This window comes from Orcinus orca, chromosome 4 (genome assembly GCF_937001465.1).
Source record: "Orcinus orca chromosome 4, mOrcOrc1.1, whole genome shotgun sequence".
Taxonomy (NCBI): domain Eukaryota; kingdom Metazoa; phylum Chordata; class Mammalia; order Artiodactyla; family Delphinidae; genus Orcinus; species Orcinus orca.
Genome location: NC_064562.1, coordinates 153055760 through 153288059, shown reverse-complemented (window position 1 = coordinate 153288059; position 232300 = coordinate 153055760). Strand labels below are relative to the sequence as shown.

At 46.4% G+C, this 232300-nt stretch overlaps 2 protein-coding genes across 22 annotated transcripts; one reads left to right on the top strand and one right to left on the bottom strand.

The window, feature by feature from the left end:
- Positions 1-12115: 12115 nt before the first annotated feature.
- Positions 12116-184973, top strand: FAM193A (family with sequence similarity 193 member A). Of its 10 annotated transcripts, none has more exons than XR_007477063.1 (21): positions 12121-12717; positions 84264-84509; positions 108974-109119; positions 109458-109625; positions 112907-113141; positions 118842-118966; positions 123732-123879; positions 134020-134097; positions 135687-135799; positions 135934-136176; positions 138523-138703; positions 138792-138971; positions 144247-144498; positions 155570-155768; positions 156735-157007; positions 158534-158807; positions 159393-159576; positions 160604-160834; positions 163472-164318; positions 173639-173871; positions 174316-174392. XR_007477063.1 is itself a non-coding variant. In XM_049709217.1 (21 exons), the coding sequence occupies exons 1-21, from the start codon at positions 12490-12492 to the stop codon at positions 184308-184310; spliced, it is 4524 nt and encodes a 1507-aa protein (XP_049565174.1). In that variant the 5' UTR covers positions 12128-12489; the 3' UTR covers positions 184311-184973. The 10 variants fall into 10 exon arrangements, 9 of the variants coding, with proteins under 9 accessions (XP_049565180.1, XP_049565174.1, XP_033275474.2 ...); XM_049709217.1 differs by lacking the exon at positions 173639-173871 and adding an exon at positions 184217-184973 and having other exon boundaries at positions 12128-12717; positions 108977-109119; positions 174316-174397; XM_033419583.2 differs by lacking the exon at positions 173639-173871 and adding an exon at positions 184217-184973 and having other exon boundaries at positions 12128-12717; positions 174316-174397.
- Positions 184974-187016: 2043 nt separating this feature from the next.
- Positions 187017-219992, bottom strand: TNIP2 (TNFAIP3 interacting protein 2). Of its 12 annotated transcripts, XM_049709279.1 has the most exons (7): positions 219402-219483; positions 212521-212639; positions 199543-199827; positions 197750-197839; positions 196698-196964; positions 196473-196592; positions 194410-195170 (listed from the first exon to the last, which is right to left on the bottom strand). In XM_049709279.1, the coding sequence occupies exons 2-7, from the start codon at positions 212593-212595 to the stop codon at positions 194907-194909; spliced, it is 1101 nt and encodes a 366-aa protein (XP_049565236.1). In that variant the 5' UTR covers positions 212596-212639; positions 219402-219483; the 3' UTR covers positions 194410-194906. The 12 variants fall into 12 exon arrangements, with proteins under 12 accessions (XP_049565230.1, XP_049565236.1, XP_012386808.2 ...); XM_049709273.1 differs by lacking the exons at positions 194410-195170; positions 212521-212639 and adding an exon at positions 187017-187494 and having other exon boundaries at positions 219402-219992; XM_012531354.3 differs by lacking the exon at positions 212521-212639 and having other exon boundaries at positions 219402-219992.
- Between the last annotated feature and the right edge of the window lie 12308 nt (positions 219993-232300).

Here is a 232300-nt window from a genome sequence, read left to right as displayed (position 1 = left end):
GCCTGAAGAAGCAAGGTTGGCTGTGGGCTGTCTGCTCAGTCTGGCCCGTGCCAGCTCAGGAGAGGAGCTCCGAGCAGTGTGGACTCGGACTGACCTGGGGTCCTGGCAGTGCAGCGCACCTGCCCCAACCACTGTATACAGTTTGCCCTCTGCGTGGGAGTGGGGGCCCAGGAGTGCATGGCGGGCCCGTTAGAGCCCCAAGCAAGCTGTGCGGGGAAAGCTGAAAAGACAGCATGGGCTTGGCTTACTTCCCAGAGAGTAAGTGATGGCAGAGTTGGCCTTTGCCTGCCTGCTCTTCTCCATTCCTGTCAAGTGGTCCCCAGAGACAGAACAGGCTAATGTGCTGGGTGCTTGGGGGCACAGAGGTGCTAAACTTCAGACGCCTGCCTGCCTTCTGCTGGAGGCCACCAGAGACAAAAAATACAGTTATTCAAATGCTTGTTGCACATTTGCCATGCTCCTGGTACCACACGTGGCTTGGTGGGTATTGAGAAACCCAACTCCCGTGCCCTGCTAGGCCGTACATCATCGAGGGAGACAGTTCCCCAGGCCAATGGAAAAGAAAACTGGCAAAGGTGAGGTACGGGAGTCCAAGAGAACAGGAAGAGATGCTCAGCTGTGCTCCTCAAGGTCTGAAACTTGTCTAGGTAAAGAGAAGAGGAAAGGGTCCTTGAGTGCAGATCCCAGGCCTGGCGCCCTCCCAGTGTACAGGCCTCCCGAGACCTGAGGGTGTGATTGACCAGACACTTCCTTGGTGGCCCCCCTAGACCAGCAGTGTCTGAAGCCAGGAGCCAGGTGAGGCCTCCACCCTCGGCAAGACCAGGGAGGAGAGCAGAGTCCCATGAAAGGGCGGGGAGTGTGTACCACAGGTGTGTACTAGCAGAGGATGTCCCCCAAAGCTGGCTACAGAAGGGGCTTGTTTCTAGGTTTCTTAGTTTTGAAACTTAAGTGGCATCTTACCTACCTGTTTTTGTTGTTGCCATATGGAAATTTAATTGGTTTTGTAAATTATGTAAGCATTCTTGCCAAAGTCTCATTCTAATTAAGAATCTGGATTCTGTTAAAATTTTGTACGTTCACAACCATATCATCTGCAATGGAATGTTCTAATTCCTGGAACTTTCTTTTTCTTTATGAACTTGTTAGATAACAGGTAACAGGGGTTCCTTTTCCAACCACGAGATAGGAGTTTGTATTTTATTTCTGTTTTATTTTGTCACAAGGGATGTATCACCTTATTGGTTCTTTTTCTACTTCTACTGAGACATAGGATTTTCCCCCTTTGGATCAGTTAATGTAGTGTATCACAGTGATTTTTTTTCAGTGCTCACCAGCATATTTCATGGGTAAATCTACTTTGTTCATGATGTTTTATCTTACACATTTCTTACTTTGTTTTGCCAATATTTGGTTTAGGGTTTCTAAATATCCATGTTCATGAGTTATATTGACCTATCATTTTCTTACACTGTCTTTGTCAGGTTTTGGTTTCAAAGTAAGTTCTCTACAGTGAGACTAAGGAGAATTGTCTCTATACCCTGGATTCGAATTATTTGTTCCCTGAATGTTTAGTAGAACTCAGCAATAAAATTTCTGGGCTATTATTTTTATTAAGGAAAGATTTTAAAATACTGATTTGATTTTTTAATGTTTGCAAATTATTCACATTTAAGTCAGTTAAGTTACAGGTTTCTGGGAATTTGTGTATTTCATCTCGTTACAAGTCTTTGGTATAAAGTTCAAAATATTCTCTTGTAAGCTAATTAGTCTCTGCAGCATCTTTTTATCATTAATACTAATTTATGCTTTCTGTTTTAATCAGTTTTAGAGATTTGTCTCATATTCTATTTATGTTAATTCCAGTACCCAAAGTCTTTGTGGGTCTAATTCTGAGGCCTTTTATTCCGGCTGGCTCTCACTAATGATGACTTCCTTCTTTGTGTGTTTTGTAAACCTTTTTCTCCCTTACTTTGAACCCAGGTAACTTGGTAACTATCTGAAAATTCTTTGAGACCTGAATTGAAGGTGGGTTCCTCCAGAAAGTATTTACCCTTGCTTTTTAATTTTTTACCCTTGCTTTTATGAGGTGTTTAAGGCTTAGTTGCGAACTCAAGGCCACTGTATTTATTTATCTTTTATACTGTGAAATATACCACACAAAAAGCATACCTCACTGAATTACTTCAAAAGTACAGTTCAGTGAATGCTATTAGTAGCCAAATGTGAACATTCTGTATATCTTTTGGTGCAGTTTTGCTCACATACCTGTTGGACATATACTTAAGTGTGAAATTACTGGGTTATAGGGAATGAACATTTAGGAGAACCCACAAATACGTGGACATTAAACAACACACTTTTAAATGACCAATGGTTCAAAGAAGAAATCACAAGGGAAATTAGAAAATACTTTGAGAAGAATGAAAATGAGAACACAGCATACCAAAACATGGGATGCAGTGAAACCAGTGCTCAGGGGGATAGTCATAGCTATAAATGTCTACATTAGAAGATCAAATCAATAACTGTATGCCTTAAGGAACTGAAAAAAAAACAAACTAAACCCAAAGTTAGCGCACAGTTACAGTACAAATTCAGCAAAGTTCTGGGGTATAAATTCACAAATCAGTTGTATTTCTATACACTGTCAACGATCTGAAAGGGAAATAAAGAAAATTACATTTTCAATAGCGTCAAAAAAAATAAAAGGAGTAAATTTAACCAAGTAGGTGCATAATTTGTACACTGAGACATATACATCCCTACAAAACATTGCTGAAGGAAGCAAACCTAAATAAATAGGCATCCCATGCTTGTGGGTTGGAAGACAGTATTAAGATCGCAATAGTACCCAAAGCAATATAGTATAGAATCAATGCAGTCCCTACCAAAGCCCAATGGCAATTTTAATAGAAATTTGTATGGAATTTTAAAGGACCCAGGATAGCTAAAACAATCTTGAAAAAGAAGTTGGGAGACTCACTTCCCAATTTGAGAACATTATAAAGGTACAGGAATCAAAACAATGTGGTGCTGACTTAGGGACAGACATACAGACCAATGGAGTAGGATTGAGAGCACAAAAATGAATCCTCACTTCCATGGCCAAATGATTTTCACAAGGGTTTCAAGACCATTCAATGAAGAAAGGTCTCTCCAACAAATAGTGCTTGGAAAACTGGATATTCACGTGCATAAGAATTAAGTTGGTGGAGCTTCCCTGGTGGCGCAGTGGTTGAGAATCTGCCTGACAATGCAGGGGACATGGGTTCGAGCCCTGGTCCTGGAAGATCCCACATGCCGCAGAGCAACTAGGCCCGTGAGCCACAACTACTGAGCCTGCGCAGCTGGAGCCTGTGCTCCGCAACAAGAGAGGCCGCGATAGAGGCCCGCACACCACGATGAAGGGTGGCCCCCACTTGCCGCAACTAGAGAGAGCCCTCGCACAGAAACGAAGACCCAACACAGCCAAAAATAAATATAAAAATAAATTAATTTTAAAAAATTAAGTTGGGTCTTTAAACAGTATATAAAAATTAATGAAGAAATGGATCACAGACCTAGATTTAAAAGCTAAAACTATAAAATTCTTAGAAAAAAACATGAAGGCAAATATTCATGACTTTGGATTTGGCAAAGTTTTCTTATATATGACACCAAAAACAGGCAACAAAAGGAAAAATTAATTTGACTTCATTAAAATTAAAAACTTTTGTGCATCAAAGGATACTATCAGGAGAGTGAAAAGACAACCCACAGAATGGGAGAAAATATTTGCAAGTCATCTATTTAATAAGGGCCTAATAACCAGAATATATAAAGTGCTTCTCCAACTCAACAAGCACAAAAAATCAGCCCAATTTAAAAATTGGCAAAGGACTGAAATAGATATTTCTCCAAAGAAGACATACAAATAACCAATAAGCACATGAAAGGAACTCGGCATCATTAGTCATGAGTGAAATGTATATTAAAACCACAGATACCACTTTACACCCACTGGCTATTATCAGAAACACAGAAAATAAGTGCTGGTGAGGATGCGCAGAAATTAGAACCCTTGTGCATTACTGGTAGAAATATAAAATGATGAAGCTGATCTAGAAAACAGTTTGGTGGCTCCTCAAAAAGTTAAACATAGAATTACCGTGTGTTCCAACAACTTCTCTCCCAGATAGACACCCAAAAGAATTGACTCAGATACTTGGGACTCCGGTACTTGTATACCAATGTTCATAGCAACATTATTCACAACAGCCAAAAGGTAGAAACAACACAAATGTCCATCAACAGATGAATGGATAAAGTGTGCTATATCCATACAATGGAATATTACTCAGCCTGAAGAATGAAATTCTGATACATACTTACAACGTGGATGGACCATGATAACACCATGCTAAGTGGAATAAGCTAGACACACAAGTACAAACACTGTATGATTCTACTTACATGATGGATCTAGAGCAGATTCGTAGAGACAGTAGAGTAGAGGTTACCGGGGCCTGGGGTTGTTATTTAATGGGTACAGAGTTTCTGCTTGGGATGGTGGAACATTCTGGAAGTGGATAATGGTGACGGTTGTACAGCATTGTGAATGTAGGTATGCCACTGAATTGTACACTTGAAAAGGATTGCAATGGTAAATTTTGTATTATTTTACCAAAGTTTTTTAAATGAGAAAAATACTAGCATACTATTATCATTCATATATCTATATATAAAGTCATATATATGCATACACACACACACACACACACACACACACATGCACACACCCCATTTGTATGTCTTTGGTCTTTATTCCTCCATTTCAATCTGGAATAATTTTCCTACTGCCCATAGAATTTCCTTTAGTATTTCTTTTTTTCTGTTTGTTTTTGTTTGTTTGTTAGTTTTGTTTTTTTGGCGGTACGTGGGCCTCTCACTGCTGTGGCCTCTCCCACTGCGGAGCACAGGCTCCGGACGCGCAGCCTCAGTGGCCATGGCCCACGGGCCCAGCTGCTCCGCGGCACATGGGATCCTCCCGGACCAGGGCACGAACCCGTGTCCCCTGCATCGGCAGGTGGACTCTCAACCACTGCGCCACCAGGGAAGTCCTCCTTTAGTATTTCTTTTAGTGAATTCCTGCTGGCAATAAATTCTATTTTTGTTAATCTGAAAATGCCATTATTTTACCTTCATTCTTGCATGATATTTTTGTTTCTGAGTAAAAAATTACAGGTCGCTAATATGGTCGCCACGAGCCACACGTGGCAGCTGAGTACTTGAGACACGATGAATCCAAATGTACCACAGAGACCGCAAGTATAAAACACACAGGGTTCCGAAGACTTAGTATAAAAAAAGAGTATTAAGATATGTTGTTAGTAATTTTATACTGGTTACATGTGTTAGTCATGATATTTTGAATATATTGTGTTAAATACGTTACAATTTTTAAAAATCATAAGTTGACAGTTTTTTTCCCCAATTACTCTTTGTCATCCTATTGTTTCCTAGCTTCATTTCTCTTGCAGTCAGCTGTCACATACCTTTGAAGATACGTGAATATTTTCTTTGGCTGAGTTTTTTCTTTGTTTTCAGCAGTTTAGTAATGATGTGCTCAGGTGTGGTTTTGCTTGTTTTTATTCTGCTTTGTGTTCACAGAGATTTTTGAAACTGGGTGAATATCTCACCAATTTTGGAGAATCTGCTTCTGTCTGTGGCATTCTCTCTTCTTGCCTTTTGGGACACCAGTTACACATATGTTAAACTTTCAACTGTGTCTCATGTATTTTTTATTCTCTTTTCTGTTTTATCAGTTGTTTTGTTTCTCTCTGTGCTGTTTTATATTGAATTCTAACTCATTAATCCTCTCTTGTACTGTGTCTAGTTGGCTATTAATCTATTGAAGTCAATTTCAGTTACTTTTTCAGTTCTAGTTAATTTCCTGATAGATTACAATTATCAATTTTTTCATCTCTTTTTACACCTTTTCCTCTATTTTCTTGAACATATTAATTATATTGTATAGTCTTTGCCTACCAACTCCAATATGTGACTCACCTATGAGTTTTTGTAGCCTTTTGTCTTTTTATTTTCAGTAAAATGGCCATGTGCCTTGATATGCCTAGAAATTTTTAATTGAAAGCTGAACTTGTGCATAAGAAAAAAAAAAATCAGGGATTTCCCTGGTGGTCCAGTGGTTAAGAATCCGCCTGCCAATGCAGGCGGGACATGGGTTCCAGCCCTTGTCCAGGAAGATCCCACATGCCGCAGAGCAACTAAGCCCGTGTGCCACAACTACTGAGCCTGCACTCTAGAGCCCATGAGCCACAACTACTAATCCCACGCACCTAGAGCCCGTGGTCTGCAAAAAGAGAAACCACTGCAATGAGAAGCCGTGCACGGCAAAGAAGAGTAGCCCCTGCTCGCCACAACTAGAGAAAGCCCACATGCAGCAATGAAGACCCAGTGCAGCTAAAAAAAAAAATCATAGAGGCTGCAGGTGCTCTTTTCCTCTGCTAGGCAAATGGAGCAGGTGCTCCCCACCTTCATCTGGCTGTGCACCAAGCTACGTCAGGGCGGTATTGCGGTTTGGTAAGGTTCTGTTCACCACTGGCTCACTTCCACCTTTAGGATACCATTAGGGCTTCCTACTGAGCACTGGAGCACCTGTCCCTGGTTAGTCCTCATCTCGGTTAAAAGGTGGAGGAGAGATACTTAACAGCCTTAGGCCGTATGTGAGAAACAGACCTACTGGTATTTTAGGGTTTTTTACTATGGTGCAGTCTGTTTACCTGAAAAATATAGTTTGTCCAAAATTGTTTTTTGTCTCCATACACGATTGACAGTTTGGCTGGCTATACAATTCTGTTGTATATTTGATTTTCTTTCAGAATTTTGAAGGCCCTGCTCCACTATTTAGCTTCAAATGTTACTGTTAAGACATTTAGTGAGGTTCTTTTTTCCTGCCTTTTTTTTTTTTTTTTAATGTGACTTCTGTTTTTCTTCCTGAGCATTTTAGGCTGGGTTTTTTTTTTTTCATCTCTGGTTTTCTACAGTTAACCATCTTCCTTGGTGGGCTCTTTCAATCTGGACATTCAACTCCTTACTTCTGGTAAACTGTATTACTTCTTTTTAAACATTTTTATTCATTTATTTTTCACTGCGTTGGGTCTTCGCTGCTGCACGCGGGCTTTCTCTAGTTGTGGCGAGCAGGGGCTACTCTTCGTTGCGGTGTGCAGGCTTCTCATTGCGTTGGCTTCTCTTGTTGCGGAGCATGATCTCTAGGCCGTGGGCTTCAGTAGTTGTGGCACGTGGGCTCAGTAGTTGTGGCTCACGGGCTCTAGAGCGCAGGCTCAGTAGTTGTGCCGCACGGGCTTAGTTGCTCTGCGGCATGTGGGATCTTCCCGGACCAGGGCTCGAACCCGTGTCCCCTGCATTGACAGGCGGATTCTTAACCTCTGAGCCACCAAGGAAGTCCCTGTATTATTTCTTTCAAAAGTTATTTACCTCCATTTTTTCCCCTAGAATTCTTATTGGAAAGTTGCTGGACCGCCTGGATTGAGATTTTAAGTCTCATTTCTCTCTGATTTTCTGTGTCTTTTGTTCTGCTTTCTGAATAATTTCCTTTATCTTGCAGCCCTTCTATTGAATTTCTTTTACAATTTTGGCTGTATTTTTAATTTTCAAGCCTCCTTTCTTAAACATCTCTGAGGCTATTAGCAGTTTTTGAAAAAGTTTTTGATTCCTTCCATTAACCGTTTCTTTGCCTGCCCCCCCGCACACACATTTTTTCTATCCACACTTGAGCCATTTCTTAAATGACTGGTGATCTTTCACTGTCCCTTCATGTTTACAAGTGACATGTTTTAAAAGCTGATTAGAAGCTCCAGGTGGGCAGAGCTTTTGACCTGTGGGCTTCAATTCTGGGTGAGCATCAAGGACTGCCTGATTCTTTGGGATCCCCAAACATTAATATGCCCATTGCTGCTCTTGCATTGTATAGTTTCTACAGAGAATTCCCTGTGCTCTGCTTGGGGGTGGAAGCCTGCTGCCGTAGTTCTGCCTGGGGCAAGGAAATGGCTTGAGCAAAGGTGCTCAACTGTTCTTTCTGCAGACTTAATAAAGCCAGAAATTAGAAAAGGCTTTCTAGGTAATGATTCATTATTATGTAATGCTCCCTGGTTATAAATTGTGAGATAATGAACATATCTAATTTTTCTTATAAAATTGTTTTGTGTTACTAGTACATATTCATATCTTGGTTAATATTTACTGCACATGAAAGTAATAAAACTTGACTTTTATAAAAATATCCAACACATGCCGCCTTTTCCTGTAAGTGGTTCTAAGAGCCTTCCAGAGCATGAGGGTGCTTTGAGTGGCCATCTCCATGCCTAAATCCTCTCCAAGGTCACTGCCCACAAGTCCGTGACCACTTGTGCTCCTGCCAGACTGAGCTGCTTTTATTTTTAACAGTATACATAGACCTTTCTGGCCCTATGTCCTGCATTCTCCCTTGTGATGGTTAGTTTAGGTCAACTTGACTGGGCCTTAGGGTGCCCAGACATTTGGTTAAACATAATTCTGGATGTGTCTGTTGAGAGTGTTTCTCGATGAGATTAACATTTGCATTGGTAGACTGAGTAAAGCAGATTGCCCTTCTCAATGTGGGTGGGGGACTTCCCTGGTGGTCCAGAGGTTAAGATGCCATGCTTCCAATGCAGGGGGCATGGGTTCAAACCCTGGTTGGGGAGCTAAGATCCCACATGCCAGGCAGCCAAAAAACCCCACAAAAAACAGCAACAACAGAAAAAAACTGTGGGGACTTCCCTGGTGGCGCAGTGGTTAAGAATCTGCCTGCCAGTGCAGGGGACACGGGTTCAAGCCCTAGTCCAGGAAGATCCCACATGCTGAGGAGCAACAAAGCCCGTGTGCTGCAACTACTGAGCCCACGTGCTGCAACTACTGAAGGCCACGCCTGGAGCCTGTGCTCTGCAACAAGAGAATCCACCACAAGGAAGAGTAGCCTCCACTCGCTGCAACTAGAGAAAGCCCACGCGCAGCAACAAAGACCCAACACAGCCAAAAGTAAATAAATTAAAAAAAACAAAAACAAAAACAAACCTGTGGGTGGGACTCATACCATCAGCTGAAGGCCTGGATAGAACAAAAAGCCAGCTCCTGTTGCCTGAGTGCCTCCGAGCTGGGTCATTTTTTCCCCTACCGTTTGGACTCAGACTGAAACATCAGCTCTTCTTGGGTCTCAAACCTGCTGGGTTTTGGACTAGAACAACTCCATTGGCCCTCCTGGCTCTCAGGCGTTTGAACTTGGACTTGGACTACACGATTGGGTCTCCTGGGCTTCCAGCTTGCTGACTGAAGGTCTTGGGACTTGTCAGCCTCCATCACTGTGTGAGCCAATTCCTTATTTTAAATATATATATATATATATATATTTATACATTTATATATGTGTGTATATATATATGTATGTATATGTGTGTATAAATATATGTATGTGTGTATATATGTATGTGTATGTATGTGTATATATGTATGTATATATGTGTGTGTATATATGTATGTATATGTGTGTATATATATGTATGTATATATGTGTGTGTATATATATGTATGTATATATGTGTGTGTATATATATATATCTCCTATTGGTTCTCAAGGGGGTGAAAACTGATTCTTAAGAGGAGAAACAAATCGTAGATATTACAGTGGTTTGTGGCCCTCCCAAAGCTCAACTCTACCAGACAAAATCTTATTCCTTAGTATTTTCTCCTTAGTATCTTAATTTTTCCTTAGGGGGGAGATAATGAAAAACAAAGGTTGAGAACCGCTGCTTTATGCCTTTGCTTCGTAACTTCTGTCCGCCAGGAGCACCCCCTCCACCTGCTGCGCCAGCCTCCAATCTTGCTACCCTGACATCCATTCTCAACATAACAGCCAGAGTTTTCTCAGAAACATACATCCTGCCATGACAGTCCCTGCTCAAAACGCTGCATGGCTCTCAGCTGTACTTAGAATAAAACCCAACCTTGCTTTTGTTGGTTCCTGGGACATGCTGAGCTTCCCCCTGCTTGAGTCTCGCACTGCTCAAAGTTCTTTGCTCTGACGGTGATTGGCTCTGGTTCAGCTCACCTCCTCAGAGAGGCTGCTCCTGTCCCCAGGCGCCAGAAGGACTCTTCACTGTATCACCCTGTGCTCTGCTGGAACACAAAAGTCACACCTGAGCCACATCTGAATTGGAATCTGGGCCCTGCCTCTGACTATCTGGGTGACTTTGGGCAAATCCCTCACCATCTTTGAACTTTAGTTTCTCATCCATAATATAGGGCTAATGGTGCCTATCTCGAGAACGGTTGTGTGGATTAGATGAGATGATATAGCAGGAGGCAGAGTGGCTGGTGCATAATTGCTTGACAAATGGTCATTATTATGTCATTCATTCATCCAGCAAATACTGGATTGATGTGTGCCCAGCCCTTGCCTGGCAGGAGCTGGGGTTCAGAGGCGCAGGATGCAGACACTCCCATGCTCCCCCCGGCCCAAGACTTGACTTCTCTGGGGATACTGGTGAGCACCAAGAACCCCAATCCAGTGCAATGTGCTCTGACAGGCGAAGTCACAGGGGCTGTGCGAGTGGGGAGTGTCTGACGCAGCCTGTATGGGGAAGGGGGCAGCCCAAAACACTGCCCACCCAGTGGGGTGCTAAGGCAGGCACCCCACCCACCTTCTCAAACTCTACCTTCAGCAGCAGGGTCATTCAAGACACTCCAGGAGGGGTGAGGGGTCTTATTCTGCCTACATAACATGGAATCTCTGAAAGGCTTTAAAGAGAGGATTAATTTGATCACATTGACTCATTCCGGTTGTGGAACGAAGAATGGGTCAGGAGATTAGAAGGCCGCGGCTGCAGCTGGGGCAAGGGTAACGGCCAGGCAGTGGCACCTGGCAGGCCCAGAGCTAACGGTGCGGGGCCCAGGAAACAGTGCAAATGGAGGCCCTCGTACTACACATCCTAGCACCAAGTTTCTCTGCATCTCGGTCCCGTAACCAGCCATGGAACCAAAGAGGGGAACACATACATGTTTTTTGTGTCTCGGTGTTTGCGATGGGTGGGACCCAGGCGAGGGACTCCTGTGGTCCGGGTCTAAGGGCAAAACTGTACCTGGGGCTTGCTGATGATGGGCAAGGGGCCCGGGGAGGAGGAGGGTCCAGACGGAGCGGCCCCACTGGGAGGCCCGGGAGGGTCTGACGGGGTTCGTGGCCTCTGCGGTGGGGTGATTGCGAGGTCGTGAGACATGGCTGGACCACCCTGGGACCGTGCAGGGTCGCAAGGCACCGGGAGGCCGGGCGACGGCTGCACGGGACCTCAGGGAGAGGGCGAGCTCAGAAGGGTGCCTCCGGGCCAGGGGTTCTAAGCTAACGGCAAGGTCTGCCGGTTCGCGGCAGCCCCAGCGCCCAGGGCGGTCCCCGACCCGACGGCGGCCCGGGCCAGCGCTTTCCAGGCGCCCTCCGGAACAGCCTAACCCACGAGGAGGGTCATTCTCGTCCCAATGAGTCACCTGGACACGGGCGAGGGGCCCGGCCCAAGATCACAGAGCCAGCAAGTGGAGGAGGCGGATTCGAACCCAGATCAGGGCCAAGGTCACCGGGCCTTTCCTGGCGGGCCAGAGCCGAAGCTGCCCGCCCGGCGCATCCCAGGGACAGGACCGGCCTGCAGACCCGGTGGCGGGGACGCGGGGCGCTGGGGCGTCTGGGAGGCTGTCAAAGAGGCGGAACTCCTCGCCGCCAGCCTTGTAGTTCATCCACCGCGGGCGACGCGGCCCTGAGCTGGCCAGACCACTCCGCCCAACTACAGGTCCCAGAAGGCCGCGCGGCTCGGGTGGGGCCGAGCGGCGGGAGCGCGGGGTGACGTCACCGCCGCATCCAGCTCCCCTGCCGCAGCCCCTCGCGGCGTCCGGGCGCTCGGTCGCGCGCGTCCTGACGGGAATCGTGGTCCCCGCGCCGGACGCCCCCAGCAGCAGAGCGGGCGCGCGGACTCCAGCTCCCGGCGTGCCTGCGTGCCGGCGCAAGTTAACGGCGGGAGGGGAGGGCGCGGCAGAGGGGGAGCGGCGCTCGGGAGGGCGGAGTAAGGCGGGGGGGGAGGGCGCCCACACCCCTCCCCCTCCCCGCCGCTCCTTCCCCCTCCCCCGACGTAAACTGGGATCCCTTTCCCCTTGTGTCCGCCATATTGGACTCTAACTCTGGTCAGCGGCGGCGCCGGGCCCGGTGGACTCGCCGTTGCTCCCGCCCAGCGGCCGCCCCGCAATTCCCACCCGCCCGGCCCTCCCCGCCCGGAGGCGACCCCGCGCAGCGCCCCCCGCCCGCGGCCGGCCGGAGCGCCCCGCCGCTGCCTCAGCCTCCCCGCCTTCCCCGCCCTCCGCCGCCGCCCGCGGCCCCGCGCCCGCTCCGCGCCCTCCCCGCCCGCCAGCCCGCCCGCCATGAGCCCGGCCGACGCCAAGCGCGGGGCCAAGCGCCGGAAGAACAAGCGGGGTGGCGGCGGCGGCTCGGGCGGTGGCAACGGCGGCGCGGGCGGCGGCAAGGCCGGCCCGGCGGCGGCGCTGCGCGGCTCCCAGGCCACGGGCCTGGCAGCCCCGGGCGGCGCGGCGGCGGCCAACGGGCCCCTCGGCGCGGGCGCGGGCGGCGCCGCCCCCGGAGGCTACTTCGAGGTAAGCGGCGGTGGGGCGGGGGCGGGGGCCACGGGCGGGTGGCGCCCTGACAGCCTCCTGCGGGGCCGGCGGGGACCGCGGGCCGGGGTGGGAGGCGCCGCCGACCCGCGCCCCGAGCCTCGGGCCAGGCTGCAGCGCGCCAGGTGCCGCATCTCCCGGGAGCGCGGCGCCGCCTGCCCACCTGCACGGCGCTGTCACGGATCCGGGCTGGTGCTGTGTCGCCCCGCGCCGAGGTCGTCCTTGAGGTTACTCGGGTGCAATTCCAGAATAATTGTGAGTCAGGTGACGAGCGGGGCTTCCCTCGCTGTGCCCACCTCCTCCACGCCTGGCGAATGAATATCGGGAAGTGCCTCCTAGAAGTTTTCTTGTTCTTCTCCAAAACGGTCATTTGAAAGATACCTGACAGTCTTCGGAGGTGGCGGCCCTGGCTTTTCACCTCTGCTTTTAAAAAGTTTCTAGAGGTAATTGGTGGTCCGGTTACCCAGGTATATATTTAGGGTTTGAACTTAAGGAATTTGAGTAGTAATTTTTTCTGTTTGCTTTTGAAGGCAGGTAGCACACACTGCCTCTGCCAGTTGTGGATTGTTGCCACTTTTATTCCGCTCTTGGTCACAACAGTTTACAAGACACGGTACTGGTACGTGGGTATGCAGTTGGCAGTCATTTCCACTCATTCAGTTGTCTCCTGAAAGATAATGGGTTTTTTCAAAAGTTATGTTGTTAGGACTGTTAAATTAAGTTGTTTTAAAGACATTTGCAACAGTAACAACAAAAGCCTCATCAGGAGTATTTATTTGTGTACCAAATTCCGAGACAGAAATTGTTTTATGCGGGATTCTAAATGTTGTGTTGGAAACGATATGTAGTGAGAGCAGATAAGAAATCATTGCATATGGCATGGCTCTCTGATGCTTATACTATTATACGAATACACAGTGTTCTCTGCAGTTGGAGCTTCCTTTAGATTATGTTGTCAGATTTGTTTTGGGTGCTGGGTTCTGGCCCTGGAGGTTGCCATTTTCCAGTACACTGGAGAGTGAAACAGGTGTAGTTCTTGGGATCCAGGGTGAGGCTTATGCATTTGCATCGATGGAGTGTAAATTAAGGGCAGTGTTTGTTGCTGCTGGGGAGGGGAGGCTGGGAGGTCTGCCCAAACAAATGCTTTACAAAAGTGTTTATAATATTGGCTGTAGTTGGGTGTAAAATACACCCATTTTTATTGATTTAGTAAAAATTCTTATGCTAGCCTTTCATACCATTATTTCAGGTTTAATAATTCTCCATTACTTTGCAATATTTGGCTAAAATAACCGTTCAGTTATTCTTTTTTCTAATTTTTTTTCATAATTCCTTTTATTTATTTATTTTTGGCTGTGTTGGGTCTTCGTTTCCGTGTGCGGGCTTTCTCTAGTTGCTGAGAGCGGGGGCTACTCTTCGTTGCAGCGCGCGGGCTTCTCACTGCGGTGGCTTCTCTCGTTGTGGAGCACGGGCTCTAGGTGCGCGGCTTCAGTAGTTGCGGCACACGGGCTCAGTAGTTGTGGCTCATGGGCTCTAGAGCACAGGCTCAGTAGTTGTGGCTCACGGGCTCCAGAGTGCAGGCTCAGTAGTTGTGGTGCACGGGTTGAGTTGCTCCATGGCATGTGAGATCTTCCCGGACCAGGGCTCGAACCCGTGTCCCCTGCATTGGCAGGCGGATTCTCAACCACTGCGCCACCAGGGAAGCCCTCAGTTATTATTCTAATCACACTTTTGAACTCACACAACCATACAGCTAGTATTATTTTTGTTTGACAAGACTGTTTTCTATTAAACTCATGAATCCAGAGTTTTGACCATGACCCACTATCAGCAATAAAATATACCACACACACACTCACACAGCAGGTTTTACAAAACAATACTCTGATACTTTTTGATCTTTTCTTTTTCGTTCAATTTCATTAATAAAATGCTGGTTGTATTTTATTAATGAATTATTAATATTATTTTACTTATGTACTGTTGAGTTGTGACCTGAACCTTTAAAAACATTCTCTTTTACTATATTTTAAAGTTTTAAAGCTATGTCTTTAGTTTTAAAATTTCTTCACAAGTGTTTTAATAATAGTGCATCAAAGATACTCTTTATGGTAACAGGGTGATGCCAATCACAAACATTCTTCATGTAATTCTGAAACCTCTGAATTGTTTCCCTACAGATGGTGAGCTTTTTGGGACACCTTATCTAGGGCAGAACAGGCACCCAAGACAGCGTTTGTCAACAAGTAATGGTGAATGGGTACTGGCCCTGCATTTCCCAGAGAGGCTTATGATTCTTGGGGTGCATGTTTCCATTTCATATTGGGTCAGCGGGGCAGAAGGTGTCTAAGAGAAGTAAGAGTGTAAGGACTGTCTTGATTCTCAGGAGGGGTCTTAGGCCCACTGCCCAGTGTGCTGGGGACAGCACTGAGCGTTAGACCCAGGACCACCTTCATCAGAGGCGGCTTCTGAGGCAAAGAGGGCATTTTTGCATGTAGGTGGCTTCTACAAAGAAATGAGGGCTGTAGGATAAGTAGGAAAACATAACTTAGCTTATAGAGTCCTTGGCCCACAACAAAACTCTGGTGTACAAAGTTCAGGGGACACAAACTTGTTAGGTTCTGTGCCCTCAGGCAGAGCCTCACAGGCGGTGTTTTCTAGGTGGTGTGGCTTCCGGCTCCTAGGGTTGTTGGAAGAATTAAACACGTGGAGGCTGGAAGGTGCTTACACAGTGCCTAGTGGCACTCAGTGCTGTGCATGTGCTTGATGGCTGTTTTCAGGAGGCTGGCCTGGCTTGCTTTATGGGGCTCTGCTGCAGGGTGTTACTGATGAAGCGTTCCCACTTGTGAAATGATGATGTAAAAATGATGACATGCGTCTTGGACAAGTCCCGCTCTTAACAGCCTAGTGCGCTGGTCTGCTCTAATGTGACAATACAGGGTTAGCCCTGAGTAAAAACTTGGTAGGTGAAGGATATCATGAAAATATCTTACTTTTTTGCATTTCTGTTTTAAAATGTAATTTGCATAGTGTTCATGATGTATTAAGAAAGAGAAAAGCTTACAAAATAGAAAACAGTGTTTGTGGGAATTTACTGGGGGTCCAGTGGTTAGGAATCCACGCTTTCACTGCTGAGGGCCCAGGTTCAATCTCTGGTCCGGGAACTAAATCCTGCAAGCCGCATGGCATGGCCAAAAAAAAGAAAAAGAAAACTGAATCCTGCAGGCGGCATGGCATGGCCATTTTTGTAAAGTGTCTGTGTGTATATATATTTGCATAGGAAGGTCTGATAGGGTATACACATCAAAATATTTTGTGGTGGAAGTTCTGATGGCTTTCTTTTTTCCTTTTGGCACATGCCTCAAGCTTTAAGACTTTTCTACAATGAATATTACTTATGGACAAAAAGGTGAATGATACTTTTACAACCTGATATTACCAATAATTTTGCTTTTTCAAATAAAACTGATTTTGGCTTTTCCCACTCTTTAACAGTTAAACATTTAGGAATTTACACACAATAAAAATATCTATACCATCAGAATTCTGTAGTTGAATCGGTGTGCAAAATTAAGTCATACACATATTATTTACCAAAATTTTTGTATTGTGGAAATTGATCCGTGTTATTAGCTGTTGGGATATCAAATTACATAAAATTTACACTTTTGGAGAGCTCAAATGGGAATTTAGGGCTATTTTTGTAACGCTGTTAGAGGTTTATAAAAGGAAACTGTTTGGGGTAGGGATCAAAGTACATTTCGAACAGTGATATTACAGTTTTAAAGTCAGAGAAACATGTAGTATAGGGAGCATTTGTAATAACGTAAATCCTCTTTCATTGCTGAAAAGGTGGCAAGAAGGAGATAATGTTATTAATGTTTAAAGGCCACCATACAGTGTATCCTGTGGTCAGATGGTATGATTATATATCTTGGGGTATACTGGGATGCACTTAGAGGCCTTCCCTGTGTTGTAGAAATAGCTGCCGTGATGAAATGAAGTTTAGTCATTACTATCTAGTGCACATTTGCCTTAGTGACCTGAGGAAGTAAAGATCTAGAACCTTATGTGATTTAGCTAAGTTTGACAGTGGGTAAAGCTGCAGAGAGCATCTCTGTGATACAATATTCTATGTATGTGTACACACATGGGACCAATATTTCAACATACAGAATATAGATAAAGAATATTCCCAGTATGCTAGAATGTGCCCTTGTTCTCTTCCTCGTCATCCCTACCACTTTCTCACGTGTTTTGCCTGTTTTTGAATTTCACTTAAAGGTACTCTGTGCTGGTGCTGTTTGGCTGAACATTATATTTGAGATGCATCCGTGTTGTTGATGTAGCAAGTCGTCATTCTCTTCCGTGGCATGCAGTTTTCCGTTGCGTGAATATTCCACAATTTATCCATTCTGATGTTGATGGACGTTTGGCTTATTTTATTTTATGGCTGATATGAATCAAGCTGATATGCACATTCCTGTACATGTTTTTGGTGGATAAGAGTGTTCCTTTTTGTTGAGCATATGCCCTAAGTGGATTTGCTAGGTATACATGTGGTTTGACTCTAGTAGATACTGCCAGAGAGGTTTTCTAAGGGGTTTTACTGTACGCTAATCAAAAAAATTAACGTGTAGTAAAATATATTTTGTATGTATATATATTGGGCTTGTGGCATGTGGGATCTCAGTTCCCTGACCAGGGATTGAACCTGGGCCACAGTAGTGAAAGCCTGGAATCCTAACCACTAGGCCACCAGGGAACTCTCCCGAATTTATATTTTTTGATGTGCAGTTGTTTGGACTTTAACACACGTGGATTCATGTACCACTGTCAGGATACAGAGCAATTTCATTACCCAGAAAGGCTCCCTCCTGCTGTTCCTGTGCAGTCACACTCTTCCCCCACCCCTAAACTCTGGACAGCCACTTACTGTGCTTTTGTCTTCTGGGGAGGTCATATAAATGGAATCATACAGTATGTAACTTTTTTTTTAAGTTTTTTTTTTTTTGATGTGGACCATTTTTAAAGTCTTTATTGAATTTGTTACAGTATTGCTTCTGTTTTATGTTTTGGTTTTTTGGCCGCAAGTCATGTGGGATCTTAGGTCCCCGACCAGGGATCAACCCCCACCCGAAGTCTTAACCACTGGACCACCAGGGAAGTCCCTAGTATGTAACTTCCTGAGGCTGGTTCCTTTCACTAAGCTTAGTCACTTTGAGATTCATCCAGGTTGTTGCAGGTATGAGTAGTTTGTTCCTTTTTACTGTCAAGTAGTATTCTGTTGTATGGATGTACCACAGTTATCCATTCTCCTATTGGTGGACATTGGGCTTCTGTTAGTTTTTGATGATAATAAATAGAGCTGCTGTAAAACATATGTGTACAGGTTTTTGTGTGACAGTAAATTTTCATTTCTCTAGGGTAGATACCAAGGAGTGGGAGCAGGGTCATGTGGTAACATTGTAAGAAACTGCCAGACTGTTTTTCAGAGTGGCTGCACCATTTCGACTTCCCACCAGCAATGATGAGAGTTCAGTTGCTCTGCATCCGTAGTAGCACTTGTTATTGTCAGTAGATATTATTTTAACCATTAATAAATAGATGTGTAGTGGTGTTGTGGTTTTAATTTACATTTCCCTAGTGCCAATTATTTTTAAAAAATTAATTTTTGGCTGCGTTGGGTCTTCATTGCTTTGCGCGGGCTTTCTCTAGTTGCGGCAAGCGGGGGCTGCTCTTTGTTGTGGTGAGTGAGCTTCTCATTGCGGTGGCTTCTCGTTGCGGAGCGCAGGCTCTAGGTGCGCAGGCTCAGTAGTTATGGCTCTCGTGCTCTAGAGTGCAGGCTAAGAAGTTGTGGCGCATGGGCTTAGTTGCTCCGCAGCATGTGGGATTTTCCTGGACCAGGGATCGAACCATGTCCCCTGCATTGGCAGGTGGATTCTTAACCACTGCACCACCAGGGAAGTCCCTCCCTAGTGACTACTGTTATTGAACACTTTTCACTTGTTTATTTGCCATTCTTGTATACTCTTGGGTGAAGTGTTTAAGACTTTGCTTATTTTTTATTTATTTATTTTAGGACTTTGCTTATTTTTAATTGAGTTGTTTTATTTTCTTAGTTTTGAGTTTTGAGAGTTCTTTATAATTCTGGTTATGAGTCCTATGTCAGATTTGTGATTTGCAAACATTTCCTTTCAGTCTGTAGCTAGTCTTTTTTTTTTTTTTTTTAATATGTATTATTTATTTGGCTGCACCAGGTCTTAGTTGCGGCATGCATGTGGGATCTAGTTCCCCGACCAGGGATAGAATCCAGGCCCCCTGCATTGGGAGCAGAGAGTCCCAACCACTGGGCCACTAGGGAAGTCCCTGTAGCTAGTTTTTATACTTTATTAACTGTTTTTTGGGTTTGTTTGTTTTTTTTGCAAAGAAAAAAAATTAAATTTTGATGAAGTTCGGCTTCCTAGTTATTTTTTTGGGTCATACTTTTTGGTATCACGTCTAAGAACTCTTTCTTTTATAAAACCTCATAAAGATTTTATTCCTATATTCTAAAAATGCCATAGTTGTACATTTAGATCTATTATTTATTTTGAGTTAATTTTGTATAAGGTATCAGATTTGGGTAGGGGTTCTTTTTTTTCTCCCCCCATATAGTTGTCAGGTTTGTTCCAAACCCATTTGTTGAAAGGATGCCCTTTGTCCATAGAATTGACTTTTCACTTGTGTCAGAAATCAGTTAACCTTATTTGTGTGGGTTATTTCTGGACTGTATTCTGTTCCTTTGATCTGTGGGTTTATCCCATTGCCTATGTCACATTGTCTTAATTACTGTGAGCCTTAAAAAATTAACAAGGTGATTCCTCCAACTTAAAAAAAATTGTTTTTGCTATTTAGTCATTTTGCTTTTCCATGTATTTTAGAATCAGCTTGTCTAGGTCTACAAATAATTCTGCTGGGCTTTGATAGGAGTAGCCTTAGATCTGTAGATCAGTTTGATGGAGAATTGACATGTTAACAGTGTTGAATCTTCCAGTCTGTGAACATTGTGTGTGTTTCTATTTATTTGATTATCTTTGATTCTTTTTTAAATTGAGATAGAATTTATGTATAGCACATCTTTGATTTCTTTCATCAGTGTTTCATAGTTTTCAGCATACATATCCTGTACATGTCTTTTAGATTCATAAATTATTTCATTTTTTTTTCAACTTTTGTAAATGGTGTTTTTAAGAATTTCAGTTTCTTTTTATTCATTGCTGGTATATAAAGATGTGATTAATTTTTGTGTTCAACTTCTGTCTGTTGATCTTGCTAAAATCATGTATTCTGAGAGTTTTTTTGTGGATTTGTTTAGGTTTTCTGTGTAGGTAATTGTGTCTGTGAATAGTGAATTTTTTTGTTTCCTATTCTGTATGCCTTTTATTTCTTTTTCTTTCTTTATTGCACTGGATAGGGCTTTTAGTACAATTTCCTTGTTTCTGACTTTAGGGGGTAAGCATTCAGTCTTTCACAATAAAGTGTGATGTCTATTGTAGTTTTTTTGTAGATGCCCATTATTATGTTGAGGAAGTTTCTATTTCTAGTTTGCTGAGAATTTTCTCAATAGGTGTTAAAATTTGCCAAGTGGTTTTTGAATCTATTGATATAACCGTGTGTTTTTTCTTTTTTAGTCTGTTAATGTGGTAGATCACATTTTTGATTATTGGATATTGAGCCAGCTTTGCATTCCTGGAATAAACCCTGCTTGAGTGTGGTATATTACTCGTTTTAAATTAATTGCTGGATTCACTTTACTAATATTTTGTTGTGCTTTGTTGTATCTATTTTTTATAAGATATACGTAAGTAGTTTCCTTATATTGTCCTTGCCTGGCTTTGGTGTTAGTATAATGCTGGTCTCATAAAGCAAATTAAGAATCGTTCCCTTCTATTTTAGTAGTTTGTGCTTTTCAAAGAATTGGTCCATTTCAACTTAGTTGCTGAGTTTATGTGTGCAGAATTGTCGGTAGTGTTCCTTTTATCCTTTTAATGTCTGTGGAGGTCTGTGTCCTCTCTTTGATTCCTGATATTGGCAATTTGTCTTCTCTCTTTTCTGCCAGTCTTGTAGAAGTTCCTCAAGTTTATAATCTTTTTAAAGAACCAACTTTTAGTTTTGTTGATTTTTTTCTATTATGTTTCTTTTTTGATTTCTTTTTTTTTTTGCGGTACGCGGGCCTCTCACCGTTGTGGCCTCTCCCGCTGCGGAGCACAGGCTCCGGATGCGCAGGCTCAGCAACCATGGCTCACAGGCCTGGCTGCTCCGCGGCATGTGGGATCCTCCCAGACCGGGGCACGAACCCGTGTCCCCTGCATCAGCAGGTGGACTCTCAACCACTGCGCCACCTGGGAAGCCCTGATTTCATTATTAAAAAAAAATTTTTTTTTTAATTTTAATTTTATATTTTATTCTTTGCCTTATTTCTTTCTTTGGGTTTATTTTGATTTTTCTTTTCTAATTCCTTAAAGTAGAAGTTTAGATTATTGATTTGAAGCTATTTTTCTTTCCTAATATACATATTCTCAATATACATATCTTTATATATATATGTGTGTGTGTGTGTATACATATATATATGTATATATACACATGCTATAAATTTTCCTCTTAGCCATAATTTAGCTTCATCCCATAAATTTTGGTATGTTGTACTTTCATTTTCATTCAGTTGAAAACATTTTCTAATTTCCCTTGAATCTTTCTGTTTCACGGGTTATTTAAAAGTATGTTCTTGCATTTCCTGTTATCATGTTTCTGTGTTCTAGTCTAATTCCAGTATGGCCAGAGAACATGCTTTTATGATTTTAATTATTTGAAGAATTTTAAGGTTTTTATGGTCTATCTTGGTATTACTTATGCACTTAAAACATGTATATTCTGCTATTATTATTTTAAATTATTTATTTATTTATTTTTGTCTACATTGGGTCTTCATTGCTGCACGTGGGCTTTCCGTGGTCACGGTGAGTGGGGGCTACTCTTCGTTGTGGCGCGCAGACGTCTCATTGTGGTGGCTTCTCTCGTTGCGGAGCACGGGCTTCAGTAATTGTGACACGCGGGCTCAACAGTTGCAGCTTGCAGGCTTAGTAGTTGTGGCACATGGGCTTAGTTTCTCTACGGCATGTGTGATCTTCCTGGACCAGGGCTCGAACCTGTGTACCCTGAATTGGAAGGTGGATTCTTAACCACTGCACCATCAGGGAAGTCCCTATTCTGCTATTATTGAGTGGAGTGACCTCTCAAATGTCAGCTAGATTTTTTTGTTTAATGCTATATTTTAAAAATTTTAAAAATTTGTATTGGTGTATAGTTGATTTACAATGTTGTGTTAATTTCAGGTGTACAGCAGAGTGATCAGTTATACATTAATTCTATATTCTTGATGATTTTTTGTTTACTAGTTCTGTCCATTGCTGAGAGAGGAGTGTTGAAGTCTGGCTAAAATTGTGGATGTCTTCATTTCTCCTTACAGTTTGTTTAGTTTTTGCTTCATGTACTTTGAAGATCTCATGTTTGGTGCATATACATTTATGTTTGTTGTGTCTTCTTGGTGACTTGACCCTATTTTTCATTTATGTTCCTCTTGTCCCTGGTAGTTTTCTTGGCTCTGAAGACTGCTTTGTCTGATACTAGCATAGCCATTCCAGCTTTCTTTTAATTGGTATTTGCATGGTATATGTTCTTCTTTTCCTTTTTACCTACCTATATACTTTTATTTGAAGTGGGTTTCTTATAGACAGTTGCTTGATTTTCATTAATCATTCATATTCATATTTTCACCTTTACTTGTATTTCATTTACTTGGAATATGTTTATTAACTTGAGGCCTTTTTTCCTGGCTTGATTACTAATTGAATATCTATTTGGTGCTAGTGTGGGGTGCTTCTCTGCATTGTATGACTCTCTATTGGACTTTTTTTGACTCTATAGGCTTTCTGAATACAGATGGAGACACAAGGTGACTTTATTTTAGAGACCATATAACCAGAATGAGCTGAAATTGAATAATTTGTATTTCATGAGCCTACGAGACTTTTTTTTTTAACAGTTCAAATCAATGTTAGTTTCTAGGTTATCTTAGAGTAACTCCAGTAATATTTGTGGCATTGAATTATCTATCACACCTCCTGTGGAAATTAACTTTTTCTCATTCATAGAACACAGAGAACATTTTTCTCTTGATTTGAGTACATTATTAGTTACATCTTGAAACTGAATGAGAAGTTAAGGAATTTAACTTCCGATGACCCAGGATTTTTTTAACAACCTTTTTATTTTGGAGTAATTTTAGACTTACAGAAAAGTTTCCAAGTTAGTATAGAGAGTTCTCATAGCCCCTTCAACCAACTTTCCCTAATGTTGACGTCTCCCTTAACCTTTGTATATTTGTCAAAACTAAGGAATTAAAATTGGTACAATATTGTTAACTACAGGCTTTATTTGGGTTTCACTGATTTTTCCACAAATTACCTATTTCTGTTCCTGGATTGAATTCAGGACACCACATTGCATTTAGTGATTTAGAATTTTAATTATTTTTAGCTGCCTCATCTATGAAATGGGAATATTGATTTTTATTTTCCTCAAGAATGTTCTACAAAAGCTAATTAGTACTTATGTTTAAAATACAGTAGTAATATTATATTAATTTTATTTATTTTTAAATTGTATTTATTTTTGGCTCCATTGGGTCTTGGTTGCCGCACGCGGGCTTTCTCTAGTTGCGGCGAGCGGGGGCTACTCCTCATTGCGGTGCACGGACTTCTCATTGCGGTGGCTTCTCTTTGTTGTGGAGCACGGGCTCTAGGTGCATGGGCTCCGTAGTTGTGGTTTGCGGGCTCTAGAACGCAGGCTCAGTGGTTGTGGTGCATGGGCTTAGTTGCTCCATGGCATGTGGGATCTTCCCAGACCAGGGCTCGAACCCCTGTCCTCTGCATTGGCAGGCGGATTCTTAACCACTGTGCCACCAGGGAAGTCCCTATATATTTATTTTAAAATTCAGTGAGATCGTTAACTATTTAATAGTTTGCGACAAGCTAATTTTTTTCTCTAGAGGTGCTTGGCTGTTATTCCACTGTGGTGAAAGTAGCCCAGCAAGGGAAACACTGTCTACAAGTTCCTGCTGAGAGCTTAGCCCCCTCTTTAGAGATTACTGAAGGGGGTGACCTGTCAGTGCAGGTACACCCCTAGTTGATGCTCAGGACAGCTTAGAGAAGGGAGTTACTAGCCCTTTGCCAAAGCTGTTTGGTTGCGTTGGATAAAGACATTCCATAAGTGAATTCTTGACTTTCTTTATAATATTGTTGTTGGTTTCTGTTTTTAAAAGCATAAAAAGCAGCATTACTCATTAAGTGGTTTAAATTGTAGTTACTGTCAATATTCTCTGTTGTTATTTTTTTTCGTTTGGCTGCGCTGGGTGGCTTGCAGGATCTCAGTTCCCCGACCAGGGGCTGAACCCGGGCCACAGCAGGGAAAGTGCCGAATCCTAACTGCTAGACCACCAGAGAACTCCCCAATATACTCCTTTCCTTTAAAAGAACAATTGTATCTCACTTTTAAAAAGAAAAATAGCAAGGTTGGATCTGTCAACCAGTCATTCCAATTACATGCCTCTCTGCAAACCATGATTTGATACTCCTTTATGCGTTTGCACATTTACTGATGCCCGTACCAGTGTTCCAGTTGGAATGCTGGGATTGGCAAATCATAGACTCATAGAACTTTAGAACTGGGCGGGACAACAGCAGAACACACATTTATTGCTGAGACAGTATTTGCTAGCTGAGGAAAGTGAGGCCCAAAGAGTTGACTTTGAAAACTTCTTTTAATTGTCCTAGCGAGGGTCCTCTCTTGTACCTTTCAGCTCCTGGTGGCGTTCATTACTTACCAGTAGTCACCCAAGATATAAAATCCTCCTGTTATTCTAGTCTTGCTTATTCTCATCCCAGTCTGTACGTCTTGTCTGTCTCTAAGTCAGGCTTTGCTACTACTTTCTTCACCTTTTCTACACATAAACCTGCCGCTGGCCTGAGTAGCTGGAAGCCTTCACTTTTCTTTGATGACACCTTCACTTGTTCTTCCTACGGCACCTTGTCTGCCAGACTGGCTGACGGACAGGTTCTCATCCTTCTTGCTCTTAGCTAGCTTCCTTCTGCCTTGTTGTTCCGCTGCTGCCACCACCTTTGTCTGGCACCACAGTAGCCATGTTGCTCTGCCTGTACGGTGCGGCCTGCATAGCATGAACAGGGCGTGTCTGCTGTGCCTTTCCCGGTGCTGCTTCTGCGCAGTGTTTCTCTGCCTTCACTGCCCAGTTAACTGCCGTCTCTCCAGGAGGAGGTCATGTGCCGTCCGTCCGTGTGGGAAGTGTTGCCTTCAGCACCCTAGGCCAGGCTGTTGCCTCCCTCTGGGTTCCCTTGGTACCTGTCCTTAGCTTGGCCACAGCCCTGGGTTAGGCTGGATTGCACTCCCTGGGTTATTGGAATGCTTTCTGTAAACCGTGCTCTGTGGCTTACTTGGTATATAGTACATACTCAGAAAACGCTGCTCTGGGATCCAGGCCAGCTGATGTGAGCTCCTGCGATTTCTCCCTCTTTCCCTTTTCTCTGAAATGTGTTGTCCTTGTCTTCTAATTTGGAAGAAAGCATTTGTCCTTTTTTTCAAAGTTAATCCTATACTCCAGAGGTTCTTAACTGATAGATTTGAGTGAGTCTATTAACCCATGGGAACTCAGGGCAAAATTTGTGTGTGAATATGTTACTTGAGGGTCTTTTCCAAAGCTCTTTGTCCTTTCTCTCCTGGGTCTTGAATCTTTCCTCCTCTACTGGGTTGTTTTCCATTCAGATTTTGAGTTTACCATCTTCCCTTTCCCCTCAGTCTGTCTCTTGACCTTGCTTAACCATTTTAGGCACATTTCTGTCTGGCATTGTCCCACCCATTGCTGTCAAATCACTTGAAATAATGGATAATGATACTGGTTAACACTGCTTCTACTTCCTTCACCCTCAGCTCCTGTTTTCCTCCCTGATCTAGCTCTTTCATCTACCACTTTAATCAGCCTTCCCAGAGGTCATTAAGTGATCATACTTAAAAAATCCTGTAGTTGTTTTTAAATTCTGATACCCTTTGAGCTTGTTGCATCTGACCTTGATCATACATGCCTTTCTGGAACTCTCTTTTGCCTTTCTTTGTATGGCCGTGTCCTGGTTCTTCTCCCCCCACACTTAACAGCACTCACCTTGTTACAGGTGAGTCTGTGTCCCATTCTTCCTCTCAAGTTCAGACTTATACTTGATATTTTTACCATGTGTTGGTAGAGATTTCTGATCATAGTTAGAAACTCACACGGTTGATTAAGTCTGCCACTATGGTTGTGCTCACTAGAATGATGGCGGAGGCCTGTGTTCCCCTCGTCTGTGCCAAGTGAACTCAGCTTGTCCACGTTTAGACTAAACTCTTCTTTCCACATTACAAAGTAGTGGTTAGGTATTACTGGTTTGTTTGCTAGAAAGTTTATCAAGAGAAGCTTTTTTCTAAAGATCTCAGGCCAGTTGTAGGTGGTTGTACATTGGACACATCTCTCAGGTAAGAAGATTGTGCTAGATAATCTTGACGTTCTTTACAACTTTATGATTCTCTGGTTGTCACTCCTTTGGTCACACACTTTGAGAGACCACGCATTGCCCCCTGCAAGGGTCTCTAATGTGTGGTATACGTCAGAGGCCCACGCGGAGTAAGTAAGGTGCTCCTTGGTGCTGCAGGAAGAGCATATTAGTCCTTATGTTTTCAAGTAAGACATTACACTTCACAGATATTTAGTATGTGGGTCGAGACTGACACCCTCACTTGATCTGTACTTCAGAATCATGAGTCTTGTGTGGTTTCTGAGGTACCTTGAGTCAATAGAGGATGTTTGTTCACTTAACAGAGTGTTGCCGCCCATGGCAGTTAATGAGTGTTCATTAAGTACGTTCATGACTTCTGCTGTCTAGTTTTAATTAAACTGGTCCTCACAAAACAGGCAGTCTTAAAAGAAACCCTGGATTGGAGATACTGCCTATAACGAAAGCATATGAAACAACAAGGAAATTGATGGCAGAGCCACCGCTACTACTTCCTGCACAAACTATTAACCATGTAATGAGGTTGAGAAAATGATCTCAGCAGAACTGATAATTGACCCTCAAAGATTATTAGAAGTGTGGAGTTATATCCACTTTTTTTTTTTTTTTTTTTGCAGTATGCGAGCCTCTCACCACCGTGGCCTCTCCTGCTGCGGAGCACAGGCTCCGGATGCACAGGCCCAGCGGCCATGGCTCACGGGCCCAGCCGCTCCGCGGCATGTGGGATCTTCTCAGACCGGGGCATGAACCTGTGTCCCCTGCATCAGCAGGCGGACTCTCAACCACTGCGCCACCAGGGAAGCCCTATATCCACTTTTATTAATGACTAATCATGTCCAAAGTGGTTATCTTTTTTAAAAATATATTTATTTCATTTATTTTTTGCTGCGTTGGGTCTTCATTGCTGCTGCGCGGTGGCTTCCTCTAGTTGCGGTGAGCGGGGGCTACTCTTTGTCGTGGTGCGCGGGCTTCTCATTGCGGTGGCTTCTCTTGTTGCGGAGCGTGGGCTCTAGGCGCGCGGGCTTCAGTAGTTGCGGCTCGCAGGCTCTAGAGCGCAGGCTCAGTGGTTGTGGCGCACGGGCTTAGTTGCTCCGCGGCATGTGGGATCTTCCCGGACCAGGGCTCGAACCCGTGTCCCCCGCATTGGCAGGCGGGTTCTTAACCACTGCGCCACCAGGGAAGCCCCAAAGTGGTTATCTTGTCTTGAGATTTAGAGAAGGAAAGTATATAGCCTTCACAGTCAGCAGAATATTTACAGACTAAGCATCCGGAAGAGAAACAGCACCTATGCATTTTGCAGCAGTGTTTAAAGTCATATAATGTTCCATCGAGTACTTTATAAAATTTCATTAAGCTTAAGGATAAACTCCTTCTGAGGCAACTTACATTTCTATAAGGTTCAGTTGCAGGAGCAACTGTAGCCAGTTTTGCACAGACAGGCATTTAATACGGAGAATCAGGAACATACAACATTTTGGAAAGGGCTGGTGGGACAGGGTCTCTAGGCTGTGCTGCTGAGAATGATTTGCAGAACAAAAGTACCTTACTCAGCCATGGAGCTGGTCAAGCTAATCCACAGCATCTTCTGTACTTGTCTAATACTAACAGACAAAAGGGCCACAGGCACGCACTGGGAAATCCAACTCTTCTAGCTGGGAGTGAGGAAGTAGGCAGAAGGGCTGAAAAATTCCCGGGAAGCAAAATGGCAACAAAATAAACACATTCCTTTGATAGCAAATACTTTTGGGGTATTCACAGAATATATTGCAGAAGATTTGCAAGAAGTAAATTATTAGAATAAATGATGTGTGGAGGGTTTGCCCTGGGATGATGCAAACACCGTTGTTTCTTAACAGTTTTCAGCTTATGCTTTTTGGTAGATTCAGATTGAGTACTTTTGTGTGGTGTGAGCTGCTGAATAGCCTAGAGCATATATATTCTGAAACAACTTCTTTAATAAACAGGGTTTTGTGCGAAAACTAGCTATAACCAGTGATGGAGCAGCCACTGTAATTTAAAAAAAATTCTTGGATAGGGTAGGACTGCAGCAAGAACAGCACACGTGAAAGTTATTCACCGCATGATGCATAGAGAAGTTCTTAAAGCAACGAATTGAAGCCAGAAGCACAGAAGGGATCAGCCTGAGACCTTTACAAAGTAGTAAATCTTTACAATGTTTATGATGAGATGGGGAGTAACTATGAAAATACTTGGCAAGACACAGCGCTTTGCTGGTTATCTTGTGGCAAAATTGAAAGCATTGCCTATTCTGAGGTGAACTGAGTGTTTTTCTTTTACTTAAGGACAAGTGGTCCAGATTTGCGGACCTCTTCTGTAATGAGCGGCTGTCAGTAGAAAGCTACCTAGCAAATTTAGTATTTTTGAGAAAATAAATACTTAATCTGCTTTCTCAAAGTAAAGGTGACATTTTAACAATGAGTAGAAAATTGCTTTTTGAAAGAAACTCTTGCTTTAGAGAGCATTTTGAAATTGGATATATAGAGTTGTCTTCGTTATTTGTTTTGTTTTGCTAAGAATAACGTAAATAGTCATTTTACTGCACCCTCAAACTTGGAAATGAACTTTTAGCCTGTTTTAAAATTTCCTGTTAACACTTAATTTTAACCTTATTTTTTAAAAATACAAGAATGTTTTGCTTCCTGATTCTGTGTAAGAACAAAGAACTCCGATGATTAAGATGGAAATTGACTAGCTGAATTTCAACAAAAATCCTTGTGCAATTGATTGATAGGATTGAAAATTGACTAACATGATTTAGTAAATACAGCCAGCAGTGTATTTCTTCCCTTTAGATCTGTGTGTCAATAAAGGAGAAGCACCGTTTTCAGTGAAGACTGGCAGTAAAGCTAGCTTTCTAAATAATTGAATTTATAGTGCTCCAGAAATCTGGTTTTAACACAAACATACCAAGATTTTAAAAAATAATAAAGTACATTCAGTCACACTGGTTTTCTTAAAATTTTTTCTCATGAGTTTTTGTGATATAAAATGTTTTCAGTATTAATAAGAAAGACAAATTTGCAAAAATACAATTTTGTTTTTATGTTATTGTATCTTTGTAGGTTTGAGTGTATTTTTTATTACATGTAAATTACATTCATCAGCTGAGTCTGAGTGCCTTCTTTGCTTCTGGTAATAGATGCAGGATGACCTCAAAGCCATACCCTGTGCCCTTCCTGGACGTACAGTCTGTTATGTGGCTGCTCAGGTCTTCCTGACTGGACTCCATCCACAGGAGTGCCACATGCTGGTGACCAGGCAGGACCTTTCGCCAGCTGGGTCCCTTCTTCCTTTCTCCCATCATCCTGTGCTTTCTCACACCTCATTTGGATCTTGGCTCCCCACTTTTGCTCTCCAGGAAAGCTTTTCTTTCACTTCCTCTCTTTTCTCACCCTCACCCTTCCTTCCAGTTCTGCCTCCGAAGACTCCTATGGTCCTTCAGGGCGAACCTGATGCTTCCTTCTCCATTCTGCGTACCCTGATCCTCTCTCAGCTACAGCCGTTAGCTCTATGACATGTAACACATTTGTATGTACCTGCACATTTATTGTCTTTTACTAGATTGGAAGTTTATTAAATGCAGAAAAGTTTTAAGGGCATTGTAACCTTGTTCGTAGACCAATGAGTGTTTTGTTTTGTTTTTTTTAACATCTTTATGGGAGTATAATTGCTTTACAGTGATGGTTAGTTTCTGCTGTATAACAGAGTGAATCAGCTTTATGCATACGTGTATCCCCATATCCCCTCCCTCTTGTGTCTCCCTCCCACCCTCCCTATCCCACCCCTCTAAGTGGTCGCAGAGCACCGAGCTGATGTCCTGTGCTAAGTGGCTGCTTCCCACTAGCTATCTATTTTACATTTGGTAGTGTGTATACGTCCATGCCACTCTCACTTCATCCCAGCTTACCCTTCCCCCCTCCCCGTGTCCTCAAGTCCCTTCTCTACATCTATGTCTGTATTCCTGTCCTGCCCCTAGGTTCTTCAGAACCTTTTTTTTTTTAATTCCATATATATGTGTTAGCATACGGTGTTTGTTTTTCTCTTTCTGACTTACCTCACTCTGTATGACAGACTCTAGGTCCATCCACCTGACTACAAATAACTCAATTTCGTTTCTTTTTATGGCTGAGTGATATTCCATTCTATGTATGTGTCACATCTTCTTTTTTTTTTTGCGGTATGCGGGCCTCTCACTGTTGTGGCCTCTCCCGTTGTGGAGCACAGGCTCCGGACGCGCAGGCCCAGCGGCCATGGCTCACGGCACCAGCCGCTCCGCGGCACGCGGGACCCGCCCAGACCGGGGCACGAACCCACGCCCCCTGCATCGGCAGGTGGACCCCCAACCACTGCGCCACCAGGGAAGCCCTGTCACATCTTCTTTATCCATTCTTCTGTCGATGGACACTTAGGTTGCTTCCATGTCCTGGCTATTGTAAATAGTGCTGCAGTGAACACTGTGGTACATGACTCTTTCTGAAGTATCGCTTTCGCAGGGTATATGCCCAGTAGTGGGATTGCCTAGAGCATATATATTCTGAAGTATCGCTCTCTCAGGGTATATGCCCAGTATATACCCTGAGTATATACTGGGCATATGCGCAGTATATGGGTATCGCTTTTTGAAGTATCACTTTCTCAGGGTATATGCCCAGTAGTGGGATTGCTGGGTCATACTGGTTTTTTAAGGAACCTCCATACTGTTCTCCATAGTGGCTGTATCAATTTACATTCCCACCAACATTGCAAGAGGGTTCCCTTTTCTTCACACCCTCTCCAGCATTTATTGTTAGTAGATTTTTTGATAATGGCTATTCTGACTGATGTGAAGTGATACCTCATTGTAGTTTTGATTTGCATTTCTCTAATAATTAGTAATGTTGAGCATTCTTTCATGTGTTTGTTGGCAATATGTATATCTTCTTTAGAGAAATGTCTATTTAGGTCTTCTGCCCATTTTTGGTTTGGGTGTTTGTATTTTTGATATTGAGCTGCATGAGCTGCTTGTATATTTTGGAGATTAATCCTTTGTCAGTTGCTTCGTTTGCAAATATTTTCTCCCATTCTGAGGGTTGTCTTTTCGTGTTTTTTATGGTTTCCTTTGCTCTGTAAAAGCTTTTAAGTTTCATTAGGTCTCATTTGTTTACTTTTGTTTTTATTTCCATTACACTAGGAGATGGGTCAAAAAGGATCTTGCTGTGATTTATGTCATAGAGTGTTCTGCCTATGTTTTCCTCTAAGAGTTTTATAGTGTCTGGCTTTACATTTAGGTCTTTAATCCATTTGGAGTTTATTTTTGTGTATGGTATTAGGGAGTGTTCTAATTTCATTCTTTTACATGTAGCTGTCCAGTTTTCCCAGCACCACTTATTGAAGGGGCTGTCTTTTCTCCATTGTATTTCCTTGCCTTCTTTATCAAAGATAAGGTGACTTTATGTGCATGGGTTTATCTCTGGGCTTTCTATCCTGTTCCATTAATCTATATTTCTGTTTTTGTGCCAGTACCATACTGTCTTGATTACTGTGGCTTTGTGGTATAGTCTGAAGTCCAGGAGCCTGCTTCCTCCAGCTCCGTTTCTCTTTCTCAAGATTGCTTTGGCTATTCAGGGTCTTTTGTGTTTCCATACAAATTGTGCAATTTTTTTGTTCTACTTCTGTGAAAAATGCCATTGGGAGTTTGATAGGGATTGCACTGAATCTGTAGATTGCTTTGGTTAGTATAGTCATTTTCAGAGTGTTGATTCTTGCAAGCCAAGAACATAGTGTATCTTTCTATCTGTTTGTATCATCTTTAATTTTTTTCATCAGTGTCTTATAGTTTTTTGCATACAGGTCTTTTGTTTCCTTAGGTAGGTTTATTCTTAGGTATTTTATTCTTTTTGTTACAGTGGTCAGTGGGAATGTTTCCTTAATTTCTTTTTCAGATTTTTCACCATTAGTGTATAGGAATGCAAGATATTTCTGTGCATTAATTTTGTATCTACTTTACCAAATTCATTGATTAGTTCTAGTAGTTTTTTGGTAGCATCTTTAGGATTCTCTATGTATAGTATCATGTCATCTGCAAACAGTGACAGTTTTACTTCTTCTTTTCTGATTTGGATTACTTTTCTTTTTCTTCTCTGATTGCTGTGGCTAAAACTTCCAAAACTGTTGAATAATAGTGGTGAGAGTGTGCAACCTTGTCTTGTTCGCGATCTTAGAAGAAATGCTTTCAGCTTTTCACCATTGAGAACAATGTTAACTGTTGGTTTGTCATATATGGCGTTTATTATGTTGAGGTAGGTTCCCTCTATGCCTACGTTCTGGAGAGTTTTTATCATAAATGGGTGTTGAATTTTGTCAAAAGCTTGTTCTGTATCTATTGAGATTATCATATGGTTTTTATTCTTCAGTTTGTTAATGTGGTGGATCACATGGATTGTCTTGTGTATATTGAAGAATCCTTGCATTCCTTGGATGAACCCCACTCGATCGTGGTGTATGATACTTTTAGTGTGCTGTTGGATTCTGTTTGCTACTATTTTGTTGAGGATTTTTGCATCTATGTTCATCAGGGATATTGGCCTGTGGTTTTGCGTGTATGTGTGATCTCTTTGTCTGGTTTTGGTACCGGGGTGATGGTGGCCTTGTTGAACAAGTTGGGCAGTGTTCCTCCCTCTGCTATTTTTTGGAAGAGTTTGAAAAGGGTAGGTGTTATCAGCTCTTCTGTAAATGTTTGATAGAATTCGCCTGTGAATCCGTCTTGTCCTGGGCTTTTCTTTGTTGGAAGATTTTTCTTTTTTTCCCTGCAGTACGCGGGCCTCTCACTGCTGTGGCCTCTCCTGTTGTGGAGCACAGGCTCCGGACGTGCAGGCTCAGCGGCCATGGCTCACGGGCCCAGCCGCTCCGCGGCATGTGGGATCCTCCCAGGCCAGGGCGCAAACCTGTGTCCCCTGCATCGGCAGACAGACTCTAAACCACTGCGCCACCAGGGAAGTCCTCGTTGGAAGATTTTTATTCACAGTTTCAATTTCAGTGCTTGTGATTGGTCTGTTTATATTTTCTGTTTCTTCCTGGTTCAGTTTTGCAAGGTTGTGCTTTTCTAAGAATTTGTCCATTTCTTCCAGGTTGTCCATTTTATCGGCATATAGTTGCATGTAGTAATCTCTCATGATCCTTTGTATTTCTGCAGTGTCAGTTGTTCCTTCTTTTTATTTCTAATTCTGTTGATTTGAGTCTTCTCCCTTTTTTTCTTGATGAGTTTGGCTAATGGTTTACCAATTTTGTTTATGTTCTGAAAGAACCAGCTTTTAGTTTTATTTATCTTTATTCTTGTTTCCTACATTTCTTTTTCATTTATTTCTGATCTTATCTTTATGATTTATTTCCTTATGCTAACTTTGGGGTCTTTTTGTTCTTTTTTTATCTAATTGCCTTAGGTGAAAGGTTAGGTTGTTTATTTGAGATTTTTCTTGTTTCTTAAGGTAGGATTGGATTGCTATAAATTTCCTTCTTAGAATGGCTTTTGCTGCCTCCCGTAGGTTTTGGGTCATCGTGTTTTCATTGTCATTTGTTTCTAGGTATTTTTTTATTTTCTCTTTGATTTCTTCAGTGATCTCTTGGTTATTTAGTAGTGTATTGTTTAGCCTCCATGTGTTTGTATTTATACAGTTTTTTTTCTGTAATTGATGTCTAGTCCCATAGCATTGTAGTCGGAAAAGATACTTGATACGATTTCAGTTTTCTTAAATTTACCAAGGCTTGAGTTGTGACCCAAGATACGGTCTATCCTGGAGAATGTTCCATGAGCACTTGAGAAGAAAGTGTATTCTGTTGTTTTTGGATGGAATGTCCTATGAATATCAATTAAGTCCACCTTGTTTACTGTGTCACTTAAAGCTTGTGTTTCCTCATTTATTTTCATTTTGGATGATTTCACCATTGGTGAAAGTGGGGTGTTAAAGTTCCCTACTATTATTGTGTTACTGTTCATTTCCCCTTTAATGGCTGTTAGTATTTGCCTTATGTGTTGAGATGCTCCTATGTTGGGTGCATAAATATTTACAATTGTTACATCTTTTTCTTGGATTGATCCCTTGATCATTTTATAGTGTCCTTCTTTCTTTCTTGTAATAGTCTTTATTTTAAAGTCTGTTTTGTCTGATATGAGAAATGCTGTGCCAGCTTTCTTTTGGTTTCCATTTGCATGGAATATCTTTTTCCATCCCCTCGCTTTCAGTCTGTATGTGTCCCTAGGTCTGAAGTGGGTCTCTTGTAGACAGCATATATATGGATCTTGTTTTTGTATCCATTCAGCCAGCCTGTGTCTTTTGGTTGGAGCATTTAATCCATTCACAATTAAGGTAATTATCGATATGTATGTTCCTATTACCATTTTCTTAACTGTTTCGGCTTTGTTTTTGTGGGTCTTTTCCTTCTCTTGTGTTTCCTGCCTAGAGAAGTTCCTTTAGCATTTGCTGTAAAGGTGATTTGGTGGTGCTGAATTCTTTTAATTTTTGCTTATCTGTAAAGGTTTTGGTTTCTCCATCGAATCTGAATGAGATCCTTGCTGGGTACAGTAATCTTGGTTGTAGGTTTTCCCCTTTCATCACTTTAAACACGTCCTGCCAGTGCCTTCTGGCTTGCAGTTTCTGCTGAAAAATAAGCTGTTAACGTTATGGCAGTTCCTTTCTATGTTATTTGTTGCTTTTCCTTTGCTGCTTTTAAAATTTTCTCTTTGTATTTAATTTTATTTTGAATTTTTGAGTTTTATTTTATTTAATTTTTTATACAACAGATTCTTATTAGTTATCCATTTTATACATATGGTATATATGTCAATCCCAATTTCCCAATTCATGACCCCACCCCACCCCACCCCACCCCTCCCCTCCACTGCTTTCCCCCCTTGGTGTCCATATGTTTGTTCTCTACATCTGTGTCTCAGTTTCTGCCCTGCAAACCGGTTCATCTGCACCATTTTTTTTGGTTCCACATATATTTGTTAACATACAATATTTGTTTTTCTCTTTTTGACTTACTTCACTCTGACAGTCTCTGGATTCATTCACGTCTCTACAAATGACCCAGTTTCATTCCTATTTATGGTTGAGTAATATTCCATTGTATGTGTGTACCACATCTTTATCCATTTGTCTGTCGATGGGCATTTAAGTTGCTTCCATGACCTGGCTATTGTAAAGAGTGCTGCAGTGAACATTGGGGTGCATATGTCTTTTTGAATTATGGTTTTTTCTGGGTATATGCCCAGTAGTGGGATTGCTGGGTCATATGGTAATTCTATTTTTAGTTTTTTAAGGAACCTCCATACTGTTGTCCATAGTGGCTGTATCAATTTACATTCCCACCAACAGTGCAAGAGGGTTGCCTTTTCTCCACACCCTTTCCAGCATTTGTTGTTTGTGATTTTCTGATGATACCATTCTAACTGGTGTGAGGTGATACCTCATTGTAGTTTTGATTTGCGTTTCTGTAATAATTAGTTATTTTGAGCAGCTTTCCATGTGCTTGTTGGCCATCTATATGTCTTCTTTAGAGAAATGTCTATTTAGGTCTTCTGCCCATTTTTGGATTGGATTGTTTGTGTTTTCAATATTGAACTGCATGAGCTGTTTATATATTTTGGAGATTAATCCTTTGTCCATTGATTCATTTGCAAATATTTTCTCTCATTCTGAGGGTTGTCTTTTCGTCTTGTTTGTAGTTTCCTTTGCTTTGCACAAGATTTTAAGTTTCATAGGTCTGATTTGTTTTATTTTGTTTTTATTTCCATTACTCTAGGAGGTGGATCAAAAAAGATCTTGCTGTGATTTATGTCAAAGAGTGTTCTTCCTATGTTTTCCTCTAAGAGTTTTATAGTGTCTGGCCTTACATTTAGGTCTCTAATCCATTTTGAGTTTATTTTTGTGGATAGTGTTAGGGAGTATTCTAATTTCATTCTTTTACATGTAGGTCTCCAGTTTTCCCAGCACCATTTACTGAAAAGACTGTCTTTTCTCTATTGTATATCCTTGCCACCTTTGTCATAGATTAGTTGACCATAGGTTCGTGCTTTTATCTCTGGGCTTTGTCTCCTGTTCCATTGATCTATATTTCTGTTTTTGTGCCAGTCCATATTATCTTGATTACTGTGGCTTTGTACTATAGTCTGACGTCAGGGAGTCTGATTCCTCCAGCTCCGTTTTTTTCCCTCAAGACTGCTTTGGCTATTTGGGGTCTTTTGTGTCTCCATACGAATTTTAAGATTTTTTGTTCTGGTTCTGTGAAAAATGCCATTGGTAATTTGATAGGGATTGCACTGAATCTGTAGATTGCTTTGTGTAGTATAGTCATTTTCACAATATTGATTCTTCCAATCCAAGAACGTGGTGTATTTCTCTTTGTATCATCTTTAATTTCTCTCATCAGTGTCTTATAGTTTTTTGCATACAGGTCTTTTGTCTCCTTAGGTATGTTTATTCCTAGGTATTTTATTCTTTTTGTTGCAATGGTAAATGGGAGTGTTTCCTTAATTTCTCTTTCAGATTTTTCATCATTAGTATTTAGGAATGCAAGAGGTTTCTCTGCATTAATTTTGTATCCTGCAACTTTACCAAATTCATTGATTAGTTCTAGTAGTTTTCTGGTGGCAACTTTAGGATTCTCTATGTATATAGTATCATGTCATCTGCAAACAGTGACGGTTTTACTTTTTCTTTTCCAATTTGGATTCCTTTTATTTTTTTGTTCTCTGATTGCCGTGGCTAGGACTTCCAAAACTATGTTGAATAATAGTGGTGAGAGTGGACATCCTTGTCTTGTTCCTGATCTTCGAGGAAATGCTTTCAGTTTTTCACCATTGAGAATGATGTTTGCTGTGGGTTTGTAGTATGTGGTTTTTATTATATTGAGGTAGTTTCCCTCTATGCCCACTTTCTGGAGACTTTTTATCATAAATGAGTGTTGAAATTTGTCAAAAGCTTTTCCTGCATCTATTGAGATGATCATATGGTTTTTATTCTTCAGTTTAATAATATGGTGTATCATATTGATTTGTGTATATTGAAGAATCCTCTCATCCCTCGAATAAATCCCACTTGATCATGGTGTATGATCCTTTTAATGTTTTGTTGGATTTTGTTTGCTAGTATTTTGTTGAGGGTTTTTGCATCTATGTTTATCAGTGATGTTGCTCTATAATTTCCTTTTTTTGTAGTATCTTTGTCTGGTTTTGGTATCAGGGTGATCGTGGCCTCATAGAATGAGTTTGGGAGTGTTCCTTCCTCTGCAATTTTTTGGAAGAGTTTGAGAAGGATGGGTGTTAGCTCTTAAATGTTTGATAGAATTCAGCTGTGAAGCCATCTGGTCCTGGGCTTTTCTTTGTTGGAAGATTTTTAATCACAGTTTCAGTTTTATTACTTGTGATTGGTTGGTCTGTTCATATTTTCTGTTTCTTCCTGGTTCAGTCTTGGAAGGTTATATCTTTCTAAGAATTTGTCCATTTCTTCCAGGTTGTCCATTTTATTGGCATAGAGTTGTTTGTAGGAGTCTCTTAGGATGCTTTGTATTTTTGCAGTGTCTGTTGTAACTTCTCCTTTTTCATTTCTACTTTTATTGATTTGAGTCCTCTTCCTCTTTTTCCTGATGCGTCTGGCTAATAGTTTATCAGTTCTGTTTATCTTCTCAAAGAACCAGCTTTTATTTTTGTTGATCGTTGCTATTGTTTTCTTTGTTTCAATTTTATTTTTTTCTGCTCTGATCCTTATGATTTCTTTCATTCTGCTAACTTTGAGTTTTGTTTGTTCTTCTTTCTCTGGTTCCTTTAGGTGTAAGGTTAGATTGTTTATTTGAGATTTTGCTTGTTTCTTGAGGTAGGCTTGTATTGCTATAACCTTACTTCTTAGAACTGCTTTTGCTGCATCCTGTAGGTTTTGGATCATCGTGTTTTCATTGTCATTTGTCTCTAGGTATTTTTTTATTTCCCCTTTGATTTCCTCAGTGATCTTTTGGTTATTTAGTAACATATTGTTTAGCTTCCATGTATGTGTGTTTTTTATGTTTTTTTCCCTGTAATTGATTTCTAATCTCATAGCATTGGGGTCAGAAAAGATGCTTGGTATGGTTTAAATTTTCTTAAATTTACTGAGGCTTGATTTGCGACCCAAGATGTGATCTATCCTGGAGAATGTTCCGTGCGCACTTGAGAAGAAAGTGTAATCTGCTGTTTTGGGATGGAACGTCTGATAAATATCAATTAAATCTGTCTGGTCTGTTGTGTCATTTAAAGCTTGTGTTTCCTTATCAATTTTCTGTTTGGATGATCTGTCCATTGGTGTAAGTGAGGTGTTAAAGTCCCCCAGTATTTTTGTGTTGCTGTTGATTTCCTCTTTTATAGCTGTTAGCAGTTGCCTTATGTATTGAGGTGCTCCTGTGTTGGGTGTATATATATTTATAATTGTTATATCTTCTTCTTGAATTGACCCCGTGATCATTATGTAGTGTCATATCTTGTTTCCTGTAATAATCTTTACTTTAAAGTCTATTTTATCTGATAAGAGTTTTGTTACTCCAGCTTCGTTTTGATTTCCATTTGCATGGAATATCTTTTTCCATTCCCTCGCTTTCAGTCTGTCTGTGTCCCTAGGTCTGAAGTGGGTCTCTTGTAGACAGCATATATTTGGGTCTTGTTTTTGCATCCTTTCAGTGAGCCTGTGTCTTTTGGTTGGAGCATGTGATCCATTCACGTTTAAGGTAATTATCTATATGTATGTTCCTATGACCATTTTCTTAATTGTTTTGCATTTCTTTTTGTAGGTCCTTTCCTTGTTTTGTGTTTCCCAGTTAGAGAAGTTCCTTTAGCATTTGTTGTAGAGCTGGTTTGGTGGTGCTGAATTCTCTTAGCTTTTGCTTGTCTGTAAAGCTTTTGATTTCTCCATCGAATCTGAATGAGATCCTTGCCGGGTAGAGTAATCTTGGTTGTAGGTTCTTCCCTTTCATCACTTTAAATATGTCATGCCCCTCCCTTCTGGCTTGTAGAGTTTCTGCTGAGAAATCGGCTGTTAACCTTATGGGAGTTCTCTTGTATGTTATTTGTCGTTTTTTCCTTCCTGCTTTCAATAATTTTTCTTTGCCTTTAATTTTTGCCAATTTCATTACTGTGTGTCTTGGCGTGTTTCTCCTTGGGTTCATCCTGTATGGGACTCTCTGTGCTTCCTGGATTGGGGTGGGTACTTCCTTTCCCATGTTAGGGAAGTTTGCAGCTATAATCTCTTGAAGTATTTTCTCAGGTCCTTTCTCTCTCTCTTCTCCTTCTGGAACCCCTGTAATGTGAATGTTGTTCTGTTTAATGTTGTCCCAGAGGTCTCTTAGGCCGTCTTCATTTCTTTTCATTCTTTTTTCTTTATTCTGTTCCGCAGCAGTGAATTCCACCACATTCTGTCTTCCAGGTCACTTACCCATTTTCCTGCATCATTTATTCTGCTGTTGATTCCTTCTAGTGTATTTTTCATTTCAGTTATTGTATTGTTCATTTCTGTTTGTTTGTGTTTTTTTTATATTTTGTTTTTTTTTTTGAGGTACGTGGGCCTCTCACTGCTGTGGCCTCTCCCGTTGCGGAGCACAGGCTCCGGACGCGCAGGCTCAGCGGCCATGGCTCACGGGCCCAGCCGCTCTGTGGCATGTGGGATCCTCCTGGACCGGGGCACGAACCCGTGTCCCCTGCATCAGCAGGCGGACCTTCAACCACTGCGCCACCAGGGAAGCCCTGTTTGTTTGTTTTTTAAGTCTTCTATGTCTTCGTTAAGCATTTCCTGCATCTTCTCGATCTTTGCCTCATTCTTTTTCCGAGGCCCTAGATCATCTTCACTGTCATTATTCTGAATTCTTTTTCTGGAAGGTTGCCTGTCTCCACTTCATTTAGTTGTTTTCCTCGGGTTTTATCTTGTTCCTTCATCTGCCTTTTCATCTGGCCTGTCTTTCTGTGAATGTGGTTTTTGTTCCACAGGCTGCAGGATTGTAGTTCTTCTTGAATCTTCTGTCTGCCCTCTGGTGGATGAGGTTATCTAAGAGGCTTGAGCAAGTTTCCTGATGGGAGGGACTGGTGCTGGGTAGAGCTGGCTGTTCCTCTGGTGGGCAGAGCTCCGTAAAACTTTAATCCACTAGTCTCCTGATCCGGTGGGGCTGGGTTCCCTCCCTGTTGGTTGTTTGGCCTGTTGCGACCCAATACTGGAGTCTAGCTGGGCTGTTTGTTGGGGCTAGTGGCGGACTCTGGGAAAGCTCACCTCAAGGAGTGCTTCCCAGAACTTCTGCTGCCAATGTCCTTGTCCTCATGGTGAGACACAGCCATCCCCCGCCTCTGCAGGAAACATTCCAACACTAGCAGGTAGGTCTGGTTCAGCCTCCTGTGGGATCACTGCTCCTTCCCTTGGGTCCCGATCCGCATACTACTTTGTGTGTGCCCTCCAAGAGTGGAGTCTCTGTTTCCCCTAGTCCTGTTGAAGTCCTGCAAGCAAATCCTGCTAGCCTTCAAAGTCTGATTCTCTAGGAATTCCTCCTCCTGTTGCCAGAGACTGAAACCTGACATGGGGCTCAGAACCTTCACTCCAGTGCGTGGACTTCTGTATTATAAGTGTTCTCCAGTTTGTGAGTCACCCACCTAGCAGTTATGGGATTTGATTTTATTGTGATCGTGCCCCTCCTACCGTCTCATTGTGGCTTCTCCTTTGTCTTTGGATGTGGGGGTATCTCTTTTGGTGAGTTCCAGTGTTTTCCCGTCAATGATTGTTCAGCAGTGAGTTGTGATTCCGGTGCTGTCGCAAGAGGGAGTGAGAGCATGTCCTTCTACTCCGCCATCTTCAGGCAAACTCAGGAAGTGTGTATTTTTTAATAAATGTTAATAATCACTCTTTGTGTTTAACTTTTGATAGTTTGATTAATATGTGTCTTGGCGTGTTTCTCTTAGGGTTTATGCTGTATGGTACTTTCTGTGCTTCCTGGACTTGATTGACTATTTCCTTTCCCATGGTAGGGAAGTTTTCGACTATAATCTCTTCATATTTTCTTAGACCCTTTCTTTTTCTCTTCTTCTTTCAGGACCCCTAGGATTTTTTTTTTTTTTTTTTTTTTTTGGCCGTACGCGGGCCTCTCACTGTTGTGGCCTCTCCCGTTGCGGAGTGCAGGCTCAGCGGCCATGGCTCACGGGCCCAGCCGCTCCACAGTATGTGGGATCTTCCTGGACCGGGGCACAAACCCGCGTCCCCTGCATCGGCAGGCGGACTCTCAACCACTGCGCCTCCAGGGAAGCCCTGTCCTCAATTCTTTTCATTCTTTTTTCTTTATTCTGTTCCTTGGGAGTTATTTCCACCATTTTATCTTTCAGCTTACTTACCTGTTTTTCTGCCTCAGTTATTCTGTTATTGATTCCTTCTGGAGTATTTTTAACTTCAGTTATTGTGTTGTTCATCATTGTTTGCTCTTTAGTTCTTCTAGATCCATGTTAACTGTTTCTTGTATTTTCTCCATTCTGTTTCTGAGATTTTGGATCATCTTTCTTATCATTACTCTGAATTCTTTTTCTGTTAGGTTGCCTATTTCGTCTTCATTTATTTGGTCTTGTGGGTTTTTACCTTGCTCCTTCATCTGTAACATTTTTTTTTTGTCGTTTCTTTTTTTTTTTTTTTTTTTGACGGGTGGTGCTGTATTCTTGTCTTAGTGGTTGTTTGTCCTGAGACGTCCAGCACTGGCATTTTCAGGAAGTTGGATAGAGCTGGGTCTTGGTGCTGAGATGAGGACCTGTTCAAACTTCACTCCGATTGATATTCCCTGGGGTCTGAGGTTCTCTATTAGTACAGCGGTTTGTACTTGGAGCTCCCACTCAGAGCTCGGGCTTGACCTCCAGCCTGGGAACCATGATCCCGCAAGCCTGTCGCTGGGGGTTCCTCCCGGCCCCTTAAGTGTCTGTGGTCCCCCACCAGTGCCTGGTAGATGCCCTAGTTGTGAGGAGATGCGAATTACACGTCCTCCTAGTACGCCATCTTGACTCCGCCCCCCCAATAGGTGTTTGTTGAACGGATCAAATGAAATGTAGAATTAGGAATTTTTAGAAAGATATCTGAAAATTTCAGTATCACATTTGAAGTGCAGAAATTTTCCATGATGTGAGTTTAGACAGTATAGCCAATTTAGTCCAGACGTTCAAAAGTGCTAAAGAGAAAGATACAGGAAAGCATTCTAGGCCAGCGTTTCCTGCAGTAAGGAGTGTGTGTTACTACCAGGTATATCGACTACAGGGTAAGGGGCAAAACAGGAGGGGGGAATAAAAAGGGGGGGGTTTGGTTATTTGGAGAGTTAGAACTTAGGTCTTAGGAGATAATGCCTTGAATATGTTTCCTTGTGTGCAAAGTTGATTCCAGATTTAGTTAATTCTGATTCTGGAATATAGGAGAATCTTAAGATCATTTTCTTCCCTTTCCTGTTGCATGGAAACTCATGATTGGTAGGATTAAGTCTTTAGCTTGTTCAGGAAGTTAAACACAGTTTGTTTCAATATCATCCTAGTTATTTATTGAAACACTCATGGGCTTACTCATCCAGACTCTTGTAAAAAGCCAGGTTGATTAGAAATCCATGTGTGGGCTTGAGAAATTGTAATGGAAATTTTGTTGCTAAGAGTGGTGGAACATAATTTTCTAAAAACTGGGTTTTATTTAACAGTAAAACAAAACCAGTCCAGAGGTAGTTTATTCCATCATATTTAAACATAACTGTGCAGGTGTGAGGTTACTGCTCTTTGTCAGTGTTAATAGTGCGAATTTTGGTGTTTACCATCCTGAAATACTCTTGGGAGCTTGAGAGGCACACCTGAGATCTAGCGTCATTGACTCACTGGTTCATTCATCATATATTTATAGCATCTGTTATGTGTCAGGAATTGTTCTTCACACTGAGAATACATTAGTGGAGGAAGCAGTTGAAGATCCCCCTGCCCCCTTGCATGGGAAGAGACAGTAAGTTAGGGTAGGGTGGTGTGGGGTGGTGGGTGACGGGGTGGGGCATGTGCGCATGATGCCTGCAGTGTTAAGTGGTGGGGGGCGGGGTCAGTGAAGGCCCCCCTGAGAAGGTAACAATGAGCAGACACCCAACGACAGTGAGAGAGCAAAGCTGTGCAGACATCTGGGTAAGAGGCCGAGGGAACAGCAAGTGTCAATCAAGGCCCTGTGACTCCCAGTTTTTATTTTAGCTAATTCCATTAAAATTAAAATGAATATGCTTTCATAATCAGTTAGACTCAAATATTATCTGCTCACAAAATCACAAATTTTTGTTTGTTTGTTTGTTTGGCTGCACCACGTGGCATGTGGGATCTTAGTTCCCCAACCAAGGATCAAACCCAAGCCCACTGCAGTGGAAGTGCAGTCTTAACCACCGGACCACCAGGGAAGTCCCACTAATTTTTTTTTTAATTGAAGTGTAGTTGATTTAGAATGTTGTGTTAGTTTCAGATGTACAGCAAAGTGATTCAGTTATACATACATATATATCTTTTTTCAGATGCTTTTGCCTTATAGGTTATTACCAAATATTGAGTATCGTTCCCTGTGCTATACAGTAGGTCCTTGTTGGTTATCTGTTTTATATTAACAGTGTATATATGTTAATCCCAAACTTCTAATGTATCTCTCCCCTTCACCTTTGATAACCATAAGTTTGTTTTCTATGTCTGTAGGTATGTTTTGTATATAAATTCATTTGTATCCTTTTTTTTTTAGATTCTTTATATAAGCGACATTTTGTGATATTTGTGTCTTTCTATGTCTGGCTTACTTCATTTAGTATGATAATCTCTGGGTCCACTCATGTTGCTGCAAATGGCATTATTTCATTCTTTTTTATGGCTGAGTAATATTCCATTGCATAAAGACACCATATCTTCTTCATCCATTCATCTGCCGATGGGCATTTAGGTTGCTTCCATATCTTGGCTATTGTAAATGGTGCTGCAGTGAACATAGAGGTGCATGTATTTTTTCAAATTATGGTTTTCTCTGGATAGATGCCCAGGAGTGAGATTGTAGGATCATATAATAGCCCTGTTTTAGTTTTTTAAGGAATCCCCCTACTGCTCTCCATAGTGGCTGTCCTAATTCATAGTCCCACCAACAGTGTTTCCGTTTTCTCCAAACCCTCTCCAGCATTTATTATTTATAGATTTTTGGTTTTTATAAATGTATTTATTTATTTTTGGCTGCGTTGGGTCTTCGTTGCTGTGCACGGGCTTTCTCTAGTTGCGGTGAGCGGGGTTACTCTTCGTTGTGGTGAATGGGCTTCTCATTGCAGTGGCTTCTCCTTGTGGGGTATGGGCTCTAGGCACGTGGGCTTCAGTAGTTGCGGTGCGCAGGCTCAGTAGTTGTGACTCACGGGCTTTAGAGTGCAGGCTCAGTAGTTGTGGCGTGTGGGCTTAGTTGCTCCACGGCATGTGGGATCTTCCCAGACCAGGGCTCAAACCCGCGTCCCCTGCATTGGCAGGTGGATTCTTAACCACTGTGCTACTAGGGAAGTCCTTGTAGACTTTTTGATGATGGCCATTGTGACTGGTGTGAGGTGATACCTCATTGTAGTTTTGATTTGCATTTCTCTATTAATTAGTGATGTTGAGCATCTTTTCATGTGCCTGTTGGCCATCTGTATGTCTTCTTTGGAGAAATGTCTATTTAGATCTTCTGCCCATTTTTTAATTGGGTTGTTTGCTTTTTTGATATTGAGCTGTAAGAGCTGTTTGTATATTTTGTAGATCAGTCCCTTGTCGGTCACATCATTCGGAAATATTTTCTCCCATTCTGTAGGTTGCGTTTTCATTTTGTTTATGGTTTCCTTTGCTGTGCAAAAGCTTTTAAGTATAATTAAGTCCCATTTGTTTATTTTTGGTTTTTTCCTAGTACTGTAGGAGACAGATCCAAAAATATATTGCTGTGATTTATGTCAAAGAGTGTTCTGCCTGTGTTTTCCTCTAGGAGTTTTGTAGTATCTTACGTTTAGGTCTTTAATCCATTTTGAATTTATTTTTATGTTTTATGTGTGGTGTTAGAGAATGTTCTAATTCCATTCTTTTACCTGTAGGTGCCCAGTGTTCACAGCACCACTTATTGAAGAGACTGTCTTTTCTCCTTTGTACATTCTTGCCTCCTTTGTCATAGATTAGGTGACCTTAGGTGCGTGGGTTTATTTCTAGATTTTCTTACCTATTCCATTGATCTATATTTCTGTTCTTGTGCCAGTAGCATACTGTTTTGATTACTGTAGCTTTGTAGTATAGTTTGAAGTCAGGGAGCCTGATTCCTTCAGCTCCATTTTTCTTTCTCAAGATTGCTTTGGCTATCATTGTCTTTTGTGTTTCCATAAAAATACAAGTTTAAAATGCTTTTGTTCTAGTTCTGTGAAAAATGCCATTGGTAAGTTGATAGGGATCACATTGAATCTGTAGACTGCCTTGGGTCAGTATTGACAGTAATGATTTTTGCAATCCAAGAACATGGTATATCTTTCCATCTGTTTGTGTCATCTTCATTTTCTTTCATCAGCGTCTTATAGTTTTCGGAGTACAGGTCTTTTGCATCCTTAGGTAGATTTATTCCTAGGTATTTTATCCATTTATGATTAAAAAAAAAAAGCTCTCCAGGGCTTCCCTGGTGGTGCAGTGGTTGAGAGTCCGCCTGCCGATGCAGGGGACACGGGTTCGTGTCCCGGTCTGGGAAGATCTCACATGCCGCGGAGCGGCTGGGCCCATGAGCCATGGCCACTGGGCCTGTGCATCTGGAGCCTGTGCCCTGCAGCAGGAGAGGCCACAGCGGTGAGAGGCCCGCGTACCGCAAAAAAAAAAAAAAAAAACTCTCCAGAAAGTGGGCATAGAGAGAATCTACCTCAACATAATAAAGGCCACGTATGACAAACCCACAGCTAATGTCATACTCAAGGGTGAAAAGCTGAAAGTATTTCCTCTAAGGTCTGGAACAAGACCAGGATGTCCACTCTTGTCACTTTTATTCAATGTAGCTTTGGAAATCCTGGCCACGGCAATCAGAGAAGAAAAATAAATTAAAGGAATCCAAATTGGAAAAGAAGTAAAACTGCAGATGACATGATGCTATACGTAGAAAATCCTAAAGACACTACCAGAAAACTACTAGAGTTCATTAATGAATTTGGTAAAGTGGCAGGATACAAAGTTTATACACAGGGACTTCCCTGGTGGCTCAGTGGTTAAGAATTCACCTGCCAGTGCAGGGGACATGGGTGTGATCCCTGGTCTGGGAAGATCCCACATGCTGCAGAGCAACTAAGCCTGTGCACCACAAAACTGAGCCTGTACTCTAGAGCCTGTGAGCCACAACTACTGAGCCCACACACTGCAACTACTGAAGCTCACGCGCTCTAGGGCCCACGTGCCGCAACTACTGAGCCCACCTGCAGCAACTACTGAAGCCCGTGCACCTAGAGCCCATGCTCCGCAACAAGAGAAGCCACTGCATTGAGAAGCCCGTGCACCACAACGAAGAGTAGCCCCTGCTCACCTCAACGAGAGAAAGTCGTTGCCCAGCAACAAAGACCCAATGTAGCCAAAAAACAAAAAAGTTCCTATTAAAAAAAAAAGGTTAATACACAGCAATCGCTTGCATTTCTATACACTAATAACAAAAGATCAGAAAGAGAAATTAAGGAAACAATCACATTTATCATCACATCAAAAAGGTATCCTAAAATACCTAGGAATAAACCTACCTAAGGAGGCAAAAGACCTGTACTTCAAAAACTATAAGGCACTGATAAAAGAAGTTAAAGATGACAGAAATTTCTGGATGGTCTTGGGATTCATACATTCATCCTTGAAATTTTAGGACTGGTGTATTGTCATAATTTGATTTCATCTCATTCAGATGCCCTTGAAAGTGGAGCCGTACTCTTAGAGTCAGATGCTGGATAATTCACATACATCTGGAGGTTTTCACAACTAATATTTAAGCAACAGAAACTTAAAGCATGACTTCTAATGTTCACTCTGGAATATCTTCTGTATTTGTGACCCTCTTCCACGAAATAGCCCAGGAGTTCTTCAGAATTAGTTCCGGGCGTTTAGGCAGCACTGAGTGTTTGGAGTCTCTGGTTGCCATCTGCTTGGCCTGGGACCAGTCTGGGTCTGTGCTCCCTTGGATAAATCACCTTAGCCTTATTTCTGCCTGCAGGGTTGGATTCAGTGTGTTCAGATCTTCCATTTGTAAGAGGTAGTACATTCTGGGAGCCATCGTGGATTTGGTCATCTGGATTTCTTAAGGCATTTTATTAAGTTGAGAGGGTCATTCTGAGCTGAAGAAGCATCTCTGTAAATCTCTTTTAAAGAACTTTGATGATATGCTTAGGAGGTATCAGAATAAACGAAATCTCTATGTTTTTTCTCAGTACATTTTAAACTTTTCCTAAGTATTTCATGTACTGGGGAAGAACAGTAATACTCTTGGTCACCTCCTGTTATTCCTTCTTGCAGGGGTCACCACACAGTCCTTTGGTGTATCACACAGCACTAAAGGGCCTTCCAGCCCTCTCTCGTGACTGGAATAATTGAAACTCTTTTCTCCCCTTCATTGCTGAAATACCATGGTGACACAGGAAATAAACCTTCCCACATCTAGATGTAAGGCTGTGTGCCATTTAGAAGAAGGTGTGCAAATTACCCCATGGGTGCAGCACTTGGAGAGCTCCTGCTTAGAGCAGGGCGTGGCTAGAGGAGCCCAGGCTACTTTTCAGCCCTCACTCTGAGGGCTGGGAGCTTTTGTGCTGCCGGTTTAGGAGGATAATTGTTTCTGTTAGGCTTCAGTCTCAGGTGGGCTGCCTTTGGTCGTGTTTCCCAGATGGAAGTCGAGTGCTCTAAGTGCTACCACGTCAGTGCCTCTTCCTCACCTAGATCCTTCCCTCCTCCCCCCACTCTCTGTTGTATTTAGGGATCTTTAGATTGCATGAAACAGAAAGTTGCTCCGCTCAGCTTAATTTAAGATAAGAATTGCCACGCACGGGCACCCTGCCTGTCCTGTAGGTCCTTCTTGCTGTGGGGCAGCTTCCCTGAGCCCCTCCCTCTTCTGGCCTGGCCCACCTTACCCATAGAGTCTGCTCTTCTGCTCTTGGACCATTCTGCTTGCCATGGCCCCAGCTCTTCCTCCTGGTAGCCTTTGATGACTACTGGCTGATTGTGCTTTGTATTTTGGTTCACGTTTCTCAGAAGTGGACCAGATCATATTTTTATGCTAGGCTTCATTGTGGGTCCCCGACCGTGCTGTGATGGGCTGCCTGTTCCCCCGTGGGTTTATTATCCATTCTGAGGCATGAAGGAGAAGGCAGGGCCTGAAGTACAGGGCAGGGGGACTGTGGGGACACTTTCCCCGATGAAGGCCACCTTGCAGGCAAGCTTGGAGATGCACATCTGATAGGACAGTGCGCTTGTGTTGAGTTATTTGTAAAAAATTCACATGTGCAATATGAGTTTGGAAGTTAGTGGTTTCGAGGCAGAAAACCTAATTTTATTTAAAGGTGTCTTGGCGGAAGAAAGTTTTGAGGTAAACTTTAGTAAAATTTACCTCTAGAAGTAAAATGCTAGAGCAGAACTGTTTATTTACCACTTTCTAAAATCTTGGTCAGGACAGCAAAACAGAGTATGAAGACTGAGTTTCAGCTAAAAGTTAAGCTGAAAGTAACATTTCAAGCTTTCTTTCTAATACCTTTTCCCCCTGAATGAGGTCCTGTACGGCACCTACTGGAAACCAGATTGTCTGAGGATGTAGCCTCCAAGCACTGGCTGGACCGGGGACCTGGGCATTTTTCTAGCCTTGCTAGGAATTCTCGATGTGACCCAGAGTCTCTTGTCCTCCTCTGGTATGTAAAATGAGAGATTTAGGTGGGATGAAAGGTTTCAGGCTGGGCCTCGCGGCTGCCTGTGGGTTAGAACTATCACTAGGCCAGGTAGGAGGGAAGCCTTGTGCCATGCCCAGCTTCACCTCCAGGTGTGCTGGAGCAAGGGGCCTGGAGGGGGAGACCGGGAAGCTCTGGGTGGGGCCTGCAGGGCTGGGCCAGAGGGTTTTGCTCTTTTGGTTAAGAGCACCCGGAGACACTTGGTGGGCTTTGAAAAGCAGAGAAGAGCTCTCTGGCTGCAGTGAGGATAATGGTTTGTTTGCTTGGTGACAGTGGCTACAGGGAGACGGGTGGAAGGCACTTCAGTAACCCACGTGAGAGGTGGCGGTGGCAGTGGAGATGGCGAATGAGGTGCATTGAATGTGGGAGGGCCAAAGCGAATTCTTAGGAGTCTGACTTCAGAAAGGATTTCTCCTGATAGGAGATACTGCAGAAGGGCTATGTCTGGGGGACAGGTCTTCATTCTCTTGTATGTATTTGTGTGTTTATTACCGAATGGTGTAGGGCGCGGGTCCTACTCTTACTTTGGCCCGCAGCTTCTTTTTGGGGTTCCGATGTTGCCATATGTACATCACGCTTGTCCCTCCGTCCCACCAGTGTCTGCTGAGTGCCTGCTTGTCGGGCTCTGTTCTGGACAGAGGGTCTTGTCTGTCTCTCTGACAACATCGGTTTTTATCTTGTTAAGATGGGAGCATGGGAGGGTTTTGAGCAGAAGAATGAAGTGCTGTGACTTAGGTTCTAAAAGAGTGATTGCAGATGCATCATGGATGTAAGGGCAGAGGCTGAAGCAGGAAGACTAGTTAGTGGCCTGGTGTCAGGCATGGGTGGGCATTTGACAGGGCATGTGGTGTGCCTACTTGAATTTTGCTTATGGGATGTGGAAAATGGGGGGATGGATGTGGAGAACGGGCTGTGGGTGTCTCATCAGGGCACAGGTCTTCTTTGTATTGGTCAGGGCTGTCCCTTTGCTCTCTTGCTGTTTTCTTTGCAGTGGACGCTGCCAGGGGCTCTGGCTCACCATTGCCACAGAGGCCGAGGCATGTAGATTTGGGTTTGGACATGTTGAGCTCAAAGTGCCTTGAGACATCCAAGTGGGGGCAGTGCAGATTAGACAGTTGTACCATAGACATTTGAGCCCCCAAACCAACTTCTTTTTCTTTTTTCATAAATTAATTAATTTAGTTTTTGGCTGCACCAGGTCTTAGTTGTGGCACGCAGGATCTTTCGTTGCAGCACGTGGGCTCTTCATTGTGGTGCGTGGCACCACAATGTGACACTTCATTGTAGTTGTGGCACATGGGCTCCAGGGCGTGTGGGCTCTGTAGTTGTGTTACGCGGGCTCTCTAGTTGTGGTGCGTGGGCTCGGTAGTTGCAGTGCATGGGCTTAGTTGCCCGGCGGCATGTGGATTTTAGTTCCTTGATCGGGGATTTAACTGGCATCCCCTGCGTTTAAGCTGGGTGCTTAAACAGTGGACCACCAGGGAAGTCCCCCGCAAACCAACTTTTGGGAATTGTGTGTGTATTGATGGTAGTGGATGTGGCTGGCGGAGGGACAGCATAGAGTGAGCAGAGGCCAAGACCAGGGCCTCAGGGTTCTCTAACGTTCAGAAGCTGAGACCTCTTTCCTAGTATTAATGCTTACATCTAAACTGCCATAATAAATTTGAACACGGGAGTTTTCAATATTACAGGCACAGGGACTTCCCTGGTGGCGCAGTGGTTAAGACTCCGCCTACCAATGCAGGGGACACGGGTTCGAGCCCTGGTCCAGGAAGATCCCACATGCTGCGGAGCAACTAAGCCTGTGCACCACAACTACTGAGCCTGCACTCTAGAGCCCACGAGCCACAACTACTGAACCCACGTGCCACAACTACTGAAGCCCGTGTGCCTAGAGCCCGTGCTCCGCAACAAGAGAAGCCACTGCAATGAGAAGTCCGCACACCACAAAGTAGAGTAGCCCCCGCTCGCCACAACTAGAGAAAGCCTGTGTGCAACAATGAAGACCCAACGGAGCCAAAAATAAATAAATACATAAAATTTATATTAAAAAAATACTACTTGCACGGCATCTTTTACTATATAAATTATTTTGCACTAATTTAGAAACAAACATTAAAATCAGAAGCAATATTAACTCATCATTTAAGTCTGGCTACCGAACAGTTAGTTACTTGGGTAGGAAGTAGGCCTTTTGCCCTATTGGAAGCATTGAGAAGCTGAACTAAACTTTTTTTTCTTTTTTTTTTTTTTGCGGTACGCAGGCCTGTCACTGTTGCGGCCTCCCCCGTTGCGGAGCACAGGCTCCGGACGCGCAGGCTCAGCGGCCATGGCTCAGTGGAAGGCTCAGTGGGCACGGGTTTGATCCCTGGTCAAGTAGTTAAGGTCCCACATGCTGTGTGGCACAGCCGAAAACAAAACAACAGCAGCAGAAACATTAGCTGGCATTTATATAGCACCTACTCTGTGTCAGGCAAAGTTCTAACCATTTAGGTTGTATGGTTTTTTGCCCTCAGTAGTCTGAAGTGGAGGTGCTGTTATCCCCGTTTTATGTTGACGAAATAGGCATGGAAGCCTAAGGGTTAGTTCAAGGCCAGCTGCACAGCTAGGGGTGAGGGGCCAGAGCCAGGCAGTACCTGAGCTTTGGGAGCTGACTCTGTACCTGTACCTGTCCAGTACCTGGGGGAGGTACTGTAACAGGTGTGGGCAACCTAGGCTGGAGATGCGCTGTTCTCTGAGCAGTCTCTGTAGTTTGGAGGGTCATTTCCGTACAGCTTTCTTGATGTGGTTGCTTGAGTGTTATTAGAATTCTTTGTATAGGGATTGATCTCACTGTTACATTACCTAAGGTTTTTAGTTAATGTGAAGACTAAAATACCTCAAGATATTGAGGATATAAGGAGTCCATGTAATATTTCTTAGAGATGTTCATTATTTTGGGTGTAACTAATTGGTACCATTCTGTTCTTAATTTTACAAAGGCATGAATTTGAATGGAGAAGACCTTGAAGTTCCTAGGTTTTCCTGAAAGTCACTTATCTGGGGACTGCTCATCCCCCCACACCTATTTCATTTAAGCTTTTTTGTGATTTTTCTGCCCTGTGAACAGTGACCATCTTATGAGATTAATAAGTAAAGTCAAAAAGAGCAGTGCGTGGTTTAATCTTATATATTTCTTAAAAGGTCTGATGAGGTCATTTAAATGTTTTAGTTATTTGTCATATCATGTGTTCTTTTTTTTTTTTTTTTTTTTTTTTTCCGGTACGCAGGCCTCTCACTGTTGTGGCCTCTCCCGTTGCGGAGGACAGGCTCCGGATGCACAGGCTCAGCAGCCATGGCTCACGGGCCCAGCTGCTCCGCAGCATGTGGGATCTTCCCGGACCGGGGCACAAACCCGAGTCCCCTGCATCAGCAGGCGGACTCTCAACCACTGCGCCACCAGGGAAGCCCTATCATGTGTTCTTGAAGGTCCTGATGTGTCCATTGAGAATGTCAGGAGTCTGTTGTACAAGATAAACTGACTTCAGAACATCCATAAATAGTGGAACAGTGGTAGAAATTTATTTAAAACCATGGCTGTGGTAGTTTGAGGTAGATGAGAGAGTGATAATCTTAGAAGGACTCAGTAAATGTTAATTATCTTGTGCCATTCATAACTTGAAGACGTTTTTAAGAGTATTTAACCTTTAACTCCATTAAGTAAGCATGTTGTTTGTGCTCAGGAATATTCTGTTTCATTTATTTATTTGGCTGCGTTGGGTCTTAGTTGCAGCACGCAGGATCTTTCATTGGGAGTGCGGGCTTCTCTCTAGTTGTGGCACACAGAGTCTAGAGCGTGTGGGCTCAGTAGTTGTGGCACGCTGGCTTAGTTGCTCTGCGGCATGTGGGATCTTAGTTCCCCAACCTGGGATTGAACCTGCGTCCCCTGCATTGGAAGGCAGATTCTTAACCACTGGACACCAGGGAAGTCCCCAGGAATATTCTGTTTCTTAAAGGATAATCACTTGTTAAACTTTCCAGGTCTGGAACTTTTAAAGGAGGTGATTCTCTGCAAATTTTTCAGTTTCTTCATGGTCATTGGTCTAGGTTTAATGTTTCTGGCTGAGTCAATTTTGATCCTTCATTTAATTAAAATTTAAAAATCTTTATTCCTTTCGTTTTCCTTTTAAATATATTGACTTGATATAATGGGACTTATTTCTGGACTTGGTGCTTAGTTAATGTTTGTGCTCTTTGTTTTTTAATATTATTTTATTTTCAATAACCTCCCCCCTTTAGACTTGCCCTTTTTAAAAAAATATTTTTATAATTTTATTTATATTTTTTCATTTTATCGTGAGATTTTTGTTTTTATTTTTTTATTTTTTGGCCACACCGCACTTGCAGGATCTTGGTCCCCGACCAGGGATTGAACCCATGCCCTCGGGAGTGAGAGCACAGAGTCCTAACCACTGGCCAGCAGGGGAATTCCCTCTTTTTTAATTTTTTTTTTTTTTAATTAAAAAAAAATTTGGGGGGGCTGTGCTACACGGCACATGGGATCTTAGCTCCCCAACCAGGGATTGAACCCACACCCCTTACATTGGAAGCGTGGAGTCCTAACCACTGGCCCTCCAAGGAAGTCCTTATTTTAAAATTTTATTGAAATACAGTTGATTTACAATGCTGTGTTAGTTTCAGGTATAAAAATTATTTTTTAAATTGTGGTAAAATATATATGTAACATAAAATTTGCCTTTTTAACCATGTTTAAGTATAGAATTCAGTGAGAACTGCCAGGTTTTAACTACTCTTTACTGTTTAACAATTCTCTTTTATATGTCATTAACTTTTTCATATTTTAAAGTAACTTGTCCTTGTTTTCTTTTGGGCCTTTCTGAATTGGTTCTAATCTTTAGCCAAAGTTTTTTTTTTCTTTCCCTTCCTTCAAAATAATACTGGTGGTTAAAGCCGTGAACTTAACGACTAAAGTGTTGAGATACACTGTTCTCAGTTTTGTTGGTACTCGAAATCTGTTCACTCAGCAAATGTTCATTTAGTACTTACTGTTTGCTAGTTACTACAGCTGTTACTGAGAATTCAATGATCTCTGTTCTCTAGTATTAATTATTGGTGGGACTGTAATTACAGATTTCATTACTTCTTTGTTACAGTATTTATCTGAGAGAGCTTTGAATATTGAAGTGAATTGGATTTTGAAGTATATGGTTTCAACTTTATGAATTTTATATTTCATCGTTTTTTTTGTTTTTAAGTGAATATGGCCTCTACAGCTTGTGCCTTTTGAAATGTAGGTGTTTGTTTGTTTTGTTGGTAGAATATTGTTTGATTGGTTTGTATTTCTGGAGCTTAACAAAAGAAGTATTCAGTGGAGTTTAAATCTTGACATAAATCCAACCGTTAAGCCTTATTTAAATTTGTCATTTATGTTTTTGTTTACTTGGTTTGTTACATATTGATAGGTACCCTGTATGACTGTTGGTAAATTCTGTTAATTTTTATCTGGAGACTTTAATGGTTTTTGCATTATGTATTTCAACATGTTTATATTGATACAGAAAATAAACATGTCTTCATTAAAACTTTACCTCCTATTAACAGAGTAATCTTTGTTACTTGTATTTTTTCTGATTTTAATATTGCTACCCATGCATTTATTTTATTTGCAGTTACCTGCTTTATTTTGCCCATTTAAATTGCCCATAAAATTTTTGTCATTTTATGGTAACACATAGCTGCTATTTGACTTAATGATTACTATGTGCTAGATTCTCTATTAAGTACTTTACTTGTAATATCTCATTTGATTCTATGGCAACCCTCTGAGTGGATTTTTTAAAAATCCTCCAGTTACAGATAAGGAGACTGAGGCTTGGAGGCCTTAATGACTTGTTTAAGGGTAAACAGTGAGTAGCCTTCAATCACTGTTGTACTATATTTTATTTTGCATGTATATTTTCTAAGCAGCTTTAGAGTTCAGTGTTGTTTTAAAAATAAACTTAATATTTTTTAACACCTATGGGGTGTCAGTTTCTCAGAAGAAAAAAAAAGGAGTTCTACAAAGGTTGAGTGACTTCTCAAAGTTAGGTAGCTTGTTAGGAGATAGAGTTGGGATTCAAATCCAGGCATTCTGACTCCAGAGTCCCAGGCTCTTCATACCAAAAGACTGTCTTCCTGCCATTTCTTCTTTAGTTGACACCGATGCTTCATCCGTTTGTGCTGGTCGGCCCTTGACAGTGGATGGTGCTGAGGGAGACACTGAAGGCATTCTGTTAGTCTGCCCCCACTGATTTATTCCATTACATTCTTCATAGGTTTTTAGGTATATTTTATTTAGAAGCACGTGTATGTAGAAAAACAAAAACATAGCTGAATTTTTTGGGGGGAGTTCTGGGGTGATGTTTTATTAATTTTTCTTCATTCTGTTTCATGAGGAATTCAGAGGGTTGGAAAAAATTTATCAGCATTAATGTTACTATTCTTGGAAGACATGTTAACATTTTAGAAGGAAGCTTAGTTTAGAAATACACACACATATATATATATATATTTTTTTTTTTTTTTTTTTTTTTTTGCGGTACGCGGGCCTGTCACTGCTGTGGCCTCTCCCGTTGTGGAGCACAGGCTCCGGACGCACAGGCTCAGTGGCCATGGCTCACGGGCCCAGCCGCTCCGTGGCATGTGGGATCTTCCTGGACCGTGGCACGAACCCGTGTCCCCTGCATCGGCAGGCGGACTCCCAACCGCTGCGCCACCAGGGAAGCCCTAGAAATACGTATACTTTTTAAAGACATATTTTTTGGGATTCACTGCTTGTTTCACGTGCTCTTTATCCTTGACCATCACTGTACTTAGTCACTGTTTTTTTGTTTGTTCATTTTTTTTTAGTCTGGTGGTTCAAAGGCATTAGGAGTCCAGCTGGTCGGGCAGGCTTCTGGTGTCCTGAGACTGTGTCACCCTGGGCGAGCACTCAGCTTCTGGGTACTAAGACTTCTAACCTGTCAGAACCAGAGTTGAGTGGGCCGGAAGGAAAACTTCCTGGATTGGTCATTAGGTGTCAGTGAGATGCTGCTCTCATTAGCACCCCTCTTTCCTGGACAGTAGGAGATGTAGCAGCGTCTGTTGGCCATCTGTGCAGAGTGTATACAGCTGCAGCTTGTGGGGCAGCTCTTTAACCCCAAGGTCCCCTCTTCGGTGCGGTGAGTTCCCAGTAGGCCATTCCACCATACTCTGGAGCCAGTTGCTTCTGAATGGTGAGGTATGTGATGGATGAGTGAATCCAGTGATCATGGGCTCATCACCTCACTTTTACCCTGAAGCAAACTCCTTGGCCATTGTGGTGTCATGACAGTGAATAAGGCGTATGCAGCGAGTCCATAGATGGTGACGTTGGGGAGCAGACACAGTGTGTCAGTCTGGGCCCAACGAGGAGACAAAACCATATACTAGTAATTTAAACAAGGCAAATTTAATATATTAAGGAATTACTAAGCTGTGATAGGAGAATAACTGTAAATTTATTTATTTATTAACTTATGGCTGCGTTGGGTCTTCATTGCTGCATGCAGGCTTTCTCTAGTTGCGGTGAGCGGGGTCTACTCTTTGTTGCGGTGCACAGGCTTCTCTTGTTGAGGAGCACAGGCTCTAGGTGCACAGGCTTCAGTAGTTGTGGTGCATGGGCTCAGTAGTTGTGGCTTGCAGGCTCTAGAGCGCAGGCTCAGGAGTTGGGGTGCACGGGCTTAGTTGCTCTGCGGCATGTGGGATCTTCCCAGACCAGGGCTCGAACCCGTGTCCCCTGCATTGGCAGGCATATTCTTAACCACTGCGCCTCCAGGGAAGTCCCAGAATAACTGTAAACTGGAAAGAGAACTCTATACTCTCGAGCTCAGGGATAGTACCTAAAGAAGGACACATTGGGAAGGGGACTGCTTCCCAGGGTTGGAGGTCATACCTTGTTGGAGCAGGTATGGTTGCATCTGGATGGCCTGGGCCACGGCTAGTTCGCAGTTACTGGGCACACAGAAGCAATCTGGGGCTCAGGTGAGCTGAGACTAGTGGGTGGGCCTACAGAGGCAGCTAGGATACCCTTTCAGTGAGTCCTGGGGTGTGTGTTTTCTGTGTTGGATGGGCCACAGGAAATGCACCTCTAGGGCTCACGTGAGCCAAGGTTGGTGGGCAGGCGCACGGAAAGGGTCAGGGTAGCACTGCTGGAGCTGCTTGCTGGTGCAGTAGCCCCTTCTACAGGAACTCCTACACTTCTGTGTATCACTTGGGCCAGGGCAGCTCCAGGGCCTTGTGTGGGACGAAGGTTGGGTAGCAGGCTCACTAGACAGCCAGCCCTGAAGGACCCCTGGTGTGTGGAGGCCTGGCACTGAGGAGAGGGTGCAGAAAGCAGTAACTGAGGCTGGGGCACAGGTCCCAGCTCTCTGGGGCTCCCAGCTACGTTGCTGCTTCCCAAGTCCAGAGCTGGAGAAAGCACATAATGCCAAATACCCGAGAAGCTATGCCCTGCAGATAGATACCTAACATTGGAAAATCCAGGTCATCCTTGGTGGAAGTTCATGTCGTTGAGCAGATTCATCACTCCAGTCCCTGCTGCCATGTCTCTTTGTTGGTGAGCTCACTGAGAGTTGGTGAAAGAGGCTGAGAGAGACACACGGGGCAGGTCATCTTGTCCACCTGCTTCTGCAGTGGCTGTCATTGTGGGCACTCGTGTAGGACACAGCCGTCCTTGCACTCCCTGCCCATTCTCAGAGCCTTCTCTAGATCTCTTTGTCACTGATTATCCCTCCTTGTTCTTTCCAGATTCCTGACCCTCCAGCCAAACATTAACTGCTGTCAGTGAGTCGGTGTGGATTTGCCTCTCTGGCCATTTCTCCTTCCTGACCAGGGGTACAACCACGCATACTAATTGAATGTCTGCTCACTGGCTGGATCTCACCTCCTCATCGGAGCCTTCAGGACCATCTCTGAGTGCAGCATCTTGCTGCAGCCATCCACTGCTGACTAGTGCCAGGACATCATTTACCACTCTCTGTACACGGACTTAAATTTTTCTTCCTTCGTTACTGATCATAAGGAACTCACCAGGAGGCCATAGGTGTAGTTTGTTTGTTTGTTTTAATTGGTTTATTTATTTATTTATTTTTGGCTGCATTGGGTCTTTATTGCTGCGCACAGGCTTTTCTGCAGTTGCGGCAGGCGGGGGCTACTCTTCGTTGCGGTGCGCGGGCTTCTCATTGCAGTGGCTTCTCTTGTTGCGGAGCTTGGGCTCTAGGCAATGGGCTTCAGTAGTTGTGGCACGCAGGCTCAGTAGTTGTGGCTTGCGTCCTCTAGAGTGCCGGCTCAGTAGTTGTGGCACACGGGCTTAGTTGCTCCGCGGCATGTGGGATCTTCCCAGACCAGGGCTCGAGCCCATGTCTCCTGCACTGGCAGGGCGGATTCTTAACCACTGCGCCACCAGGGAAGCCCTAGGTGTAGTTTTTAAAGAAGTTGCAGTGTAGCAACTTGATTGTGCAATATACATGTGATTTCAGGATCTTCTTGCATAAGTTATCCTGATGGGAAGTTCAGGTAACTCTCATGTCAGGCAGTCAGCCTTTTCCTATCTGCTGCCATCACTTTGAAAACCATTGGGTGTGATGGATGATGATAAGCCCAAGAAGACTGAAGGGTCTTCTTCTGCTTGTTCATTCCGTGGACATTGCCTGCTCTGTGAGCGATGTTATGGAAGGTGTTAGTAGAAGGAATGTGATTGGGACAAACTCTCTGGTCTCAAGGAGTGTGCCGTCAATTCACTGGGGGAGAGAGAGACAGGCACACCTAGTGAGAAAGTTGTGTGAGCAGACAGAGGATATTACTAATTGATAAGACTGGGAGAGAATGGGAGTCAAATGAGTCAGGTTTTAAAGAGAAGATGATGCATGAATTATATTGAAAGATGAGAGCCATTATCCAGGTGGGTCATGAGAGGAGGAAGCCCTCCCTGACCCTCCCAGGAAGTAGACCAGCAGAGGCAGTTAATCACAATGTTGTGAATTCGGGTCCTGGATTCAGACTGCCTGGATTTTTTTTTTTTAAAGCAGATATTCATTTTTAATTTTTATTTATTTATTGATGGATGGATGGATGGATGGCTGTGTTGTGTCTTCGTTTCTGTGCAAGGGCTTTCTCCAGTTGCGGCAAGCGGGGGCCACTCTTTTTTTTTTTTTTTTTGCGGTACACGGTCCCCTCACCGCCGTGGCCTCTCCCGCCGCGGAGCCTGTGCTCCAGCCGCTCCGCGGCACGTGGGATCCTCCTGGACCGGGGCACGAACCCGTGTCCCCTGCATCGGCAGGCAGATTCTCAACCACTGCGCCACCAGGGAAGCCCCTGGACTGCCTGGATTTGAATCCTAGCTCTGTGATGTTAGGTGCGGTTACTTTATGGTCCTGTTACTAAGCTTTAAGGACTTTAGAGTGAGGTAATAGTGCCTCCCTTTGGAGTCCTTGTAACAGTTAGGGGAGGAAGGAGCTGAGTGCGTTTAGCACAGAGCCCGGCACTTAGCTGTGTGGCCTGATGAGTCATCTCCTCTTCTTCTGGCTTTCATTTTCCTGGAACAGTTCATTCCCATGCCATTTTCCCAAGGGCCAGAGGATAGATTGGTCTTTGGAGCCGTCTCCAACACCTTGTACATCTTCAGTAAATACTGCCTGTACTGCACAGAAGTAGGAGTGTAGGAGAAAGGGCTTATTTTCTAACCATGAGGTTTATTTCTGTGAGTATATTTCTGGTGATGTGTTTTGTTTGCATTTACCTTTTCTTGCATTCACCACAGACCATTAGGTGCGAACAGACACTGGGTGATTGCTTGGCAGCCCGTTTTGCACCATTATGATTGCTCTTCAACGGGACGTGGCCCAGACCTTTCAGGCACGGGTTTGAGTGGGTAGTGCTCAGTCCTAGAGCCCCAGCCCCTTACCACGTGCTTCCAGAAGAGCCAGCCTCTCTGAGGGGGTGCTTCCAGGGCTCTCAGCTCATGATCATCTAGTTTCTTTTCACTTAGAGAAACGTAAACGCAGTGAATATTTTTAAAAGTTAATTGTATCTTAACTCCCAAAACAGAGTAATTAAAAATGTATGTATCTTGAGAGAATATGAATACAGTGCCTAGGTGGAATGTTTTTGAACTCTCTGGTTCACAATGATTTTTTTTTTTTTTAATTGGCCACACTGTGCGGCTTGTGGCATCTCAGTTCCCTGACCAGGTATTGAACCCAGGCCCTCAGTAGTGACAGCTGTCTCCATCCTGGAGCTGAAGTGACAGGGAGTTCCCTGGTTCACAGTGATTTTTCAGAATTCAGTCTGATAGTCTTTGGTCAGATGACAGTGACCTCCCCCTCGAGGAACAGACCTCTGTGCTCCTGTGTGACGCTAGCTAACACGTGGTGTTCCTTCACTATGTGCCAGGTAGGGGCTCTGAGCACCTTACCTGTGTTCACTCACTCACTCCTCATGGCAGGCCTGTGAGGCAGGTATTTGAAGATGAGGAAGCTGAGACAAAAGGTTAAGTAACACCCATGTTGACGTGCTAGTAAGTGAAACCGGGCAGTCTAGCCTTAGAGCGGGCATTCTTTTTTTTAATAAGTTTATTTATTTTTATTTTTGGCTGCGTTGGGCCTTCGTTGCTGTGCGCAGGCTTTCTCTGGTTGCGGCGAGCGGGGGCTCCTCTTCATTGTGGTGCGCAGACTTCTCATTGCAGTGGCTTTTCTTGTTGCAGAGCACGGGCTCTAGGTGTGCGGGCTCAGTAGTTTTGGCTCTCGGGCTCTAGAGCACAGGCTCAGTAGTTGTGGCACACGGGCTTAGTTGCTCTGCGGCATGTGGGATCTTCCTGGACCAGGGCTCAAACCTGTATCCCTTGCATTGGCAGGCAACTTAACCACTGCATCACCAGGGAAGTCCCACTTGAAGCTTTTTGTAAGGTTTTTTTTTTTTTTTTTTTTTTTGCCATGCCTTGTGGCTTGTGGGATCTTAGTTCGCCAACCAGGGATTGAACCCGTGCCCTTGGCAGTGGGAGCACGGAGTCCTAACCAGTGGACCACCAGGGAACTCCCTACTTGAAGCTTTTGACTTGGACATGTGTGGTAGTGGTGTGGTGCTGGCTCCTTATTCTGAGTAAGGCTGAGTCCTAGGTGTGTATGGGGCCCCTGAATCTTGGGGTACAGCCCTCTCAGCTCTCCTGCCCTTCCTTGGCGGTAGTTGTGGGCTCACTGTGTAATCTTGCCCGTTCTCCAGGAGTACTTCCCCCAGTCCCCTTTTTCCTTTCCCAGCTTGCAGTGAGTGTTCACCAACGCCTTTCCCTGTATGATCTGCACAGGGAAGGGCTTTTTCCTTTGTGGGTGTAGTGGATATGGAGAAGGATGGGGTGGCATTGCTTGCCCTTCACACATGGCTGCTGCTCCCCTCCCCAGTTCTGCACCGCCCTCGATGCTTCTTAGGGCTCTTGCAGATCTTCCCAGCGACCGTCCGGGGGGTTTCATAGGGAGGTTGCAGAAGGGTACAGACTCCCAACTTCTGTTACCCCAGACATTGTCCTGCCAGCCTGCACCCAGCCTTCACCAATATGTCATCTGTTCTCAATGAACTCTTCTTACCAGTGTGTGGTTGCATCTACCTTGGCTGAGTGTGTGTTCTCTTTTCTTGCAGGCACTTAGGTTTTGGGCAGTTTGCTCTGTGACATTAGTTTCCTGATAGGTTCCAAAAAAAGTCATGGATTTGCAGGTAGGCTGGTTGGTTTTTATTGTACAGGTGGGAGCAGTGCTCCTCCCGGCTGTCTCCATCCTGGAGCTGAAGCCAAAGGAACCATGTCTTGAGAAACAGATATCTTTAAGTTTGATGAAGTCCAGTTTATCAAGTATGCTTAGTGCTTTAGGGGTCCCCCAAAATTTCTCTACCCCAAGGTTGAAATCTTGTCTAATTTAAGTAGAAAAAATGTTTGTCTACTCTGAGATTAGGAAGATTTTATTCTTTGTTTTCTTATTGAAGTTTTATAATTTTAGCTTTCATGTGTAAGTCTGTTATCCATTTCAAGTTAGTTGTTATGTATGGTGTGTGTGGTAAGGTTGGAGGTGTCCCCCCCAGATGGATATCCAGTTGTGTATCAGTTATTGGGAAGCCTCTCCTTTCCCCATGGGATTACCTTGTTCCTTTGTCAAATATTTATTTCTCTTTTTTCAAAACTTTTTTATTGTTAAATATCATAAAAGTGCATACAAAAATTTACAGCTCTGCAGATCATTTTAATTTGATCTGTGGTATAAGCACCATTCAGATAAAGAAATAGAACATTTTGGGGACTCCAAAAGCCCACGAAGGCTACATCCTGATCACAGTTCCCTTTCTTTCCTTTCATGGATAGCTGCTAAACATACATTCCCAAGCACTATAGGAATTTTTTGTCTTTGTTTTTGAACTTTACATAAATGGAAGCTTACTACATGTAGTCTTTGGTGTATAGCTCCTTTTACTCAGTATTTTTAACATTTGTTTTGAACAGATCTACAGTTTGTCCATTTTAATTGCTGAATAGTATTTCACTGTATGAATAGACCACAATTTATCTGGGTTCTTTCCAGTTTGGAGCTCGTATGAATAATCTTGTACATGTATTTTGGCTCATGTAAGACTTCATATCAGGAAGGATATATATTTAGAAGAGAAATTACTGGGTCATAGTGTATGTGTGTTTTCAGTCTTAATATAATGCTTATTTGCGAGCATGGTTATACATATTTCCACTCCACCAGCAGTTTGTAAGTTCCCATTGTTTCATATTTTTGACTAAATATGGTTTTGTCACAGTTTCTCATTTTAGCCACTCTGCTCGGTTTATGGTGGTGATTCACTGTAAATTTTACCTTTCCATATGTTTAAACAAGGTTTTTGGTTTTTTAAATAACTTTATTTATTTATTTTTGGCTGCATTGGGTCTTTGTTGTTGAGCGCGGGCTTTCTCTAGTTGCGGCTCGTGGGGGCTACTCTTTGCTGTGGTGTGCGGGCTTCTCATCGTGGTGGCTTCTCTTGTTGTGGAGCACAGTCTCTAGGCACACAGGCTTCAGTAGTTGTGGCTCTCAGGCTCAGTAGTCGTGGTGCACAGGCTTAGTTGCTCCGCGGCATGTGGGATCTTCCCGGACCAGGGCTTGAACCCACGTCCCCTGCACTGGCAGGCGGATTCTTAACCACCGCGCCACCAGGGAAGCCCTCCCTTTGCATATGTTAATTGACTGTGTGGGTCTCCTTTTTTGTGATGTTTGGGCCTTCTGCCTGTTCTTTTCTATTGGGTTGTATATAGTTTTCTTCTTTTTCACTTTTTTTAAATTTATTTTTTAAATTTATTTATTTTTGGCTGCGTTGGGTCTTCGTTGCTGCGCACAGGCTTTCTATAGTGGTGGCGAGCAGGAGCTACTCTTCGTTGCCGTGCATGGGCTTCTCATTGTGGTGGCTTCTCTTGTTGTGGAGCACGGGCTCTAGGTGCGCGGGCTTCAGTAGTTGTGACACACGGGCTTAGTTGCTCTGTGGCATGTGGGATCTTGCTGGACCAGGGATCGAGCCTGTGTACCCTGTGTTGGCAGGCGGATTCTTAACCGCTGCGCCACCAGGGAAGCCCTTTACTTTCTTAATGTTGTCTTTTGAATAGAAGTTTTAATTTTAAGGAGTTGAATCTGTTGATCTTTTCCTTTATGTCTTAGTGCTTTTGATATCTTGCTTAAAAATGTTTTTCTTCCCCTGAGATCATGAGGATACCAGTATTATCTTTCACATTCAGATCTATAATTCTGAGATTGAGTTTTGTGTATGGTATGAGATGGGGGTTCGATTTAATTTTTTCCCCCATTTAGATATCTAGTTGAACCAGCATCATGATTTAAAAAGACTGTTTCCAGTGCTGTGGAATGCAGTCTCTGTTATAGTTTTAGAGTCCATATGTACCTTGGTTCTGTATTGTTCCTTCCTCTGTCTGTCCTTGGGCCAGCACCACACTCTCTCAGTTACTGCAGCTTCTTGGTAAGTCTCAGTAGTCCTCCTTACACTTCTAGAGTGCTGCCTTACTCTTGGCCCTTTGTATTTCCATATAAACTTCAGATTCTTTCTCAGTTACCACATGAAAATTTGTTTGGATTTTGATTCAGATTGCGTTGCATATATAGATCATTCTGAGGAATGTTGACTTTGTCACCTTGAGTTTTTTTAGTCTGTATTTTTCTCCATTTATTTGGAACATCGTTTCTCAATAAAGGTTTATAATCTTCTCTGTATGTATGGTTTCTCTCTTGCTTTAGATTTATCCTTTGGTACTTGATAACTTTTTAAATGATTTAACTTAGAAATAATTTCAAATTTATAGAAAAGTACAAAAATAGTACAAAACTTTTATATACCCTTGACCCCAGTTCCCCAGTTTTTTGACATTTTATCACATTTGCTTTATTATTCTGTCTCTGTTTCTTTCTCTCCTCTCTCCCACTTCTTTTCTTTCTCTCCTTCCTCCCCCACATATATCTTTTAATTTTTTTCTGAACTACTTGAAGAAAAATGGCAAACATAATGCCTATTACCCCTCAGTATGTATTTCCTAAAAACAAGGACACTCTTTTCTATATATATTGTATACCTGTCAAAATCAGACAATTAGCTTTATTACAGTATTAGCATCTCACCCAAAGTTTCTATTCAGATTTTGCCATTTGTCTGAAATATGTTCTTAAAAGCAAAAACAAACAAAAGACCTTGGCTTCAACCCTTTCCTTTATAGTCCAGAATAAGTTGCAAGATCACTCATTGCATTTAGTTGCCATATTTTTTAGTCTCCTTTGAATCTGGAAGAGTTTTTCCGTCTTTTCTTGTCCTTTATGACCTTGACATTTTTTTATGAGAACAGGCCACGCACTTTGTAAATGACCCTCAATTTGGGTATATTTGATGTTTCCTCATGATTGGACTGAAATTTTGCATTTTGATGGGAATTCCACACAAGTCATGCTGTATTCTTTGCAGCACATCATCTTAGGAGTTTGTGACATTGATTTGTTCCGTTACAGGTGGTGGTAACTCTTATCACGTGGTTAAGGTGGTGTCTGACCAGCTTTTTCACTGTAAAGTTAATTAGTAATATTTTGTACTTACTAATAATAAGTAATTAATATGTCTTTTGTAGAGAAGTACTTTATCATAAATATCCTGTTTCTCATCAAACTTCCTACCTCTAATTTAGCATCCATCGATAATTCTTGGTTGAATCCATTAGTTCAGTGGTAGCCAAATGGTGATCTTCTAATTTCATTATTCCTTCTACGTTTATTGAAATTCTGTAGTGAGCTAGAACTTTCCTTTCTTCCTTGTTATTTGTATATCCCCTGTATAAGTATGGACTTATGGCTTCCTGTTTGGTGGGTTTTTTTTTTTTTTTTTTGGTGTGGTTTCCTGTTTTATGCAGTGTATATCAGATTTAGTCAGTGGGAGCCCCTTCAGGCTGGCTGCCGAATCCTTTTGACATGTCTTCATCGTTCTTTGAATATTTCCTTACTTTATGGTACCAGATGTTGCATTCTCATCTTGAGTTTTCTCAAGTCCTGAAATCAGCCATGCAGTCAAGGAGCCCCGGTTCCTTTAATGGACAGTAGTATTTACAAGTAAAAACTTGGGTGCTAAATGTTCTCACAGGTATAAGAGCTAGGAAGTAGGTGTGCGTGTGTGTGTGTGTGTGGACACCCACACTCCTCATCAGGTTTTTTAATCTATTGAAACCAGGAGTTCACACTGAATCTTTTCAATTCCAGTCCAACATTTGGAGTTTATTATTAGTCTTCCTCCTTTCTGTGTTTGTACCTCTCTTCTCCTACAGGGAAAACCTGGCTACATTGTCTTCAACATGTTTACTTATTTACTCAATCCTGTTGTGTGTACCAGTCTGCAACTGCCAGCCACATTCCCAGCCCTGGCGCACCTCAGACAGGTGCATCCTACCCAGGACTGTCCTTCCCCCTCAGCACCACTCATTCACACCAACTAAGATGGCCAAAGCTTCCAAGGGGGAGAGGGCAGTGCTTGAGTTTTCTCTTTTAGATGTTATAATTAAGTGGTATCTGAAATTTTTTAAAAGTCAGCGTTTGAAAACTATTACTTCTCCTTATTTATCTTTACATCCTTTTGGATTTTCTGTGTGTACAATAGCATCATCTACAAATAATGGCACTTCTTTTCCCCCTTTCTAATCATTAGTCCTTTTATTTTTTTTCTTACCTTACTATACTGGCTGGGATCTCTGTTATAATGCTGAATAGAAATGACGATCGTAGGTACCGTCATCTCATTCCTGATCTCAAGAGGAAAACTTTCATTGTTTCATCTTTAACTGTGTTTAGTGTTAATAGGGTCTTTTTTTTTTAAGACAGCCTTTATCAGTTTAAGAAAGTTACCTTATATTCCTGATTTCCTAGAATGCTCTTTACTAATGAATGGATGTTCGATATTATCAAAAGCCTTTTTTGCATCTGTTTTAATTACATGATAACTTGTCTTTTATTCTGTAATATGACAGAGTAATTAGAAAATCAGCTCAGTGTTAAACTAACTTTGCATTCTTGGGTAAACCCATTTGGTAATAGTAATATCCTTTTCTGCATATTACTAGATTTGGTTTGCTCATAAATTCCTTTAGAATTTTTCATCTATTTTCATGAGTGAGAGTAAGCTGGGATTTTCCTTTCTCTTTGTCAGATTCTGGTATACAGATTATGGTTAGTTTTTAGTGTGTACTCTTTTCTATTATCTGCAATAGTTTGTCTAAAATTAGATTTCTTTCTTACTCAATTTTTTGTGTAAGCCATCTAGGCTTGGAGTTACATATGTTTGAATTTATTTAATAATTATAATATTGCTCTAGTTTCTATTTATTTATTTTGGAAAGTTATATTTTCTAGGAATTCTTTGAGCACTTCATCAAACTCTCACCTAAAGTTTGACCTAAAGATGCTGGTAATATCCTTATTATTATTTTAAGTGTTCGTTTGGTCTGTAATGATGTCTTTTTCATTTTTGACTTTGGTGTTTTGTACTTTCTCCCTAATGATTCTTACCAGTATTTGTCCATTTTATTGGTCTTTTCAGAGAAGCAGCTTTTGGCTTTGTTCATCTTCTCTAATGTACGTGTGTTTGACTTTGGTGCCCGCTTAGGCTCAGCCTCCTTTACCTGGTTGCGGTGCCTGTGTCCCAGCTAAGATGAGCTTTAGGGTTCACAGCTGCATTCTCTCTGGGAAGGTGACCTTCATCCAATAAGCCGCCTCGCCCAGGAAGTGACCCCAGCACACCCTCCATGGTCTGGAGCCAGTTTGCCTGGGTTTGAATCCTTGCTCTGATACTTACTAGCTTGAACAAGTCTCATATACTCCATGCCTTAGTTTCCTTCTCAGTGAAATGAGGATGATAATTACACTAACAGTGTAGGGCTGTTGGGGTGATTGGAAGCTGCTGTGCATATTTAGGAAATTGGCCTGTTGCCTCTGTGTTGCAGATATTTTGTCTAAGTCTGGTATTTACGAAAAAAACTTTGTTTTACAGAAGTTTTACGGTTCTGTGTTAAAAGACTTTGGGGTTTAAACCAACATGGTGTATAGAGTTATTGTCGGCTGTAGTCAACTCCTGATTTTCTAGCTGTTCTTCCTGTTTGTAAATTAATTATTCCTTGTGGCTTCCTTCCCTTCTGTGCCCAGTGTTGGATAGCACTCACAGAAGATGGGAAAAGAGAGGAGTAGTGACACTCCAACCCAGTACTGCCTGATAGAAATGGAACGTAAGCCACGTATGTAATTGGAAATTTGTCAGTAACCATATTACAAAAGTAAAAAGAAACGGGTATAATCAATTTTATTAGTATCTATTACTTGTGGCCCGAGTAGCCACAAGATTATTTCAGCATGGAATCAGTATAAAAATGATTACTAAAGAATTGATTCCTTTCTTCATGCTAAGTCTGTGAAATCTGGCGTGCACTCTATACTTCGGCTCGTCTCAGTTTGAACTTGTCACGTTTCAAGTGCTCCGTAGCCAGCTGTGGCCGGTGGCTACCAAGTTGGATGCGCACCTCTAGTCTTGTGTTAGTTTGGCGATTATCTTAAAGCTATCTAATATTTCTTTTGATTTTGCTCTTAAAATTTTTTTTGAGGTATAATGACACAACATTGTTAGTTTCATGTGTACAATGTAATGACTGGATATTTGTGTATGTTGCAAAGCGATCACCACAGTAAGTCTGGTTGACACTCATCACCTCACACCGTTACCGAATGTTTTTCCTGTGATGAGCGCTTTTCCTGGGTACTCTAGTAACTTTTGAATATGCAGGTAGTATTAACTAGCTGCTGTGCTGTGCATTACATCCCCATGACTTGCTTAGTTTACAACTGGAAGTTTGTATTCCCTTCACTCCTTTTGTCCATCCTCTAACCCCCCCACCTCTGGCAACCACCAATATGTTCTCTGTATGAATGAGCTCGATTTTGTCTGTTTGTTTTAGATTCCACATATGAATGAGATCATACACTATTGGTCCTTCTCTGTCTGATGTAATCTTCATTTAGCATAATGCCCTCAGGGTCCATCCATGTTGTCTCTAATGGCAAAGGTTTCATTCTTTTTTATGGCTGAGTAATATTTCATTGTTTGTGTGGATACAGATATGTATGTATATACACATCTTTTTTATTCATCTATTGGTGGACACTTAGGTTGTTCCATAACTTTCTTGGCTATTGTAAATAATAGCGCAGTGAACATGGGGATGCATATATCTTTTTGAGTTAGCATTTTCGTTTTCTTCTGATGAATACCCAGAAATGGGATTGCTGGATCATATGGTAGCTGTATTTTTAGTTTTCTGAGGACCTTCCGTACTGTTTTCTGTAGTGGCGGCACCAGTTTACATTCCCACCAACGGTGCAGGAGGGAGGGCTCCCCTTCCTCCACAGCCTCGCCAGCACTGGCTATTTCTTGTCTTTTGGTGATGACCATTCTAACGGGTATGAGATGATAACTCTGCTCTTTTCGAAATAAGCTATTACTGGTAACTGAGATGAGATCATTAGGGTTAAAAACAGATTTCAGAAGTTCTTTGGAGTAGATTTTTGTTAAACTTTTTATTGTTTTATATAGAATAGTGAGCATTGTATGTCGTAGGTACAATTTTATGTATAACCTTGTGTATCTCATACTTAATGCCAGAAAAAATGCTTAAGCATATAGTTACAGGAAATACAGTCTGTGTTTTTCAATCAAAATATGAGATTATAGTTAGGAAAATACTGAAAATGAAATACAGTACATTTCTAGAAATTCTGATATACTAGCTTTTCACTCTACCTGCAACAATGTCTGTGCCTCAGGCTTCAAGTAAGGGTGTGGTGACCCTTCTTGCCTGTGGGAAGGTTGGTTTCGCATTCCTCATTTGATGGCCCTTACTGGTTGTCACTGCTTGTCAATCCATGGAGTTTGTTCCCTGAGCCTGGGAGCCACAGGTGCAGGTGGCCTGTGTGCCCTGTCGGCAATGGGAGACGTCGTTCTCTGTGGGCTTGGGGTCCACGCGGGGGGGACTCGCGGGCCGAGGTCAGGGCCTGCCGGGTGCAGATGTGTTGCTGTCCGCGCGACGCTGTCCTCTGGAGACCTGCCCCTGGCCCCCGTCCCCTCCGGCGCCTCCTCACAGGAGCTGGTATCTTGATCCTGACTGAACGGGGGAGGTGGCCGCCTCCTGGCAGGAGGGCATCGAGCTCAGGACTCGTCAGGTCACCAGCTGGCTAGCCCTTTCAGCTTCTAGAACTCCCCTTTTGAGGATAGTTTGCTTTTTGTCTGACGCTCATTGAGATGTAGCTGGGACTTGAAGTGGGCGTTCTGTGGGCCCCCATCCTGCACCTCCCGATCCACGGCACCATTTGTAGACCCCCGAGGACTTGAGGGGAAGGCTTCTCTTCTCTCTTCTCCCTTGAAAGTTACCAGGGAGGGAAGGGAAACGAGGCGCAAACTCTGAAGAGAGAGCGAGGAGCTCGGCTGGGACTGACCCTGCAGTTAAGAACCCCGTCCGGAGAAGCACATCTGCCGTCTCTGCTTAGGGCACAGCCTCTGGGGTTGGAGTGGGTTCTCAGAAAAACCAAGAGGGTGTGACAGCTGGGAGGCCAGTCGAAGAAAGACTATCAGATAGGAGGAGGTGAGCTGTGTGTCGTATGTCCATGGAGAGCAGTGTGGTGCTGGAAGATTGGTGGGGAGCGACAGCCCTACTGGAGGTAGGCGGCTGGAGAGTGGGCGTGGTTACCTTCGATGTGATAATGTGCGTATATTGAGTTAAATAAAATCTTACTAGAATTCACCTGTGTTCTTGGGGGGGGTTTAATAGACTTTTTTTTTTTTTAGAGCAGTTTCAGGTTCACAGAAAAATTGAGCAGGAAGTACAGAAAGTTCCCATATATCCTCACATGTGCACAGCCTCTCAGTGTCAGTGTCCCCACCATGGTTTGTCACAGTCAGTGAACCTACACCGGCACATCATCATCACCCAAAGTCCGGGTTTTCCGTGTGTCCATCTTTGTAGTATCGCACAGAGTTGTTTCACTGCCCTAAAAATCCTCTGTGTTCTGCCTATGCGCCCTCTCTCCCTCGCAATCCCTGCCGACCGCTTGTCTTTTCCCTGTCTCTGTAGTTTTGCCTTTTCCAGCTGTCGCATAGTTGGAATCAACTTTCCAGACTGGCTTCTTTCCCTTCGTGATATGCATTGAAGGTTCCTCCATGGCTTTTCATGGCTTGATCGCTCATTTCTCTTTAGCACTGAGTACTGTTCCGTTACGTGGAGGTACCACAGTTGATGTATCCATTCACCTTCTGAAGGACACCTTGGTGGCTTCCAAGTTCCGGCAACTATGAGTAAAACTGTTATAAACATCTGTGTGTAGGTTTTTGTGTGGATGCAAGTTTTCATTTCATTTGGGTGAATTCTGAGGAGCACATTGCAGGGTTGTATGGTGAGAGTATGTTGAATTTTGTAAGAAACCACCAACCTGTCCTCCAGCGTGGCTGCACCATTCTGGTTCCCACCATCAGTGACGAGGGTCCCTGCTGCTCCACACCCTCGGCAGCCAGCATTCGGTGTTGTCAGTGTCCTGGATTTTGGCCATACTGACCAGTGTGGAGTGTTATCATCTTGTTGTTTTTACCTTTGTTGTTGTTTTTAACTTACTACATGGCTCGTGTTTGTGACTTGCATCATACTTCTTTTAGACAGAGCTGGGGTGGAGAGCTTTGAAGGAGTGTTCCTGAAAAGGAAGGAAAAGATAGGCACTTAGTAGCTGGAGGTGGAAGTGAGGTTAAGAGGAGGGTGTTTTGTTTATCCTAATGGAAACGATGCAGGAAAGAAGGAAAAATCGATGATTTAAAAAAGAGAGGGGACGATTAGTGGAACAGAGTCCTCAGGCAGCTGTCAGGGTCTGGAGCCTGAGCAGAAGGCTTCACCTAAGTGAGGAGGCACGTGTAGCGTAGGCATGCCCGAGGGCACAGGTGCAGGTAGACGGCTGGGAGCCTGTGGAAACATACTGCCAAGTGATTTTTCCAGAAAGGTTGTTGCACCTTCATGCCACCATCAGCTGTATGGAGTACACCCATCTTCCTTCACCCTCTCTAGCACGAAGAGCCCTTGTAATCTTCAGTAAATGTTTTCAGAGTTTCCCCTTGTTCCGAAACTGGAGGAGACCAAATGTTTTGGCGGGCGCCTACTCACCTGGCCAGGATCCCCTGTTGAAGCAGACACACCCAGTCTGTATAGGGGCCCAGAGCCCAGCCCACCTACTCTTGCTGCCCACGTGTGTGCCCTGCCCGTGGTTCATGTGTACGTCTCTGCTCCACCTTCCCGGAGCTGGGTGTCTGCATCTTTGCTCCCCATTCTCTCCAGCTCCTGCCCAAAGGCACCCCTCCCTGTTCCCTTAACACTCTTAACCCTCTGATGGCAGTTCCTGTGCCCCTCGCCCTAACTCATCTCCCAGCCTTGTGAATTTTTGGGACCATAACAGTTTTTTGAATTTATTTATTTAGTTGGCTGCTCTTGGTCTTAGTTGTGGCACTCGGGATCTTCGTTGTAGTATGCGGGATCTTTAGTTGCGGCATGTGGGATCTAGTTCCCTGACTAGGGATTGAACCCGGGCCCCCTGCATTGGGAGTGCAGAGTCTTAACCACTGTGCCACCAGGAAAGTCCCTGGACCATAATTTTAGTAACAACCCCCCTGGAGGCTGACTCAGCATTATCAATTCTGTATTACGGGAGCAGAGGGTCCTGCAAAAAGCAGGCACCATCTGTGGGCATCAGTACTTAAGGTCCCTGGCCAGCCTCTGGTTTGATTGTCCTTGAGCCAGCTGCCTCCCTGTGGCCAAGTGAGTGGTGGTGATGGTGGGGGGGAGGGGTGGATGAAGGGTTCCAGCCCTGGCCTCTCTGCTCATGTCAGCAGGGCCATGTTGATGACTTGGGGTTCACCAACATGTGAGTGGCTACCTTTGGAATTACTCCAGGTCACTCAGTTTTCAAACGTGGATGACCCGTTTAGGGACTGACCAAAAGCCTTCCCCAGTCTCTGTTCTATTTATGTGGTTTTTTTCCCCTCCCTTCTGATGTATTGTTGTAAACACTGTTAACATCCTATACAAAATGACTGGCTGCTGTGATTTTCAGGTACCTTCAGATTTATAAGGGGATGCAGACTGCAGTCTGAGAAGTTAGTAGTACTCTGATAATCAATTTTTCGTTTAACTGTAGTAAATTAGTTGTATTTTAAAGATTGGTAAAGAGAAGTGTAAGAAATACATATTTCCAGAGCTGTAAGTCTTTTAACTGTCTGATTTGCTGCTATTAATAAATTCAAGTTATGTTTCTCTTTTGCCATGTGGAACTTGAATGCAGAGACCTGAAGTATTTTGTAAATATTTGAATGGGTGAATTGCTGCGCTGTCAGATGAAGGAGCAGTGAGTGATACTAAACTTGTCCTGGCATCCTGAGGCTTACTCAGACATTTATTTTCTTCCAGATAAGTAGCATCAAAACATACAGTAGGGACTTCCCTGGTGGTCCAGTGGTTAAAACTCTGTGCTTCCAATGCAGGGGATGCAGGTCAGGGAACTAAGATCCCACGTGCCCCGCAGCCAAAAAATAAAATAAAAATGATCCATTCTTTAAAAAAAAAAAGTAACAGTAATTACATTGTTTACTAGACTTTAAACATAACTACATTTGTAAAGGAAAGCCATGTTAATAACAGTTACATGCATAAAATCATTTTCTATAACCATGGTTGTGGCAGATAGCAAATACCACTTTGCCTCATTAGTTCACAGAACCACCCTATTTACTTCTGTACGCCCACTAGTGGTTAATAGCTGGGCCAATTCAGGAAGTTAACTTGCAGCAGTAAGAAAAAATGGTTGCAGTTTTCTGTAGGCTTTCTGTATTTTTTTTTAACATAAAAACTGAAATGAAAAATCCTAAAGAAAACTCATTTTTACATTAACTATAAGAAGGATGCTATAATAATGTAATAATATGGAATCAATAATTAATGTTTATTGAATTTTATTGAATTTAAATGGAACAACTTTGAAATCTATAAATTGCTAAATATTTACTCTGTAAGATTGCATAAATTACAAAGCATTAAATACTTAAGGTAATTTTGCACCTAACTCATGGTATGATTCTGTTAACAGTTTTTTTGTAACCAGTTAGGAGGGAACTTAAGTCTTAATGTTAGTAATTATTCCCAAGCAGTGCCACTTGCTCAAGGCATTTGCATGTGCTTTGGGAGAGCTGAGTTCAGGAAAGCAGCAGAAAGGATTGACCACACATGGAGTCATCCCTGGACTTCAGCACAGGCAGCTAATAAAAGATTGTGTGTGAAATAAGGAAAGAAAAATTGTAGTTGAAATAGGGAAGACAAAATGTGAATTACTGATTTGGAGTAGTTTCAGTTCCTTCAGTGAGTATCTATTAGATGCCTTCTGTATTCTGGGTGCTTTATGGGACTTAATGAGAAGATGGACATGTGAAAGTATAAGAAAACCTGTGTAAGCATAAAGGTTTACAGGAGTTGGAGTGATTAGCTATGTGGTGGCTTGTATTGGCTGAGGAGAGCATGTTGGAGGAGACTGGGATTCACAGAAAAAGAAGGGATACCACAGTGGGGTTCGAAAGGATGCCTAACAGTTGCCTGGTTAAAGGAAGGGGATTGGTGTTTTGGGGCGGGAAATGGCATGTACTAAGGCCCCATAGCTGAACGGGGCAGGGGTGTATTGGGTGGGCCAAAAAGTGCCTTTGGTTTTTTAGTAAAAACAAGAGACACATTTTTCATTTTCACCAAGAACTTTATTGAACAACGTATTCACCCTTTTGTTCCACTACCTTCTGCCATTTTTCAGGCAACTTCATAATTCCGTCTTCCCAAAACTTTTTATCATTTTGAGCAAAGAACTGTTCCAGGTACCTTTTACGGTCTTCCAGGGAATTGAAATTTTTTCCATTAAGAGAATTTTGTAGAGACCAAAATAAATGGAAATCTGAAGGTGCAATCTCTGGTGAATAAGGCGGATGAATCAGAACTTCCCAGCCGGGCTATAACAGTTTTTGCCTGGTCATCAAAGGAACACGTGGTCGTGCGTTACCCTGATGGAAGATTACGCGTTTCTGTTGACTAATTCTGGATGCTTTTCGTCGAGTGCTGTTTTCAGTTGGGAGCAGAACTCCTTGGAATTAATCGTTTGGTTTTCCAGAAGGAGCTCATAATAGAGGACTCCCTTGCGATCCCACCATATACACAACATCACCATCTTTGGATGAAGACCGGCCTTTGGTGTGGATGGTGGTGATTCATTTCGCTTGCCCCGCGATCTCTTCCATTCCACATTATTGTACAGTATCCACTTTTCATCACTTGTCACAATTTGTTTTAAAAATGGAACATTTTCATTATGTTTAGAGAATCGCATGTGGAAATACTGTCAAGAAGGGTTTTTTTTTGCTTAACTTACATGGAACCCAAACATCAAAGCGATGAACATAACCAACCTGGTGCAGATGATTTTCGGTGCTTTATTTGGGTATTTTGAGTATGTCGGCTGTCACCCACATGGTATAATGTTGATTGTTCTCAGTTAATGTTTCGATTTGATCGCTATCAACTTCAGCTGGTCCACCTGACTGTGGAGCATCGTCCAGCGAGAAATCTCCAGCACGAAACTTCACAAACCACTTTTGACACGTTTGATCAGACACAGCACCTTCTCCATACACCGCACAAATCTTTTTTTGCGTTTCAGTTGCGTTTTTACCTTTCTTGAAATAATAAAGCATAATATGCCAAAAATGTTGCTATTTTCTTTCATCTTCAGTATTAAAATAGCTACACAAAAATTCACCAGTTTTGATAGGTCTTTTATTTTAAATGCATGCTGATATGACAGCTGTCACATAGAGTCTAACAACGTTTCGAATGAAGTTAAAGACAACTAAGTGCTACTAGAGCCACATCTTATGGAAAAAACTGAAGGCACCTTTTGGCCCACCCAGTAGAGTTGGAAGGAATTTCATCTGGGTAATGAGGCAGAGACTCAGTGATCATACTTGATCCTTTTCGGCGGTAGGAGCTGCTGGAGGGTTCAAAGCAGAGGAATGTTCTGGTCACATGTGCAGTGTGTAAGGTCACTCTGCAAGGGGCAAAGGATGTGTGGAAGGCAGACAGTACAGACCTGCAGGCTGGGGACCAGTCAGGAGGAGATAATCGTGTCGTGTTCTAGGCAGGAGATGATAATGCAGTGAAAACAGACACATTTGTGTGTTGTGTACAGTAGAGTCCTGGCTTTAGCCCTCACTGGCTGTGTGATCTGAGATGTGCCATTATCACCTGCGAAGCTGTGGCTTTTTAGTGTCTTTAATGCCCTAAAATGCCATGTTTTCTTTTTGTCTATAAGAAGTTTACCTGTAAGGTCTTTAAAGAGTAAGTCTGAGTTTTTCATGTTGAATTTGGAATTTCTTTTGGAAATTACTTTCAGAGCTAGAGTATAAGCTTAGTAAGAAAGTGAATACTTGTGATTTGGTACACACAAATGCTGGCCACAAATGGTAGCTTTTACCTCAGAGTAGAAAATCCGTTTACTCAGAAAGGGTAAAATATTTTACATCGTAGGTGTAGGGACTCAGTTGTAGTGCATTTTCAAGTTTTTTAAGCAGTATGACCATTTTAGGAATATGTACATGCTCTTAGGGAAAAATTTCTTGGTTACCTTAGTCCCTTACTTTAATATATATACATTTTATATATTTGTATAAATATCTTTTCTCTGTATAGGATTTGGGAGAAAGCGCTTGTTTGGTTATGTTCATTCTGGTACATTTTTTAAAATTGATATTTTGATCAGTGTAATTGGATTGGATTTATCCTCCTACCTTAACTAAATGAAGGACATAAACATCCCAGTTTTCTAACATTGGACAGTAGACAGTGCAGGACCATGATCCCTGAGTGAAGATAAGCTAGGTGAGCCCTAGGATTGGCCAAACTTACTACCTGGAAAGAGTTTGCAGGCCATGGTTCGAGGAGGAAGGAGGAGTAGCCCAAACAGAGTTGAGGAGACCGAGCTGAGAATTTGGGGAGGCCAAAGTGAATCTGCAGGGCAGAATACCAGAGAAGAGAGAGAGCTGCAAAGAGAAAAATAGAGCTCTGGAGACACACGGCGTTCCCCTCAAATCTTCATGTGGGTACTGATGAGCACGTGCACATGTGGAAACTCTGAGCACAGGAAAAGAACCCTGGAAGTGAGTAGTAGAACAATCCTTGGAGCTCATATAGGGCCCCAAGTAGTTAGTGTTCCCAGCAGTCAGCGTGTGCTCCCAATGGTATTGCCTCAGTAGTGGGGAAGATTAAAGGTGCTCTGATCCTGCCTCCCAAAGCTTACAAGTGAGCCTTCAAAGAACCAGACTCTTCCCAAATAACCTAACCATGGCCCGCAACAAAGCTCAGAAATATTTGAAGGAATGAAATAGTACCTAACAGGATACAACTGTAATCTAGCCAAAAATTGCCAGGCAGAGAAAGAAGCAAGCAGGTGCCGCCCACAGTGAGGAGCAGAGTCAGTGAGCAGGAGCAGGCTCAGAAATGACACACATGACAGAACCACCAGGCAAGGACCGTTGTCACTGCTGTTGAATGTTCTCCACATTCAGAGGATAGAGGAAAGCGTGAGCGTGTTAAGAAGAAACAGAATATAAGAAAACCCAGATGAACATCTTGAGTTGCAAGCTACAGTCTGTGATAAAAAATACATTATGTGAAGATTAGCAACAGATTAGACACTGTAGAAGAAAAGATTAGTGAATTTGAAGAGCTAGGAATAGAAACTACCCAAAAAGAACCATGAGAGAGTTGAAGATTGAAATTTTAAAAAAATTAAAAAGAACAGGGCTTCCCTGGTGGCGCAGTGGTTGAGAGTCCGCCTGCCGATGCAGGGGACACGGGTTCGTGCCCCGGTCCGGGAAGATCCCACATGCCGCGGAGCGGCTGGGCCCGTGAGCCATGGCCGCCGAGCCTGCGCGTCCGGAGCCTGTGCTCCGCAACGGGAGAGGCCACAGCAGTGAGAGGCCCGCGTACCGCAATAAAAATAAAAAGACAAAATAAAAAGAACAGAGCATCAATGAGTTGTGAAACAACTTCAAACAGCACACTATATGTATGTTGAAAGAAAGAAAGAAAGAGTGGGGATGAGGAATAAAAATTTATATATTTAAAGGAATAATGGCTGAAAAATTTTCAAGTTTGATGAAAACTCTAAGCCACAAATCCAAGAAGTTCAAAAAGCCTCAAGCACAAGAAACATGAAGAAAACTGCACCCAGTCACATCATAATTTTATAATGCTGAAAATAGTGATTAAAAGAAAACTTCAGCGATAAGACTAATAGCAGACTTCTCACGGCAAGTAGTACAAGCCAGAGGATAGAAGGAGGACAGCTTTAACATAGTAAAAGGAAGAAGAACGTAACCTAGAATTCTAAACCAGTAAAAATGTTTCAAAAATGAAAATGAAAAAAAAAAAAGAAAATGAGATCAAGATTTTTCATACATAAATAGCTGAAAGAATTCATGACCAGGGGTTCTTCATCACAGGAAATGTTAAAGGAAGTCCTCAGGCAGAAGAAAAATGACACCAGATGGAAATCTGAATCTTTACAAACAAATGAAGAGCACTGGAAATTGTAAATATATGGGTAAATGTGTTTTTTTAAATTACTTTAAAATATAATTTCCTGTCTGGAGCAAAAATAACAATGAGTTATGGGGGTTTTAGGTAGAGGTGAAAGGTATGACAACAATAGCATAAAGAAGACCAGGAGATGGGAAACGTAAGGTGATAAAGTTTTATTTGATCGCTGATTGTGACAAGGTAAAATGTATACTGTACACACTAAAGCAGCCAATTCAAAAAGAAAAGAGGAGTAGCTCACAAGCCAACAGAAGAGATAAAATAGCATCACAAAAATTATTCAACTTTTTAAGGCTAAAAAAGAAGAAAAAGGAAACAAAAAAATGAATCAGTAGGAAAATAAAGAATAGATGGTAGATTTAAAAAACCCAATCATATCAGTAATTGTATTTAATATAAATGGTTTGAATATCCCAGTTTTAAAAGATTGTGAGGTTGGAACAAAAAACAAGACATAACTGTATGCTTTCTGCAGGTAACTTGCTTTAAATATAAAGACTCAGGTAAGCTAAAAGTTAAGTCATAGATAGACTTCCCTGGCGGTCCAGTCGTTAAGACTCCAGGCTTCCATTGCAGGGGACACGGGTTTGATCCCTGGTCGGGGAACTAAGATCCCACATGCCCTGTGGTGCAGCCAAAAAAAAAAAAAAAAAAAAGTTATAAGGAAAGATATGCATTGCTTATGTGAAAAGAAAGCTGGAGTGGCTGTACTAGTGTCAGACAAATCAATACAGGAGCAAAGAATAAAGAATGTTACCAGGGTAAAAACAGTCACGTCATACTGGTACAGGGCTCAGTTCATCAAGAGGACATACAGCCCTGAACATTTTTGAACCTAATAATGAAGCTTCACAATATATGGAGGAAAAATTGATAGAACTTCAAGGAAAAATAGACAAATCATAGTTGTGTTTGGAGATTTTAATCTCTCTCTCAATAATTGATAGAAAAGGTAAATAGAAAATCAGTGAAGTTAAAGAAGACTTGAATGACACCATTGGCCAACGTGACTGAACAGACATTTATAGTACACTCTACCCAACAACAGCAGCATACATACACATTCTTTTAAGTAAACATTGAACATTTACTAAAATAGACCATATTCTGGGCCATAAAAGTATTGATAAATTTGGTATAATTAAAATAGTACAGAATATCCTCTCTGACTGCAGTGGAATTATATTTAAAAAAATCAGTAACAGAGGGCTTCCCTGGTGGCACAGTGGTTGAGAGTCTGCCTGCTGATGCAGGGGACGCGGGTTCATGCCCGGGTCCGGGAAGATCCCACATGCCGCGGAGCGGCTGGGCCCGTGAGCCATGGCCGCTGAGCCTGCGCGTCCGGAGCCTGTGCTCCGCAACGGGAGAGGCCACAACAGTGAGAGGCCCGCGTACCACAAAAAAAATAATAAAAAATCAGTAACCGAATGATATTTAGAAAACTACGAATATTTGGAAACTAAACCACACTTTAAACAACTCATGAGTCAAAGAAGAAATCAAGACGGAAGTTAGAAAGTATTTTGAACTGAATGAGAATGAGAACACAACACATCAGAACTTGTAAAATGCTGCCAAAGCAGTGCTTACTAGGGAAATTTACAGCATTAACCACCTTTTTATGCAAGAGAAAGGGCTTGATGACCTATGCTTCCACCTTAAGAAAATAGAAGATGAAGAAGCCGCTTATACCCAAAGTAACTCAAAGAAATGAAATAATAACATAAAAGCAAAAGTCAGTGAAAGAAAGATTTTTAATAAGGAAAAATCCATGAAACCAAAAGCTGATTATTTTAAGAATAATAAAATTGATAGACCTTGAGCCAGGCCAAAAGTTTGAATAGATACTGCATAAGCCTGTGAAAAGATACTTAACGTATTATTAGGGAAACCACATTGAGACAATACTATACACATTACAGTGGCTGCAATTTAAAAACTTACTGATGAGGATATAGGCTAGCCGGGACTCTTTAACACTGCTCTTTGGGAGAGGTTTGGCAATTTCTTCTTCTTTTTTTTTTTTCTTGGCTGTGCCACGTGGCATGTGGGATCTCAATTCTCCGACCAGGGATTGAACCCAGGCCCTTGGCAGTGAAAGCATGGAGTCCTAACCACTGAACCGCCAGGGAAGTCCTGGCATTTTCTTAAAAGTTAGACAACCCAGTCATTCTATTCCTTGGTATTTATGCAAGAGAAACAAAAACATGTGTTCACAGCAAGATGTATACATGAATGTTCATAGCCACTACTATTTGTAATAGCTGAAAACTGGAAATAACCTGAATGCTTCCAAGCAGCAGAATGGAAGAAAAGAATGGATGGGCAAGTTGTGGCTCGCACACACAATGGACCCCTCTCAGGACTAGGGCAGACTCGTGGATGGGGTCACCTCCAGGCGATGGCACAGTGAAAGAAGCCGGACAGGGGAGGGTGCGTTGTGCGGCGCCACTTACACACCGTTCTAGAAGTTGCCCAGCGATCTGCAGAGGCAGAGCGCAGCCCAGTGGTGGCCCCTGAAGGGTGGGGGCAGAGGCAGCGGGGAGAACGAGGGAGCACGGGGCCTCCTGGAACCCCCGGGGTTAGGACGATGTCTGCTACCTTGCTTGTCGCATGGTTTCACGCGCGTGTTCACGTGTCCGAACTATTCACGTCCCATACTTTAGATCTTTTCAGCTTATTGTTCCTCAGCTATACTTCAGTGCAGCTATAAAATGTTTTTACGAGAACCAGTGGGACTTATATTTGTCCCTCACGTTTAGTCACGGGAGGGTGACCATGTGGCAAGCACTAGTATGTGGTTAGCTTGAGGTTTAGTCAGGCTTTGCTGTTGTGTGAGTGTCACTTGCTTTGTCTGAAAGAGGTTCGCAGAGTAGAGCTTCACCTCCCGAGAGGACTCGCTTCCTTCTTGAGCATAGTGGTCAAGCCTCGAGAAGTTTGACCCCCGTTCAGGGCACTGGCTGCATGCCCTCCGCAGATCACCCCATCTGGCTCTGGCTTTACAGACCCCAAATTGCATATCCGGCTGCACCCCTCCGGTCGCTGCTCCAGCAGGTGCCGTGCTCCACGTTGTCTGGGTGGCTGACGCACACTTTGACCGCACAGCGGCCAAAACCAACCCTTGCTCCTTCCACCGCTGCAGCCTGTCCCCCGTTGCTGGTGGGTCCACTGCCCGGGCGGGCGAGCCCCCGAGCCTGACCGCTCTGCTCCTCCAGGGCCGCCTGCACCTGGAACTGCCTCACGTGTGGTCACCTCCTCAGAGTCCATTGTTCACACAACAGGTTTCCCTGTAAGATGAAAATTGGGTCACGCCACCCCCTTCTGAGCAATCTCCAGCCCCTCACGGGGCACGAGCTTCAGCCTCCGGCCTTCATCCTGCCCCGGACAGGCCCGCGTTCGCAGCAGTTCCCTGCGCCAGCGCTCCTCTCCAGGATCTTCACACGGCTCTTTTCCGTTTGTTTTTCCTTAGCACTTGGGTCTCAGCTTAGCTTTGCTCTCGCTGAAGCCGTGCTCTCCTGCTGGTCCCACTCTGCACCCTTGGAGACTTCATTTCTTCCTCTTGGTGGAGGAGCACTTACTGCCATGGGGCGCTGGCTAGTTCTGTCTGTGCTTGTCTGGTGTCCCTCTGGGACCAGCAGGACCCAGTCACCTGACCTGTAAGGACGCCTGACATGCAGTGTGTTCCAGATGCCTACGGCCGAGGTCCTCCTCACCTCGGAGCTGTTCCACACGCGCAGTCCACAATCGGGGGGGCTGTCTGGCCTCTCTCCTCTCCCCTGACGTCTGGCTCCTCGGTCGTCCTATGGGCTCTGCCTTCACAGCGGCTTCACCCCGGTCTCCTGGGCCCCTTCCTTTCTGCCATCGCATCTCTTCTCCACGCACATCCTGTCTCCCCGTTAGGACACGAGTGGGGCCAGGCCGTGCCGGGCTCCCTGCTCCCTTTCCCCTCCATCTCTGCCCCGGGGCCTGTGCGCTTGCTCTCAGGTGTCCGTGCGGCTTCCAGCAGCCCCACACTTCAGATGTCTCCTCAGGGAGGCCCTGATGGCCACGGTGAATGAAGGGCATCGTCCCCGGCCCCAGACACTTTCTCTTGCTCTTCTCTCCTTCTCAGTTACCACTATCTAATGTTCTGTATTTTTTACTTTGTCTTTGTGTTTGACAAGAATTACCTCCCTAACGGCAGAGATTTTTGTTTTATTCACCACTGTGTCTCCAGTGCCTGGGCCTGTGCCTTGGCACACGGTGGGCTTCCGGTAAACACTGGATGGATGGACGATGGACAGACAGACAGATGAGTGGATAATGAACTGGGTGCTCGCAAGACAGTTCTGGCTCTTAGCATTATGATTTCTGCTCGGGGACCTTTCTAACCTTGGGGCCCATCATCTTCTGCTCTGGGTAAGCAAGGCGGCCTAGAGAGGTTTGAAGGCTGTGGCTGTTCTGTCGGTGACAGGCTGCTTGGATTTGTTGGGACAGAGAAAGACAGCTACTTCCATGGGAGATAGTACTCAGTTCTCTCCCCTTGCACCCCAGACATTCAGATGGCTGCTGAGCTGGGTTTGGTTAAATCCAGGGAACCCTGTGGGTGTGACAGGTGTAAGCAGTTTTGATCACTGGTTTATGAAAGCAGGTAAGAATATACGTGCAAGTCTTTGGCGTCTTAATGGTGCTGTCACTCATTCTTTTTTTTTTTAATTTTATTTATTTTTGGCTGTGTTGGGTCTTCATTGCTATGCGTGGGCTCTCTCTAGTTGCAGTAAGCAGGGGCCACTCCTCATTGCAGTGCGCGGGCTTCTCATTGCAGTGGCTTCTCTTGTTGCGGAGCACGGGCTCCAGGCGCGCAGGCCTCAATAGTTGCAGCACATGGGTTCAGTAGTTGCGGCACGTGGGCTGTAGGGCATGCGGGCTTCAGTAGTTGTGGCTTGTGGGCTGTAGAGCTCAGGCTCAGTAGTTGTGGCACGCACGGGCTCAGTTGCTCCGTGGCATGTGGGGTCTTCCTGGAGCAGGGTTCAAACCTGTGTCCCCTGCACTGGCAGGCGGATTTCTAAGCACTGCGCCACCAGGGAAGTCCCGTTATTCATTCTTTGAATCACTCATTTGTTCATTTATCCATTCAGCCCCCTTGTTTAAGCACCTGATACCTGGTCATTCCAGGCTTTGATAATGGAGCCTGGGGCCCATTTGAGAGCACTCTGTCAGCTGTGGCACCAGTCGTGTACATGCTTATACGTAGTCCAGGTAACGAGTACAGCCAATGGCCTGTGCGAGCCTGGGTACAGGAAGACAGGGAGAGAGCCATGGGCTGAGGGAAGAGCTGGGCTGCTGGCTGGGCAGGGCTGGGGGAGCATCTGGGCAACGTTCCAGCCAGAATAGGCTTGGCATGGGTCCTGGTGCACTTTCCCACCTGATGGGTTCACGGTAGGGACACTCCAGATGGGAGAGAGGCCTGGGGGTCCTGACAGCTCCATCCCATGTGTACTCTGGCTTCCCTGCTCACCTGTTGCCCAGGTGTCCCTCTCTCGAATCTATCTTCAGGATTTTCAGGATGATTTCTCTACGGTGCAGACGACCCTTCTCGGGCTCATGTTTTGAAAATACAAATTTCTTTTCTGTTCCAGACTCCTTTTAATTTTGGCATGAATCATAGAACACCACCCTACCCCGCTGGGGATTACTGTCTTCTGTGCAGAAGCGAGCGGAAAGACTCTTCGTTCTTAGAGAGTGGAGTAAAGACTGCAAGCAAGCTGGCCCTGTCCATGGCGCCCAAGGGCAACAGCGTGCTGCACCTGCCTCTGTGGGTGTGCCCGGACTGCCGGCGCACCGTGGAGAACGAGGAGCGGCGCGGCAGCCTCGACCCGCCGGCGGTGAGTGCCCGGCCCGGCGGAGCGGAACGGCGCGCGAGATGGCTCATTTGGGTCTGCTTTCTGGAGAACTCCCTCCCGCGCCATCTCCTCGTCCCTGGCTCCAGCGGCTGGGGTCCCCGCCCCTCTTCCTGATGACACCTGCAGTCAGTAGGAAGGGCCCTGCCCTCCTCGGTCAGACAGCCCCGTCAGCAAGCCTGGGGGGCCCGCAGGGTGGGTTTTGGCTTTTTAAGTCTGCTCTCAGGATGTCTTTGGCAGTGTAGCTTGGTGAAAAGCTAGAGGCGTTCGTGTGCTTATTAGTGCTAGACAATTCCATGCGCTGGTAACTCGCCTGAAATTCTTTCCCAGATGCAATTCTCAAGTCGGACTCCCCCCCACCCCTTTTCCATTGATTTCCTGCCTCGGCTAAATGAGGCCTTCTTGAGAACATCAGGATCTTTAGCCCAGACGGTGTCTGCATGGGCCCTGGTTCTGAAAGGGCTTGCAAACCTGCTCTTTGGGTTCTGGAAGGAGTTGGCTTTTGCAGCCATTTGAGGCCCCGCATTCTAGGGCTCTTCCGTTCCTTTGATTTCTGCTTGATGATTGTTTTCTGAGCTGTTGTCTTTCTGCTAATGCCACTCTGCACGTGGCCGATGACAGCAGCACCCAGCACCACATTCTGTTTCCTGACCTGGGACTGCTTTCCACACTGGTCGCCGACAGTTTGCTGCCCCTTCGCCTGAGCCCCCTTGCTGCCCGCCACTGAGCCAGTGGCTTCTGTTTTAGGGTTTCCTTGAAGGCAGCACCCCAGCTCACGTGCCAGTTTCTATAGTAGTGCTTTAGTAGCTAAAACTCAAAATCTGTTGTTTATCAAAATAGAAATTTACTTCTCACTCAGCCTCTTCCCACACACCCCTTTTCCTGCTCTGTTCTCCTCCTTAGCACTTCTTTCTAATATACTGTGCATTTTACTTATTCATTTTGTTTGTCTTTTTCCTTCATTGGACTATACACTCCAAGAGGGTAGCTCTTTTTGTGTATTTTCTTACCAAGAACAGTGCTAGCCTGGCATATTTTAGGTACCCAAAATATTTGAATTGATGAATAAATAAATGAATGAACAAAGCAATGGATAAATCCGGAATTAGGGATTAAAAAGATGGCATAGTCGGTCTGAAGTTTTTTCACCCTCAGATCTTTGTGCTTTTATCATTTTATTTTACTTTTGTTTTCTTCCTGTGTCCACTTAAAGTATTTGGTCTGTTTTCCATTTTCTAATGGAGGGCTGTGTAGCTGACTGATACCCATTTGTTCCCTGCTCACTTCCAGTCAGCATTCTTGAGTCTCCCCCGGCTAGCGCATTTTCTTTGCTTCTTGAAGTTTGCCGTCTCTTCTTCCTGTTTCCAGTCCTGCTCTTGTGTTTTGGCCTGACTGTGCCTTTGGGAGAAGGGTTGCTGTTGCTCATCCTGGTTTTGGAGGCAGAAGCGAAATTGCCTGTCATTTCCCATAACTAGTCTTGCCACGAGGGGAGTCTCATTTCCTGACTTCCCAGTTTGTCCTGGATAATGGATCAACACACGAGGCTTTCTCTCCTCATCAAAAAAGTGACACCGGGGACCACAGAGGTATAATGTTGACCTATGTTTGTAGACGTAAACCTTCTGTTGCTCTTGTACAGTTGGCCTCTTTGCTCAAGCTGGTTAAAATTGCTGAACTTTTTAAACTAATGAGATGTAATTTACACCTAGTAAAACTCACTCATTTTAAAGTGTATATAGTTCACTGAGTTTTGACAGATTTATACAGTTGTGTAAACACCACTACCACGGCTAAGATACAGAACCCCCAGGTGTTCCCTTGTTCACCTCGGTAGGCAGCCCTTCCCCTCCTCCCAACCCCTCGTAATAACCACGGACGTGATTTTTGTCCCCGTGGATTTGCTTTTTCTGGGGTGTCCCGTAGACTTCTTGGTGTTGTGCTTTGAGAGTTGTGCATCAGTCGTTTGTTCCTTTTTATTGCTGAATAACTTGTAGAGATATACCACAGTTTGTTTACCTGTTCACTGTTGATGGACGTTTCTGTTGTTTCCAGATTTGGACTGTTCTTTGCGTCAAGCTGTTGTGAACGTCCTTGCACATGTCTTTCCGTGGACATGCTTTGTCCGTGTCACGTTTGGTTGAGAACTGCGCGTCTGTGCTTGTGAAGAGGGTCTGCCCATGGAGGCTCATTAAAGTCTTCTTGTCTTTTGTGTCTTTCAGGGCCTCGTAAAGTGAGTTGAGATGTGTTCCTGCTCCTCTTTTCTGGAAGAGTTTGTGTAGTGTTGGTGTTGCTTCTCCCTTCAGTGTTGTTGCTCCTCGCTCTCGCTGGGGGCAGTGCCAGGCAGCACGTGCAGACGCAGGGGGCCCGCTCGGCCAGTCTGACGGGCCCTGGGGCTGCTGTGGCTCGTCCCCCTGGCGGCTGCTGCCCCCTGTGCTTGTGCGGGCCGCGGGGTCTCTCTCCACACTCTGCCCGCGCCGTGTGCCGGCGGCGAGAGCCTCCTGCCTGGTGCTTCCTCGGTTCCCCTGTCCGGCCTGAGCCTTGGGCAGTCCTGTGCCCGGGCTTCGGGGTGCAGCTTTCCTGGTGATGCTGCCCCTGCCGCGTGGCAGCCAGACTCTGCCTGCATCTGTAGGGGCCTCGGGGTGTGGCCTGTGCTCGTGTCCGTGTGGGTCCTGGGCCTGTCTCCTGGAGGGCTCGGTCCCCTCTTCTCGGAGGATCAGCCTGGGCCTCGGGTGCAGACCGCCCACCACCTCAGCAGTGAAGGCTTCTGCTGGCTCCCAGAGAAGGGCCCGGCCTGGCAAGTCCCACCGGCCACACCCAACCTTTAAGGACTTGTCACATGCTGCGCTGTGGCCTCCGACCCACTCATGGCTGCCTGCCTTCCTCGCCTTGTCCCCAGGTGGCCTGTCACACTTGTCCCGTTCAGCCGGTCCTTTGTGCTCTCTGGTGGGCCCAGAGTTACGAGTTTGTGTGTGTCCCGCTGTCTCTGATCTTCAGGGTAAGGGCTCTGAGCACGGACAGTGGACCCGGAGCTGAATTGCTCTCTTGCAGATACACATTCTGTTGCCGGCAGTCGTGGTGGGGCACTGATGTTTCTCCCTGCTCTGTGCCTCCCAGCTCCACGTTGTCCATTTCTCCAGAGACCTCCTCTTCTGTGCCTAGACCTTTGTCCTGCCCACACACCTAAGAGGACTTCGGTTCACACATCCGACTGGATCCTGTCTTTCTAGGTCACTTGCCTGAGTGTCCTCCGTTGCCATAGTTCTTGGACCTCCTCGGTCCCTTTCCCACCGTCAGGTCCCTCTGAGCTCACTGTCATTTCTCTCTTGGAAAGCCGCTAACTCGTCTGCCTGGGGCCTGGTTCAGTGCTGCCCCTGGCTGGCAGACGTGACTGGAGAAAAGCACTGCTGGGGTCCTGCTTTCCGACTGCGAGGTGCCAGGTCGTGGAAGGGCGTCCAGCGTGTCGCCCTGGCTTTGTCACTGCGCCCCCAGATGCAGAGATGGAGCACTCCCTTCCTTCTCCTCTCTTCCCAAACACCCCCCACCCACTTGGCCCTGCTGGGCTGGTCACCCCTGTGGCCGAGGGAAGTTGCCTCCCAGGTGCCCACCCCTGTCCATCCTCTGCAGGGCCTTGTTGCTTTTGCTGTTCATTCCCTCTCTTTGCTCCCGTCTGGCTCGCGCCCAGCAGAGTGCAGATGCTCTAGCGTCGTCTGCCTGTGGCCTCGCGCCTCCTGCTGTCAGCCTCCTCCTGTTCCCTTCACAGACAGGCATGTCTCTGGGTAACTTTTAAACTTTTGGTTCAGTTTCTTTAAGTGATAAGAGATTTTCCATTGCTATTCGAGTTAGTCGTGGTAAATTACATTCTTAGAAATTGTCATTTGGGGTATGAAGTTGTGTGTGGGTGGTCTGTTTTCAGTTCCTACCGTACCTGTAGATACAGCTCTTTTCATTCCTCATATTTGTGCTTTTTCTTTCTCTTTTTTTAACCACTCTTTCTAGAAGTGTGTTGATTTCGTCTTTTCAAAGAACTTTTTTTTAATTTTTAAAATCTCTTTCACTTTGTCTATTTCATTAATTACTACTCTGTGTGTGTGTGTGTGTGTGCGTGTGCGTGCGCGCACACGCACACACGCGCACACGGCAGTATTTGGTTAACGCTGTGGTGCCTCTGATAGAAGTTCCGGGGCACAGAGAGACTGGTGCAGAGTCCATCCCTCTACCGTGTCTCCTCACCATCCTCTCTGTCTTCCCAGAGGCTCGCTTGTGGGCAGATTCTTGTTTATCCCTCCACAGATGTTCTGTTCTGTTCAGTGTGCTGAAAGGTAGTGATGGCAAGCACCACAGGGTCCCGAATTACAGACAGACGCTGTCAGTAAGTTGAGACATGTGGTTCTCCCAGTTTCTTGTTCTTGGGAGCAGGGTACAGATGCCGTGACAAGGTGGGGTGCGTGTCAGTGTGGGGGGCTCTCCATTTTCTAGGCCTCTTCTCAGGGCTGCTGACAAGTGTCTGGGGAGCCTGAGCTTGGTACCAGCTGCCTTGGGAGCTGCATTCTTGTACTTATCTCACCCCAGAGACCTGGCGGGAACCTGGCCTTGCTCAGCCCGCCTGCTGGGGGGCGGATGGGAGACAGCCCAGTGCCACTCACTGATTGCCAGGTGACCTTCACCACACAGCCCTGCTGAGGCCACCACAGGTCTCGTCTCTTCTTTCTCTGTGGCCACTCTTCTGTCTCTCTACCTGCAGTTCTTCTCATCAGTTTTTCTTACTCTGCCCTGATGTGTGCTGGAAACCTCTAATTACTGCTCTAGATTTTGAATTGCTAGTTGTATTGGCTCAATTTTAAGTGTTATCCAATTTTGATTATTTCTGTTTTTAACCATAAATTGTTTTGAAGTATCTGTAAATATGCAAACATATATCTCTCAGATCACCTTTAATCATATTGACTTTTAATTTAATGCTGTTACAGTTGGAGATCATGGCATGTATTACAGTGACCCCTTATCAGTCAGTTACACTAATATGTGGTTAGGTTTTTATAAAAGTTCCATGTGTGCTTGAAAACGTTTTCTCAGCGTTTAGATAGGACTCTGTGTACTCCCATTAGATCAACCCCTTGTTAATTGTGTTCTTAGATCCTTTTGTGTTCTTAACTAATTTTGTTGTGCTTAATCTGCTGATTTCTGAGTAAGGTCAGTTAACACCTCCCACTGTGCGTGTGTATTTGTCCCTTTTTCTTGTAAATGTTTCCATTTTTGCTCTCTAGGTTTTAAGGCTGTGCTGGATGAATACAGGTTGATTGATTAAATCTCAGTACATTGTTCCTTTGGTTGTGGTGGCCCCTCCTCAGGGCTTTTTGTTTACTGTTTGTGCAGGTCGCTGAGCTCTCTCCCTCCCTCCCTTCCTCTCCTTTTCGTAGCCTCTTGTTCTCATTTGCTCTGTGTTGCATCTTGTAAGTGTCCTTGTGCAGTCAGCATAGAAGTATACTCAATTTGGTCTCCTTTGAGAAGCCACTTATTTATTTTTTTATTGAGGTAAAGTTGATACACAGTAAGTTTCAGGTGTACAACATAGTGACTCACAATTCCTAAAGTTTATACTCCATTTATAGTTAGTATAAAATATTGGCTGTATTCCCTGTGCTATACAATATATCCTTATATCCCTGTTGCTTATCTATTTTATAGATAGTAGTTTGTATCTTTTAAATCCCTGCCCCTACCTTGCCCCTCCCCCTTCCCTCTCCACACTGACAGCTACTAGTTTGTTCTCTATATGCGCGTCTGTTTCTCTGTTCTGTTATATTCGGTAGTTTTATTTTTCAGTTCCACGTGTAAGTGATAACATGCAGCATTTGTCATTCTATGACTTATTTCCCTCAGCGTAATGCCCTCCAAGTCCATCCATGTTGTTGCAAATGCAAAATTTCTTTTTTTTAATGGCTGGGTAGTATTCCATTGTATACGTGTATATCTATGTACCGCACGCTCTTTATCTAGTATCTGTCGATGGACACTTAGGCTGCTTCCTTGTCTTGGCTGTTGTAAACAGTGCTGCAGTGAACATTGGGGTGCATGTGTCTTTTCAAATTAGTGTTTTCATTTTCTTCAGCTGTCTACCCAGATTGTATGTAGTTCTATTTTTTGTTTTTTGAGGAACCTCCACGTTGTTTCCCACAGAGACTGCACCAGTTTGCATTCGCACCAGCAGTGCACAAGACTGCCCTTTTCTCCACAACCTCACCAGTGGTTGTTATTTGTGGCCTTTTTGAGAATAGCCATTCTGACAGGTGTGACGTGATACCTCATTGTGGTTTTGATTTGCATTTGAGAAGCTACTTCTTCTTCTGATTCTTTTTTTTTTTAATTTAAATTATTTATTTATTTATTTGGCTGTGCTGGATCTTCGTTGCTATGTGTGGTATCTTTAGTCTTTAGTGTGCGGCACGAAGCTACTTTTTTTTTTTTTTTTTTTTTTTTGCAGTACGCGGGCCTCTCACTGTGGTGGCCTCTCCTGTCGCGGAGCACAGGCTCCGGACGCGCAGGCTCAGCGGCCGTGGCTCACGGGCCCAGCCGCTCCGTGGCATGTGGGATCTTCCCGAACCGGGGCACGAACCCGTGTCCCCTGCATCGGCAGGTGGACTCTCAACCACTGCGCCACCAGGGAAGCCCCGAGAAGCTACTTCTTAATGGTGAAATTAATCTTTGTCACTTCCTGTGATTGCTGATCTGTTTGGGTTTATTTCTGCTACGGTGCAGGTCACAAGTCACGCACTGCCCTTCACCTAGATCCCCTCTGTGTCTCTCCCGCCCCCCCCCCACCTCTCCGCAGAGTTCGCAGTCTTTCCAGCTCCTCTTTCTTAGTTACAGCACCCACACCTCCGTCCCTAAGCAGTGTTGTTCTGTTCTTCTGGTGTTCTGAACTTTATACAGGTATCATGCAGTATGCATTATTTTGTGTCTGATTTATTTTGTTCAGCATTATGTTTGAGATTCATAAATGTTGTAGTTTTTTCATTTTCATTACTATATACTCTTCACCTTTGTGAACTTATACTACATTTTGGTTGTTTTCCAAATTTTCCTATCACGAATGATGCTCTTGGAGCACACGTTCACACATTCTGTTGTATATACATGTAGGAAAGGAATTGCAGAGTCATGGGGTTAAGATTAATAGCATATTTTTTAATGAAAACTATTTTCCAAAACAAAAATAGTAGGTAGAATAGCACTGTTTTGCAAATCTTCTTAATGTTTGGGTAATAGAAGACAGCTGAATTCTCATACCTGCTTCTGTGTTCATTCTGGGTGATAGGTTGTTTTGACTGAAGTTATATGAAGAAAATATTTTAATGGCTTCTTCAGATAACTGGATATTCTTTGATACCACACCAAACCATGACAGGTAATAGTTTCCTAATGGTTAGCTGTAATGTAGAATCTGAAATGATATCAGAGAATTTTTCCTACACTGTTAAACTGAAATCCATTGTCTATCTTGCACTCTCAATGAACCTCTTACCCACACATGATTCTGCACCACACATTGGTCATTTGTAAAATAGCTGTTTACTGAGTAAGGGAGGTCTTTGAGATAGTGACACCTTTCATTATTCAGGTTGTTGTTTTATTAAAGTCACATTTGTCACTGCCACCACCGATCTCATCAGAAAGGTCTCTAAATGTGGATAAGTGTTCAAGTCCACAGTGATGGATACAAGTTTTCCAAACTTCCAATTTTTGCTTGAAAGCTCAGATTTTATGATTGGCCACAAGTAGCATCAGCTGTTTTCCTTGAAGGGACAGGCTTATTTCATTCATTTTTGAGAAGATGTCTGACAGTATCCAAGTCTGAATAAACATAGATTGGTCTGTCAGGCATTCTTTCAAGTAAAATTGATGTTTCATGGACGGAGTGGCTCATTCAGCTCACAGCGCACAGTGCTTTTCTCTGGAATATTGCAGAAATGCTTTATGCAGACTTCCCGTTTCATCACATTGAATATTCAAAAGCCATGTGCTTAAAGGTGGAGATTTAATACAGTTCATGATTTTGCAGCATCTAGGACACTCTTAAGTGGCACTGGCCTTTTTTTAACTAAGCCCGTGGTGGTGAAGAACACAGTGGCTACTAAGTCTACTTTGCTGTGTATATTGTGGTAATTACTGTAGCTCTGTAACAAATGTATTCAGAGAGAAAGCCCTCTTACCCTGTACTCATCAAAAATGGCTTGGTTATTCTTGGTTCCTTACATTTCTGTATAAATGATAATTGTCTTCTCAATTCCTCCCCCCCCCCAAAAAAAAGCCTGTTAAGATTTGACCAGGATTGCACTGACTGTAAGTCAGTAGGAGAAGAATTAACTTCTTATGAATACTGAGTTTTCTAATCCCGTAAGTATGGGGTCTTTCTCCATTTATAAGTGTTTCATATTTTTCTGTACTATGCCATTGCACCTTTTATTTATTTGTTTATTTGGCTATACCAGGTCTTAGTTGCCACCTGCAGGATCTTCTTTGCGGCATGTGGGATCTAGTTCCCTGACCAGGGATCAAACCCAGGCCCCCTGCATTGGGAGCACGGAGTCCTACCTACTGGACCACCAGGGAGGTCCCCCATTGCACCTTTTTAAAAAAATCATTTACCTATACATACTTTTATTTATACTATTTATTTATTTAAAATTTATTTATTAGCTTATATTTATTTTTGGTTGCGTTGGGTCTTCATTGCTGTGTGTGGGCTTTCTCTAGCTGCGGTGAGTGGGGGCAACTCTTCGTTGCGGTGCGCAGGCTTCTCATTGCAGGGGCTTCTCTTGTTGCAGAGCATGGGCTCTAGGCACGCGGGCTTCAGTAGTTGTGGCACACAGGCTCAGTAGTTGTGGCCCACGGGCTCTAGAGCGCAGGCTCAGTAGCTGTGGCTCATGGGCTTTGTTGCTACGCGACATGTGGGATCTTCCTGGACCAGGGCTCGAACCCACGTCTCCTGCATTAGCAGGCGGATTCTTAACCACTGCGCCACCAGGGAAGTCCCTTATTTATACTATTTAAATGATATCTTTTAATTTTTCTTCCTCTAACTTTATTGGTATAGGTGTAATTGACTTCTCTTTTTAAGTTGTTAATGGGACGTTGCTAGACACCCCCCATATGAATATACGTTAAACAGGCCTTTTGACTTTACTTCTGTCAGTGGAATCCCAAATTTTTTTCAAGATCTGCAATTTTAGGTTACAGGCTGTTTGTCTCAGATGTCCTTTGCTGGTCATTCATGCAACAGTCGTTAAAACAGGCGGCTTTTGGGAACTACTGTATAGCACAGGGAACTACATTCAATATCTTGTAATAAGCTATAATGGAAAAGAATCTGAAAAGGAATATATGTGTGTGTGTGTGTGTGTGTGTAACTGAATCACTTTGCTGTACACCTGAAACTAACATAACATTGTAAATCAAAACTGTATACTTCAGTTTAAAAAACAAGCAAACAGATGGCTTTTACTCCTCTTCTCAACCTTGGTCCCTGGCACGATACCCAAGTCAGTGGGTGGAGGGAGCAGTGGAGTCCTGAGGAGGAGTTCTAGAGAACACCTGACAGTGGAGGTAGGGATGACTGAGCAGCAGACGGCGGAGAAGTAGAACGAAAAGCAAGGGAGTGTGACAAGCACAAGGTTGTCGTCGTTGGGTCTGGGGTTAGTTTTTTTTAACCCTACCTGAAGGTAATAAGCTGGCTTGTTCCCGTTGCATGGGTGCTGGCAGAAGACTTGAGAATCCTGAGTCAGAGACGAAGGACTTTGTTACTCTGCACAGCAGAAACATCCCGTTCTCCTCACCCCCTCCCCTCCCCAAGGCCCACATCAGTGCAGGGGGTACAGGGGGTTTGTGTCCCAGTTCAGGAGCACGGGCTGGGGGTGGTGGTGCGGGTGGGGATCTGGCCCTTTTATTGTAAGCAGTAAGCAAGCCTGCCTTTTGTCTCAGGGTCCTCAGCTGCATAAACAGCCCTGAGAAGTGGCCCGTGGGGAGTGGGCAGGGGAGACAGAGCCTTGTAGCTTTGGTACATCAGCAGGACGAGGAGAGCCTGGGAGGTCCCTGGAGGACACTCTGCCAGCAGTCCTGACAGACACTGAGAAAAGTTAGCTGCGAGAGGACACAGAGTGTTGGTGTGGCAGCAGAGAAGTGGTATCTGACCTTAGATAGGTCTGTGTTCAGTTGGAGCACAAGCCCGGCTGAACTGTGTGAACAATAACTCAGTGGAGAGGAAGCTGAGCAAGTCCAGTTAAGGGGCTGATCTTTCAGATGCTTGACTGTGAGGGGAGGAGAGGACAGACACAGCTGGAGGAGGGACTTGGAAATGTTGAAATAATGAAGAAAAGAGCTGGTAGTTGGGAGAGGTTTTTCCTCCCATTTAAATTTTATTTTTTTACTATGTGATATTTGATATATATATGAATTATGTCTACAGTATACATGTTATGAGGGATGATAAAATGAACACCAGTCAGCATTAAAAATCAGGCCATCCCTAACACCTGGGTGCCTGTGTGCTCTTCCCTTCTCCATCTTTGTTTCTCCCCTTCCAAGGTAAATGCTGTCCTTTTGTATTGCTCATTCCCTTACTTTATTAAACCCTTTAAAAAAAAGTTACACTGCCTATATGTGTATCTCTAAATAATAAATTATTTATTTTTGTTTGTTTTTGACCTTTATGAAAGTGTGTGCTTATGCTGTCTTCTCTGTTTATGATTCCTCATGCTGTCTGGGTAGCTGCAGTTTGTGCATTTTCCCTAATATAATTCATTCATTTTTCACATAATACAATTCACATATAATCCAATATGTTGCTATACTGTAATTTATTCATCAATAATTTTGTTGAATAGTGGAGAAAAGACAATCTTTTCAATAAATTGTTCTGAGATAATTGGATATTCGCGTGTGAAAGAATGAAACTTGACCCATATCTTAGACCACTCAAAAACATTAACTCAAAATGGATTACAGACTTAATATAGGAATAAAGCTCCTTGACATGGGTCTTAGTAGTGACTTTTTGGATTTGACACCTAAAGCACAAGCAACAAAATAAAAAATAAACAACTGGGACTACATCAAATTAAAAAGCTTCTGACAGCAAAAGAAACCATCAACAAAGTGAAAAAGAAAATCTACAGGGCTTCCCTGGTGGCGCAGTGGTTGAGAGTCCGCCTGCCGATAAGGGGGACGCAGGTTCGTGCCCCTGTCCGGGAAGATCCCACATGCCGCGGAGCGGCTGGGCCCGTGAGCCATGGCCGCTGAGCCTGCGCGTCCGGAGCCTGTGCTCCGCAACGGGAGAGGCCACAGCAGTGAAAGGCCCGCGTATCGCAAAAAAAAAAAAAAAAAAAAGAAAGAAACAAAGAAGAAAATCTACAGAATGGGAAAAAATATTTGCAAACCATATATCTGATAAGAGGATAACATCCAAAATATTTCAAGAGCTCTATACAACTCAGCAGCAAAAAACCAAATAAGCCAGGGAAAAAATGGGCAAAGGACCCATAGACATTTCTCTAAATAATATATGTAAAAGGCCAACAGGTACATGAAAAGATGCTCAACATCACTTGTCATTAGGAAAATGCAAATCAGAACCAGGCCTGTTAGAAGGGCCGTATCATCAGCAAGACAGGAGATGACAAATGCTGGCATGAATGTGGAGAAAAGCAACCCTTGTGCACTGTTGGTGGGATTGTAAAATGGTGGAGCCACGGTGGAGAACAGTATGGAGGATCCTCAAAGAGTTAAAAATAGAATTATCATACGCATCAGCAGGTCCACTTCTGGGAATATATACAAAGGAAGTGAAATACTAACTTGAAAAGGTACCTGCAGCACCATGTTCATAACAGCATTATGTACAATAGCCGAGTCATGGAAACAATCTAAGTGTTCATTGTTGGATGAATGGATAAAGAAGATGTGGGGGGTGTGTGTGTGTGTGTGTGTGTGTGTGTGTTTGTATACACACATACATATAAAAACAATGGGATGTTATTTGGCCATAAAAAATGAGGAAGCCTTCCCATTAGGACAACATGGATAGACATGGACTTTGAAGGCATTCTGCTTAGTGAAGTAAGTCAGACAGAGGAAGACAAATACTGTATGATCTCACTTACATGTGAAATCTAAAAACACAAAAAACAAACCCAAAGCCAGACTTGGAGAAAAAGAAATCGGACTTGTGGTTACCAAAGGCAGAGGGTGACAGAATGGGGAATTGAAGAAGGTGGTCAACAGGTGCAAACTTCCAGTTACAAGATAAGCATGTCCCCGGGATGTGATGTACAACATGGTGACTGTAGCCGACGGTGCTGTATGACTCATAGGCAGGTTGCTGAGAGAGTGAATGCTAACAGCTCTCATCACAAGGAAAAAGGTTGTCCTCTATCTGTGTGAGAAGATGGGTGTTAGCTGAAACCATTGTGGTAATCATTTCACAATATAGGTAAATCAAACCATCATGCTGTATGCCTTAAAGTTTACAGTGATGTACATCAATTATTTTTCCATAAAACTGGGGGAGAATATTGAAGCCCAGTATCGAAAACAAAATGCCCATTAAAAAATACTACTTAAACAAATTTTGTTGGAAGATACAGAGTTGTTTTCTGGGTTTTGCAGTTATTTTAAAAAAAAATGCCGTCGGGCATCTATATATCCATCTCTTGGTACTCGTTTGTAAGAGTTTTGTTAGGGTGTGTTTTGGTCGGGATTTTCCAGAGAAACAGAACCAACAGGAGATGGATGGGTGGATGGATGGATGGATAGATAGTTAGATAGATAGGGAAAAGAAAAGAAGAGGTTTATCGTAGGGACTGGCTCAAGTGGTTATGGAGGCCAGAAGTCTCACTGTGCACATTCTGCAAAGCCGGAGGACCGGAAGCGCTGGTGTCCGAGGGCAGAAGGTGGACATCTCTCTGCCTTTTTACTCCGTTCAGACCCTCGGAGGAGTGGACGATATCCATCTTCACTGGGGAGGGCTGGCTTCGGTATTCAGCCTGCCCATTCCAGTGCTGGTCTCTCCGGAGACACCTCACAGACACCCCCAGAAGGGATGTTTTACCAGCTCTCCGGGCATCCCTGAGCCCAGGCATCACAGAGTGTTTATCTGTGGAGTGGAGTTGCTGGGTTACAGCTACTTCAGACACATTCGTAAGGCAGCCCCAGCCTCTGGAGTGAGCGCCAGCAGCACTTGAGCCCCGGTCGCCTGTGTTCTCACCTCGGCTTGGCGTCAGGGAGGCAGAGCTTGAGGCTGGGGTGGGGGAGCAGTAAGGTAGACAGATGGTGCCCTCATGAGGTCCCACTAAGACAGGAGAGCCAGTGCCTGTTTCTGGAAGAGACAGATTTGCAGGCGAGCCTGTAGAGGATGCAAGTAAGGTCGGGTGAGGAGTGTAGAAGTTGAGAAAATTGCTGCCAGAATTTTTTTATAAACTTGTTTTTGAGAGCGAGAGTGGATTGAGGGGACTGGGAAGGAGCGAGGGAGTGGGTGAGGTTTCAGTGAGAACAGTGAGCTGGCGGGGCATCCGGGTTGCTGGACAGCCTGAGGTGCTTGTTGAAGGTGGAGACATCACTGCCCATCGGCAAGGACCTTCCCCCTCAGCAGCGTCCGGTGTTGGAGAGAGAGCCAGGCAGGGCGGCTCGGCTGAACAGGCTCAGCAGAGGCCTGGCCCCAGGGTAACTGAGAGCAGAGTCGCTTACCCTTTACCGCCGGCATGCGCCCCAGCCCTTCCGACCTGCTGGCACCCCCTAACCCCACGCCGAATTTCTACTGCAACTCCTTTGCCCTGGTTCCTGTCTCACCCATCTCAGGGTGTCTGCACAGGCCTGGCACAGAGCAGGTACCTGGGAATGATTTTTGAATGAAGGACCGAGCCTTCCTTTGATTTGTATCCACAGGTAATGTTTCAGGACTTAAGAATGTTTACAGTATGCTTCCTGTACAGTAGAGTTCACACCTTGTTGGGGCTGTGGACGTGTGTTCCTGATCTGTGAGTTCTCTGATGGCTTGTATTCTGATAATGGGGCAGGCAGGCTCAGATCGTGTGGAAGGCTTTGCCCCTGACTTCTGTGGGCCTGGGTGCACTGCTTTTCAGGGTTACTGAGGCAGCAGCAGCAGTTGTCTTGATATTCACATTCTCTGCTGAAGCCAAGCAAAGACCCATCAAAGGTGTGACCCGCTCTGTGCAGGAGAAATTCAGACAGGCAAAGAGGTGGGATGGTGGAGACATTGTGCAGAGACCCACTCAGGAGAGCCTGCCTGCACTTAGTTGTCAGAACCAGGCTGTGTTGAATTTAGCAATTTGGTTTCAACGAATCATCCTTTTTTTTTTCTTTCTTTTTTGGCCCTGCTGTGAGGCTTGTGGGATCTTAATTTCCCTGACCAGGGATTGAACCAGCTCTCAGCAGTGAGAGTGCTGAGTGCTAACCATTGGACCACCGCCAGGGAATTCCCCCATCTGTGTCTTTAAAATAATGTTAATTTGAATTTTAATGATTTTCAGGGGGTTTTGTATTTAAGTTGTAGACCAGCTTGGTTTTTTATAGTTATAAAAAGGCCTTAAAAACATAAATTATGTTGCATTTTACATTTGTGTTTGTTTAAGTAACAAAAATAGTTTTAAGTCTGGTGTGGGGGAGTGGGAGATGGTACTCTGGAGAATTATTTTTTCTTTTATTTATTTATTTATTATTTTATTTATTTATTTATTTATTTATGGCTGCGTTGGGTCTTTGTTGCTGTGCGCGGGCTTTCTCTAGTTGCGGCGAGCGGGGGCTACTCTTTGTTGCGGTGCGTGGGCTTCCCATTGGGGTGGCTTCTCTTGTTGTGGAGCACGGGCTCTAGGCACGTGGGCTCAGTAGTTGTGGCTCGTGGACTCTAGAGTGCAGGCTCAGTAGTTGTGGCGCACGGGCTTAGTTGCTCCATGGCATGTGGGATATTCCCGGACCAGGGATCAAACCCCTGTCCCCTGCATTGGGAGGTGGATTATTAACCACTGCTCCACCAGGGAAGTCCCTATTTTTTCTTTAAAGGGGCCTGTGTAGCCCTCAGGCATCCTGCCACAAGGATGACTACTTAGCAAATTAATATTCTACTTTCCTGTTTTCAGGGTTGACTGATGTATAAAGGCTTTTGGTTGTGGACATTAGCATTTGTGTCTGTGTTCACCTATATATTGTTAAAATGTAAGTCTTGCGTTTTACACTAAGTAGCCAGGTTCTCTTAATGGTTACCATGACCACAGTTCTAATCAAAGGCATGTAGTTCCAATTGAAACCAACCATTTAAGAGTTTGTTAACAGTCGTCCTTATCTCGAATGTTTGCTCTGTTGAGTCTTGGTTCATAATGCAAACATATAAAATTCCTTTGTAATGAACCTCATGAAAGTGGTTGTGCTAATAAAATGTGTCACTGCTACCACGAATTGTCAGATCAAGAGGGCAGAACTTGAGTCAGCCTCACAGAAAGATAATCTGAATGGTAGTCTTTGCCTTTTTTAGCTTAATATAATGCTTTTAAGTCTTATCATGTTCTTGCATGTATCAGTAGTTAATGATTTCTGAGCAGTATTCCGCTGTATGGATGAACCACAGTTTATCCACTCACCAATAGAGGGACAGTGGTGTTTCCTCGTTTGGGCTATCATGAATAAAGCTGCTGGTAACATGTGAGTACAAGTCTTTGTTTCGACAGAGTTCATTTCTCTTTGGTAAATACCTAGGAGTGGAATTGCTAGGTTGTGGGTAAGTGTGTGACTAACATTATAAGGACCTCTCATGCTGTTTTCCAAAACGCTTATACTGTTTCCCAGCCGCGTGTGAGAGTTCTCCTTTATATCTCCATCCTCACCAAGGTTGGATATTGATAGCCTTTAATTATGGCCAGTCTGATAATGGCTCGTAGTGTTATCTCATTATGGTTTTAAATTGCATTTTCTTAATGACTTGTTGAGCATCTTTTCATGTGCTTATTTTCTGTCTCTTTAGTGAAGTGACTGTTCAGACCTTTTGCATATTTTTAATTGGGTGGTTTGTCTTACTATTGAGTTGCCAGAAATCTTTATATATTCTGAATACAAGCCTTTTATCAGGTATGTTTCTCAGACATTTTCTCCCAGTGTGGTTTGCCTTTTCATTACATTAACACTGTTGTTGTTGTTGTTTTTAATATTTATTTATTCATTTATTTTGGGTGCGCTGGGTCTTACTTGTGGCACGTGGGATCTTTGTTGCGGCATGCGGGATCCTTTAGTTGCGGCATGCGGGCTTCTTAGTTGCTGCATGCATGCGGGCTCTAGTTCCCTGACCAGGGATCGAACCCAGACCTCTTGCATTGTGAGCATGGAGTCTTACCCACTGGACTACCAGGGAAGTCCCAATAACACTGTGTTTTGAACATCAAAAAATTTTAATTTTGGTCAAGTCCAGTTTATCAATTTTTAAATGATTTGGGCTTTTTGTATTCTGTATAAGAAATCTTTGCTACCCAAAGTTTATAAAGATTTTTTTGCCCTGTGTTTTTTTCTAGATGTCTTACAGTTTGAGCTTCTGCGTTTGATTCTTGATCCATTTTGAGTGAAGTTTTGTATCTTTTGTGAAGTAAGGGTTGAGGTTCATCCTTGTATATGGGCATGCAGTTGTTCAAGAACTATTGTTGAAAATGCTGTTTTTCCTCATTGAAATACCTTGGCATCTTTGTCAAAAATCAGTTGATGCTGTATGTGTGGGTCTACTTCTGGACTTCCACTCTACGTGTATACCCATGCTTTTGCCAGTACCATACTGTCCTGATTCCTGAAGCTTTTTATAGTAAGTTATGAAATTAGGTAGTAAAGGTCCTCAAGCTTTGTTCTTCTTAAAAAGTGTTTGGCTGTTCTAGGTCCTTTGCATTCCCATATAAAGTTTAAAATCATCTTGCCAGTTTCTACAGAAAAACCGACTGAGATTTTAACTGGCACTGTGTTGAGTCTGTAGACCAATTTGGGGAGAAATGACATCAAAGTAATATTGAGTCTCCCAGTCCATGAACATGATATGACTTTTCATTTATTTAGTTTTTAAGTTTATTCTTAGAGTGGTTTTGTAGTCTTCAATATGTAGGCTTTACACACAGTGTATTGAAACATTTCCAAAGCATTTCATCTTTTTCTTGCTATTTTAAATAGTACTTCTAAAAAAATTTCAGTGTCCAATCATTTATTGCTAGTCTATAGAAGTGTAACTGTTTTTTGTATATTGACCTTATATCCTGTGAAGATTCATTTATTTTTAAAATCATTTATTTATTTATTTATTTGTTGACTGCATTGGGTCTTAGTTGCGGCACACGAGACCTTTTGTTGCGGCACGTGGGCTTCTCTCTAGTTGTGGCACGCGGGCTCCAGAGCGCGTGGGCTCTGTAGTCATGGCGCACGGGCTTAGTTGCAGAGTTGTAGTTTGTGGCATGCGGGCTGTCTAGTTGTGGTGCGTGGGCTCAGTAGTTGGTGGCGCCTGGGCTTCATTGCCCCGCGGCATGTGGGATCTTAGTTCTCCAACCAGGGATTGAACTTGTGTCCCCTGCATTGGAAGGCAGATTCTTAACCATTGGACCACCAGGGAAGTCCCAAGATTCATTTATTAATTCTAGTGGTCTTTTGGTAGACTCTGTAGGGTTTTCTACGTAGTTGACCACATCATCTAAAAATAATGTGTTTTTTCATTTCCAATCTGTATGTCTTTTTTCTTCTTCTTCGTTATTCCGTTGGCTGGAGCCATCAGTATGATGTTGAATAGAAGTGGTGTGAGCAGACATCCTTCCCTGTTCCCAGTGTTAAGGGGAAAGCATTTAGTTTTTCACCATTAAGTATAGAAGAAGAATCTTGTAGATCAGGTTGAAAAAGTTTACTTCTGTTTTTAGTTTGCTGAGAGTTATCATGAATGGATATTTAATTTGGACAAATTCTCTTCCTACATCTATTAAGATGATCATAGAGCTTTTCTTTTTTAGTTTGTTAACAAAATTAATCATGGTGATTTTTTTTTTTTTAATCATGGTGATTTTTGAAATGTTGAATGAACCTTGCATTCCTGGGATAATCCACGCTTGGTTATGGTGTATTATCTTTTTTATAGATTGCTGTATTGGATTTGCTGCTGTTTTTCTAAAGATTGTTGCATCTGTGTTCATGAAGGATATTAGTCTCTAAGTTTCTTGTCTGACAATATCTTTGTGTGGTTTTGGTGTCAGGGTAATATTTGCCTTTTAGAATGAGCTGGGAAGTATTCTCTCTTCTTTAATTTTCTGGAAAAGTTTGCGTAGAATTGGTATTATTTCTGCCTTAAATGTTTGGTAGAATTCACCAGTGAAGCTCTCTTGACCTAGAATTGGCATTATTGGGAAGGTTTTGAACTGTGAGTCCAGTTTAGTTAGTAAAGATTGTCTTTCTTCATGAGTGAGCTTTGTTAATTTTTGTCTTTAAAGAAATTTGCATAATCATTTCACAGTATATGCAAGTCAAGTCGTTTTGCTGTACATTTTAAACATATACAGTGATATATGTCAGTTGTATCTCAGTAAAACTGGGGAGAGAAAGAAATTCGCCCTTTTTATGTCAAATATATTGGTGTGAAGTTGTTCAGAATATTCCCTTGTTATTTTTAAATTTATCACAGGATCTGTAGTGATTGTGTGCCCTCCCTTTCATTCCTGATATCAGTTGTTTGGGTTTTGTTTTTGTCTCTTTTTCTCCCTGATAGCCTGGCTAGAGGTTTATCATTTTCATTGATCTTTTCAATAAAAGGGAAAAGAACCACATTTTGTTTTAATTGATTTTCCATTTTCTATTTTATTAATTTCTGCTCTTAGGTTTATTCTTTCTTTCTTTCTACTTTATACTTAATTTATTATTCTTTTTTTGTTTGTTTGTTTGTTTGTTTGTTTTTTGGTTTTTTTTTGCGGTACACGGCCCTCTCACTGCTGTGGCCTCTCCCGTTGCGGAGCACAGGCTCCGGACGCGCAGGCTCAGCGGCCATGGCTCACGGGCGCAGCCGCTCCGCGGCATGTGGGATCCTCCCGGACCGGGGCACAAACCCATGTCCCCTGCATCGGCAGGCGGACTCTCAACCACTGCGCCACCAGGGAAGCCCTCTTGGTTTCTTAAGGTAGAAGTTTACATCATTGATTTGAGACCTTTCTTCTTTTCTGATGTGTGTTTTATTCCCGACAATTCTATCTAAGCATTCCTTTAGCTGCATCCCACAAATTTCGATATGTTGTGTTTTTCATTCTGTTCAAAATATTTTGTACTTACTCTTAGCGTGATTTATCCTCCGACCCATGGGTTATCTAGAAGTGTGTTTTGAACTGCCTTATAATTTGGTGTGTCTTCTAGATGTCTTTTTAAATTAAGGTGTGTGTATATATATGGATTTTTTAATTTGGCTGTGCCACACAGCTTGTGGGATCTTAGTTTCCCGACCAGGGATCAAACCTGGGCCCTGGCAGTGAAAGTGCTGAGTCCTAACCACTGGATCACTAGGGAGTTCCCAGAATTAAGGTATAATTGACATACAACATTCTATTAGTTGCAGGTGTACAACATAATGATTCAGTATTTGTATAGATTGCAAAATGATCACTGCAGTAAGTCTAGTTACAAAAACAGTTTTTTTGTGTGTGATGAGGACTTTTAAGATATACTCTCTTAACACCTTTCAGATATGCAGTAGAGCATTATTAACATAGTTACCATGCTGTACATTAGATCCTCTTGACATAATTTATTTTATAAATGGAAGTTTGTACCTTTTGACCTTTTTATTACTATTATCATTGTAATCAGAGAACGTACTTAATATGATTGAATTTTTTTTAACGTGTTGACATTTGTTTTGTGTTCAGTCTTGGTTGATGTTCCATGTGCACTTGAAAGAATTTGTGTTCTGCTGTTGTTGGGAAGAGTGTACTGTGAGTGTTAGATCAGATTGGTTGACGGTGGTGGTCACGTTGACACCCTTTCTGATGTTTCCGTCTGGTCTAGTAATTGAAAGGAGTGTTGAAATTTCCAGACGTAATTGTGGACTTTTACATTTATCCTTTTAATTCCTGCCTCACGTATTTTGAGCTCCGTTATTAGAGTGCTTACCCGTTTAGCATTGTTATTGCTTCTTGTTGAATCAGTCTTGTTGTCATTATTATTTTATCATCATCATATTCATCATCCCCTTCACTGGTGCCAATATTCCTTGTTCTGAAGCCAACTTTTGCTGATGCTAATACCACCCAGCTTTTTTTGGTTAGTGCTTGCATGGAATTTGTCTCCTAACCTTTATTTTCAACCTATTTGTGTCTTTGTAATCTCCTGTAGAAAACATAGTGGCTCTTGCTTTCTAATCCAGTCTGACCATCTCTGCTAACAATTAGAATATTTATTTCCATTTAATGTAATTATTGATAGTTTGGATTTAAATATACCATCTTGCTTTTTTTTTCCCCCCTATTTTTCCCATCTGTTGTTTGCTGTTCTTCTTTTCCGTCTTTTCTTTTGGATTAATTGAATATTTTTCTTTCTTTCTTTCTTTTTAAGATTTGTTATTTATTTATTTTTAGCTGCATCGGGTCTTAGTTGCAGCATGCAGGATCTTCGTTGAGGCACATGGGCTTCTCTCTAGTTGTAGTGTGCAGGTTTTCTCTTCTCTAGTTGTGGCGTGCAGGCTCTAGGGCGTGTGGGCTCTGTAGTTGCGGCACATGGGTTCTCTAGTGGAGGTGCGTGGCCTCAGTAGTTATGGCACGTGGGCTTAGTTGCCCCGTGGCATGTGAGATCTTAGTTCCCTGACCAGGGGTCGAACCCGCGTCCCCTGCATTTTAAGGTGCATTCTTTACCCCTGGACCACCAGGAAAGTCCCCGAATATTTTTATGACCCTGTTTTACCTCCTCTTGGCTTATTACCTATATCACCTTGTTTCATAATTTTTAATGGTTCTAGAGTTTACAGTATATATCTTCAACTTTTCAGCCTCTACTTTCAAAGAATATTATGTACTTAATATGTAGTGTAAGAACCTTTCAATATTGTACTCAGAGCACCACCGTTTTTTGTGTTAGTGTAGTCATATTTTTTGCATCTCTCTTGTAAACTTTACCATAGATTTTTATTATTTTTGCTTTAAATAGTTAACTTGCTTTTTTCATATCTCTGTATAGACTCTATACATATTTTAATGGCTGCAGAGTATTCCATCATTCTGATATCATAGTTTGCTTAGTCTCTCTCTTATTTTTGAGGTAGAGTTGATTTACAGTGTTGTGTTAGTTTCTCGTGTACAGCAAAGGTGAGTCGGTTATACATACATATTCTTTTTTCATATTCTTTTCCATTATGGTTTATTGCAGGATATTGAATATAGTTCCCTGTGCTATGCAGTAGGACCTTGTTTTTTATCTATTTTATATATAGTAGTTTGTATCCACTAATCCCAAGCTCCTAATTTATCCCTCTCCCCACCCACCCCGCCCCCCCAGGTTACTTATCTTTTTAAGAGAGTTTACAAATGAGAGGGGTCTTTGGCCCACATCTTCATCATGTGTAGCCCCACATCTCCACTTGGAGCCATTTAACTGGAACTGCCTTTAACATTTCTTGTCCTGCAGGGAAGCCTCTGTTTGTCTGACTGAGAGCTTTTATTTTGCCCTCATTTTTAACTGTTACTTTTGTTCAGAATTCTAGGCTGTAGGTCAGGTCTTTGCTGCCCAACCTGTTTCTGATGCGCAGTGGCGTTGTTGTTCTTCTCTTTGCTCCTGTAGACCGAAGGGGTGATTTCCTCTGCCTGCTTCTCAGCTGTGTACTTCTCACTGGTGTTTAACAGTTTTGCTCTGTGTGACTTGGTTGTTAGCTTTGGTTTACTGTGCTTGGGATTGCAGGAGCTTTTAAGATATGTCAGTTTACAGTTTCATCAAATTTGGGAAATCTTCAATGATTTAGCCCCTTTTTTCCTGGGACACAATTACCTGTGTGTTAGACATCTTGATTTTGTCTTACAAATGCTTTGTTTGTTTTTCTCAATCCTGTTTCTCGCTGTGCTTCATTTTGGATATTTATTTGTATTACTTGTCTTCAGGTTTATTGATATTCCGCTGGGTGTAATCTGCTCTTGTCTATCTCATGTATTTTTTTCTTTCAAGATATTTTTTATTTTTCATCTCCAGAAGTTCCATTTGCGTATTTTTGCATCTTTGGTCTCTCAGCTCACCATGTTTGTTTTCCTCTACTTTCATGAGCATATGGAGTTTATTCATAGTCTCCAGTTCCAGGTCCTTGTCTGTTGGTTGCATCGTCTCTGTTATTTGGGGTCTGTTTCTATGGATTGGTTCGCCTCCTGGTTATGTGTTGTATTTTCCTGCCTCTTGGCTTTGTTATTGGATGCTGGACATTGTATATTTCACATTGTTGAAGTGTTGGATTTTGTTGTATTCTTTTAAACTGTGTTGGACTTGGGCATAACACAGTAACTGAAGTTAAATGTAAGATGTGCACCGTGAGGTGACACGTTTAAGGATTTACCATATGGTAGCCACGCGCCCCGTTTTGAAAGGTCTGAAGCTTCCTCCCATGTCAGTAGAAGAATTGAGAACTGGTTCAGCCAGCCCCCCTGAGTAGGTATCTTTTAGCTGAGGCGTGATTGATGGAGAGAATTCTTCTTTTGTCGGAAGCCATTCAAAGGCTTAGTAGATTAGCCCTCTGGGTGAAGGGAGCAAGTGCAGTGAAATAAAAGCAGACGTTGGTCCTGGCCAACCTTGAAGACAGCGGGAAGACATGAGAGTCTGTTCAGATGGTGTGGGCGGGTCTTTGCAGGGATCTGTGTGGTCTCATTCGTGCGTTAAACACCACTCTGGCTGCTGCTTGGAGAACGGACCCTCGGTGTGCAAGGCGGCTGTAGCACTGTGGTATCCAGGCCTGGGGTGGGTGACAGTGGCCTCGGCTGGGCTGGACACGTGGGTGGGGTGGAGTGTGGGTGCGTGGGGGGTGGAGGTAGGGCGCGCGGCCTCGCTGCTCTCGGGGAGCAGCCTGCTTCCTCCACCACCGCCTCAGACCCGTCTCGTCTGACCGCCCGTTCCTGCCCCTCGCTGACTTGTCCGTCAGACCCGTGGCCTCTCCAGGCACAGTTAGAATCCGCATTGTCTCATTGTCAGGAATGCATGTCCCATCTGCAGAAAACACAAGTGTCTCATCTGGTTCAGAGCTTCTCCCCCAGCTTCCATGAGTGACGTCGGCGTCACCCAAGGGCATGTTGCGGGGCTGGAGGGCAGCGGTGCCTGTCCTGCGGCCTTCCCCTTGCCACCCCCGCCCCCCACTCTTCCGTTCTTTGCTGGTCTCCCTGTGGTCCCCTCTGGTGCCCAGGCCCTGCGGTCCTCACAGTCGTCCATGGCAGGTGGCTCTTGCCCATAGGAGGCCCTGTCGAGGTTTTCCTAGGCCTCAGTCGAGCCCTTGCACTGACTGCCTGCTGGGGACTGTGTGACACCCCCGTCCCCGCTCTGCCCCCGGTGTAACTCCGGGGTCCGCTCACCCAGCAGGAACGTTTTCGGGCTGGGGGTGTTCTTTAATGATGGCGCAAGCCCTACCCGCGGCTTGGGAGTGGCTCCCCTGCTCCCAGCCCCTCCACTGGAGGACTTTCTTGCGCTTCATCCAGCAGTGGATGGGGTGGGGCCGCAGGCGGGGGGCGTTGGCACCCAGCTGAGGGCTGAGCCGGGCTTGTCTCAGAGCCTTTGCACTTGACCTGACGGTGACGGGAGGAGGAGCGATGCTGTCCTCCCTTCAGGAGCCTTTCCTGTGACTTGGCCCTTCTCTTCAGGCCACTGGGGCGCTGGCCGGAGCTGGCTGCCCTGCTCACGAGCCCTGGGGGGACGTGCAAGCACCTTCCTGCACTGTGTGTGGGTCCTCAGCCCTAAACCTGGAGCCCACGTCCCCGAGGGACCAGGTGGCGGCTGTGCGGGTCGTGGGACCATGTTCTTAGGCAGGAGGAGGTGAGGGGTCGTGATCTCCATGGCGGCTGCAGGGTGCAGGGTCTGAGCCCACCTCCTCCTGGACGTTGTGGGGCAGAGGCTCAGGTTTCTGCCGAGCGGCGTCCCCCGGGATGGTGGTTGCAGGTACCAGTTAGGGCACTGGGAGTAGAATTGCTCTTTTTTAATGTGTGAAGGAGATTCATGGACCGTCCTCGTGGGGTTATGATGTGACTATCAGAAGGTACAAAAATAATCGGTTCCAGACAAAATTCTTGGGTGTCAGAGAGAAAGTTTCCTATGTAGTGTCGGTTGAAATATTTTCTTTTTGATGTATAGGTTTTCCATTTTTTCTAAAAGGCATTGTCCTGAATACTTAGTAACGAATTTGGGCCGTGAGCATTACTCATAATGAGTCTGTTCTCTTTTCTCTAAAGCAGGGTCAAGACTTCCTTCTTCACTCCCCGCTCGGCAGCTCGCAGCCCGAGGCCGGTGGCGGGAGGCTCACCCTGGGCGCTCAGCCGTTACCCACAGCCGCCCCCTCGGACACCGCGTGCGCCTGCGAGGCCTGCAGCGAGCGCAGGTACGGGTATAGGGGGGCCCTCCGCCTGCGGGGGGTGGGGTCCTCCTTCATTGCTGCCCTTGACGACTGGTGGGAGGAGGCACGTCCTCACAGAGGGCGGGAGCCTCCCCGAAACAGTTAGGGTCTCAGGTCGATGGATGCCTCCGACTTGGAGGCTGGGGAGGCCGTCACTGCCGCTGCCAGAGGCCTGGGAAGAGGAGCCAGACGCGCGGGTCCTGACTGGTCTCAGGTCCCGGCTCGGCCGAGGTGGACCGGGGCCCACGGGAGCCTTGACAGCCAAGGGCCCTGGGGGCTGTGCCGGGGCTGATGGCGCCGGTCCTGTGGGCGTTTGTCCTCAGGGAGATTTCAGCAGAGGCGGAGCGGGAACCTCAGCAGCTGCAGAACTACTGGTCGGAAGTGCGCTACACAGTCCGCTGCATCTACCGGCAGGCGGGCACCCCGCTGGCGGACGACCAGGACCAGTCTCTGGTGCCCGACAAGGAGGGAGTGAAGGAGCTCGTGGACAGGTGCGTGTTGCCCAGGCGCGGCCCTCCCCCACCAGCCGCCCACCCGGGCTTCCCCTCTGCTCGGGGGGACTCCCCTCTCGGGGTTGGGAGAGCTTGTGCCGCGAGCTCGGCCCCGGGCACGTGGCAGGCCTGCAGCAGACGGGCTGGGTGAACTCTCAGATTCTCATTCTGATGGAAGGCTTATTACCTGTGTAATGAAAGCGAACGTACTTGTCTCCTTCCTTAGTGTTGAGGCTGACAGTAAGACTCCTTCTGGGCACTTGCTGTGCCCGCGATGGCGCTGAGCACTTTCTCAGGCACTCCTGCTCTATTGCCCCGCGGAGGAGAGGCAGTTATGCCGCTTAGGAGATGAGGAAACCCAGGCCCCGTGAGGTCCGGTGGCGGATGGAGAGCCATTTGTCACAGGCCCGTTCACACAGGTGCTCCTCACTGGGCGGGGCTCCCGGCAGGGCGCTCGCGCAGGCGGGGACCTTGTGCTCAGTGACAGCACAGAGTTTGAAGTGGGTGTAATTTTTATTCTTCCTTAGAGTTTGTACCATTTGTTTCCTCTGTTTGGAGATGTTCCCAATAAAAGCAGTAAATTTGAGCGAGACGTTCCATGAACTGATTCTCATTTTGGTCCTTTTTTCATGTTTTGAATGCAGCCCCTTTGGGGTTCTGTAACCTCTTGTTCGCTGTACTGTAGAGTTCCTCCTGGAGATGGGGGTGGTGACTGGCTATGGGCTGTATTAACTAGTTAGTGATTCGGCCGGTGTGTCTAGGGTTTGACTACGTGAAATGGCTCTGGGTGGTGTGTGCCTTTTTTAGAAGTTAGGTTTCCTAGTGAATATTAGGAACGCACATATAACCTGCATGTCACACTCAGAGCTTCACAGCTTGTGAATGCTTCGGAAGAGGCCAGAGTAAAATCAGAGACAGTTGGAAGGAAATGCTCAGTAAACGATTGTTCAGATGGGACGTTACGGCAGAGAGGTTTGGGAAACAGCAGTATTCTAGTAACGAAACACACCGTTAAGAATGGAAACATTCCACGCCGCCATTTGAGGTCCGGGTATATATATGTCGCGTGTTTTCCACATGTTTTCCACGTCCTACGCTTTTCCTCGTCTCCATGTCTAAGGACCCTTCTCTTGTCTGAACGCCAGCACACACCGGGAAGGGCCGTCTGTAAAGACCGTGTCTAGGACCTGACAGCTGGCGGCGATTCTCCTTTGCCCCTTTCCGTGGCCCTTGGCATCCTGCCGCTCTGCCTCCCCCTCCCACCGCCCCCCATTTTCGCACATCATCACTGCGTTCAGCCACACTGGCTCTCGTGCCGTCCTCCACAGACCTGCTGGTTTCTTCTCTTCGCTCGGTCTGGAATGTTCTTCCTTGCTCAGGGTTCTTTTTCCTCCCTTCCATCCTTCACTTTAGACTTCAGAGTCACCATCTCAAAGAGACCACCTGACCTAAACTCCGAGGGGCCTCCCGCATCATTCTTTATCAACCCTTCCCTTCTTTTTTATCGTGTTACTGCCGCCACTACCTGGAATTACGCTCTGTATGTGTGTGTGCTCCGAGCATCCAGCGGCCTGAGAGTTTGTTCTCCTGGCGTCTTCCTGCTGTGGCTTTGACACAGCCGCCTGGGCCCAGTGCTTGTTGAACGCACAGCTGGGTGAGCTTCCACAGCATCTTCATCTTCCTGCCCCTTGGCCATAGCGCTTTTTACAAGTCTACTTGCAAAAGTACCATGTGGTCAAGTCATTAAATTTATAAGATACAGAAATGGACAAAGAAATAAAATGCAACGCATGTCTAATTCCAGCAGGCGAAGAGAACCAAGAAGGAGGCATCCAGTCTCCTTGTAAGTTCGATTGTCCCTGTGTCATTTTGAGTCTTCTGTGACTTTCCTTTAAGAGATGAAATACCTTCTGTTTCAGAGAACAGTTGCTGTACTGGTAATTAAAATTATGATTGTCATGCTAAGCTAGAAAGTCAATATATCTGTGTGAAGTAGACTCACCACAGTGGGAGTCCCATCGGTTCTTACTGTTTCTCTGGCCACGTTTTTTGTAAGGCTACACAAGTTCCATTTTCACTCGGCTCTTGTCTTTTACAACCTAGGTAGTGTGGTCACTTAAAAGTGGAATAGGTGACAACTTACAGTCTTCTCTTTTGACCCAGCGTGGTGCCCAGAGGTGAAAGGATCCACTACCCAAATCCAGGAGCTACAGCTTAATGTATTGTACAGCGTGGGTGCGGAAGTCACAGCGGCTCCTCCTGGTGACGGGCTCCAGGCGGGTGCTGTAGTTGTCACAGCGGCTCCTCCTGGTGACGGGCTCCAGGCGGGTGCTGTGGTTGTCCCAGCGGCTCCTCCTGGTGACGGGCTCCAGGCGGGTGCTGTGGTTGTCCCAGCGGCTCCTCCTGGTGACGGGCTCCAGGCGGGTGCTGTAGTTGTCCCAGCGGCTCCTCCTGGTGACGGGCTCCAGGCGGGTGCTGTAGTTGTCCCAGCGGCTCCTCCTGGTGACGGGCTCCAGGCGGGTGCTGTAGTTGTCGCTTCTCGGATGTAGGTTTCCATCTGGAGGCTCCTCAGAAGTGCACAGCTGAAACGAGTGGTCACTTGAAACATAGTCATGCCAGTTACTATAGAACAAGTTTGTAAAAGTTGATGCTCTCCAAGTTAGGGAAGAAATTCGTGAAGATGATCGTTGCTGTGTGGCCTGATGGGGCGTGTATTGACTTGTTGTCTCTGACCTTCAGCTTACACATTTTCTCTTACCGCCTTTAGTATCTTTTGGTGGGATGATTTAAAAGGAGATACACTGTCTGTAAAGTTTCTTCTGATTATGAAAATAGTAGAAGCAGCCCATTTGGATCAGATACTGAATTCCTAGGAAGAAGGAAGAGCAGCCCGCTCCCGTGCTGCAGCCAGGTGTCACCTCTGGGGGCCGTGGCTTTTCCGCTGTCCGCATATAAGCGTTCAGAGATGAGTGCTGGGGTCTCCCGGGCTTGGCAGTTCTGTGGCCCCCGCGCGGCTCCGCTGTGCCCACTCTGCTACCTGCTGGCTGCCTGAGTCCGGGGACTCGCCCAGCCATGTGGCTTCGCGTCTGACCCGGCGTCGCCTTGGGGGTTGACAGTGAGCTCTCAGTGGACGCCGGTCACTGCTGTTTGGCCAGTGACTCTGGGGGCTCCCCCTCTGTCAAGCAGGCTGACTGTGAGAAGATGGCGGTCGTTGTTAGGTGGGCACCCCCAGGCTCCCAGGGTCCCCCTGCGGGCGAGTGGTGACTCTCTCTCCTGTGCAGGCTCTGCGAGCGGGACCCCTACCAGCTGTACCAGCGGCTGGAGCAGCAGGCCAGAGAGTACGTGCTAGAGATGAAGGTCCGGCTCCTGCGGCAGCTGTCGGCCGCGTCCAGGGTGAAGTCGCCGTCCGCCCTTCAGGGCCCCCCGCAAGCGCACCAGTTCATCTCCCTGCTCCTCGAGGAGTACGGTGCCCTGTGCCAGGCGGCGCGCACCATCAGCACCTTCCTCGGCACCCTGGTGAGTCGGCTATGTCCCCTGCCCGGGACGGGGGGCAGGAGCGGGGGGTCTGGAGGCCCGTCACGCCCCCTCCCCTCCTCCGAGATGTGCAGGCGGGGCTGGGGGCCTGATTCCTCTCCTCTTTCTCTCCCCTCTGGACTTGGCTGCTGGATGAAAGCGGAAATACTGCTCGGGGACCTTGGGTCCTGGGGGCCCGGTGTGGGGACCGTGTGAGGTGAGGGCCGGAGTGGGTGACAGTAGGAAGGAGACAGAGGAGTGGCTGTGCTGTGAATTCTGCAGATGGGGGCTGTGTTCTCAGGTGGAGTGCAGAGCATGGGGGACGGCAGGGCACCTGTGTCCGGCCCCCCGGCTCACCATTACTGATCTACTCACCAGCCCAGCGCTGGACTGAGGATAGGGTCGTAGAACCACGTGAGACGCTGACCCCCTGTGGGCGGTCTCTGACTGCCTCAGAAGGGAGATGACCACAGCGGGGTGGAAGGAGGCCTCTGGTAGAAACTCAGTTCCTGGGCCTGGTCCTCGACAGCCTCAGGCGCACCTGCCGGCTGGACAGAGGGACAAGCCGTCTTTGCTTTCTCGACTTACTAATAGTCTGTGGAGTTTCTCATCATCACTCAAATTTTACTGTTAAGTGAGAGTTCATTGGGCTGGTTTTGGGTGCTTTATTAGTGGTAAAACTGCATTTTGAAACAAATGCAGTAACCAGTGGTTCCGAAGGTTTTAAGCATAAGGTCTTTATGTGACTCTAAAGTTGATAGACCTCGATAGAAAAATTAACCATTTTGCAGGTAGTTTCGGGGGGTTCACAGAGCTCCTCAAGCGGCATCACTTCAGTAGAGCATTGCCGTTCCCGCAAGTGAGTCCCGAAAACCTCGAGGGAAGCACCCACCGTGAGAAAATGAGCGGGTGAATGCATGGGCGGGCGGTTACCCTCTTCAGCACCGAGCCTGAGGGGCTGACCCCCGGGCGTCCCAAGCAGCACCCGCCCCTGGCTCACTGAATGTCTCCCCGTCCTCCAGAAGTCCAGCTCCCCTGCCGCTTCCCCTGTGCCATCACTGCCCTGAGCCTGGTGCACAGAGCGGTGCGGAGAGCTGCTGCTGCCCCCCAGCCAGCCAGGGCCAGCTCAGCCTCACCCTCCTCGGCCGGTTAGAGTGCACGCCATCTTACTCAGCTACCGGAAAATAATTTGAACCGTGCTTATTGAGCATAAGCTCTAAGCTCAGAATACAGCTGTTTGGTCAGTGATCTATTTCACTTGGCTTTGCACGTGGAGATACTCACTTTGGTTTCCAGTGAGACACCACACCAGTAACCTGGACCCTTCCTTCCTCCAGGGGAGACAGCTGAACTCTGGATAACACAGGCTAAATCAAGGTAGAACCTTTTAAAACGCATTGCTGAGTTGGCATGAAAGGCAAGAAGCCTTGGAGGGAAAAACAAATCGAAAGCTGGTGGAATCCTGAGAAAGTCATGTGCTCAGAAGCCAGCATTCCCTCCAAAGATTTCTTCTCGTCCTGGGAGAAAGGAGGTACAGCCTAGGTCCAGCACATAATGCTGGGACCACAGATGATCACAGCTTCTGTGAGGGGGCAGGAGAGACCCTGCCCACAGGAGGGACAGCAAGGGCCTGTGCCTAGGGTGACCTTGGCAGGGGTGGGGGGCTGTTGATGTGATGTGAAAACCCCCAAACCTAGAAGTCAGTGAGTCGGGCAACACGCAGATCCCCTCTGCGAGCTCACTTCATCCCATGTAACCACTGTACCGTTGTCACACCTGAGAAAACTGATGGTGATTTCTGTGCGCTCAGAAAAATGTCCCAGTTATCTCAAAAATCTCTTTTTGTGTTTGGGGTGTTCAAACCGGATTGAGAACAGTTCACAGATTTATAACAGCGTCTTTCCGGGTCTACCCCGTGATCTGAGCAGGGTAGGAGTTGACAGAGCCGAGGTGAGCTTAACTTCCAAGTCCGTGTCTCAGAGTCTCAGCATTTTTGGACTTGGACGCCTTTCCGTTTAAAAACGGAGAGCCCCAAATAGCATTTGTTTGTGCAGATATTATCTATCAATATTTACTGTGGTGAAATTAAAAGGGAGAAATTTAAAGATATTCATTAAATCACTTTTAAAATAACAGCTCATTGCGTAACATAGACAGCGTATCTCTAAATAAAAAAACTGTTTTCCAAAACAAAACGTTTAGTAAGAAGAGGGGCACCGTTTACATGTTTGCACATCTCTTTAGTGTGGCTTAACGGAGGACATATGTGTTCTTACATCTGCTTCTGTGCTCCGTGTATCTTCATAGGTTGTTTTGGTTGAAGTTTTTGAAGAAAATTGGGCCTCCCACAGATATGTATTTGGAAGAATAGTCTAATAGACTTTTCAGTTTGTTGTGGAAATTCTTCTTTGAGAGAATACACCGGAGTCCCAGTGCTTCTTAATGGTTAGCTGCAGTGTAGAACCTGAAACCGGGTCATTGAGCTGAGCCGGCTCTGTTCCGTCACAGTCCACTGGTGTGGCTCACGCTTCAGGTCGTTTTCTAGCATCAGAGGTCGGTCATTTTGAAAACACTGGTTCACCGAGTGAGCTACACAGATCTTGCTGAAGATATTCAGTGTCATGTTAGGCAACACGATATTCAATATAAAAAATGGCCTTTGTCACCATCCCTGTGACCCTCCTCAGAAAGATCTTTAAATGTGGAGAAGCTTCAAGGCCACAGTGGCAGATGTAAGTTTTCCAAAGTTCTGATGTTTGCTTGAGAGCTCGGATTTTGGGCTTGGCCACAAGTGGGGTCAGTTGTCCCTGAAGCGGCAAGCCCCCTCGCCGTGCACACTTGCCGGCTCACGCTGTGCTCACTCCCTTAGCCTCTCTGGAGACAGCCCCTCCGGCCCTCCTGCCGCCGCAGGGCCACGGACCGTGTCAGGGCGTAGAGAGGTGTCTTCGAACACATGCCTTTCCTGGGAAATGTGCTCGTGTCCTGGGCATCAAACCAGCCACAGGTTTTCTAATGTTGTACACACTGAAATAAAGCTGGGACCAAAGTTAGGCCTCCATTCACCTAGGAAATGCCTTCCCGGGCTGTAAGAATTGTGAAATCTGAATTTCCATTTACAAGGCCAGAAGAATCTTGGATCTCCAGCTGTTTCTCAAGCTCTGCTGTAGGACTTGACTGTACACACTTCCTCTTTCTTCTTCCAACCCCCAAGCACCTCCCTGCAGGTGAAGTGAGAAGTGAGAGTGGTTTGGGTGGACGTGCCTAGGCTCACGCCATCCGGGAGCTTTTTCTTTGGCCTCCGGCGGCGGCAGCACCAAGTCTCCGCCGACCCCCGGGTCTCGTCTCTCGTAGCAGCTGTGGCAGCACCCCCCCCGCACACCCCGTCCCCCCAGGCCCAGGGCATGTTGCTCAGCCTCTGCACACTGTTTCTGGCCTGTGAATGGGGCACGGCAGCACCAAGTTCAGGGTGGCCCACGGGAAGTACTCGCACTACTAGCATGTGTTGTCGTCCCAAGTTGATCTGAGGTTGTGAAACGAGCTTGGGGTCTGCTGTTTCTCTTGCATGACTCACCTGGAAGTATAATTTCAGATTTCATAAAAAATGTCAAACATCTTCCTCATAAATCGGTCTTTACCTTTATTACCTTTAGTTAATGTGAGCCCAAATCCAGAGCTGTGGTCCCACCCTTGCAAGTATTGTAACTCAGTGCCCAGGGTTGCTCACAGGCTGGCGGGCAGGGACTGTTGACTCTGTCCCAGAGATTGACAGGGGAGACCAGGCAGGCCCTCGGCTCTCCTGGACGCCTTCCCTGGACCCTCTGTCATCTGGCTGAGGGCCTAGTCTGGCTGCTGCCTTAGCTCCTTTGTCATGGAGACAAATCATAAATCAGACCGTCGCCAATCCTCTGTCCCCTGGGGACTCCCGGCAGTCAGGGACCTGCTGCGCTAGTCTCTGTGTCCTCGTGCTGGCACAGCGCCTGTGCAGAGTGGTCTCTGCTGAAGTGTGTGACACATGTCCTTTCCTCACTGCCTCGGTGGCTATGTCATTACTACAAGCACGTTCTTAAAATTATGTGCTTGTAATCAGGCCTCATTCCAGGCCTTGGGCCTAGTTTTTCGGTTCCCAGGCCCTGGTCTTCTGCCCCACCCAGCTTTCCTGTATCGTAATTGCTCCGAGAGATGCTGCGTGTGAAACAAGAATGATAAAACTTAGACCTGGGAGGCACTGGTGTTTCGGTTAAACGTGCAGTGAGGACAGGCACTGGGAACGTTGCCAGAGTCAAGGGCTTGAGGCTCCCTGCAGGTGCCACAGATGCCCTCCTGCAGGTGCCATAGATGCCCTCCTGCAGGTGCCATAGACGCCCTCCTGCAGGTGGCATAGATGCCCTCCTGCAGGTGCCATAGACGCCCTCCTGCAGATGCCATAGACGCCCTCCTGCAGGTGCCATAGACGCCCTCCTGCAGGTGCCATAGACGCCCTCCTGCAGGTGCCATAGACGCCCTCCTGCAGATGCCATAGACGCCCTCCTGCAGGTGCCATAGACGCCCTCCTGCAGGTGCCATAGACGCCCTCCTGCAGGTGCCATAGATGCCCTCCTGCAGGTGCCATAGATGCCCTCCTGCAGTTGCCATAGATGCCCTCCTGCAGATGCCATAGGTGCCCTGCCGAGTCTCTGTGCGGGTCTCGAGTACAGGCAGAGGGCTGCGTGCAACTCGAGAGCAGGTGTGCGTGCATGGTAGGGCAGGAGCACACGTGCTCAGCAGCGTCTTGCAGGTGTGTGCTCACCCTGAGTTGCTCGTTCAGCCCCTCCGTCCACTGGTGATCAGGGCACAGAGCAATGGGATCTCCACGTGTAGATCGTGTCCTGACGTCTCCAGGTGTCATAATTTCAGCTCAGTTGGGCTACACAGTAAATAGGAACAGACCAGTACATGGGGCGGCATGCGTCACCTGTTGAGAGGGGACTGGAGTGTGATGCCCAGTGAAGCCTCTCCAGACTGTCCGTCACTCAGGTGAGGAATGTTTCCCCAGGTGCGAGGTGATGCGCCACGAGTAGTGTACGTGTGACTGACAGATGGACGTGTGGGTTCACACACGCGTGGTTGCGGCCAGAGCTGTTGAATATGAACGCTGCACGTGGGGAGGTCGTGGCGCTGTCTGCCCCGGTCACCCTGTCCTCTCTGGAGGTCACTCGCTGTGATGGCCAGAATGCTTCCAAATGTTCAAAAGTTGTTGTCGAAAGTAACTGATGAGGTTGCCCATGTTTAGCAGGGAAAGAAAGAGCTGACCTTCCCCGCATTGTCACTAGCAGGGAAGTTACTGTGTCTGTCAGAACGGGAGACTTCTCGAGACAGGCGCGGAAGTGCTTGTCCTTCGGCATCAGAGGATTTGTGTGCGTTTAGTTAAGTTGTTTGAGAGGCAGGGCTTGCAGGACATCTGGGAGGCGTGGTTATGAGGAGTGGCTGCCGGCCGTGCACGCTGGCCTCTCTCTTCTGTCCCCTCATTGTGTGCATCTCGCCGCCCCGTTGTTTTGTGTTGAGTCATTTGGAAGGGAGGCTGGATGCACAGGGAGTAGCAGCCCCTCATGAGCAGAATGTTCTGGGCCTGGACAGAGGATGTGGGTTTGGGGGCGGGGGGAGAAACCCTTCTGGGAATTTTTCAGTCTTTGATTGGATGTATCTTCTGTGTATCTATCTCACTAGGAAAATGAACACTTGAAAAAGTTCCAGGTTACGTGGGAGCTGCACAATAAGCACCTCTTTGAAGATCTGGTCTTTTCGGAGCCACTTCTCCAGAGCAGCCTGCCGGCACTGGTGTCGCAGATCAGGTACTCGGTCTTCACCTGCATGTGTCCTGCTGGCGTGACGGCGTGCTCCTGTCCCTGGGGTGCAGCAGGTGCGCACCTGAATGCCACTGCAGGGGCAGTTCTTGCCAGAAAATTACCGGGCTTAGGGGAAAATACAGTTTGGTTGAAAGCTCAAAACCCAAAGAGTAATACGATTGAACTTTAAAATAATAAACCCAGTATCATTGCTACTAAGGTTTAGCATCACAGATTTCTCCTGAATAAGGAAAAGCTGCGGTAAACATAGCAGTTCACTTGACAAGTCCCAGGCTTTGCCAGGTGGCTGTGGTGTGGTCTGTGCTGGGGCACTTGGGGGGCCGGGGGAGGGCTGGTGGTGTTAAGGGGCTCTGGGGCGCTAGGGGAGGTATTAGACACGCTGTCAGGTCTCTCAAGCATTCGCTCCACATCGTGGCTCGTGGCTTGGGTTCTTCTTACTGCTGTAGAGCTTCCGTGGGGCTTCATCAGGTGTGCCAAGCCCGGAGTCCCAAGTATAGCCTCAGGTCGCTTGCCCTGGTGAGGGGGAAGGGGAAAGTGCAGCCGGGGGTGTTTGCTCCGAGGTGGCTTGACAAATTGGGCCCCTCCTTGGATCTGCTGTCCCTGTGCTAGAGAGCCAGGTGTGAGCTACCTCAGCCCTGCAGCGGGTCATTTTGTTCCTCATCTGCTTACCACCTGTGAACAGATTCCCAGGCTGTAGACGCATCATAGAACAGCACAGACTGTAGTCATCTTGGTTTAAAGGTCCACACCAAAATATGGTTGGGCCAGATTCGCAAAGAAGGGGAATTATTTTTACGTCAATATATTATTGTTGTAGTTAACTTACACAATAGTCACCTATTTTTTTTTTCTCTTGAAATCCATGTTTCAATCCAGTCTTTGTTTCCTGTATTCCTAACTCCTATTTGAGGGGTCCTAGCTATTCCCACTTCTCACCCTTACCTCCGGAGCAAGAATAACCTTAAAAGCAGCTGGGGAAGGAGGACTGGGGCCAAGGTGGTCAGGACAAAGAGTTACTGGTGTGGCCCGCACCCTGCTTCCAGCAGCTCCCGCACCACTCCGACAGCGCCGTTACGTTCCATGGTGGGTGCACAGAGACATGCGTGTCCTGTACGAGTGTCCATGTCTCCATGAGACGTGAGCGACCCTCATGGAGATTGTGCCCAGTTACGATGCTCAAATCCAGCAAGAGCACTTCTTATAAAAAGACGTGCATCTTGTGTGTGCGTGGGGGGGGGTGGGGGTGGGGGTCCTTATAGCAGCATTCCAGGGTATTTAGCCTTGTTTTTTCTTTTTCTGGTGAGCCAGGGAGTTTGATGGGCCTCTCATCAAACCATGGGTGGGTGGCAGAAACCTGAAACGTGTTGTAGAACCCCACTTTTTCCTGTGCCCTGGCTCTGGATTTCTCATCTTGTTCGTTGTGAATGGTGGTCAGTCTCCAAAGATCAGCAGTGGTTTAGAGTCTTCAGTGTTAATCCTGGGGCCAAGCTGCAGAGTTGCTCCCAGGAGCGGGTGAGGGACAGGGTGCATAGAGATGGGGATGGAAGCTGGGGAGAAGGCAAGCAGGGCGTTCCCCAGGAGTCTGGGGCGCCAGAAGGAGCCATTCCTTCAAGTTCCCCAGGGGACACCTTTGTTGGACCCAAGAACAATTCAGATTTGAACTTCTAGTTTACAGATACCTAGTTAACAACTCCTAAAAATTTTGTGACAACTTATATACAAACACTACCCCCTAAAGTGATAACTATGTCTGTGGCACACAAAATCCATAGTTGTGAGTATCTTAACACTGACACTTTGTCTCTGGGCCTGCATTTTGTTTAACTTCATTATAAAGTAAAATACAGATACAGAAAACTACACAAAATAAATGTAAGCTGAATGGATTGATAGCAGGTGAACATCCCTTAGCCCCAACCCCGTGTGCTCACCTAGAAGCAAGTCCGTCTGCATGCCCCACCGGGCCCAGGAGCCTCGCCCAGAGCTGTCACTCAGTTGTCTTGCACAGCGATCCTGTGATTCCCTTTCTTTATTCTCTCTCTTTTTGTTTTTTTTGGCCACACTGTCCGGCATGCGGGATCTTAGCTTCCCGACCAGGGATCAAACGTGTGCTCCCTGCAGTGGAAGCGTGGAGTCTTAGACCACTGGACCGCCAGGGAAGTCCCCCGTTCTTTATTCTCTTATTACTCATGTGCATTTCCATAGTCTTGCCTGATTTTTATTTGCTGTCGTTTTTTTTTTCTCTTTTTTTAAATACAAATGATCTACCCAAAGGTTGACTTCATTCAAGGAACTGACTTAATTTAGGAAAGTTATGTCTCTCTGCTTTTTAACAGCTTTATTGAGATAGAATTCACACACCATATAGTTCACTAGTTTAAAGTGTACAATTCAGTAGCATTAATTACATTTATAACGTTGGGCAACTGTCACCACTATTTCCAAAACTTGGATGTCACCCCAGATGGAGACTGTGTCACCGTTAAACACTGACCCCCACTCCTGGCCCCTTTTTCTCCCTGCCTTTTGAGATGCTTTAACATGCAGGCCCCACCCCTATCCACTTTCCCTCACAACTTACCCATTAAGGAACCAGCTCCGTTTGTCGTGTAGCGATGCCAGGGTCTGGGTCCTCCAGCAGGCCACTCACTGTCTGTGCTGCCTGAGAGTTCGTGTGAAACCAGAAGCTCTGTCCGAGTCTGCTTCCATCCCTCTGGCAAGACCAGGAGCCCCGTTGTCTCTCCTTATTTGTTGTGGTGGTTTTAGTAGCTATTGCCCAATTTGGTCTTTATTTTAAGTATATTGATATATTCATTGTTAGGGGAATGTTTAATTAGGCTTGTAAGTAAACGTACCTGAACTGATTTTATCTCATTTTCCTTATCACTTATTGTTTCACATAGACAATATTCATAATAGATATTACCAGCTGTTAACTGTCATGTGTTTGCAGAGTGAATATGTAGGTAGTAACCTGTCTGCTGACCCATTGATGCTGTTGACCCTGAGGACACTTTCTGCAGTCTAGCAGCTCCCTGTTTCCTCTCTGGACTCCAGCCCTGTGCCTACAGCTTGTGCTCTGAGTGCCCCACCACAGAAGTCCCAGGACCCCCGGCTGCTTTGCCCTCCACTGGCTCTAAGTAGAGTCTGCGCGTAGGACAGGAGGGGAGCGGTTCTCACCTCAGGCAGGAGCGGGGGAGAGCATGAGTCCCCTCCGCCTCCACCCCAGTCTTCTGGGTGGCCTAACGGGCAAGGTGGGGTTTGCACGAAGAGTGGAAATCAGCTTGTGACAAGCAGGGTTGCAGAGGCAGGGGTTGAGGAGAAGACCGCTGCCTCGTGGGCTGCCGTGCTCTCAGGCCTGGAGGCACCCACGTGCTGGGTGGAGCCAGGGGGGCCTCGAGAGGCCCTGGATTCTGGGTCTTGAGGACTTCTGTTTCCTGGGGACAGCCTCGGTGTCTGAGCCAGTCCCATCACCGCGTGGGTCGCGTCGTGCCCTTTCCTGGCTCTGGGCTTTCCTGCACAGCTTTTCAGTGACCTTGTTTTCCGCGTGCTCCCTCCTTGAAGTGATGGAGCCGGTGTAGACGGCTTCGGCAAGAATGAGTCCATTCGCACGACGTGCGTCTTTGTGCAGTGGTCACCAGGGTGGAAAGGAAGGTGTCTGCACCCATGGAAAAGTTCTTGTTTTTAAATCGCTGTTGTTTATTTTCATTATAAAATTATTAGATTGTCATTGCAATACAATTCTGAAAGCAAAGGAAACCCTGAAGAGGTAGGTAAGGTAGGTACCATAAACAACTGGGTGCTGCTTCCAGATTTTTTCCAGTGTCCACGCCTCCCACACATGTGCATCTTTACACGTGGTGACATAGTCCTTTCCTCACTTAACATGGGAGCATCTCCATTTCAGAACATGTGTCTGTAAGTGCATGTGTGTCTGAGTCTGAGTGTGAGCGCATAGGTGTAACTTAGTGTGTGGTTAGAAGGCGTGTCTGGTGTGGTATCACTGATCCCAGCGGGTCACTTCCAGTTCTTTCGTGTGAACAGCAGCGATTATTAAGCCCGCGCCTCATCTTTGTGCTCGTCAGCGATTATAAATGTGGCCTTTGATTTTGAAATTCTGTGTTATGAGGTCTTTATCACCATTGCTTTGGTTCAAATGTTGACACGTTTAGGTATTAGGAAAAGGAACGGTGTCTGAAGATAACCTGCCTGTGAGCCTGCACCCCTCCCCCACTCTCCTTCTCTCCCCTGCCACCCTCCTCTTGAGAAGCCCAGGTGTTTACCTCTATTTGTGACTTTTGTTTTCTGTTTAGTTTCTCGTCTGCCATCTTACCATCTTTCTTAGCAAGATACACAGAGTAAATGAAACTATGATTATATTTTTTATTGAACTGAATTTCCTGTTTTACTTGATTTGAAAACCAGGTCCAAATTTTGTATTTCTCATTAAATGTTTTGTTCTCTCTGTGTCAGTGAATCTCAGTAGGGAAAAACAGTTTACGACCCCACATCCAGTGAACTGAATCTCTGGCCCTTAGTCTTTGTAGAACAGCGTGACTCACCACTCATTTTTTTCTTAGGAGCTGTTGCTTCCTGGAGCGTCTTCTCTAGGCCAGACTCTGTCGTGGGTGCCTGGGCTGTGTGCTTAACTCATCCCGCACAGCAGCCTCGTGGGGTGTGTGGTGGTGCCCCACTTGCCACCTCGGGAGGGGAGATGATGGCCAGGGTGCTGAAAGGCCTCTCTCCCCAGGCTGGGGACCACGACGCACGACACCTGCAACGAGGACACGTACAGCACCCTGCTGCAGCGGTACCAGCGCTCCGAGGAGGAGCTGCGCGGGGTGGCCGAGGAGTGGCTGGAGTGCCAGAAGAGGATCGACGCCTACGTGGACGAGCAGGTGGGTGTGCACCGCTGGGACGGCCGCAAGGAGCCCGCCGCGAGGCGCCACGTGCCCAGGGGAGGGGTGCGAGCGGGGGCTCCCAGCTGCTGTTGCTCCGGAGGGGACGCCCAGCCATGCCCGCAGGGTCAGCTGCTGGTCAGGTCCCTGCTGGCCTGGGTACAGCCACGGTCACGGGCACAGGCTGCTGCCCAGACTCGGTGCTGCCGGCGGGGGCCTCTGAGGCCTTTGGAAACGGCTGAACCTTGCCGTGTCAGGACCCGTTTACTGAACACTGGCCACACGTGAGCTTCAGAGCCCATTCTCCCCCCGTCCCTAAGCATGTCGAGCGGGAGCGCAGACACGAACACACACGGCTGTGCTGGGCAGGTGGTCTGCAGGGGTGGAGGAGGGTGGAAGGCAGGCGCTGCTGTGGGGATGGGGCCCACGGGCAGGGCTTCCAGCCGGCATCCCGGCCGGCCAGCCCGCCTTTCTAAAACCCCCAGGAGGGTTGGGCAGGGGAGGCGTTCAGCATGGATCTTTTCCAGGGTACTGCAGGGTGTGAGGAGTAATAAGGGAACAGTGACAGCTCCGTGTTGTACTTTGGAGGCTGTAGGAAAACAGAACCTTGGTTCTGGCGTAAGGCGGGTGCTGGTGCAGAGTCTGCCTGGGATCCTGGGTGCCGCCTGGCCGCTGGCTGTGACGCTTCGTCTCGGCGTTGCCACCTGAGCGTGGTGAGGGATTGGGAAGAAGGAAGGGACTGGCGTGTGCCCACGTCACTGTTTGTTCCAGCCTCACTCCGTGTTTCGTGTGGCAGTTCTCCCTCTGCAGCCTCAGGGACCGTTACTCTAAGTAGTCTCTCATTCAGAAGCTAGGGGAGCGGTTCCGACCATATTCTCCCGCGTGATCCTGGCCTTCCCCTCTGTCAGGTGCGCCTTGGCAACGCGACAACTCGGCGCTGTTGAGCTGAGCTTGTCTTGGGCAGGTGGCTCCGCCGGCCATGCGCTTGGCCTCTTCCACAGTTGCTGCATGTGTAGCACGTGGCCTCGGGAGCCACTCTGTGCCTGGCCCACGCTCCCCGCTGTCCTGGGGCCCCCGGGGCACTCGAATTCTCCAGCTGTGGCTCGTTGCTGACCACTGACGCCTCAGCTTCGGCCGCTGTGGGGGCAGGGCTGGCCCCAGGTTGCGTGACTCGCCTGAGGCTGGCAAATGTAGGCACGGGGTCAGGGAGCCGTGCATCCTCCACCTGTGCATCCTCCACCTGGACCTGCAGCCAGCTCGGCCCCTGAGGCCTGTGCAGCCAGGCGGCCGGCAGCTGAGTCACTCCGAGGCAGGGGAGCAGACAGCTCCCTCCCCTCTGCCGCCTGCGCGTGCACCAGCCCGTTTGCAGGAGTTTGCTGTCCGGGCAGCAGAGGGCACAGGCGCCCGGAGGGGAGACTGCTGCAGGGGACGGGGGCTGTTGCCTGTTCCTCGGGGTGTTCTGGACTCAGGTCCTGCGGAGGACCCTGAGGGGCATTTGGTGCCAGGCCCTGCCCCAGATTGGTTGTGAGCCTCATTCAAGCCTTTCCCCTCCCTGGGCCTTACTTAGTCTCCCACTTGTGAAATGACAGAATCAGATTAGATGACATTTTGGTTCTGTTTGAGCCTTTGTATTATATAATTCTGAATCAGTTTTGTGTGTGTGTGGTTACTAAAAAGCAGGACCGCAGTAAACAGTCCCTTGTGTTCTGAATTGAGCTGCACCGAGCCGGTTACTGGGTTACCTTTAGAGGAAACCCCACATCAGTTAAGTGCGGTGGTTTATCCAGAGTACAGAGGAGAGGGGAGAATTGGGAGCCCTGGTTTCCCGGGACGTTGGGGCATCAGTTCTCTGTGCAGGAGGGACCTTCAGAAAAAAGTCAAAGACTAGACGCCAGCCTCTCCTTGGCTGAACTCTCGTCGTCGGGGTCCAAGCTGACGATAGAAGAAATTTGATGAGCCATTCTTGCTTTAAAAGAACGAGTGATGTGCGAAGGCTTCTCAGGGAGAGAGACGTGTGAGAAACAGGAGCTGGTCTGGGCTGCTTTGTGGGAACCCACGAGGTTACGCCACCTGCTAAGTCTCTGTCCTGCCGTCTCGGCTTACAGGAAGGGTGGATTGCATCAGGTCACGGAACCCCTGTCCCCAACATCAGGCTGAAGAAAATACCCCCTGTCCAGCAGACTGAGGATGAGTCTGTCCTCACCAAGGGTTGCTGCTTACACTGGCCTCAGTTTGTCTTCAGGGTCCCTGGACTAGGAGAGGAGGGAGGACACCCTAGAACCTCACAAGCCATGTGCCGCGTCCCCTGAGAACCTTCTGGGTCCATGTGGGCAATAAACTGCTGCAAGGACAACAGCAGACAGTCCGTCCAGACGGCTCCCCCATCAGTGTTTGCTGTGGGCCTGGACAGTGACATTGGCAGCTCTGCCTTGGGCCCCTCTGCCACCCCGTTAGTATCTACAGTAGTAACAGACGTGTAGAGAGAAGCTGGGTCCTGGCGAATCAACTGGAGGGCGGATCAGATGCTGAAACGTTGATGGGCAGCAGTAAACAGACTGTCACTTGGAAGCCTGTGCTGGGGAGGGTCCTAGACAGAGTTCTGGAGTCCAGATGTGAGGGCTGCGCTGTCTGTCCTCAAGGCATCTACGAACAGGCCAGACCCCAACAGGAAATGGCAGTGCAGCCTCAGGAACTTGGGGCAGCCCCTGTCCTCAGTGCTGTGAGGAGGTCTGGAGAGAGAGGCCTCCAGCCCAGCGATTGAAGTCTGACCCCAGGGAGAAACACAGGAAGACAGAGCTGCCCCCTCCCTGTGAGAGGAGACGTGCAGAAGTGAATTGACAGCAGTCTTTTTTTTTTAATTATTTATTTTAATATTTATTTATTTGGCTGCACTGGGTCTTAGTTGCAGCAGGCGGGCTCCTTAGTTGCGGCTCTCTGGCTCCTTAGTTGTGGTATGTGGGCTCCTTAGTTGTGGCATGTAAACTCTTAGTTGCGGCACGCATGTGGGATCATCTAGTTCCCTGATCAGGGGTCGAACCCGGGCCCCCTGCATTGGGAGCGTGGAGTCTTAACCACTGCACCACCAGGGGAGTCCTGACATCGGAATCCTGGATGTGGCTGGAGTAGGTGACCTGTGAGGTCCCCTGCATCTCTGGCCCTGACAGTGGGGCTTGTTGAACTTTGTGTTTGATGCTGAGCACTACTCGGGGAGTTTGCAGAGTTCCATAGTGGCAGTGGGGAGACGCTCATTCGTGAGTACAAGTGCAAACGAAGGCCTGCGGGCATGTAAGCAGCGCTGGTCCTTGTGTCGAGCAGGGGCTCGCCGTCTGTCGCAGAGGAGCCTTCAGTCTGGAGTTGATCTGAAGGGGCTTCCACTGCAGCTGGCGGTTCCTTCTGCAGAGATTGGTGCCATGCGCTAGAGTGGGGGTCTGATTTATCCCTGAATTTTCCATCATGCTGTGTCAGTGTAAGCTTCTGATGACAATCAATAACTTGTGATCTTATTTAGATGATTTCAGAAAAACGGTGTAACTAAAATGATAATTCAGGTGAAGAGAAAGAAGATAAATGGTGGCTTGCTGTGCAGTGTGCTAAGCACTGTGCTAAGCAGTAACCTCCTTGCTGCGAGGAATATAATAATCAGGAATATAATGCACAGTGTTATCACTGCTATTGTGATAAAATGGGGGGGTGTAAAAATAGCAACATACATGTTGTTTCTAAAAGGAAAATACGGTCTTAAAAAGTAAGACTGAAAGCGAATTTGTTTCTTTAAAAATACTTGTTCTTATAGCTATAAATGTTTACATTAAAAAAGAAAGATCTCGAATCAACAACCTAACTTTGCAACTTGTAGAAAGAAAAAAAAGATAAACTAAATCCAAAGCTAGCAGGAGGAAGGAAATAATAAAGATTAGAGCAGAGGTAAACAAAGACAGAGAATAGAAAAACAGAAGAGAGAATCAGTGAAACCAGAAGTTGGTTCTTCAAGAAGAACAGCAAAATTGGCAGACCTTTAGCTTATGGACTAAGAGAAAAAGAAAAAAGACAAATTACTAAAATCGGAAATGAAGTAGGGACATTACTACCAGTCCTACAGAAATGAAAAGAATTACCAGAGAGTACTATGAACCATTGTACACCAACAAATTGGATAACCTAGATGAAATGGACAAATTCCTAGAAACAAAGAACCAACCAAGACTAAATTATGAAGAAATAGAGGATCTGAATAGTTACTAGTAACTAGTAACTTATAACTAGTAAGGAGATTGAATCAGTAATCAAAAATCTCCCAACAAAGAAAAGTTCAGGACCCAATGGCTTCAAAGGTGAATTCTAGCAAACATTTAAAGAAGAATTAATACCCATCCTTCTCAGACTTTTCCAGAAAACTGAAGGGGAGGGAACACTTCCTAACTCATTCTATGAGGCCAGCCTAAGTCTGACACCAAAGCCAAAGACACTACAAGAAAAGAAAACGACGGACCAGTGAGCGTCCTTTATGAATATTGATGCAGAAGTCCTTAACAAAACACTAGCAAGCAGAAGTCAGCATATTTAACGGGTTATACACCATGATCAAGCAGGACTTATTCCTGGAATGCAAAGGTGTTTCAAGGTATGAAAATTGATTAATATAACATACCACATCAACAAGGAAAAACCACATGATCATCTTAGTTGATGCAGCCAAAAGCATTTGACAAAATTCACCATCGTTCATGATTAAAAACACTCAACAAAATGGGAATAGAAGGAAACTACCTCCATATAATAAAAGCCACAAATATAAAAAACCTATAGCAAACATCATCCTCAATAATGAAAGATTAAAGTCCAAAAGGGAGGGGATATCTGTATATGTATGGCTGATTCATTTTGTTGTGCAGTGGAGGCTAACACAACATTGTAAAGCAACCATACTCCAATAAAAATTAATTTTAGGGCTTCCCTGGTGGCGCAGTGGTTGAGAGTCTGCCTGCCAATGCAGGGGACGCGGGTTCGTGCCCCGGTCCGGGAAGATCCCACATGCCGCGGAGCGGCTGCGCCTGTGAGCCATGGCCGCTGAGCCTGCGCGTCCGGAGCCTGTGCTCCGCGACGGGAGAGGCCACAGCGGTGAGAGGCCCGCGTACCGCAAAAAAAAAAAAAAATTAATTTTAAAAGAAGTGAAAGATTAAAAGAAAGCCTTTAATCCTCTGAGATCCGGAACAAGGCAAGGATGCTTGCTTTCACCACTTCTATTCAACATAGTACTAGAAAATCTAGCCACAGCAGTTAGGCAAGAAAAAGATATAAAAGGCATTTAAATTGGAAAGGAAGAGTAAAACGGTCTCTGCAAATGATGTGATCTTATATGTAGAAAATCCTAACGACTCTGCAAAAAAAAAAACTGTTAGAATTTAAAAACTGTAAGTGAATTCAGCAAAGTAGCAGGATACAGAGTGCACACACAAAAATTAGTTGCATTTGTACAAACAAACAGTGAACAATCTGAAAAGGAAATTATGAAAACAGTTTTATTTACAGTGGCATTGAAAAGAGTAAAATACTTAGGAATTAACTTACTCAAGGAGGTGGAGGACTTGTACAGTGAGAACTACAAAACATTGCTGAAAGAAAATAAAGAGGGCATCAATAAATGGAGGCACATTCCTGTGTTCCTGGATTGGACACCTTAATACTGTGGAAACGTCAGTAGTACCCAAAGTGGTCTACACATTCAGTGCAATCTCTATCAGAATCCCAGTGATGTTTTTTGAAGAATAGAGAAACCCACCCTAAAATTCATACGGCATCTCAAGGAACTCAGAATTGCCAGAACAGTCTTGGGGAAAAAAAGCGCAAAACTGGAGGCTCACACTTTTGATTTGAAAGCTTACTACAAAGCCACAGTGATCAAAGCGGCGTGCTATTGGCATAAAGACAGGCATACAGACCAGTGGATAACAGTAGAAAGCCCAGAAACAAACCCTTGCGTATATGGTCAGGTGATTTTTGACAAGGGTGCCAAGACCCTTCGATGGGGAAAAGACAGTCTTTTCAACAAATGGTGCTGGGAAAATTGGGTATCCACCTGCAAAAGAATGAAGTTGTACCCTTATCTAATACCATATGGAAAAGGGAACTCAAAGTGGATCAGGGACCTGCGTGGAAGACCTAAAAACGTGGAAGAACCTTAAACACATTACTCTAAGTGAAATAAGCCAGACACACAAAAAGACATCCTGTCTGATCCCACTCGCCTGAGGTCCCTAGAGCAGGCAAATCCATAGAGACAGAGAGTAGGAGGGTGGGTGCCGGGGGCCAGGGGAGGCGGGCGGTTATTGTTTAACGGGGACTGCGTTTCACTTTTGCAAGATGAAGAGAGAGGGGATACCACTGAAATGGTTCAGATGGTTTATTTTAGGTTACACGTATTTTACAAGGAAAAAAAAGAAAGCATTCTCTGTCTTTTCACAGTGGAAAGCCATCCTCTTTCATTAAAGCAACCCAAAGGTGCATTCTTATTTTCATTCACCTGTCAAGGAACTACGATGCCATTAATACCAGTTAGGGAAATCGAGCAATTTTAGTTACATCCAGAGGGTACCAGTCATTCTAGAATCCTTGGAATGGATATCAGTCTCTTCTAATCAAGTAGCATTTTAGAAACTACATAGTAATTCAAGACTGCAAAATGTTGCACATCTGTAAAATAATTAGTATTCACAAATAAGTATGGCCATGGGGAGACAGTTGACAGCTTTGAAATCCGTTGTTCTTGTTTGCTTTTAAAGATTTATCCTTTGTTTGTTGTGTGACGCATATATAAGCCTACAGGTACCCAAATGTTCCACAAAATTAATCCCAGAGGCTGCGAAGAGAAGGTCAAAGAGGAGGTTTCTATTGATTATATTTATCAGACAACTCTGTACTGAGCTCTGTAATAAGATAAAGAAATGATTACTTTTTCTAATGTTTAGCTCATTTTAAATCATTTTTAAAATTTGCAACAGTAATAGTTACTCACGAAAGAAAAATGTTTCTCCTGAAAACTGCAGACCCACGTTACCTAAAGGGAGAATTAGCACCAATATTGAATCTTCCCATTCAAAACTATGGTATATATCTCCTTTTTTAGGTTGTCTTTTATAGCCTATATTATGGTCTTATGGTTTGTACATTTCTTACTGAATTTATATGTAGGTGTTTCACAGTTTTAGGGACTATCACGAGTGGCATCTTAGATGGTGGAATACATTTTCTAAGGAGTTATTGCTGGTCCTTATAGGCGAGCTGAGTTCTGCTTTGTGTCCAGTCATCCCACCGTGTCATCATCTCTCAAATAGTTCTGGAATTGATTGCTTTGAGTTTTCTAGGAGACCATGACATCGTTTACAAATAATAATAGTTTTGTCTTATCCTCTTTATTAGCATTTGAACTTTGTGTTTTGTTTTTTCACTTCAGCTAGAATCTTCAAAGCGTCATGAGTAAGAGTGTTACTAGCAGCAGCATCCTTGTTCAGTTCCTGGCTTTTGTGGAACGCTTTGGAGGTTTCACATTAAGTCTGATGCTTGCCATACAAATTTTTGATACTTTTTAGCAAATTAAAGAGCCCTTCCCTGGCGGCGCAGTGGTTAAGTATCTGCCTGCCAATGCAGGGGACACAGGTTCGAGCCCCAGTCTGGGAAGATCCCACATGCCGCGGAGTAACTAAGCCCGTGCGCCACAACTACTGAGCCTGCGTTCTAGAGCCCACGCGCCACAACTGCTGAGCCCGCGTGCCACAACTACTGAAGCCCGTGCGTCTAGAGCCCGTGCTGTGCAACGAGAAGCCGCCGCAATGAGAAGTCTGCGCACTGAAACGAAGAGTAGCCCCTGCTCGCTGTAACTAGGAAAGCCTTTGTGCAGCAGTGAAGTCCCAATGCAGCTAAAAATAAATTAATTAATTAAAAAAAAATTTTTTAAAGCAGGAATAGACATTAAGTTTGTATGTTTTTTCTCTTTTTATGTGTTTTTGTATGAATTAGATTAGGCTTCCTAATTTTGAAACATCCTTGCATTCCTGGAATTAAACCCTACTAGATTATATTATTCTTTAATCCATTATTAGGCATTTTATTTAGGATTTTTATATCTGTATTCTGAGGTATTACTGAGTTTTCATCTTTGAGGTCTTGTTTGTTTTGTATAAAGGATAATTATGCTAATCTCATAGAATGAATTGAGAACTTTCCATGTTTTTCCAGTTTTTAGGAATAGTTCAACTTTCCTAATCTACAAAGGGTTTGCATAGACCCTACCATGAAACTCTGGGGCCTGGTTCATTTTTGCAGGGGAAGGAACAAGGACTCAGTATCTTTTACTGCCTTTTCAGTACACATTGTGTTCATGAACCTACTTCTTAAGTGAGTTTTACAAATTGATATTTGCCTGGGAAATTATCCACATCATTCATATAAAGGGGTGGGCTTAAGCTTGTGCTTACAGGGCAGCTGATGAAAATGGGTGCGTGATGGCTACAGGAGAATTCCCCTGCCTCTAACTTCGCACTGTAATGAGAGCACTTGCTCCCCTAAAAGGAGTGCCCCTGGCGTCCCAGCTGTGCCCACAGCCTGCCCTCTGAGCTGTCCAGCGTCGAGAGAGGCCAGGAGTCTAGACTGTTAGGTGAAATCTCAAAGGCTTTTTCACGTTGGCTCAGCTTGTAAAACACGTTGTGCAGGGCCGGCAAGATAGCCGCGAGCCACCTGTTGGCTGCTGCTCTTATATGTGGAAGGCGTGAATTGCACAGGGGTTTTCTCTTGTGGTTTTAGAAAATCTTTGTATGTGTCCGTGTCCCTTCTCACTCCCGCTATTTTTGTTGTTCCTTTTCTTCCCTTGTTCGGCCTGGGAGGGAGTTCAGAGAACCAACTTTTGGGTTTATTGATCACATTTACTTCTTGGTTTTCCAAATTTCAGCTTTTACCTTTAATTGCTTATCAGTTGATTCCTTGTTTCATTTTGTTTGGGCTTCTTACATTGAACGCATACTTTCCAGGCTTTTTTTGTTGTTCTGTTCTCTCATAAACGCCACTAAACTGTACATTTTCTTCTGCATCTTGGGCTCATCGTATAAAATTTGATTTGTGGGGCTTTCCTCGTCAGTTATTTCTAAACAGACTGTAATTTCAACTTCGGTTTCTTCTCTGATACTTTTAAACTATTAAAAAATTTTAAGTGCATGAATTTGATTTTATTAAGTTACTCTTGTTTTATTTTGGAGGGTTTAACGGGCAGTTTTTTGTTTGTTTGTTTGTTTTAATTTGAAGATGTAATAGGCTATTTATTAGGTGGTCTGTGAGTCGAGCAGCATTCCGTCCAGCAGCTGGGAGCGCTGCTGGTTGTAGTATGTCCTTCCCTGTAGGACTGAATATACGCCCTTTTCCGTTTTTTTTTCTTCTAATAATTTTGAAGATACGTATCCCATATCCTTTCAGTGGTTAATTTACAAGAATACATTTATATAAACACCAAGATTTAATCATTTCGTAGCCTCCTCCTTCAAATAAGGCAGTGCCTTGAGCCCATTCTTAATTCCCTATTCCCCTCAATTTCTTTTTAGTTGTGGGAAAATCTACGTTACTCAAAATTCACTACCTTAACCGTTTCTAAGTCTACAGTTCATTCATACTGAGTGCGCTCACATTGCTGTGACCGTCACCGCTGTTCAGCTCCAGAGCTCTCTCATCTTCACAAGCTGAAGCTCGTGCTTAAACAGCGGCCCCCGCCCCTCCCTGCGCAGCCCCTGGTGCCTGCTGTGGCGCTCAGGGCGACCTCCCCAGGGCTCACGCTTCACGTGCAGGGCCCCTCGCGGTTGTTCAGTGAACTGTGACTGTCCACTCACCGTATTGACAGATCCACCTCTGATACGTTAATTTCTCTTTAAAATCTGAACTCCTCGCTGTGTTTTTCATGCAAGAAAAGTATTTGCGATGATTTTGAGCGAGTCACATGAGGCGCTGAGATCGAGTATAAGGTAGCGTTTCTGTAGTGCTGTGGCTTCTGTCCGCAGACGCGGTCTCTTGTATGTATCGTTTTAAAAGTCTCCCCTTGAAAATGTCCGGGGTAGCTCTTGCTGGTACTAAGACTTTTTGTTTTTTACATCCCCCATGAATTAGATGACAATGAAAACCAAACAGCGCATGCTAACAGAAGACTGGGAGCTTTTTAAACAAAGGCGATTCATGGAAGAGCAGGTGAGGCTGTGGGCCGGAGGGGCGGTTCACAGGAATGGGAATTGCTCCCTGCGGGTGGACGGCTCCAAAAGACCGGCGCTTCAGCACCACACTGCATGTTCTGCTCACTGTGCGTGGCAGTGGTGTAAACTGGTTTTCCTTCCGACTTCCTTCTCTCCTGTATCCCTCAGGGGACACCCGCGTTTACAGAGCCACCCGCTCGGGCCACAGCCACCCCTGAGTCCCCACGGACTCCTCCTAGGCGGGTGGCGTGTCCCCAGTTTACTCGCCAGGGTGCATACAGTGAAGTCGCAGGGCTGAAACTTGGTGCGTGCCACGTGTGCCAGGGGCCATGCCTTCGCCGTGGCTGCTGGCGGCCCCAGCGCACCCCTTCCTCCAGCGGCTCTTCCCCCCACCCCTCTGCCTGCCGCTTTGGCAGAACTCGCGGGGGCTGCGGTGTGGTGGTCTCAGGGCATTGGACTTCACTGGGAAACTTGCTTCCCGTGCATGTGCTGGCTTCTCTCCCAGTTAGTCTCCCTTGCCGGGCGTGCTCCCTTGGCCTTCCCTAGGTGTCGGTGGCCCCAGCCTCGCCCGCACCCGTGGTCTCCTCTGGGCTCCACAGGTAGACAGAGGGCAGCCGTGCTCCGCTCGCTTACCTGTGTGGCTTCTGTCCTGTCCCATGGCTCTTCTGGCCACCACCCATCCCATTGCCCAAGCCAGTCCACAGGCTCCTTCTCTAAAATCCAGAGGCTCGCCCGCTCGAGTGGAGGTTGAGGGGCCGCTTCCTAGGTGGTTCCCGGGTCCCCCCTCCTCCATGCTCCACTGGCGTCCTCTCCAGCTGGCCTTCCTCACTGCTGCGTTCCTTCCCACCCGCCCACTGCCGCCTTCGTGCTGACTGTCCAGCTTCCATCGTGCCTCATAAGCGTCTGTGTAACTCGTGGGCGCTGGGTGCCACAGCTCTGTGTGCACAGGCCCGATGGCGGGGAGGCTGTTCCCGAGACGCACCCCTGCTCAGCCCAGGCTCAGCAGCGGCCAAGGGTCTCGTGAGGGGATGCCCGGCTCAGTGCTCTTCGCTGGCCCGCACGCCCTCCTTGCCTCTGATGGGATCACCAGACTGCACCTGGGCCTTGCTGAGGCTTGGCACCTGCCGAGCAGCTCCCCCACCCCTCCAGCATGCTGAGCAGGTCTCCCAGGGCACCTTCTACGTCACGGTCTTCAAATTTGGTTTCTTGCCTGTCCCCTCTTCCAGAATCTAAGCTCCTTGAGGGCAGTGATTATCTCTATGTTCCCGGTACCTAGCAAGTACCAAGCCCACGGCAGATTCAGGGTAAAGGCTGGGTGTCTGCTGTGAGGGACGCTGCGGCGTGTTTGCTGGTGAGGAAGCCTGTTAGGGGTTACTGGTCCCTGGCCTGTGTCAGGGCCTCTCCCAGCCCCACGGCTGTGTGCCTCACACATCTGCGGCCCCTTTTCCTGGCCCTGCCCCACCTTAGGAAGCTGTGGTCATTGGTTCTGAGTGTGACACACACTACCACAATTGCTGGAAAATATAAGCTGTGTCACGGGGCGGCGCGTCTTGCAAAACTAACCCGTTGTCTCGTGATTTCCTCCAGTTGACGAACAAGAAGGCCGTCGCTGGCGAGAACAGCTTCACGGACACCATGAGGCACGTGCTGTCGTCGCGACTGAGCATGCCCGACTGCCCCAACTGCAACTACAGGAGGAGGTGAGCCTGCGTGTGCGCGCAGCGGGCCTGCGGGACCCTCGCTGACCCCACAGAGGGCCGGCACCAACCTCTAAAGAGCACGGTCTGCCCTTCTCTGTTGGCTGTCTCGGTAACTGTCCTTAATTCCCAATCAGATGTGCTTGCGATGACTGCAGCCTCTCACACATCCTCACTTGTGGTATCATGGACCCCCCCGTCACTGGCGACATCCACATTCACCAGCTACCACTCCAGGTGGACTCTGCTCCCGACTATCTCTCTGAGATGCGCCCACCTAGCGTGTCATCAGCAAGCTCAGGGTCAGGTTCCAGCTCTCCCATTACAGTTCAGCAACATCCCAGACTCATCCTCACAGACAATGGCTCTGCACCAACTTTGTAAGTCGTGACTTTGTCATAAGGTTTCAGAAATTTAACTAATCCAATGATGAGAAATAGAGACAGTAATGTCTGCAGAAGTATGGATAGCATTATAGTGCTTTTCAAGAAAAAGGACCCTTCATTCTTTTAAATAGATTTTAAAACATGGAATCAGTAAGCCCAAACTTTGACACTGTTTCATGACCTGCCTAAAAGAAGGTGAATGAATAACTGCAGTAAGGCAAACAAACACATGCTGGTCTGCAGGGAAGTGTTTCCCAGCGCCGGCCTGGCCCGCGCTCACTGAATCACGGGGGGCCAGCCCGCTGCTCATTCCGCCTCATCATCAGCCCAAGCATCCATGCTTGTTCCATGTCTTGCTAAGAACTCAGATGATCACTTTAGCACGTGACTGAAAGGTTCTGTTCTCCGTGTTCCCACATTACCTAGAAGGATGTTTTGTACAAGCGAGGTGGCTGTGCAGCTGTCGCCAGTTCACAGGGAGGGGAGTGGGCCCATGTTTCTTCGGACTTGTGGCCGTGTCTCGTGTTGAGGCTACCTGCTCTAGCTTCTGGACAGACTGCACGCGGGTATATGTTTGAAGAAATAAAACATGCCTTCTGCATGTCACAGTGTGTGTGGGTGCCGGGAACCCTGTGGAGGTGACCGGCCCCCCGGCCATGGCTCCCAGTGGAGGGATGGTGCCCCGCATTTCTCAGACTTCTCCCTTCCCCCGTCTGGATTTCGCACGGTGACTCTGAGGCTTTCCTTCGGAGTCTTTCAATTCTCAATATGAATTTGGTCTCAAACACAGAATAATAGTAAAGGGATTGGCCTGAGCACCCCGTGACTCCTTTCACTGAACCCAAGGTGCTTCATAGCTGTAGAAGCCCTGTGCTCTCGGAGCCGGTGCAGAGTGTTGAGGGCTTCACAGCTGGCTGCCAGCTAGCTCATCACAGGAGCATCCCGCAGTTCAGCGTGTGCAGTCGAATAAGAACTTACATTGGAAGAGTTTGCCCCGCTCCTGTGTTGTGGCGGCTGGCGCCAGCCGTGGTCTCCCATGCTGCGTTGAGTGGCGGAGCCGGGGCCATGTGCGGATGCTCTGGGCATCTGGCCGCCAGCACCTTGTGATCCGTGTCTTCCCGGTAGACACTCTGTGATCCAAGGAGCTCCATGTGGCCGCTGGTTCGTGTTGTCTCTCGTGGTGCCGCTTCTAAGTTGGTGAAATAGAAGCGTGGCGGTTTAGTCGCTGGGCTGCAGTGCTGTCTGGACTTCACGGGTTCTGGGGTCGCCTCCATTGCATGGAGCACGTGGTTTAGTTCCTTCATCTCTGCACCTTGGCTTCCTCCTCTGGGTCGTGGTGATGCTAACACCTCAGGAGCAGGTGTGGGTGCAGCCCAGGGCAAAGCCTGCTGTTACCTCAGGTGCAGTGGGACCCCAGGAGGCCTGCTGGGCACTGTCCGTGCTTGCTGTGATGAGCTCCGGATGATAGCACATTGTAGTCTATTGACTCTTGTCTTCCTAAAAGTGGAAAAGAACCTGAGTTTGGCAATTCTGGACACTCTTCCCTAAAGCCAAAAGGTCTCCAGTTCTTAGGCTTGTTCCTTCTGGAGGCCATTGAGTGTTGAGGCTCCAGGCAGGCGCGGTGGCATGTTTACGTGGACCCGTGGGGTGTCCGTTTACAGTCGTGCCTTGAACCGTGCACACTGAGCCAGGAGCTCTGCGCCAGCTCTTTCCATGTACCAGAAAGTCATACATTTTAAGTGGTCTTCATAGGCTCTAGCCTTGAAGTCTTCTTACTTTTTTTTGGTAGATATTCCATTTGCCCATCGCTTGGATGTCTTGCTAAAGCTGGTAATTAAGATTATGACTGGACTTGGCCACAGTTGGCCTTGTAGTGAAAAATCTTGTAGTATTTTGTCACATAAGTGCCTTTAATGTTTTGTTCAGCTGGCTGTGTCTGAAATTTTGGCGGTTATAAAAACAAACGGTAAAGACCTACGGTTGTTCTCCGTACCCCTTTAATTAGAATCAAAAATTGTGTCTGCTTGGAAATGGCGGAGAGAACAGTTGTACACCAGGGCACTTCAACTTGAATAGATGTGCAACATCAATTAATCTGATTAAATTTTGTGGTTTCCTTAATGTTTCTCCTTCTGGAGTCTTGTTTTCCGTTCTTCCAAATAGCACAAATGGTAATCTTCCAGGCGTTTCCTCGTGCGTTCAGGTTACGAGGAGATGCTGAGGGGCATGCGTGGCACTCAGTGCAGCACTCCTGTGAACGAGCGCGGTGTCTGCTTGGCGGGTGGTGCGTTCGCTGTGCTCGCGGAGAGCGGCCCCCTGGTGACGTCTCTGCTCTCTCAGTTGTAGTGACGATGAAGATGTTGCGCCGTTGTCAGCTAAGTTTGCTGATATTTATCCGCTGAGTAACTATGATGATGCCGAGGTGGTGGCCAGCATGAATGGAATCCACGGTGAACTGAACGGTGGCGGGGAAAACATGGCCCTGAAGGACGAGGTATGGGCATGCGTCTTCATAGTGACAGTAAGTGACATCAGACGGTGTCTGGTGTGTCAGTTGCCTCCATTCTTCTGTTTCAAAAAGTGTAAATTACAAAGGGTTGTTTTTAAAGTCCCCTCAGGTAAGCAGTACCAGCAGTAGTTCTTCAGAGGCTGATGACGAGGAGGCAGACGGCGAAAGTAGTGGGGAGCCCCCGGGAGCCCCGAAGGAAGACACAGCTCTAGGAGACGGGAGCCCTGGGAAGGAGGAAAGTAAAGTGGACAGTCCACCCCCGTCTTACTCAACTCAGCAGGTATGATTTTATTTTTTCGAACTTTGTTTTGCCAGAGGTCTCTTTTCTGCCTCTGGTTTCTCTAAACATGAGCGTTATTGAACACAGAATTATTTTATTTCGAAAAACTTCTGAAGATTAGGCCTGGAGAGAGTCGAGGCATCCTTGCAAATAAGCAGACGTGACTCGCTCCCTCCCTTCAGTCCTGTTCCTCTTTCCTGAATCTGTGATCAGTGTCGTCTTGACTCTGCGGCACCGCAGAGTGGCTCCAGATATTTAAGTGTTGGGGAGGTTTTCTTGTCTGGGAAGCAAGGGAAGGGCTTTTTTTTAATAAAATGAAAGAGTGGAATGTTAAAATTTCAGAAGAGGTTGGTTTTGTAAGGGAGCTTTTCTTTCCTGATAGTGTCTGTTTTTCTGTTAGCCAGAGGTGCGGGTACCTTACCAGACTGTTATTTTTTCTTAGAGACTCAGAGTTTTATAATAGGCGCTCAAGCAGTTTTTAAATGAAAGGAAGAACAGATGAAGGTCCAGGCTGATTAAAACCATTTCAGTAGGTGGTGTAAATCTGCAGGAAAGGACACCAGAAGGTGTTACTACCCTGAGAAGTCTCGCTCCCACCTCCTTCCTCATCTACCGGCTGCAGCGCCTGCTCACCCCCAGCCCCTAGTCCCAATACGTAACCAGTTTTACCTATTTAAAACTAGGTCCTTCCAGTGTTTATTTATGCAAATACAACTCTTCTTCGCCTTTTCATGAAAAAGGCTTATACTAATGCACACTCTGTTCTCTTCCCTGCCTAGCAGTGTGTCCTGACCAGCTTCACCGGTACAGAGCGCGCTTCCTCTTGCTCCGCTGCTGGTCTCTTTGTATTCCATCGTGTGGACGTGTCATAGTTTCGTTTTGTTTTTCTTTTTAGTCCCTGCTGACGGACACTTGTGTTTGCTTCCGTTTGTTTCCCCATCATAAACTATTCAGTGAGTAACCTTACATATCTGACATTTTATACGTAGGCAGTTCTGTCCCTAGGAGCGGTCACCAGGAGTGGCTTTACCGGGTCAGCGTGATGCCTTCCCCTCCCCCTGGAAGAGTTTTGAGCTCTTGCCAGTCTGGTAGATGAGAAGTGGTAACCCCGTGAGGTTTCAGTTTTCATTCCATTTTTTATGGGCAAAGTTGAGCTCATTCTGTCATATATTGAGGGGCCGTTTGGGTTGCATTTCCTTCTCTGTCTTGTTTTTGAGTTTAATAATTCTTTGTGGGGACTTCCCTGGTGGTCCATTGGCTAAGACTCCACACTCCCGATGCAGGGGGCCCGGGTTCGATCCTGGTCAGGGAACTAGATCCTGCATGCCTCAACGAAGTGTCCACACACTGCAACTAAAGATCCCGCATACTGAAACGAAGATCCTGCGTGCCACAACTAAGACCCAGCACCTCCAAATAAATAAATATTTAAAAAAAAAAGAGTTCTGTATATATTGGTATATATTGGTACAAGTCATTTATCAAGTATGTGATCTACAAATATTTTCTTTTGGTCTGTGGTATGTCTTAGTATTTTTATGGTGTTTTTTGAAAAGCAGAAGTTATTAATTTTGATGCATTCCAGTTTATAAATTTTTTCTTTTATGAATCATGCTTTTGAAGTCATATCCAAGAAAATTTTACCTAATACAAAACTCTCCTTTCCTCTATAATATTTATAATTTTAGCTCTTACTTAGGTCTGTGGTCCATTTGACTCAGTTTTGCTTATGGTCTGAGGTTAGGGTCCAAATTCACCTTTTGCATATTTGGGTATCCAGTTGTCCCAGTACCATTTGTTGAAAGGGCCATCCTTTCCCCTGCTGAATTGCATTGGCTATTTATTGCAAATCAATTGACTATAAATGTATGGGTTAATGTCTGTACTCAGGATCCTGTTCATTTGATCTCTGTGTCCTTAAACCCATACTCTACTTGACTGTTGCTTTACTGTAAGCTTGGAAATCGGGTAGGATCTGCCCTGCAGCTTGGTGGGCCTTTTTCAAAATTGTTTAGCCTTTTCAAAGTCTAAATGCATTCAAAATCTATGTGCATTTCCATATACATTTTATTTTTTGTTTTATTTATTATTATTTATTTATTTTTTTGCCATACTGCATGGCTTTGTGGGATCTTAGTTCCCCGACCAGGGATTGAACCTGGGCCACCACAGTGAAAGCACCGAGTCCTAACCACTGAACCACCAGGGAATTCCCCGTATACATTTTAGGAACAATTTGTTACCTTCTCCAAAAAGACCTGCTTGGATTTTGATAGAGGTTGCATTGAATTCTTGAATATTTGATAGAATTCATCAGCAAACTTCTCTGGGCCTAATCTTTTATTTGTGGGATGATAAGGATCAATTTTGGGAAAATACAGTCTTAACAAAATTGAATCTGTCAGTCAGTGACCATGCTGCTTCCATTTATTTAGGTCATCTTTAATTTCTCTCAGCGGTTTTTAAAAATTTCTAGTCTGTGGTTCTCGAACATGTTTCTTAAGTTTATTCTTAAGTATTAGATGTCTTTTGATTCTATAGTAAAGGTGTTTTCTAATTTCGATTTTCAGTTGACTGTTGGTAATATATAGAAATACAATAGATTCTCATATATTGATCTTGAATTCTGCAGCTTTGCTAATAAACTTGTTTTAGAAGGGTTGAAGTTTTGTGGTGTTGTTTTTGGGGTTGGTTTTTTTTTTTTTGGTAGATTACTTTGGACTTTATACATGCAAGATCATGTTGTCTGTGAATAAACAGTTTTACTTCTTCCTTTCCAATCTGGATTCTTTTAATTCCCTACTCTTGCCTTATTGAGCTAGCTAGAACCTCCAGTACAGTGTTGAGTAGAAGTGGTGCAAGTAGATGTCTTTGTTTATTCCCAGTCTTAGGGGGAAAGCATTCAGTCTTTGACCAGTAAAGTATGATGCTAGCCGTAGGTTTTTCATAGATGTCCTTTGTCAAGTTGAGGAAATTCTGTTCTACTCCTAGTTTTTTGGGAGTTTTATCATGAACATGCTTTGGGTTTTTCATATGCCTTCTCTGCATCTGTTGAGACCCTGTGGTTTTCATCCTTTATTCTGTTACCGTGGTGTATCTCATCAAGTGATTTTCGTATATTAAACCAACCTTGTGTTCCTGGGATAAATTCCACTTGCTCATGGCATAGTCCCTTTTTCATATGTTGCTTGATTGGTTATTTTGTTAGGGTTTTTGCATCTGTGCTAATAAAAGATACTGGTCTATAGTTGTCCATCCTTATGATGTCTTTGTCTGGCTTTGGTATCAGGGTGATACCTGCCTCATAAAATGAGTTGGGAATTGTTTGTTCTGCATATATTTTCTGAAGGAATTTGTCTAAGATTGAGATTTCTTAAATATTTGATAGAATTCACAAGTGAAATCCCATGAGCCTGGTCTCTTTTTGTGGGAAATTTTGTAATTACTAATTCAAATTTTGTTTACTTACTACAGGTCTATTCAGATTTTCTGTTTCTTCTTGGGATGAGTTTAATAATTTGTGTCGTTTTAGGAATTTATCCATTTCATCTAAATTGTCTAATTTGATATCATATGGTTATTTATTATACTCTCTTTTAATTCTGTAGAGTCTGTAGTGATGTTAATTCCTGATTTGGGTAATTTTGTTTACTCCTTTTTAACCCCCTCAGTCAGTCTGGCTGTAGGTTTGTCCATTTTTGTAAATAACCAGTTTTTGGTTTTGTTACTTTTCTCTGTTTGTCTCTTTTCTCTTTCATTGATTTCTGTTCTGATCTCCATTATTTCTTTCTATATTCTTTGGGTTTGGTTTGTTCTGTTTCTAGCTTGTTGAATCTAAAGCTTAGATTACTGATTTTAGAGCTTCCAAATTTATTGAGACTTGTTTTATGGCCTAACATGTGGTCTGTCCTAGAGGTGCACTTGTATTCTGCCCCTATTAGGTGGAGCAGCCTGTAAATGAAAGTTGGGTCAAGTTGATTGATAGCGTTAGTCAAGTCTTCTATATCCTTCCTGATTTTCTATCTAGTTCTGAAAATTTTTGAGAGAGACATATTGAAGTCTTCAAGTATGCCTTTTAGGTTGTCTATTCCTTTTTCAAATCTGCCAGTTTTTGTTTCGTGCATTTTGGGGCAGTGTTGTTGAATGTGTATCCACGTAATTATTGTTCTATCTCCCTAACATATTGGCCCTTTTGTCATTATGAACTGTTTCCCTGCTAATACTTCTTATCTTAGACTATTTTGTCTAATATTAATACTCCACCTGTCTTCGGAGTACTGTTATATTATATATTTTTTCAGCTCTTAATTTCAGCTTCTTTGTGTCTTTGAGTCTAAAATTTGCCTTCCAGTCTTTTAGTTTGGTCTCATATTTTTATCCTGTCCATCAGTCCTTGCCTTTTGTTTGAAATGAGTCATTTACATTTAATGTAATTATTGACAATATTTACATTTGCCATTTTGCTGGTTATTTCTGTAGGTCTCATGTTTTTTGTACCTCTGTCCCTCCTTTACTTCCTTTTTTCATATCAAAGAAAATTTTAGTGTACCATTTTAATTCTGCTATTTATTCTTGAGTTACGTTTTTTTGTTTGTTTGTTTTAAAGTTTAATTTTTTAAGGAGTGTGGGGAGTTGGGAACAGGAAGAGCCCTGGGCAAGAAGGCTAGACCCCTTCTGTTCTCACCTGAAAGTTCTAGCAGATTTGCATGAATAAACGCTTCTCAATTTGTTATTTTCCTTTGGTTGATTTCCAGAGCCTCAAAACGATTGCCTTTGACAATTGTGTTCAGTTTTACACTTGTTTTGAGGGAGAAGAGTCACCGACTGCTTCATTCCACCTTAGCCGGAAGTCCCATCTCTGGTGCATTTTGAAGAATCTCTGTGTAACCGTCCGTTAAGCAGTGTGAGCCCGGCGGAGCATGGCACTCACTGGTGGTCTTGTTGTCCTTGGTCCCAGCTCCCTCTCTCCGCTCTGCCGTCTTGCCAGTCCCCTTGCCCCTGCTCAGACAGGCGCGGGATGCAGATGGCTGTGGCTGCTGCCTCAGCAGACACCCAGCTGGGGGGAGGTGCGCACCCCCTTCTCTTTTCAGGTCTCTTCAGTCCCAGTCCTGGGGGCCCTCGTTTACCTCACAAGGAGGGACCCGTCAACCTGGGGTGTCAGGACGGGCCCTGCTGCCTTTGTATCTGCCGTGTGACTGGCTCTAATTCAGTCCGTACAATTCTTTGTTTCCCTAAATACTCATTTACTAAATACTTCTTTTTTCTTTCCCTTTAGGCAGAGCAAGCTCCAAACACTTGTGAATGTCACGTCTGTAAACAAGAGGCGTCTGGATTGACGCCGTCGGCAGTGACCGCTGGAGCCCTTCCTCCTGGCCACCAGTTCCTGAGCCCCGAGAAGCCCACACACCCCGCTCTGCATCTTTACCCCCACATCCATGGACATGTGCCCTTGCACGCCGTCCCACACCTGCCTCGCCCTCTCATCCACCCCACCTTGTACACAGCGCCCCCCTTCACACACAGTAAGGTAAGTCAGGGCAGAAAGGGCTGGAAAGCTCACCCGTCACTCAGACCTTGAGGGGTACATGTTGAAACAAACGGAAACCCATAAGTTGGCAGCTTGTGTAGGACAGCATCCGCGCTTGATTGGAGGGTCTGTAAATGTTTCCTTTTACCATAATACCTTAAACTCAGAATTTTCAACCTTTACACTTGTAAAAACAATCATGAAAGTCATGGTTTATTCCTCCAGAATTAACTAGTACGTGAAGAGTTTTTCAGATGGTGCCGGGGTGACGGGTTGTGCTCGGGGACCTTCCACACAGGGCTTCTCCCCACCCAGAGAGCAGGTCAGTTCTCTCCCCGCAGCTTTTGGAGGCCTGGCTCTTTTTCTCAGTGTGGTGGGTAAAATAATTTGAATGTGACATGAGTCCTCTAACACTGGCTGGGCTCTACAGGGTCTAAAATGAGTGTCCTCTAAGCACGAGACTGAGGACTTTTATGTAGAAAGGAACAAGCTTGAAGGCGGGACCCTGGGTGCCATGCGGTGCGAGCCCGTGTGCCGGGCAGGTGATGAGTGGGAGGGGCTGGGGGCAGACCGGGAGGCCTGGCCAGGAGAGTAGTGAGGGGCTGGGAAAGTGTGATTTGCGTGCATTTCTTCTCCGAGAACCTCAGGTTTATGTTCAGTATCTTAGACTTTGCAGTGAGATTTTCAGGTTAGTTTCGTTCTTTGTGCCTCTCTAGCTATTTTGAACTTAACCTTTATTGACTCTTATCACGAATTTTTATTTTTTGGTCACTTACTCTGCCTCGTGTTATTAGTTCTAGTCAGTCAAAAGTAGAATTTTCCCCAAGCTTTACTGATAACGTTACTTAAAGCAGTGATTCTCCACTGGGAGAGAAAGGGAGGACGTGGCCTGAAAGGGGCTTTCTCAAGAAGGCCACACGTTGCCATAGCTGGGGAGGGGCACAGGCGAGAGATTATAACCACTGGTTTATAACAGAGTGTAATCAGCTTGTCATGTTCTCTTATGATAGGTGCTTGGTGACCACTCACATTTATGCTTAAATTTTATTAGATTGAATTGCTCAGTTTGAACACTTAATGATACCTTTGTTAATCGGGTGATTTTAAGTAGCATTATTCAGGTATGTATTCAAGGCCAGGCTATTTTCATGGTCTCCCTGATCCACAGCCCTTGCCCTCTGGGTGAACGTATGAGTTCGGGAAGCTGTTGGCTCCCCGTTCTTACCTGAATAGAGCTCCAGTTTCTAGTCCCTAGGGAACCACCCAGAGAAAAGAGTATAGAATGGTCTCTCATACTTTCTTGCTGGTGGAAGCTGTTCAAGAATTAGTTCTTAAAAATCTTCAAGTAAAGTAGTGAAATTGATTATCCCCAAAGGCTATTGGGACCTCTAGTTAAAACTGATTTCCGCCCCGCCCCGAATTTTGGCCTTTTCTCAGGACGTTGTAAGTAGTCTATAGAAGGTAAAGGGGAAGGAGAACATTTCGGGGGAGCATCATCTGTATCGAGATCTATTTATTTGATACGTTAAACTGTAATCCAGTAGATAGATGTGAAAGATTCGTGGCTGGAAAGGCAAATATGGAGGACAAGCTGTTAAGCTGTATTTCAGCCAGTTTAGTATTAATGTCAAGATTATTCAAATACATTTAAAATACACTAGTTGGATGCCATTTTTATTTGGAAAACTGAGATGCATTTGACAGAATACTTCATTTGTACCTGGTATAAAAATGTTTGCTTTGGGCTTCCCTGGTGGCGCAGTGGTTGAGAGTCCACCTGCCGATGCAGGGGACGCGGGTTCGTGCCCCGGTCCGGGAAGATCCCACATGCCGCGGAGCGGCTGGGCCCGTGAGGCATGGCCGCTGAGCCTGCGCGTCCGGAGCCTGTGCTCCGCAACGGGAGAGGCCACAACAGTGAGAGGCCCACGTACCGCAAAAAAGAAAAAAAAAAAAAATGTTTGCTTTTCTAAACAATCTTACGTTGTCACTTAACCAGGTTTTGCAAAGTTGGTTTGTGTTATTGGAGTTAGTTTGACTAACTTGAGTACTGTGGCTGCGTCTATACCTAAATGCATCGTGTGTTCCCAGCCCCGTAGGAGATGGTAGAGAAGAAATGCGCTGTATTAGAAGGACACAGACTCATCCTCAGCTCCGTCAGAGCAGGTTTCTCAGAGAGGCCAGCACGGTTCAGCGCGATGGTCCACGCACAGTTGGGAGGAGGGAGGTGTTGCTGAGTGTGGCGGGCACCGTCCCCATTGAGGCTCTTCTGACCTGCTGGTGTTTCTGTGTTGTCAGGGCCTTTAGAAATTTCTGGTCTGGTGAAATGACAGCTGTCGCCTTGAAGACTTTATGTCACTGTAGTTGTAATTCTTTTAATTCATACTTTTGCCATCGTGGGCAAATATATTTAAGACCTAAAATGCTTGGAATGAGCAGTGTTAAAATTTTATTTTCCTGAAATTAGAAAAACTTGAAGACTATTTCTGTTTTCAGATGTCTTCATACCAATGATACATTTCATTTGTGTGTTCACGTGTGTTATTTGAAAGTTAAAAGTAGTTGCAGGAGGTAAATATAGTGATGAAATACTAGAGAAAAAATTAAAATTGTAAGTGATAGGGAATTTAATTTCCAAATATTTGGGAATTCTCTAGCTATCTTTCTGTTACTGATTTCTACTTTAATTACATTCTGGTCTGAGAGCAGACACTGTACTTCTGTTCTTCCAAATTTGTTAGTGCGCTTTGTGGCCCAGAATGTGGTCTCCTTGGTGAATGCTCCATGTTCCTTCAGAGGAACGTGTAATCTGCTGGTTTTGGATGAAGTAGCAGTTGATTGATGGTGCTGTTGAGCTCGGGTGTGTCCTTACTGATCCCTCCCTGCTGGATCTCCCCATTTCTGATGGGGGAAGGTTGAGGTCTGCAGCTGTAATAGTGGATCCACCTGTTTCTCCTGGCAGCTCTGTCGGGCTTTGCCTCGTGTAGTTTGATGCTCTTCTGTTAGGTGCTCACATGTTTAGGATTGTTACGCGTTCATGCAGAGCTGACCCCTTATTATTAAGTAATGGCCCTCTTTATCCCAGATAACTTTCCTCGCTCTGCAGTCGGCTCCGTCTGCAGTTAGTGTAGCTCCACCAGCTTTCTTTTTTTTTTTTTTTAACATCTTTATTGGGGTATAATTGCTTTACAATGGTGTGTTAGTTTCTGCTTTATAACAAAGTGAATCAGTTATACATATGTTCCCATATCTCTTCCCTCTTGCGTCTCCCTCCCTCCCACCCTCCCTATCCCACCCCTCCAGGCGGTCACAAAGCACCAAGCTGATCTCCCTGTGCTATGCGACTGCTTCCCACTAGCTATCTACCTTACGTTTGTTAGTGTGTATATGTCCATGACTCTCTCTCGCCCTGTCACAGCTCACCCTTCCCCCTCCCCATATCCTCAAGTCCGTTCTCCAGTAGGTCTGTGTCTTTATTCCTGTCTTACGTTCTTCATGACATTTTTTTCTTAAATTCCATATATATGTGTTAGCATACGGTATTTGTCTTTTTCTTTCTGACTTACTTCACTCTGTATGACAGACTCTAGGTCTATCCACCTCATTACAAATAGCTCAACTTCGTTTCTTTTTATGGCTGAGTAATATTCCATTGTATATATGTGCCACATCTTCTTTATCCATTCATCCAATGATGGGCACTTAGGTTGTTTCCATCACCGGGCTATTGTAAATAGAGCTGCAATGAACATTTTGGTACATGACTCTTTCTGAATTTTGGTTTTCTCAGGGTATATGCCCAGTAGTGGGATTGCTGGGTCATATGGTAGTTCTATTTGTAGTTTTTTAAGGAACCTCCATACTGTTCTCCATAGTGGCTGAACCAATTCACATTCCCACCAGCGGTGCAAGAGGATTCCCTTCTCTCCACACCCTCTCCAGCATTTATTGTTTCTAGAGTGTTTGATGATGGCCATTCCACCATCTTTCGATTAGTGTTCCATGGTGTATCTCTCCCCACCCACCACTTACAGTAGGTTTCTTGTAGACAGGTATCCTTGGATCTTGGGGTTTTTGGGAGGGGAGAAGGTTCTTGTTGTTTAATATACTCTGATAATCTCTGTATTTTCATTGGTGTATTTAGACCATTCACTTTTAAAGTGATTCTTTTACATGTTTGGATTAATAACAACCATGTTTGTAACTGTTTTCTATTTGTTATCAGAGGCTTCTTTTTCTGCCTTCTCCACTTTTTTTTTTTTTTTTTTTTTTCCTGGCGGTACGCGGGCCTCTCACTGTTGTGGCCTCTCCCGTTGCGGAGCACAGGCTCCGGACGCGCAGGCTCAGCGGCCATGCCTCACGGGCCCAGCCGCTCCGCGGCATGTGGGATCTTCCTGGACCGGGGCACGAACCCGTGTCCCCTGCATCGGCAGGCGGACTCTCAACCACTGCGCCACCAGGGAAGCCCTGCCTTCTCCACTTGTAATTGAGCATTTTCTGATTCCATTTTATCTCTTCTCTTAGATATTAATTATGCCTTTCTTTCAACTTTAGCAGTTGTATTAGAACATACGTTTTAACTCATCTAAGTCCCTGTTCAGAGACCACCATTGTGCTTTCTGTGTAGCATAGGTACTTGTTAACAGATGATTCCCAATTCCTCCCTCCCATCCCTTGTGACATTGCTGTCATTATTTTCATTTATCCATATATTAACCACCTAGTACACTGTTATTATTACTTCAAACAAAGTTATTTTTTCAATTAATAATAAGAAAAATAAGAGATTTTATTTTACTTGTATTTATTCCTTCTCCATTGCTCTCCCTTTCCTTATGTAGATCCAAATTTCTGAGCTATATTATTTTCCTTCTGCCTGAAGAGAATCTTTTAACATTTCTCGCAGAGCAGGTCTGCTGGAGATGAGTTCCCTCAGTTTTTGTTTGTCTGAGGAAGTCATTATTTCTCCTTCACTTTTGAAGGATAATTTCGCTGGATACAGTATTTTAGGTTGGTGGGTTTTTTTCTTCTTTGAACACTTAAGACACAGTTAACTCCACGCTTCTTGCTTGCATGGTTTTAAATGAGATGTCCTCTGTGATTGTGTTCCTCGTTCTGTAGGTACAGGGGTTTCTCCCCCCGCCCAACCCCACCCCCTTAGGCTGCTTTCAAGCTTTTCTCGTTGTCTTTGGTTTTCTGCAGCTTGAATGTGATATGCCCTGGTGTGGGTTTTGCAGGCATCTGTTCTGTTTGGTGTCCTCCGCGCTTCCTGGGTCTGTGGTTTGGTGCCTGTTGTGAGTTTGGGACGTGCTTGGCTGTTCGTCCTTCGGATGTCCCTCCTGCCTGTTCCGCCTCCTTCCAGACTCCAGGCACCACACTGAAATGGCTGCTGAAATGGCCCCACAGCTCTTGGACATTTTGTTCTACTTTTTTGGTCATTGTTGGTGGTGGTTTTTTTGGGGGTTCTGTTTGTTTGTTTAAATTCTTGTTTCTCTTTGCATTTCAGTTTGAAAAGTTTCTCCTGACCTATCTTGAAGCTCATTGATTCTTTTCTTGGCTGTGTCCAGTCTACCAATTCTTAGTTTCTCTTACAGTGTTTTTTATTTCTGGCATTTCTTTTTGATTCTTTCTTAGAATCTCTCTGCCCACATTACCCATTTGTTCGTGCATGTTGTGTACCTTTCCCGTCAGAGCCCTCAGCGTGTGAGTAATTTTAAATCCCCCGTCTGATGATTCTCAGCCATTTTATCTTGTTTGTATTCCCTCTTAACCGCTCTGCTGTCTCTCCCTGCACCTCTGGTTAGACCTTCTCATCCTGCACGTCACACCTGATGGTCTCTCTGTACCTGAAATGCGTCTCTCAGTCTGTTCTGGGAACTTCTTTTGGATCAGTCTTCCAGTTAAGTGGTTCTCTATAATTGGGTCTAACGTGCCCCTTAAGTTTGAGTTTTTAATCCCACCTGTAATTCTTATTTCTAAGCTTTAATTTATTTATTTTTCAAATGTGTTAGAAACTTTTTATATTCTCTTGTTCCTTGATCACTTTTTCTTTCATCTTTCCTCTCTTTAAGCATTTTACACACAGTTATTCTGTGTTTGAATGAAACCTTGAGGACCTAAATCTGTTTTTATCATGAGATCATGTTTTGTTGAGCAGGTGCTGAATAGGGGACGCTTCCTCAAGAGAGGGTTCGCATTTGCTGGTGCAAAGGTGCCAGCAGGGAGCTGACCCTCTGGGACCCTCCAGCTCCCCTTGTCTCCAGCTCTCCTTCCTCCCGTGGGACCACAGACCCATCCCCTCCTCACGGTGACGATGGCGCACACGTCCCCAGGGCAGCCATCCCTTCCCGCACCTCCACTGGGTCCTGTTTTTCTTGCCATGTTCTTGTCAGTTCTTTGTGGACCGTTTCCCTTGCTTTCTCCGTAGCTCAGCCCTTTGTTACAAAAGTGCTTGGTGCCAGTTATCTGGGACGTCAAGCGAAGCGTCCCCCCTCACTGGACCGCGCCCGCCTGGGAGGGAGAACTTGCGGCCTTGGAGACGAGCGCATGGGCCACACCTCCTGCTCCCCAGCAGAGCAGGCTCCCCTGCTGCGCGTGGCCCGGGAGCGGTGCTCGAGGCTTCCAGCTTTAAGTCCTGTGTCTTTTCCATCTGGAGAATGTGTTGTGAAGCAGTTGCCCCATTAGGGAGGGCCTGGAGCTGAAGGTGGACACATGTCTTGAAGTCTCCACGGGAGCATAAGGGTTATTTGGAAATGGTCAGTGAGTTCAGTGCATTGAGTGGAGCCTGGTGACGTGACTCCCACGTGGCTGTGGGCCTGTGAACCTGTCACCTCCTCACCGGGTTACTTGTGTACAACCACTGCAGAAGTATCTCATAAAGTTAAACGTGGTACAAGTGTAAGATCAATTGGAATTCGACGGAGAAAAATGCTGTGTGGAAAATAGGGACATAAATAGATTGCCATCTGGGGGTCATGTTGTGACCTGTGATCTGCGTTTTATTTCAGAGGCAGAGTTCAGTTCTTCTGACGCTAAGAAACAGCGAAACAGAGGTGGGGCTCTTGCCTCTTCTCCTTTGGCAGGAGTACTGAAGAGCCTCTGAGAAGAAGTGCAGAGTAGAGGGGTCGTCACTCTCTTGTTCGCTGGGATATAAGTGGACCCTTTTGTTTGCACGCTGGGCGTCAGCGGCCTCTCCCGCCCGTGCTCAGTGGCTCAGCCTTGTGCTCTCTCGGCTCCGTGCTCATGGCATCTGGGATGACATCTGGGTGTGAGACGGGCTGGGTCTTAGGTTCCTGCATAAACGCAGAGGCATGCGTGGTGAGGGCATCAGTTAGTGTGTGTGTCGGAGCTTCCACTGAAAGCAAAATTTTGCTTTCCCGTGAGTCAGTTTTGTCTCAAAGAGGAGAACAATTGAGAACTTCTGTTAATTGAAGCCATGTGGATTTGTGTAAAGATTGAAAGCAGTGTTCCAACTTAATAGCGTTAGCCACATGTTGAGAGGCTGATTTGGTGCTTAAGTCATTAGTGTTTTTTATGGAGGCGTGGCCCCAGAATGGTCTGGGTGACAGGTGCCTGTTCTTTCCCTGAAGGAAACCCGTAGCTATGGAAGTTAGTAGGCGTCTTGTGCAGAAGCATTCGTACAAATACAGCTTGCTTGTTACAGACCCCTGCTCCCTTTGCTCTCTACAGCTGGGCCTCCTGTTTTGAGTAGACAGGCTTCTGAAGAAGTGTGTGAGTCAGATGTATAGAATCGCTGACTTATGTCTCCAGTATAACAGTTCCATGGCTACATCCCCTTATTCCGCCAAGTTAAATTCTGCCCATTTATTGAACATCCGGTATGTGCCAGGCCCTGTGCTACATGCTAGAAAAATAAAACTGGTTAGTCCTTGTGCTTGTTTTCAGAGACCTCGTGGTCTAAAGAGAAGACAAAAACACAGTCAGTCAAATTTGAAAACTCAAAATACTATGACGTACCTTAATAGGAATTGTAGATGCGGAGTAGGAAAGTAACACTGAAGGAGAACTCCCCGAGCCTGTGGGGTGGGTTTGCAGAGAGGTCATGCTCGGGTATCCAGAGTGCTGAAGGGTGAGCAAAGGCTCTCTGGAAAGACGCAGGCGACGGCTCCCAGCGGTCAGCCAGGCTTTCTCCGGGAGGAAGAAGCCAGCAACGCTTGGCCGTGCCCAGAGGGTCTCCGAAGTTCTTGAGTAGCTTCCGAGCCCTCAATGTGCTTCTGCTGTTCCGAGCTGCTTCTCAGAGCTGACGTGGTGAGCAAGCGGCTGCTTCCCACCTGTCAGGTATGTCTGCCCTTAGCAGAAGGTCTTCAAGACTAAGAAACCTTCTTCCATTTGATCGTTAGTTTTCATCCGTCCCTTCTCAGCAAAGCAGCTCTTAGTTTGTCACTTCTTTGTGGAAACTGACATCTGTTGAAATACAGGTTTCTTGTCCTCGCCCTTTGCCCCTGGGGCTGCTCCGCCAGAACAGCTGGTCCAGGCTTCTGCTTTGGTCCTGGGCGTCCAGTCTAGCCCTGTTTCTTCCCACTTTCAAATCCTGAATCCGCTCCAGCCTCACCCTCCACCTTCGTCTCTCTGAGCCCGTTCAGCAGGTGCGCTAAGCTGCTCAGCGGCCCGAGCTGAGGGAGGGAAGCGGGGGCGGGGGTGGGGTGGGGGCCTGGCTCGTGTCTAGGGAGACCCACCTTAGCACTTGGGAAATGCCTCCTTTGGGCCCGGCCATATGCTAAACCCTTGACATGCACTGTCTGGTTTAATTCTTACCGCGTCCCCTGGAGGTAGGTATTTCCAAATTACAGATGAGAAAACTAAAGCACAAAAAGATTGAGTAATTTGCCTGAGGTCACACAGCTAGTAAAGGGCGGGCTGGCCCTGAACCCCTCAGACTGGGCAGCCCGGAAGTCCAGCTCCGTCACTGGCCACGCCTCCCAGGGGTGGAGCCAGAGGCAGCAGCTCTGACCTGAGCACAGTCTCAGCTCAGACGTGGCCGGCCTGGAGCTCCCAAACCCTCCCCTTCCTCCCCACCTGCCCCGCCAGCGCTCCAGCCCTCCCCGGCCCCTTACTAACTGCTCTCTGCGTCATCCTTGCCCCTCTGGCTCCTTCACCAGGTTGCCACAGATCCATGTTTCTAATCAGCTGACCAGACCGTCTCACCCTGCTGCGTAGAAACCTCTGTGGCTTCCCAGCCCCTTCAGGACGGAAGTCACACGGGGTTGTCTCTGCTGTGGCCCCTGCAGCCCGTCAGGTTGTGGCACACTTGTCCCTGGACATTGGCCATCCCCGTGCTCTGACCCTTCCCTTCGACCCTCTGCCCAGCCAGGCCCTCAGGGTTCTGCCAGACCATCACCGCCCTGGGAATCATCCCCAAACCCTCCCACTTGAGCTCACAGCACTCACTGCTCATTCCTGTGTCCTCAGGGACGCTCCCAGCACAGACCTGTAGCTCGTCTGGGTGGGCCTGGGCACACACCTGCAGAGGGAAGGCCGTGTGCTGCATCAGCGAGATGCTGGGGGCGGCAGGGCCAGGATCCAGGCGGCCCCATCCCCTTGCAGTTTATGTAACTCGAGGCAAGGCAGACGTTAAACCAATAGGTTAAAGATAAGTCTTGAATTATGACTGTGGTAAGTGCTGAGAGGGAAAACTGATGGACTTTAGTGTGTTTGATGGGAAGGCCCCCCGTGGTCTGGGTGCTGGGTGGTGAGAGCAAAGGCAGTGATGACTTCTCCAAGGACGTGACATCTAGGCTGTGGCCAGTAGGATAAATGCAAGTCAGCAAGGTCTGAGCTGAGATTAGGACCTCCTAGAAAGTGGACACAGTGTGGGCCAAGTTGTGGGTCAAGAAGTAGCTTGGAGTTTGAGGACCAAGGAAAGACCCGTGTGTCCAGGGGCTTCGTGATCAGGAAGGACGGGGGCGGCTGGCCACGTTCAGGACTTTGGGTTTTATGTCAGAGCAGTGGGAGACCAGTGGCACAGCCGGAGTGTGGGAGTGACGCCCTCCTACTCACATTCCATGAGCCCACTCTGGCTGCGGTGGGGAAGACTGTTGCGGGTATGGGGGGCGGGGGCAGGGGGACCAAGGGGAGGGACGGCCCAGGACGTGTGCAGGGAGCAGCTGACGGCCAGTCACCCCATAAATGTGTGGACCCAGCGCCCTCCCTTGGCACCTTCAGACAAGGGTCTTCCCCTCCCCGCCCCGGGGAGGGTGGTTTAGAGCTCAATGTAGAATCCATCTTTTCTTCACACTTACACTGCACTTTGTCCAAGTGTGAGGGAACAGCGTAAGAGCTGACCATTTTTATGAGTGATTCCAAAGTTGACTTTGCGGCCAGCAGGGGCTACTCTTCCTTGCGGTGCACGGTGATTTTTAAAATGTCAGATGAGAATAAGCCACAGGAACAGATCTCATGCAAATGGGCCTCATTTAAAATGAGACTAGGGGGCTTCCCTGGTGGTGCAGTGGTTGGGAATCCGCCTACCAATGCAGGGGACACGGGTTCCATCCCTGGCCCGGGAAGATCCCACATGCTGCGGAGCAACTAAGCCCGTGCGCCACAACTACTGAGCCCACTCTAGAGCCCACGAGCCACAACTACTGAGCACACACGCCTAGAGCCCGTGCTCTGCAACAAGAGAAGCCACTGCGATGAGAAGCCCGTGCACTGCAACGAAGAGTAGCCCCTGCTCGCCGCAACTAGAGAAAGCCGGCGCGCAGCAAGGAAGACCCAAGACAGCCAAAAATAAAAACAAATAAATAAATTTATTTAAAAAAATAAAATAACATGTGACTAGGGAGGAATGTGAGAAGTCACTGAGTTGTCTAAAGTTTGTCTGATACGTTCCTTGAGCATCAGTTGCTTTTAAAATCTACATCTGGTTCAGATTTGCCCCGTCACGTACAGCCTCATAAATACTCAAGCCTCTGCAAGACGTGCTCCCCGGGACACCTGCTCACGGCAGGCGCGTCCCACAGGGTTTCAGTAATGACTTGTCTGTTTGTAGTTTAACTACTTAGGTAAATAGAATATTAATTTTGATATATGATTAGAACATTTTTTTTTGTAGGCTTTACCGCCAGCACCTGTTCAGAATCACACAAATAAACATCAGGTATTCAATGCATCTCTTCAAGACCATATTTATCCGAGCTGTTTTGGGAATACTCCAGAGTGGAATAGTTCTAAATTTATAAGTCTTTGGGGATCAGAAGTGATGAATGATAAGAACTGGAATCCTGGCACTTTCTTGCCAGATACAATTTCTGGTAAGGAACTCATTAAAACTTTCTTAAAGTTTAAAATGATCTGTGCTGAGTGGATTGCCCTCTCTGTTGCTGCAGTTCCCCAGTAGGGGCCCGGGCTGCTGCTTCCCCTCACCTCCACCTCTAGCAGGAGGCCCCTTGGCCCCTTCAGGCTGCTCCAGCCACCCATGTCTGCCGCCAGGAGCGGAGCAAGGCTCTGGGCTTGGCGGCCCGTTGCCGGCACAGGAGCCGGACGGGCCTCGGACACTGGGTCTTTCCCGCCCCAGGGCTGCTGAGCGTCTTGGCTCCAGGGTGCAGTGTTGGGCCTTTGGTTCTTGAGCATTGGTGACCAGCAGACCTCGACCCGGTGCAGCAGGGTGGTGTGGCTTGAATGCTATGACTTACGTTCCTTTTCTCTCTTTCTGCACTGACCCTACATGGGACCTGTCCCCTCTAACAAGCACCTTCCTCCTTGCGGCCTCAACTGCTGAGGTGCAGCTGTTTCTTCAGTGGCAGGGCAGGGCATGCCTGAAGAGGGGTTGGTACCTCTGCCTTATCTCTGTCTTCACGTGGTCAGAGCCCCTGGTGGTCCCACACCCCCGCCCCTGCATGTGCTCAGAACAGCAAGCTAGACTTGACATCTGGTCTGTGCTTAGAAAGGGTTTCTAACTGTGTGACCTTGGGCAAGTTGCTTAGCCTCTCTGAGCCTCAGTTTCTTCATCTTCAGGATAGGAATGATAGTACTAAGCTCAGAAAGTATTTTAAGACATTAAATAACTTTTGGAAAGCACCTAGCACAGGAATTGGCACATAGTAGGTGCTCAATAAATTTTTCTTCTGAGATGAAAACTAGTTGACTAGTGTCATCCCATTGGAATCCTAACTTAAGTAGCAGCCCCAGTGTTAATAGTTTATTCAGCAGATGTCCTTTAGGTTTTAGCTAAATGCTCTTTCTTTTAGAAGCCTTAATTTTCCCATTCTTCTCTGAAGGGAATGACATATTAGGGCCAACACTCTCAGAAACAAGACCTGAAGCTCTTCCACCTCCATCTAGCAATGAAACGCCTGCAGTTCCGGATAGCAAAGAGAAAAAAAACGCTGCAAAAAAGAAATGTTTGTACAATTTCCAAGATGCTTTTATGGAAGCAAACAAAGTTGTGATGGCCACGTCGTCAGCCACCTCCTCCGTGTCCTGCACGGCCACCACGGTGCAGTCGAGCAACAGCCAGTTCAGAGTGTCGTCCAAGAGACCGCCCTCCCTCGGTAAGGCCCACCAGCCCGCAGGAGCCCTCGGGGTGGGCGCTGCGTATTCGCTCCTTCTTCCTCAGCAGCTCTGTAATTCCCTTTCACTCGGCCTGGCCAGGGATGTCAGTGTAATTAACACCTAAGAACGCTCGTGCACAAAGAGCGTGTCCTCCAGGGCTCTGATGAGAACTTCACTGTCACACTGACACCCTCCAGGGCTTTGCCACACTGTGTCCTGCCTTTCCTCTCTGCGCTTCTTGTTCTGTGGTGGGGAGAGGTCTTTGCTTCCTGAACACGTGGAGTAATTTTTAGGCATCTGAAAGTAGAAGCCTCACGGAGAGTCAGCTGATGGGGCTGCTGACCAGCCCGAGATGCAGCCCCTGCTGCCGTGCAGGTCACTGGTGTGGAGGTGGTGTCGCTGTCACACTCTGCCCTGAGCACAGCGAAGAGGGGGCTTGAAAGCAAGGGGGGCAGTCAGAGACCAGGGGCAAATGTCAAAGGGACACGGGAGCCGGATCAGAGAGGCCTCACTAGCCAAAGTTAGGACTGTCTGAGCATCAGAAAGAATGAAGGAACGGATTGTAGCACGCAACTAAAGTCGAGAATCCTTCGGGACGCTCAAAAGAGGGAGTCGGGTGGGAAGCTGTCTGGGTGGAAGCTCGCTGCTGACTATGTGTGCAAGACCGGTACAGATAGAAGGCCACTCTGCAGCCAGCCGGTGACAGGGGGCCCGGTAAGCGTCCTCATGGGCGTCAGGACGTTGGATCTCAGTTTGGGGAATGCAGTAGTGCCGGTGTCTGGGAGCAGCACCCACAGGTGACTGGCAGATTGCAAAGGGAAGATAAGGTGCCGACTGCCCCCCCTGCACACCTGATCAGATGTAGCCTCACCGACGGCAGCAAACACGTTAGGTGCTTCCTGTGCAATCAGATGGGAAGATCCAACGTAACCTTTGCAGGATTCATGCGTAGAATATTTTCAGCTAAATTGGACATGAGACTGTAAATCCAGAATTGTGGACAGCTGGCCTCAACTCAAAAAATGTCAGTATTGTGGAAGGAAAAAAAGAAAGTTTAAAAGATGCTGGGTTCGGGGAAAAGCCGCAAAGGACTGTGGGAGAGGCCAGAAGTCTGGATGGGGTTGTACGTGAGATGAGAATGTCACCACGAGGTTAATTGTCTGTAGTTGGCGCTGGTGTCGAGGTTTTACGGCAAAGCATGCATGTTCTCAGGAGTCCAGGCTGGAATGTTTAGGAGTGAGTGCAGCTTTGCTTCCACATGTTAAGCCACCAATAAAGTGTGTGTGTGTGTGTGTGTGTGAGAGACAGACAGACAGACAAAGTAAGTATAACAAAATAGTAAATACTCTTGAGTCTAGGTGAAGGGTGTATGGGTATTCTTTGTACTATTCCTTCAAGTTTTCTATAGATTTGAACATTTTCAGACCAAAAGTTGGTTTAAAAAAAAAAAAGTTTTAACTTAGAGAAGCCTGAACGTCTGCCTGACCTTGGCCACTGGCAGTGACTCTGGCATCTCTGAACGCAGGTGACGTCTTTCACGGCATCAACAAGGAGGATCACAGGCACGGGGTGCCGGCGGCCCCAAGGAACAGCCCCACAGGTCTAGTGCCGCTTCCTGCCCTCCCTCCCGCCGCCCTCTCTCCAGCTTCCGCGCCTCACCTTGCCAGTCTCGCAGCCCCGTCCTTCCCCAAAACGGCCGCCACCTCTCCCGGGTTTGCGGATTCACGCAAGAGCTTCTGTCCTGCTCCCGTGGCCCCCACCACAGACGGCTCCGTCAGCGCGCCTCCCAGCGTCTGCAGGTGAGCCCGGGGCGGGGCGGGTTGCGGGGGGGAGGCCGGCGCGCTTCAGAATGGGTGCTGTGCGACCTAACCCTGCAGGACTGCCGCCCAGGGCCTCGCAGCTCACCAGCGGGGGACGGCAGCGGGGAGGGGCGGGCTCCGGTCTCGGCCGGTTCCGCAGAGCACAGGGCCACTGTGGGTCTGTGCGCAGACCGCCGGCAGCGGCAGGGGGCCCGTGGGTGTTTTGAAGTCGTGTTTGTTACACACTGAGCAAAGAACAATGCAACGGACACTCAACAGCTTTCTTTAAAAAGTCAGTGTTCGTTACCTTTGAACTTGCCACCACTCCCCCGCCCTGACATCCCCCAGGATGAAATGGTGGTGGGAGGGACAGTGGAGAGGCCGTGTGTGTGCACCTGAGAAGCCCCTCTGGGTGTGCCCGCCGGCCTGCGCCTGTCCTGCCTGCGCGGCCCCTGGGTCGTGCAGGCCCCGCGCCTCGTTGGTGAGGGCAGGCTGGTCGGAAAGAACCACCTCGGCCACCGCTCGCCATGCTCGCACCCCTTGAGGGGCAGGCTGCTTGCTGACGGGCCCTGCGCGGTTTTGCAGCGACCCTGACTGTGAAGGGCATCGCTGCGAGAACGGCGTCTATGACCCGCAGCAGGACGACGGAGACGAGACTGCGGATGAGGACAGCTGCTCCGAGCACAGCTCCAGCACCTCCACCTCCACCAACCAGAAGGAGGGCAAGTACTGTGACTGCTGCTACTGTGAGTTCTTCGGGCATGGCGGGGTAAGTGCCTTGGCCTCTCCTCTGCCGAGGGCCTCCTCGGGGGAGGGGCAGGTGCCAGAGCGCGCACTTAAGTGCGTAAAATTAGTGTTTCGCCATGGGTGTTTGTAAATTGCGTGTTTAAATTAGAATTATAAAATGTGCAAACTCATTTGCAAGAATAATGTACCAGGTTGAATTCAGGGTATGGTTACACTGTGTGTAAAGCGTTAGTTGCGAGCATAATTAAAATCAAGATACCGTCTAAAACAGTGGTTCCACTTCTAGGTTGTAGTTGTCGTAAAGAAATAATGACACGTAGTTTTGAGTATTTCATCTCTGCATTTTTGCATTTGATTAGATAGGACCTACCAACTCCCCAGGTGTGGGAATTGTTGAGTCCACACAGTGGACGGCCTGTACAGGCGGATTCCTCTTGCTCGACTGCACAGTGCATTGAGACACATCCGCACTGTGTGGTGTGCCAGGACAGTCATTCCATCCGTACAAGCAGGTGTCAGCCGTGGTGTCTGGGGCTGGGCGACGGGAAGAGCAGGGCCGGGAGCTGTTCTTTTTCTGCTTTAGTCTCTCCGTGTTTCCTCAGCTCATGCAGGTGTTTTTAGTAGTCAGTGAGAAGGCTTTTCGGCTCTGAAGAGGAAACCTGCGAGGGGATGGAAAAATGCTATAAACACATCTATTGATGCGAGAAGATAGTCACACCGTATTACATAAAAAGTAGATCAGTTACAGCATGTATAATAGTTTCTTTTTAGTTTAAAAATAACCATTTGTGTACGTAGTTGTACATCCTCTGCCAGATGTTTTTGTGAATATGTAAAGCTTGACAGGTCAATGCCAAAATACTACCTTTGGGTAATTGGTGATGAAAGGTTTTCTTTTTCTCGCCATTTGTTTCTTCTATTTAGTTACTTTTCCGGATGAGCATGTGTCACTTGAGCAATAAAAATTTCACTTTTAATGCTATGGTCTGAAATTTGGTATACTCAAAATCATGAAAACTTGCATTTCGTCATGTTTCCGTTGGTCTTAGCCTCCCGCTGCGCCAACAAGTAGAAATTATGCAGAAATGAGGGAGAAGCTTCGTTTACGGCTGACCAAGAGGAAGGAAGAGCAGCCTAAGAAAACGGATCAGCTCTCAGAAAGGGAGAGTGTGGTTGACCATCGCAGGGTGGAGGACCTGCTCCAGTTCATAAACAGCTCGGAGACCAAGCCCGTGAGCAGCACGCGGGCCGCCAAGCGTGCACGGCATAAGCAGAGAAAGGTAAACAGAGGGTCTGCGCCAGGCGGCCTCCGGGGGGCCTCTGAGGTCGGGGCTGGGCGACAGCCTCCCAGTGTTGCTTCAGGAGCCCCTGACCGCCTGCCAGCCTGAACTGGACGCTGCTTCAAGACCCAGGTTGTGTTTTCAGGCCGTGGAGCCCCCTCCTGTGCCAGGGGTTGGTTAATGGCTCTAAAACAGGCCTGCGGTTCTTGTGCTGGCCAGCGTCGGGGCAGCAGCAGCCCCTCCGCCTCTTGTCTGTCGAAGGAACTTCTTTCCCAGGAAAGCAGGGGAAGCAGCCCTGGCTGTCGAGGGCGGGGCACTGTGGGCTTCTGGAGACTGGGGCTGAAGGAGCGCCTTTGACCCGAGGCTGGTGCAGGGCCCCGAGCGGCCCCACTGGCAGAGGAGGATCAGGGAGTACCGCTCGAAGGAGGGCCTGCACGTGGCAGTGACGTCGAGAGTAAGGAGGCCCCCACACCGTTAGGGCAGGGGCTGCCACAAAGGCAAGTAGCTGCTGAGACTGGCCAGGCTGGCCCAGTGGGGAGCTGCGGCCGGACTGAGCGGGTCTCAACGCGGGAGCGTGGTGCGCAGACTGTGCCGCTAGGCGAGAAATTGTATCCGTTACTTCCTGCGACGCTGAAAGTGATGGGAACAGCATCTCCTCTGGGGTTTCCTCCCCACCCCCACCAGTTCTTTTGGAGGTTCTTCCCGGTTTCAGCTCCCTGAAGGTGTCAGGCTCCACGAGCCCGCCTCAGCAGGCAGGTGTGGGCTGTGCCCAGAGGGGACTCGTCAGGACCACAGGGCTCTGACTGTAGGATGGGTTGCTTTGGGAGGGCGTGAGGCCCCTGTGAAGGAGGAGACATGCCCACAGTGGACCCAGGGTCGGGCCACTTGTCGTGTGGTGTTGCTTCCAACTTAGTTGCCGTGACTCTTAAGGTAGCTCTGATTGAACTGAGTGGACTCACTGCCGCTGTTGTACCCACCCCCGGTCCTGAGATAGGTCTGGATTGGCCACAGGTCTAATTAGGGGGCTTGGAGGGGGCGGCCTGCTTCTGCCCCAGACCTGGTGTGGGGAGAAGGTGTGTTCTCCACCCAGGGGTGCTTCAGCACCCGGGGTCCCAGGTGGTCCGAGGCCCTGGAGACTGTCGCCACTGGGCTTCATCGGAAGCCTCTGGACTGGCTCAGGTGCTTTCAGGGCTGCCCCCACCCGGACTCCTATCCTCTGTCCTTGCAGGCGGCCTGGATCCGGACCACGCTGCAGGTGCATCCCGGGTCGCCCTCGGCACCCGCTCTCACCCTTCGTGCTCTCTGCCGAGCACCTGGTTTGCAGGGGGACCCACAAAGCTGCCTTGTCTCTTGTTGAAATGAAGGCAGCACACACCGGGGTTGGATTCGCCGTAGAGTCTGTCCTGAGGCAGGTCAGGCCTGCAGACTGGAGGCCCTGGAGTGCCTGCAGGGGCCACTGCGGGAGACACGGTGGGAGTTTGTCTGTCAGGCGCTGCCTCCAGCAAAGCTTTCCTTTAACAGATGGAGCAGGAATTTTAAATGATCTTTACTTGAATTGGCAAGTTACATTTTTCTGAAACCTGTCATTGAATTTTTAACCTAATTTTATGTTTAAGTTATTTAGCAAAACAAGCAAGTTGTCTCTTAAAAAATATTGCCTTCTGAAACATAATGAAGAATATTTAAATTCGGAAGGACCTTTACATTTTCCCACGCAAGATGTTTTTTTCAGAGATTCTCACGATCGTGAGCCTTACTGGAGCCCAGTGATGAAGGAGCCGTTCTCCTTATTCTCACTGGGTTTTTGTTTGTTTTCTTTTTCTAAAAAATATTTATTTATTTATTTGGCTGCCCCGGGTCTTAGTTGCGGCACGCAGGATCTAGTTCCCTGACCAGGGATCGAACTCCGGCCCCCTGCATTGGGAGTGCGGAGTCTTAACCACTGGACCACCAGGGAAGTCCCTCGTTTGTTTTCTAATCAGAAGGAATCTTTTCCATTTGTGCTCCTGCAATGTGTGTCACTAAAAAAATACAATCTTCGCTTGAGTTGAAAATTAATTTCCTGCCAGTTGGACAGCAGAAATAACCTTTGTCTATTTGCCACGTCATGTTGAATATTTTAGGAAGTCATTTGCTCTGTCACACTAGTGAAAATATATTGGGAATTTTACCTGCTAGGGTGGGAAAAAGAAATTCCGAGCTTTTCAGTACACATTTTCTTGAATGTCGCTTTGACCCACATGAACGCATCAGCAGCATTCCCCACTTGGAAAGGTTCTGGCGGCACCTGTGCGGCTGTGTAACTGCTGCCTCGCGATCAGTCTTGTTCTTGTCCAGTTCATCCCCCACCTGCCGCCGCGCACAGACGGGAGAGCCCACGCAGGGCAGGAGCACGGCGGCTGCTCTGACCTCGTCCTCTGTGCCCGGGGCTAGGTCGGAGGCTACAAGGGATGTTCTGTTGACTGCCACCCCCTGCTTTGATGGAGGTGTGTTTTAAGCTTTTGACCTGTCACAGCCCCTTTCAGTGTTTCTATTCTTATCGTGCGATTCAGTTTTATCTCACTTTTGTGTGCGTGTCTTACTTTTTTTAGAGCACTTACTGTTGTCCTAAGTTGCCTTTTCCTTTCACGTCGGCAGCTGGAGGAGAAAGCACGCCTGGAAGCGGAGGCCCGGGCCCGGGAGCACCTGCACCTGCGAGCGGAGGAGCGGCGGCGGGAGGAGGAGCAGCAGCGGCTGCAGGAGGAGCTCCAGAGGCTGCAGGAGCTTCAGAAGCTGAGGGCCGTGAAGAAGAAGAAGAAGGAGAGGCCAAGGAAGGCCTGTCCCGAGCTGGACATGCTCGCTCGGAGTCTGCAGGCGGCCGCGGAGGCTGTGCCCGGCTCTGAGAGCATGCACAACGGCTCGCTGGAGCCGAGTGAAGACCCGGAAACCTCCTCTCGCTCCCCCTCCAGACACGTGGACCATAGAGACACGGGGCCGGGGCCGGGGGCCGACGCGGACACCCCCGACCCCGTGGCCGCCAGAGACTCCAAGCTCCTTCTGCCGAAGGGGGTCAACGGGAAGCAGCAGCAGCCGCTGTCCTTCCTCCTGGACATGATGCATCAGCACAAGGAGGGAAACAGCAAACAGAAGCTGAAGCACAGCAGTAAAGCGGGCGGCGAGCCGGCGAGGAAGCCCTTGGAGTCCCCCAGAGCCTCAGAGGCCCAGCCCCGGCCCCGGCCCCAGGCTGAGTCAAAGGCCAGAGTGCTTGACCTCACGCCCCTGGCGGAGCACAGAAGGGAGGAGAGGAAAGTCAACAGCAACAACAACAACAGAAAGCAGCTGAACCACGTCCGGGAGGAGAAGCCGAGCCCGGGCCCCGTAGAGCCCGCCGCGCCCAGCGAGCACCCGCAGAGTGGCAAGCCGGTGCCAGCAGACTCTCCGCAGCCCAAGGGCAAGAGCAAGAAAAGCAAGAAGAAGAAGGGAGACAGAGGCAGCGGCTCAATCGGTAAATAAACACAGAGCAGAAGGGGGCGCCTGTGTAGCTGGGGCATCGTGGGGCGAGGAGGGCGCTGGGTCGGGTGCCTCTCAGGGTCCACCCCTCCTGGAGGGGGGTGCTGCCGTCCATGTCGTGGCTTCGTGCCTTGTGTGACCTCTGCACCAGCCGTGAGGGACGCGTAGGCATTGTGGTTGTATTCGGTTACCTTGAAATAATTTCAGACTTCCCGCAAACTACAGGGAAGAGCACGAAGGATTCCCACATACTCCCGTCAGCTCAGCGTGTCACCACACTTGTTGTGTCCTATCTCTCCCTCTTGGTTACTTTTCTGAACCAAATGAGAGTGCCCTTTTACCCTGAAATACTGCTGTGTGTATTTCCTCAAAACAAGAGATTAGATACAGCAAGATACAGATGGGGGGGGGGGGCACGATGTCGTTGTTGATTTTAACAACTAAACAAAACAAAATGGTTACAGTCGGAAACAAAGGAAGCCGGCTGCACTTCCTAGGAGTCCCTGTGGCTGTACTAAATGTGCCACACTAGGTCCTGTGGGGGGAAGAGACCTACCAACCCTCAGGCTAGAGAAGGAACCCTGAACAGACACGGAGGGCAGGTGCGCCGGCCGGTCTCCCACCGCGGTGGGAGCAGGCAATTCTGAAGCCACCCGTGTGTCCCCCCAGGACCGCAAGGCAGGAGACACACTGTGGACCGCGGGGAGGGGGCTGCAGGGAGCGCAGTGTGGTTGTTAAAATCAAGAAATTAACACTGACGCAAGACTGTTACCTAGCTGTAGGCTTATGCGTGTTTCTCCGTTCATCCCTTTAACATCCTAGGAAACAAAGTTTTCTCCTGACACAGGATCCAACCCAGGGTCACCGTCATATCTCTTTAATTTCCTTTAATGGGTCAGTTCCTCACTTTCTCACAACCTGACATCTCTAGAGTATGACCCACCCATTTTTTAGAGTAAATGGCTATCTAGAGTAATTTCAGTTTGGTGCTGTTCCTTCACAGCCAGGTTCAGGTTACGCAGCGTTGGCGGCAGCGCCTTGGGGGTGACGGGTCTGTGTTGGTGGGTGCCCTGCCGTCAGGAGGCACACTGCCCGGTGTTGGTAACTCTCCTCCTGGACCGTGGTGCGTGCGGTCGGCCTGTCTCTCCTCTGCCAGGCTGACACCTGACCTGTGCTCACCCGGAGTGTCTCATGGGGAGACGAGTCCCTTACGCCGTATCAGACATTCATCCACTACTTTTAGCATCCGTGGACGACAGTGTTGCCCAGGGGGATTATTACTGTGCTCTTTGCCTACATAATGGTGACTTTTCTGATGCCATTCCTTCTCCCTTTCTTACTCAACGTTCTGTAGGAAGAGCTCTTCTTCCCCACGTATTTTTTTCATTTACTTCATTATTTATACAAGGGCGGGTTAGTAGATGCTTTCTTTATGCTATAGGTTATAATCCTTTACTAACACTATTTCGATGCCCCCAGATTCAGTCGGTGGGAGCCCCCTCTGCATGGCCTCTGCACCCCGTTGTGCTTTGAGCACTTCTGTGCACAGTTAGATGTCCCGGCTCTGAGACCCAGAGCTGGTGTGTGGTTGGCAGGGCCTAGGAGGGGGAGCGAGTGTGTGTACGCAGGCACGTGTGCACTCCTCGTGCCCCCCCCCCACACACACATCTGTGTCTTTCGGTATCTAATCTCTGCAGTAAAAACCACCCGTTCACCCTGACAACTGCAGCCCCCTCCCCGCGGTCCACAGTGTGTCTCCTGCCTTGCGGTCCTGGGGGGACACACGGGTGGCTTCAGAATTGCCTGCTCCCACCGCGGTGGGAGACCGGCCGGCGCACCTGCCCTCCATGTCTGTTCAGGGTTCCTTCTCTAGCCTGAGGGTTGGTAGGTCTCTTCCCCCCACAGGACCTAGTGCAGCACATTTAGTACAGCCACGGGGACTCCTAGGAAGTGCAGCTGGCTTCCTTTGTTTCTGATTGTATCTATTTTGTTTTGTTTCCCCTCCTTAATCCTGATTTCTTTTTCCCTATCCCATTCCTACTTAGTTTCTTATTTGCTTTTCTGTTCTTTACACAAAAGGTTGGCATTAGAGACGCCTTTCCCCGTGGCTTTTTCCCCACATCCTGTATTCCAAAGGCCCTCCGTGTGTGTCCGCAGCTCTTCCTTGTGCTTTCAGGTGCTGAGTGGGCTCCGCTGGACACTGCCCCGCTCTCGGGGTTTGTAATGACACACAGCGGGGCGGAGCGCAGGTGCTGTGCGTGGGTGTTTCTGCGGGAGCGCTGGGTCACAGAGGTCAGTGCAGACAGGGCTTGTTGATGTGGCCTGCTCCTCTGAAGCCTGCATTGCTCCCACCCTGTCGAGCCCCTGTTTGGCCACAGCCTCACCGGGAGAGGGTGTTGTCAGGCTTTGTAACTTGAGCCCATCTGTTAGGCGCACTTATTCCTGAAGTGGTCATATGCATTTTTCTCTAATTATAGTGAGGTCATATTTTTAAGGGCTGTTTCTATATCTCTTTTGTGAATTTTCTATTCGTAACTTTTTCTCATTTTTTAATTGGGTTTTTGCTCTTTTCCTTCCATTTTTTAAGAGTTCCTTATGAATCGGGGATATTGCCCCAGGTCCTTAAGTTGTCTTTGACTCTTTCCAGTGCTTTTTAGCCAAGCACAAGTTTTCTCTTTTACTTTATACATAGTTCACTCTGGATTTTAAATAGTTGTTAGGTGTGATTGTTTATACTAACACGAAGGTTAAGGAGGAATGTGCCCAAGTTTTTTTCTAGTATTAGCGTGGTTCCACTTTTTTCACTTAGCTCCCCGATACATTTATTTGGAGTTTATTCTTTTGTATCGTGTGATGCATGAATCCAGCTTTATCTTTTACAAATAGTTAACCAGTTGTCCCAACACCAGTTATTAAAAAGCTCATCTTGCCTCAGCGACTCAGGATGCCACCATGTGCTACACCGTGTGTCCTCAGGTCTGTTCTGGAATTTCTTTTCTTTCCCTCTGTGTTCATTCACTCGCCATTATTGCATTGAGTTGCTGCTTCAGGGGTTCTGTACATGTTAATGACTTAAGGGCTCTTCTCTCCTCACAGCCTTTTTCAGTTTTCCTGGCTGTTCTTTCATGTTTGTATTCCCATAAGAACTTTGGTGTCAGTGTGCGTAGCTCCCTTAAAAAAAAGAAAAAAACAACCTTGTTGGTATCTTTATTGGTATTGCATTAAATTTATAAGATAATTTAGGGAGAATTGGTGTCTGTGATGTTGTTCGTCCTTCCCAAGAACAAGGGGAGTTTTTCCATTTGTTCAAGTCTACTTTATGTCTTTTAGGAATGTTTTAAATTTTCTCTTATAGGTTTTTCACATTTCTTATTGAGCTTATTCCTAAGTATTTAATCTTCCTTGCTTTTAATTTTAACGGGGTGTTTTCTACAATCATACCTTCCAACTCCGTCTGGTGCAGTAGCCAGTCACATGTCACCCCTGAGCACCGAAGTGTGGAAGGTCCAAATTGCGCGGGTTATGAGTGTAAAAACATAACCAGATTTTGAAAACCTAGTATGAAAAAAAAAGGAATGTAAAATAACTCAGTATATATATGTATATATATTTGGGGGGGCGTGGCTGCACTGGGTCTTCGTTGCTGCACGCGGGCTTTCTCTAGTTCAGGCAAGCGGGGGCTACTCTTCATTGCAGTGCGCGGGCTTCTCATTGCGGTGGCTTCTCTTGTTGCGGAGCACGGGCTCTAGGTGTGCGGGCTTCAATAGTTACAGCGCATGGGCTCAGTAGTTGTGGCACACAGGCTTAGTTGCTCCACGGCATGTGGGATCTTCCTGGACCAGGGATTGAACCCGTGTCCCCTGCATTGGATTCCTTTTTTTTTTTTTTAGTATCTTTATTGGAGTATAATTGCTTTGCAATGCTGTGTTAGTTTCTGCTGTACAACAAAGTGAATCAACTATACGTATCCATATATCTCCTCCCTCTTGCATCTCCCTCCCTCCCACCCTCCCTATCCCACCCCTCTAGGTGGTCACAAAGCACCGAGCTGATCTCCCTGTGCTATGCAGCAGCTTCCCACTAGCTGTCTATTTTACATTTGGTAGTTTATGTATGTCAGCGCTACTCTCTCATTTCATCCCAGCTTCCCCCCGCCCCCCCGCCCCCCGTGTCCTCAAGTCCGTTCTCTACGTCTGTGTCTTTATTGTTGCCCTGCCCGCTAGGTTCTTCAGAACCATTTTTTTTTTTTTAGATTCCATATATATGTGTTAGCACATGGAATTTGTTTTTCTCTTTCTGACTTACTTCACTCTGTATGACAGACTCTAGGTCCATCCACCTCATTATAAATAATTCAGTTTCGTTCCTTTTTATGGCTAATATTCCATTGTATATATGTGCCACATCTTCTTTATCCATTCGTCTGTCGATGGACATTTAGGTTGCTTCCATGTCCTGGTTATTGTAAATAGTGCTGCAGTGAACATTGTGGTACATGTATCTTTTTGAATTATGGTTTTCTCTGGGTATATGCCCAGTAGTGGGACTGGACTGCTGGGTTGTATAGTAGCTCTATTTTTAGTTGTTTTAAGGAGTCTCCATACTGTTCTCTGTAGTGGCTGTATCAGTTTATATTCTCACCAGCAGTGCAAGAGGGTTCCCTTTTCTCCACACCCTCGCCAGCATTTACTGTTTGTAGATGTTTTGATGATGGCCATTCTGACCGGTGTGAGGTGGTACCTCATTGTGGTTTTGATTTGCATTTCTCTAATGATTAGTGACGTTGACCATCTCTTCATGTGTTTGTTGGCAATCTGTATGTCTACTTTGGAGAAATGTCTGTTTAGGTCTTCCGTGGCAGGTGGATTCTTAACCATTGTGCCACCAGGGAAGTCCCAGTATAATTTTTTACATCGATTACATATTGAAATGATAATCTTTTGGACATATTTAATTAAAGTGTATATTACTAAAATTAATTTCAGTTGTTTAATTTTTTCAGCTGGCTACTACGAAATCTTAAGTTATGTATGTGGCTCATGTTGTGTTTCTACTGGATGGTGCTCCTCTAACTGGTCATTTGTGTATATGACAGCTGTTGCTTTCTGTATGTTAACTTTATATCTCCTACCTTAGCAGATTATTTCATTGTTTGAGTCTTATTGTTGATTCTCTGGGGTTTTCCAGCTACTCTATCATCTATTTGCAAATAGAGAAAGCTTTACTTCTTTTCCAATTCTTATGCTTCTTGTTTTCTCTTGTTTAATTGCATCATTCTTGAACTTAATGGAAACGTCTGGTGTTTCTACATTAAGATTCTGGCTTTAGGGTAAGGTTTATATATTTTATCATGTTAAGAAAATATCCAGCAATTCCTATTTTTCTTGAGTATTTTATCAGGAATGAGTGTTGAATTTTGTCAAAGGTTTTCTAGTATCTACGGAGATTAAACATAATTTTTCTTCTTAGACCTGTTATACTTCGTAAAGAATTAGGAGGCTTTTTTTGCTTGTTTTTCATTTTCAGTATTCTAGAGCAATTCACCTTCCATTGGGACTACTTAGGCTTTAATGATTTGACAGGAATCTCCTGTGCAGCCCCCCAGGCCGGTGCTTTTTGTGGAGAAGTTGCCTGATGGTATTCTCTCTGTCCTCTATGGTAATTGGTCTATTTAAGTATTTCTTTCTTCACTGAGGTTAATTTTGCTAAACTGTATTTCCGTAGTAAATTATCTTTTCAGCCAGTTTTCCAGCTTGTTCACATAGATGTCTGCGAAGTACATACTTTTTTTTTTTTTAATTTATTTATTTATGGCTGTGTTGGGTCTTCGTTTCTGTGCGAGGGCTTTCTCCAGTTGCAGCAAGCGGGGGCCCCTCTTCATTGCGGTGCGCGGGCCTCTCACTGTCTCGGCCTCTCCCGTTGCGGAGCACAGGCTCCAGACGCGCAGGTTCAGTAGTTGTGGCTCACGGGCTTAGTTGCTCCGCGGCATGTGGGATCCTCCCAGACCAGGGCTCGAACCCGTGTCCCCTGCATTGGCAGGCGGACTCTCAACCACTGCGCCACCAGGGAAGCCCGAGTACGTACTTTTTAAAAAATTTCTTTCAGCGGTTATTTTCCTCTTGTCATTTCTTATGTTGTATGTTTGTGCTCTCTTTCTCCCTGTTCTGTCTGACTCAGCTAAAGTCAATAGTCCATCTATATAATGTTTTCAAAAGCAGGCTCTTGATTCATCAGTTGGGTGCGTACTGTTGTTTGTCTCTCTGCCTCATTAATCTCTACTTTTATCTTTTTATCCTGTGCTTCCTTTTGTCTTACTTCATTGTTCTTTCTAACTTTTTGATTTGGGAATTGAGTTCATTTCTTTTCATTCCTTCATTTTTACTGATCAAAGTATCCAGCACCTTGCATTTCCTCTGATCATTCCTTTAAGTATATCCCACAGTGTATGATAATGTTTCCATTTGGTTTCTTTTTTAGAAATTCAGCAGTTTCCATGTGGTTTTCTTTTCCTCTTTCACCCAGTAGTTTAATAGGTGGCTTTTAGGTTTCCAGGTGGGAGAGCCTCGTTTATGTTAATAATTTCTACGTTTTGTACACTGTGATCCGAGAGTATTGTTTGTAATATTTCTGCTTCATGAAACTTACTGGTATTTTCTTTGTGACTAGTTTTTGTGACTGCTCTGTGTTCACTTGAGATACAAGTGTATTTTCTCTGCTATCATGGTATTAAACTAAATATATATTTATATCCATGATATATCTTTGATTTAGGTTTAGGTTTAGGTCTTCTGTATCCTTACTTGTTTTTTGTCCTCTTGACATATATTGTTATTTATTATTGAGTTTCTGTGTTTTCTTGCATTTCCTGTAGTTTTGCTTTAAAAAGGTGGTCTCTTTGTTACTTGGTACATATTCCTAACTAATTTCTTATATTGAATTTGGTTTTTATTGTTTAAAAATGTCCTTTCTGTTGTGTTTCACACTTCTGGCTCGAATTCTCCTTTGTCTGAGACGGTGATTGCTACCCCTTCTCTCTGTTTCTGTTTGCCTGGTGGGGCACCTTTGTCCTCATTCCTTCATTGCTGGTCTATCTGAGTCACTTGGTTTTAGGTCATTCCCTTGCATACAGCCGAGACACCTCAGTCCTGCTGTGTGAGCCACATTGACAGTCTTATCTACAGGTGAGGTGAGCCTGTTTCCATGTATTGATAGGACAGCCCTGACATTGTTTTGTAATTATTAGATCAGTTTTTTAATACATACATATATTATGTGTGTGTGTGTGTATTTTTTGGCCTGCTGGGTCTTAGTTGTGGCCTGTGGGCTCCTTAGTTGTGGCATGAGCACTCTTAGTTGCGGCATGCATGCAGGATCTAGTTCCCTGACCGGGGATCAAACCCGGGCCCCCTGTATTGGGAGCATGGAATCTTAGCCACTGTGCCACCAGGGAAGTCCTCTGTTTTATATTTTATATTCGCTGATTCTCTCTCTGTGTGAGATGTTTGCCTTTCTTTCTGTATATCCTTGGTGTTTAGGAACGTTTGCGACTCTGTACCGGTGCTGCCCCTGCACTTATACCTTTAGTGCCCCATCCCTGCTCCAGATGGGGGCCTGTGGCACCACCTACTGCCTGGGGGACAGCCGTGCACGGACCCTGTTTTCTCTCCTCTGCCCGCTTGTGCTGTCCTTTCTCTTCCCATTTTTCAGCTGCGTTTGTTTCTGCTTTGTCAGAGCGCATAGTATTTGTAGGTTTGCGCGTGAATACATTAGGTGCCCGTGTTGGTCCTCGTGTAGCGGTGTTCCCAGGCGCGTGTCCTCAAGTAGGGGTCAGGGGCACAGAGTCCTCCAAGCTCTGGCGAAGCAAACTGTTTCCTGTGGTCTGAACAGTGAACAGACAGCCCGGCGGGTACAAAATTCTTTAGGTCGCTCTTTCTTTCCACCCTGGTTAATAACAGTTTTGTTGTGAAAAATGTCTGTCTGATACTGAATCTGGTTATAGTTCTGTCCCATTTTTTTCTTGTGCCAAGATTTTTTATACCGGTTATCAGTTCTAATTAGAAGAGTATTAGAAATCGCTTTATAATGAGAGCACTCCCAGCAGACGTGTCTGCTCTGTGTTTGCTTCTGTGGTTGAACCAACTCCGCTTCTAGAACTTGTTTATGGAATAACTTGAGTTTGGCCTTTCTAAGACTTTACCTTCTTTACACCTGTAAACACTCCTGGCCCCCCTCACCTCTCCTCTCCTCGTGCATCACTGTTTCCTTGATCAGGGTCAGCCGGTGGGCCTCCAGGAGATGCCTGCGGTAGGTGTGCAGCGGAGGCCTGATGAACGAACGGTCTCAGTGGCTGGGAAGGAGCGTGTTGTGAGGGTGACTTGTGCGGGCTGGCGGCCTGGACCAGGGAGCCTGGGCGGGGGCTGGGGGGGGCATCCCAGAAGCAGCAGCAGTGGGATGGAGACAGGCATCTGCAACTGTTGACGAGGAACGTGCCCAGCATGGTGACGGAGCGACAGGTGGGACGTGAGTGTGAGGAAGGGGGTGGGGGGAGGATCATTTCTAGATCACTGTCAGAAAGGGAGCGGCCGCAGCAGATCACAGCGGCTTTGCCCGCCTTGGGGGTCGGCTGCCTGAAGGGTGGATGTACAGAGGAGGTGGCTTTATGGACGAGCCGCTCATGAAGGAGGTCTGGGGCGGGGTTGGTTTGGTGGTGTTGGTATCCAGGTGTGGCTGAAACCACAGGGATACAGCGGCAAGGGGCGGAGTCGAGGAAGACCCAGGCCCCGAGCTGTCTGTGCGGGAGGGGCTGTGGTCGTGCAGGGGGCCGTGCGGGGGGCTCCTCGGTGCCCGCGGCGTTGCCTTGAGCTGGTGGATGTGAAGGCACTCCGCATGGCGCTGGGAGTCTTCAGCAGTGTTAGCCGCTGGTATGCAGGTAAACCACACCTTCATTACCGCTGTGCAAATGCCCAGTGATGGGAGGAACGGGGGTCCTTTACTGAGGATTCCGAAAAATTGTCCCTTGCTAAGGTGGGGACAGGGAATGGAGACTGGCTTTAACAGAGCACTGTCGGTGGTCTGCACTCATCCGTGAGTGGAGCCGGGTGCTGTGCGTACACCGCCAGTGCCCCCCAGCACCTAGGTGTGCACGGATGGAGCCTCTGAGCGCCGGGCAGGTACCAAACAGGGTGGGCAGAGCAGAGGAGGGAATTAAAACCCTCAGAGGTGCCAAGCCTCCCTCATCAGTCGTCTCCCTGCTGTAGCCTATTTTCAAAGAGGGTTGCTCAACTGCAAAATGAAATATAGCCTTGCGTTTGGTAGGGACAACCGGAAAAGCTTTTTGGTGAAGTCTCTGGATGTTGCTTGGATAAACTGAATGCCTAGAAGAGCCGTCTTCCTCCAGAGGCTGACATCTGGGTCCTGGGTACAGACACGTCCGCGGCGTCTGTTGACAGCCGTGCCCCTGCTCCCCCCACCCCCCTGCCCTCCCTCCAGCGGGGCCTTGGGGCAGACAGCCTCTGTCTTCTCAAGGGCTCTCCCGGTGGCGGCAGCAGGTATGTCTCTTCTCTTGGACCTGAAGCAGTGGTTCCTTCACTCAGCACAGGAGTTCGCTAATTCCACGTGACCTGGATGTTCCCAAGTGCATGAGAGAGGTCTGCCCACCTGTGGCCATTTGCAAATTCTCATTTTTTAAATTTTTTAAAAAATTTTATTAGACAAGTTCTCACTTTCTTTTTTTCTTTTTTTTTTTGTTTTTGGCCGCACCCCGCGGCATGCGGGATCTTAGTTCCCCGAGCAGGGATGGAACCACGTCCCCTGCGTTGGAAGCGCGGAGTTTTACCCACTGGAGCGCCTGGGAAGTCCCATGCAAGATCTCATTTTAGAAAAGATCTTTAGTTTGTGAACTTGTTGAAATTAAGTAAAACCAAATGCTTTGCTGTGTCCCGCTAAGATGGCCTGCTGTTCAGCTGACTTACCTCTTTTCTTTCATCTTACAGATGATGTCTTTCTGCCTAAAGATATCGACCTAGACAGTGTGGACATGGACGAGACAGAGAGGGAAGTGGAATATTTCAAAAGGTAATTGTTAGGAGTGTGGTCCGAAAAAGGGATGGTTTCGTGGTTACCACGCGTGACCCTCCCACATAGCACGGCTGCTTGTCTGGGACAGAAGTTGTGTCAGCTAGCCAAGCAGCCTGGCTGCCTTGTAGCATTCTAGCACGTGAAGGCCTGCCGTGCACATCCCACCCACAGCCCGGGCACACACGTACTAGCCTCCTCGCCCACACTCTCACACCTCATTCACTTGTCCCTGCCCGTGTGTGTAAAGACTGGTTTCTAGCAGCGTATCTCAGAGTGGTCCTGGACCAGCAGCACCGCCTAGGAACTTGGGACCCGACATCCGTGTTCTCACAAGCCTCCCAGCTGAGCTTTATATGCGCTGGCATTGGGACACAGTGATGTGGCATGCTTTAGAGGAGAAAAGTAACACTTCGGTTAATTTAGTCAGCTTTCCTGATATGCAGACTTTATTAGTACATGTTTAATAATATTTGTCATAATATGTTCAATAATATCTACTATGTGAGTCATGACAAGAAAATTTTTCTTTAAAGTGCCTTGTTCTCTCTTTGGAAGTACGTTAATCTCTTGGTTTCAGAAAGCACGCACACATACACACACACTCACAAAAGCAGTTTGCAGTACAAAAAGTCATTAATTCATAAATGAAGTGTTGTAAAATTCTAAATGTTTCTTAAAATTAAATACATTTATAATGTGTGTGTATGTGTGTGTGTGTGTGTGTGTTTAAATCTTAGCAGATGGTACAGCATTTGCTAAAGTTAAGCATTCATAGTAAAAACCCTTAACTAGGATGAGAAGGGCCTCTCCTAAACGTGGTGAAGGGCGTCCATAAAATCAGTAGGTGTTATATACGTCACGGTGAAACGTTACAAGCCATTCCTTGAGATTAAAGAAGTGATGACAGCGATGCCCCTTATCACAACTTCTATTTCTAAAGAAATAAAAAGAAACAAAGGGATAAGGATTCAGATGAAGAAGTGGCATTGTCATTCTCAGATGATGTGAATATGTTTGTACAAAGTCCAAAAGAATCTGTAGCTAAATTACTTGAATTATTTTTTTAAATTGATTGATTGATTGATTTGGCTGCATTGGGTCTTAGTTGCGGCCTGCGGGATCTTTGTTGTGGCGAGTGGGCTCTTCATTGTGGAGCGCGGGCTTCTCTCTGGTTGTGGTATGTGCGGGCTCAGTAGTTGTGGCATGGGGGCTTAGTTGCCCTGCGGCATGTAGGATCTTAGTTCCCCAGCCAGGGACTGAACCCGCATCTCCTGCATTGGAAGGTGGATTCTTAAACCACCGGACGACCAAGGAAGTCCCCAATTTTTTTTTTTAATATTTATTTATTGACTTATTTATTTTTTTATTTGGCTGTGTCGGGGCTTAGTTGTGGCACTCAGGATCTTCGTGGTGGCATGCAGGATCTATCGTTGCAGTGCGCAGGCTCTCTAGTTTTGGCGCACAGGCTCAGTAGCTGTCGCACGCGGTCTCTCTAGTTGCGGTGCATAGGCTCTAGAGCGCGTGGGCTTAGTTGCCCCGCGGCATGTGGGATCTAGCTCCCCAACCAGGGATCAAACCCGCATCCCCTGCATTGGAAGGAGGATTCTTAACCCCTGGACCACCAGGGAGGTCCCTAAATTACTTGAATTATTAACACAGTTTGCTCTGAAGCTGGATTCTGGGGAGCAGGGGATGGAACAGGGGCATTTCTTGGATGTAGGCAAAGCTTTGGAGGAATATTTTCCCAAGGTAGACCTGCAGGATTCACACACCTTAAAATCATGCATGACCTTATAAACAAAGATTATCAAACACCCAAGACCAACAATAAAAATCTAGAAATGAAAAATAGAATTATTAAAGTCAAGACCTCAGTAGATAGATACCTGATAAACAGATTAGACACTGCTGAAGAGGGAATTAATGAACTGGAAGATATAACTGGAAAGTGTACCCAGAATGCACCAAGATTACAAGGAAAATAGAAAATGTGAAAGAGGGCTTAAGAGACATGGAGGAGTGGCTAAGTCTGACATACACCTAACGGAAGCCCCTCTGAGAGAGAATGGAGACCACAGAAAAGCAGGATTTAAAGAGATAAGATGCCTGAGGATTTTGCAGAACTAATGGGAAACTTGAATCTACAAATTCAAAAGCACAACATATACCAGTAGGATAAACAAACAAAAATCCGTTTCTAGACATAGCATATGAAACCAGAGACCATGGAGTGATCTTTACAGTGTTGAAAGAAGATTGTCAGTCTATAATTATGTATCCCACAAAACTGTTCTTTCCCATAATAAAGAAAAAGTGTAGGAGCTTGCTACAAAGAGACCTGTTTTAAAAGGAAACATCTACAAGTATACTTTAAGAAAAAGGAAATCGGGAATTCCCTGGTGGTCCAGTGGTTAGGATTCCATGCTTCCACTGCAGGAGACATGGGTTCAATCCCTGGTCAGGGGATTAAGATCTTGCAAGCTGCGCAGCGTGACCCAAAAAAAATAAAAAGAAGAAAGAAAAGAAAAAGGAAATTGATCTCAGAAGATCACTGTAACATACACAGGAAGGAATGAAAAACAGCCTGATAAATCTAGGTAAATATCTAACTGACATTATGTTTGAAAGAACCCCAGTACTGAACAGCAGTAGTATGTCAGTTAGGTGTGAAATCATCAGAACTGAGCATCCTGAAGTCCTTCTGTTGTTCAGGTAGTTAACATTCAGACTTTAAGCTAAACGGGCAGGACACAGTTTCAAGAGCAAGCATTGAAAGAATAGAAATAGGGTGTATAAATTGCTAATCAGTAGAAGGGAAAAAAATCAAAACAAAAAGAGAAAAAAAATGAATGTAGAGAAAGTACAACAAACAAATTTTAAAAAGATGATAGACACAAGTCCAGTTGTGTCAGTAACCATGATAGGCAGTAAGCGGACAAAATTAAAAGTAGTTTGTCAGGTTGTGTTAAATTTTTTAAATAAATATATATACACACACACACACACACACACACACATATGTATATATACTGTTTACAAGAACATACCTAAACTATAATGAAAAGAAAGGTGGAAATAAAGAGAAAGGAAAAAGGAAACTGTTACAGTTGTTCTTCTCAGACAAAGTATATTTTAACACAAGGGATAGATGAAGTTTGCTACATAATGATAAAATGTTCAATTTGTCAGGAAGAAATAGGAATTTTAAACACAAGTACTTAATGAAATAGCCTCAAGATACAAAAAGCAATTTGGGCTTCACAGAGAATCAAACAAATCCACCATCCTGGTGCGAGGTCTCAGACCATCTCTCCGTGTCCTGATTGGCGTGAGCAGCCCAGGCACCCCTGTGAACTTGACCGGCAAGCTTAGTCTAATGGATGTAGGTGAAACCCTGCATCCAAGACACAGAGAGCTGAGTTCTTACACACACGGGGCCATCCACAGAAACGGGATATGTGCTGGGCCACAGAAAGCAAGGCTCAAACATGTCAAAGAAGGATGTATAATTTGTGTTCTCTGACCACAACATGTTGAAGTTGCATATTTACAATAGATAGATTTTATGTCCCTAAATATTTGGAAATCTGGAAGTATGTAAGTTTAAATAACTCATGGGTCAAGTAAGAAACCACAGTGGACATTTAAAAATATATAGAACTAAAAGATAAGGAAAATATTGCATGTGAAAACCTGTGGAATGCAGAAAAGGTTTTGCTCATGGGTGTGGAGAAAAGGGACCCCTCCTACACTGTTGGTGGGAATGTAAATTGGTACAGCAACTATGGAGAGCAGTATGGAGGTTCCTCAAAAAACTAAAAATAGAGCAACCATATGACCCAGCAATCCCACTACTGGGCATATAGCCAGAAAAAACTATAATTCAAAAAGATACATGCACCCGTATGTTCGTAATGGCACTGTTTACAATAGCCAAAACATGGAAACAACCTAAATGTCCGTCGACAGATGAATGGATAAAGAAGATGTGGTACATATACACGATGGAATATTACTCAGCCATAAAACAGAACGAAATAATGCCATTTGCAGCAACATGGATGCAACTGGAGATTATCATACTAAGTCAAGTAAGTCAGAGAAAGACAAATATCATATGATATCACTTATATGTGGAATCTAAAATATGACACAAATGAACTTATCTATGAAACAGAAACAGACATAGAGAACAGTCTTGTAGTTGCCAAGGGGGAGGGGGTTGGGGGAGGGATGGAGTGGGAGTTTGGGGTTAGCAGATGTAAGCTATTATATAGAGAATGGATAAACAACTAAGGTCCTACTGTAGAGCACAGGGAACTAACTAGATTCAATACCCTATGATAAACCACAGTGGAAAGGGATATACATATATATATATATATATATATACACACACATATATACACACACAGATACACACACACAGACACACACACAGACACACACACACACAGACACACACACACATACATATGTATATAAAACTGAGTTACTTTGCTGTACAGCAGAAATTAACACCACATTATAAATCAACTGCACTTCAAGAAAATTTTAAAAAAAAGAAAAGGTTTGCCCTTGGGAGCACTTCCACTGAAGCCTTAAATGCTGGAGTTAAGTATTAAAAACCTGAAAATTAATGAGTTTAGGATTTAATTTGAGAAATTAGGAAAACAGCAATAGAATAAACTCAAAGAAAGTGAAACAAAGGAGATAATACATAAGAGCAATAATGAAATAGGAAACAAAGAGAAGATCATCAAAGCCAAAATTTGATTCTTTGAAAACATTAAATAAATAAACCTTTGAGAGACTAGTCAAGAAAAGTAGAAAAAAGACACCCAAAATACCATAATTAGGTGGAAGGAGAAACAGAATGTTGATAATTATCAAAGTTGGATGGTGGCTCTGTTCATTTTACCATTCTCTGCTTTTGGGTGTGTTTGAAATTCTCTGTAATATAAAAGGTTTCTTTGATTTTGTGAGTACGTAAGTGAAAAGGAGGACGTAACTCCAGAGACTGGAAGCAACTTCACAACAATTAACTTTAAAACTTAAGTAAGACACAAAATTAACCCAATAGAAAAATAGCGTGAGTGGTCCAGTAACTATTAGATTAAAGCAGCAGTTCTGAGTCTTCCCAGTGAGAAAACTACATTCTGACAGTTTCACAGAGAATTGTCCAAGACTTTCAAAGAAAGATTATTCGGTCTTGTAGATTCTACCGGAGAACTGAAATGAGACAGCACAGGAGCGTGCTCCCCTCTTTGTTTTATGAGAGAAGTAAAATGTTGATACCAAAATCTGCCAAAAACAGTACCAGAAGAAAATGGGAAATTACACGTTTGTTTCTCTCATGAATATTAGGTGCAGAAATCATCACGAAAATACTCACATGCTAAATCCAACGGTGTTCAGTAGTTTCAAAGAGCAGCAGGTTACCAAACCGGCTTGCCGCAGGACCGAATGCAAGGGGTTTCTGATGTTAGGGAATCCGCAGTGTTATCTGGTACATTAACATAGTAAAGAAAAGTCATGTGATCATCTCAGTGAGTTCAGAAAAAACCTTTGCTAAAATCTTAGCACCCATTTATAACTACTTTTTTAAATAGTGAGCAATAGAAGAAAATATCTTTAACCTTAAAAAAGGAATTTACCAAAAGAGGGAGAGAAAGAAGAGAAAAGAAAGCTACATGAAACGTTTTCCAAAACGGGAAAGATGTGGAAGCATGTGCAAAAACAAGGCCGCCCTGCCGCCCTCTTATGTCCTCTTCTGGTCAACCCTAAATCGTGGTTCCTGGCGAGCACGGTAAGACAGACAAGACATTAAAGGCATGAGGCACGGAAAGGAGGAAGTAGAATTTCATTTTACAGATGATCTCATTGTCTACATAGGAAACGACGGAAGAAAACAGGACAGTTTAGCAAGAGCCTGGCTGTAGGATAAGTGTACGGAAGTTATTTTCCTCTACGCCACCAATAATTCAGAAATGTAGTTTACGTGAAGACAGCGTTTATCACAGCAGCAAGATCTGTGCAGCGTCCATGAATAAAGCTAGTAGGAGTTGCACAAGACTCGTGCACAGAAGGCGATGAGACTTCACAGGAGAGCATTGAGGGACCCGGGTCACACAGGTTCTTCGTGTTCATGTGTAGAAGATTAGTGCCTTCGAGCTCAGTGAACTTTAACAAAGTGAGCGCATCCAGGTAACCACCACCTGGCCAAGGTGTGCGTTACCAGCACCCAGAAGCCTGCTTCACACGTCCCCAGTCATCACCAGCGCCCCCAAAGTAAAGGTGATCTTTCACCATACATTAGTTTTGCGTATTTTTGAACTTCATATAAATGGAACTACATAGCAAAAAAAAAAAAAAAAAGTACCTTTAAGCTCTCCAGCTTCCGCAAGTTTATCTGTGGATTTAAAACCCAAGAAGGGTTTTGCGGAACTTAACACAGCGTTTCTAAAACGGGTTGGGTTGGACACATTGTGGTACAGTCAAAGGAGAAGTGTTACAGCAACAGAAAGGAACAAACCAGAGCAGTCCGCAGCACAGATGCATCTTACAGACTGGACGTTAGACAAGAGCCGGTGCTCAAGAATGGACGCGATATCCAGTTTACATAAACTAAAAATTGGGCAGAACTAAAGTACATTGTTTAATATGCCTGCTGTTCAGTCCAGCAGCTCTACTGCTGGGGGCTGCCCAAAAGCCCAAGAGAAGGCAGAGTGGATGCCTGCACGACGACTTGTTCCTGAATGTTCCTGGAGGTCTTATTTGTAGCCCAAAACTGGGATCAACCCAGAGGCCCACACAGATGGGCAGATAGACAAAACGGTGCTCTGTCCCTCCAGTGGGTGCCACTCAGCAGTAAAAGGCTGCGCCGCAGCACACGGCCAGTCCTCAGGCGCCTGCGTAGTGCAAGAAGCCAGCGTGCGCGCGGAGGCTCCGCCGACGCGAAACCCCGGAACACACACGCTCATCTGCGGCCACAGGCCAAGAGGCCCCTGCTTGCCCGCCTGGGGCCAGAGCGGCAAGGAGACTTGGGGCTTTCGCGGAAGCGTTCTGTGTCCTGGTTGAGGCGATGGTTTCCCAGACGTATATGTTTGTCAGCACTGTGGGCTCTACACTAACTGCAATTTGCTGTACGTAAATTATACCTAAATAAAGTATGTTTTTAGAAGTGAACTATGTTCAGGGGTGCGTACGTAGGCATTAAAACTTGAAAGACAGACACGGAAGTGATCAACGTAAAAAGCCAGAATGGTGATTACTTCGGAGGAGAGGAAACACCAGGCAGGGGGTCCCCAGCTCGACTCTGGTGATCCACACTGTTTGCTTTATAATGATTCTTCATGTCATACATTTGTTTTATTCACCCTGCTATAATGTGTTACATTGACCCACAAAAGAAAAAAATTGTCAAGGATCGCTAGTATCCTCCTAGAAGAATAGGGAGAATAAGGAAGGCTCCTTTTCCTACCCATTGTAAGGACTTGGAAAGTCCTGGTTATTAAAATGTGGTGACATTGGTGCCCAGAAACAGGCCTGTACGAACACTGAGCTTTGGTGTGTGACAGAAGATGGGTCGGCTGATCACTGTGGGAAGAAGGTGTGCATAAATGGAGCTGTGCGGGTGTGTTGTCCCTGCATCACACCACACTCAGGGTCGACTTCAGATGGGTTAGGATTTTAAGTGTCATATGCAACCCTTTTAATTTTGAGCATAGGGAAAGATTTCTTAGAAACGCCAACCATAAAACAAAAGATTGATAAATTGAGCTACATTAAAATCAACAGTTTGCTTTAAAGAAAGTGAGAAAACAATATTTGCGGCACATCACAGAGGATTAGTGTCACGATGTGTAAACATTAGAGACCATTAAGGAAAGACAGACCTGTGGACAAGTGGGCAAATGAAACGGTGTCGCAGAAAACCTGTGACCAGTTAACTGTGGCGGCCTCAGCCCGACTGGCACTGGGGAGCAGCTGGGCCCGACTCCCTCCGCGGGCGAGGAGCAGCAGGGCAGGTCAGACCACCTTGGAGAAGAGCTCGTGTGAAGTTGCAGCGGCCAAGTTGTGCGTCCCACATACTCCAGCAAACAGTCCCACCGTGCCTGTGGCCTTGCGGCGGAATCGCATGAACGTACTGTTGAATGAAAGGAGCGACGTGAAAACATACAGTACGGTTCTGTTCCTGTGTGTTTAGAAATCAACATGAGAGACTTACCTGGAGGTCCAGTGATAAAGAATCCGCCTTCCAATGCAGGGGACGCGGGTTCGATCCCTGGTCGGGGAACTGAGATCCCACATGCCGCGGGGCAGCTAAGCCCACGTGCCACAACTACTGAGCTCGCACGCCTCAACTAGAGAGCCCGTGTGGTGCAGCTACAGAGCCCACGTGCCCTGGAACCCGTGCGCCACAACAAAAGATCCCACGTGCCTCAATGAAGATCCTGCGTGCCGCAACAAAGACCTGACACAGCCTTAAGTAACTAATTAATTAAATGTTAAAAAAAGAAAGAAAGGAATCAGCACGAGCCGCCGTCGAGTCGTGAAACTACAAAGAACCATGAGGGTTGCTGGTTGCAAAGGCTGGGGTGGTGGCTCCCTGCTTGGGAGGGCACAGCATGGCGCCCCAGGGTTGGCAGTGTTGGTTTTCCTGACCCGGGGGGCGGGTACCCAGGCTTTTGCCTTATAGTTACCTGTACTCGCGTGCTCTGTACACGTGTATGTAAGTGTGCGTGACCCAGTCCACGGTTGGCAGTACGGAGGCCTGACGGGAGGTGGTGTCCAGAGTGGAGCCAGGGTGTGGGGAGGACGCAGACCAGGCGGCCTGGGCCCCGTGGAGACCCTGCTTTGGTTCGGGCTGCAGCTCCTCTGAGCGGCTTGGAGCAGGGACGTGGTTGGTGCTTCCGAGCGTTCTGGCTGCAGCGTGAAGGGTGGGGACACACACGTGCTGATGCAGAGACAGTGGAGGAGGAGGTGGAAGCTTCCAGAAGGTTTAAAAGGTGACACCACTAGGACTTGGGGTTGACCAGCCGTGTCCAGGGAAAGAGAGTTTGGATCCTGGGGGACGGTGCAGCCCTTCGCCGAGGGGCAGGGTGGCCGGGGGCTTCATCTACCTGGACACAGGCCTCCAGGCACACAGCACCCATGACTGGCTCAGCGATTTAACCACAGCTGAAGCAAAAACACTTCATTTCACCTGCTGCACGAGTGACAACACCACCATTTTCTAGTTTAATCCAAATTCCTGCTACCCACGTTAGTGCTGGAAGGGTGAGAATTTCAGAAATTAGGCAAAAGTAAAGGCTTTTGAAAGAAAATGTTCTTTGCTTCATCTAGTACGGAACTCGGCCATCATTGCCTGGGAAGCAGGGGGCAGCACGACGGCGAGGCTGCGCTGGCCTTGGAGGCCTGTGGGCATTCGACCTGCCCCTGAAGGCGGGGGTGGGGGCGGGGGGAGGGGCCGGCCAGTGTCATAACTGTGTCTCATACAAATGCTTGTTTCACATCACACTCACTGTGACCTCGTGGATAAATGAGGGCAGGCCGGTGGCCGTGGGCAGAGCTTGGCCGGGACGGGCGGCTTCCTGAAGAACGAGAGAAAAGGACATAAAGCCCCAGAGATGTCCAGAGTGCTGGCCAGTGTCCTGAAGGTGGGACCCTGTTCCTCCGGCAGCAAGGCGTGGGGAGACGGTGGACGCCAGCGGGGTCCCGCACGCTGAGCCCCGTTGGGTGCTGGGCTTCTCCGGCTGCATACCGGGTGTGGGCCTCTTCCTCCCGTGACCGCTGGGCTTCTTTTCTTCGCAGGTTCTGTTTGGATTCCGCTAGGCAGACCCGACAGAGACTGTCCATCAACTGGTCCAATTTCAGCTTGAAAAAAGCCACCTTTGCTGCCCACTGAACGAGGACCGCCTGGAGAGGGACACGCGGGCGGTGGGCCGGGCCCGGAGCTGCCGTGCCTGCCCCGGGCTGTGCGGGTGGGCCGCCGCACCCGAGCCCCCTCCCGACCGAGAACTTGCTGCTCGACCCGCATTGTTAGCTCGTGTGCGTGTAGTCTGTGAGTGAGCCGCCTTGACCGTAGCTCTGCCGTCGGATCGGAACAGTAGCTCTGCCACCTTCTCCACCGCCGCGGCCTCGGAGGCCTGGGCCGCGGCCGGACGGGTTCGCATCCCCACGTGGCCCGTTGCCTCTGTGTCTCGCCCTGTCCCGCCACCTGTCCTGCCGGGGTGTCGCTGCGCTCAGCTCTCTGTGCCCTGCGTCCCACCCGAGGCGGCCGGGCAGGGCAGGGCTCTCCGTTCTCCTCCACAATCTACTGTTTAAGAGTGTACACGTCGCGCTGTCCGTGTCTGATCCCCCTGACTTGTAGCCAGCTTGTGTAAGATCCCTTGCAGAATGAGAAAGTTCAAACACAAAGCACCCACCCAGTACTCACACCATCAAGTCTGTTAGAGTGTTCGGCTGTATTAACACGGAGGCCTGCCTGGCTACTTTTTTAACATATTGTTAAGTAATATTAAAATCATGTCTTTCTTTTTGAAAGATGGAATACATTAGTACAGCAGGAGGCCTCGTCTGGTTGCTTTGTGATGGGCTGCGGCGGGGAGGGGGCGGGCAAGCTGATGGCTGTGCCCCCGAGGGGACCCCGGGCCCTGGCCCTGGAGCACCTCTAGGGTCGCCGGCGGCGGCAGCTCTCGATTCCTGGTGCCCTCACCCTCCTCCATCTAGCAGGTCACCCGGGCCTTCGCGTGCCCAGGACACAGCCCAGCCAGGGACTCAGCGCTGTCGGTGGGCCACAGTGGTGAGTGCCAAGAGGACAGCAGGGGTGTGGAGCAGGGGCTGGGGGGCCCAGCAGAGGGGAGTGGGGAGTGGGCTGGGCTTCCATATGGCCTTGGAGGCGGGTGCCCCCACCCAGTCTCGGGGGCGCAGGGAGGGTGACCTCTGAGACAGCAATGAAGAACTACAAGTATTTAATCGGGTATAAGCTGGCAACAATGTGCTAATAGTATTTAGAGTGAACAAAAGGAATCCCAGCATGGTCCCTCTCTTCTGAGCTCTGTCATCAGTGTGCAGAAGGCTGGCGTGGAGCTGCCGCCTGGTTGCAGCCTAGCTTCCACTCACCCCCTAGCACACTCCATAGCTCCCGCTGCTCCCGGCCTCTTGGTGAAGCTGCTTCTGTGCACATACAAGGATATGGCTCGTCCCTGAGTGAAGGGGGAGCGGCGAGGGCCCCGCTTCTGTGTGGAGACCGTGCCCGGCCTGGCTCTTAGCCTGAGAGAGGGTGAGTGGGACTGGCCTGCGGAATTACTCTGACGGCTGGACCCACAGGGCTTCCTGACAGACGGGATGCAGGTAGGAGGATGAGAGGGGGCAAGGAGGACCCCAAGGCTGTGGTCTGAGCTCTGGGAAGGAGGGGCTGCGGTCCCTGGAGGGGTCCCGTCCGCAGTGCCCATCAGGCACCTGGTGAAATGTTCATGAACCTGTGTGGACGGGACCAGGGTTCGAGCCCCAGAACCAGGCTTCAAGAGCAGGTGAGGATGAGGGCAGCCTGGAGGCCGTGGGGCAGGGAGAGACTGGCCACGTGGCTCTGATGCTGAGGTGACCTTGGCCGGCGCCCAGTGGAAGCTGGTTTACAGGAGAGTGGGGGAGGGGCAGGAGGCAGAGGGGCTTTGGGGTCAAGAGGCCGGTTCGTTTTTCTGGGCGATGGGGTGATCCAGCAAAGGAAGAAACTGAGGCCGGGCTGTGACCACGCCAGAGGGTGTCCTCGGGAGGGGCAGAGACCCCCCACGTTCCCCCGGGACCCCAAGCCCAGGGCTGGGCTCATCCCCGCCTTGCTGAGGCCGGGCACTTGGTGAGAGCACAGGCAGGGCCAGGGAGCGAACCCTGGGACGAGTCCAGGCTGGACCCCTTAGGGGGAGCTGCCCGCTCGGGCCCCGAGACCCGCCTGTGCCCACCCCTGTTCTCCCGGGGAACAGTCTTGAGGCCGTCGGGGGCAGAGCCACCCGTAGGTAAGCCTCCGCTTCGTCTGCCCTGTGGGCCGCGTTGGCTGCTGAGAGCTACAGGTTCCCTGCTGTGAGGTGAGCCGTGGTGAGGGGAGCCCTGTGTGCCCCAGCACTGAGCACCACCCACCCCACCACACGGCTCCTGAGGGGCCCCTGCCGCCTCCACACCCCGCTCCGCCCAGCACGTGGGCGTGCCGTCTACACCTGGTTCCGAGTCTGCACGCTTGGCCCCTAGGACCACCCGGCCTCTCTCCTTGCCGGGACGCACTTCCCGAGTTCCCTGGAAATTCCACCCAACCTGCAAGACCAACCCTGATGTTCCTTTGGATCACTCCTCAAGGGGGCATCTCGGGAACAAAAGAGAGGATGGATTCAGGCCCCGGGAGGCTCAGGCCCTGGTCAAGGGTTCTGGCGACTTGTTACTGTGGTCTAGGTGTGAGCCAGGCCCTCGCCCCAGTCCGTACATTGACAGATGGGGACACCAAAGCCCCAGGCAAGCCCCTCAGGTTCCCGATGAGGCCACTCCCCGACCTGGGGTCAGCCTCTGGGGGAGCCTCTTCAGATCACGTTGATAAGTAATCTTACGATGAAGTAACAGTAGCTAAAAAAACAGCAAAATGTTCTTTTATTGAAGTTTGCCCACATACTCATGCCATTAAAAAATCAAAATGTTGCGGTACCAGAAAGGATTGATACTTCTCAATTTCATTACTATATTTTTTAAAAGGAGAAGAAAAAACTTAACCCACAGTTCATACTGTTTTAAACAAAAATAAAACCTCCAAGTCATCACAGAGAATGACAGAATGCAAGTGACGTTCTGCTGCTTCACCTTGACAGTCACAGGTTTTGGATCCACTACTAAGTGTTAAGAGTAAACAGCACTGCGGGGTGGAGACACGCAGCACGGAAGGAGATTTCAGACAGCTCTGGACTGTGCAGAACTTAACTGTCAGGACCACTCACGTAGCTGAGTGTGGAGCCAGCTGGGTCCTGGGAGCCCCGGCTTGTCTCGGTGGAGAATGCGGTGTCGTCTGGAGAGTGAGAACCATGTGCCTGGACTGTTAAACTCAGCAGCAGCAGCGTCTGTGGAGGAAGCGTGGCTACAGAAACCGTCCTCCTGCTGTTAACTGTGAAGCCAAGGAAGTTTTTTTAACGGTGATCTTGGATGTTGGAGCAGAGGCAGCACGTGGCAGTGTTTCCTGAGTGAAGGGCAGGGAACAAGGTGAGCCTCTGAGGGCCCCAGCTTCCGGCCTGGAGGCAGCCGGCAGGCCCCAGCACTGGGAGGAGCCCAGCAGGGTTGCTGAGCAGAGGAAGCAGAGACCAGCATGTGGGGTGGCTGGAGTGTGTGGGGCAGAGACGCAGACAGGAGGGGCTGCACTTAGAGCGCTCCACGGGTCTGCAGAGAACCCCCTCGAATCTACTCATCTGTGCACGTGTGGCATAAAGTTCCATAAATCCAGGGGGAAAGTTTCCACCAACCAGGGTGGAGAGACCTGGTTGTACACGGGTATGGGCGTGGAGCCCTCAGAAGGGTCTCAGCTCGGCAGTGGGCTTCTCTTACCCTAGTATGGAATCTAAAGCTAAAAGCAAGCCTAAGAAGGATCAAACGGGTCCTAAGTAACTTAACTGCCTGCTGGAACAGAGTCCAACATTCTTTTAGAAGAAATACGAAACCGTCCCACACTAAAGTAAAATTCAAAATGCTGGAATCCAGGCAAAAAATTAGCAGGCCATCCCAAGAAGAAGGAAAATATAAACCATAAATCGGAAGAAATATCGAACAAGCAATAGAAACAGAACCAAAGATGGTGAATTTGCAGGCAAGGACTTTAAAACGACCATTACAAATCTTACGACTGCGCTGAAGGATATAAAGGAAAACATGAACAAGAAGGAGAACTGGAAGATGTAAAAAAGATCCAAATCCAAAGGACAAAAGATAACAATATCTGAAATGAAAAACACTACAACAGCAGATGAGAAACGCTGGAAGAAAATACCTGTGACCTTGATGGCATATAAACAGAAACGACCAGAAATGAAGTACTGAGAGAAAAGAGACTGGGGGAAAAAAATGACCTGTGGGAGGGAATCCCCTGGCAGTCCAGTGGTTAGGACTCCAAGTTTCCACTGCAGGGGCACGGGTTCGATCCCTGGTCGGGGAACTAAGATCTCGCGTGCCGTGCGGCGCAGCCAAAAAATAAAGACCTGTGGGACCATATCAGGCATTCTAACACACATGTAACTGGAGTCCAAGAAATGGGGGGGGTGGGGAGTACTCATTTTAAAATCAGTTTGTCATAGAGGCCTATTGGGATTGTGACTGAGATTGTACTGAGTCTATAGATCAACTTGGGAAGAACGGGCATCTTAAGGACTACTGAGTTCCCAGTCTATGAACATGGTATCTTTTTTTTGTGTGCTCTTGAATTTCTCTAAGCAATATTTTACAGCTTTTATTGTAAAGGTTTTGCACACTTCTGATAATTTTCTCCTAAGCATTTTATGTTCTTGACATTACCTAAGTAGAGTTATGCATTAGTTTCCTGGGGCTCCCATAAAAAAGCACCCCAAACTAGGTGGCTCAGGAATTTATTCTCTCAGTTCTGGAGGATATAATCCAAGATCCAGGTGTCAGTAGAACTGGTTCCTTCTAGAGGTTGTGAGGAAACATTTCTCCGTGCCTCACTACTGGCTTCTGGTGGTCACTGGCAGTCCTTGGTTTATACAGGCATCACTGCAATCTCTGCCTCTGTTTTCATATGGTATGTTCTCACCTGTGTCTGTCTCTTGTCCTTTTCTTGTAAGAACACCAGTCATTGGATTTGGGGCCCACTCTAATCCAGCAGGACATCACCTGAGATTATACCTGCAAAGACCCTATTTCCAGATGAGGTCACATTCACACATTCTGGGGATTAGGACTTCAACATCTTTTTGGTAAACATATCTTTTGGAGGAGACACAATTCAACCCACAACAGGTTTATAAGTTTGCTTTTCCAATTGTTGCAGATATACAGGAATACAGTAGATGTTTCATACATTGTCTTTGTATCTTGAGATGGTCAACTTGACTAATTCTAAACTTTTTTCTTAAGATCCCCTAGGGATTTTCTATATCCACAGTCTGTCATCTGTGAATAGCGATAGTTTGATCTTTTTCTCTTCCAATTTTTCTGTCCTTTTTTCCCTTTTATTGCCTGATTGCACTGGGTATCTCCTGTACAATGTGTAATTGCAGCAATAAGAGTGAACACCTTGGGGCGTCCCTGGCAGCACAGTGGTTAAGAATCCGCCTGCCAATGCAGGGCACACGGGTTCGAGCCCTGGTCCGGGAAGATCCCACGTGCCGCGGAGCAATGAAGCCCGTGTGCCACAACTACTGAGCCTGTGCTCTAGAGCCCGCGAGCCACAGCTACTGAAGCCCACATGCCTAGAGCCTGAGCTCCGCAGCGAAGAGTAGCCCCCGCTCGCCACAAGTGGACAAAGCCCGCACGCAGCAACGAAGACTCGACACAGCCAAAAAGTAAATAAATAAAAATTTTAAAAAGTGAACACCTTGCCTTGATGGGATTCAGCAGGGGCAGCACTCAGTATTTCATCGTCACATAGAAAGCTGGCCATAGGTCTTTTGGACACATGCCTTGATCAGATCGAGGAAATCCCTTCTATTCCTAGTTTGCTCAGTGTTCTCATGAGTGGGTATTAAATCGTGTCGTAAGCTTTTTCTGCTTCTGTTGAGATGATCCTATGGTTTCTCCTCTGGCGAATTAGTTTTGTGGGTTTTGTTTGTTTTTGTTTTATGTCAACCAATCCTGTATTCCTGTAATAAAAATTCCACTTGGTTATAACGTATTATCCATTTTATATTGCTGGGTTCAATTTGTTAATATTTTGTGTAGGACTTTTGCCTCTATGTTCAGGAGAGAGAGTGGTCTGTCATTTTCTTTCTTGCCTTGTCCTTGGGTTTTGGTGTCATAAAATGAGATGGGGAGACATTCCCACTTTCTGTTTCCTGAGTGTAAGATTGGTATGTCTTTCTTAGATGTTTGGAAGAATTCACCAGTGAAGTCATCTTAGACTGTAATTTTCTTTGTGAAAAGATTTTTAATTACAGATTCAATTTAATGGACATAGAGCTATTCGGGTTTTCTATTAATTATGTCAATTTTAGTAAGTGGTGTGTTTCAAGGATTTTATCCATTTCATCTAAGTTGTCAAATTTATCAGTTTTATAAATTGTTCATAGTATATACTCTTTTCAAGATCTGAGAGATCTACAGTGATGCCCACCTTTCATTCCTGATAATTAGCAATTTGTTTTCTATTCTTCATCAGTCATGCTGTGGGTTTATCAGTTTCATTACTATTTAAAAGAAGTAACTCTTGGCATTGTTGATTTTTGTCTGCTTTCCATTTCATTGATTCTGCTCTTTTATTATTTCCTTCCATTTTCTTTGGGTTTAATTTGCACTTCTTTTTATTTTTTAAATTTTATTATTTGGCTGCGTCGGGTCTTTGTTGTGGCACGCAGGCTCCAGAGCACGCGGGCTCCAGAGCACGCGGGCTCAGTAGTTGTGGCGCAGGGACTTAGTTGCCCCACAGCATGTGGCTGGCGTCAGCTCCCTGACCAGGGATCGAACCTGCATCCCCTGCATTAGAAGGTGAATTCTTAACCGCTGGACCACCACGGAAGTCCCTAATTTGTGGTTCTTTTCCTAGCTTCTTGTGATGAACACTTGGATCACTGAGGTTTAACCTCTCTTCATTTCCAATATATGCCTGTGGAGCTAATACATTCCCCCTAATCACTGCTTTAGCTGCATTCCATAATTTTTAGCAAGTTGTATTTTCATTTTTAACTCAGTTCAAAGTACTTTCTAATCTCCATTGCGTTTATTCTTCCCATGGATCATTTAGAACTGTGTTGGGAATTTAGTAGTTATCGTTCTGTTACTGAGTTGTGGTCTAACTTCACCGTGGTCAGTGGCCACGAGCTCAATGATTCGGTTCTTTGGAGTGTGTTGTGGCTTGACTGATGGCCCACAGATGTGTCTCTTTTGGAAGCATTCCATGTACACCTGAGAGGAATTATAGTTAACTTTCCTTGGGTGTAATTTAGGTTCTACATATGAAATTAGGCCAAGTAGATAGGTTTAATCTTCTGTATCCTTACTGACTTTTTTCCCTGCTTCTATCAGTTACTGAGAAAGGTATGCTAAAATCTCCAACGATGATTATGCATTTGTCTAGTTCTTTTGCTTTATATTATTAGCTCTACACAAATTTAGGTATATTGTATATTCCTGATAAATTCACCCTTTTATCATTATGCACTGTTGCTCTATATTTCTGGTAATATTTTTTGTCTTAGAAGTCCACTGTGTCTGATTATCACTCTCATTTTCTTGGTTAATGTTGGCATAAGTGTATCTTTTCTAATGAGCACACAGGTGAGACTTTCATCCAGTATGACAGTCACTGTCTTTCAATCAGAGTGTTTGGTCTGTTTATTTTTATTAACATCTTTATTGGAGTATAATTGTTCTACAATGGTGTGTTAGTTTCGGCCATATAACAAAGTGAATCAGCTATACATATATCCCCATATTTCTATCTCCTCCCTCTTGCGTCTCCCACCCTCCCTATCCCACCGTCCATTTATTTTAATGTAATTACTGATACAGTTGGTTAAGTCTACCATCTTCCAGCTGCTCTTTGTCTCGTCTCTCCTTTATCCCTTTGGTTCTCCTAACTTGTCTTGCTTTGGATTAATAAAAACATTTTTCTGTTCTATTAACCTTCTAATTAGATAGTTTCATTACTACTTTAGTGGTTACCCTAGAGATTATGCTTCCTTAGTTCATTAGTCCACCACAAATCAATGCAAAAACCCTACACTTGTATAAGTTCATTAAACACTCCCGTCCCTCACCTAGAAAGTTCTTGTGGTCACGTTTGCATGTTTTAAAACCCTCAAGACATTATTGGGGGTTTTTGTTGTTGTTGTTCTTTTGCCGCGTTGGGTCTTTGTTGCTGCACATGGCCTTTCTCTAGTTGTGGCGAGCGGGGGCCGCTCTTGGTTGCAGTGCGCGGGCTCCTCATTGCAGTGTCTTCTCTTGTTGCAGAGCACGGGCTCTAGGCGTGCGGGCTTTAGTAGTTGTGGCACGCAGGCTCAGTGATTGTGGCTCGCGGGCTCTAGAGCGCAGGCTCAGTAGTTGTGGCGCACGGGCTTAGTTGCTCCACGGCATGTGGGATCTTCCCGGACCAGGGCTCGAACCCATGTCCCCTGCATTGGCAGGCGGATTCTTAACCACTGCGACACCAGGGAAGTCCCAACATTACTGTTTTAAACAGTCAATATTCATTCATATCTACTCATTCCCATGCTCTTTTTTTAAAAAAATATTTATTTATTTATTTGGTTGTGCCAGGTCTTAGTCGCAGGCTCCTTAGTTGTAGCTTGCCAGCTCCTTAGTTGCGGCACGTGGGCTCCTTAGTTGTGGCATGCGAACTCTTAGTTTCAGCATGCATGCGGGATCTAGTTCCCTGACCAGGGATCAAACCCGGGCCCCCTACATTGGAAGCATGGAGTCTTAACCACTATGCCAGCAGGGAAGTCCCCATTCCCATGCTCTTCATTCCTTTCTATGTTTGTTTTTATCCAGAATCATTTCCCTCTAGCCTGAGTAATTTCCATAGTATACTTTTTTCTTGTCGTACAATCTGCTGGATATAAATTTTTGTTAGCTTGTATTTGTGTGAATATATCTTTGTGTGTGCGTGAATATATCTTCATTATGCCCTTTTTTCCATATGTCTAGTATTTTTTACTGTGTATTGGACTGTGGTTAATACAGTACAAGGCCCTGGCTCTGAAGAAAGCCGGATTTTGTTCCAACAGGCCAGTGAATTACTGGTTGGCTGCCTGGAAGAGCAGGGCTGTTTTGTTTTGGCCCTAAGATGTCAACTTTACTCCTAAAACGTGGCCCTTTGAGGGTTTCAAAGGAAAACCAAGGTTTTCCAGCCCCTCTAACCCCAAGGGACTCAACTTCGGAACTGCCACCCTATGGTGGACAGCCGCTGGGAGCTCTCCTCAGCACATCCTGCCTTCCAGCCGCTGTTCCTGCCCCAGGATTCTTGGAGTCTTACGCTAAGCTCGCACAGTTCAGGGGTCAGCCAAGGATTTGAGGGCTCCCCCTTCTGCAGCTCCCTTCTCTCCGGGAGGTCCCCATCTATTTCCAAACTCCTCCAACTCCTCAGGACAGTGAGACGGAGGCTTCCTGTGACGTTCTAGCACCCACGCCGCAGCGACTGATCCCTTCCAGTCGGGCTCCTGGAAAGTGGGGTGCGCGGGGATCCTACAGAGGAGTTGACGCCTGAACTACAACTGGAGGAGGACCTACTTAGCCAGCGGAGAGGGTGAGCAAGTGTTCCAGGCAGGAGGGACAGCACATGCACCCAATGCTGGCCCTTCACCGTGCCGGCAGCTCCTGCACGTTGGGAAGTAGAATGTGGGCTCAGGAGCCAGATGGCCTGGGTTTACATCCTAGCTTTGTCCCCTGCTACTGTGACCTTGGGCAAGTGGCCTTACCCCTCTGTGCCTCATGTTCCACACCTGTGTTGAGGGTGATCGACAGACGTACTTACCTCCTGCGACCGTTCTGAAGGTTAACTTGAGTCACACAGCCCTGACCCCACCAGGACTATGCACGCAGCCCTTGCCCTGCAAGCCTCTCTCTTGCCTTCGCCAGGCGCCTGGTTCCTCCCGCCTCACCCCCAGCGCTTCACATCCTGGCTGGAGCTAAAACAGGCCGATGGCAGAGTGCTGGGCAGGCTGGCCTCCCGCTGACCACCCCCTCGGGATGCCCTAACAAACAAACAGGTGACAAACAGTAAGAAAGTGTGTTTCTCCTCCCCGGCTGGTGTAACTCAGGCCCAGATGGAAATGGTGCCGGGTCCCTGCACCCCGGCCCCCAGCGCACACTCGCAGCAGTCGCTGTAGCAAGTGCATTTATTACAAAAATAAGTAATGTGACATAAACACGTTTAAGTTCCGGATATGCAGCACCCACTCTTGCAGTGCAGCCTTATTTCAGCGCAGGCACAGTGCTCAGCTGTGCACGCCTCCTGGTGGGCGTGGGCGCACTTCCCACGGGCAGCCACCTTGTCCCAGTGACCTGCAGCATCCCCAGGTGCGGCTGGGACAGGTCTGTCCTGCAGGCCCGGGAGAACCCCGCGCCATGTCTCGCACGGCCTCAGCCTGACTGACAGCTTCGGACATCAAACTCCACACCAGAGGCAAGGCTGAGCCCTCCTGGGCACGAATGCTCCCAACCCCACCTCTCCCTCCAGCCCCACCGGAAGTGCCCCCTGACCCAAGGGGGACCAAGGGGAAGGCTCAGAAGCACCCCCAGCCTGTTCTGGGGGCCCCGCGTCTCGCTGCTGCGTGCTGGGAGCACCCCCGGGGCCCGGGCCGCTGGCCAGCAGGGCTCACTGGCAGCAGTCGGCCACGTGCCGGAAGAGCTCCTCCCCCTGCTCGTCGCTGAAGCACTGCAGGCAGTGAGGGCACTGCAGGTCCCCCTGGCCTCTCTGGGTCGCTCCGGGGCTCCTGCCCTCTGCGGGGAGTTCTGGCCGCTGGGATCCCGTCCCAGGCCTCCAGCCACCGGGTGCCACGAGCTCCGAAGCGTCAGTCTCTAAGTACCCGGGAGTTTTGCCCCCAGTATGAACCCGGCAAGAGCCTGGCTCTCGAGGATCCTGGAAAAAAGACAAAGGGTCAGCTTACGAGGCTGGCCTTGGGCTCCAGCAACTAGAGATACACCCGCTGCACAGTGGGACGTGCACCTTCGCTCTGCCTGGTGCTGGGGCCCAAATGAGGACGTGCTCCGTGAACAGCCTCCTGCCTGTGCTCACAGAGGAACAGGCCCGAGCTGGGGGCGGGGGGGGGGGGCGGCACTCCCCCCAACCCCGACCCCCGCCACGGCCCCAGCAGACTCACCCCACACGCCGCCGTGCAGAGAGGGAGCCTGGCAAACTGCGTCCCTCCTGGGGGGGGGGGGTCTCTGGAGGCAGCAGGGGTGCCCGTGGCACGGCCGACATGATCGCCCCCGACGTCAGCCCCGAAGCGCCGTGACCCCCAGTGCTCATCACGCCTCGTGTGGGAGCCGCAGCCCAGGCGGCGGGACCCTGGCTCCTGGCCCACAGCTTCACCACCGCCCGCCCCGGGGTGTCGCCCAGGGGCCGAGCAGTGCTCCCAAAGCTCGACGGCCACAGGCCGCAGCTGAAAGGGGCTCAGAGGCCACTCGGTGCACAGGCCCCGGGCCTCGGCAGGCCGGGCCACCCTTCTGTCCACCAGTGGGGTCCACAGCCACGCAGGATGGGGCACTGAGGATGGCTCCCACCAACCACGAAGGGCGGTTCCGGGGTAAGCTCGGCATCCCCGCCCCGCCAGGGTGCTAGCCCCTCAGGAGGATGTGTATTGGGTGCTCTGGGCGGAACCAGGGAGGAACAGGGAAGAGGCGTGTGGGCGCCCAGGTCCTGCAGTGAGAAACCGTCAGTTCCCACCCAGGCCCGGCCTCCCAAGAAGCACCCCCTGTGGCGGGGCGGCACGGAGCCCAGAGTGAGCTGCGGGGCCTGCCCACCTGCACGGCCCATCTCCGTGCACGGGGGCTGTGAGCTGGGGGGCGCCAGGAGACGCCTGGAGCCTCAGGGGCTGCGTGTGTGTGACAGGGCGACCAGGGTCCCTGCAGCACAGCGAGGAGGGGACACACGTGCACGAAGCTCCCAGTAGGGAGCCCGAGGCCCAGGACGCGCCCTCTGGGTGCAGGACAGGCCCGACAGCCACCCCTGAGGTCACACGCCACCACGCCAACATCCTCTACAGACACACACGGTACGACAGGGAGGTTTTCTGCCACCAGGCCCCAGGCACCGGGCACCACGGCTCTGCCCGGCGCACAGAATCAGGGTCTCGGCAGACGCAGAAAGGGATTGAAACCGATGAAAGAAACACGAAGAAAACGCCCAGCCTGGACCGGGGGAGATGGGCCTCCGTTCTACCTGTTTGCAGGGTACCTGGCGCTGCAGCAAGGCCACCCGTTCCTCCAACTCCTGGATCCTACTCTGAGCCCGCTCCCGGTCAACCCTCTCCGACGTGAAGTCGTCCTTGTACGCGAGGATCTGTGAGGAGACAGACACTCAACCGTTAGACGGCAGCGCCGTTTCTGCTCAGACAGAGAAAGGCCCCCAGCGCCCCCCAGCACCCGGCCCCGGGGTGGGGGGCACCTGCTGCTCCAACATCTGCACCCGCTCCAGCGCGGCGTCCCGGGCCCTCCTTGTGGCCTCCAGCTCCCGCCTCGCTTCTGCACAGTCATTGATTTTCTCCTCCAACTGTGTGTTGAGCCGGGAGATCTCCTTCCTCATCAGCTCGGGCGGGGAGGGCCTCTCAGGCTCGAGGGGGGCCTGCAGCCCTCTCAGCTGTGCGTGGAGTCCCCTCACGTACTCATCCCTGCTGGCGTCGTAGCGCTGCCACTTGGCATTGAGGTCTTCCACCTGAGGAGGCCGGAACGCTCACGGTGGCAGCGGCTGAGAACCTGCTCTCAAGCCAACCTGAACTGTGAAGCTATTCACTAGCAACAGGGAGCAGAGTGAGTCTCCCCTTAAATGAAAGTTGTCTCTGGGGACCTCCCTGGTGGCACAGTGGTTAAGGATCCGCCTGCCAATGCAGGGGACACGGGTTCGAGCCCTGGTCCGGGAAGATCCCACGTGCCACGGAGCAACTAAGCCCATGAACCACAACTACTGAGCCTGTGCTCTAGAGCCCGCGAGCCACAACTACTGAAGCCCGCGCGCCTAGAGCCCGTGCTCCGCAACAAGAGAAGCCACAGCCATGAGAAGCCCGCACACCGCAACGAAGACCCAACGCAGCCAAAACTAAATACATTAATTAATTAATTTTTAAAAAATAAAAGGAATGAAGGCCAAAAAGAAAGTCTCAGTTTGCTCTGTGCAGAGGGGACACTAGGACGTGGCAACAATGGCCACAGACAACCGCCATAGACAGGAGCAGACTTGCTACAATTTCCCACTGTAAAAGCTGTACTTGATAGTAATTCTTGTACCTCATTTATCCACATGTGAATTAACTTGGGGGCCGGAGAATGACAAGCGTGTTCTACACGTCCTTTCAGGCAAATATGTCGGGCCTACAGGGACTGCGCATATCAGCCGGAGTGGCCTGAGGGCAGGGGCAACCCCTGGGCACAGCCGAGGAGAGGACCCTCATCTGCGGGCCGTGAGGGAAAGTTCTTCCCGAGGGACATCTAACAGACACTCACGTGAGTCACCTTCTGCTTCAACAGTCGATTCTCCTCCCGTAACTTCGCAACAACCGCGTGGACAGAGCCGTCCCCATCTGCACATGCTGGCTGCATAAGAAAGGGATGGAGAGCAGACACCGTGTCACCGAATGTGACTGTCGTGTGCGGCAAGAGGGTAGGAAGCCACACCTGGAGACTGAGGGTGCAGATGGTCACTGCAGCCCGCACTGCGGCAGGTGGGACGTGCCCCTTCCCGAGGGTGGGGGAGGGGTGGTCCTCGCCCCGCCCAAGCCCACCCCACGCTGGGGCCAAGCCTCGCTCAATCTTCTCATGCCTGAGACTTTCCATCATCACGGGAGTCGGGAGGGCAGGAAGCTTAATCTCACCGTCCACCAGAGAACCTTCCAGCCCAGGGCCACAGGGCCGCCAGGAGCAGGCCCGGCCAGGGACCCGGCTCCCTCCCTCTGGGCCCACCACACTGTCGTGTCACGTCACGCAAGCAGGGTTGACCTCAGTGATTCTGTACACGGCAGTCCACCCGTGCCTCACTCGGGGTCTTGGGACTCATGCCTGGAAACCCACATGCCAAACCAGCCCTAACGGAGGTGGGCAGAGCTAGCCGAAAAGTCCATCTGAATCCTAGGAATCCAGTGCATTTAACAGTACGGTGGGCTGTATGCTGGTGCCGGTACTTTTGAGAATTCCCCTCGAATGACAAGGGAACTACACGTCCTAACCCAGCGGGCACCGGGAAACCCCGGTGACTCAGCCGAGTCCAGGGCTGAGAAGTGACGCGGATGTAGAGCCTGTTAAGAGCTCCGGCCCCACCCCTGCCCGGGCCAAACACAACGTGCGGCTGTGTTCAAATCCCCAGAGGGAAATGACACAGTGACTCAAAATCCCAGAGTCACAGCCTGCCCCCAGAGAGCACTGTGGTATCTGAAATGTGCCTGTGTGCTTTCTGAGGTTCCCTTTTCGTGGAATCCACCCGCGGAGACGGGCAGTTCTCAGACCGGTTCTCAGACCAAGGTTCTCCCCAGCGGGCTTCCCAGTGGAGCTGCTGCTAAGGGGCTGGAGGGCCTGTCCCCGCCTCCCCCGCGCGTTTCTGAGTCAGCCTGGTTGCAGCCCCTGAGGATCAGAGAACTGCCTGGAAAAGAGTAATCTGGGCTGGGCGGGGCAGGGTGTGCACTGCGTGGAATCAGACAGGCAGGGAAGGTGGCCTCCCCCCGTGCTCCCAACACCCCCAGCCAGGAGCCCCCTGATCTCCCAGGTAGGGAATTCCTGATGCTGAAACCACACTGTCTCCTCCCCGACCAGACCGCACACACAGCCACAGCCCAGCTCCACGCAGTCCTGTAGGCCGCCTGCCCCTGACCCCGGCCCCCAGCCCGCCCGCCAGCCCGGCAGATTCCTCACCACCTGCGGCCTTTGGAGGCGCTGCCCCTCGCCCGCCTGCACGTGTGCCAGCACCTGCTCAGGACACCCCTCCCGCCCCTGCTCTGACTGCTTTGTCCTCAGCGAAGGCTGATGAGACCACAGTGCCATCTCCCCACGAGGACCAGGGTCACCTGCAGGTCTGGGGGTGGCAGCTGGTGACGCAGGCCACCTGCTTCCCTGTCACGTTCTGCACCTCCCACCGTGCTAGAAGAAATCCCCGGATGGGCGGGCTTTGCTGCAACCCTCACTATGGAGAGCAGGGGGGGCCCTGGGCGCCCCTCGACCTCCATGACGGCTGAGGGATCCTGAGCGCGAGACGAGGCCTCCTGCTAACCCCTCGGTCCGCACCGTGGCGTGCTGACACCGCAGCCTACCTCGGGGCTCCTCTCCCCCGCGTCCCCCTTTGCGCGCTGGCGTGCATCCAGACACTCGGCCAGGTGCTGGCACATGTGGGCGGTGGCGGCCAGCGTCCTGCGCAGCTGATGCGTCTCGTCGGCCAGGGAGCGGCACAGGATGTCGCTGGCGGCCGGGGCCCGCCCCTTCTGGGCCGCGCCTCTCCTCAGCAGGGCCACTTCCTTCTGCTCCGGCTCCGGCTGGCTCATCAGCTGCTTCGTCTCCCTCTCTTTTTCTTCTAGTTGCTCGGAAAGTCTCTCGATTTCCTAAGGGGCAGATTTAAAAGCACAGTTGATTTGACTATAAGAAGCAATATCAGGAACAAACATTCCTAGAGCAGAAGTCCAGCACGGACACCCATCAGGAGGTGATAAACGCGCTCATTTGGAGGTTGGCTTCTGAACGAATAATTAACTTTGGAGTTTTCAGCCCATAAAGTTCTAACTGAAACTTCATCTAAAATTCTATTTTCATGAGCAAATTCATAATGTTAGATCTTACATCATCAAATTACTAAGTGCGGCAATTCCAAATACTTCTTGATGGGAAGGGTAGAAACTCCACTGCAGTGGGTAGCCCCCCAAAAGATATGCCCACGCCCTAACCCCCGATACTTGGGAATGTGACTTTACTTAGAAATAGGGTCTGTGAAGATGCACTGAGCTAAAATGAAGTCATACTGGATTAGAATAGACCCTAATCCAATGACTGGTGTCCTCATAAGAAGAAGGAAACATGGACACAGATACAGAAGACGGCCACATGTCGACAGAGGCAGAGACTGGAGTGATGTGTCCGCAAGCCAAAGAAAACCAGGGATGCCGACAGCCACCGGAAGCCGAAAGACAAAAAGAAGGCCCCTCCCCCAGAGCCTCGGAGGGAGCACATCTCTGCCAGCGACACCCTGATTTGGGGCTTCTGGCCTCTAGAACACCGAAAGATGAAGCATCTGTTGTTGTAAACCACCCAGTTTATGGTACTTTGTTACAGCAGTTCTAGGAAACTAAGATACCCAACCCCAATTAATTTTTTTTTAAAAGTCCTTAAAATTACAATTTACTTTAAACCCAGCCTTAGTTTTGTGCTTTCCCATTTTCAAAGTAATCACCAGCATAAACAGTACATAAGGGAGGTGAAGCAGGATGAACCAGTCCATCCTACAAATGAAAAAACAGCTTCAGAAAAGTCAGGGTTGAGCCTGAGCTCCACGTGAGGAAGTGGCAGGAGAAGGATCTGGGCTCCACTCAGGGAGGCGCTCAAGCTCACCTCCTGCGTGCTCACGAGGAGGGATGGACCCCAGGAACCGAGAACCTTCTTAGCACAGTGGAATGGAATACAGGGCCAACATTACTAACGGAACCCTGAATTACTACTCTCTCACCTGCTTTAAAATGAAAACATGTGCATGGTTATAAAAAATTCAAACATACAGAAGGAAAGCAAATGAAAACTTCAATTCCTTTCTCCCAGCAGCTCCTCTGCCCCCAGCTTCACTCGCCAGAGGCAACTACTCACTATTTGGGCACGGACCTTTCCAGAGTGCTTATAAGCATCTATAACACATGTACTTTTACACAAACGGATGCTACAACACGCTTTTCTCCTCCTCAGCAATATACCTTATTCCACAGCAGCACAGAACCTGCCTTGTTCTTTTCAACCACAGCCTGGAGCTTCACGACAGATTCCAGATTTACTGAACACACACCTCCAGCTGGCAGACATGTGGCTGCTTCCTTGTGCCCTTATGCAAATACAGCCACGGGATAAATGCCCAGAGGTCACATGGCTGGGTTAAGACTGGGGTTAAGAAATAATTGGTGGGGTGGACCTAGAGATGATCATACTAAATAAAGTCAGAAAGAGAAAGACAAATACCATATCATACCACTTTATATGTGGAATCTAAAATATGGCACAAATGAACTTATCTACGAAACAGAAACAGACCCACAGACGTAGAGAGCAGACTTGTGGTGGCCAAGGGGGAGGGATGGATTGGGAGTTTGGGATTAGCAGGTGCACATTATTATATAGAGAATGGGTAAACAACCAGGTCCTACTGTATAGCACAGGGAACTATATTCGATATCCTGTGACAAACCGTAATGAAAGAGAATACAAAAAAGAATGTATAGATGCATGTGTGTGTGTGTCACTGAATCACTTTGCTGTATAGTGGAAATTAATGCAACATTGTAAATTAACTATACCTCAACAAAATAAATTAATAAAACAATAAGTGGTGGATCTCAGGAACACAGCCAGTCTCCGGGTCCCAGCCTGGCTCCCTGGGCCCGCACGCATCCACGAGGCAAGGGCTGCTCCCCGCGCTCCTGCACCCAGACACCCCGTGCACCTGTGATAACCAATCCATGGATAAGCCCAGCATGTGACCGAACCACTCCAGCCAGGTGACCCAGAAAACATTCTGGAAACCTCTCCCTCTCTCAGGAAATTTTTTTTTTTTTTTGGCCGCACTGCGTGGCTTGCGGGATCTTAGTTCCCCAACCAGGGATTGAACCCAGGCACTTGGCAGTGAAAGCGCCGGGTCCTAACCACTGGAGGCCCCCAGGGAATTCCCTCAGGGAATGTTTAAGATTCCTCTCCTTCCCATTTTCCTTGGACTTCGCTCTAGAAATGAACAGAAAGAGAGGAAAGAAGAAAAACTGCAGTAAGAATGACCGGTTTGGCTCTCTTAGCAAAGGCCTAGAGGAAGAGGCTGTTCTAGATCTGCACTTCACAACAGGGACTCAAAACAGGAAAGAGCAGAGGCCTGGCAGATGGCGAGGCAGACCGTGAGGGCAGCGGGGGAGATGAGGAGGTCAGGCCCCGGCAAGTGGGAAATGTCCACCACCAAGTGTGGAAGAAGTAGCAGGACTGGTGATGACGGGTGTGACACATCACTGGGAATGAGCCCGTCAACTGGGACTTACGCCCCAAGGCGTGTGGCGCTGGCACTCCATCACACCATCACACCTCCCTGCCCTCGACTCACAGATGTCACAATCTCAGGGGTACCAGTCAAGCCAGGTGAGAGCCACTCTTGGAAGGTCATTACTTTCATTTTTCCACCTTTTGGCCCCGACGACCTCACCCCTGAACCAAAGGAGAAGAGGCGTCTCTCTGCAAGCTGGCCGGTCGGCATCCATACCTCCTCCCAGCAGCCGGCCCTTCGGCACCAGGCTGCACCTGCAGGACTGGGAAGGGGGCGCTGGGGGCCACCACGCGTGGCCTTCTGAGCCTGTCCACATAGCCGGGGCTGCCGGCTGGTGCCAAGTCACTTGGTCTGGGTGAAGCCACGTCCACACAGTGCGATGGGGCATTTACAGAGCTGAGAACCAACTACAGCCTTCTTAGCATAAAACACCATAAACAGGAAAAAGAACGCCAAACCCCAACGAAAGCTCAGGCTCTCACTGCTGATTGCTTCCTGGCCTTGGATTTATTTGTTCTCTTTAAAAACTGGCCGCTTCTGAAGGCAGTGCCAGCTGGTCAAGGCCCCTGTCCCACGTCCTTACCATGGAAAACGCAGCAGGAGCCCCTCCCTCCAGTGTCACAGATGCCAGGCCTGCCGCGGCCCACCCTTCGCCTGGACTCGTCTTCCCCTGCCAGCATCACAGCTCTGGGGTGGCCTTGTCACTACTGGTGGGATAGACATGCCACACTCCCCCGAGCTGGACCTAGTCGCCCTCCACAGTGGCTCAGAAGTGTACCTGGAGTAGACACGGATGGTAAAGAGAGACCTGCCCTGAGAGTGGACTTTCACTACATTTTAGAGTTATTCAAATCAAAAGCTGTGATTTCAGGGCTTCCCTGGTGGCGCAGTGGTTGAGAGTCCGCCTGCCGATGCAGGGGACACGGGTTCGTGCTCCGGTCTGGGAAGATCCCACATGCTGTGGAGCGGCTGGGCCCGTGAGCCATGGCCGCTGAGCCTGCACGTCCGGAGCCTGTGCTCCGCAACGGGAGAGGCCACAACAGTGAGAGGTCCGCATACCGCAAAAAAAAAAAAAAAAAAAAAAAAAAGGCATAGCCTCTTGGACTTCGTCCCTTTATTAGTCTGCTCGGGCTGCCGTAACAAAGTCCACAACCTAGGTAACTTAAAACAACAGAAATGTATCCTCTCACAGGCTAGAGGTCCAAAATCCAGGTGTCAGCAGGCCATGTGCCTTCCGGGACTCTAGGGAAGAATGCTTCCTCGTCTCTTCCAGCTTCTGCTGGTTGCTGGTAACCCTGGGCTTGTAGATGCCTCCCTCCAGTCTCTGCCCCCAACTTCACATGGCTGTCTTATAAGGACACCAGTCACTGGATTAGGGTCCACCCCAGGCCAGTATGACTTCATTTAAATTTATTACCCCTGCAAAGACCCTACTTCCAAATAAGGTCATAATCACAGGCCCCAGGTGGAAAGGAACCTGGGGGAGACACTCTCCAGCCCAGCACAGTCCTCTCCTCTCTCCTTCCCGGGCAGCTCGCAGTGGCTGGCCATGTGCAGACTGCAGCAGCAGCTGAAAGGGGAGTGAGATAACAGGGGCAAGCAGGGAATTTAAGAAAAGTCAATTCACTGGGCCTTCACCACAAGTGCCATGCGCTGAAGGTGTAGCGGGGGAGGCACTGATGAGGACGCAGCACACCTCCTCCCCACCGGAAGAGTGCAGGGGGGAGCAGGCAAACAGGTAGGACAAAAACGAGCACGGCCTGGAAGGTTCTGGGAACATGGCAGAGGAGGGAGCACCGGGAATCTTCTCCTCACCTGAAAAACAGTGCACTGGCAGAAATCTGTCTAGTGTGACTGTTTTGGATTTCAAGTCCTAAAGACTTGCAACTTCCATCTGAGCACTTGGACAGTAAATTGAGGTTAATTTCAGTCAATTTCAGCTCTTCCTACAGTAGCAGCTACCCATCCCACCCCCAGCCATGCCACTGGAGGCCATACACCTGTTTCTGGAACAGCCTACACACAGCTTGCAGGAGCCAAGGTGGGCAAAAAAGACCCTGTCCTCCAAATACTGGGTATCTGCGCTGACCTCTGCGTCCCGCTTCCGATCACAGAGGTGTGGCCAAACAGGCAGGCGGCCATTGTTGCACCTCCCCCATTGCTATAGGACCCTCCCCCTCCAGCTGAAGTGCTACTGGATTTAAAGGGCCAGTGCCCTTTCCTTCCCCTTTTAATTTTTCTTTTTCTGCTTCAGGGAGCCAGACATTAAAGATTATGATATTCAAAAGCAACTACATAAAAGGGGAAAACTTGAAAGTGACCACACATTCCCAGTTACAGGCTGAGAAAACCTTAATTTATGCCTCAGGCTGATCCTTGGTACAGAGACGATCTACAACAACCAAAGAAAAACAAAAACAGCATATCCTAGGCAAGGACAGTAATCTGATTTCCAGAGATACCACATTACTAGATCCAAACGTCCAGTTTTATTTATTTATTTTAGATGTTGGGGGTAGGAGTTTATTAATTAATTTATTTATTTTTGCTGTGTTGGGTCTTCGTTTCTGTGCGAGGGCTTTCTCTAGTTGTGGCAAGCGGGGGCCACTCTCCATCGCGGTGCGCGGGCCTCTCACTATCGCGGCCTCTCTTGTTGCGGAGCACAGGCTCCAGACGCGCAGGCTCAGTAGTTGTGGCTCACGGGCCTAGATGCTCCGCGGCATGTGGGATCCTCCCAGACCAGGGCTGGAACCCATGTCCCCCACATTAGCAGGCAGGTTCTCAACCACTGCGCCACCAGGGAAGCACCCAAATGTCCAGTTTTAAACAAACAACAACAAAAAAAGCACAAGGCACTCAAAGACACAGGAAAATATGGCCCATTCAAAGGAAAAAACAAATCAACAGAAGCTGTCCCCGAAAAAGACCTGATGGTGGATCTTCTAGACAAGGACTCTAAAACAACCATGTTAAAGATGCTCAGAAAACTAAAAGAAGATATGGAGAAAGTCAAGAAAGCAAGGTAGGAATAAAATGGAAATACAAGTAAAGAAATAGAAAACCTAAAAAGAAACCAAAAAAATTGTGGAGCTAAAAAGTACATTAACTGAAATTTTAAAATTCACTGGAGGTACTCAAAGGCAGATTTGATCAGTAGAAGAATCAGCAAACTTGAAAACAGGACAATGAAAATTATCAAGATTCAAGGAAAGTAAACAGAGCCTAAGGGTCCTGTGGGACACCATTAAGCAGACCAACATACACATTGTGGGAGTCCCAGAAGGAGAAGCGAGAGAGAGAGAGAGAGAGAGAGAGAGAGAGAGAGAGAGAGAGAGGTAGAAAGAATACTTGAAGAAATAATGGCTGGGGCTTCCCTGGTGGCGCAGTGGTTAAGAATCCGTCTGCCAATGCAGGGGACACGGGTTCAAGCCCTGGTCCGGGAAGATCCCACATGCCACAGAGCAACTAAGCCCATGCGCCACAACTACTGAGTTTGCACTCTAGAGACTGTGAGCCACAACTACTGAGCCCATGCACTTAGAGCCTGTGCTCCACAACAAGAAGCCACAACAATGAGAAGCCTGTGCACTGCAATGAAGACACAACACAGAAATACATATAAATAAATAAGTAAGTAAGTAAGAAATAATGGTTGAAAACTTCCCAAATGTGATGAAAGACATGAATCTAAACATCCAAGAAGCTCAATAAACTCTAAGTACGATGAAGTCAAAAAGACCAAGACACATTATAATCAAACTTTAGAAAGCAAAAGATAAAAAGAGGAATCTTGAAAGAAGAGAGAAGCAACATGTCACATAGAAGAGATCCTTAATACGATTAGCAGATTTCTCATCAGACACTTTGGAAGCCGGAGGCAGTGGGCCTATATATTCAAGTGCTAAAAGAAAAAAAAACAGCTGGGGACTTCCCTAGTGGTCCAGTGGTTAAGAATCTGCCTTCCAATGCAGGGGACGCAGGTTCAATACCTGGTCAGGGCACTAAGATCCCACATGCCGTGGGGCAACTAAGCCCACACACAGCAACTACTGAGCCCATGTACTCTAGAGCCCGTGTGTCACAACTGGAGAGCCCACGTGCCACAACTACTGAGCCCACGCACTCTGGAGCCCGTGCACCACAACTAGGGAGAAGCCCACGTGCAGCAACTAGAGAAACCCGCACGTCGCAACTAGAGAAGCCTGCACGTCACAACTAGAGAAGCCCATGCACTGCAACAAAAGATCCTGCATGCTGCAACAAAGATCCCACGTGCTCCAACTAAGACCTGATGCAGCCAAATAAAATAAATAAATAAATAAATACTTTAAAAAAGAAAAAATACTGTCAACCAAGAATCCTATATCCAGGGCTTCGCTGGTGGTGCAGTGGTTGAGAATCTGCCTGCCAATGCTGGGGATACGGGTTCAAGCCCTGGTCTGGGAAGATCCCACATGCCACAGAGCAACTGGGCCCGTGAGCCACAACTACTGAGCCTGCACGTCTGGAGCCTGTGCTCCGCAACAAGAGAGGCCGCGACAGTGAGAGGCCCACGCATTGCGATGAAGAGTGGCCCCTGCTTGCCACAACTAGAGAAAGCCATCGCACAGAAACAAAGACCCAACACAGCCAAAAAGAAAGAAAGAAAGAATCCTATATCCAGCAAAACTGTCTTTCAAAAGCAAGGGAGAAATTAAGACATTCCCACATAAACCAAAGCTAAGGGAGTTTGTTACCACTAGACCTTCCCTGCAAAAAATGCTCAAGGGAGTCCTGTAGAGTGAAATGAAATGATACTAACTCAAAGCACAGTAACTCAAAGCTATATGAAGAAATAAAGATGTCAATAAAGGTAAAGACTTGGGCAATTATAAAAGCTAGTATTATTGTAACAACAGTTTATAACTCTTCTTTTTTGTTTTCCACATGATTTAAGAGACATAAATATATATATATATTTTTTTAATTTTTAGTCTACAAGTTAGTATTACTGTAATTTTGATTTGTAACTCCACACGTTATTTCCTACATAATTTAGGAGACTAATGCATTTAAAAGATTAACTTATGTTTGAGGGCACACAATGTATGAAGATTTAATTCTGTGACATCAACAACCAAAAGGGGTGGGGTTTAGCTATAAGGGAGCAGGGGTTTTGTATGTTATTGAAGTTAAGCTGGTATAAATTCAAATTAAAGTGTTACAACTTTCGGATGTTAAACGTAATTCGCATGGTAAACACAAAGAAAATAGTTACAGAATATACCCACAAAAAAATGAGAAAGGAATTTAAATATTTCACAATTTAAAAAATCAAACCTAAGACATAGTGGGGCTTCCCTGGCGGCGCAGTGGTTGAGAGTCCGCCTGCCGATGCAGGGCACACGGGTTCGTGCCCCGGTCTGGGAAGATCCCACATGCCGCAGAGCAGCTGGGCCCGTGAGCCATGGCCACTGGGCCTGCGCTCCAGAGCCTGTGCTCTGCAACGGGAGAGGCCACAACAGTGAGAGGCCCGCATACCAGGAAAAAAAAAAAAAAGAAGAACATAAGACATAGTAATGCAGAAAATGAGAAACAAAAAAAGCTATAAGGTATACAGAAAACAAATAGCAAAATAACAAGTATTTCATCCATATCAGTAATTACTTTAAATGTAAGTGGATTAAAATCTCCAATTAAAAGACAGAGATTGGCAGTATGGATAAAAGCATATGATCCAACTACATGCTATATACAAGAGACTCACTTTAGATCCAAAGAAACATATAGATTGACAGTAAAAGGATGGGGACTTCCCTGGTGGCACAGTGGTTAAGAATCCTCCTGCCAATGCAGGGGACGTGGGTTTGATCCCTGGTCTGGGAAGATCCCACATGCCATGGAGCAACTAAGCCCATGCGCCACGACTATTGAGCCTGAGCTCTGAAGCCTGCAAGCTACAACTACTGAAGCCCATGCACCTAGAGCCCATGCTCCACAACAAGAGAAGCCACCACAAGGAGAAGGCCATGCACTGCAACAAAGAGTAGCCCCTGCTCACCACAACTAGAGAAAAGCCCACGTGCAGCAATGAAGACCCAACGCAGCCAAAAATAAAATTTTAAAAATTTTAAAAATAAAAAAGAAAGTAGAAGGATGGAAAAATATTTACGTTCCATGCAATTAGTAACTAAAAGCGAACAGGAGTAGCTATACTAATGTCAGACAAAATAGACTTTTTTTCAAAAAAGTCTACAAGAGACAAAAAAGGATGTTATACATTAATAAAAGTTTTAATACAGCAAGAAAATATAACAATTATATACACTGAGGTACCTAATAACAGACAGGCAAAATATATGAAGCAAAAACTGACAGAACTGAAGGGAGAAATAGACAATCCTACAATAACAGCTGGAGACCTCAAAACCCTACTCTCAATGATAGAACAACCAAACAGAATATACGTAAGGAAATAGAGAACTTAACACAATAAATCAATTAGATCTAACAGACATCTACAGAACACCCAACAACATACACATTCTTCTCAAATGCACATGGGACATTTTCCAGGATAGACCATGTGTTAGGTTACATATTAAGTCTCAACAGATTTTAAAAGACTGACATCATACAAAGTATCTCCTCCCCAACCACAACAGAATGAAGTCAGAAATCAACAACAGAAGTAAAATGAAGATTCACAAAACTGTGGAAATTAGAAAACACACTCTTAAACCAATGGCTCAAAAGAAGAAATCACAAGGAAATTAGAAAATACTTAAAGGCAGATACTTAAAGTGAAAACACAGCATACCAAAACTTGCAGGATCGAGTGAAAGCAGTGTTAAGGGGGAAATCTAAAGATATAAAACTTACGGGCTTCCCTGGTGGCGCAGTGGTTGAGAGTCCACCTGCTGATGCGGGGGACGTGAGTTCGTGTCCCAGTCCGGGAGGATCCCACATGCCGCAGAGCGGCTGGGCCTGTGAGCCATGGCCGCTGGGCCTGCGCGTCCGGAGCCTGTGCTCCACGGTGGGAGAGGCCACAGCAGTGAGAGGCCCGCGTACCGCAAAAAAATAAAAAATAAAAAAAATTTTTAAAATATATATATATATAAAACTTACATTTAAAAACAAGAAAAATCTCCAATCAACAACCTAACTTTACAACTTAAGGAACTAGAAAAAGAAGAAAAAACTAAACTCAAAGCTAGCAAAAGGGAGGAAGAATAAAGCAGAGACAAGTGAAAGAGAACAGAAAAACTACTAGAGAAATCGATGAAACCAAAAGTTGGTTCTTCAAAAAGATCAGCAAAATGGATAAACCTTTAGCTAGACAGACTACAAAAAGAAATACAGAAGATTCAAATTACTAAAATCAGAAATGCAAGTAGAGGGAATTCCCTGGCGGTCCAGCGGTTAGGGCTCCACGCTTTCACTGCCCAGGGCCCGGGTTCAATTCCTGGTCAGGGAACTAAGATCCCACAAGCCACGTGGCATGGCCAAAAAAAAAAAAAAAATGCAAGTAGAGACATTACTGACAATTCTACAAAAATAAAAATGATTATAAAATGAGTACTATGAACTGTACACCAGCAAATTGGATAACCTGGATGAAACAAATTCATAGAAACACAACACCTACCAAGACCAAATCACAGAGAAATATAAAAACTGAAAAGACCTCTAACTAGTAAGGAAATTGAATCAGTAATTAAAAATCTCCCAACAACAACAAGTCCTGGAACTGATGGCTTCACCGGTGAATTCTATCAAACATTTAAAGAAGAATTAATACCAATTCTTCCTAAGCTGTTCCAAAAAAAATGAAGAGGAAGGAACACTTCCTAACTCATTCTATGAGGCCAGCATTACCCTGAGACCAAAGCCAGACAAAGACACTACAACAAAACTACAGACCAATATCCCTTATGAATGTTGATGCAAAAATTCTCAATGAAATACTAGCGGGCAAATTCAATGGCATATTAAAAAGATTATACATCATGAACAAGTGGGATTTTTTTCACAGACTGCAAGGGTGGTTAAACATACAAAACATGATCAATGGATGTTAACTAGACTTATTGTGGTAGTCATTTCACAATATATACAAATATTGAATCACTGTGCTGTACACTTAAAACTAATATAATGTTATATGTCAATTATAGCTAAAGGAAAAAAATAGCAGTTGATGCTATGATACCAGTGTTCTGATTTGGAGACTTAAGTTGGCTTAGTTCCATACTTACACTATGTTCAGTATTTCCCCACTACACATCCCTCCAGCACTTTTACAACCTGCTTCAAGCAGTGATCATGTATGTCTATGTATGATTCCACAATTTGAGGGCAAGAATTGGATATTGATCATCTTTGCATTCCCCTAGCCTAATGGTTAATAGAATGTGCAATTAACAACTTTATAAGGTAGTAAAGGCCATCATAATTTGCCCCCAATCTAATTTTATAGCCACTTCCTGTGTTATTCTCTACGCACTCTTCACTCTAATGACACTGAATTAACACTGCTATAGATTAACACTGCTACTGGTGCAACCCTGATAATGTACACGTCGTTGTGAAATGAATGTACTATACTTATTGGGAGAAATGGAGAAATATAACCCATGATGCCTGCTTATACATATTCCCCTTACATACAGAACACGCCCAGTAAATGCAAGCTCAGTAAATAAACACCTGAGTGGCTATGGTAGATGACATTCACATCTTCTGAGTCCCCATTATGTGCATGAGATTATTATATATATACATATATACCTGTTAAATCATGTGTTCCTCACAATATCCCATACATCTGTGCTATGTCGTATTTTCCACAAAGGCAATGGATTATTTCTCCAATGTCTATTTTCTCAACTAAGATGTAAGCTTCATAAAGATAGGAATCTGCCTTTCTCAATCCTTTCTGCATTTCCAGGGCCTACCAAAACATCTGGCATACAACAGGCATTCAACAAATAACTATTGGCTGAATGAATGAATAAATAACCCTATGAGCTATGTATTATTACTTCAGTTTTACTGATGACAAAACTAGAATACTAAATGACTTGCCCAAATTAACATGGCTAAGAACGTGGCAGAACCAGATTTAAGTGCACAGCTTTTCAACATTCAGTGTAATATCTGCTTCTCATTGGTGCCTAATAAAGAGCCAGTTTTGTTGCCCAAAGTAGTTCTACAAATCCCTGTGAACTTCTCACAAGAAAATTTTAGCAAGCTTCATCATGGTTTCTTCTTAAAGACAGTGAAAAGGTAATAAATACGTGACTAAGGTTATCCTTGGCTGTTTAAAAGAATAAGAGGTGCAGCATATTCATCTTCTGGGCAGCTGTATAGAAGGTTCAGAGACCAGTTTTAGCAAAGTGACTACGCAATTCTTGAGCATCAGTTTCATTATGTATGACAGGCCTTGAATTAGTTCCATCTGTACTTTGGTTCTACTTTCTAGATGTTGCAAATTGATCATGTTCTTGACATTCCTAACTTTATCATTAGAGTCTCACTTATAATATCTGAAGACAATTAGATAATTGTTGATAAGTATCTAGTAAACAATAATGATAGGAGAATGAGGCCTTCTGAGGGACACGAAGCACAATTATGTGTTTGATGTTTGTTTTCTATGACTCAGCATCAATCCCTTGGAATGAAATGAAAATGATATTATTAAACTTTTCTAATCAGAAAATTTTTCACCAGATTTGTTCCACATAGATTTAGGTAATATACTACTCTGCTGTGGTTAAGTTCACAAACATATTTCATCAAAAAAAAAAAAAAGGAAGGGAGGGAGGAAGGGAGGGAGGAAGGGAGGGATTGTTCAGTGTAATACACTACATTAACAGAATGACGGGGGAAAAACACATGATCATATCAATTGATGCAGAAAGGCATTTGACAAAATTCAACACTTTTTCATAATAAAAACACACAACAAACTAGGAACAGAAGTAAACTACCTCCACATAACGAAAGCCATAAGAAAAACCCATAGCAAATATCATACCCCGTGGTAAAAGACTGAAAGCTTTTCCTCTAAGATCAAGAACAAGACAAGGAGGACTTCCACTGGAGGGGGCATGGGTTCAATCCCTGGTCAGGGAACTAAGATCCTGCATGGCGCAGCTGGGGAAAAAAAAGAACAGGAAAAGGATATTGGCTTTCATCACTTCTATTCAACATAGCCCTGGAAGTTCTAGCCAGAGCAATTAGGCAAGAAAAAGAAATAAAACACATCCAAATAAGAAAGGAAGTAAAACAGTATCTGTTTTCAGATGATATGCTCTTACATGTAGAAAACTCTTAAGATTACACACACACACACACACACACACACACACAAACCTGTTGGAGAGAATAAATGAATTCAGCAATTGAGCAGAATACGAATCAACACATGAACAACAGTTGTATTTCTATACAGTAACAATGAAGAATCTGCAAAAGAAATCACAAAAACAATTCTACTTACAATAGCATCAAAAAGAATAAAACACTTAGGAATTAATTTAATCAAGGAGGTGAAAGACTCGTACAATGAAAACTATGAAATACTACTAAAAGAAATTAAAGAAAACATAAATAAATAGAAACATATCCCATGTTCACAGATTGGAAAACTTAATATTGTTAAGATGTCAGTATTATTCAAAGTGATCTACAAAGTCAATGCAATCCCTATCAAAATCCCAGGGAATTCTCTGGTGGTCCAGTGGTTAGGACTTGGCGTTTTTCACTGCCGTGGCCCAGGTTCGATTCCTGGTTGGGGAACTAAGATCCCACAAGCTGTGCAGTGCAGCCAAAAAAAACCCCCCAAAAACAAAAATAAAAGCTCAATTTTTTTGCAGAAATAGAAGAACTCATCCTAAAATTCATATGGAATCTCAAGGGACCCCAAATAGCCAAAACAATCTTAGAAGGAAAAAAAACAAAAAAAAGAACAAAGCTGAAAGACTCACATTTCCTAATTTCAAAACTTCTACAAAGCCACAGTAATCAAAACACTGTGGCACTGACATAAAGACATATAGACCAGAGAGACAGAACAGAGAGCCCAGAAATAAACCCTTGCCTAGATAGTCAAATGGTTTTGATAAGGGTACCAAGACGATTCAGTGCGGAAAGGACAGTCTTTTTTAAAAATGGTGCTGGGAAAACTGGATATCCACATGCAAAAGAATGAAGTTGGACCCTTATCTAAACCATACATGAAAATTACCTCAAAATGGATCCAAGACTTAAATGTAAGACCTAAAACTACAGAACTCCTAGAAGAAACACAGGGCAAAAGCTTCGTAACACAGGATTTGGCAGTGATTTCTTGGATATGGCACCCAAGGCACAGGTAACAAAAGAAAAAGCAGACAAATTGGAAAGTTTTTTAATGAAAATTTTGCACATCAAAAGACAAGTAAAAGTAAAAAGGCAATCTACAGAATGAGATAAAATATTTACAAATCATATATCTGAGAAGAATTAGTATCCAGAATGTAGAGTACTCATAAAATTCAACAACAAAATAACCCAATTCAAAAATGGGCAAAGGACTTGACATTTCTTCAAAGAATATATACAAATGGCCAGTAAGCACATGAATTGATGCTCAACATCACTAATCATTATAGGGAACTGCAAATCAAAACTACAATCATTTTGTACTAAATTAGCATGCACCTATTAGGATGCCTTCTATCAAAAACACAGAAGATAACAATATTGGTGAGGATGTGGAGAAATTTGAACCCTTGTGCACTGTCGGTGGGAATGTAAAGTGGTACAGCCATTGTGGAAAAACAGAATGGAAGTCCTTCAAAAAATTAAAAATAGAATTATTATATAATCCAGCAATTCCACTTCTGGGTATACACCCAAAAGAACTGAAAGCAGGATCTCGAGGAGATATTTGCACACCTATGTTCATAGCAGCAGTGATATTCATAAGAGCTAAAACATGGAAGCAACCCAAGTGTCCATCAACAGATGAGCAGATAAGCAAAATGTGGTCTATACCTATAATGGAGTATTATTCAGCCTTAAAAAGGAAGGAGGTTCTGACACGTTACAATATGGATGAACCTTGAGGACATCACGCTAAGTGAAATAAACCAGTCACAAAAAGACAAATACTGCATGATTCTACTTATAGGAGGTATCTACAGTAGTCAAAATCATAGAGACAGAGAGTAAAATGGTGGTTGCCAGTGGGGGGTGGGGAGGGGAGGGGTCGGTAGGGGACAAAGTAGGGAGGTGGGGAATTATGTTTAATGGTATAGAGTTTCAGTTGTACAAGATCAAAAGAGGTATGACGATAGATGGTAAAAACAAACACACAATACACACACAATACACATACACACACACACACACACACACACGCAAAACCTAATATAACCTACTGTAAAGAGTGTACGCTGTTCCACTTACAGAGAGCATGGCAGCATAGGGAAAGAAAAGCCACAAGTTGCTTGCTACATCAGGACCAAGCAGGGTCCATGAGGCTAGTCCCCAAGGCAGTGGTGAGACGGGGTTGAGCAGTTACAGCCTGCACAACGAATCAGTGCCACCATTCCAGAAAATCTTAACTGGAAGAGCTTTGCAGAGTCATCCATCCAGGCCTCATGTTACAAATAAGGCAACGTCTTGAGTCCCACTGTGGTGGCAAAAAAGACCAGAATTCTCAAGACTGATCTGGTCCCATCACACACTGGCTACACCTTGGCCACAGATGCACTGGTCACCTGGCAGTCCATCCACACCTGTGAGCCTCAGCATCCTCTTTGGGAGCCCTCAGTCCTCACCAATCCAGGGTCCCTGCTCCTAACCAGCTGGCTGACATGGCCACTGATGAGACCAACCTGTTGACCAATTCCTCTCATTGTTTTCACTCTGCACAGCTACTTCAGTGAATCCAGGGCCTCTGGGAGGTGATAAACATCTCCATTCCTCCCCAGGTTCTCTGACCAACCCCAGAAAGATGTAGGGGTAAGCAACAAATATTTAATTGCATAAGACATCAGATATTAAATTGCTCCTGAAATAATTTAAAATCCTAAAACAAAACTTACACTGAGGGACTTCCCTGGTGGTGCAGTGGTCAGCAATCTGCCTGCCAATGCAGGGGACACCGGTTCGAGTCCTAGTCCGGGAAGATCCCAAATGCCACGGAGCAACTAAGCCCGTGCACCACAACTACTGAGCCAGCGCTCTGGAGCCCATGAGCCAGAACTACTGAAGCCTGCACGCTCTAGAGCCCGCATGCCGCAACTACTAAACCCGCATGTGGCAACTACTGAGGCCCACACTCCTAAACCCCGTGCTCTGCAACAAGAGAGGCCACTGCAACGAGAAGCCCGCGCACCGCAACGAAGAGTAGCCCCCGCTCGCCACAACCAGAAAAAGCCCGCGCGCAGCAACGAAGACCCAACGCAGACAAAAAAAAAAAAAACCTACGCTGAAAGGACCAGTAGTACTAGGATTACAGACCTGGCTCTGTCTGGGTTTTGGTTAGAGGCTCTGGGGCCACAGGATGCTGGGGACACATGTCAACTGAGCACCAATGGCCACCAGACTGCAAGCGGAGTCCTGTTCTGGGTAGGATGTGCTCTGGTCCCCAATCTACACTCATCTATGGCTCCTGGTGTCCATGACACTAAGATCAGGGGTGCACACCAGGTGACTTCCTTCTGCCCTGATGAGTAATAATCCACCTTGCCCAGGAAAAGGGAGAGAGCTGGAGCGAGGAAGACATCTGGCTTCTAAAGGCATTTAAAATGATGCAGATGAGAAAATATTGACATGGTATTAAGTAAAACTGTATAGACAGCTTGAACTCAAACACGCCAAGTAGATACATACCCTACGGTTAAATGAAAGGCAGGGAAGAGGCCACGAGATTATGCTCTGTGGTCATCTCTCTGCGGTGGGATTGTGGTGGTTATTCTATTCTTTATTCTTTCCTCTATTTATCAGATATTCAAAATTACATTTATTAAAAGAAAAAAAGGCGTGCCTCTTTTTCACTCTAAAATCCGGCTGCAGGGTCAAGCCTGGAAGTGAAAATTGTCTTTTGCAGGCCTAATTCCTTTCCTGGGAAAACCCAGATAATAGCTATGCACTGAATGGGATAACAGACCAGAGTTCACCAAAATGTTTGGGGCACTTCCAAACTGTTGTAGAAAAATACTGTTACTCTCGCTCCTGATCTGGGTGTTTAATATTTCACACAGATAGACATAATATCGCTGACAAGGATATGAAGGAGGAAAAGTAAGGATTTAAGTCTATTATCAGACACTCTGGCAGGCTCCCACTCTGTCACCACTCCCAGCAGAGCAGGAGTGTTACTACTGAAAGATACATTCACAGCTGGGGCTAAAGGAGATCCAGAACATAACTGTGGCTCATGTGGCCCTGAACCCAACACAACACAAACACACCCAAGAACCCAACTCAGACACACACACCAGGAGCCTATACGCATGTCCTACACACACACCCAGGCCCAATGTCTGCGCACACAATGCAGAACTCAACATGAACACACACGTGCACAGAACCCTCCAGGTGCACACACGCCCCAAATACAAATAACATGCACACTCATCCCTAAGACCCAACACAGGCGCACACCCCTCAGAAAGGTACACACACCTTTCAGACCCAGCATGGACACACACACACCCCTGAGAGCCCAATGCAGGCACTCACACTCTTCAAAACCCAGCATGGCAACAGACCCCTCAGAACTGATCATGCACACACATCCTTCAGAACCCAAAATGGGCACAAACTGAAGACCCAACACAGGTGAGCACACCCCTCAGAACCCAATTCAAGTGCTCACACACCTCATATACCACACAGGTACACACGCCACAACCCAACACAGACACACAACCCTCAGACCCAAGAAAGGTACACGTTCCCCTCCTACCCGACATGGGAGCAGACCCCTCTGAACTCACCTGGTACACAACCATCAGTTTTAACACCAGCACACACACACCCTCAAAACCATCAGAGGCAGACAACCTTCAGAACCCAACACACATACACACCTCTCAGAGTCCAAACAGGCACACATACCCTCAGAACTCAAGACAGGCGTGCACGTGCGCGCACACACACACACACACACACACCACTCAGCACCCAACACGGAGGCATACACCCTTCAGAAACCAGCGGGGTACATGCTCCTCAGACTCATACGGGAACACACTGCTCAGAACCCAACACATGCAGAGACGCCCTTCAGAGCAGACACACACCCTCAACACCCAACACAGACACACCACTGAGAACCACTCAGACACATAACCCACAGACACAACATGAACACACACACCCCTGAGAACCAACAAGGACTCCACTCCTCAGACTCCAACACACACAAACATACCTCAGAGCCAACACAAACACATACGCCTTAGAATTAACATGGACACACGTAACCCTCAAACACAACACAGGCACACAGCCCTCAGAACCAAAGTGAGCACATAACCCTCAGAATCAACACATACACACACCCCTCAACACAACTGAGGAAACACACCCTTCAGAACCCACCATGGGCGCAGACACAGCCCCAGACTCTACACAGGGGCACACACACAACTCAGACCCAACAGGGATAAACACATCCGGGATCAACACAGACACACACCACTCAGACCCAATACAGACACACACCCTTGAGAAGCCATACAGGCACAAACCTCTCAGAGCCGAACACGGGAAGACACAGCCCTCAGACCTAACATGGGAGCAGATCACTCGGACACCCGAGAACCAACGCGGACACAGCAACCCTTAGACCCAGGTGCACAACCCCCTAGAACAGAAATGGGCATACACACCCTCCAGCACCCGACTCAGAAACACACACTCCTCAGAACCAACGCAGAACCAAAACCGACAGGCACACCCCTGAGAACCGACAATGACAAAACAAGCCTCACACCCACACAGGTACACACAGCCCTCAGAACCCAACGTGAGCCCACACGACACTCAGAACCAACACGGACAGACACAACCCTCAGAAGCCAGCGAGGGAGCAGACCCTCTACATAACCCAAACACACACCCCTCAGAACCAACATGACACACAGCCCGTAACTAACGCAAGTGCACAGACCCCTTAGAACCCAAGACAGGTGCAAAGCACACCCTAGAACCCAACACGGGCACACACGCTCCTCAGAACCTTCATGGACACACGACCAGCGGACCCTACACAGGCACACATACCCCTCCGAAGCCAACACACGCAACGCTAAGAACCCAACATGGCCGCACCCACCCCTCAGACCCAACGCTGGAGCAAACACACCCTTCATAACCAATATGGACACACACCCCTCAGACCCAACATGGTAACACCGCACACACACGAACACGCGCACACGCCCCTCAGATTCAACTCGACACACCTCCCTTATAACCGGAAAGGACACACAGCCCTCGGACTGAACACTGGCACACACACCTCTCAGCAATACACACCCCTTCAAACGCCACAAGGGTCAGACCCCTCAAAACCCAACAGGCACACACTCCTCACACCCAACACAAGCGCACAACCCCCTCAGAATTCAAACAGGCAGACAGCCCTCAGACCCAACGCGGGAGCAGACCGCTCGGAACACAACCCAGACACACACCCCCAGAACCCGACACGACACACTCACCAACGCGGCGCGCACCCGCCCAGAACCCCCCAGACGCAAACCGCTCAGACCCAACCAGACCACACAGCCCTCACGCCCGACGGGCGCACGCACTCCGGGGACACGGCGGGCACGCGGCCCGCGCGCCGAGGAAGCGTGGCTCGCGCGGCCCCCTTGCGGCCTCTCCGCCGCCTGCGGCCCCTCCGCCCCGCACCTGGCGCAGCGCGGCCTCCGCGGCGCCGCCGTCCCGCTGCCGCAGCTGCTCCCGGAAGCGCGCCACCTGCTCCAGCAGCGCGTCCACGAGCGACGGCGCCGTGTCCCCCTCGAGCGCGGCCAGACGGGCGCGGAGGCGCGCTATGAGGACGTCCCGGGCGGCCAGCTGGTCCTGCAGGCGCCTCAGCCTCTGCCCCGCCTCGTGGTACAGGCCGCAGAGCGCGGCAGCGGCGCGCGGGGCGCCCTCCCGCCCGCCAGACCCCGCGTTCCCAGACGACATGGCTGCGGGCCTGGCCGACAGGGTACTGACCACCGGCAACTTCCGCGCCGGGCCTGGGCGGGAGGCCCACCTTCCCGGAACTTTTCCCGGCGCGCCCCGCCCCCCGCGGAGATCCCGGGCCCGCCCGCCCCGCCGAAAGGCCAGGCCCCGCCCCCCCGCCGAAAGGCCAAGCCCCGCCCCCCGCCGAGATGCCAGGCCCTGCCCGCCGCCGGGAACGTGGCCCCGCCCCAGTCCTATCCCGCCCGCGGCCCGCGGCCTCAGCGCCCGCGGGTGACTGGCGTGTCCCACCGGCCCCATCGCCTCGAGTCGGGGAGCTTTCGGAGACTCGGGCCCGGGCGAGGAGAGGGGTCAAACGGCCTGCGATGTAGTTACTGATGGAAGGGAAAGAAGGGGCCAAAGACGACCCCAAGTGTTAGTCCCGAGCGTAGGTCCGAATCCCCGGGCTGCAGGCCGGCTGGCCACGCCGAGCACCAGGAAAACGGCGACCTTCCACGAGCTGAGCCCAGCGAGGCGCTGAGCATGCTCAGACCGCGCATCCCCTCTCTAAGGTCGCAAGAACTATTCTTAGGGCGGAAGGCAGGAGGGAGCTGGCCCTTTCCCGTCCTCGTTTCTCCATCCCTTTCCTTCCCCCCAGCTCCCCAGACCAACTCCGAGGGTTCTTCCGTGGCTCCACGGCTATTTTCTTTTTCAAAGTCTGAGTGTCCTCGGCAATGATGCCCAAGCACACGTGTGATCTTTCAAAGGTTCCCTCCCACAGACTCCTCTGCCGGCCCCTACCCAGAGCTGCCCTCCTCGCCAGATCCCCTGAGAGCAGCATGGCGTTTTTTCCCATTTTTGTAACCCATACCAAGCTTGGGCTGAGCCCGGGGAGACACCCGCAGACTGGTAGAATCAGACAAGTATAAGCGAAGACAGCTCACACTTCCTCCGCTGCAGAGGGAAGGTCAAAGGCAGTTGCCCTGCTTACCCCATAGGTGTGCTGTAGGGATTAGAGGATGGAGTGCAGAGTGCCTGCCCCTGCGAGCCCACAGTCCACGTGACTAAGGTTAGGAATGACACACTCTTGTTGGCTGGAGCAGTGATGGAGAAAACCAAGTAGCACTGGCCCCAGAGCTGTTAGAGATAGGTGAGCTGTCATTGCTACTGATGTAAGTGTAACCTCCCACATGTCACTCAACTGCCCTTGAACCTGGTTCTCACCTGTAAAATGGGCATCCCAATCTCTCCTCTAACATTCTGGGGGTCACACGTACTTCGAAATTCAGAATCTTTGGATTTGAGATAGGTACATATGATTGGGGTCGCCAACATCCAGAAAGGATCCACTCCTGGGATTCATGCTCCTGTGATCTCACCCTCTGACACAGTGAATAGGGCTGACCCGTGTAAGCAAGAGGATATTGCAGAAATGATGGAGTGATTTCTGCAGCTGGGTCACAAAAGACATTGCCTCGCCCTCTCTTAGATCGTCCCCTCTGGGGGGAAGCCACCCGTCGTGTCGTGAAGACACTCAAGTAGCCCGGTGAAGAGGTCCATGTGATGAGGACATGAGACTTCATGCCGGTAGCCAGCATCAACTTCCCCACCATAGTAACTGAGCTACCTTGGGACCACCCCCAGCACGCATCTTAACCGCGACCTCATGGGAAACCCTGGGCCAGAAGCACCCAGCTATGCTACTTCCACACTCCTGGCCCACAGAAGCTGTCTGACATAATAAATGTTTATTGTTTTAAGCTGCTAACATTTGGAGTCGTTTTTTACACAGCAATAGGCAACCAGCAAATAGTATATTGCTCAGTGCTCCCACTGGGGCATTGGACAGCACCCCAAAACCAGACATATTAACATTGCTGCAAAGACAGGATGACCATTCAAACTAAGTGCGATAAAGACCATGAAAAGCCTTACAGCTGTTCAAGTCAGATGTCGACCCAGCTTGAGAAAAACATTTTGGGTTTCTGAGCTTTTTGGATTTCAGAATTATGGATGAGAGATGGCAGAATTCAAACAACATCTGCCTTACAGGACATTGTGAGGATTCGGTAAGTTAAGGTAGGAAGTACCCAACATGCCTGTGCCTTCAACTAATATCCAGGGACTAAATCAAGCACGGGGTTAACGGGCAAACATTCTAGGGGCAGAGACAGACCTCCCTTCAAAAAAAAAAAATTACAAGATAAGGAAACTTTGTATAGGAAAGAAAGGGGGTAAAAATTCTTTAAGAAAAGAAATAAATGAATCTTGGGACTTCCCTGGTGGTCCAGTGGTTAAGAATCCGCCTTCCAATGCAGGGGACGCAGGTTCAATCCCTGATCGGGGAACTAAGATCCCACATGCCTTGGGGCAACTAAGCCTGCGTGCTGCAGCTACTGAGCCCCTGTGCTCTGGAGCCTGTGCACCACAACTAGAGAGAAGCCTGCACTCCGCAACAAAGAGCCCACATGCCACAACAAAGAGCCCACGTGCCTCAACTAAGACCCATTGCAGCCAAATCAATCAATCAATCAATCAATATTTTTTTAAAGTAAGCAAAGGGGCTTCCCTGGTGGCTCAGTGGTTAAGAATCCGCCTGCCAATACAGGGGACACAGTTTCGAGCCCTGGTCCGGGAAGATCCCACATGCTGCGGAGCAACGAAGCCCGTGCACGACAACTACTGAGCCCGCATGCCACAACTACTGAAGCCCGCGCACCTAGAGCCTGTGCTCTGCAACAAGAGAAGCCACTGCAATGAGAAGCCTGTGTACCGCAGCAAAGAGCAGCCCCTGCTCGCCACAACTAGAGAAAGCCCATGCACAGCTACAAAGACCCAACGCAGCCAAAAATAAATAAATATATATATTTTTTTAAGTAAGCATATAAGAGGCTTAGGAGGAGAAACAGGACGATGGGACAGAAACAGAGAGGAGGGGACTCTCAGCTGCAACCAGAATGATGAGAAGGAGCCCGCACAGAATTGAGTCAGTGGGTCCTGAGCAGAGGGAGGACACGTGAGTCGGCCTGGCGGGGAGTGCTGGGGCTGACGCCCTAGACTGCGGCCTAGGGTGGGCAGGGAGGGGGTAGGGGCCAGATCTGGAGGGGTCAGGCCCTACACAGAGGTTGGGTCTTATTCTAAGAACAGTGAGAACCACGGGGTTTCCTGCAGAGGTGACCAGGAAGGAGGGAGGGGGTGAAAAGTACAGGAAGAGACTGGGGATGGGTTGCTTCTTCAACTCTGGTTCCTCCCCTGATGGAAAACTACTAAATATAAATTCCTCCAAAATTCTCCCTCCCCTGGCGTCTTACTTTGGGTCCTATCGGGGCCTGCGGCCTTTTCCTGGCCTCCTTCCCCCACTTTGTCTGGATATTGGGACTTCAGCCCTTGCTGTGATCAGCCTCTGGAAGCAGCTGTGCCAAGAAGCAGGTGGTGGAGGGGCCAGGGGCCTCCCCAGGAGCCAAGCCCATCCACTGAATAGTAGCCAGTGAGGTTGACCCCTGGCACACCTATGCCAGCAACCACCCTCACACATGCATGTACCTGCTGTCATGTTCCCCTACCCAGCTCTTCCCTTCTATGGGTCCCAAGGTATTCACAATGCAAAGGTCCCAGTTGTAGGAAAGTGAATGGATTAGTCAATTCAGGCTGCCATAACAAAATGCCACAGACAAGGAGACTTAAACAACAGGCATTCATTTTCTCACAGTCTGGAAGTTGGAAGTTCAAGGTGCCAGCAGGTTTGGTCTCTCCTGAGGCCTCTCTCCTTGGCTTGCAGACAACTGCCTTCTTGCTGTGTCCTCACAGGGCCTCTTCTCTGTGCACATCCCCAGTGTCTCTCTTCTTACAAGGACACCAGTCCTATGGGATTAGGACCCACCCTTATGATGTCATTTAACCTTAATTACCTCTGTAAAGGCCATACATCCAAATACAGTCACAGTGGGGGTTAGGGCTTCAACATATGAATTTGGGGTGGGGGTGGAGGACACAATTCAGTCCTTAACAGAGAGGTTGCTGCTGAGTAGCACAAAGATTTTTTTAGTAAGGTCTCTGACATACGAAGGTATGTCCCCTCTGCCCTTGGAAGAGGTGGAACACAGAGAAGGACTAGGGGACAGAGGGTGGTCCTGGAGAGCCTGGGTGGAGCCCATTCCAGCTCCTGTATGGAACTGACATACCTGCCATGGCAAATGGAAGAACAAGCAAACCTCAGTCTCCCAAGTGTCTCCAAGCCTTCCCAGCCAAGACGGCACAAATGATGAGCTGTTCCACTGGGTACTCTTTTTACCGTTTGCTTTTTGTGTGTGATGTCCTTGCTTCTGGTGCACTGGAGCATTAGAAAGAGCACCAGGTTGAGGAAAGAGTCCTCAGTTCTAGGGGCAGCTTGGCCACTGCCCACCATTCTTACCCTCTCTGTGAGCTGGCCTCCCAGTCCAGCCACTTTCTCCGACCCTCTCCAACTCCTCACCTGCTACCCAGGTTCTCCTACGTCCAGAACCAAATCCACTGTCCTTCCTCAGATAACCTGAGACAAAGATATGAGAAGCCTGCTCCACAAAGGGACCCAGAGTGAAGCTGGGTGGGAGCTGATACAGGGAGCATTGGATTTCCACATCCTACAACTCTGCGGTGTTTGGATTTGTGCAGTAAAGCGTCAACTCTGCAGGTTTGTTGTGTTCAAACCCTGTTCACTCCAAAGAAAAAACTGGCCCCCCCCCATTTTTAAACAACAAAATATATTTTACTTAAAAATTACCCACCAATAAAGTTTCTTTTGTACATCAGAAGTAATGGATTAATTACTGTTAACCTAAAACAATAAAAGTAAGTTATTTTTACCAGTAAAATGGGTTTACTCATGAGCAGCAAAGAATTGCAATTCAGGATATGCAACTACGGCAAACCACATGCAAGTCTAGTAAAACAAAGGAAAGGACACTCTTTTATAGAGGAGAAGGGGAAGTTGGGAGGGGCTGTTCTAAACAAGCAGTCCATTGGAGGGAACTGGGAGTTCAAAGTAAAGTGACTTTTCATTGGCTGAATTGTGACAGCCTCAGTAGCTGAGGTGTTGCCAGGTGAGGAGAAAATCTTTCTTCCTCCTGCCTGCAGTAGAAAAACAGTGTCACTTCCTGCCACAGACGCAAGCTAAGCCTCTTTCTGTTGGGTTCTGTACATCCATAGCTTGTTTTGTTATGCTTTGCTTTACTTCACTTTGCAGCTGTTGCACTTTTTACAAATTGAAGGTTTGTGGCAACCCTGTATTGAACAAGTCTATCAGCACCACTTTTCCAACATTATTTGTTTAGATAGAATGCTACTGCACACTTAATAGACTATAATTAGTGTAAACAGAATTTTATATGCACTGGGAAACCAAAACATTCATGTTACTCACTTTATTGTGCTATATGCTTTATTGCAGTGGTCTGGAACCAAACCCACAATATCTCCTAGGTCTGCCTATATTGATGTTAAGTGTTACGTGTGTGAGAGCTTCCCCTTCTGTCTTCTTGACTCCATTTTTAGTAAGTTTCATTTTATAATTTTCACCACTTCCCCCCTTTGATCAAGATCTTTCTCTGAGGGGCTTCCCTGGTGGCGCGGTGGTTGGGAGTCCACCTGCCAATGTGGGGGATGCGGGTTCGTGCCCCGGTCTGGGAAGATCCCACATGTCGCAGAGCAACTAAGCCTGTGTGCCACAACTACCAAGCCTGGGCTCTACAGCCTGCGAGCCACAACTACTGAGCCCGTGCACCACAACTACTGAAGCCTGCGCGCCTAGAGCCCGTGCTCCACAACAAGAAAAGCCACCGCAATGAGAACCACGCACACCACAACAAAGAGTAGCCCCGCTCGCCGCAACTAGAGAAAGCCCTGTCGGCGCACAGCAACAAAGACCCAACACAGCCAAAAATAAATTAATTAATTAAATTAAAAAAAAAAAGAATCAGGGGTTTTGTTTGTTTTTTACCAACATTCAGTGGCCTTTTGTCCATTGATACCAGGAAGGACCTTTCCTGGTGTTGTGTCCCATGTAGGAGTGAAAGTGCACAGATTGGAAACCTATTGTGGTTACATTTTAGTAACAAGGATGGGTAGGACAGAGACCTCTCGGGCATTTCTCATCTAAAGTCTGTACCTTAGAATAGTGAATACAGCAAGGGCACACCAAAACTGCAGGAATTAAACAAGCACTTTGGGAAGACAATGCCGGAATAAACATGGAGTGAGTAAACAGTATTGTTGTCTCAAAAGACACTGTTTGGAACTAAATGTTCTATCAGAGAATATAGCCTGTAGTTTGCAAATTCAAAGACTATAAGTTGGGATAAAAATCCAGAGTCAGTTTATAGTCCAGATGAAAGAGAGAGACTTCTGCGAATTCTGAACTTTCTAACAGGCTTGATCTCGACACCTTGGGAAAGCTGTCTCATCAGATATCATCTGCTTCACTTCCAGGAAATCTTTACCTTCAGGTCACCAAATAGTGTATGGGTCCAGTCAGGGCTTGATACTTTCTTTCGATGTGTCGCATGAATCCAGGAGTCTATTCCCTGGAGTTTGGTGGCACAAGGGTGGGGTAGCAGTACTTGCTAAGGGCCTCTCCAGTGAGACTGAGGAGAGTCCTTTTGGAGATGCCTTTTCCAATAGAAGAAAGTTCCAGGTTGCACGGTGTGATGCTGAAGGTATTCGTCTCCTGAGACTGAAAAGATTGCTCGACAAGAGCATGGCTACTCTCAGAAGAAGCAATTATGCCTTTACAATACTGAAGCATATCTCCTTTTATCAGCTGCAGGTCAAAAGAAGGAGGGGCCTGGTACTTTGGGCATCCTTTGACTATCTCAAAGGGTGAGAGTTTATGAGCTCCGAAATGGGTGGCTCTGAGATTTAGAAGGACCAACAGCAATGGCTTTGTCCAGAGTCTTTGGAGGGTATCTACAAATTTTGCCAATTGGGTTAGTTAATTAGTTAGTTATTTTGGCTGCGCCGGGTCTTACTTGCGGTACTCGGGATCTTCGTTGTGTCATGCAGGATCTTTTGGTTGCGGCATACGGGCTCATAATTGCGGCGTGCATAGGGGATCTAGTTCCCCCACCAGGGATCGAACCCGGGCTCCCTGCATTGGGAGCGCAGAGTCTTACCCACTGAACCACCAGGGAGGTCCCACCAATTGGGTCTTAATAGCACTGTTAACACGTTCAACTAACCCTGAGGATTGCTGATGGTAAGCACAATGAAAGTATTATAAAACCGGCCAAACATCACAAACTTGCCAAAGTACTTGACCAGTAAAATGGGTTCCTTGATCACTACGAAATTCAAAAGAGTTTCCCCAGGTAGGGATAATCTTTTCTAACAAAAATTTAACCACAGAGAAGCAGTGGCCTGTCTACAACGGAAAGCTTTAGTCCAATCAGAAAATATACAGACTATGACTGAAATATTTGCATGCATACCTTGGAGATATTTTGGGTTTGGTTCCAGACCACCGCAATTAAAGCAAATATCACAATAAAGCAAGTCACGTGAATTTTTCTGGCTTCCCAGTGCGTATAAAAGTTACGTTTACACTATACTATAATCTATTAAGTGTGCAATAGCACTATGTCTAAAAAAATGTACATACCTTAATTTAAAAAATAATGTTGTTGGGAAAATGGCGCTGATAGACTTGCCTGACACAGGGTGGCCACAAACCTTCAATGTGTAAAAAATGCGGTATCTGTGACGTGCAATAAAGCAAAGCATAATAAAACAAGGTACGACTGTACATCCATGAGATGGGGCAGCTGTAATGAATTCCATTTGCCAAATCTCGAATGACCCATAAGGCAATTCAAAATGAGAGCAGGTTGCCCTGGACTGTACTTGGGCAGGTGAGACCGGCACTCATTTTGACCTTATTAATATTTCCCACCAGCGACTTCCCTGGCAGTCCGGTGCATAAGGCTCTGTGCTCCCAATGCAGGGGGCCCAGGTTCGATCCCTGGTTGCAAACTAGATCCTGCGCGCATGCCGCAACTAAAGGATCCCGCATGCCAAATCGAAGATCCCACGTGCCGCAACTAAGACCGGGCGCAGCCAAAAATAAATAATATTAAAAAATATATATATTTCCCACCAATATTAGTTCATGCATGCCATCATTTGTCAGTGGACCAACAGTTCAATGCATGAACAGTGCCAAGGAGTGGGAGTCTTAGATTTTCTGGTAGGACCAGTTTGTTATTTGGCCCGAACCAGAGTTCTCTTTTTTTTTATCAAACCAACAGTTACTAGAGCTCCAATATCATTTTTCCATTTCTGGGGCCAATTTTTGGGCATTCCTAGTCTGTTATCTTGGGGAGCATCTCTTTGGATGACAGAGGTTTGGCTACTTCCTTTGAGAGTAGCATTTTTGTTGTTTTTTGTTTGTTTGTTTGTGTGTTTTTGCCACAATGCACAGCTTGTGGGATCTCAGTTCCCTGACCAGGGGTTGAATCCGGACCCTGGCAGTGAAAGCGCTGAGTTCTAACCACTGTACTGCCAGGGAATTCCTGAGAGTAGTATTTTGGTAGGATTATCAGTGACGTAGGTTTTTATCCTCTATGTCAAGCTTATACGCCAGGGATCTTAATAACAGCCAAGGTTGCCGGCAAGAGCGTGGCATCTAATAGATTTTGGATATAAGAGCCATTTTTAATCTTTTCCCCATTAGAGGTAAGGAAACCTCATTGTTTCCATAGCATCCCAAGCTCACGGTCTACCCCAAAGGCATACTGACGAATGGTATAAACGTTGGTGGTTTTGCCCTTGGCTAAAGTACAAGCCCAAATGAGAGCGTATAGTTCAGCTTGCTGGGTTGCAGTAGCCAAGGGACACCCAGCTTGGTGTTTACCTTCGTCATCTTCAATAGGATCCCTCAGTGAATCGTGAAGAATCCGCACTGGTTAGAAGAGTCCCCTGTAAATTACTACGGGGAGTCAGAAGGCGGCCTGTCAGTGCTAGACAGTCCTGAGGTGTTTTGTCAGAGAAGGAGGGGAAAAGAATAGCAGGGTTGAGGTTGTTATGACGTGAAAGAGTCATGTGAGGAGCTGTTAGCAGCAGGACTTCATAGGAGCTGGGGCAACTGACCGGCAAGTGTTAGATGTGATGAGAATTCACGAGGGTTTCTACTGCATGGGGTGTGAAGATGGCTAAAGGGGATCCCATGATTAACTATTCGGTGGCCTTTCTGATTAAGGCCTTAATTCCTGTCACTGTCTTTCTGCCTTAATCAGAAATGGATGGGGGGGTGACCTTCCCCATGTTTTGGGGTGAATATTCCACGGGCATGGCCTTCCCTCTCCCATGCAAAAAGGAAAAAGCAAAGCTGGTAAGTAGGATACCCAAGGGCAGGTGGTCTCATTAAGCTTTTCTTTAAGACTTCAAAAGCTGTGTCATCTTGATCCCTTAATTAGGGTCAGGTTTGCTGGGTCTTAATAAGGCACACAGGGGCAAAGTCGTCAGTAGTAGCCAGCTAGCCCGAGAAAACCTTGTAATCGGCACTTAGTTTTAGGTTTGGGGAAGTTCGGGATGTCATGAGGCCTGTCCAGATCCAGATGTCGTCCTTGTTCCAAGATCAAGTGCCCTAAATATCCATGCTGAGTTTGAGCAAACTGCAATTCTTTTTGGAGACTTTATGTCCCTTTAAAGCCAAAAGTTTTAGCAGGTGGATGCCATCTTCCTGCAAGGTTTGAGAAGGTGAACATAGAAGCAAATCATCTGTATGTTGTAAGAACATAGAACCTGAAGAAAACTTTATATCATCCAAATCAGCTTTCAAGACCTGTGGAAAGTAGGAAGGGCTTTCTGTGAAACCCTGGGGCATTACTGTACATGTGTATTGTTATCCTTTCCAGGTGAAAGTGAAAGGATACTGGCTAGCCTTATCAACTGGAACACAGAAAAAAAATCACTGCCTAGATCAATTAGAGTGAAAAATTTGCTTCCAGTGAGAATGGACGTCAGTAGTGTGTCAGAGTTGGTAAAAACAGGTTGTTGAGGGAAAACAATGTTGTTTATTGCTTGGAGGTCCTGGACAAACCTCCACCCTTGGCCCTTGGGTTTTCTTGCACATAAAGTACGAGTGTTGCAGGGACTAGTACAGGGATAATGACACCTTGAGCCTTGGAATCTTCTGTTACAGGCTTTATACCTTGAAGGACTTCTTATAGGGTATTGATTAATTCTAGTTTTGAGAGATCTATTCGAGCCTAAATGGGAGGTGCACTGTGGATTTTGCCCATAAGGAGGGTGGTAACTGATTCCATGGGGATAAATGATCGGTGTTTCCCATCAGCTCCGGGGCCATCAGAGACAGAGCAAGTAAAAGACGTAGAAGGGTCATTTAATTCACCTGGTGGGCTATTTTGATGGCTATTGTCATATTCTACAATTGTTTTCCCCTTTTGGGAGAAAGAAGCTCTAGCATGATATTTTTCCAAGAAGTCTCAGCCAACATAATGAATAGGGGCAGAGGAGCTAAGGAGAAAAAGGTGTATCTCTCTCAAAAGGCCTAAACGAAAGGGAATTGGTTCACACGCAGGAACCTGTTGATGCTTATTGGAGACCTCCCACGATTTGGGTCATTTTAGTACTTCAAGGCAGGGACTGTTTTATAGCAGGGGGGTTGAGCACCAAGAGTGTGGCTCTGGTGTCACTAAGGACACAGAGACATTCCTCCCCAATCTGGAGAGTTGTTTTTCTGAGCTGATTAAGAGGGAGGGGTGAGAAGAGCCCCTGTATTTCCTCAAAAACCCCCTTCATTAGGAGGCCACTGGAAAGGCTGGTTAAAGGGCTGAAGATGCCTGAAATGCTTTAATTTATAACAATAATCTTTTTTATACATATAAATTATTTATTTATTTATTTTGGGCTGCATTGGGTCTTCGCTGCTGTGCGTGGGCTTCCTCTAGTTGCGGCGAGCGGGGGATACTCTTCGTTGTGGTGCGTGGGCTTCTCATTGTGGTGGCTTCTCTTGTTGCAGAGCACGAGCTCTAGGTGTGCGGGCTTCAGTAGTTGTGGCGCACGGGCTCAGTTGCTCCGCGGCATGTGGGATCTTCCCGGACCAGGGCTCGAACCCATGTCCCCTGCATGGCAGGCGGATTCTTAACCACTGTGCCACCAGGGAAGCCCCAGTAATCTTTTTTTTTTTTAATGTCCTGGTTCTTTGCAATTACAGCAGAAACTAGAATTTTGGTTTCATTTAGGAGCCTTCATTTGCTGGTGTTGAACACTAAGAATTTTGGCGGTCTTTCCTTTTGGTGACTCATCCAGTGTTGGAATGAGCTGATTTGCCAAATTAACTAAATCTGGAGTGTACTTAGTTTCCCATTCCACCCTGGTCTTTTTTTATTAGAAATGATCCCAGTTCAGCCCGTTAATAAACATGGCGTTAAAGGCTATCCTAAGGGACTCAACATCTGAAGGAAGATCAGAATTTTCTTTAAAAGTAATCTGAAGTTGATTATAATAGTCATGGGAAGGTTCATCAGATTTTTGTGTGCAAGCCTGAATTTGGTTCCGATCAACAGCCTTGAGAATAGTTACTGTAAGTGCTGGTGGAGTTCTCCAGCAAGGGTTCCAGCCTCTTGCCAGAAGTTAGGGGTTTGCTCTTCTAAATCCCCTCCAGAGTGTTTCCTTTGGGCTAATTTCACCCAATATTTGATTTGACCTTCACCAAAAAGCACGTGGACTGCCCGATATAGATCTGAGAAACCAGGTTGGTAGGTTTGAATAACCATGTTAAAATCTTCAGCAAACCTATAGGGTCCTCCGTTACTTTAGGAAACTTTAATTATGGTTTGCAATTCAGCCTTAGGCCGGGGGATGTAAGTAATCTCGGGTTTATTTGGATCCTAAGAAGATTTAACTTTAAAGGCAGGTTCTGATAGGTTCCGAGGAGGAAGACGGCACCAGAGTGGAGCCTGAGGCAAAGAAATTGGAGAGCTGAACATGAAAAGCCATTTTGTCTTTTTTTTTTTTTTTTCTTTTTTGCGGTCCGCAGGCCTCTCACTGCCGTGGCCTCTCCCGTTGCGGAGCACAGGCTCCGGACGCGCAGGCTCAGCGGCCATGGCTCACGGGCCCAGCCGCTCCGCGGCATGTGGGATCTTCCCGGACCGGGGCACGAACCCGCGTCCCCTGCATCGGCAGGCGGACTCTCAACCACTGCACCACCAGGGAAGCCCTTGTCTTTCTTTAATTCTTTCTTTGCCTCAGTGAATTTAATTACGGCATTTTATAGAAAGTCCATTTTAAACTCTTGATAACGTCTGGAAGCCTCAAAATACCAATCAAAATAGGCATCCAATTCAGTTTTGACTCCTTCCGAGCCATGGCTATCTAACACAGTTTTAAGAAAGTTAAGTTTGGGGAGTTCAAAAGTTCCTCATAAGAGCCGTTGATGTGTAACCGAGTAGATCCTGTGGGGCCTTCCTGGGACACACCCGCCCCCGTGTCCTCAACCTGCCTCTTGTTTGTAGAAAAACTTTAGCCTCGTAGGCCTTCCCCCCCCGTTCCAAAGAATAAATTTAATCACAGAAGTGAGAAATGTAGAGAAAGGAAATCAGTCAAGCAAGACAAAATAATAATAGTTTAGCCATTAAACAAAGTCAAGGACC

What these genes read in the sequence shown, in the direction of transcription:
- TNIP2 (XM_012531354.3), bottom strand. Translation starts at nt 219,977, where the DNA reads ATGGGGCCGGTGGGACACGCCAGTCACCCGCGGGCGCTGAGGCCGCGG. An exon ending in TGAAGCAGAAGGTGACTCAC is followed by an intron (nt 196,965 to 197,749) that starts GTGAGTGTCTGT and finishes CGGCCTCCTCAG; the next exon opens with GTGGAAGACCTCAATGCCAA. An exon ending in TGCAGATGTTGGAGCAGCAG is followed by an intron (nt 196,593 to 196,697) that starts GTGCCCCCCACC and finishes GTCTCCTCACAG; the next exon opens with ATCCTCGCGTACAAGGACGA.
- FAM193A (XM_033419583.2), top strand. Translation starts at nt 12,490, where the DNA reads ATGAGCCCGGCCGACGCCAAGCGCGGGGCCAAGCGCCGGAAGAACAAG. An exon ending in AACTGCAACTACAGGAGGAG is followed by an intron (nt 135,800 to 135,933) that starts GTGAGCCTGCGT and finishes ATTCCCAATCAG; the next exon opens with ATGTGCTTGCGATGACTGCA. An exon ending in AGTTCTTCGGGCATGGCGGG is followed by an intron (nt 159,577 to 160,603) that starts GTAAGTGCCTTG and finishes CGTTGGTCTTAG; the next exon opens with CCTCCCGCTGCGCCAACAAG.